Source organism: Emydura macquarii, unplaced genomic scaffold (genome assembly GCF_026122565.2).
Source record: "Emydura macquarii macquarii isolate MOO-44397 ecotype Brisbane River unplaced genomic scaffold, CSIRO-AGI_Emac_v2 contig_450, whole genome shotgun sequence".
Classification (NCBI taxonomy): domain Eukaryota; kingdom Metazoa; phylum Chordata; order Testudines; family Chelidae; genus Emydura; species Emydura macquarii.
Genome location: NW_027130587.1, coordinates 1,457,153 through 1,711,249, shown reverse-complemented (window position 1 = coordinate 1,711,249; position 254,097 = coordinate 1,457,153). Strand labels below are relative to the sequence as shown.

At 50.6% G+C, this 254,097-nt stretch overlaps 4 protein-coding genes and 1 long non-coding RNA gene across 7 annotated transcripts; 2 read left to right on the top strand and 3 right to left on the bottom strand.

The window, feature by feature from the left end:
- Positions 1 to 24,063: 24,063 nt before the first annotated feature.
- LOC137146475 (uncharacterized) lies at positions 24,064 to 25,463 on the bottom strand. Its single transcript, XR_010917956.1, has 2 exons — positions 25,387 to 25,463; positions 24,064 to 24,740 (listed from the first exon to the last, which is right to left on the bottom strand). It is a non-coding gene; the product is annotated as an uncharacterized lncRNA (long non-coding RNA).
- On the top strand, positions 25,436 to 209,423 carry STX1A (syntaxin 1A). 3 transcript variants are annotated; one of them, XM_067537738.1, is made up of 10 exons: positions 25,436 to 25,581; positions 70,329 to 70,406; positions 71,844 to 71,943; positions 158,326 to 158,400; positions 164,792 to 164,865; positions 184,610 to 184,718; positions 200,866 to 200,939; positions 203,514 to 203,651; positions 207,558 to 207,668; positions 209,179 to 209,423. In XM_067537738.1, the coding sequence occupies exons 1-10, from the start codon at positions 25,552 to 25,554 to the stop codon at positions 209,254 to 209,256; spliced, it is 867 nt and encodes a 288-aa protein (XP_067393839.1). In that variant the 5' UTR covers positions 25,436 to 25,551; the 3' UTR covers positions 209,257 to 209,423. The 3 variants fall into 3 exon arrangements, with proteins under 3 accessions (XP_067393839.1, XP_067393840.1, XP_067393838.1); XM_067537739.1 differs by lacking the exons at positions 207,558 to 207,668; positions 209,179 to 209,423 and adding an exon at positions 207,349 to 207,540; XM_067537737.1 differs by lacking the exons at positions 207,558 to 207,668; positions 209,179 to 209,423 and having other exon boundaries at positions 203,514 to 204,819.
- Positions 209,424 to 209,804: 381 nt separating this feature from the next.
- BUD23 (BUD23 rRNA methyltransferase and ribosome maturation factor) lies at positions 209,805 to 223,562 on the bottom strand. The gene is made up of 12 exons (XM_067537740.1): positions 223,409 to 223,562; positions 223,014 to 223,051; positions 222,160 to 222,255; positions 221,708 to 221,790; positions 221,454 to 221,550; positions 219,510 to 219,606; positions 218,407 to 218,457; positions 217,557 to 217,642; positions 217,230 to 217,275; positions 216,595 to 216,656; positions 215,046 to 215,135; positions 209,805 to 211,980 (listed from the first exon to the last, which is right to left on the bottom strand). Exons 1-12 carry the CDS (start codon positions 223,454 to 223,456, stop codon positions 211,926 to 211,928), a joined length of 849 nt encoding a protein of 282 aa, XP_067393841.1. The 5' UTR covers positions 223,457 to 223,562; the 3' UTR covers positions 209,805 to 211,925.
- A 129-nt stretch (positions 223,563 to 223,691) lies between these two features.
- On the top strand, positions 223,692 to 224,629 carry DNAJC30 (DnaJ heat shock protein family (Hsp40) member C30). Its single transcript, XM_067537741.1, has one exon. It carries the CDS (start codon positions 223,784 to 223,786, stop codon positions 224,402 to 224,404), a length of 621 nt encoding a protein of 206 aa, XP_067393842.1. The 5' UTR covers positions 223,692 to 223,783; the 3' UTR covers positions 224,405 to 224,629.
- A 17,842-nt stretch (positions 224,630 to 242,471) lies between these two features.
- On the bottom strand, positions 242,472 to 249,082 carry VPS37D (VPS37D subunit of ESCRT-I). The gene is made up of 4 exons (XM_067537668.1): positions 248,896 to 249,082; positions 244,142 to 244,313; positions 243,795 to 243,877; positions 242,472 to 243,365 (listed from the first exon to the last, which is right to left on the bottom strand). Exons 1-4 carry the CDS (start codon positions 249,028 to 249,030, stop codon positions 242,859 to 242,861), a joined length of 897 nt encoding a protein of 298 aa, XP_067393769.1. The 5' UTR covers positions 249,031 to 249,082; the 3' UTR covers positions 242,472 to 242,858.
- Between the last annotated feature and the right edge of the window lie 5,015 nt (positions 249,083 to 254,097).

Here is a 254,097-nt window from a genome sequence, read left to right as displayed (position 1 = left end):
GTGTGAATCTGCACCGGAGGCTGAGGAGTCACTCTGCTTTTACACCATGGGACTCAAATCAGAATCAGGCCCTGGGTCTTTTGGGCGGTTCCTGTATGAGCAAGAAGGCTCCTCTGACCTGTTCCCATCTCCCCGCAGGTCACTTCCAAAGCACAGCGGCCCCATCGCTCTGCAGGGTGTGATAGGTTTGTAATAATTTCTGACTGCTGTATGTTGACCTGATGACTGGGTTATGTGTGCACATACTGGATTAGTTTAATGGTGGACTGTTGGGCAAAGAAGCAGGAAGGGAAAGTGGCTCAAGATAAGCCAGTTCTCAGCAAACCCTTGAGAGTTGTTAAGAGACAATGCCCGGAACACCAGAGAGCAAAAGAACAGTAGCAGGTTTGAAAAGAAGCACTCTCCCAAGATGAGGGAGCTATCTGGGGGAACCAGGCTGAGACACAGGCAGACACTGGAGTGTCTGATGAAGCTAGGCCCGTCTAGGTACCATCACCAGAGGTTAGCCTTTAGGTAAGATAGGGGTGTGTAGATTTTGGTGTTTTAAAGTCCTTTTTCTCAAAATTCTGTGTTCCTACAGCTAAAATAGCCAGAGCTTTTGTGTTATGCAGGCTGTCTGATCACTGGACCCCACTGGTTGCAAAGAGAAGAATTGTAGGTGTCTGAGCAGAGTCGGACCTGCAGGGTCAGAACAGTGAATACCCAGGGTGCTGTGGCTAAGAGTGGGAGAACTGCATCATTCCATCCCCGTAAAGATAAATGCCTGACACTTGTGGGGTGCATGCAGAGAGGGGTCAGAGGTGCAGCTAGCCAAGTAACCATGATACAGGGAGAACCACCCTGAGATCTACATCTTCCAGTGACTCGGTAAGGGAGATCAGAGGCTGCAGCCTGGCTGAACGGGGCAAGGGGTCACCTCTGGCTCCCCCGAGTCAGGATCACTGATTCAGCATGGGAGAGGAGAGCTCACTCCTCACTGTCTGCTGTTCTGCTTCCTCTTCCCAGAAGCCTGTTCCCACCCATCAGAGCTGATGGGGATTTTCCAGACAAAGCTGGAGACGGGCAGGGGAGTTACCCGCGTGGGGATCCTGGCCCTGATGTCAGATGTTATCGGTGCTGAAGGTAAGGAGCGGGTGAGTGGGAGCCCAGAGACTTCCCTCACATCCCATCAGTGTGAGCGCCTGGTACAGCACAAGGCATGCTATGCAGCTTCACGGCCCGTGGGTCTGCAGGCTCTGGGAGTGAGCTGCGCCCTGTGGCACTGGATGATCTGCTGGTGCCCCCGTGCTGTGCTGGGCAGACAAACCAAAACTCTGCACACTCGGGCACTAAGGGTGGGCCTGCCAGTACCCAGCCGGGGCTGGGAGCAGGGGTGGAAGTGCTGCCCTGCCTGGGCCAGGCTGCAGGGGCCACTCAGGGATTGAGGACAAGCGTGGGAGGCTTCATCGGGCAGCCTAGCTGGTGACGCATTGTTCCAGTGAGGCAGGGCGAGTCTGTGATCCTGCCCGAACCATGAGAGTCTGTGGCTCTGGTTTAGTGACTGTGCTTGTCTCTGTCTCTTCCAGTTCCATGCATGGCCAGCCAGAAACACTTGTGTGTGAAATGTGTGAAATCGGTTCTTACCGACGAGAGTCCCAGGGTGAGAGAGTGGGCAGGGATCGGGGCGGGAGGCCGGCAGGGGGTGGGCAGGGATCGGGGCGGGAGGCCGGCAGGGGGTGTGCAGCTCAGGCTGAGATTCTCTGACCCAGCATAAGCCTCAGAAGCCCCATTCCCCTCCCACCCACATCAGCTTGACCCCAGCAGCTCTCCACTGACTCAGTGGGTTGCTCTTGATTCACACTGAGGTGAGAGAGACTCTGGCTCTATGGGCCTAGGGCAGGGCCCTTGGTGCCCAGTGACTGAAGGGTTAACTCCAGCTCAGCTCCCGCTCCCCATGTGCAGGTGTTGGGGGGGGGGGGGGCTATAAATTGGCTGCTGGGGAAGCAGGGGGGCAGGCAGCCTGGGGGGCAGGCCACAGGTAGAGGGACCCAAGGCTAAGTCCCAGGCCGGGGAGTGTCTGGTTTGGCTTTCCTGTGATCAACCTGCCCCCCAAGGAGACACCTGCTGAGTCCGGGCCTTTGCGCTGAGTCACCCCCTGCCTTCCGCAGCCAAACCCGGCCCTGCTGGGTCTCCGCTGGCCCCGGGCATGCACCAGGCGTGACTTCGGCCCACTGTTCCAGGTGAGCAAGGGCAGCAGGGCAGGGCCTGATTCCCCACAGGGTGCTGGCTCCAGGGAGCTGTCTGTGGTGCTGAAAGCAGGTCCCTGGCCATGCTCTGCAGAGACCAGGACGGGCTCATGTCTGGGCAAAAGATTCACGCCCCGATCCCATGAAAGACACCCATTGACTGCAGTGGGCTGTGGATCAGACCCTCAGTCGGGATCCAGGGGAAAGTCCTGCTCTAGCCCCCCAGGGCAGGGACTTGTGGACTCTCAGTGGTGCAATGAGGCAAGTTCTGGCCCCAGAGGCTCAGGAGTCTCTCATCTCCCTCTCTGGTCCAGCAGGGCTTAGTGCTGGTCTGTGCAGAGACATTGGTACCTGTGCCATTGCCAGGCATCTCCCCCTGTATCTCGCCACCACCTATGACCGTGTCTCCTCCTGCCCTGCAGGTGGGAGGCCCATCTTGCAGGCCGTTGGCAGCCTGGTTGAAGCTGAGCCTCTGAATTTCATCTCCCTGCAGCTCGCTGTGTGGGCCGACTCTCTGGTAAGGGGCAAGGTCAGTTCTCCACCGCCCTGGACTCTGGAATGACTCTACTGCCTGCAGCCACTGAGGCTTTGGTCCGGCCCCCTGGGTGATATGATGCTGTTTGTGATCAGAGATCACATGGGCTGAGTCGTGGGCTTTGTCCCTGGATTCACCTGCCCCATATCTCCCTCCTCCTGCTGCAGCTGTTCCTTCCTTTGCCCTCCCTGCCACCAGGCATGTGAGTCACGCTTCTTTGCTTCCCCCTGCCCGCCCAGTGGCAAATCAGTGCAAATTAGCCACCTCATCTCCAGCGTGGAACTCTCCCCCCAAATCCCTGGCTAATGCCCCTGCTGGATTCACCCCAGATGCCCTTGCAGGGTCTCCCCCCCTGCCCTCCAGGCTGAGTGCTCCTCTCTTCCACGAGGATCTGACGTGGAGCCTTCCCCTCGGAGTGCTGCAGGAGCAAATGGTCCAGAAAACTTGTCTGGACACTTTGGAAACAACCATGGCCTCGGGCAGGGGGACGAGCCAAGTGAGTGACCTCTGGGCAGCGAAGAGCCTCTGGTGCAGACGCCCACTCCCCTTCTGCCCCACGCTCCCCATCCCCGTGTTCCTCGCAGGGGGTGAGCAGCACTCAGTGTGGTTGTGCTGTGAGGTGTGTAGATGGTGGAGACTGAGGGCCCGATCCTGTTCTTAGCTGCACAGGAGTAAATTCAGAGCAACTGAGGTCAGAGGGCCTGCTTGTGACCTTGCCCCTGTGCAACTCGGCTGGCTTCAGCGCAGTTCCCCCTGATTTACAGCAGGACCAGGCCTGGGAGTCAGCGCTGTCTCTTGAAGAAGCACACATCTGCTACTGGAGGAGCACTGGACAGACCTGGCCCGTTCTCCCTGACTGGTGTAGCAGGAGAACTAGCCTCCTTGCTGCTAATCCGGAAGGTCACCTTCTACCCCAGCATCATCCTGGACGCTTGGGAGCCTCTCAAAAGCGTAACGTCTCCTCCGTGACTGCTCCTGCTCGCTGTACAGGCACGCAGGTATCCCACCAAGCCCTCGCTTAGCGGTGACCCCGTTTCCCCCTCCCATGTCAGCGTGTCCCTTGCCTTGCCCCTTGGCTCCGTCTCTGGGCCCCTTGTGCCCAGCCCTGACGCCCGCCCCCAGCTCTGCAGGACGTTCTCGGCTAGCATGGGCGGCACCAGCACTGCACTGGGTGCTTTAAACCCTTGCTGCGGGAAGGAGGGGGTGTGCCCCCGGCCACTGCCCCGGCCCCAGGGCAGCTGGCGCAACTGCCATAATGGCCACTCTGGGACGACCATTCCCATAGGAGGGGGGCCAGGGCGGGTTAGAGAGACTGCCCGGCACTGCAGCAGTGACAGTCTCCTTCGCCTAGGCACCCCCACGCAGCAAGTGTGGGCACAGAAGGGACCGGCGGTCCCCCGTCAGCCGGGGACCCCTGCATTGCACCCTCCCTGCTAAGACAATGGGCCTTTCCCCCAGTTTCGGGCAGGAGGGAGGGAGAAAATAAGGCGGCCGTCATTTGGTGCACCCGCAGCAATCGGGATATTGTCCTCCGCTCATTTGACTGGTTAATTATTGATCAGTGGGTCAGAGAATCCCCCAGGGTTTTGTGTGGGGGAAAGTGCCCCCCCAACTCAGCGTGAGAATGGTACCTCCCCGGGGCAGCTGGTTGTTGACCAGCCTCTTGTCTCAGAGGGGGGGGGGGGGTAGCCCGGCTGGATGGGGGGGGCTATAACCATGCTGTGTGGATACAGGGGTTATCCCCGATTCCCTGCCTCTCGTGAGCTGAGTTATTCCACGCCCAGCTAATAGACTAGTGTTAGAATGGATTAAACCCCACGCTTTGGGGCTATTTTTGTATCGATCCAGCATCGTGTGGTGTGCACAGCACTGTACGCACAAACGGCTAATCAAAGCTCGCCTCCCGCCTGCTCTGCTTGGGTGGTAACGAGCCCAGGGTGCCTTGCATCCAGCAGAGGCTCACCCCTTCCATGTCTCTGGTGGCAGTTTCCCTGTGGCCCTGCAGACATATAAACGTTATAAAACCCTCCACTCTGAGGGGATGGCAAAATCTGGCTGCATTCAGAAGCAGCTGCTTTCACCGGAGGCTGGGGCATGGTGGTCTCAGGAAAGGCGAGCTGGGGGTAGGGGGTGAGCAGAGTGAGCCATTTTTGGGCACACAAGGCCTCTACAAATGAATTGTTGCTGTGACCTGAACCCCTGTAAACAATGACACTCAGCTCAGTGACTGCGCGCTACATGGGCGGGAGGCTGGGGCACACAAAGCCTCTCACCTTAAAACAGGAATACGCCTCACCCCTTGCTATGATGCTTGAGAAGAATCTTTCTATGGCTCCCTCATGGCAACAGCAGTGAGGTGGCTGCAGGGTGCAAAGAGAGAAGAATCCATGATGGTGTGAGTGGTAGAAAGCAGGCAAGGCATAACCTGTGGGTTGCAACCTGCAGTTGGGTCATGTAGGTTTCAGGCGTGGCAGGTCACAACACCCTCCCTTTCCTTTCCTTTCCTTTCCTTTAAACATGTATTTAAGACTATAAGAACAGCCATCCTGGGTCAGACCAATGGTCCATCTAGCCCAGTGAGTCTCAAACTTATTTGATCGCACCCCCTTCTTTGTGTCTGGAGTAGTTTACGCCCCCTCCCCCGCCACACGATGACATATACCGATAAAGAAAAACCAACATGCAGCTCTCACTAAAGATGAAAGGCAGCAAGGCACTGATTGAAACAGAGCCCACGATCCATTGTAAGAAGAGCAAAACCAAAACTGCCCTGGTGATCAACGATTGCAATGAAATGTGCGCACTGCGTCGTAGCAAACGCATTAAAGTACAGATGACAACGGCTTTGTATAATGCTATGCAAGCTTAACAGAAATCCGTCCAAATGCACAGCGCCATCTCGAGTCCAATGCACAGCGCCAGCTGAGGACCTGATCTGTCTGGAGGGATCAGCTTGGCTACTTATTCATGGCGGTGGGTAAAATGTGCACAGTAAGCTTTTTTCCTAAAGTTTCTCATGCCCCCCTCAGAATACATTCAGTGCCCCCCCAGAGGGGCCTGCCCCTCAGTTTGAGAACCTCTGATCTAGCCAAGTATCCTGTCTTCTGACTGTGGCCAATGCCAGGTACTTCAGAGGTAAAAAATGTAATGGGTAATCATCAAATGATCCATCCCATTGGCCATTCTCATTGCTGCAAAAAGCAATCTCTGCCTATCCTGGCTAATAGCCGTTGATGGACCTATCCTCCATGAACTTAGCTACTTGTTTTTTTAACCCCATTATAGTCTTGGCCTTCGCGACGTACTCTGGCAAGGAGTTCCACTGGTTGACTGTGCATTGTGTGAAGAAATATTTCCTTTTGTTCATTTTAAATTTGCTGCCTATTAAATTTCATTTTGTGACTCCTTGTTTTTGTGTTATTAGAAGGAGTAAATAACAATTCCTTATTTAATTTTTCCACACCAGTCATGATGTTATAGATCTCTATCATGTCCCCTCTTAGTCATCTCTTTTCCAAGCTGAAAACTTACAACCCCCCAGGATGTGCCTGCTCCTGTGTCTTACACAAAGGTATGACATTTCCTACATGCCCATGTGTGTGGCTGCCTGCTAAAGAGGCTCAGCCCATCCCAATGTACGAGAGAGAACGTAAGAATGGCCATACTGGGTCAAACCAATGATCCATCTAGCCCAGTATCCTGTCTTCAGACGGTGACCAATGTCAGGTGCATCAGAGGAAATGAACAGAAGGCAATTATCAGGTGATCTGTCCCATCGCCCATTCCCAGCTTCTTGCAAACAGCAATCCCTACCCATCTGGCTAATAGCCATTGATGGATCTATCCTCGATAAACATATGTAGTTCTTTTTTGAACCACGTTATAGTCTTGACCTTCACAACATCCTCTGGCAAGGAGTTCCACAGGTTGACTGTGTGTTGTGTGAAGAAATACTGCCTTTTGTTCATTTGAAACCTGCTGCCTATTAATTTCATTTGGTGACCCCTACTTCTTGTGTTATGAGTAGTAAATAACACTTCCTTATTTACTTTCTCCATTTTAGTTGACCTTTTCTGTACTTTTTCCAATTCCAATATATATTTTTTGAGATTGGGCGACCAGATCTGCATGCAGTATTCAAGATGTGGGCGTACCATGGATATATGAAGAGGCAATATGTTATTTTCTGTCTTATTATCTATCTGTTTCCTAATGATTTCCAACATTCTGTTAGCTTTTTTGACTGCCGCTGTACATTGAGTATATGTTTTCAGAGAATTATCCATAATGGCGCCAAGATGTCTTTCCTGAGTGGTAACAGCTAATTTAGATCCCCATCATTTTATATGTATAGTCGGGATTATGTTTTCCAATATGCATTACTTTGCATTTATCAACATTGAATTTCATCAGCCATTTTTTTACCCAGTCACCCAGTTTTATGCTATCTCTTTGAAACTCTTTGCAGTCTGCTTTGGACTTAACTATCTTGAGTAGTTTGGTATCATCTGCAAATTTTGCCACCTCACCCTTTTTCCAGATCATTTATGAATATGTTGAACAGCACTGGTCCCAGTACAGACCTTGGGTGGGGGACACCACTATTTACCTCTCTCCATTCTGAAAACTGACCATTTATTCCTATACTTTGTTTCCTATCTTTTTACTATTTACTGATCCAGGAAGTGACCTTCCCTCTCATCCCATGACCGCTTATTTTGCTTAAGAGCCTTTGCTTGCTTGTCAAAGGCTTTCTGAAAATCTAAGTACACTATATCCACTGGATCACCCTTGTCCACATGCTTGTTGACCCTCTCAAATAATTCTAGTAGATTGGTGTGGCATGATTTTCCTTTACAAAAACTGTGTTGACTTCCCCCAACAAATCGTATCCATCTATGTGTCTGATAATTTTGTTCTTTACTATAGTTTCAACCAATTTGCATGGTACTGAAGTTAGGCTCACTGGCCTGAAATTGCTGGGATCGCCTCCGGAGCCTTTTTAAAAAATTGGTGTCACATTAGCTATTCTCCTGTTATCTGGTAGAGAAGCTGATTTTAATGATAGGTTACATACCACAGTTAGTAGTTCTGCAGTTTCACATTTGAGTTCCTTCAGAATTCTTGGATGGATACCATCTGGTCCTGATGACTGATTACTGTTTAATTTATCAACTTGTTCCAAAACCACCTTTAATGACACCTCAATCTGGGAATGGTCCCTCAGATTTGTCACCTAAAAAGAATGGCAGAGGTTTGGAAATCTCCCTCACATCCTCATCCATGAAGACCAATGCAAAGAATTAATTTAGTTTTTCTACAATAACTTTATCTTCCTTGAGTGCTCCTTTAGCATCTCAATCGTCCAGTGACCCCCACTGGTTGTTTAACTGGCCTCCTGCTTCTGATGTACTTAAAAAAGTTGTTTGCTGTTATTTTTTGAGTCTTTGGCTAGCTGTTCGTCAGCCTTCATGGTTGCAAAGAGCACCCTGAAGATGTGAGCTTAGCATCAATCCAATTTAGTGATATCTGCCCGAATCTGCAGCCAGCCTGAATCACTCAGTCTTAAGAGATGTGAGCTGCCCCCTTCATCTCAAAGCAAGGCCGGTGTCGATGCTGCCATTCTGCAGCTGTGGAATTTTGTGTTTTTCAAATGCCCCAGAATTCAGCATTTCTGTCATGGAATCTGCCCATTTGCTAAAGCCAGGCAGCTGCCTCCTGCTTTCCAGCTTTCCCCACATATTCCCAAGCAGGAGGGCAATTGTGGCCATCCTCGCTTTCTTCCCCCTTTCCCCCTCTATCAGGGAAGCTTGACTGACATTTGTAGCCTGACTTCCTTCTCTGGTGGCTGCAGACCATTACACACCAGGATGCCTGTCATCCACAAGCATACTTCAGTGGAGTTTGTCATGGTAGCTGGCAAAGGATTGTGGAGTGTGCATATGGCCATTAAAAGGAGGGAGCATTGAGCCATTTGGAGACGAAGCATCTATCTTTACAAAAGAACCCCACAGAATTCTCCAAGCAAAAGTTTGTGGCTTTAGAACATCAGAATATTGTTTTATTAATGGCGGGTTGGTTCTGTAAACATGAAAGTCCTCTCAGCATCAGACTTGGAGTCCCTATGAAGAGCGAAAGTGTGTTACTCCCAGCCCGGGGGCTATTTTCAGCTGGAGCATTTTATTTAAACCTTTGGCAGAATCCAAAGAAAGACACAGCTTGTCCCTGTATCTTTATACTAAGAAACATGTTCTCACTTTGGAGTGTTAAATACTTAAAGAGCACCACACCTAGCGTTACGTCTCTGTGGTGTTTACTGTGAAAGGTTAGAGGAGAGTGGCAGGGGGCTGGCCCTTTCAGAGAGTCACATCCCAGCCTACCTGCAACAGGAGAACGCTAACTCAGACCTACTTGGACATAATAAATCCCTAGATGGCTGCTTGGCAGCTAATTAGCTAATGAGCCTGATAAAGTGTTACTAGGGCTCAGGTGGGGGACTCTTAGAGCCAGGAAGCCCCTGGGAGTGTTGCCAGGAGAGCAGAGGAGGCAAGCTCACCAAAGCCAGGAGTCGAGAAGGTGTGCTCGGAGGGACAGGGAACTCCCAAACAGCGGCAGGAAGCCCAGCCCATCAGGAACTATGCAACACCTGAGCAAAGAGCTGCAGCGGACAGCTCGCTGCAGCCCCCTAGCGGCGGTGAAGGGTTCTCCCGAAGTAGTGGCAAGAGGCCAGACTCCAGGATGGGACCCACACTGAGAGAACCCTGCTGGAGCGGAGTGATGGAGCCAAGGGGGAACTGATGAACTGACTGACTCTGTCTCCCAGCTAAGATGCTGGGGGTGAAGGTTTGCTTGTATTTTCATTGCATTTTGGTTAATAAACTACAACCCTCCCTATATATAACCTCACTGAACTTACTGGTGACATTAGAGGAAACTGAGGCAGGGATCACCTATGCCGCCATAGATGGCCAGCAGGGGGGCACTGGATGGCAGGTACACCCTGTGACAGAAGGTTAAATGTTAAAGGACCACTAGCTTTTAAGGAATTGGTTTAGTCCTGCCAGCCTCTGCCTTGGCTCAATCGCTGTTCCAGGTGGTTCAGAGCAGAGGTGAGTGCGCCAATGTCTTTTCTGTCCCCCCAAGACAGGATTTTGATTTGCCTGTTTGCTCAGGGGCTGCGTACCCAGGGGGCTGCAAGTTGCTCTATGTATAAGAAATGTAAGAAAACCACTGAGAGAGGTTCTGTTGTCACGGAAACAGATTGGAACAGACAAGAAGCATGGCATAATAGACGGAGGTGGAAAGACTGGGTTGGCTCATCTATCACAAAGCGTAAGGGCATCTGGTAAATGATTGCTATGGCTTGTGCACAGTGCAGGCCACATGACTAAGGGTTTCAAGGACATTCATAGATATTTTCACTGCACTGAACCCAAGAAGGGCCTGAGCACAGGCAACGGGGGGAACAGGAAACGTCCATCAGGCCCAGTGTTCTGGCCTTACACAGCGTCTGCACAGCGAGTGGCAGCCCATGGCAGCAAGTCTCAGAGCCTGGGGCAATGGCCCCAAACTCACAGGGCTCACGTTAGGGTGCTAAAAGGAGCAGTGTAGAGCTTGTGGCTTGGGTCTGAAGCATCCTAAGCTTCACAGCCCGAGTTCCAACCTGACCCGGAATGTCTACACTGCTATTTGTAATACCCCAGTGTGAGCCCATTTCTGCCAACAGGGGCTCTGTGAGTCGTTGCTGTGGGCTGTGTAGACGTACCCTTAGGGGCTGATCTCAGCTCAATTCTAACTCCTGGGCATTTCCCCCAATGTCCCTCACGCCCCCCTTTTCTAGGTGCAAATCTAGTTGACTCTAACTCATCAGCACTCGTAGGGCAGTGCTGAGCTCCTGCAGCTCCCATTGACTCCCACTGGAATTGTATGTGCTCAGCGCCAGGCTCTTGGCCTTGATTGGCTGTGCCTGGTGACCCTGCCTGACTAGAGCTGGTTGGGAAAAGAGTTTTTGTCCCATTAAAATGTTGATGAACTTTTTTTTTTTTTTTTTCATTTTCTTCCAAATTTTGGGGGGAGGTTTGTCAGAAAATCAAAAACTTCCCATTTTTGGTTAAAAATGGAAACATTTTTAGTTTTCAGATGAAAACCCGCAAAATTCTGAGGAAAATGGAATATTTTCTACACAAATTTCCTTTAATGGAAAAGCCATTCTCCATCCGAAGAATGTTTTGAGTGGAAATTTTCTCTTGGCTCCATTCTGATTGGCCTAAATCTCAAAGCTCAGGCCCAAGTGTCACGCTGGCTAGAGTGACTCACAACTGTGAGTGCATACCTCAGGGCAGATTGTCAGCAACAGGGCAGACACCCCAAATTGGTTGTGTATTGTATAGTTAGATTTCACCAAACCAGAAACAAATGTGAACTCCTATACCAATCCTACCATGGAGTCACAGACAGTCTGGATAGGCTAAGGGGACTATCTTGCCACCTAGACAAACTGAACTTTGGGATAAAAGGTTATGTAAACCTGAAATCACACCACATCAGGTTTCTCCCAGTCCCCAAACAAGTCATTTACCCCAGTTCATTTGGTACTCTGGATCTTGCACCAAAGACAACGCTGGCAGCCAATTCTATAGTAAACTAACTAAAGGTTTATTAGCTAAGGAAAGGAAATGAGAGTTATTGAGAGGTTTAAAGCAGGTAAAATATATGTACAGATGAGTCACAGTCTATAATTCCACATGGTGGCAGAGATGTAGTAATCTGTCAGTTTCCTAAAAATCTTTCAGAGGTACCCAGAATAATTCTGGGGATCTCAGTCTTTTTGTTCAGTTATTCTGCCCTGTTAGAATCCAAACAGTCCAGAGATAAAGGATCTTTCCTTTAATCTTTATTTATAGTATCTTTGCTCAGAAAGCAAACTGACAGTGTCTGTACCCACATGGGCTTTTCCTTTGATGATGGCGAGTGAGGAATGCATTTAGACTTTTGACCTCTGCCCATATACATATTGGCCACTTGTTTCAAAATTAGCATTTTCTGTTAAAGTCCTTAAGTCTTTCATTAGCATGTCACAAGATTTCTTTGATAGGTAATTTAGTTACAAAGGTATTTACCATGTAAATGTTTGCTATTATATTATGACAGGAACAGATAAGTGAAAACAATGCAAGTAGTATTCCATTCATTTTTGTGAAGTTTAAACATCTGAATACACAGTTATACATCTAACCATAACTTTTATCTACACAAGTGAATTGTCCAGAATACGCTCTAGCATGACCTGGTCAGTCAATGTCACACCAAGCATTCCATCTGGGCTAGGAGGACAGTGGGTGGTTCACAGCCTCTGTTTGGAGATGTGGTCCCTGAGGGAGACTCACATTTGCACTGGGGGAGAGACAAGTATCGAATGTTTGGTTCATTACACTTTGCTTTTCTTCATTCTTCAAAGATTTGAGACCATCAGAACTCATTTCTTCAGGACAGGTTTTTTTACAACATTACGCATGGTCACTGGGCTGCTCAGTCTTGAGTTGGGAGGGAACATGAAAAGGAAGGAAAACCGTAACCATTTGTGTGGTTTTTCTGCAACACAAGAAGTGCCCGGATGCCATGGTGATGGGCACTATGGCTATTTGTATCTAACAAGGAGAATGAAGGCTAGTGATGATTTCATGCTTTTCTGAGGAGAAATAACTAACTGAAACGGGAAAGGAAATACGATAGAGACCTGCAGAGGCTGGGATACAGAGCCCAGGACAAGACAGAGACCACCATGTGGGAGTGGGGATCCCCATCCTGGAGCACAGGGAATGTCACAGAAGGCACAGAACCTTTGGCAGAACAGGAGAGCAAAGAACACATGGGGAGAACACAGTGGGGGACCAGAGGTTAATGGCAACAAGCTCACATGTTCAGACACATTTGTTTAAGTACTAAGTGATGAAAAACATGGTAACTAACATTTCAGTTAACAAGTTTCAAAATGCCACTCATGTTTCCAATGCAGAGAAACCCTTCTGGTACAAAGTAGAGTGTGGTGCTGCTGGAGGGCTTTCAGGAGGAGGGAAAGGAAACTCAGCTGTAGAAATCAAGACCCAATTTTTAGCTGAACCAGCTCCATTGGTTCCCTCACTCTCCCTCTTTTTGATGGCTATACCTATGGGAACACGCACTTCATCGAGCACCAGGAGTTCCAGACTCCCTTCTTCCACTAACGGGTGTTAACAATCGTGTTTCCTTCAACACTGAACAATGAACGAACCTCACGGGTTACACAAGCTGACACATTGTTTTAAGTTTCTTTGAGGTCTTCCGTGTCTCCAGAACGTTTGGTAGGACTGGCTACATTGTCCATAGAAAGTGGCATTTGCAAGACACTGTACTTCAAGGACATGAGAGACGAATTTGTCAATAAAGCACTCCATTACTCAGCATACATCAGGTCAGAAAACAACTCATTATACCTTTTTCCCAGTAGATATCCACTGAGGAGAGTAAAATGCGATGGGTAATGTATATATTTATTTGTTAAGCTTTGAAGATATTCGCAGTCAATAGCTAGTCATGGATTTCTGTATGTTATTATTTGCATACTTTGATTAAATTGGTAATGCAATATTATTAATGGAAAGGGGCCCTCCTAGATTCTCTCACAGGGGGCTTCCAAATTTCTTTTATGGCCCTGCTCATGACAGACTGATTGGGAAACACTGAATTAATGGTCTCTCTTTATCTGCACTGTGTGGCCACTTAGTTCTATTGAGTTGGCGTTTCTGCTGGTTCGCTTCAGTTTCTATTCATTGTGTTTGTAAATAATTGTCAGGGGCAAAAAGAGTGTGAAAGAGCTGCCTTTATGGTTCCTGTGAGTGGCCTTGAAATATCTTCTTTAGATTTATCATTTCTGCTGAGGGAATCAGGAAAAATACCTTGTTATCCTGAAGCAGAATTCCAGGCCTTGTAGTAATACTTCATAGCATGGAGTTAAATCATTGGTGATTGATTAATGATTAAACCACGATAAACTGGTTGTAGAGTTTCTTGTATAAATGGATGAATTCCCAGCTCTGAGTTTGGAAGCTGAAAACAGGACTTTCAAGGTCTCTAACACCATTTCAGCTGCTCAGTAACACCATCTCAGAATGAGCTGATCTCTTTGTGTCATGGCTGCATAAATGAATATGTGGGTGGAAGCATCTGTTAGTCTTTCCTAGTTTACTCCATGCTATTGTGCTGGGAACTTTTTGCCATTAACTCAGATGTGTAGTTAAAAATCTAGCAGTGTCAGACAGAAGCTCCTGCTAATGTGCAGAGATACATGTTTGTTTCCATACACAGCATGTACTAAAATGACTTTTGTTTAGATGAAGGAAAATATTGGCAAGAAAGGACAATAGTGAAGTCCCCATGAGGAGCACAGTGTGTGTGTTCTAGGACAGGCAGAAGCAACTTGCAGAGCAAAATGGCTACAGAATTCTGCAAACAGGGTTCTTAGAAATGTAAAGGTGGAGTAAAAAGAAACCAATAAAGCATCCGTTTCATCACTTATACTGCAATGTAAACCAATGACAGCATCCCAGAATGAACTGACAGTCTTTGCCAGGATGGAGAAGGTTGCAACCTGCTGAAGAGACCAGGAAATCTAGGACTCTGCTGTGGGTCTCCCCAGTATCCGAGTTGATCACGAATTGTAGGAAGCTCTCTTCATGTCCTCCGTTTAGGCTGTGAGGGGAAGAAGGAAACTGAGTAACCTTCTGGGGTTTGTACTGAGGAAAAGTGGCAGAAATGGTTGAGTTTAGGTCTGGCCTAGCTGGCTCATATTAATTAAGCTCAACCTGAACTCAATCTTTTCCCCAGTCAAGATAAGGCCTTTGTCCAAGTCTCTGGTGACACTCCCCTCCCCTGAAGTTTTTCATAGAGTAATAGATTTTAAGCCCAGAAGGACAATTTGGATCATCGTGTCTGAATTCCTGAGAATTAAGCACATCCTTAAGCAATTTGATGAATCAAGGCCAAAATGAGGATTTGGAGAGTCAGCGCCTGAGGCTGGTGGAACAGGCAGCTTTCCTCTTTCAAGCACTGTCCTTGATATAGAGAGTTCTGTTCTCCCGGGACAGAGGGCTCTGTCCTTCTCCTGTCGTGCCCCGCCCGGCTTCTTCGGCCCCTGTCCCCGGCAGCCATGCCCGGGCAAGGGACGGAAGCCACCTCCCCATCAGGCTCTCTTGTAGGCAGCTGCCATGATGCACAGAGCAGTGTTCCAGCGGCCAGAAGTAACCGGTCCTGCCCTTTCCGCTCCTGGGAGCCGCCGAACAGCTGGCAGGGTCATGGAACAGCTGATTGGTGGCACCTGGAAGCCGCCAAACAGCTGATCCATAGGCAGACCGGTGGATGCTAAATGCCCCCTATTTTTTCCATGTGTGCTTGAGCCCCAGAGCACCCGCAGAATTGGCGCCTATGCGGCAGGCTTTGCCTCTGTGAGCTGGGCCTATGAAGCCCCAAACTGGCAGGAGGTACATAATAGGTTGTTGCTGCCCTGCAGCTGATGTGTTCTGTTCATGTGGGAGTCTGCGGGAGTCATCTTCCTTTCTCCAAAGTCACTCGCCTTTGCTTTTGCTCAGGAAGCCATAGAGCACAAGACTCTGCCCCAGCTTTCTGCACAAGCCATCTGTAAACCGGACGCAAGCCCTGCCTTGAAATGACTCCGTCTTTTCTCCATAGCTCTCTAGCTGCTCTGCTGAGAGAGGAGGAACGGTGCCAGGGTGGAAAGGGGCAATGCCGGAGGCGTCTCTGATTGTAAGGCTAAAAAGTGACAACCCTCTGCATCAGCCGCACATGCAGAGCCGACATGAGGTGTCTGGGGGACAGGGCTGAGGGCAAAGTCTCTGGAATCTTTGCAGTCGGTGCTTCTGGGTAAATTGGTGTCGCTCCATCGACATAAGGGAGCGGCTCTGATTTCCAGCAGCGGGGGGATCTGGCCCCTTGTGTTTAGCCGGGAGCGGGAGGAGCTGATGCAGTGTTGACCATGGCTTGTCGCTGTCTATGCCGATCAGCCACTCACGTCCAGTTGCGTTTGATGCTGTTTCCCAGAGGAGACGAGCCCACGTGGGCAGGCACGAGCTGTGCGGCTGACACGGGAATTAACGCTGCTGTTCTTAGTTTAGAGCTGAGAGGAGGGGAGAGGCACCACCCTTGACGTGCCTTCCCCTCTCTTCCCCCCCACCCCCCTCAGCACAGCTGGTGGGAGGCAGAGAAGGCTGGAGAAAGACAAAAGAGCAGGGAGAAGGTGGACTTCATAACCCAGCCTCTTGGGAGGCATCGTGGGCGTGATTACAAAGGGAGAAGCGTCTCCTTTGGAAACACACAATGCTCTTGTCACACAGCTGAATTAAACGGTGTTAGTGTTGAAGAGAAACTTTCCCCAGATTCTCCGACTATTATCCTGCAGGCTGGGTCAGGTCACAGCACGGGCACCTGAGCTATCATTAACACTTCAATTACTGTGACGGTTGGCTTCAACAGACCCCAAGGGAGGCAGCAGGGTGCGTCAGCAGGACACCAGGGGGCTGATTTGGACAAAGATCAGACTTAAAAATAAATCCCGGAACCATCTAATCTGCCTTGTTCTCCAGAGACTGAGGCTGCAGTTCTGGGCCCAGTAGGCTCCTTGACGAAGGTAGTGGCTCACCTGGCACAGAGAACGTCACAGCTAATACATGGCATGACACATGACAGACGATTTTTAGTCCGTAAGCGATGACACGAGCGCCCATCAAAAGTCAGCCTGCAGAACGGAAGAGCAGGACTGTTCCCAGTGCGTTGGGGATACAGTAGAACCTCCTCCCGGTTACAAACAGCTCGGGAATGGAGGTGGTTCATAACTCGGAACAAAACGTCATGGTCGTTCTTTCAAAAGTTTACAGCTGAACACGAACTTAATGCAGCTTTGAAACTTTGCTGTGCAGAAGAAAACCACTGCCTTTAATCATCTTAATTTAAACGAAAGAAGCACAGAAACAGTTTCCTTACCTTGGCAAACTTTTTTTTTTTGGTCTCTGCGACTGTCTGATTGCATATTTCCACTTCCAAGTGAAGTGCGTGGCTGACTGGTCAGGGCATAACTCTGGTATTTGTAACTCTGAGGTTCTACGGTACTTGGGGCAGCCTACCGAGGGGCCCACCTGGACAACTTTCACTGACTAATAGAGCATCTGACCTGTTGTGTCTACGGTGCATGTTGCACATGTACAAAGAAGCCGGGGGTTGAAATGGACACACAAGTGGACTTGCATGTGTTTTACTGAACTCTGTCAAACAGGGACTGTGCCCCAAGCCTCTGGTGATAGCAGCTAGAGGCTCTAATTGGGGCCCTGGGCTGCTCTGTGCTGGCACTAATTAATGTTTGCATGTGAAGAGTATCACAGAAGTGCTGATTCTTATTGAAAATAAATTGCTCCAAGATACGGAGCAAAGGCATTGATGAGCCATAGGCCCACGGTGCGCTCAAGCAGTTTCGGGGCAGTCAGCACCTCACAGGGAAGCATTAAACATCTTACAGGGTCAGTTAATTTGGCTGAAAATGCAGTTGCGTGGTTAAGGAGACATCCACCTCTTGTGCTCTCTTAACGATCGATCGCTAATTTTCCTAACACTCTGGGGAAGGGGACGTCATTCTCTGCTTTGAAGGTGGGGAAACTGACACACCCAGAGACTAAGGGCCCAGTTTGCAGAAGTGCTGAGGATCTGTGGCTCCCATTGACTTCTGAACAGTTCAAGGATTGTCCGTGGCCACCCAGGGAACCAGCGGGAGCCCCAGGACCGGGGCTTGTGGGCTCAGCGTGGCATAGCTCTTTTCAGACCATGCTCTACTCGGGCCTTGTAAACACTGCCCAACGTTTCAAACGTGGGGCTTCAAGTTAAACACCTAAGTCCATACTTGGGCACCTAAAAGAAAGGCCTGGGTGTCTGGGGTGCTGTTGGAGCCCGTCAGATGCTAGGCCTCGCCTCACAACACCTTGCTCTCCATTTCATGCACATCAGTTCCCTAAGGCACTAAGTGCATTTCAAAGACATTTAGTACATTGTGTTTGTTTGAAATTTCCTTTCCCTTTCCCCCACGGGAGACCAAACAACCCCATGGTTCCCTTGCCCTTCACTTGGTGCCCAAAGGAATGATTAGATGACCCTTGTGGTCCCTTCTAACCCTATGATTCTATGACTCTCCCATTCCCCTTCCCTTCTGCGTGGGATTTCAGCTCACTGGATACATTTGCCACCAACACGCAGATGCCCTTTAGCATGGATTCATTGGTCATTTTCACTTCAGTAGCTGAGAAACACTGGGCCATCTCAGCTACAAGCACAACTGGCCGGATTGTCACATGGTCACGTCAGATGGTCGGCTTTAATGTAAGCAACTTCACAACGTGAACACACCGACCCAGGAGTCAATGAGGGTATCCGTGTTAGTAGAGTTACTCACCCACTTCAGGGGTTTTAGGATCAGTACCTTAATTTTTAGTATTTTGTTTTTTGCCTATAGCAGTTTTGTAAAATTCAAATCAGACAGATCACCAGTTGTGGCATTTTTAAAAATATAGCATTTCTAATATAGTTCATTATACATTTTAATAGCACACATTTTTAAATTAGTTTCATAAAGCCTCAATCTGCTTTAAAGAAATATCAAGCAATTTAAATCAACATTTTAACCTCTCCAGAGGGAAGGGTCCATCCACGAATGCCATGAGCAGCGACACAGAGCTAGGTTTGCATATTGGGTTTATTCTCACCACATTTCACCTCCAATACCCAAATGGAACAGGAATAACTGAATCTTTGTGGCATTTCTCCCTGTCAAGAAGCGTCTCTTTCCATCGTGATTGACTGACTCAGACGAGGTTTATGCAGGAAGCATCTGCGAGTTGGTGGCAAATGTAAAAGTGGTGCCTGGAACATTCAGACGTTGGCTGAAACAGCCAAAGCCGCCATCCTATTAAAGGTAGGATATTTGAAGCTGAACACAGCAACTGCCTGCATCGCTTTAGACAATGCTCCTGCCTTTTTCCAGTCCTGCACTTGCCCTGGTCCCTCCCTTGCCTCATTCGAGGTAACCTGGTTCTGACCTTTGGCTTCAATCCCTGACTTCTGACTCCAGTTCTGACCCTCTACTCTGATTTGGGATGGCTAACCCCTGCTCCATCCACTAGGCACGATGTCTGTCGTCCTGGTCCCTGACACCTAGGCAGAGATGGAGCCAGCTGGTGCTCAGTCTCAAGGAGGTCACATCCCTTTGGGATTTACCTTGACGATGGGGATTGATGTCAGTGACACAACTCGGCTGCGGAAAGGTAAGCATGTGCGTTAGCATTCGCAGCATCGAGGGCTGCGATTTAATTTTTATTACGTTTTTCTTTTAGTGGCATAGCCTCTTTGTCTCTCCAGAACAAAACTGATTCCATGTTACCAGAGAAAAGTGATGGAGATTTTCAGAACATTAACAAAGTCATAGGCCACATTTTTCAGAAATAGAAGCTAAAGTTGGACTCCAGTCCTGAGCTCATCTTTAGATGCCTAAGGATGGCGTTTTGATGGCTTAGGAGCACAAGTCCCATCGCCTTCCACCTGCAAACCTGGATGGGGAAGTGTAGCTTGATGGAAGCATGTCAGCTTTCTTGTCTTGTGGAGGCTCAATGTCTGGAAGGCAGTGTTGGTTGTAAATAAAGCACAGGCTATTTGATTTTCCATGTAGTGTTTAATTTTTGTTGTTCTCACAGTATAGATGTTCATGCTATTGTGATACTCACGCCCATCTCCCCTCTGCCAATGGTGCCAGTCTTCACTGTCTACTTGTGACATTTTCAAGAAGCACCTTTGTGCTTTCTCCCACACTGCTCCCCATAAACATCTGTAAAGCCACCTCATTTCCCTCCTTCAAATCCCTCCATTGCTGTGATGCCAACAAAAAGCTTCACAACAGCCAGGCTGAGACCACTGCCTGCCATGCTGATCAGTATTGTCTCATGGTTTCCTTGTGCTCCTATCTGTCTGTCTCCACCTGTTGTCTCTTGTCTTATACTTAGATTGTAAACTCTCTGGGGCAGGGACCATCTTTTTGTACCATGCCTTGCACAGTGGCTCCTAGGTGATTCATTTGTTATTATTATTATTATTAATGCCCTAGACTTTTCTTTTTCAGCATAGATGAAAATTTTAAGTGTGAAACGTCTTAGTAGAAAAAAAAGTTTTTATGCTGAAATTCTTCTAACAGTCAGGAACCTGATTAAAGAAACATGCACAAAACATCCATGTTAGCAATTTAAGACTATAAGTAGGCTTGGCAGGATTTGATTTTTATTTTTTGATAATTTCAACACATAATATCAATGTTTATTTTTAAGCTATTTTTAGCTTTTCATTGATTTAAATTTTCACAGTTGCAGGACATTACAGTGGCTCAGACATTTGAGGGACTCAAATAATAATTATGTAATTATGGTAGACATTGAGATTCAAAAAGTTAAAGCTTTATAACTGTTAAAACATAGATTTTATATTTTGACTTGCGATGTTGACAAAGTAAATATCCTTAAATGCTAATAATTTTCTCAAGCATCATTTCTCTTACTTTGCCTACCCGTATATTTTCATTATTACAGATGGAAATATTTTTTCATCGGTTTGTGTGTGTATCATGAAATTAACGTTTATTGACCTTTGCTGATAAAAATTTAATCCTCCAAGGCCCAGCTATAAGATTGGGAAGAAAAGAAAGAACTAGTGACCTGTAATTCAAAAAATCTGCTTTAGGTAACAATGTATTTACATTTAACAATCATGACTTAAAGTTATTAAAAATCATTTTTTGTTTTAAATCATGTTTTTTATACCTTTGTAGCTTCAGGTGTCTTGGCTCTTCTGATAGCTACGGTGGGCTACCTACAATATTGTTTAAGCCCTGCAGATGGCAGCATGTCCTCATGACTGGGCTACAAGAGCTCAGTGGCTCTTCAACATGCTGAGCCCACAGCTGTCCATAATATTGCCCTGGGGATCAAGATTTAGTTCTTCCCTCATCTATCCCCTGGTTCTCTCCTGTTCCTTACAAACATGATTTGCTTTTGCCTTTGGTTTGGGGTCCTTGTCGGAGCATGAGTTCTTACTGAGCTGGCCACCTGGCCCCATTAGATGCAGCTGTCCTGGCATCAGACATATATGGACACTATCCACAAGGCTCACCTACAGACCTGCTGTGAAACTTGAACGTGATTCTCTGTGAGGGCATCACCATCTCTTGCTCAGTCTGTGGCAACAGAGGGAAAATGAACAGCAAGCGTCATCCTCTGGATAAAGGGGAAAAGGCCAGCCAGTGCCACCTTGTCCCATTCATAGGCTATACACAAGAGTGGATGGATGGTTCCAGCGTGGGACAGAATACAGCTCTTAAATACCTAGTTATTCTAGCCCTCTAAATCTCCTTTTCTATATAAGCACTGGTTGGATTCAGCTATAAGCCCTAGGACTTATTCTGCAGCCAGAATGGAACCCACATCCTCTTCCAGGTACCAGTCACCTCTCTCTTTCTCTCCTGTACAGTAGACTATCTAGTCCAGTGGTTCTCGAGCTTCCCAGACTACTGTACCTCTTTCAGGAGTCTGATTTGTCTTGCGTACGCCAAGTTTCACCTCACTTAAATACTACTTGCTTATAAAATCAGACATAAAAATACGAAGTGTCACAGCACTCTATTACTGAAACATTACTTCCTTCCTCATTTTTACCATATAATTAAGGATAAGATTATGTCATGGAAGTCACTGAATCCATGATTTCCTGCATCCTCCGTGACATTTTCTGCTTCAGCCAGGGGAGAGGGGGGCAGGGCACGAATGGTCAGCTGGTGGGGAGCCCAGCAGTTCCCTGCCCCCATGGGTGGGAGAAAAGGGGACCCGGAGCTCCAAGCCGCAGCGAGCAGCACAGGATCCCTGCAGCTCCCAGCTACCATGGACGGCAGGGGCCCCCTGGATCTCCAATCCCAGCCCCCAGAGCTTGGAGCTGCCAGGGATGTGTGTGTGGCCCAGTATCTTTAAGAGCTTTCTCATGTAATGTTATATCCTCCTGCCAATTTATCCTCCATGGATCACGAATCAAATGAAACTCTGACATGCAGGGAAAGGATTTACAGTAAGGGTGGCAGGGAGGAGGCAAGCCCTAGGCATTTGGAGAAGGGCGGACTAAGATGGCTTTGATCTGGGGTACTATTTGTAGTGTCTAGTGTCTGGTTAATCAGTCAAGCTGTCACACAGTAATGCACTGCATGGAGAGTTTTGTGACTGTCATCTGGTCTGAAATTGTATTTGTTAGCTTTGTCAACCACCTTGGGTTTTATTTTTGTAGCGCCTCTCTTAAACTGGATCAGTACATCTGCACGCAGAGCTCAGAATGCTTGAACAGAACATCCGATGCATCATTTTAACAGCAGCATCGCGGCTATCCGCAAAGGAGTATGTGAGCAGCTGAATCCCAACATTAAATCCACACTTCGTCAACAGAGAACAGCAACAGGAGTGAGCAACAAAAGGCATTCCCTCCCCATGCGGCCCAACATTCAGTGCAGCAGTATTAACAGAGAGAGGTGTGTATGGGGATGGATAGATAGATAGATCGAGGAGTGTGTATGGGGATGGATAGGTAGGGGTAACAGCTGAGCTGCACCAACTGAGATGCAAAGAATGCAATGTACTGTATTACTGACAGAGGTTTCTTAAATACTAGCCTCTCCCTCTTTTCACAGCTCCCGTGCTGCATATGGCTTCCGTTCTGGATCCGCTCCTCTCTCTCTGGGGCACACATTCATGCCACAAGGTGAAATGTGAACTTGTGGCACTCATGATTAGAGTTTGTTAGGCTCTGCTGGGATGGAGGTTGGGTGGGAGCTGAGTCCTTCCTCCTTTGGGAGGGCCCACACCACGTTCAGATTATAAAATGGGCACTGTACAAAATCAAAATAGCCCTTCTTATAGGGACTAAAAACTGGCTAACTGATAGATTGCAAACATCTCATTGTTTATGGGGAATCATAAACGAGTGGGATTGTTTCCACTGGGGCACTGCGGAGAGCAATTCTTTGCCAATGTTATTGAATGTTTGTATCAGTGATATGGATTAAGACATCAAATCCTTGCTGACAGCATATGCAGATAACACAAGGATGCATGGTGGGGGTGCAGATACAGAGTGAATGGGATTGCTTGGTAAAATGGGCTCCACCAAACAACCTGCTTTTTAATATAGCTAACTGCAATGTGCTACATCTCGGAACGGAGCAGGCCATACTTACAGGCCAGGGAGCTCTATTTCTGGAATGCAGTGACTCTGACATGGATTTAGGGGTCACGGTAACTAATTAACTGAACTGGAGCTCCCAGTGTGATGCTGTGTCTAAAAGGGTTGATATGATACTTGGTGAAACAAACGGGAATATCCGTTAGGAGTAGAGAGGTGCTCTTACCTCTGTCTACATCATTGGTGAGACTACTACTGGGATAATATATACCATTCTGGTGTCCACACTTTTAAAACAATGAAAAATTAAACAGGTTTCAGAGAACTACAGGAACGATTTGTGGCCTGGAAAACCTGCCTTACATGGAGAGACCAAAGGAGTTTAATCTATTTAGATTATAGAAGAGAGCTAAAAGTTGCCTTGGTCATGTTCTGTAAGTGCCTACACAGAGAGAAGATTTCTCATAATAGAGGGCTATTTAATCTAGCACAGTCAGCAAAATTCAAAGTGGATATAAAACGGACATGTTTGACAGTGAGAGTATTTAACTACTCTAACACATTATCAGGAATGACTGGATGAAATTGTAAGGCCTGGTGCCATGCAGGAGGTCAGACCAGAAATCAGATGATCATAATGGTCCTTTCTGACCTTAAAAAAAAATCAATGAATAATTTAACCATGGGGTGGCATACTAGAGTCATGCTATGGACCATGGAGTTTCTGAAACTATTGACACATAAATAGGCTGTCTTCACTTTTTTAGGTTAGCTGTGTGAGAATGAGCACCATCCACTCGACAGCTGTCCTCGCTGCAAAACAAAATGAATAAAAGCTGCTTGCTAAATCCTTAAAACACAATCATGCCAGAGCCATGTAGAGTTCAGAACTGTGACCACTCCCTAACCACGGTAGAATTAAATCCTGGCCCACTCATAGTATCTTACATAGCATCTTGATTTTACACTCAAACTGAATCAAGCTGTCAAATACTCAGAGCCACCAATACAGACCCATACAAAAATACACCTTTATTGGACTGCGACAACTTGACTGTGACTTTGGTTTTTGAAGAAAACCATTTGAGATTTCAAATGATGCTCCAGTGAGGACTTTTCGTAAACCTAAGCTAGCTAGATGGACGGGAGAGGCTGTTCTATAGATGTTGATAATACATGAAAGCTTCCTACATAAACTGTCAGTTACCTCGAAAAATATATATATTTACACAACAAATCACTAAGTGTAGGAATACATGCTGGTGAAACATCTTAGCAATTAACAGTGACAGCGCAATGACAGGTTCGTACAGGCCTGACACGGAACATGTCACAACCAAGAAAGTGCAGTCAGCTTCACTGTTCATATTTCTGTGTGCAATGCAGAGAAGGCCAGTAGCTCTCTAAGAAAAGGCGTTCTGAAAAGCATTAACTCATTTGGCTCATCATCCAGATTCGTGCCCTTGACATCTGTGGCTGCTCAGTAATAATTAATCCACCTTCTCAGATAGAACAGTTTATCACCTTGAACAATAGCAGCCATTCACCAAACAAGACCGAGACTCTGGGCAACAACATTTCTCTTGACGTAATGTAAGTTCCTTGCAGTCAGGTCGCAAACAGTCAACAGACTTCTCTCTTTCCAGCTCTAACGCTACAGACTTCTGAGGCTAATCCAACAGAGAGCAGGAGGGCTGCAATTGAGAGCAAAGACACAATGGCACTAGGTAACATTGCAAACCCCCGGAATCAGGCCTCTGCAGGTTACCTTCCCCAAGTAAACCCCCTCCCCCAGGCCCAGGGTTTGCTCAACCCATTGCAAACACCTGGGATTGCTCCTCCACCATAACCCCATGGGGTTGGTAGCCCCCCTCCTTGTAAGCCCTGCAGCTCTCTCCTCTGGGGTTGCCTCCCTAGCTAGAGCCGCTCACCACTGCTCCCCCTGCCCAGCCCAGCCCAGCCCACTGTGTGCCTGCTGGAGCCTCATGCTAGCTAGGCGCTACCCTCCCTGCAAGTACCGCCCGCAGGGGCTCTTCCCTGCTCCTGGGGGCCATGAGGTCGCTCCCCTGGTTAGCCCCACCACTCCTGGGGCTAGTGCCCTGGAGTCACCCCACTTTGGATCAACCCCGCAGTGCAACCCCCCCCCCCGGTAAACCCCCCATCCCTGCACACACCTCCAGGTGTGACCCCCCCCGGATACCGCCCCACACAGCCATGGGTATAACCCCCCCCCCCCATCCCTGCACACACCTCCAGGTGTGACCCCCCCCGGATACCGCCCCACACAGCCATGGGTATAACCCCCCCCCGCAGTGTTACCCCACCCCCCCGCGTTCTCACAGCCCCAGGCCGCTCCCCCGGGGCTCGCGCTGAGCTCGGCGGCCCGGCTCCGGCTGCGGCGCATGTGCCGCGTCTCCTCCCCCCGCCCCCCGATCGCGGCCGGAGCCGAGCCGCGCCGGGGACGGGAGCGGAGCGGGAGGCAGCGCCGAGCGGAGCGGAGCGAGCATGAAGGACCGGACGGGGGAGCTCCGCGCGGTGAGCGCCGGCCCGGCCCGGCCGCGGGCGGTGTTGGTGTGGGGCTGGCCCCGCGGGGAGATGCAGGGTGCTGCGTGCGGGGCTGTGGCCCCACGGCCCCAGGAGTGCGGGGGGGGGTTGGAGATGTGCCCCTCCCCCCTGCAGCTGTCCCCGGAGCGCGGCTGGAGCCGGGGTGCAGCCCCCCAGGGGCGGGGCGGGGCCGGGCGGTCCTGGGGAGATGGGCGCGGGGAGCCAGCCGCACCTGTGCGCGGGGGGCGGGCGGGGAGGTTGTGTGACTTGTGTGAGTGAATGCGGCAAGCAGGGGAGCAAACCCCGGACAGGCGGTGCGGCCATCCCGGCGGGTGCGGGGCTGGGGTGCGGGTGCGGGGCTGGGGTGCCTGTCCCCGCGCAGAGGTGATGGCAGGTTTCTGGGTTCCTTCGCTTTGCCAGCACCGAGCCCGACCCGGCACTAAAGTGTGACTGTGTGTGACACTCCTGCTGCAGGGCCTGGCCAGCCGCCTGTGAGTGCCTCTGCCACACTCGGGGTGTGGGGGGCGGGCGGGCCAGTGACACTCGGGGTTGTCGGGACTAGAATGAAAAATCTCCCCACACCCCTTCTGGCGAAGAGGTCAGGAGCGCTGGTGAAGTTTTGGCCCCCGCTAGCGCAGGGGCGGCATACTCAGGGTGGGCAGAGAAAGATGGGAACTGCTGGGGGGAGGGGAAGAGCTTTGTGTAAGTGAACTTGACCCACTGGCTGGGAGTGCGGAGGTTGTGTGTTTGGGTCTGAACATCTCCCCAGGAAGCCTGGCAGAGGCTGGCTGAATGGGTGTGCAGGTGACAGGTTGACGGGAGGGTGTAGGAATGGGTATGATGCACCCTTTGAGCTCTCGGAGGGGAAAGTCAGGATGTGTGCATCAAACACCGGCTTTGTCCCTGAGCCCTCCTCCGAGGCTGCTTCATCCTGACGTCCAGAGAGCTTGCCATGGCTGTGTGTGACTGTCTGAATCTGTCGGGCCAGACTTTATTTTGGATGTCCTTACTCAGTGGACCAGGGTTTACATTCAGCGGCGGGTCTTGGATGTCAGTGGGTTTGCTGGTGTGGGTCTGCCATCAAAGTGTACGCCTAGCTAGCCCATATAAACACCTGTTCTTGTCATTGTTACCCTCCCTCATCCCCCTCTGCTTTTTGCTACATCCACATGTTGCATCCTGTACTCCCCCACTGCTGCAGCTGAATCAAGGCTGACAGCCTCTTGTGCCCACACAAAACCCCTTTGAAGTTAAAGGTCCATCCATGTTGATCCAATTGCAGGATCGGGGCCCTTCATTGTAAGTTCTTCGGGTGAGTTTATTCAGGACCGAGCACAATGTAGTCCAGATCTTCACTGGAGGGTCTGGGCACTCTCACAATATAAATAGTAAATAACTCCATTAACCAGATCTTACCTGACTCTGCATCTTAGTGGGCATCTTTTGTCTAAATTCGGGAGAGTATATATGCTTAGTTACACTTCCTAGCAAAGATACTGGCTTCAGAATGCAACTGAACAGCGTTGCTGAGGATTTGCCTTTGTAACGTTTCCTGGGGGCTGCAGGAGGGAAGCTCTCCTAAGAAGCCGCAGCAGATCCCAGGGACAGAGAAATTAGAGATTGGGAGTTTACAAGAGATCTCACAAAGATTCCAGATATCCAGCCTGTTTTCCTTTGTGGAATTTCAGACTTTCTCCTGATTTAATTTTTTTTTCTCAACTCTGTTGGTATTTTTGCTTTTCAGGTATTTGTAGTTTGCTATCATAGCTTTTTACTTGCTATTTAACCTAAGTGTACATATTTAGCTGTTTAACTCTTTTCCCTCTGACCCGTTATCATTTCTGTTGCTTTTTCATTCTCTCCGGTTTGCAGATATCATTCAGTTAACGAGAAACTAAGAGCTGCATAGGATTGTAGGTGCAGTCTCACCAGTACTGCTTAGACAGTTTTGCTTTCTTGTTTCTGACCTGAGAGCTGCATGCCAACAGCCCAGCGTTTTGTGAGCATCCTTGCCACCATCTCACGCACTTGGTTTTCTGTAAATCACTATTGCCAGCAACCCGTGTATTCTGTGAAGATGGAAATGTGCTGCAGAATCTCAGCCTTTCCTGGGGAAGTGGGGTGGGGTGGGGTGTGGAGAATCATGCTGCTTGCCTTCCTGGTTGTGAAGGTAACTTTGAAAATGTGAGACCAGGGTACCCGGTTTCGGGTTGTCTGCTTCAGTTTGAAGACAGCCTCAGACAATAGCTCTGAGAGATGTGAACTGGCACATTCAGGTCAAACAGAGAGATGATTCTGAAACCTAAGAATGCTGCTTTAATGTAGGCATTAGCTTTGTCATTGCTGGTCATGTTAGAGGAAACACTCGGTTAAGCTCCCATACCTCACCAGTTGCCGTAAGCCCAGCAGCTAAAACCTCCAGCCTCCCCTTGATAACATCTATGATGCAGTTACTCATGGTCATCAAAAATAACCCCTACCGTGGCACATGACAAACTGGACATGTGGGGCACAGCAAATGCATTTTGTCTATCAAAAGAAATAGCGCAAGGGCCACTGTCATAGTAGCAAACATTTATATTCTGGAAGCCCCCCAAAGGCCCCAACTGGGATTGGCGCCCCATTGTGCTGGGTGCTGTACAAATGGGACAATCCCTGCCGCTGAATGTACCAGCAAAAGGAGCCAAAATCGTTGTTTTTGTTTGTCCTGCAAAAATAGTGGTGATGCTTGCCTCTTCTGGAGTCCTGAGTTCAAATCCGGAGTTAGGTCAGGAGTGAGAATGAAGCAGGTGGCCTCATTGCTTTCATCTATGTTAGTTTTACAGTGATGGGCACTAGTATATATCAGTATTCCTGCTACTCCCCTTTCACACGTTTTGAAATTACCAAACTGTTTGGTGCAAAGCAGTTTCTGCTCTAGGAACTACTAGAGTAGATGGAGAGAGAGAGAGAGAGAGTGTGTGTGTGTCAGGGTCAGGGTTGAAGTCCACTGTCAGAGCTGTGATTGATGAACTTGCTGAGTGCCTGCCTGCCCAATCTCTGCTGCAGGCAGCGCTTTCCTTGATTTTATGAATGCTGTTGGAGACGTGATAATCCCGAATAGAGAGAGGAATCATTTATGAATGATACAATGGGTTAAACCTAGGATGAATAGGAGAAAAGGAAAATGTAGGCTGAGTACCAGGAGAAACTTCTAATGGTGAGCTCTGTTAGACTCTGGAATTGTCTCCCAAGGGAAGGGGGAGATATCTTGCTACTGTGGACATGTAAAATTGGGCCGGACAGAAAACAAGAAAATATATAATAGGGACGGCTGTCTATTTTCTGTCATTCTGAAACAGAAAGAGTGTGTGTGTTGAGAAGGGAGGGGGATAAATGAAGGAAAATTGCAGCCATTCTGTTCAACAGAAGCAATTGGAGAACTCCCAAGGCAAGGGACTCTTCCTCCACGTACAGTGTGGACTATGAAATAGATTTGAAAATAAATAAAGTCACGTGAGTGTCCTGTTGGCAGCCACTAGCTGGCTGAGAAGTGACACTGGCGGAGTATTTCCAATGAATATTTTTAAATATTAAAAAAAAAAAAGAGAGAGAAAGGGCCCTTTCGTTTCTATCCTGCTTTGATACTGGATCCGCAATTGAATGAAATACCGATAGCTCAGTGTTGAACATTTCTAAAGGCTGTAAACATTGACGTCCTTCTGCTCCTGACAACAGCATTCCAGCAGGACTGTGTCTCCCTGGGACCCCTTCTCTGCCAGTGTCGTGCTGTGTCTCTTCAGCAAGATGGCTGCCACCAGGTGTAGGATTGGGAAAAACATTTTTAATGAAAGCCTTCAGTTGCAGAAACTTTTCATTCTCTGAATGGCAGGACGGGCTTCACACCCTGTAAACGTCAGAGCCGAACGGGAACAGCTCTCATTTAAGCACCTGTGTGTCCCAGAAGACAGCGTTAAGGTCTTCTGGGTTGGGATTGTGTGTCATGGCTAGAGATAGAAACCCTAGGGCAAGGGGAGCGAGAAGTGAAATTTCTGCAGGAGATGCAAACAGCATGTCAGAAAGGCAAAGCACTAACGTAATGTTTATTAAAAGAAATGGTAAAGGGGGCTCTATCTGGGGAGATCTTCTAATTTGCTAGTGGCTCCTCTAATGAATTGAGGTTAGGAGGAGGCTTGGCTTTCTTTTTCCTGTACTTGTGTTGCATGTCTCTCTAGTCCAGTCTTATTAATAATCTGGGCCAGTTTCTTCTCATTTTCATGTGTCTTGTAAATTCAGCTAGCAAGCAGATAAAAAGATGGCTCTAATCGAAGCTAAAGGAGAGCAGCAAAAGGCTTCTGTTGCCTCACAGACAATTGCTTCGCATTTTAATGGGATTCTTAAAATTATGATTGAATTTTAAGATTTAAATTGCAAATCGTAGGACTTCCCTCAAATGTTCTGGGTACAGTGGCTTTTAAGCACAGTTTATCAGATCTAATGCCCTGGGAAGGGAAGGGAAGGGCAGGGCACTGCTCATAGAAGAATGGGAATTCGAAACAGTCAGGGAATGGGAGATTCATGTATCCTCTTGGAGCTAAGAAATTTACTCTAATGTGAAGAAAGAGTCAATTGGAGACCTGATCTTGAAAGATTTTTGTACTGACATCAGCTGTGCAGATTGCAAGTCCTACTGAAATCAATAGGGGAGTCTGTTTACACCAGCTGAATTTAGCCCTTTGATTAAAGAGTAATGTGTTGCCTCCCAGTCCCATCTGTTCCCTTATTTCTAGGGTTAAATTCAGATTTGTAAGGTGTCCCCAGTGAAAGGGGCAGCTGCTGACACAGTCTGATTCTTCCTCTGGCAGACGTCCTCAGGGAAGTGTAATTTGAGCAATTGCCAAATTCTGAGCTAGCTTAGGTGCTGGAAATCCAAATTCTGAGAGTCCTTGGCCTGTTTAATACATGCTTTGATTGGTAGCATTAAAAACCATGTCACAAGCCAGAACTGTTGTGCTCTCTGGATAGCTCCTCTTACTTGTTACATCCCACCATACCTGAGACTTCTCAGGATGTTCCTGGGTAGGAATAACAGAGGAAATGAGCAGAGCCGCCTCTGAACTGGGTGACTCGTTGTTTCAGAGGAGAATCCAAGTAACTTCTTTTACCTCTGTCATGGTGAGTGCTTTGGGCAGTTTGACTCTGGACCAGCCAGACCTGTTCCTCTTCAGAGAGCAATATCTTCTTGAAACTGGCATTTTTCTTAACATTTCCCACTGTTGTGCTGCAGTCGGCGCACTTCCACAGGTGGGAGCGCTAGTGTAGACCAGCCCCCGGCATTCATAGCATTGTGTCATCTAGATGTGCCTGAATGGGGCTAGATGACGGGATGAGAAAATGTCTGTACTGGTGCTGCCACTTAGATGATTGGAGATTTTCAGATAAATGCTAGTGTAGATGCAGGCTATAACACTTTCTGCAGGTGCCATGCTAATATGTCAGTCCATCTTCTCTCATTATTATTTCTTTAATTTAGCCTCCTTGCAGTTGCCTTTATTCAGGGCCTGCCCTGTGCTGGGGAAACTAGCTAGTATTTCTCTGTTCTCTAGCGTATGTGTAGTATAGCGGGGCTCAGTCCAGACTCACAAACAGTCTTCCAGCATGCAAGCTGAGTTACTGTGTGTAACTGCAGCCTGCCAGCTACACTCTGGCTCTCCCCAGCCTTGGTTATGCTTCAGGGTGATCCCAACACATCCCCAGTCCTGGATCTTCCTCCAGAAATGTATGCCCTGTACTGCTCAGCCCTTTCCTGGATAGTACATACATATAAAGTCCATTATTCCTTTAAGGGGATAATACGCCCTCAGGTATAGAGAATGAGGTGAGCTGGGGGGAGAGAGGGGTTCCTTGGGATGTTTGTCCCTCGTTTTTATAGTTTGTCACCCTGTCAAAAAACATTTCCAGCTGAGAACCAGGAGAGACAGAGTCTATGTGGAAGGATATTCCCTGCTGGTTTTTTTCACCTGTTTGAATCTTTATTTCCCTTCGTGCTTGATGATTCTGTTCACTTCTTAAATGCAAATTAAGGCAAGCACACATTCCTTTGTTTAGGGCAGACCTGTTTGCCAATTTCTGCAGGGCTGTGGGATTTGGAACATGTGTTAATAACATCATCCAGGGGAATTTGATAATTTCACATACAGTGTCGCCACATCTATTTTATCAGGACAGCATTGAGCAGCAGATTGAGTTTTCAGATGATACCTTACAAGGCATACCTCGTACAAAGATGATTACAGTAGTGTGTAGGGTGTAAATACAGGGGTGTATTCAATCACAGTATGTCTCTACTGCAATCCAAGGGCGTGACTGCATCTTGAGCAGACATACCTGAGCTAGCATGCCCTTCAGTGTGACCTAACCCGTGCTGAAGTGCGCATTGCCATGGCTTCGCTTCTCTGCTGCTTGTGCTAGTAGATTAAAGCTAGCTTGTATATGTTCTTCACGCCCAATGATTGCAGCAGTGCCATCCCCCAAGTGAAGGAGTGCTGGTCTATGTGACACAATGTACAGTGTTTGAACACAGCTGTGAAGAGTCAGGTTAGCTGACGTGTTGACCATGAGTCTGGAGTCAGTGCAGACCAGCATCGTGTCAGTGAATGCTGATTAAACCTGGGCTGTGTTTAGTGCAAAATCATGCTTGGCATCATGTCAGCCAATTTGATTCATCGCATCCATATTCAAACATGGTAATATTTTGTAGTTGGAGGCCAGCCCTGAGAGTCTCTGCCTAGCCTTCTTGGGCTTGAGCGAGTCTGTCTTTCCTGTCAGTCGTTCCTCCTCATTGTGTCTGGCAGATAAATGGTGGGGAGGCTGGAACGTGGTGGTTCTCTGGAGATGAATCCAAGTGCCCACTGACACCTTCAGACCTTTCCCTCCTTTGACTCTGAGAGTAGGAGATGGTTCTTTGGAATATGTTCTAGGAATTATTTTGGAGTTCTCTGGCCTGTGTTACACCGGGGGTCAGACTAGGTGATCACAACGGTCCGTGAATTTGTCCTTGGGTCTCTAGCACAATGCACTACAGCCACTTGGTGAGGTTTAGAAACCTGGTCCCATTTAAGCGCTGTTCTCTGTGATCTCTTAAAATGCTGTATGAAGCCATCAGTTTTACAGGGGGCTGAGATTCTCCACTGGTAAAATATTGAACAGCAGGAATTCAACAGCAGAACTCAATGCAATATAAATAGCAGAGGTATGACACTGAATTGATGGGAAATCCCTTTATACACTTGAGGTAACAAAATCAGCGTATCCTAACTGATAGCATAGGAACACCACAATTAAAGCTGTAAGATAAACTCCCTTCCCCACAACTTCCATAAAGAGGTCCTTCCCAACTGGAAGTTTCCCTATGTGGTGTCCTGCCATAGGAGGATGATGATGATTATTATTTATTTAGATTGAGGTGAGTTGGGAGAGAAGTGATTTCAGTGATTTCATTTCTGGAAAAAAGTCTTCATGTTTTATTTCGCCATCATCTCAAAAATATCTTAGTCTAGGAACTTCAAATGTACTGTGTTCTCTAACCCTCAAGAAGAACTATGCATGAGGGTATATTGAACTTCATGGCATAGACCAGTGGTTCTCAAACCAGGGGTATGCGTACCCCGGTGGGAACGCAGAAGTCTTCCGGGGGTCCATAAACTCATCTAGATATTTGCCTAATTTTACAACAGGCTACATAAAAAGCACTAGCGACGTCAGTACAAACTAGAATTTCATACCGACAATAGCTTGTTTATACTGCTCTATATACAATACACTGAAATGTAAGTACAATGTTTGTATTCCAATTGATTTTATAATTATATGGTAAAAATGAGAAAGTCAGCAATTTTTCAGTAGTAGTGCGCTGTGACACTTTTGTATTTTTATGTCTGATTTTTGTAAGCAAGTAGTTTTTAAGTGAGGTGAAACTTGGGATACTCAAGACAAATCAGCCTTCGGAAAGGGGTACCGTAGTCTGGAAAGGTTGGGTTGAAAGCCACTGGTGTAGGTGATAAAAAGCTATTCAGTATGTGCAGGGGAATGGGTAGGGAAGCTTGGGTTCGCGTGAAATCTCTGGGAACACTTTACAGTACGCTTTGTGAAGAGTATCCCACGTCTGCCACAGGTGCTGGAAGTAAGGGTGCTGGCCCTGGCTTGAGGTGGTTTCCATTATATACGAGTTTCCAGTTTCGTTCAGTGGCTCTCAGCACTCCCACTCTACAAATTGTTCCAGCGCCCTGCCATCTGAACAGGAGCGAAGTGGGAGATGGTGTGAAATGCCTCGGTAGCTGTTAAGCAGTGCAGGACCAGAGAGAGCATGAGTGGGCTAAACTTTCTGCGGAGAATATTGGCTGTCCTGACCCAGTCTGCTTCTCTGCTCCATATGGTAGGAACTCTCTCTACAGGAGACATTTGCTCATCCAGGATATAAAAAAGTGGGGGGAAAAAAAAGAAGAAAATTCACAAACACATTGTTAAGATAGATTCGGAGGTGGGGGGGGGGGGCGTTCTGATGGTTGAGCCTGTGTAACAGGGTCGCTTGCTGCTAAGGGGCTGGGGTTAGCAAACCTTGATTACAGAATGAGCTGCACCTGCCAGAGAGCGGGGCAGTTGCCCAATAAAGAGCTGCGGTGAAGGGGGGCCGGTCAGGAAATGGGAGAGAGACTGCAGAGTGTGAAAGGCTCCTGCAGGGAAGACCCTGAGGCTGAGGAAGCTGCAGTGAGCAAGAGGCTCTGACTGAGGGAAGGTTTGGGGCTGGAAGCCAGACCAGAGGGCTGAGGCAAGGCTGAGCTGGGGGTACTGGGCCCAGCTCCTGCTAGAGACCCTGACTGGGAGGAGAGCTGTGGGGCCTGGAAACCAGAGGGCTGAAGAAGGCTGAGCTCCAGCCAGGTAAAGCCTGAGAGGGTTTGAATTGGAACCTAGCTCTGGGAAGGAGGACTGAGCGCTACCTAAAGGAGAGAACAGGTGAACTCGGTTTGGGACCTGGCAGCCCAGTATGCAAGGACTCAATAAATGGGACCGCAGGCCCAGGGAAAAGTTTAATGACCTGGGACTGTGAGTTAAAGGGCCCCAAAGAGAGGAGAACCTGGCAGCAGTGAGCTCTGGCCACAAGGAGGCGCTCATGAGGCTGCCAACCCTGTTCTAGTTGGGAGCGGGAAGCAGGAACTCCTGGCTCCCAGTCCCAGCTCTGTTACTTGGGGCTTTATACATATCTTTTAAAAACAGTCTGCCTCAGTTTCCCCATATGAAGATATGGATTGGAACTGTGGTGTTGGAGGCCACTATGCCACTCCAACTATGCCTCATGGATCAGAAGGTGGACGGTCTAAGAAGGCAGATAGTGTAGGGAGGAGATGGATTCACAGCTATGCTAGACCCCATCACTCAGAGTGGAGGCTAGCCAGTTTATTGATGGGCAGGTGGCATGTGTGTGCATTTGGTGCAAGGAGCTCACGGCCCTCAGAGATTGAGGAGGGGCTCGTGAGACCAGAGTGTCTGGACTGGAGGAGCTAAGGGAGACAGGTACATAGAGGAGACTTTCCGGGACCCAGAAGAGCGGTCCCACCTGCAATCTGACAGCCTCTGTGCTGTGGAAGAGGATGGCAATCTTGGGGAAGGAGAACATCAAGCTGGAGTGAGAGAAACCCTCCTTCCAGATGATGTCATGTTATTGTCTCACACTGAGGATATCCTTCTGGGGGAGGGGACCCCAGTTATTAGGAAGAGACAGATAATGTTAATGGGGGGATTTGATGATTAGAAATATAGATAGTTGTGTTTGTGATGACTGAGAACCATGATGAATTGCCTGCCAGGTGCAAAGATTGCGGACCTCTTGAGACATCTAGACAGACTAATGTGGCCTGCTGGGTAGGAGCTGGTGGTCGTGGTACATGTAGGTACCAGTGACCTAGGGAAAGGTAGGAGAGAGGTCCTGGAGGCCAAATTTAGGCTGGTAGGTAAGAGATTGAATTCCAGGACCTCCATGGTAGCATTTCCTGAAGTGCTTCCAGTTGCAGTTAGAGACAGAACTGCAGGGTCTCAATGGTGGATGAGACAATGGTGTTGGGTGGAGGGATTTAGGTTTATTAGGAACTGGGGAACCTTTTGGGAAGGGAAGTGCTGTAGAGGAAGGATGGGCTCTGCCTACACCAAAATGGAACCAGGTTGCTGGCCTGTAAAATTAAAAAGTTTGTATGTGAGTTTTTAAACTAAGGGCTGGGGGAGAGCCGACAGGTGTGAAGGAGCACATGGTTCAGACAGAGACATCCTTTATGGGAGGATCTATATCCTAGTAAAGAGGAGAGAACGGAAGCTGGTAAAGTACAGACAGGAACTGAAGACAAACAGTCAAATGACAGAGTCCTATTCACTTAAATCACATGAAGGCAGACAACTAAATATTGACAATTTTGTAAGTGCTTGTACACAAATGGTAGAAGTCTAAATACAAAGATGGGTGAGCTTGAATGCCTGGTATTAAATGAGGATATTGATATAATATGCATCACAGAAAATAGGTAGAACGATGATAATCGGGGACACATAGCAGGAATAAAATATATAGGAACGACAGAGTAGGCCGTGCTGGTGAGGGAGTGACGCTGTATGTGAAAGAAAGCATAGGGTCAAATATAATAAAAATCTTCAATGACTCAAACTGTACCATAGAATCTCTATGGCTAGAAATTTCATGCTCGAATAATGAGTAGAGCAGTAGGAATGTACTGCTGACCACCGGACCAGGATGGTGATGGTGATTGTGAAATGCTCAGGGAGATTAGAGAGGCTACAAAACCAGAAAACCCAATAATAATTGGGGATTTCAGCTATATTGACTGGGTACATGTTACCTCAGGATGGGATGCAGAGAAAAAATTTCTAGACACCATGAATGACTGCTTCTTGGAGCAACTAGTCCTGGAACCCACCAGGGAAGAGGCAATTCTTGATATAGTCCTAAGTGGTGTACAGGATCTGGTCCAAGAGGTGAATATAGCTGAACCACTCAGTAATAGCGACATAATGGAAATAAATTTTACATCCTTGTAAGGGAGAAATATCAAACAAAGGGTTATTTTTTTGCAAACCCTTACAATTATTTTAATATGCCCTTCCCGAGAGCTGTCCATGTATTTCTACCACACTGTATAATTCAACTGCAGCAGGCCATGAATGCTCAGGTTCTCTCTGCCGATGTGGTTTGCATCCAGTTGGCAAGACTTGCCTTTTGCCGTTGGGAGTGGATGGATGTGTTTTTTAAAAAGATGTGACATTCGGAATCCAGCTCCAAGTATAGCTATGGAGCTACACTGCCTCCCTTCTCCCACAACCCCAGTGAAATGTCAGGGGGGTTTAAGTTATAATTTAAAACTTGTAGCCAACCCTTGCTCCATCTATTGTCGTTAATAATACATTGCTGCTTCTGGAAATGACCGCTCTGTTCCAGGCACAATCATGAAACACGTTTTTCTCTGTAGCAGTAGTATGCTTTTGTTCATCATCTGGGTAGTAAGAATTTTAATAATACAATATTGCCTGCCCCAAGCCTTCAGAGTCCTGAGGCTGGGTTAACAGTCATGAGATTTTTGTTTTAAAACCAGCGTTTGGGTTCTTTTTCTTATTTCCGAGCCTATGGGGCACACTCGTTTCGTGCTTACAGGCTTTTCTCTGCAACCACGAGCATTAGAAACTTGCTTTTTTAAAAACGAAAGCTGAGTTCCTCATGCCATCTGTTGATTCCAGCAGCTGGGGCTTTAAGAAAAACACCAAATATCCTGAGGCTCACAATAAAATTGCAAGAGTTGGCTACACAGACTAACTTTCACTAGGTAGTTTTTATTTTAAAACTGATGGTTCAGGGGCAGGGGATGCGGTGGGCTGAAGAGCAGGTCTTTACCTCCCCTAGAGAACTGGACAGAAGTGCTGTCTTGGGACAGAAGTGCAATTGTGTTGCTTGGTTTTGTGATCTCTAGTGGACACTGGTTCACTTCACAGGGAAACTTTGCATTTTGGCTTGTGTACGACGTGTGGCCAGGTAAGAGCCAAGGCTGGAAGAACAGGGTGAGTGAGGGCTGGAGGTTAAGGTTGATGTGCCCTGGAAGGATGAAACAGCAGATGTTTCAAGTCAGGATTGAAGTGCATGGACTTTCTTCTCAGCAGATTGAACCTTTGCTCCTCAGGGTGGAGCTTTCCATCAGGCAGACCAGAGACCCTGAAATGATGGTCCTGGAATCCTTTTCTGCTTGGCATTGCTGCTTTTTTAAAATCACATGTACATATTTTGGAGCAAATGTGGCTGCTCTGCTTCCTTGCATTTGAGGCCCCGCAGGGAACCTCTCTAGGAATTCACCTGAGAGACCTTGACAGCAGGCGCACGCTTCGGCTGCCAGCTGAGTGTCAAACGCTCCCTGCATTCCTGGGGTAAGGAGTGAGCGGAGAAGAGCCTGCAGCTCGCGGCTCCTTCCCTTGGCTGTGATGGTTCTGTGGGTGAGGTGAATTGGCAGAGCTGTGCGGCGAGGAAACTTTCACTGCAGCTGCCCACTCAGGGCTAGTGTTGTTAGCTCCTTACTTTCAAGGCCCTGACATTCAAATAGATAATTAAAACAATCAAAAAATCTGTAAAAGCTGATCACACGTGATGTGAGTGAGAGAGGTTCTGAAGCTGCTCAGGTTCCTGCCTACACCGAAGGAAGGGTGCAGAGGCTGAGCAAATGGAGGCAGAGAGAAAGTAAGTGACTCGCTCCATGTTTCCTGACTCTGCCTTCTGCCCTATCCGCTTGGACTACCCTTCTGCCCTCTAACAAATACAATAGGCCCAATTATAAGGGCATGCAAGGAAACAATCTAAAACCTGGGAGATTTTGTCCCTGAAAATTGAACTGAAACGTTTTAAAAATAGATTGTATTAACCCCCTCCGTCCTTTTTAGGAGCTGTCATTAGGCCAGCGCCTGTGAAGACTTTAAAATACCGAGTAAATACACTTTAAACCAAACGGGAACATCACTTCTTCTGCTGTGTGCCTGCCTGGTCCTAAGTTCAAGGTTTAGTGTTGCCTCTGCGAGTGCTGATGTCTCTAGCGGGGAAAAGCACGCAGCTCTGTGTGCCGTTTGTGCTTTAACCGGTGCCTCTGACTGCTGCAGCACACACAAGCTACTGCTGCTGTCACCAGTTCAGCTCGGCTTGTGTTAGCGGCGGTGGGAATGCTAGTGTAGACAAGCTGCCGGTGTTTCAAGCACTGTGTTGCCTAGGCCTAGTCTGAACAGGATTAGTGTAAAAACACCTGCATCTGTCTTGAGCCCTGTCCATATTAGCCAGGGGCAGCAATGTTGGGAGTTTTTTGGCTAAAAGGCCTAGTGCAGAACCCACCAGAGTTCCCTGCAATCATTGGGTATTAGCAAGTTTTTAGAAGGGTATTTGTAATGTTTAAAGCTGCACAGGCATCCCCATAATGATCGGGGCTGGAAATTGGGAGTTTCAATTCCCATTAAAAATGTTTAGTCCCATGAAGCGTCTCTCACAGATTGCATCTGCAATGCACTACCGAGTTAAATAATCGTTCTCTGCCATTTAACAACGACGAGACAAGCTTTCAGAGAGCGATTCCGGATTCCAAGCGGATTGCTTCTCATGGTACAGATGTGCACCCTGTGAGCTGCTGAAAATGGCAAGGAAGCCAGACGGTGATGTCAGACGCATCTGGGCCCTGGGGTGTATTCATCCCGGAATTCCCATGTGCGACGTCTTGGCATGTTCTTGGTAGCTCTAATAATATGGGCGTGGTGAGCATGAATCTGATACGTGTTAATAGTGCCATCTTAGTCCAGTTATAACCGGGTTGATCCTTTGGGCCCTTGTGCAGCCCAGAGTGTCTTGTAGGATGAGGTAGATCCTTTAAGGCTGGGTTTTTGGGAGTGGTAATTTGCAGCTGGAGCTCGTGGCAGGGGGATCAAATGGCCACAGGCTGGAAACAAGACCTACTAGAAACGAGCCAGCTGCTCATGTAGGAGAGATCAGGGCTGAGGCAAGACCTGAGGGTAAGATTCTATGGAGCCACCAGGCAGGATGCCTGGAAACAGAGCCCAGGGGGTGTGAGCATGAAGGAGGGAGAAGTGGCAGAAATCTGAGGAAGGGCTGGGTACAGGGCTTAAGAGGAAAGCAGCCAACCAGAATGAGGAAGTCGCCCTGTGGGAATAACAACCAGAATCCGGTAGCACTTTAAAGACTGACACATTTCTGCAGGCATAAGCTTTCGTGGGCTGCAACCCACTTCGTCAGACGCAGTTGCAGCCCACGAAAGCTTATGCCTGCAGAAATGTGTCAGTCTTTAAAGTGCTTCCGGACTCTGGTTGTTTGCTGTACACAGATAACACAGCTGCCCCTCTGGAACCTGTGGGAATAGTGATGCAGGTGGATGAGATTGAAGCAGGTAACCTAGTTCAATGGTTCCAAGCCTGGGGTGCACGACCCCCTTGGAGGGCGCCAAAGATTACAGGGGCTCCATGAGGTCATTTAACCCCCCCTGAGCCACACACTGGCCGGGCACAGCACCCCTGAGCTGGCTGGAGCGGAGGAGCAGCTCCCCCAAGCCAGCCGGAGTGGAGCAGCCCCACCCCAGCAGGGGCCTGTGGCAGCCCTGGCCAGCCTGCCAGCGCCCGCTGCCTTCATTGCTCTCCATCCATGAGGGACAGCAGAGGTGGGGCCACACGGGGTGTGCGGTGGTGGCTGCGCCAGGGAAGGCGTCACTTCTTACTCAGGTAAGAGTCATTTATTATTTATTATTATTATGTAATTTAGTGTTACTTTTATTATCATTATATGTGTTTATGGCAGGTGAGGGGGGCGCTTGTCTTACCTAGTGTTAACTAGTGGGGCTTTCACTCAAAAAGATTGGGAGCCACTGATCTAGTTAGGGCTTCAGGGCTGGAACACAGGGTGGAAAGAGGGACTGAGCTCCCTCACATCTTTGACTGTGCCTCCTGGAGGGGGTGAATGGACACTTCTGTGCTGAGGGGAGAGGACAGGAAGGAGAGCCCTGCATCACGGGGCAGAAAGAGCCATGCCTAGAAGGGCAGAAGCAATGGAGTAATTCTGAAACCCTCTTTGCCAAGGAAGAACTGCTTGTGCCAGAAGGCAAGGGAACTGTCTGTGTTTGCTGTGTCATGTCTTAATAAACAAGCCCCTGGCAGGGGAAATGATGCTAAAAACCTCTGAGAGTCAGAGGGGAAATGGAGACATGGATGATCAGGCTTTGGGATGGGGCTAATCAACTAAAATCCACATAGGAGATGAGCTGGGAAAAGATCTTCCTTAGTTATGAAACCATAATGAACATGAATTTAAAATTTAACACGGTCTTTACTAGGCACAGGTTGGCTCTGAGGCCTGCATATTTATGTTCGAAATGTCAAAACAAGGAGGGAGACCTTATCTACTCACTGGGACCACGCTCATCTGTGCACAGTGGAAAAGTGATGGGCCCAATGACTGTCATTGTGGGCCTGAGTTTGATGGCTAGTCTAACTGTATGTGTCCTAGAGCATTGGTTTTTAATCTCTTTTCATTTGCAGACCCCTAAAAAATTTTGAATGGAGGTGTGGACCCCTTTGGAAATCTTAGACAGAGTCTGCAGACCCCAAGGGATCCATGGCCAGTCTTACCCAGACTGGCCTCTTGAGAGAACAATTTAAAAATACAAGACGGGGAAATGTTTTTGTAAACATAGCCAGCTAATTTATGGATTCCAATTCATATGACACACTTATCAAAACTGCTCTAGGTGTATGTACAATTTACACTAAAAACGTTCCGTCAAATCGGAGCTGAAATAGGCAGCTAACAATACCACATGCTGTAAATGCTAAGATATGCCTCCCCACTACAAATCAAAGGTAAATGAGCTTTCCATTGTGCCCTGAAGGTCAACAAATTGGCACTCTGCTGGATCGATATGGGGATTACATAGATGGGTTAGTGCTAACGTTGGTAAATGGGTGATACTCTGTTAGCGGGAAGGGTTGCTACACTGGGAAGCTTTCCTCTTTACATGTGCATTCTGCCTTCAAGTAACACAGCCCTGGGTTTGCTTTGTTAGGTGAGGTTTGGTTTTTGGGTGGGTTTAAGGGCTAATTAGGGATTGATCGGTGAAAGGAGGGTGTAGCTGTCTCTTGGTTGTATACTGTTATCCTTGGTAAAGACTTGATATTACAAAGAGGAGCAAGAAACTGTACTGATACCGAAACAAATATATTGCTGTAAAGGGAAGTACATGTACTCTAATGTGACAGATGGAGTCTCTCCCACTGAAGATTGTTGCGTTTACTAGGAGACTCTGAGTCTGATCTGATGAGGACTGGAGTTCCTTGCGTTTCCATTTAAGTCAGTGGGAATTGAAGGTACTCTGCACCTCACAGAATTGGACCCCATATGATTTGAGTTTAGAAGAATGATGAGACACTGTGACTATGAGCCATGGCTCATTTGCTGAGTAGGTGCTGATTATCTGAAGACATTTAAGCCAAAGGGGTTTTACCATGAGTTCCCATTGCTTTAATTGTGAGAATGGTTTTGCCTTTGTCTGAGTCACACAGATGCTACACAAACATTTGTTTTACTCCATAGCCCCTTAATTAACAAGAGCCTTATACTTTCTAAGGAAATATGCAAAATAATCACTGCAGGCAGAATATGTACAGTAAGGCTCAGTAAGCTAAGAACTGTGATGAACTGTTACCTTCAGAAAATGTATGGATATTAATAAAGAGGAAAGTTAGAAGGACTCGGAGACTAGGCTATCTGCAATAATACGTGCACTCCAGATGGAGCCAGGAGCTTACCTTAAGCAAACACAAATGGCAAGTGATGTTAGAATGTCCCTTTGGCCATGAGGCCTTCAGGGATGATATGTAAAGCAAATGCACAATGGAGGGGGAGACAGCAAGGAAATATAGATGAGGAAAAGGAAACAGAGTGGTAATGTGCACTGCAGATACCAAGGCACGCATAAAGAGGTATCAGACTAGGGAGCAAAATTTTAAAGTAGAAGAGGTAATACGCCTTAAATAGGGTCTGATACCTAAGAACCAAATGAGGGGAGAGCCGTAAAATCAGAGATTTAAAGGAGGTTGAGGTTAAGCAGATGGTCGAGTTCAGGATCCTGACAAAAGGAAGGAAGGAGGGCAGCAGAATACAGACCCTGGACTTCAGAAAAGCAGACTTTGCCTCCCATGGAGTCTGATGGGCAGCATCCCCTGGGAGGCTAAGATGAGGGGGAAAGGAGTTCAGGAGAGCTGGCTGTATTTTAAATAAACCTTGACGAGGGCGCAGGAACCAACCATTCTGATGTGCAGAAAGAATAGCAAATATGGCAGGCGCCCAGCTTGGCTTAACAGAGAAATCTTTGGTGATCTTAAACACAAAAAGCAGTGGAAGCTTGGACAGATGACCAGGGAGGAGTATAAAAATACTGCTCGAGCATGCAGGAGTGAAATCAGGAAAGCCAAAGCACAATTGGAGTTACAGCCAGCAAGGGACGTGAAGGGTAACAAGAAGGGTTTCTATAGATACGTTAGCAACAGGAAGAAAGTCAGAGAAAGTGTGGGCCCCTCACTGAATGGGGGAGGCAACCTAGTGACAGATGATGTGGAAAAAGCTGAAGTACTCAGTGCTTTTTTTGCCGCTGTGTTCACAGACCAGATCAGCTCCCAGACCACTGCACTGGGCAGCACAGAATGGGGAGGAGGTGAGCAGCCCTCAGTGCTGAAAGAACAGGTTCAGGACTATTTAGAAAGGCTGGACACGCACAAGTCCATGGGGCTGGATGCAATGTGTCCGAGGGTGCTGAGGGAGTTGGCTGATGTGACTGCAGAGGCATTGGCCATTATCTTTGAAAACTCGTGGCAATTGGGGAAGGAAAAAGGCAAATCTAGTGCCCATCTTTAAAAAAGGGGAGGAGGATCTGGGGAACTACAGATCAGTCAGCCTCACCTCAGTCCCTGGAAAAATCATGGAGCAGGTTCTCAAGTAATCCATTTTGAAGCACTTGGAGGAGAGGAAGGTGATCAGGAAGAGTCAGCATGGATTCACCAAGGGCAAGTCATATCTGATGAACCTGATTGCCCTCTATGATGAGATGACTGGTTCTGTGGATGTGGGGAAAGTGGTGGACGTGATATACCTTGACTTTAGCAAAGCTTTTGATACTGCATTCTTGATAGCAAGTTAAGGAAGTATGGATTGGATGAATGCACTATAAGATGGATGGAAAGCTGGCTAGATCTTCGGGCTCAAGTGATAGTGATTAACTGCTCGATGTCTAGCTGGCAGCTGGTAACAAGCAGAGCGCCTGAGGGTAGGTCCTGGGGCCGGTTTAGTTCAACATCTTCATTAATGATCTGGAGGTTGGGGTGGATTGCACCCTCAGCAAGTTTGTGGATGACGCTAAGCTGCGTGGAGTGGTAGGTACACTGGAGGGTAGGGATAGGATACAGAGTGACCTAGACAAATTGGAGGATTGGGCCAAAAGAAATCTGATGAGGTTCAACAAGGACAAGTGCAGAGTCCTGCACGTAGGACAGAAGAATCCCATGCACAGCTACAGACTGGGGACCGACTGGCTAAGCATCAGTTCTGCAGAAAAGGACCTGGGGGTTACAGTGGATAAAAAGCTGGATATGGGTCAACAGTGTGCCCTGGTTGTCAAGAAGGGTAATGCCATATTGGGCTGCATTAGTAGGAGCATTGCCAGCAGATTGAGGGAAGTGATTATTCCCCTGTATTCGGCACTGTCAACCTGTGGAACTCTTTGCCAGGGGATGTTGTGAAGGCCAAAACTATAACAGGATTTTAAAAAGAACTAGATGAGTTCTTGGAGGATAGATTCATCCATGGCTATTAGCCAAGATGGGGAGGGAGGCAACCCCATGCTCTTGGTATCCCTAAGCCTCTGTTGCCAAAAGCTGGGTGTGGACGACAGGGGATGGATCACTTGATGATTGCCTGGTCTGTTCATTCCCTCTGAAGTACCTGGCATTGGCACTTTTGGAAGGCAGGATACTGGGCTAGATGGATCATTGATCTGACCTAATAAGGCCAGCCTTATATTCTTAAGGGATTTTGTGTCTAGCAGAGCAAGGGTGCATTCCCCCACCATCATGGACCTCTCATATGCTGCAGGAATAGGCCTCTCCTCTTGTGGACCTCCCACACCCCACAGGAACAGGGCATCTCTTCAGTAGACAATGCCATGAACTGCACATTCCTCAATGGGATGTGCTCAAAGAACTTAATTACTGCCGTGCGCTGTGTCTATTAGAGTACCTTCACAGCCACAGGGCTGGAAACTTTATTAGAAATGAAAACTTAGATTCTGTAGTAAAATTTGTGACTCTCGGAAAATAGCTTCACAACCCCAAGATTAAGAACCATTGATTATTGTCTTTGTAATTATTGTAATGTAGGTTGGTTCTCATATCTTGCATTGTTCATAACCTCCCCAATCCAGAAATGGAGAGAGACCTTCATTCATAACTGCTCTGAAAATGCTGTTGAGATGATTGCCTGTCTTTATGGACAGGCATTTCTTCAAATGAAGATAAAGCACACACTTACTGAAAGTACACATCAAATTCATAGTGATATAGAAAAACCTATAGGACCCTTGATTTTGATCTTGGAGAAATGAAAATGTAGTTATAAGAGATTCTGATGCTTGACAAGGTACAGTAGTTAGGACTTACTTTTGAGCCTTACAATTGTAAACGGTAGGATTCAGAAAACAGGACTTAAATCTGAGGCTTTTGGCAACGAAGCATAATCTGAGTTTAGCTGCTGTGGCGATGTTTTCTCTTGATAATATTCAGCTTTAAAGAGCTGTCTGTCCTTCTGTGAGTGGTCTCTGCACATGTGCACTGGTGGGGTAGTTCTGACGGGGGGACCTTCTTGTGGCAATGCTATTGGAGCACTCTGATGCTCCTGCCTGCCTTTTCGCTGCTGCTGAACATTGTGAGAGAGAGGCTGTCGAAAGGGGTGCTCCAGCTGCTTCAGTTCCTTCCGACCCTGCCTGCAGACGAGTCAGGAAGCTCACCGAGTTGCTCTGATCTGGAATTGTTGACTCAAGACGCAGTGCCTTAGCACTGAATAAGCTCTCAGCCTTAGCAAGTTCTCCGTTAATGTAGGATTAGGATTTGAAATTTAATTTCTTTTAATAAAGTTCTTTTTATTTCTTTATTTAGCTAATTCCTGTGCCCTGGCATGGATCTGTGGCTCCAGCAGGGAAAAAGCCAGGGTTGAAGAGTTGTGACTCTTGTTGTACTGTGTTTCTGGCTTCAGACACCATGTTAGGTGTCTGGCCTGCTGGAGGAAGGTCATTCTCTCTCTTGCTGTGCCATATACAGCGCTTTCCCCCTGAAAGCTCATAAGGAGTGTCAAAACCAGCTCCATTCCAGTAGAAAGAATGGCTACAATGCTGAAAACACCATTAGTCACAGTGAAGAGACATCTCATTGTGTGTTCGATATTTTGGGATCCCCTTCCAGCAGTGAAATCACACTCCCTGTATTGGAAAGTTTATGGCAGCCAGCCATGAGCGTATGGTGAAATCCTGTTATGTCTAAAAAAGCAGACAAGTTTTATCAGTTACTGTATGAAGGGGTTTCCTTTTTTCACACACATCCAGTTCCCAATTTACTGCCTGTTGCTGCACCTGTCTAAAGAAAAAAGGAGGGTGGTTATACTTATCCTGTCCAGCAGAGAAGGAAATATGAAACAGCTGACAGCACTAGAGATATTCGACAAGAAGCTCTGTCAGGCAGTTATCTTCTTCCTCAAACTTGAGAGTTCATGGCTTTGGCCCCCTATGCCTATCAGTTCCGTTGGCTTCATAACATTAAACACTTCACACTTGGAATGTGGAGCCCGTTTTACCAACCTAACTGTCCATGGTCACTGGAACTATGGGGAAAAGGATATGCATAGCAGTGTGCTAGAATTAAGAGCAATCTATTGGACTCTCAGATCCTTTCTCTGTCATCTGCAGGGCAAAATCATCCAAATAGTAACAGACAACCAGCAGCAAAGTTCGGTATGAACACACACAGGAGGGCCCACTCCAGCCTACTGTGCAAAAAAGCAGTGCTATCGGTGGAATTGATTTAAATGAAAACGACTTAGATTACGGATTTCAATCATCATTTAAATCAGCAAGCAGAAAATCTTGATTTAAATAATCAATTTTAATTTGTACTTCTAAATTATTTTTCTAAAGAGAGGTTTAGTATCATTGGTTGGTAACCATTTAAACATGTTGATTTTCAGCTAAATATAGCATTTACATTAAATTTGGTGCTTCTTTTGGTTAACCAGGAGGATATACTATAGCTACACACATTTATTTAAGCAATTATATAACTTAATTTACATGTATTCAGATTCTTAAACTTGATATTTTTATTATGCTAGAAAAAGGTGAACAATGCATTTCTTCAGTATTAGATATTTAAGTTTTTACTCATGATTTGTGTTAAGCTTAATTTGGATGGAAATTGTAATTCAATTAAAAATGCACAAAAACAGCATTTTGAATTTGTTATTAGTTAAATATAATTACCTTAAATGTGCTGGATACATAAAAAAAAAAAAGTCAAAACATGTTTTTCCTTTAAAACTAATGCTTTATTAAACAAAGGAAGTATTATCTATAGATAGTGAATTGAACTGTTTGTTTCTGGTCACCATGTCCTTCAAGATTTTAGAACTAGTAAATCTCATCCTCACACATTGATTTTATTCATAGATTGGAAGAGAGAAACAAGCTTTTTTTGCTTTTTTAATTTAGTTGGTTTCAACATTGAATGAACTAATCATGGAACTGGGTTAGTTGAATAAACTGAAAGGAGGAAAATACTCTCTGCACCTGCAGAAGAAGCTTGTCTTGTCAAAGGCTGGTTTAGCAATTCAACAAATTCTGGTTCCAGGTGCGAGCCAGTGACTTCCACTAGTTCAGTGGCTAACTCTCTTTGAAAACTTGGCAGCAAACATACTGCTTAATATTATTTGTATTTAATTAAAAGGATTTTAATAGACTACAGTAAATTTAAGACTTCAAATTTAATTTTAAATGGCTCTATATTTAAAAAATAAACTTGTATTGAATTTAAATTAAAAATAACTGACGTCCCAGAGCGCCAATCTCTTTCATGGAACATTTTGAAATTTTTAGTTTTCTGTCCTTGTCAGAACAAAACCAGATTTTGAAATATTGGAATTACTTCTCTCTGCATAGCTAAATTAATAACACACCACTTCAGTTGTCAAAGATTCAGTGGATAGCTATAGAATAGGAATAGGATAGTCTGTTCTCACAGGTGGTCTCTTTCAAAAACCTCGTGGAAGATAGTAACCTTTGTTCATGTTGTTGTGTGACTTCTGAGGGGTGCAGAACCAGCTTTGGCATCTTTCCCATCACAAAGTACTTCCTTGCTCTGACTTCTCTGTCAGAGTCTGGTATTAGATCTCTATATATCTGTTGTTGTTTTCAGACCTACCACTAAATCCTATCAGTCTTTTCACTTGGCAGTGTGTGAAAAGACTGTTCATTTCATTTTCCCAGAATACATTTCAGCATTGTCTTCTGTAGGGATTAATGTGTCCCTTGAATGTTGCTAGGTTTTGTTTATGATCTATGTGATATCTGATCACAAAGGAAATTTCATTAACTTGTTGGACTATAGCCAGTATAATCTTATTTGAGGGTTGGCCATTGTATAAACTGTCCTGATTATTACATGTATATCTGCTTCCCGTGAACTGAGTAACCGGTGTTGATGTGTGTAGGGCTCTATCTCTGTAAGTCACACAGCGTTTGCTTTCCTTTTTTTCTTGTTTCATATTGAAGCTTCTGAATACAAAACTCGTTCCATAATCATTCAGATTGGCAGAACAGCAGGGTGTGTTTAACTGGAGCAGCTTGGCACCATGGAGCTGGGTCACAAATGCATGGGGACGTTGGTCTATTGTGTGCAGAGCAACGTATGCGAGATTGGCAGAAAGCTGTCTTAGTCGTGTGTTGATCCTGTTACGTCTCGGTAGAATGTGGAATACCCTGATATGTTGGATACAGACGACAAAAATAATGATTGTGACATTGCTAGGGGCACCCCAGTGAAAATATGGTATTGTCATAAAAGGAGCTTGGCACTTTCTTATCCAACAGCTTTCCTCCCTGTGTGCGTCTGGGTGTTATAATAGTCAGTAGATACGATTTTACTCCTTAGCCGTGAGGAGCCAACACAGCTATAGGGGAGTGAGATGGATTCCATTCTGGCTGACACATAATCAACAGAATTGTTAACACAATTCCCACAGCAGACCCTGTTACTGGTGGCGAGGCATGGACGTCCTTTCTTTGGAAGTAAAGGATGGAAAAGGGTCGTGTTAAGGAGAGGCTGAATTGGGAGGGTGCAAAAGTGAGTCTGTTAAAATGTGTGGGGCTTTATGCCAAGGGTTGATAACAGTAACTCCACAGTACTAAAAATTAGCGCCTGAGGATGAAATTCATTTGGAAGACTTATGATCCATTGTATGGCTCTTGCTGTCAGGTGTTGAAACATTTCCTAACTCCGATTGGATTTCAGCTCCTACGGTAGCTGGTTTCTGACACTCACTTCATTCACTGAACTTTGCTTCTCTGAAATCTGGGCTGGTTTCAGTGAAAGGTGAGATCAGAGTTTGAAAAAGTCTGTTCAGTCATATAGCTCAGTACTGGAGCGGAGCTCGTGGTCGATCACAGCCAGCTAACACATTTCAAGAGGCGCTAAATCTTCTCTAAATTCCCGTCTAAAAACCTTTTTAAACAGGGCCTATTTTCCTATCCTGGATGTGATCTTTGTTGATTGCAGCTGCTGATTTCTCTTGCTTTTGGTGCAGTAAGGCTGGAGTTGGATGAACAGCAGATTTTTGTCAATAAAACAGTGTAATTGGGAGCTCAGAACTGGCCTGTCCCTGTCTGAAGTCAGATACTAGTCTGTCTTCCTGCTATTTTCAAAGGTGCAGCCTTTGTTTAAAAAGGCAGCTGCAGGAGTGATGCGACTGGAGAAAAGGAACAAAAACATTACCAGGCCAAGGATGATCTCCCTCTTCCTAGTGTGTGATACAGGAGCACAACTGGTATTCGCTAAATAAACACAAAGGTGCCGAATGCTTGCACCTCTAAGATTAAACAGGAAGAAGGCAATCGGCAGTGTTTTCCTTTCTCTGAAGTCTGTTCCCCTGTATTACGCTGGGAAAATTGGTTAGTGTTTGGATAACGAAAATGGGGGAAGGCTGCCAACTTTGAGCATGCACCGAGTTCCTGGCTGGATTCCAGTCCGGGGTTAAAGGTCTGCACAGCTCTGAACAGTTTTTGGTTGCAGCTTTTTCATTTCCTTTAAGTGTTCTTCACTGCTGATTACTGAGCTTCCCTTCCCAAGTTCCAATAGCTACAGGTCGTCATTTAGAGTCTTTCTTACTAGTCATCTTTTTTTTGGTGGGTTTGGTACTTTAGGATGCAGGGTTCATAGAATCCTAGATTAGGGTTGGAAGGGAGCTCAGGAAATCATCTAGTCCCACCCCCTGCTCAAAGCAGGACCAACCCCAACTAAATCAGGGTTGATGAGTCATGTCTGCTCCTTGCTGCAGTTTTGCCACTTTGTGAATTATTCCCATGTAACTTAATAGTGCCATGTGCAGTAAGACCTTTCATGGACCAGCTGGGACTTTGAGAGGTTAATTTAAGATTCCCTGGGTCTGATGATGCTGTTTTCAGACCAGATTATTCTCAGGCTGTTGTTGCATGTGTCTGATGTCTGCATCTTGTTCTTAGCTGCCAAAATATCCCCCATCCCAACCTTGTGAAATGCTGATTGCAGCACTCCTGCCTTTCAAGCAGATTATAAAACATGCTGATAAAATAGCTAAATTGACCAGATTTGGCATGCATTTCTGGGACTGAGTTTAAAAACTGACCATGTGTCTGTTAAAATGTGTGGGCTTCATGCCAAGGGTTGATAACAGTATTTCCACGGTACTAAAAGTTAGCGCTTGAGGATGAAATTCATTTGGAAGACTTATGATCCATTGTATGACCATAGCTGTCAGTGGTCGAAAAATTTCCTAGCTCAGATTGGATTTCAGCTGCTACTGTGGCTGGCTTCTGACGCTCACTTTATTCACTGAAATTAGCTTCTCTGAAATCTGGGCTGGTTTCAGTGAAAGGTGAGATCAGATGTCTCAGAGCTAGAATCACTGTACAGAGTGTAAAATAAATGTATGTGCTAGTCATACAGCCCATTAAAATGTGTGCTGTAGCTGTTGTGTTAAACGTTCACTCCCAGACTGTGGTACCGCTGTCCCTTTCCAGAGGAGGTTCTCCCCATGCACAAGTTATTAAGGATCTGTGAGGCCTGGTCTACACTAGAAATTAGGTCAGTATAACTACATCACTGAGACGTGTAAAAAATCCACACCTCCCAGTGGGTCTCTGGTGCCCGGGGGCCAGTGCTAGCATTTGCGTCTTCCTCTCCCCTTGTCTATGGCAGCGGCAGGTAAAGCAACGGCACCCCGCAGAGGGGTGTGTGTCTGCAGGCCTGTTTCCCGCTCTCCCCCACTCCCTCCCCCATTGTGGGAGTGGCGGGTGTGGGCTAGGAGTGGGAGTGATGGGCAGATGCCCCTGGGCCTCCCGGCAGCAGGAGGGGAGCCATGGCGGGCTCTGCTGCCCTGAAGCTCCACCGTTGGGTGGCTGCCTGTCTCCTGTGCGGCTGGGGTCCCCATGGCTCCCTGGTGTTATCGTGATCAGCACGGTGTCGGAGGTGTCGGAAGGACATTTGCTCCCCCCTCAGCGGGAGCCCTCGGCCGCTGGCTGGCCTGAGCTGGGGTCGGCGTGGCTGCTGGGGATGTCAAAGCCTGGCAGCCCCTGGCCGCCTGCAACAGCGGGGAGTGGCTCCTCCAAAGAGAGCCCAGCCGGTGCACCTCCCTCCCCACCGAGGCCGGCATCCAGGGGCCATGGCCTCCTCCCTCCCCCCATCAGTCTACCACTGACACCTCCTGAACGATGCAGTTAAACCAGCCTAATTCCCACTGCAGACCACGCTAGGTCAATGGGAGAATTTTCGCATTGGCCTAGCTACACCTCTTGGGGAGGTGGAGTACTAGCACTGACAGAAGAACGCTTCTCCAGTGGTGCGCTGTGGTGCTTTAAGTGTAGACAAGCCCTGTGTGTTTTCTTGTCGTCACTATTTTGCGTGTAACAACTCAGGAAATTTCTTGTCACTAATCAGACAAGAAGTAATTAGAGATGGGCCTGAAGCAAACTTCTGGCTCGGGACGTCCCAAACTTTGAGGAAGGATTTGAACTTTGTCTCTTGGGCCTGTCTCTAAATGTAACCAAAAGATGTGAGAGGTAAATGCCACCCTGCAGAGCAGTAGTGTGTTTTATTTTATTTGTAGCAGAATGAAATATCAACCTCTGGATTCTTGAAACTAATTTACATGAAGATCTAATGGCAAAAATGCAGCAAGCTTCTCTCATCTTCCTGCCTAGCATGGCAGAGCTTCACAGAAGGCGAGGTCAGACCACATTTCCAGGGAGTCTGGCGTCCGTTCTCTGTAACATGTGCCTCACAGCGTTCCAAGGACTATGGAGAAGCTTCCATGTGGCTCTCTGCAGAATTATTTTGGCCTTGTCCATCTGTTGTAGCTTCTAAAGTGCATGTGCAGTAGTAAACCGGTGCCCCGTGCATGTCATGAGAACTGGCTTTATCTGTGTACTCAAAATCACAGCCAGAGCTTGGTTATTCAAGTAAATTAGTTTGGGTTCCCTTGGCTTGAAAAGAAAAATTAGTGAGCTCATTACAGATTCTGTGTAGTGTGATTTTTCACTACGTACCAGTGAACACACTGCTCTGTGTGTACACATGGGTCAGGCCAAATCCCGCAGCCCTTGCTTGGACAAATTCCCTCTGCAGGAAGGCTGGATTGTACAGGTTGTGCCACACACTATGTTGCTTTGCTGATAAGGAAAAGACAGAAATTTTACCAAGAGAATCAAATGAAAAGTGGCTGAGATTTCACAGCGAATGGCAGGGTGCGGCTTTGGGAGCTCAGTGGAGATGTCTGATAAATGAGAATAACTGTCAACGCTGAAGACGGGAGCTCAGGAGGTTAAGTCTTGTAGGGCCAAGGCCTGTTCCTGTTTAAAGTTAATGGCATTTAAAAGAGGTAACGGAGCTAAAGTGGCCTCTCTGTTTTCGTCTGGCTTGTTGTAAAGCTCCCAGGGACTCTTTTGGGAAAACAGTCCCACCAATACATCATGTTGTCAACTCTTCTCTCCCCCTCACGCTCCATTTGGATAGCTTGCTGGGGAGAAGGTTAGCTGAGCTAATTAGCGACGTGTGTGTTTCTCCTCATATACTGCTATTCGTTTAGTTTGTGTCCCGTGCTAAGTGGCTGATACTGCGCCGGAGCTGTACCTGTGCTGTATCCATAAATCTATCTGGGCATGGGCATGAGTGTGAAATGCAAATAAAATATAAAACGAGAGAAAGTTGTTGCCTAACTTCTGAGGACAACAGAGACGCGGTCACTCTGTCTGTCACAACCCCCTTGCCTGTTGCTTTTGGGCACACCAGTGTTTCGCAGCGAGCCGGTTTCAAGTCTGTTCAGCTGGCTTATGCTGCTCCGCGGTCTTTCAGAAAGCACCTGATGAAGGAACGAGGTTTATATTGAATAAGAGCCAAATTGCCAGATAATTGATTAGCAAGTTGTTCACAGAGTCTCCCAGTCACATCTGAGTTCTTGCCTTCCTCTGCAGTTGAGACCAAGTTAGTTAGTCATTCTGCTTACTCTGGACCACTGGAGGGCGTTGGGCCATCCCTCCCTGTTCAGCTGGGAGGGAGGCCACGTCCCCTCGCTACAGTGCTTCTGTGGGGACAAAAGCTCAAAGGGGGGAATTAGTGTTCAAGGGGCTCCGGCCCCTCAGGCAGGGGGCAGAGCTGGCAATCAGGCCTCCTGGCCTATGATGAGGTATCTGGCACCCCAAGGGTGGGGTCGGCAGCAGGGGAGGGCGTAGGGGGTCCCAGCCCCGCTCTACTCCACTGGGTCCCAGCCCAAGGCCCTAACAGGGCAGAGCGGTAACCCCAACAGCTCCTTGGGGTCCGAGGTGGGAGGCAGCTCCCGCAGTTCATCCGGGTCCTTGGCGCTGCCGTGGTCTGGCTTGGGCACCAGCGATGGGCGAGAGACATCCTTCTCCTCTGGCAGTTCTAGCCCAACTGAGCTGGAGAGAGAGCTTGTCTTTTACACCTCCCCTTCATGTCCTGCCCTTGTGCTTCCGGCAGGACAGGCATGAGTGTCCTGGCTCTGAGGGTTCCTCCCTGTCCATCTCCATGGGAGGCTACGCCCCCTTGCTGCAACCACTCAGCAGCTTTTGACGTGACTTGGAAACGCAGAGCTTGTCTGCATGGGAGGTTACGTTGGCGCAAGGTAGGGTGTGGATGTAAAGCGCTGCAGTTATAGTGGTATAACTCCCCACGTGAACACTCTTATTCCAGAACGAGAGTGCCTTTTTCTGGGTTAGCTTATGCCTCTTTGGAAGCGGTTTAATCTCAGTTGAAAAAAGGCCACTCTTTCTAGAACAAGGGTACCCAAAGGGGAGTTATACTGGGATAACTCCAGTGGTTTAACTGTACTGGTAAAACTAGGGCGTGTCAGCGGCTGCAGTAAGACCTGAAAGGCAGGAGTGATCAGTTATGTCTGATTGCCCAGGGAGTTGATGATGGGCAGCATTTCTGAACGCTCCATCCTATTTTCCTTGCACTGTCTCCATCTGAGGTCTCTTGGTAAGGTCATTTATCAGTACAGGGTACAGGAGGGTCAGTGGATCCTTCAGTTACAGTCTCCTCCGTGGGAACGCGTGGGCACTGGTTCTGGCTGGAGGCATCTCCTCCTCAACCATGAGAAACAGAAGCCTTGTTAGGTAGGTAGAGGGAGCCATCTCCTCCTTTGAGTCCATGCATATTGAGGCTATTGGATCAGAGACAGTGAGTCAAGGTAGTCAGGCTGACTTTACTTCTGACACCCAGCTTCTCAATGAGAACCACGTGTGTCTGACCGGGGATAGCACGGAGGGGTTTTTAGTAGTGTGGTTTGCACAGATGGTGCCTGTGATGCTTTCTTGGGGCGCCCAAAACTGCAAGTCACCTTGTTACCCCCATTACAGCATTAAGCAGCTTTGCTGGAGCTGAAACTGTGTGTGTCAGCTCCCTGCCAGGCAGGTCTGCCCACCTCACCAGCAAACTCCTTGACACTCTGCCAATGTTAACCGTGCCTTGCAGATGATATTCAGTGAACTCCGGTTCCCGAGCCCCCTGGAAGAGCGTTCCTCCGCAGCAGCCAGCCCCTGTCACTGGAGACACTCACAGAAATGACCGAGTCCAGTGTCTCCAAAGAGACAGAATACACCCCAGCCTGCTGGCTCAACTGAGTATGACCACCCAACTTCAGTATAACAGTACTCCGATGCATGGGCAGCCGGTATAATAGGTCATGGGTAAGGGGGGATAAGCTGCCCACGTGCAGCCCCTGCTGGACGTCTAGGCCGTGGTGGCCTCGCCTCCTTCTCTCTACCCCTACACCTGCCGCTCGCCGCGTGCAGCCCACAGCAGGGCTCAGTGCTCCTCTGGGCAGCCCAGGCTCAGGATGGTTCTGGGCACCGACCAGGTGCTGCCGGGGGCTGGGGCTGCTCCAGGAGCCGGCTGGCAGGGATGGAGTAGGGGCGGGGCCTCGGACGGAAGGGACAGGGATACACCTTTCACAGATTCCAAGAGGTCTGGCCCCTTTTGTCCCTTAAATGACAGATAACAGTGACGTCCCCATTCTTTCCTTTAATAGTCCTGCAAACCTTTGACATGTCTGCTTTGAAAAGAAAGCCCAGACAAAGTTTCTCTCCCTTGCTGCTTGTTCTTTGAGGTGCAGGCACCAAGCCCTTTCTTCATCCTTTGGTCAACTGGCTTTTTCAATGGACTTGATCGCATTGTTTATCTGAGATGCAAATGTACTTTTATTGTCCTTTGCTTGTGATCAAGCCCTGCTGTTTTCTCATCTGCCTGTTAGTTTGGTCCATGCAGAGAAGTAAAACAACATCCCTTTGTCTAGGGCAGCTTATTTGTCAGCTGCCTCTGTAACATGTTTTAAGAACTGACGGGGTGAACTAGGACCAAAGGCTCCCTGCTGGAAGCCTTGGGGTCCTGTCACACTCATCCCAGGAGAGGAGCAGTGGAGAGGTACTCTGAGTGGGCTAGAGTGGCTGCAGGGAAAGCAGCCAATTAGAAAGGCTTCCGGGAGCAGCCAGTCAGGGGACAGGAGAGCCCTATAAAAAGGAGCTGCAGAGTCAGGGACAAGCAGTTCCTTGCAGGAGCTGGAGGAGCGGTTGGTGTATCTGGCTGACTGAGGGAATAACTAGAAGGACCTTGCATACGGCAGAAGCTGGGGAGAGCAAGAAGGAGTTCTGGGCCGGTTGCTGGGACTGTACAAAGGCAAGGTCTGAGGTAAGGGTGAAGATGGTGCAGGGCTGCAGGGAAGTGGCCCAGAGAATTTGGGCAGTGGCATGGCTTGAGAAAAGGGACACAGCCGATGGCTACTACTGAAAGGGTCCCTGGGCTGGCACCCAGCGTAGAGGGCAGGCCTGGGTTCCCCCCACCAGCCACTGGGGATGTGGCCGGGACTTGGATGTACCTGAGACGGGGAGCTGAATTCTTTTAGAGGCCTGGCCGGAGAGTGGGAACCAGAAAGGCCAAAGCAGGCGATGAAGGTCCAGGGAGGGAGCCCTGAGGACATGGCCCCATACCAGGGCCAGGACTATTAAGGGACTGAGCCCAGGGAAGGGCTTTTTTATCCATGTACAGACTGTGTGTGGCTCAGCTGGAGGGCTGAGCTGCCCAAGACCCGCCCTGATTAGAGGAAGAAAGTGCAGGCACATGTACTCGCACTAGGGGGGCCACTCGTGAGAGATGAGTCTGTCTCCCTCTCCCCGCCACCCTTTTACAAGAACCTATTTCCAGCACTCATCCATAACTGCGTATACCCACCCCTTACATTCATCACACAACGATATTCATGACCAGCACGTCACCAGTTTTCATATGCCGCCTTACAAGACGCTGCTTGGATAAATATTCTGACAACAGTGTGTTGGGTGATGTGCGTTTGTCAGACATACTGGGGTTTACTGTTACATAAGGGTGCCCTTTGCCCACCGGCGTAAGTGGGTTCTTGGGGGTCACAGAGCCCTCATCTGACCTGCAGTAACTTTGCAATGAGGCTCCATCCTTGTAGTTCCCCCTTAGCAGGACTTCTGTACTGCTTGCAGGGTATTCAGGAGGCAGCAGTGTGTGTAGTCACAGGCCTAAATACCCATCGTCATGCCAGCTACACCTTGCATTCTTTACCCCAGCTGCCTGTAAGGTAGGGGATGGACTTTAAGATGGCAAAGCCCTTTGAAATGCTGGCTGTGGCTATGTCAGAAGTCCCTTCCTTGAGCCTCGTGATCACCCTGTCCCAGAAGGGACATAACAGAAACGGAAACAGCCCACAGAAGGGCAATAAACATGATTAGCAGCATGGCAAGTCGTCAGGAGGAGGAGAGATTAAGAGGTTAGGACTATTCCATCTAGAGGAAAAAAGAAGTAAGAAGTGACAAGAAAGAGCTCTCCAGTAAAGAATGGCAGTGAGGAGGGTGCTCCTGTTTACTCTCTTACAATACAAGAACAAGAGGGCACCAAGAGCGTTAACAGGCACATATTTAAAACTGAGGAAAGGAAATATTTTGTGCAAATAGTAACCCATGGAACTCACTGCTACAAGGTATTATTTGGGCTAATAGGATTCCAAAAAGGATTAGAAGCTTCTTTGAATGTAAATATCCTCAGAGGACAAAAATGTATACTGGGTGTAAACCTTCCTGCTTCAGGACAAAAGCCAGCCACTAGGTGCCTGGGTTTGGATGAGCTTCCCCTACGGATAGTTATTCAATCCCATGGCCAGAAGGGGTCTTTATTACACTTCCCTATGAAGCATAAGTTGCTGGCCACTATTGGAGACCACTCCCTGGACTGCGCTGGATTGATTACATTAGATTGTAAGCTCTTTGGTGGAGGGACTGTGTCTCACTCTTTGTTTGGACAGTAGCTCACATGGCAGAGTCTGAGGGCAGGTCTGCACTAGAGAGTTTTGGGAACAATCCAGAGGAGGTGTACACCGACTGAAATGCTCCTCCCCCCATGTAACTCCCCTGCTCTGCCGACATCATAAACCACCTCGATGAAATGTGTCGGTTTATATCAGCTTAGTTGGGTCGACGCGGTGTCAGTGTAGACACTGTGTCCCCCCTACATTGGCTGTGGGGCTGTCATTCTTGTCAGTTTCACCACACCGCGGGGCAAGAAGCCGGGGCAGCTGGTCTCCCTCTGCTCCCTGGGCTGCTTCTCTGCCTGCTCCCCCCCAGGAGCCTGGGCAGTTGTGTCAATTTCTCCCTGGGAAGAGGGAAAGGGGAAGCCCCTGGTGGCTTCCCCCAGCTCCTGGCAGGGAACAGGGAGGGGAGAAGCCTGGGGCTGGCTCCCGGAGTGGAGTGGGTGGGGGAGCAGCCCGCTGGCAATCCAGGGGCCTGTGGGGTTCCCGGCAGGGAGCTGAGAGACCAGGCTCTCACATGGCCTCTCTTAGGTTGGGGGAAGTGCTCCTGGTGAGGATGCACACCCCCAACCCAAGGAGGGGAGTGTGGACAGCAGCCACCTGGTGGCTGTAAATCGACTTATGTTAGGTCAACTTATTTTTCTAGTGTAGACAAGATCTGATTCTGATTGGAGCCTCTATGCTCTACTGCACTGCAGATAATTAGTCCTAATAATGGATCTTTGGTCTGATTGGATGTGGGAATCTCTGTGTGAAATAGCTTGAATTAGTTTCTCACATTTCTTTTCACTTTCTGCCCAATTAGGAAGCGCTGCTCTTGTGTCGAGAGGCTAATATCTAGTCACAACTCTCCTAAGAGGTGTCTGCAACAGGGACTAGGGAAAGCCTCACAGCTCCCTTTCAGCTCAGCCTGGCTGGTAATTTTAGCCAGATCTTGGAACTGATGACGGCTTTATCTACGCCTGACTCCCAGCATGGCTGGGATAAGCATTTTTCCTTTCTCATCATGCTGTATCTGCTGTGTGCAGCTCTCCAGTGAGCTTTTACTCTCTGGGTTGAGAGATTGCATTATGGACACAGGGCCCAGAGTTCAGTTATCTAGAGAAGGGCACTTTCAAGCTACTTTAACTCTAGAGGGCATCCAGGAGCAAGGAGACGTTAAAAAGGAGGGATCGGTTGCCAGAAGGACTAATACAGTCTTTGTGTCATTTTTACTTACGATGCAAGTTGGTTTGACTGCATAACCTAGCTCTCAAAGAGCATTGTTGCTGCAGGGTTTCAGTGTCCCTTTCTAAGGCTACTTCTTCTAAAAATGCTACGTCAAAAGGTGTGTTAGTTAAAACGAGGGAGCTGGTTTCTTGCCTATAGTGATTGGCTGAGGTCTCATTACTAACCCCGCGGTGGATGGAGATTGAGTGGCTCTGTTCTGAGAGTTCCTAGATTATTTCTGTCAAACTGTTCTGCAGTGGCTTGAGAGGGTTAGTACCAACCTCAGGGCACAAAGCCTAAATTGGTTGTGAGTTCTATACTTAGATTTCACCTACCAATTATCAAGTGTAAACTCCTCAGCTGATATCACTATAACAGCCTCAACATGAAGTCACAGAGACCCTTGGGTACTCCAGTCTGCCTTGCCACCCAGGTGAGCCTACCTTTGTGATAGATGGTCCCTTGCACCAAGAATCCCAGCAGTATTTAGGTTACTCCAGTCCCAAAGGATCAGTCACTTACCCCAGGGCAGTTGCACTTTAGATCTCACTAATGACCACGTCTGTAGCCAATCCTATGATAGACCGTCTACAGATGTATTGATGGGAAAGAGAAACAAGAATTATTTACAAGGTTAAAGCAAGTAAAGAATGAGTTACATTCTTAAGTGTCGAAAGGTAATAGAAGCTTCTGTAATAAGCAAACTCTATATGCCGTTTAGGGCTAACCCAGGCTAAGCACTGGGGATCTCTTGGTTATGCCCAGAAAATCTTGCCTCTCAGAATCCAAGCAGCATAGAGATACAGGTCTTTCTTGTTATCAATTTTTATTCCCTTCCCCCTTGCGCTTTGAGCTGCAGAGGAAACTGGGAGGAATTCACTTGCATGACTTGTCTTAATGGGGATGGAGATTGGAGAGCAATCAGCAAAGTCTTTTGTCCTCTTTAATGTTTCGCAATTGTTTGTCTGATGTTGATGCGTCTTCCTTGCTGGGCAGGACAATAACCCCTTCTGCTGGAGGCCAGCATTTCACGCTAGTTCATGTCTCTCTCCTGTTCGGTGATTTACACAATTATAGAGGCTTATAATGCAAATGCTCAGATATTACCTTACAATATGGGATACAGACAGATGCTTCTGCAGGCAGCCACTCACAAGTATTCAATAAAGACTAAACACGATCTTATGAGTCTGGTCCCTATTTTAACCATAGTTGCACCCAGGTGAGCCAGCCTGATTCCAGACATGGATTTGTCCGTGTTCAGTTGAGCCATGGGGGCCTTCGCAGGTGCTGGCCCCGGGTCTGCCAGTCTCACAGTTTTGTCCTCTGCTTATTTTCCAGATCACACCAACCCTTCCTGACCAGTGGTCTGACATGGCTTCCCTCAGCTGTTACTCTAAGTTGCCATGTGGAAGAATGGCCACACAAGAGCAAATGTGAATTTCAGTACCCGCAAACTATACTGTACAAAGGGCTGACAGAGCTTGCCCTTCCATTGGCTTATTACTTTATATAGCACCTGGAGAGTGCTGGGCATTTTTCAGATCACGGAAGAGGGGCATTTTTCAGATCACGGAAGAGGCACATTTTCTGACCCAAGTAGCTTTAAGCCTAATTTCCTTTTGAGTTCTGGATAGTATTTTGCTCTCCTTAAAGGCCTTTCATCCATGGGTCTAACAGCTCTTTAACTAGTTCAGCCTCACAACACATGATGTAAATAAGGGATACATCCAGTGCTTATTTTGTGCCAGGGCTTTGCCTCGGCACCTCTAGGCTTGGCAGTTTATAGCCCCAGCACCTCTGGGCTTGCTGCGTCAGTTATGAATGTAAACAAATTGCTTGAGCCCCGGCACCTCTTGCATTAGAAATTAAGCACTGGATACATACACTATAAAATATGCTACAAATCATTTCATTCTCCAATGGCATGTGGCAATTCCTTACAACTTGAATGTGTTTAGCTTGAAATATTATAAACTCCTATAAATACAGGGGAATAAAAATAGCATGGATGGAGGAGATTGTCTATTTGAAATACCCATTCTTTATAAAGATCTCATGAGCAAAATACTGAGTCAAAAATAATCCCGAGAAAACATCAAACTAGTAAGGGAGATTTAACTAAGTAGGATTATATATATTTTAAAATTGAAATTTAGAGCAAACCCCTGTTTAATTGTTTTAAAAGCAGCATGCTAGCACATAGAGGAAAATAGCTGCTGTGTTAAACATAAATGCTAGGTTCTAATAAAAATCGGGAACTGGAATGACCTTTTATCCTCACCTGGAGCCCTGTGTGCTCACCTCTTCTTAATCATCATGTTCTTTCATTTGTGATAAAGTGGCAGCTGTTAAAAAATGCAACAGTGTGCAGCAGGCGTGGACAGAAAAATGAGTCCTGAAACTGCCCCTGGAATTTAGGGAAGCAGAATGTAATTGCCAACATGGAATTTGGCCAAGACGTGGGGGCTAGCACCTCAGCTCTTACAAACAGTGCCATTGTGTCTCTGGTGACAGAGGGATTAGTGTAACATACAGCAAGCTCTCCAGAGGCTGACTGAGTGGAGAGAAGCCAGGCTACTTGTGAACAGCAGCAGTACACAGCACAGACTGGAAAGGAAGAGGGCTAGCAACTGAATCTCCAACACTACTTATCGCAGATTCTGCTTGTTTGCTGGAGGTCTCCGTAAGTACTGACCCTGCCTTGTGAGATCTGACAGGATCATGGGACAAGGGTGATTTGGCAGTCGATTCTTCTGGAGGCTGCATCATTATGGCAGAACTAAATTATGAAAGTTTGCGATGACTCCTGAATTTCTTAGTTTTCTTATTCTATATGCAGTGTGGTAGGCATAGAGGATGCAGTCCAATGGGAAGGCCTTACCTGGCACATCACAGGCTGCCTGCTACAAGCAGTTACAGAGTGGAAACGGATCATTGCAGTTGGGAAGGCATCACAGAGCAGGCATATTTTAAGGAGGTTGTTGGAGGAGGTGTGGGAGTTGTGCAGCATATAAAACAGAATAACTAAAGAAGAAATGGGCTCACAGCAACATTAGCATGAAAAATGCAGTAGATTTTCTTAAACAATGTTACTTTGATTTTAAACCTTCCTTTTGCAAAGTTAGTGCTATTAATAGGCAGGGAAAGAAATGGACAGCTATTTGGATGTTGGGGATATAATGAGTAACATTTTCAGAAACGCTGTGATTTAGGAGCCTAGGTCCCATCGACTTTCAGTGACAGTTAGACTGAAGTGCCGAAGGGCCTGTCTACTCTACTGACTTTTGCCGATGCACGTTACACAGGCATAAGCCTGCCGTAGTTAGCATGTCGCTTGTGCGTGTGCATGCTTGGCTCCTTGTGTGGGCGCTGCGCGTACTCAGCAGGAATGCTTGTTTCGATTCACAGTGTGATGCACACAGGTAGGTATCCCAGGTGGCAGCTTGCCGTCACCCAGCGCACAGTTTTTAGGGGAGTTTTGGCAATGCATGGTGGGGCAGAAATGAGTTGTGCAAAGGTGACTGGGGCTGCATGGTCAAGTTCCCATCATGGAACTTTCTCCCACAACACCATCTCTATCCCATCGTTTTTGTGCCTCTTTTTAAAATCCCACAAACCCGTGCAGGACTTGCTGCTGTCCACCATCTCTGAGAGAAGCATGGCGCCTGCACAGCTCTGCAGTGTTGTCATGAGCATTGCAAACACAGGACACACGATCCTCTCATATTTGCATAGCCACAAGAAAAGCCACGGGTATGTGACGATTTCTTGGAGGGCAGACTGCTGTGTGTCAGAGCAAGAACTAGTTCAAGGTTTGTGGCATTCGTGGAGCAGCTGCAAATGGTGAAGTGCTGTTTCTGGGCCCAAGAAACAAGCACTGGCTGGTGGGATCGGATTGTAATGCAGGTTTGGGATGACAAGCAGCGGCTGCAGAACTTTTGGATGTGCATGGCCACATTCCTGTATTGGTGTGCTGCGCTTGCTCCAGCCCTTCCAGCACAGGGACGCCGGAATAAGAGGCGCACTAACAGCGGAGAAGCGAGTGGCGATCCTCCTGTGGAAACATGCAGTGTCGGATTGCTACTGGTCAGTGGGAGATCATTTTGGAGTAGAAAATCAACTGTGGGGTCATTGTCATGCAACCGTGCAGGGCCATGAATTGTCTCCTGCTGCATAGGCCTGTGACTCTTGGCCATGTGTAGGACACGACGGAGGAGTTTGCAGTGGTGGGGTTCCTGAACTGCGGTGGGCGAAAGACGGTGCACGCATCCATGTTTTGGCACCAGACCACCTTGTCACTGAGTACATCAGCAAAATGGGCCATTTTTTCTGTGGTTATGCAAGTGTTGGAGGATCAGCAGGGATGCTTCACCAGCATCAATGTGGGCTGGTCAGGGAAGGTGCATGATGCTCACATCTTTAAGAAAACAGATCTGTACAGGCACCTACAAGCAGAGACTTTCTTTCCTGACTGGCGGATTATCATTGGCAATGTTGAAATGCCAAATGTGATCCTGGGGTATCCAGCCTGCTCCTTATTCTCTGGGCTCATGAAGCCGTACACCAGTCACCTGGGTAGCCCCAAGGAGAGGTTCAGCTACTGGCTCAGCAAGTGCAGAGTGGCAGTTGGATGTGCGTTGGGTAGATTGATGGGACGCTGGCATCGTATACTTGCAAGATTAGGTCTCAGTGAGAAAAACATCCCAATGGTTCTAGCTGCCTGCTGTATCCTGCAAAATATCTATGAGGCAAAGGGGGGGGGGGGGAGGGAGGGGAATTGCAGGTGGGTGGAGGTGGAGCAGCTGGCTACTGAGAGCTTTTGTGTCTGGTTGTTGAAACTCAGAAGACCTGAACACTCAGGGAGGCTTTGAAAAAGCTCTTTAATAGCGAGCCACAGTAATACGTTGTAGTGTATTGTGTTCTATCTTGCCCTGCAGTGTGGGGTGCTGTTAGGAATTTTGTGGTGCTTGCTGTACATTTATGATTATTACATGGTTTGTCACTCACCTGTGAGCTGTGTCATAGTGTACAATACCAAGTATGTGGGTGCTTTTGCCACTACCAGGCATTCTACAACATACCTTGGGAACTAATAAAGATGAATTATTTCCAAAAAATAGTTTTATTGAGTAACCAAAACACTTAAAAAAATTCTATGCAAGTTAAAAGCAAAGACATTAAAACTGTAATCAATTCCCCTTCTTTAAGCTCTGTTCCAGAAATCGATTAAGGTTTTAATGGAGTTCTTTTTAACTTGCATTTTCTGCAGGCACTATTGCATGAAGGCACTCAGACTAGAAGAGGTAGTGGTACAGCAAAGAGAAGTGGAGTTGGGCGGAGGGTGAGGTCTCTGCCAAATATGGCGTGCAGCTCTCTGTAAAAGCAGCAGGTCTGTGATTCGGCACTGGATCGACTGTTGGCCTCGCTGGTCTTCTGCCACAGTTCCTTCGCTTCCACGTGACACAGCTGCTGGTCCCTGTTGTACCCCTTCCCTTGTTCCCCACTGAAATCTGCCTGTGGATGTCTGGTCTGTAGCTGTGCCTGCACAGCCTCTTCTCCCCACGAGCCCAGGATATCCAATATCTCCTGTTTGCTCCAGGCCAGAGTACGTCTGGAGGAGCATGTAGCCGGCATGGTGTGCTGGACAGTTGCACACAACAGGGGAGAGCTGCTACATGTGCTCATCAGGATAAACAATCGGGAAAAGGCATTTAAAAATTCATAGGGTTTTGGGGTGGGAAGTGTGCTTTCTGGTCTCCGTGACGCCTGTGCAGTGGAGTTGACAATTGTGATCAGAGTGGTCAATGTCAGGGAAATGTGGGTCAACTGTTAGTCAACACGGTAACACAGTCTTTCCATTCACGCTGCATCGACCTCAGTGCCTTGACCCTGGCTCAGTGCCCTTTGGGAGAGGGGTTACTATGTCAGCCTAAGGGAGAGCTTACTTCGGTGGGAGACATTTCAGTGTAGACACATGCACAGCTAGGTCAATGACACAAGGCAGCTTGCATTGACTTGACTTTGTAGTGTAGACCAGGCCTCGGTCACTTTTGAAAACGGGATCAACTAAATCACATAGGCATTTTTCAAACTTTTACTCAGTATCTTGGTGTGTAAATGGCATTAGATGCAAATTATGATGGGTTATCATCCACGCTCTGCATAAACTGGCCATGGATGGGATCCTGCTTCTGTTGCTGTTAGTGAGCATCTAGACTGGGCCCTTAATTTGGGGCTGGGAAGGTATCTTCCCCTGGGGTATTTTAGTTAGGGACCTTGGATTTATTTCCCCTTCCTCTACAGCAGCAACCAAGGATTATTTGTCAGGATTAACGGGTATGCTTTCCTCTCATCCAAACAGTTTCCTGATGTTGCAGGGGGATTGGTTTTGGCAGACATTGGTGTCCGTCATCCTTCACCCCTTGTCTTGCCAAAACTGCCTGTGAAGTTTGCTGGTTAAACGAGGCATCTGCCCTTGAGAACACGCGTTGTACGTGCAGGGGTTTAGCCGAGTGGGGGACCCGCACATCCCAAAATTCTGCAGCAAGTCGCAGAGTAATGCAGAGCATGGAGAGGAGGAGCTGCTGATGTGAATCTCCCAAATGCGTTTGCCTGTCTCTTCTAGTGAAACGAAATGTATTTGCTAGCTGCAGGGGCTCGCACAGTGCAGTGTGCCAGCCTGGAAGATATGTGCTAACAGAAAATACAGTCCTATCGCTAACGGGTAAATAAAAGGAATTCTCAAGAGTGCTTGTCTCTCGTGCTTTCTCGCTCCCATCTCTGATGTGTTCTCCTCGCCAGTCAGTCTGTCCACATCGCTAGAGGAGCGTTCCGGTGCGGCGTTTCCCAACGTGGCTACGTGGATTACACTTGACAGGAGTGCCATGGCCCATCAGGTTTTACAGACGATGCCTCAGAGTTAGAAAGATGTTAAGAGTCCCCCTCCCCGACCCAGTGTTCTTCTGGATTTGGTGTGGTTTTAGCAATGAGCGCTCTGAGGGTTGCAACATTTGGTAAAGAAACAAGTATTTTAGGTGAATTATCTCCCTGCCTATGTGCGCGCACACACACACACACACACACCCCAGCAGTCTGCTTTGATCCAGTCTCATGGGACTTAGATACCTTGGTGCTGTGTGCCTGAGGGTATGTTTACACTCACCACGGCTCTGTCGTCGCCGCTGGGTTGATTCTGTGGGATCGATTGAGTGGAGACCCGCTCAATCGATCCGGAAGTCGACGGCATTAATCCACCCCTGCAAAAAGAGTCACGCTGTGTCGATGGGAGGGCATTTCCCCTCGGTGCAGCGTAGTGGGGACATGGTGCTACGTAGAAGTTAGGAAGTCGACGGGCGATACGTAAGCCACTCTCCGTAGAGTAGCTTGCGTATCTTCTGTCGACTTCCCCCGAATGTCGCCGGCAGTGTAGACTAGCCCTTCGAAATATTGCTACCTGAGAGAGATGTTCATGTGGTCTCAGAAAAGAGATGCAAAAGGTGAGTCGGAGCCCCTTGGAGGCTTTCTAGGCAGGATTTGTGTAAGAGGCAGGACCTGCCCCACTCAAGGTTTGTGTTTGCCATTGCGCGTTACTTGTGTCTCCAGGATCTGTTTCTGTTACATCTTCCCAGGATCCTGGGGGGAGAGTCGATGGAGGGTTATAGTGATTCATGCTGTAACCCCTTTGTAAGAGTTGCTCCTGAAGTACCGCACTGAGCCATGGGGCGAACCCCTTGTACTGCATCAGCACTGACTACAGAGGTTCAGGACTCCGTTTCCCAGACTGCCTTGGGTCCAGGGCAGGGAGAGAACTGGCCTGGATGCCAGAGCTCCGAGATGAAGGAAGGGTTTGGTTTGCCTTTCAGTTTTGGCTGTGTTGGGAGCGTGCAGGGAGACAAGCCAGGAAGGACCATTCTGCCCTCCACATTCCCTCCCAAGGGAGGACTTTGAGCCCCTTAGGGATTTCTGGGCCATTGGACAGCATCATCTCCGCAGAAGGCCGAGGAGAATCATGGGCAGCCTACCAAATGCCAGCCTACCTGTCCAGTGGAATCCAGACCAGAGAGCCACGTGCACCGTCTGCCCCGTTGTGGGGCGGGGGCTTTGTAAGAACGCTTCTCTGTTTGTTTTGGTATCGTGCTTTAAACTGGCCGCTGCGTTCAGCACTGGACCTGAACTCGCTGGTTGCCGAGGCAGGTGCTGGCGAGCTGCGCAGGCTGGCTTTTCCTGGCTGTACGTTTGGGAGTGGTAGGGGTTATGCATTGTTGGTTTCATCCTTAGTAACCGCGATCCCTTTTTCCATTGTCCCCTCTCCTGAGTTCCTCATATCTAATAAAGCCCCACTCACTGGTTTAAGACCCTGGGAACTGTGATAGGTGTTTTATTATCTGTGGTCTGACAGACACTTCTCTGGGTGAGATTGTTTGAAATGTTTTCCCAAGGGACCAGCCCTGTGTTCTCTGCACTAGGGGTTGTTTCTGCGGGTGGAGGCACCAGCTGCTCTTATAGATGGACCCAGGACCAAGTTGGCTGACCCAGGCCAGCCACGTGCCACGGTTCTTTTATTCCAGTGTAGACGTACACTTAGCATGACACTAGCTGTAAGTAAAGGCACAGCATGTATTCAGCTGCATACACCGGGCAGAGAATTTTCTGATGAAATCTTCCCTGGCACGTACAAGCGTAGCGCGTGTTAACTGTCCGTGCGACAGGCTTCCTAAGTGGTCTCAGATTCTTCCTAGCCATTTGGCAGTTTGAAAGTGCAGTCTGTCTTAATGAAACAGAGAGAGTCCTTAGTAACGTTCAAAACAAATAGATTATCTGGTGGAGCACAAACCCCTAGACAATTATACCAGTTTGAGGAGATGCTGAATGTATAACTGTGTGGAACTGGTAATCATGGAAGCATGTGACACTGCCTTGTCTGTGTGCAAAGCTTGTTTGTGCGTCCAGTGCAAACGTAAGGCTAAAGTAGCTATGGTATTTCTCGCCACAGATTGGTGAGTGACTGAGGGGCAGGAGATCAGTGTTTGTCCCCGTACCACCTTGGCTCGGGCCATCAGGAAAAGGGAAAGGGCAGAACATGTGAAGAAGGGCACCATGGGGGTGAAAGCACACTCCGAGTAATACAACTGGACAGCGGTGACATTTTGTAAAGGAAAATGCGACTGGGGTTTGCTTTCTTTTGGGATTTAAAAACAAAGAGGGAGGCAGCAAGAAAGGACTGCCAGACAAGTGATGACCTCGGGCTTGCGTTTGGAGGAATACAAGGCATGAGGGGCAGTGTTACCGATGGACACACAATGTCTCCCGTTTCTGAGAGTCCCGGAGTGAATTTCTTGGTCATGGCTAACAGTGACCGTGTCACTGAAGTGGGCTGATTGGAAGACTCCTGTCTTGCTGATGGATCTAAGCAATTTCATCTGTGTTTGAAGTTGGGAAGCTTAGGGGAGACACCCTGTTATTTCTCCAAACAGGGCTTGGCTGGAGCCAGAACTGGAATAATAGGGACACAGTGGGCTTGGAAGTGAGGCATGGAGGCACAGACGTGTGGTAGCCCAGTGCTGGAATTTCCAGGAGAGGTGAGCTGCAGGCTAGGACTGAGATGCATTAGGTAGAGCCAAGGAGGGAAGGGCAGGGCTGATGGGGGGGGGAGAATGGCAAGGACAATTGTACCAGGGCCCTGAGCTAGGGCCCCCCCAAATGTCTGTAACAGGGTGAAATGGGAAGGGTTGGGGGCCCAGAGACCATGAAGTACCAGGGACCCACGTTTCTCTCGACAGGCCTGAGTGCACTAGAATAGCAAGGGCATTGCAGGCAGAATGGTGCCACGCTGGCACATGTGTAGAAACTTCCACAAAATGTCTCCACACCAGAGCACAGAAAACGTAGTGAAATATTAGGGCAAACTTTACAGGAAGATCTGGACAACCTTGTAAATTGGAGTAATAGAAATAGGATGAAATGTAACAGTGGAAAGTGCAAGGTCATGCATGTAAGGACTCATAACAAGAATTTCTGCTATAAGCTGGGGACGCATCGGTTGAAAGTGACAGAGGAAGAGAAGGATGTGGGCGTATTGGTTGATCACAGGATGACAATGAGCTGCTGATGTGATGTGGCCGTGAAAAATGCTAATGTGGTGCTAGGATGCATCAGACGAGGTATTTCCAGTAGAGATGGGGAGGTGTTAGCACCATTATACAAGGCGCTGGTGAGATCTCATCTAGAATACTGTGTGCAGTTCTGGTCTCCCATGTTCAAGAAAGGTGAGAGTTTGGCTTGTTTAGCCTAACCAAAAGAAGGCTGAGGGGAGACATGATTGCTGTCTATAAATACATCAGAGGGATAAATACCAGGGAGGGAGAGGAATTATTTAAGTTCAGCGCCAATGTGGACACAAGAACTAATGGATATAAACTGGCCATCAGGAAGTTTAGACTTGAAATTAGATGAAGGTTTTCAACCATCAGAGGAGTGAAGTTCTGGAACAGCCTTCCAAGGAGAACAGTGGGGGCAAGAAACCTGGCTGGCTTCAAAACTGAGCTTGATACATTTACGGAGGGGATGGTCTGATGGGACAGCCTAGTTTGGTAATTGACTGATCTTTGACTTCGGGTGGTAGATATGCCAATGGGACGTTTGATGGGTGGGTTCTGAGCTATTACAGAGAATTCTATTACTGAGAAGTCTGGCTGGTGAGTCTTGTCCACATACTCAGGGTTTAGCTGATCGCCATATTTGGGGTCAGGAAGGAATTTTTCCCCAGGGCAGTTTGGTGAAGGCTCTGGGTTTTTTTTGCCTTCCTTTTTGTGCATGGAGCGGATGTTTACATTGCGCTGTCCTCTGCAGTGTGTATCAGGACACCAAATGATTCCTACCAGCACATTGTGGAAAGGTGTAAATTTCATTATTCTTATTTTACGCTAGGATAAACGGAGGCACAAAACACTTAAGTGACTTGACCATGAGTTGCAGTGATGATTTTCACTGTGCCTTTGTGTGTGAGCCTGCTGTTGATATTTCCTCAGCCTGTTAGTACCACACTAAATACAGTGTCCAGGGATTGATTCTTTTGTGGGTTTTTTTGTTCCATTAACATGTCAGCATTTAATTAATCCCCACACCTTCTGAAGGGTCACCGTTGATCTCTTGTATCACAGGAGTCACCTTTTCACAGGGGGAAGCCCACGCTCTGCTGACTCGAGCGCTGTTTGGGCTGAGTGCTTAGAATGGATCAGTCAAGTTCGTCGAGAGCAGCTTGCTAATGTCTGCGTTTGTGTCTATACAGGCTAAGGACAGCGATGATGATGATGAAGTCACGGTTAGCGTGGACCGGGATCGCTTCATGGATGAGTTCTTTGAACAGGTGAGATGTTCGTTCTCTCAGTGAAGCTCAGAGCTGTGCAGCTGGTCAGACACTACAAGTGCTGCTGTCTCCCTGGCCCCCCACTGGATATTAGCTGCAGAATACACGGTCGCATTTGTTCTCATCCTTGCCCTCCTCCTCTCCCCTCCCCTCCCCCCATTGATGTCACTATTCGGATTCACAGTCGTGTTTAGGAGCTGCCAGTGGGAACAGAATTTTTTTCTCATTGACACGAGTTCTGTCAATGCTCAGGTGTCAGCCTTCTTTAGCTCCTCCTAGGTCAGTCCTCGACGCGGGCCCCATATAGCTATCGACATCGATCAGAATGATGCAGCCTTCACAGCAGAACCTATGATGTAATGTGCAATTTGATCCCCCAGGTGCATCCATAGAAACCGAAGGGGCAACTGTACCAACTGTTGGTAAACTAGAACAGATGCCCATATGTCCGTGTGAGGAAAGCCACTGTCTTCTGTGGAAGCCGAAAGGCTGCAGAGTTTGAGGCTTTCTTGTTGCACACTGCATACCTCAGTGCTTTGATGAAAACAGAAAGGCAGTGTACATATCTGGCTTACAAATGAGAGGTTTTCTTTTGTCGTGTGTGGCTGTGAGTGATGCATGCAGTTTTTTAGAATACCTTCATCGTCGTGCGTGGGGGGGTATGAAGACATCTCTCTGCAGTCTATCAAAAGTTGAATGTGGGATGTAAAACCTCATCCACCAATGGCTGGAGATACGCAAAGTCACTCAGCGAGTTGAAGGCAGAGGGTATTCTAGAGGACAGGCAGCCCAGAAAAACAGTGTAACACAAACCCTGGCTGCATTGCCCAAGAGATCAGCAAACTTCCTGAAAGTGCTGGTTTAAAGTGCACCTTCTCACTCACACTGGGAGAGCAGCTGTACTATCAGCCAAATCTGTTTTCCTTCATGACTAAAAGAAGTGTAACGCTGGTTAACCCTGTGGAGCCAGCAATTATGAGCTGTCTGTAGTTTGGCTTGTGCATCTTGAGCAGAATTGTTCCGTGTCCCAGATGCAGAACCATTATTCCTGATGCTAAAAATGCATGAGCTGGGAAGCTTGGAGCCCCCCCAGATCCCAGGGGAATTTGCTGGGCTGGCACTTTGAAAGACCATTTTCTAATGTGTAAACTGAACAAATGTGATCTAGACTCACTGATGTAATAAATCTGGGAACTGTCCCCCGCTGGCCCCAAACTCCCCTGCTGCAGTTCAGAGCATCTCTTTTCACAGCGTAGCCACGCTTTGAGAAGCCAGCCAGGTGGTATCCATCTGAGTGCTCCTACAGGAAGCAGCCTGTGCTGGCCCAGCTCTCCTATGATTGGACGCGCTTGAGTCTGGCAACCTCTCCCTGTCCCATGGACCGCACTCTCATGAGTGTGCTAAACAGCGGTGTGTGTTTGTCCCATGTCTCCTCAGGTGGAAGAAATTCGAGGGTTCATCGATAAAATTGCTGAGAACGTGGAGGAAGTGAAGAGGAAGCACAGCGCTATTCTTGCTGCCCCCAACCCAGATGAGAGTGAGTGAGGGCTTTCTGTTCCAGCAGGCCTTGGGGCGTGGGAAAATGGGTGTGCTCCTGTGCTGCGTGAGGCTCGATCTGCTTTCTCAAGGGGATGAACAGAACACGTGCAAAGGTCTTTTCATCTAAGAATTAGATGCTGGTGCAGTGCGCTGATGGTCACATGGCTGGAGCATAACCAGCGTGTGATGTAAAGTAAGCGGCTGCTGACGTGTGATGATGGTGGACCTGATTGAAGCTGTTTGGGAAAGAGAGAGGCCGGAGTTGGGCTGGGCTGTGAGGAGAGGAGACTAGATGGCTTGCTGGGGCTCTTTCAGGCTGGCAGGAAGGGAGATGAGGAGAAACACTAGGGGCTTCTTAAGGCTGAGGTCTGTACCCGAGGGCTGGTGCATGTAGTGAGGCAGCAAAGAGCAAATGGCCCTTTTAATCCAGGTGAGTCATTTTCCTGTTCCATTCAGCCAGCAGCAAGTGTAATTCTCTGGGTATTGCTGGTGAGACCCAGCGCTTGTACTCGGGCCCCTTCTGTGTCAATACAGTGAATTACGGACACTGTTGCCACCGCCAGTCTCTGTCCTGACGAGGAAACAGCAATGTCTGCTGGTGCTGCGAAGGGAACTAGCCTGAGGGTTTGATTGAGTGAACTGGTGATATGCTGCCTGCTCGCTCCGTGTCAATAGCTCCGGGCCAGGCAGGCTGCTGAAGGAGAATAAACCAAGGAGGCAGGATTCTCAGTGAGTTCCCAGTGCTGTGGGCTCAGCCTGGGAAACGGGGCAACCCTTTCTGTGCCTGCAGATTTGCACCTTGTGTGCATGGATGCCTCTGGAGCTGGATCTCTGAACGGCCTGCTCAGGAGGGTCCAGTGCATGGACGGCGGGAACCCTGCTTTATACCGGGATTCAGTAAGAATTGACCTGGGCCTTAATCTAGACTGTAAACTAAGCCCCCTTAAAGGTTGCCAGCTGTTCTGTCTCTGTCCGGCTAAGGTGCCGGTCCCTGTGATCTCTGAGTGTAAACATTCAGGGAGGTGTTCTCTCCCCCGTCACATGATTTTGGTCTCCAGGAAGTGGCCAGCCTGATCCTTGGTATTAATGATTAATGGACGTAGCTAATTACTATTATCTCCACTGTATAGATGAGGAAACTGAGCCATTGGGTGGTTGAGATTTGCCTGAGGTCACAGGCGGAGCTAGTAGATTCCCTGGTCCCAGGCTCTAACCGCTAGACGAGTGAGCGTGGTAAATGCAGAGAATCTGAACTGTCAGGTGCCTGTTTGACCAGCCCTGTTTTTGCTGTTGCTCAGTGGACAGGCTTTTACAGTGGAGTTTTTCCTGACCTGATTTCTGTCAGCTGCCCCCATGGGGACAGGATTTAGATATCTGAACTGGAAAAACCAGCCCATGCATTTGTCTTCGCACAGCCAGCGAGAGTTGGGGTGAGTAAATATGCGGGAGGCAGCTGTTCAGCACAGCTTGATGGGACGCAGCCAGGCCTGCTGCCATGTGCTCCCGACAGACCACTCCATATGCTACGTGGGTTTAATAGGCAGCGCAGAAAGAAATGCCTCTGTTTCCAAAAGACACTGTTTAAAAGGTAGGGTTACAGTATGATGCCACCCACCTCAACCCCTCCCCGCTGCTGCCCCCCACCTTCCTTTGGTCTCCGATAACAGGAACATAAACCAGTGAAGAGTTTCACTTTCCAAACACTCGTCCCTGGAGGCCTCCCTCTGCTGCCTTCCAGGATTGTGGGCAGAGCCCTGGAGCTGCTGGAGGACTGAGCCTGGTTCCTTGTGACAGTGATTGAGCAGCAGATAGCTTGTCGAGAGGGCTGCAGGGGTGACCGCGAGGGAGAAGGCTGCTTTTCAAACTGTGGGAAGTCTTGGACTTAGGCAGTAAAGTAACGTGTACAGACCAGACTGCAATTGTTCCTGCCTTGCATACTGTCCTTGTGCGCTAGCTACCAGTGGGGTGGCTCTCTGGTTGCACCCCGGGAGAGGAAGGATGAGGGAGAGGATGTTAGGGTTAGATGCTCAGTGATTGGCTTACCCCTTCCGTCCCCAACCGCCTTTGTCTGTTGTCCTTTCTTCCTTCGTTTGCTTTCATCTCCTTCCCTTCTACATCTTTTGCTCTCTCTTCCTGCCATGTCCTCTACACACACTCTGCCTCTCTGCCTCATTTCTGGCTGTTCCAGCTACAGGGCCAACCCAGCCCTTAATCCTTGATTGCACCTGGCACAGCTTCTCAGGTAATGTTTACCAAGCTCTCAGCCTGCAAGTACGATTCCTAGAACCATCCCTCACCTGCTGCCTTGGCTTCTTTGTCTGTGTTTGCACCACAATGCTTGCGGTGATTATACATGGGCATCTTTCCGAAAGCTCTGCCACAAAGTGCTGGGCTCGCTGCAGGACTCCTGGGATGGTGTTTTCTGGCCTGGGGTGGCCAGGAGGTCAGGCTACAGCTGATCAGAATGGCTCCTGTTGACCTTACAGTTCATGAATCTATTTAACAGGCTGACAGCTGATAGAAGGCGGGAGCTCATGGGCAGCGTATGGCATCCCAGAGCTGGAGGTGGGATTTTGAAAAGTGCCCAAGAAGTTTGAGCCCAAATCCCATTGTCTTTCAGTGGGACATTTCCTGCTTGCCTCAATGCTTTTGTAATGCCTCTTTGGGCAGTAAAGGTAGAGCCCTGTGGTTTCTCCTCTCACATTAGAGCAGTGATTGAGCCAGTGATATCTTGCCAGGAGGGCTACGGTGGGGGTTAGGTGGGTGCTGGAAGCTAGGATCCTTGCAGCGAACGACAGCGAGTTGTTAGTAAAACCTGCTGAGCTGTGACAGGTTCTTGCTGAGAAGAGGAAGTCTCAGTAGGCCAAGCCCTGGCTAATGACCCCTGCTCTTCTGCATGAGCAGCTGTGGGGGCTAGCGGCAGCCAGGCTGTTGGAGGGGCCTGACCAAGACGTTTACAAACGGATCACTGCAGTAGGATGTGCACACCCCAGCAAGGGTGCTGACTGTGACTGAGCACTGCCCAGCACCCGTTTCTGTTCTGCAGCAGCTGAGAAGATAAGAGCTTGACTATCATTTGTCCTCTGTGTCCTTGGAATGGATGGGACCTATGGCTGAACTACAGGGGTCTAATTAGATTACCAAGAAAAGGCATTAAACTTCCACAGTCCTTCTAATGGCTAATGAAGCAGCTGGGCATCTCTTTGGATAGCTACAAGTGGGATGCTTGTTGCTTCTGAATTTCAACAGATTCAGCCAATCTCTGCTCACATCTCCCATTCTTGTGAAGAGCGCTCCAATTCGCGCCTGAGAGCTGCTACCGAAGTGCAAAGGTGATTAATCCTGGTGTCCGGCTTACCGTGAGCTCAGATCTGTGTTTCAATCATTAGAGCAGTGACCATAGGAGTGTCAAAGAACCCGTGGCTCTCCGTTCCAGTAGCAAGTTAGAGGTCAGGAGAAGATGCTGCTTTCTGCAGCTTCCAACCGAAAATCCATCCTGCTTCTCTGTGCTGTCCAGGATACTTTGCCTAGATTTTGTGTCTCCAGAAACACCCAGACCTTTTCAAATGGGGGCTAAGAAGTGCAGCTGGTAACGTGAGGCTCCCTTCTCTGTTGCGTCATTCCAGATGACAGCGCATGCAGGTGCAGCAGCGTGCTGGTTCAGAGATCACTAACCTGCCATTCAGCACACCCCAGAGTCAGTCTTGGGGTGCTGTGCTTTCAGGAGGCCGTTCTGGTAAGTGATTACCAAAGGCTAGCAGAGGGCTGGACGGTCTCCATTTGGTCAGCACGGCAGCTGGCACTAGCTGAGCTGCATTCCATTCATGCCTTCTGCTTTTTGACATCGCATCAGGCATTTTGACCCACCAGATTGCTGCTGCCTTGAGCTTCCTAAGCAGGTACCGAGGGAACAGCGGGGAGATGCTGTTTGCAGGAGGGATTAGACAGGTAAAAGGAAATTGGCTAATTATTTGGGTCAGTGGGAAGAAGGCTCCAAAAGGGAATCTCTAGCCAGCTAAGAAGAGAAACACAACTTTGCACTCTTCACACAGACTGACTTCGAAAGAAAGTGATTATAGAAATTGCTCTGCTGAGCAGTAAGTGATTCTGTAGCCGTGGATTATTTTTGATGGAGCTGAATTATTTAGTAGGGGAGTTCAGAAGCTGCTCGGTTGATATTGTATTCTGACCTCACTGAGGAGGATTTTTCTGATTCTCTTGTTTATTAGGGGTGAATTTTGTGCTCGTGAATTGAAGGACTAATAGCAGCGATCTCCTGGCTAGGCGGGCCCTGTGCCACTGCCATTACAGCTCATGCCTAGAGCTGCTGATCATGCCTAAGTGTCTTGTGATGTGAGGCTCAGACCAACCCAGTTCCTTTTTACTCTCCATTTGAGCCAGCGTTTGAACCCCAGAGTCCTGAGGTGGAAGGCCTGGTGCATTTCACCACTGATCTGTCTGACCCTCCCCAGCCCTATCCCCAAGGGTTCTGAGATCCATTAAAGTTGCTTCATCTGGCTTGCCCGTAATCATGGCCTCGTAACTTGATATCAAGGACCCAAAAGTATTTCTAAACGCTGCTTGGATACTTGCTAATCTCTTTATTTAAGCTGACTTTGAAATCAGCACACTTGCTTTAATAACATGTACTGGGGGCCATTTAAAAATATACATATGAAAAGGATAGCGCTATGTGTGTGTTTGGGTGTGTTTTCTTTTTACCAGGCAGGTATAGCTGAGCCGCAGTAGTGACCACAGCCAGGGTGAGAGGCTACCACAGTCTGAACAGGGCCAAACTCACTGGGGATTTGGGTGCATTGTTTTGACAGTGCTATACAAAGGAGCATATTCATTATTTCTGCACAGACTCTAGCATGGTGTAAAAACCCTCCTTTTGATAGGCAGCCTGTTGGAGGAGGCGTTTTACAGCCAATTTATAGGGGAGTCAGCTTACTTTCTTGTGAAAATATGCAACTGAAGCCTGACTCGTGTGCCTGGAGAAGTGACTATGAACTGTGCAGTGTAGTTTGTTTGCACTTTGTAGCTCTAACGCTAAAAGCACATCCTCTTTAAAGAGATGGGCAAATATTCTGGGGACTGAGGTGCACGGACAGAGCTGCTTGGAGGCCCAGGACTGAGATGGCATAGAAATAACAAGAGAACAAGGAAAGAGGAAGTGCGGCCATTTATGAATGAGGAAGAGATTAAAGATAATATAGGTATGGCCTGAAAACTAAATTAATACTTTGCCTACATTTTCAGTAAGGATGATAATGCAGAATATGGGGTCAAAGGCAGGATGGCTAATGGGAATGAGTGTATGGAAATGGAAATTGCCAAATCTGAGAGAGAAGCAAAACTCAGAGATGAATGCACTCAAATTGAGGGGAATGGATAATCTCCATCCCCGAACAGTGAAAGAGCTGACACATGAAATTGCAAGTCCTGTAGCAAGGATTTTAATAAATCTATCAACTCAGGGATGGTATCGTACGGCTGGAGAGTAGCAAAGGTAGAGTCTATGTATAAAGAAGGGAGGAAAAGTGATCTGGGCATCTACAGACCTATTAGCTTGTCCTCAATAGTATGCAAAGTTTTAATTATTCTTTCCTTCAGAATTTGTTCTAAAGACATGGAGGTGTATGGAAAATGGAATAAAATACAACAAGGGTGTACCAAAGTGAGATTGTGCCAAACTAACATGACACCTTTCTTTGATAAGGTAACTAATTCTCTAGACAATTGAAATGCAGCTCTAATCTATCTGGATTTAAGTAAGGCATTTGAAAACAGTGCCTGAGTCAAGCTGGAGAACATTATGGGGATTAGTACAAGAATTGTAACGCGAGTACAGAAGTGAGTACAGCAGAGAGAACAAGGGTTGTGCTGAAAGGGGAACTATCAGGCTGAAGGGAGGTTCGTAATGAAGTTTCTCAAGAGTTGATTTCAGGATCAAGCTTATTTAATATTTTCATTAATGACCTTGGAACAAAAAGCAGGAGCATGCTAACGGAATTTGCTGACGAGGCAAAGTTGGTAGGCATTGTCAACCCAGAGGAGGATTGGAATATCACACAGGATTTGGATGACCTTGAGCACTGGAGCAATAGAAATGGGATAAAACTGACTAGTACAAAGTGCAAGTTCATGCACTTAGAGACAAAAAATAAGAAATCCTGCTATAGGCTGAGTGCTTATTGGTTGGAAATCACAGGGGAGGAGAAAGACTTGGGTGTATTAGTCAATTGTAGGATGTGACTATGAGCCACCAATGTGATACAGGTGTCAAAAAGGCGCATGCCATCCTAGGATTTATAGGATGAATTCAAACTGGAACATGTACAGTGAAGGGTTACTAGGATGATCGGGAATGGGGAGCCTGTTTTATGATAGGAGAGTGAAAGAGCTGGGCTTGTTTAGGCTAGGTCAACAACGGCTGAGAGGGGATTTGATTGCTCTGCAGGGGAGATGGGGGAGGAAGATAAACACCAGGAAGGGAAAGAGCTATTTAAGATGGACAGTGTTGGCACAAGAACAGATGGGGCTAAACTGGCAGGAATATATTCAGGCTGGAAATGAGAAGAAGGTTTAAATGACAGGAGGCTTTCCAGGAGAAGTGGAGCAAGAAACAGGACGGTTTGAAGATGGAGTTCAGTACGTTTACGGGAGAACAGAGCAGAGTGAAGAGCTCAGGTGGTCGGAGCACTGCATGGAACTTGGTTTGCTACTTGCGCCCTCCTATGGATACAGAGAGTGGGATGGGTCTCATCACTGCACAAAGGTTAATCGTTGCCCGCAGTTCTCTAAGATCTCTCTTCTGGCTACACGCTGCTCTGGAGTTTGAGTTGCAACTGCTCATAATGTCATTTAGATTCTGGCCTCCTGTGGATGTGCCTCTGGCCCACTTACCTATAATGCCAGTGAATTCTTATTCCATTAGCCTGCATGTGTTTAATTTACACTGCATGGCATCTTTCGGTGATCAGCGCTCTAGATCATCATAATGGCAATCTGCTGTGCCTCCGGATGTGCACTTCCAGAGCATGCAGGAAAAGTGAGGGTGTCTGTCTGGCAACTAGTTGCCTGACTGGTGCATGGGCTGAAGCGGACAGCAGCAAACTCCACCAGACGGTCGTTCGACTGCAAAGTTTGATCACCCCCAGAGAGGCTGCTCAGTGAAAGGAGGTGCCCTTTGCCCATCTTAAAAGAGATGTATTTGTGATTCACTTGGTAGTTTAGTTTTTGTTAAGGTTTGTGATTTGAGTCACAAGTCCCTTGATAAATCAGTCCTTAAAATTGTTCCATGTAAACTCTGACTGCTACAGCTGTTGTCACTTTTGGTGCTCAGAACAAAATTTATTTTGTTTCAGCCTCTGGGGCTCAATTCTGTCCATGCTCTCAGCAAAGGGAGTTGAGGTGTTTAATGTGGAAGAGTTAATTGTATTTTGGAGCCATTGAAAAGGGTGCTAAGTGATTTTTGCCATGCTGTTCCTGTATGCATCAGTTTTCCTTATAGGTTCCACATTAACGATTCTCCTTTATTGCCTTGTATAATGGATTATATTCAGTAAATGAATTACTCCAGGGAGCATAACTCTTCAAATGCGTAGCCAGTTTCCTTCTGTCTGTCAGTTCAGTCCATCTCCAGCGGACTTCAGAATGCTTGATAAATATTTAAAACCTTGCTTATGGGTAATAGACAGCGAGGAATGTTTCAGTTACACATAAATTTAAACCCAAGCCTCAGTCCTCCAGTTTATAAATCTAAATTACATGAGACTAAGATGGTGGCTTCTAGAAATCAGGATGCAGTTAGCTTGTACATTTTGCTTTGAGCTCCTTCTCTTCTGGATGGGATTTGATCAAGACCCTCTGTTTCTGATCCAGGGAGGTGAATAGGCCATCATCATGCTCTGTAAGGTGCAGGGGCCAGGGACATAGCTTATTGACAGAGGAGACTGGTAGAGACCTTTTTGATTAAAAAACTAGAAAGGCGTAAAATTAACACAGCATACATTAAAAGGATTAAAAGGTGGTTCAGTGATAGTTCTCAAAATGTAATTATAAATGGAGAATTATCGTTGAGCAGGTGTGTTTCCAGTAGTGTTGTTCAGAGTTCGGTTCTTGGGCCTTCTCTTTTTAACATTTTTATCGACGACCTGGAAGAAAACAAAATTACCACTGATAAAGTTTGCAGATGACACAAAAATTGGGGAAGTGGTAAATAATGAAGAGAACCAGTCACTGAGACAGAGAGATCTGGATCACTTGGTAAGCTGGGCCCAAGCAAACAATATGCATTTTAATAAGGCTAAATATATACATTTAGGAACAAAGAAAGTCGGCCATACTTACATAGTGGGGGACTCTATCCTGGGAAGCAGTGACTCTGAAAAAGACTTGGGGGTCATAGTGAAAAAGCAAATGAACATGAACTCCTAGTACAATGTTATGGCCAAAATGGCTAATGCACTCCTTGGATGCATAAACAGGGGAATCTTGAGTAGGGGTAGAAAGCTTATGTTACCTGTGTAGACCACTACCTTAATATCGTGTCCAGTTCTGGTGTCCACAAATCAAGAAGGATGTTGATAAATTGGAGAGGTTTCAGAGAAGAACCACAAGATAATGAAAGGATTAAAAACATGCCTTTTAGTGATAGATTCAAGGAGCTCAATCTATTTTAATTAACCAAGAGAAGGTGAAGGGGTGACTTGATCAGTCTGTAAGCACCTCCCTGGGAAACAAATATTTAATTATGGACTTTTCAATCTAGCAGAGAAAGGTATAACATGATACAGTGGCTGGAAGTTGAAGCTAGACAAATTCGGACTGGAAACAAGGCATAAATGTTAACAGAGTAATTAACCATTGGAACAACTTACCAGGGGTCATGATGGATTCTCCATCAATTTTAAATCAAGATGAGATGAGGTGTTTTTCTAAAAAATCTGCTCTAGCAATCACTTTGGTGAAGTTCTCTAGCCTGTGTTTTACATGAGGTCAGACTAGATGGTCACGACAGTCCCTTCTTGACGTGGAATCTATTTTGAGTGCGTACGCGTTTCCATTCCACTGTACATGTATGTGTGTCCTGTGCACAGTTGTCAGAGAACCTTTTTCCCTCGGCAGTACCTGTTGGGGTGTCTCAAGCTCCCTCTGCCATCACATGCCACTGCATGCAGTTGTAAATGAGCGGAGCTGCCCACGACCTCCCTCACTTCCTTTTTACCTAGTGATGGCTGTTGGAGGGCTTCCAGACTTGTAGCAAGTTCTTCCCTCACTCCATTTTATATACCCCGCTATCCTTAAAGATTAGTTATTTCCTTAGGCATATTTTAGTTAGTTAGATTTTATTATTAGGTTTCCGATTTTAGGTCTTTTTGACCAGATTTTAAGATTTGGTCCGGGGAGTGGGATGGGAACAATGCCTCGCTCGCTGGGGTCCTGTAGTAAGCCAGTGCTGGTCAGCGACCCACACCCCACCTGTCTGAAATGCTTGAGAGAATCCTACGTTAGTGACAAGTGTCACATTTCTAAAGGGTTCAAGCCTCGCTTGAAGAAAGATAGTGTCCAGGCTCAAATGTTTGCTTATGGAGGTAGCACTTAGCCCTCCACCGGAGCCCTCACATTTGGCGCACACTCCAAGTACATCAGCTTCAGTATAGAGTGCCCCAGCAGAGATGTCTGCGGTTCCTCCATCTCTTTCTCTGGTGCTGAAGAAGAGGCACAGGTCCTCCTTGGTCTCTCGGTCAAGCTCGCTGGTACCGAAGCCAGCTAGAGGCAGAGACTCTGAGAAAAGGCACTCTCTAGAGCACTCATCGACTCTCTGCCTCTGGAACTTGTGCCAGGTCCATCAAGGCTGAAAAATCCTTGTGTCCTGGTCAGGAATAATTCCTGCTACCAACCACTTTGGAGGTATATGAAATTGCAACAGACCAGCTTAGCTTCTTGGTGCTGGTATCCCTAGTGGTACAGGAAGGCTTCCAGTTGGTACCAGTGCCTCTGGCTCCTATTCACCATGTCAGGAGCATGTAGTACCGTTACTTTCCACACTTCCACAAAATGTGGTGCAATCGAGAGGGAATGCAGAAATGTTCTCTCCGGTACTGCCATCCCCAGGTTTTGGCTACCTATCCCTGACTCCAGTTGGCTCCGCTCCTCCGTTGTTGGAGGACTCTGACTCTTCTTCAGACTCAGAGGTGCATCCTTCTGTATCCCAGCCTAGATGGGGAGCATACCCACTGTCAGAGTTGGGGACCATGGGCCGTGCAGCAGTCACAGCACTGGCCTCTTCCTAAGGGGAAATAGCCCAGTCAGGGATGGTTCCCAGGCCTATATGAGTGGCCATTCTGGACATCATGAAGCATCCCTTCTCTTGCTAGGACTTCTCCTCACATGCCTCATTTGGTTTCGTAAGGAATGCACTGAGGGCATCGGCATCACAGACAACATTCTCCGGTGCCTGGTACCGAGATCAGTATCTAGCACCCAGAAGTCACTCAAGTGGCTTCCCCGTTGCAAGACACAGCAGTCATTGCTTCAGCAGCCAGTTGCATCCTCTTCCTCATCACCAAGTGAGGCTGTAGAGGCAGCAAGCTACTCGCCACCACCAGAGGACCATAGTACCTTAAGATCTCGTGAGAAGGGTGGCCTTGGTTCTAGACCTTCAGGCGGAGGAGGTCCATGAGAGATCTCACAAGTTGGTGGACATTCTGCAAGTGGCTTTGCTGATTAATGAAGCCACTTACAGCGCTTTGGCAGATCCCCTTCTCCCTCCTTCCAGAGCAAAACAGTCTGACAGGAGGTAATACTTCCCTTCTAAAGGATCTGAGCACTTCTATTCTCAGCCTCCTCCGGGCTCTTTAGGCATGACAGCCATTAACGAGGAGGAGAGGCAGAGACACCAGGCATAAATGCCTAAAAGCAAGGATTCAAAGAGACTGAATTAGTTTGGCTGCACACTTTATTCCGCGGGAAATCTGCAACTCAGGATTGCAGAGCGGCAGGCACTCCTGAGCCGCTGGGACTTCGTGCTCTGGGAGAATGTTATGAAATTTAAGAACCGGCTATCAGAAGACGCAAGCAGGAGTTTACTATAATGGTGGAAGAAGGCAGGCTGGTTGCCAGAACTGCTCTCCAGCACAGTTTGGATGGTGCTGACTTGGCTGCTTGAACCATAGCATTAGCTGTTACTATGAGAAGGCATTCGTGGCTGGAGTCTTCTGGGCTTCCCCCAGAAATCCAGCGGACCATGCAAATCCTCCCATTTGAAGGTTCCTCTTTGTTTTGAATAAACTGACAATAGGCTCCATAGCCTAAAAGATTCCAGGATGACATTAAAGTCACTTGGACGCTATACACCAGTGGCAAAAGGGAAACAGTTTAATCTCAGCTGTCATACAGACACCAAGGCTTTGCTTCCTCATCTCAGCAGCTGTAAAGAAAGAAGGACAAGAGAAAATGCCACCAGTTTAGCCCCTGTGGAGGTCTCAGCCTAGCCTCATGGGTGGACACTTTTGTGCTGTCCTGGAGGATCTCCTTTCTGTACATCTTCCCACCAATTCCTTTGCTGACCAGGATCTTATTCAAGACCATGCTTATCATCCTTATAGCACTGGCGTGGCCCTGACAACACTGGTACTTGACCGTACTGGCCTTGTCAGTCAGATCGCTGCTGTATCTGCCATTGGATTCAGACGTGATTTCCCAAGACACGGTCGCCTGCTCCACCCCAACCTGTGAGCCCTCCACCTTGTGTGTCATATTTACACCTGCAGAAAGAGCTCATTCTGAGAACATTCAGGAGGTACTTCTGAATAGTAGAAAGCCTTCAACTCAGACACTTACCTGGCTAAGTGGAAGTGTTTTTCCAGCTGTTCCCCTCAAACAGGCCTATCTCTGGAACAGCGTCCCCTGGATCTCATATTGGACTGTTTTCTATACCTAAAACTTCAGAATTCGGCTGTTAGCTCTGTAAGAGTGCGCCTGGCAGCTATTTCGGCCTTCCACCTTTGGTGGATAATAGATCGTTTTTCTCTAACACCATCAGCAGCAGGCTCCTAAAGAGCTTGGACGGATTATACCCGTGAGTGCAAGATTCTATTCCTCCTGGAGGACTGAACTTGGTTTTGGCAAAGTTGATGGGATCACCCAATGAACTCCTTATAACTTGCTCTCTACTCCACCTCTAATGAAGGTAACCTTTTTAGTTGTCGTCACCTCATCCGAAAGGATGAGTGAGTTGAGAGCTCTGCTGTCAGAGCCATAAAGAAAAACCTTCTCTCTGCCCTCACCCTAAATTCCTCTCAAAGAGGGTCTCCAGTTCTCATCCTAACCAGGCAGTTCATTTACCAACTTGTTTTCCAAAGCCTCACGCTCATGGAGCTGAGGAGATAGTGCATTCACTGGATGTGAGAAAAGCTTTAGCTTTCTACACAGACTGTACTAAGCCCTTTAGGTCCTCTGCACAGTTCTTTGTTGCAGTTGTCAACAGAGCTAAGGGTCGGCCAGTTTCCGCTCAGTGGCTTTCATTGTGGATTTCTTTGTGCATCTGCTTATGCGACCAGCTGGCTAATATAACTCCACCAACTAGGGTATTGGCCCATTCCAGTAGAGTGCAGTTTGTGGGTAGGTTGTTCTACAATAGCGGTTCAGGTAGACTCCGAGCCCACCTCCATGTTAATTTGCTTGTGCGTCACCTATAAGGGAATGGACATGCGCAAGCACTAAAGAAGAAGAAACCGTTATCTACCTTTCCATAGCTGCTATTCCTCCAGATGTTGCACATATCCACTCCATGACCTGCCCTCCTTCCCCTCTTCGTTGGAGTCTAGCTGCTAGGAATGAACTGAGGAAGTTCAGTGGGGTCTCCACTCCTTTATCCCTGCATGCAATAGTGCATGACACACCTACAATGGAATGGACATATGCAACACATCTTGAAGAACAACAGCTGCAGAAAGGCGGGTAACCGTTTAATCTGTAATCTTGCAGCTTCTATTAGAATAAGGTTTCTGGTATTCAAATACTCATGCAGTTATTGATCTCTCTCTCTCTCTTTTTTTTTAATGCAAAGCTGTCTGGTGCTGAAATTGCAAGAAGCAATTCTGAGTCGTGTTTGTGCCTGGCCTGTGAATGTAATCCCTCTGAGCAGATTCATTTAATATCATATAGCAGAAAGGGTGAGCTCATTGCTGTGTATTCCCTCATTGATGGTGACCTCTGGCGCACATCAGATTCCATACAATGGGTGTCCTAGATGGAACCCCATCCCATTCAGATTGCTTGGTGCTGATTGGGGCACTGATCTGTCACTCAGACACCACCAACCTAAAGCAAGCCTACCAAACAAAATGGTCAATTACTTCTCTTTGCTCCAGAGAATCTCACCTCCCTTTGCCCCCGCTTCCACGGCTAACTGGTGCTTCACTGTCTGGCGTAATGATAGTTGTATTTGTATGGCAGGCATTCACTGTCAGGGCTAGACTATACAGAGACGTTGTGCGTGGCAAGCTGGGGTGTGACTCCACTGCACGGCCGCCTGGTGCACACTAAACAGACCCTGTTCTGTGCACTAAAAGTTCCCTAGCATGCTTTGACCTATGAGCGAGAGATGTGATTCCCAGCTACTACACTAAGAGGGAGGATGACTAGAAATAAAGTAAATAGGGTAGCTGCGGTGAGAAAAGCCAACCCAGTTTGGAGCTATTTAAATGAAGTTTGATGTAAAGTTTGAAGCATGAAGCCAGGGTTGCATAAATAAGTTCACTGCAGGATTTCCTTCTGGGTTTTAATTTGTGTATGTTCTCAGCATAGAAATGGTTTGAAATTACCGAGCGTGCGTCAGGAGCTCCAAGTCTAAACAGTGCAGTGGGAATTCTTTCTCTGAAGACCGCAGGTCATAGTAGCATGCTGTGCATTACATTAAAGGTTGCTTCAGCCCTGTTATTGTGTGTGTTGCTGGCGTGTGTTAATGTGGCGTTCCTTTGTAAGATCAGTGCATGGGTAAAAATGAAAATGAGTATTTCTGTGAAAGGCACAGATGTGTTCTCTCAACGTTCCCTTCAGTTCTCTTGCCTTGTGCCCTCAGCAACAAGGGAATGGAGCACTGACAGATCAAGCTGACTGCAGCCAAAGCCAGGCAGCCGGACCAACAAGCCTGCCCAGCTCGTAGGGGTTTTTACTTTCGTAGCTCTGGCAGGGTGCTCAGTTTTTTACAGGGCAGAGAAAACAAGACGTGCCAGTCCCTTTCTCTGTCATTTAGACTCTGCGCTTCTCCCTTCTGTGCCGTTGTCTCTGCTTGTTGCTGTTCTCTTTACCCATTGTGTTATCTGTATGAATCACATTGTCAGCTCAACGCACGGGTTATGTTTTTGTTACCACCTGGCTGGTGGGACTGCCTGGAGGCCCCAGCCCCACTGTGCTACGTAGTGAACAGACGTGTAACAAAGACAGTCGCTGGCACCAGGAGTTGGCAGTCTACGGACAGAGCTTACAAGTGCCGCACGCACTGAGGCACTACAGAAATTTAAAGGAATAGCAGAGGCCTGACTGGAAAACAAGAATTCCATGTCACAAAACATTTTGTGGTTTTTGCCATTTGTTTTTGTTCTGCATGGGGGTGAAAACTTTCCAAATTCTTCACGAAAAAGAGGGCAAGAGATCGAGAGCATGCCATCCCAGAATAGCCAATAGCCCAGTGGTCAGGGTACTCGCCTGTAATGTGAAAGACCCAGGTTCAAGTCCCTGCGCCAAATCTGGCAGAGTAGGGACTTGAACCTGCCATTTCATACTAGTCTACAGGGACTTGTGCTCTGGAGTTTGAGCCACTAGCAATCAGCTTTCAACAGTTCTGATATTAACCTCTTCAATATGTTGGAACACCCAGCATATATTCACCAAGGGAGTAGTTTAATGGTTGTATGACATGTACTTTGGAACTGGATAATACATCAACATGAGTAGTAATGACTTCAAAGATGAGTGCCCTAAACACTGGATTATTGGCTGGAGCGTGTGTGTGTGTGTGTGTGTGTACACACGTACTCTTGAGAAACCTTCCTGGTGAAAGTTTTTGGTCTAATCTGATACGTTTCTGCAAAAGGTTTTGGTTTCAACAAATTGCCATTTTCTAGTGAAAAAGATTTTGTTGAAAAATTCCCACCCAGCTTGTTTTTAAGTGCCTCTGTCTTGCTGCATAAGAGCCTCCAGCATCCTGGTGAAACTTCCATCTTGCTGACTTAGCGACCTCCCCGATCCAACAATCCCTTCTGTCCTGCCATTGGCGCTTCTCTCTGGGCTGGGAACGCGCGCTGCCTTTTACATCTTGGAGACAGGAGCACAAATTGTAAAAAGAAAGCTGTTGTGTCATCACAAAGGTGTGCTTTACTTTGCAATTTGTGCCAACGCCATGGGGCATGATAGAAGGAAGGGATCATTCCTCTTGCAAGAGGTGGAGTGGAAGAGGTGCTGTCTGCTGCCTTGTTGCTTTGTGATGCCCTGGCTTCATATTGTTGACATTTTTCCCATTGGGGGATGTTTGTGAGGAGGGAGATAATAGGCAGGCTGCTGAAGGTTAGCTTGAGCTGTTTGTCTTTCTCTTCCTGTCCCCTGCTTAAGGTTTCCAGACACTGCGGTGTGTGCACAGGAGGGGAGCAGGGTTGTTCCCGTGGTGAATTGCGTGGAACGAGCGCGCGTCCGATCTTTGTGCCTCGCTTCTCATTTTCTGTGACTGATTTCCCGATTCCTGCTTTGCACAGTTGCAGGAGGAAGGGGTTTTATTGTGAGTTGCCTTGTAACAGCCAGTCGAGGTGGAAGCACATTTTCCAAGTGTCAGGTTTGGGTGATAAAGGGTTTAATGAACTTCTCTCCCCTACAGTTCTTGCGTCAGTTGGTGGAAGAGGAGTGGTCCTGCTGCATCTTTGCCTCTGCAACTTGCTGGTAGTTGTCCTGAAACCTCCAGCAGGTTCTGAGGGGGATAATGTCTTCTAAAGGACCAGGGGATCCTCCCTGGGGTTGTTGGTCTGCAGTCCCCTTCTCCTTCCCTGGGATTTTTATTAGGAATTGGTTATGTTCTGAGATTTAGTGAGGCCTGTCTGAAGACTCAGACTGATTCCATTACAGCTCAATGCTTGCAGTTCCCGGGAAGAGTTCCCAGGCCTGGGGACAGAGGATGGCTGGACCACAAGATGAGACCAAAGCTTTGCCCTGAGATTTGTCTCTGCCCTGCAGTGCACTGAATAAAGGTGTCGTGGGGAGATGGAGAGGAACGTGTTAGCAGCTCGTTCTCTTCCCAAGGATATGTCTGCTCCCAGAGCCTGGACTGCAGCCCGAGCCCAAACGTCTACACCGCGATTAAACAGCTGCTTAGCCCGAGCCCCGTGAGTCCGAGTCAGCTGGCACGGGCCAGTCATGGGGGTCTAATTGCAGTGCAGACATAGTGTGTTTTGTGCCTTCCTCTCCTGATAACGGGGCCCATATAAATCTCAGGACACAGCAAGGAGCTTCCTTACTGGAAAGCAGTGGAAGAGAATCATTGCGCAGTCCACCTTGGAGCAGCAGAGAGGGAATTTTGCTTCTAATTCCCCTGTGGCCTTGGCGTATTTGATAAAAGCTGCCTCTGCAGAGAGCTGCAGCAGTGATCTGCTATGGGCAGAACAGCCAGCGGCTCGGCTCGAGATGCCCAGAGCAGCGCGTGGCACATAAAACAGAGAAGGAGAAGTGGCAGTGTAATTCATTTATGAAGATGATGTTTCTCTGAAAGCTTAGGAAGGTTCACGAATGTCGCTGAGCAGGCAGTGCTGAGGAATGCAGGGCGGAGCAGGAGCAGAGCAGTCAGACAGACTGACTCGAAAGGGTTCTTAGGAGAGAGGCATTTCAGTATCATCACCTCCCCTGACCTCACTGAATCCTCTCTGCTAACAAAGGCCATTTCAGAACAGGGCACTGACCCTCCAAGGGCCAGCGAGGGCCAGGGGCTGGGGAATGCTGTTAGCAGTGCCAGGTTCTCTTCCATTGCCGAGAAAGGGAAGCCAATACAGTGCTGTACTCCTGTAGAGTCCAGCCTCTCCCCTCCCAGGCACGTGTGCCCGGTTCCAGAAGCTCTGCGTGCTGCCACCATGTCTGCGAGGCAGAGCTTGTACAAGAGGGTGGACCTGGCCTGTTGTGTCATTTCTCATTGCAGATTAGGAGACTTACAAAGATTTCTTTTCTCTGAAAGACACTGGGCGTTAGAATTTCATGGGCCCTGCAGGAGGTGGCGGCTGCTCCTCCCTGTCTGTCTGGGAGGGAGGCTACACCCCCTTGTTGTCGCACCTAAAGAGACAGGCTCAAAAATGGAGAATAAGCTGCCTCGGGGCACTGGTCCTCAGGCAGGGCAGAGCAGCATATAATCTAGGGAGCCCAAGCCCTCAGCCAGGGCGGGGCAATACGCTGTTTACAGAGCTCTGGTCTGGAGGCCTCCAGCAGCGAGCAAGAGACATCCTTCTCCTCCGGCAGCTCTGGCTGAACTGAGCTGGAGGGCCTGCCTTTTATACTTCCTGTTCCTGTCCCGCCCGTCTGCTTCTGGCAGGCTGGGCTTGCGTGTCCTGGCTCCACCTACCAGGGGGTGGGCAAGGGCCCTTCCCTGTCCATCTCTGAGGGTGGCCACGGCCCCTTGCAGTCCCAGAGTCAGAGCTCAGGGGCCCTGGCACTCTGGCGTCCAGTCCCCAGGTCAGTGGTGTGTCGAGGCTTTTGAAGGGAAGGTGAAGTGGTCTATGAAGCCCATTCACCCCTTCCCCTCTCCTGCTAACGTCCAGGACAGCACTAACATCCCAGCGTGCATAAGGAGCTGAAATTGCTGCTGCCAGGCAGTGAGAAGCTGATCTGGAACAAATAAACAAGAAAATTCCTCCATACGGTAATTTCTAGGGACACAACTTCATGTCAGAATAAATGAAGCAAGCAGGTTACACAGGGATGAATTCCTGTGCAATCATTTTCTGGGTGATTCACACCCTGTGGACAATTGCATTTGTCTCCAGGGTAAGTAAATCGTTCCAGTTCACGGGATCTTTTTACAATGCGCCTTTCACCTAATATTTCTGTAGACAAAAATCCCACCCTCACTGTTGTCAGTCTGCTCTGTGCATGTGCGGTGACCCTTCGTGGCAAGTTGTGTGGAACCGTTGTTGTTCGAGGCTGCTCAATTGGAAGAAGTCCCAGGGTCAGAGGAATTCTCCTTCTCTGCTTAGGTCAATGATCTCCACAGATAAATGTCCTTCAGCGCTGGGTCCATGCTTCAGTCCTGTGACTGTTTCAGGGCCTCTAAAGTTCTGCCTCACTTGTGGGTCATGACTACTAACCCGGTGCTGCACACGCCCACCGCAAGGGACTGTCCTTGCCCTGAAGCGTTTACAAGTGATGGCCACCAAATTGCCTTGACAGGGTAGGAGGAGGGACTAGTGGGTAGGCTGCTGGACTGGGCCTCAAGAGACACAAGTTCAAGTCTCGGCGCAGGCAGAGAGCCTGCTGTGATGTCGGGCGAATCACTTTGTCTGTGCGTGCCTCCGTTACGCAGCTGTGACACTGACCTCACCTTGTAACGTGCTTTAGGATGTACTGAGGACAAGCGCTACTAAGAGCTAGGTGGTGGTATTTTCTCTAGCCTGTGTCTCAGGTCCCCATCTGTAAAATGCGGATCAAATTCCTGAATGTCCGGCAGCTGCCCAGACACAGTGGTGAAGGGGGCCTGGACAGTGTCAGCTCCTGTCCAGCGCTGAGGAACAAGGGAGCTCTCTGTCTTTGTCTGCCTTTCTGTGGCACTGTTAATCTGCAGACTAGAGCCCTTTGGGAGCATTCCTGCTCCTCCTGTCAGGCGGAGCCTTTTTATTCTCCTTAAACTGTTAGTTCCTTATCAAAGCCACAGCCCTTTTTGTTCCATGAAGGAGGTCAGGCTTATGCCTCTTCTTGTTGCGTGTCTTCCCTGTTCTGTGTGCCCTGTGTTTCCTTCGGGGTAACTGTTAGTTGCTTGGTTTTTTTTGCCTGGGTCGTACTGTGGTTTTTTCCGCTCTCAGAATGTCACAGAAGCAGCCCCCTGGCCTGCAGGATCACCCATAGCGACACTGGGCAGCCGTCCTTCACACACCTGTTCAGCAGGCACTGTGTGTATTCTGAGAGGACAAAAGCCTTTGCTGTATCTCTCTCCTCCCAAGCTGATCTGCAGCACGTGGAAGAAAGTGCGAGGGAGAACGTGATCTGCTGGGAGTGCTAAATGGATGGTGCAGAATCTTGCTATGTGCAAACAAAGCTCCCTTCTCTAGGAGGTTTTGAAGCATGTTTAAGAAGAGCTGTGGTGTCTTCCAGGACCTGCCTAGCCAAGGTTTCCATTGCTAGCAGCAACAGGTTACATCTGGCCTGTCTAGGTGTTTTTAATGCACCCATCCCTGGAGGATCTGAGTGCACTTGGAGCTCTGTGAGTCTGTGTATTTGCACAGCATTATTATCTAGATGCAGAGGCTACAGTAGGTCTGATACCTACGTTGGTGAAGTGGCTGTGAAGCATCTCTTGGGTTAAATTTCTTTCTCCGGCCTCCTCTGTGGAAGGAGCCTGTGCTGCTTGCTAATCTTCAAGAGCGGTGATTGTGCAGGCAATTTTTCTGTAGGAAAAAATGAGGTTCCCACCAATAGCTTGAGTCCTCTGAATATATTATTTTTGCAGATTCACTTCCAGCCTCCCTCTGTGCTTTCTGGGCAGTGATCAGGGGAGGTGTGTGAACATCTCTGTTGCTCCTGTCTGCACAAGAAGCAAGCTGTGATTTTAAGGTTCCCAAACCATGCAACGCTGAGGGCCTGTCTACGCTCTGCAAGGAAGCAGAAGGGCACTGATTGTCTGAAATGGCTTGTCTCTGCAGGGCTTTTTCACCTCCGCCCAGATATACTGATCCATTCCGATGGAACCACTCTGGCACGTCCACACCCGAGTTGGGGAATCTAGCAGTATGTTGCCGACACGTTTGTACAAACCATTTCTTTGTTCTGTTCTCGGAAGAGAGAGTCTCTAAAAGACTCCTGAATAGTGACATGCAGACTCCCACTGGAAGAATTTATGTAGCCGTCCTGAAATGTGTGGGAACAGAAACCATTTGTTCAATTCTCATCCACGCACACAGCCCAGCGTATGGCAGTGCTTGTACTGGTGCATTCTAGTGCTTTTGGAAAACCTCTTCTGCATTCTTCAGCACTGTTGTGCAGAGCAGGGGTGTTGGGGTAATTTCCTTCTGCAAGCCATTGGGTGGGTAGGTGGAATCAGAGGGCTGGTTAGTAGACAAGGGCGGGGGGTGGACTGGCACAGCTGCAATGCTTGCAACTTTCTGTTTAGACTGGCGAGAGACCACTGTGACTTGACTGCAAACCTCTTGCCAGGGGTTGTATTGACCCTCTGCAGCCAGCTCTGGTAAAGCCCGTTGGATGGGGCTGCGTAGGCTTGGAGCTCAGTGGCCCAGGCTGTTGGTAATTGCAGCTCTTAGTGTAAACGGGGCCGAAGAGGGGCCGAGGGCTCGCTGGAGGGGGAAGAGTAGATGGCGCCGTGGTAGGCTGATTGGGGTGATACTTGAGCCAGCATGCCTTCTGGTTCACTGGCTCAGGCAGCTGCTGGCACCGTCAGGGCTCGCCAGTCGGCAAGAGCTGCCGACCCTTGGACCAAACTCTGTCCTTTTGTAAAACCAGCAGAGACCCTCGGAACAGATCAGTCTCAACTTTCAGGACATGTGGGGAGTGTCGATGCTGCAATCAAAAACCCGCAGCTGGCCCGTGCCTGCTGACTCAGCTTCGTGGGGCTCGGGCTGGAGCCTGGGCTGTGAAGCCATGCGATTTGGGAGGGTCATCTCGGAGCCCTTTACCCTGCTCTTTTCAGCCCCACAGCGCCAGCCCTGCAAGTCCGAGTCGGTTGAGCCAGGCACCGAGACTTGCCTCTACCACAGGTTTTTTTTTTGGCAGTGTAGACGTATCCTTTGGGAAAGAGCCTGCAGGGAAGAGGCAACCAGCTGCTGCGGCTGGCTTCGCTGCTGCAGGAGTAGTGTGAGCAGGGGCGACGGGCTGCTGATTATGTCATCAGGCTGCTTTCTGCAGGTTTCACCTCTCCCTGGTGCTAATTTGCTGTCTGCTCCAACTCCTCCCACCCCGCCTTGCTTCTCTTTCCATCTAGCACCCGCCCCCCTTACATCCTTACATAACCCCATGGAAGGGATTTAAATAACAAACATTGTGCAGCCCTCAGCTTGTTCACTCTGCTTGTGTGTTCTGCCCCTTTCCCCTACCCTGGGTCTGTCTTGGAGATTTAGATTACAAACTCTTCCAGGCAGGAGCTGTCGCCTATTCTGTGTTTGTACAGTGCCTAGCACAATAGGAGCCTGTTCACAGTTCCCGTAGGCACTGCTGGAATAACCATGATAAATAATAAGTCCAGTGGCTGGTGAGTATCCTAGTTACCGTGTATCGGGAGAGCTGCGGAGTTTGAACAAAGCAAGCTGTTGAGATATACAAGGATGTCACGTAAGCAAATAATAGAAACATGCTACAAAGAGCATGTACTGCTCCACGGCGATAGCGCTGACGGTGCAGCAGGAGGCCATTATGCTGTTAGCAGTCTGTCCCTCTCTCATGTATTCCCACATATTTGACAAACCCTTTAACATGCTTTGTGTTATCCCAGGTCGGGCTCTCTTTTACCAGGTAGCTGTCTTTGCCGGATAGTTCATTCTGTGTGTTTAAGCTCTGTTGTTACTGATGCCTATTGTCTAAGCTTTCATCCTGAACAATACTGTATTATCTGAAATACCAAGCGTATGCAGAGTAAATATCAATTAACTTTAGCCTGATTCATGTGAACATAAAAAAATAAGCTGCTCTGTAATTATTTCTGCCTTAATTTAGACCGCATAGTTAGCGGCACTTCTGTAAGGCATGTTTCTGACTGCAGCAAGCTATTCAGAGCAGAGCTGGGGAGGTTTAGGGGAGCGGTATTCACAGTGAAAATGTAACAGGTGTTCCCTTTGCTGCGTGCGCCCCTAGACTGCATATCGGGTCTCAGCAGAACATTTCCCGGCAGAGTGCCCTTGGGAGATTTTCAGCAGAGTGCTGTATTCCTGACCAGAGTTCATTCTGTTACTGCTGGAGGTGTTGCTGCTTTTGTGCTAATAAGAGGCAGCTGCTGTGTTGCAGGTAGGGTTAACATTGCTCACAAAAGCAGAACACGGTGGTGGCGAATAAACACTGGGCTGTCCCAGTTTCTGTCACTGGTATGCCTTTCTCTCTGCAATTCTGCCTTACACATCTTGCCTGCTTGCACACACTCTTTCTTGAAATACCTGCCTAACTGATGTAGTCATGTTATGGATATAGCATTCAGGGAGCTTTACTGATCTCTGCCCTGAGGCCCTTACAACCTAAATATCTGTGCACTAATCTCTCAACTCCTTGGCAGAGCTGAGTAAACCCTCCCTTTGTTGCTCCTGGTAGACCCTTCAAAGAGCAGCACATGCTGTTACCCTGACATTTTGTCCTCTAGATGGGCGCAGTCTCCAGATTCTGACGAGAATTGCAAGTAAAGGCGGATGTGCCAGAGATCTGAAATCTACTGGATTATTCCAGTGATAGATACAGTCACCAAGAGCCTTGCTTCAGAAGGCCTGAGGGCAGCGGCTGAACACTGATACAAAGGCTCCACATTAAAACTTGCCAACATTGGACCCTTTGGGAGGTGACTAAGAAGAGCATGTAGGTGAGAGCAGGTGCATTGCGCACCGTGAACAAACTGGCTTCTTCTGGTGTTTGCTGTCTGGGCTCTGGGACTTTCCTTCACATTTTCTAACCCTTTGAGTTAGGAGAGAGGTTTCCAGTTTTGATTTTTTTTTCTGCACAGTGGCAGGAGGCCCAAGCTGCCCTCTGTCAAAGCACCGCAGCTCGCGTGTTCAGCTGGGCATCCCCTCAGCAGTTGTGTCCCAGGCGTCCTGTCTTGCTGCCAGTCAGGGGTGTAACAGGAAGAGAGAGCCTGAGATATGAGGTCTGGTACAAGAGGCCAGGAATGAGACCTGGTGGCTGAGCCAAAGTAACAGTCAAGCCCTGCTTTGATCAGAAAACAGGCTGGGAGCCTGTTTGCAAGGTTACGGGAACTTGGCAGGAAACGCGTGGGCATTCCTAAGGAGCAGCAGCAGAAGCACAGTATTGTTAAAAGCACTAGTAGTCCTAACTCCCCCGACACAGGGCGATTGCAGAAACACGGTCCTGGGAGACCGTACAAGTGCACCCCAAACAGTAATACCATATAGGGGGGTAGAACAGGCTCACCCCAAGATGCAGTGGTGCACAAACACAATAATGAGAGACAGCACAGAGACACCCCGACTTTAAGGTAGAGGAGACAGGAGTATGGATGAAGACGTGCTTGATTTGGAGGCAAGGTATGGAGCAATAGCCGACGTCAGAGATGCAATGTGAAACTTGTTTGTCTCACGGTATAAGAAGAGAGTCCCAGCAGGGACATCTTTGTCTGGCCTAGAGGATAATGGAAAGTTCCGCCTTTAACTGAGCTGGGCCATTGTGATGAGCAGACATGTCCTAGTGTACCTGTAGCTCCTATGTGGTGCTAGCACCGTGCTTTGCTTGCAGTACACCTGGCCGAGTGCCTTTGCTGCTCACTCGAGTCTGTGGTAATTTATGGGCCGCGCTTAACGAGATCTGTCAATTCAGCTGGCTGCAGAAGCTGAGACGGCGTCCAGAGGGGAACTCACACCAGCACGCACGCCTGACTGACAACAGGGTGTAGGTAATTTAGTTAACAAATGAGAAGGTAATGGCTGTGGCATGGAGTGACGTGACATCCAGCAGGTGCTGTGTGTTTTAATCTCCAGCTTGGCTCTGGGTGGGTGAAGTGATTGCTCCAGGGCTGCTGGAACTTGAGTCTGGCAGGGACTTGCTTCCCTACCACACACCTGCTACAATGCAGGCTCTGTCTCACATTAAACGTTTGCTAAATTTGCTAAATGAATTGAAAAACTAGCTATGAGTCCTGACTTTCCCCTGCGCCCTTCCACTCAGCCTCCTCCTGTTGCCAGTTCCCCGCTTCCATTGCCAGGAGCTGGGAATGAGCAGTGGAGCAATGGGATGGATCACTTGACGATGGCCTGTTATGTTCATTCCCTCCTAATCACCTGGCATTGGCCACTGTCGGAAGACAGGATACTGGGCATATTGGGCTGACCAGTATGGCCGTTCTTATGTTCTCCTGTTCTCACTGTGCCAAGCTCTGCCTTTCTTCAACTGGGACAATGGCGCCAGTTCGTTAATGGCTCTAATGGAGATCTGTGCTGAGGACGCTTGCCAGGTGTCCATAGTCCACATAGCACAGGGTCCGCTCTAGTTCAGGCACCAGTTACTGGACGGACGCGGGACTCCCTGGTTGCAATTCTCTGGCCTGGGCTGTGCAGGAGGTCAGGCTGGGAGATCATAATGGTCCCTCTTGGTCTTTAAAGCTATGAATGGCCACGATGAATTAGTGGAACAACTCTTTGCATTGGATTGTGAAATGTGAGCTCTTCTGGAAAAGGGCCTGGTGTGGAATGTGTGGGGCGTGTGGGGGTTGAGAAAGAGAGAGGACCAAAATCATCAGCCTGGACACATTTTTAAAAAGGAGCATTTCAACATGTTCCCTGTGGAAAGGTCAGTCAGGATTTCCAGTAAACCATTCCTTGGAGAGTTCAGGCCCCTCTGCACAGCTCTTGGCCAGATTTGGTTCTCACCATGACGCAGAAGGCCGGGCCTGGGAGAGCGCCATTAAAAGTGGGGGAGCTGTAAATTTCCCTCCCCACGCACATGACACTCCTCTTTCCCCCTCATGTGCTTATCCACCAGCAGCCTGGCCCCTCCCGCCCCACCCCGCCCTATGATCCCTGCACCTACCCCTCCAGATCTGAGTGAGTGGTGTTGCGACGTGCAGCATGGGATCGCAGTGCCACTCAGGTTTGGCCGGCCTCACGCTTCCCAGCTCCGCTGCCTATGGTAGCAAGATTTCAGTCACTACCAATTCTTCTGTCATTCAGGCTTCTGTGCTGTGTCATCGGTGAATAATTCTTGGTGTGGAGGTCACTCGTAGGCTGTTCACTGCAAGTATCTGACACCCAAAGTTACTGCTGCGTGTGTATGTAAGATTGAGAGATGTCCAGGCATGCACACGTCACATGGTACTGTTCCTGTTCCCTGATTGGATGACATGTAATTAACCCACCATGTGCCGTTCCAGTAGTCTGTTGCCAAAATTGCAGTTCACAGTTTGTTGTTGGCTGAACAATTTGAAAGTTGCTCTCAAGAGGCATTTGAGCAGTCCTGGTACGCTTTTCCTTTTGCAAAGCTGCTTCCTTCTCCAGCTCCCTGAGTTAGATTTACCTCGGCTGGAAGGCTGGCTGCTGACAGTAGCTGGGAGGTGATAAACTGTTACTGATCTGCTTGTCTCCATCTGGAAAAACACAAACCTACGTCTACACCTGACCATGCAGCTTGTCAGTGAAAACACCTTGCTGTGTAACTGATACACCCTCTCTTCCCTCTCCCTTCACCCTGTGCTTTGTTTCACTCACTAATTACATCTTCTCTTAAACTAGGGTTATGCACTCTTTTCTAGACAGGGACTATGTCTGTGCAACATCCAGCGCAAAGGGGCCCCGACCTAGCCGGCATCCGTAGGCAACCGCTTCAATGGAGGGAACAAGAATTAGTTCGAACTCACTCCGGATACGCTTGTTCTCAAGAATATTTGCAAAAAGTGAATGCAACAGGGGCCCAAACGCAGATGATACGATCCCAAATGTTCTGTGTAGTCCTGGCCCAGCTGGATGGAGGAACCTGGTAGAACAAATCTGCCCCCCAGCTGTCCCAGCATGGCCCTGAAACCCTCCTGTCCAAATCATAACGTGTGCTCTCTTGAGCTAAAAAAGGGCTGGATGAGTGTGACTTTCGGGGTTCAGCCCAGACCAGTGAGGGGTTGTCACCACGCAGGGTGCCTTAAATGCTATAGTGTTGTGGCTTACAGCCCGGACGCCAACCTCCAGCGTGCATACATGCATGCAGATCACACCCTGGCTTCTACCACCCAGTTACTGTTTGCAGAAAGACTCCAACATCCTCAGTCCCGAATTCCCCCGAAACTGCATCCCTGCAGTGTGCAGCCTTCTCCTGGAACACACCCAGAAGTTACTCAGTTTACCACTCCTCATTCTCCTGACTGGAGTCACAGATCACTTCAGTTCAGTCAAAGCACTGGGCTGGTTTAGAGAAAAAGTAAAACAAGTTTATTCAATTAAGGAGTGAGAGGTTTTAGGTGAGTTGAAGAATACGGGATAAAGATAGAGAGGGTTACAAACAAACACAAGTGAAACTATGCTTTCTAGTGGCTACGACCTAATTTAACAAGTTAGTCTTTGTTCACGGTGGTGTCCTCACCAGTCCTCCTTTCCCGGTGATGGCTGACTAGCCCTCAGTCCGCACGCCCCCAGCGTCCAGGCGCTGGGTTTCCTTGTCTCCTCAGGTGAAGGATAGTTCCAGGGTTCTCTGCCCCTCTCTTTATAGCCCAGTAAACCTTTGAAAAGTTCTCTGACCCTCCTTCAAGAGGCAGGAAGGCTTCCTGAGGGTGCAGTCTCCATCCCCCGTTAAGAGATCGTTAAGTGATCATTCTTTCCCCACCTGCTCTCCCGATGGCTTTGTTTGTCTGGCATGCCACTGTGCTTTTCTGTGTGTCTGGGCACACCTTGCTCCATTTTCATGGCAGAAGCATTGAAGCAGGTGGAGCTACATTCCTTTGCCAGGGAGAAACAGGCTATCAACCCGCTCTGCCAGGCCTGGTTTAATCCCATTTTAGTGACAATTCCAGCACATCTGAACAATGCCTTGTGGGTTGACTGTACGAACATCATGCAAGAATACTAATGATCAGTGTTGTTAGTTTTCCAATGACATATTACACGCCCCCTTTGAGATGTAGATTATAACACAGTGAGCTGGGGCACATTGAGTTGCTCAGGCCAGCTGAAACTCCCTGCTAGACGCGAGGGAGCCCCTTGCCTTGTGAGACAGGGATACTCTTAGGTCACAGTGGGCAACCCCCAGAGCTCCCTGTGATGCAGTGCAGAGATGGGGAAGCTGCAAAATGCTGCTTAAACGACCTTCTTTCATCCCTGGCTGGTTCTGCTCCTCTGGCGCGTCACAAAGGTTTTCCTGCCGGGCACGGCTGTACAGATAACAAAGGACAGAGTCCCGTGGGGCGGGGGAAGGGTGTTCTTCATTGGATCAGATGTAAATCCCATGGCATGTGCTTTGCTGTTGGATCTCATCTTTAGCCCTATGATTCTTGCTTCTCTTGATATTGCCAAATGGAGATAATCCATCAGCTGAGATGAAAGTGAGCCCCAAATCCTTTTACTGTGGTTGACCGGGGTTTGTCTGAGGCTGCTGCATGCGGCCAGGCCAAGGGCGGGCTCTCTGCTGGCGGGAAATCCGGAGAACACAGCCTCACCCAGCAGGCTGGGGTTCGGAGGGAGTGAAGCCTGGGAGCTGGGTTTGAAAGCACGTCAGAGGGGGCTGTTTGTTTCTGTTCTTGACCAGCTGCTCAAAGGTGGGGGGGGTTGGGGGGGCAGAGGCTGCCAATTACAGCCTGCCTGACGTGCTCCAGTGATCGCCAGGCAGTAACTGATGGGCTGCTTTGGAAGGAGCTCTCAGACGTGAACTGTAGAAGTTAATCTGACACGAACTACAGGACATGCCCCCCTGGCAGGGAACTGCACTCTGGCTCTGTCCATCCCACTTTCTCTGCATAGCCTTTCTCTGAATGGGACCTGTCAAGCAGCTGGTTGGAGCTGTGTGTGGAGAATTGTCTGCAGCATTTCCTGGGAGTCGTGCTGGTGCAATGAGGGGCTCTTTCTGATTGTTTTAAAAGGGCCAGTTTCACAAAGCTGAAAACAAGGATTAGCCAAATCAGCTGGGATTTAACTAGAATGTAAATGGTAATTGGGAACTGCTTCAGGATATTTTGCTAGGTAGTTCTCCACAATGGAGAGAGAAGACTGACCCTAAAAAATAAGGGGATGGGGAGTTCGGTGAGGGGAGTGAAAGCAGCTATTAAAAAAAACAACAACAAATGGAAGACGGGACATTGATAGCAATGAATATCATTTAGTAAAAGCTAGGAATTGAAGAAAATTGATAAGGGAAGCACAAGGAGAAATCAATGGCCAATAGAGTTAAGGACAATAAGAAGGCACTTTTAAAGTCTATTAGGAACAAACGCAGTATCTATTCATGGTATCGGTCCATTACTAGATGGAAATGATGGAACTGACAATCGTAATGCAGGAAAATCGAAGTGTTCAATAAATATTTCTGTTATGTATTTGGGAAAAAGCCAGATGACATAGTCATGATGAACATGAAATACTTTCCATTCCAACTAACTCAGGAATGTGTTCAACAGCAGCTACTAAATTAGACATTTTAAAATCAGCAAATCCAGCTAAATTGTACCCAAGAGCTTTAAAAGAGTTGGCTGGGGAGCTCTCTGTACCATTATTAAAACAGGTAAATGGGATGAGCCAAGTAATTATAGGCCTGCGAGAGTGAGATTGATCTCTGGCTAGATAATGGAACAGCTGATACGGGATTCAATTAATGAAAGAATTAATGGGATTCAAAGAATTAAAGGATGGTAATATAATTAATGCCAATCAACATGGGTTCGTGATAAGTAGGTCCTGTCAAATTAATTTGATAACGTTTTTCGATGAGGTTACAAGTTTTGTTGATAAAGGGTTAGTGTTGGTGTAATATACTTCTGTTTGACTTAGTGCTCTCTAACATTTTGATTAGGAAACTATAGAATGATACAAATTCAACCTGGCACCCATTAAATGGATTAAAACCAGGCTAATTGGTTGGTTTCAAAATGCAAACAGGGAAACATTACTGAGCGGGTGCATTTGTAGTGGGGTCGAATAGGATCCAGTTCTTGGCCCTGTGCTATTCAACATTTTTATCAATGACCTGGAAGAAAAAAATAAAATCATCACAGATAAAGAAGTCTGATGTTCTGTGTTATACAAGAAGTCAGACTGTGACGATCACAGTGGTCCTTTCTGGCCTTATGAGCTGTGAATACAGCAGCTCTCCCTTTGTCTGTAATAAACCCACTGCTCTGACGGTGGAGGGGAGTGTTTCTGCAGTGAGGAGGGGGAGGAACTGGAGAACCTTTTTACTTGTTTACACCGGTAATAAAAAAAACGCAGCCGCTCAGGGAGGGAAGGAGGCAGGTGCTGCAAAGACAAGTCTGTCACCTGGTCGAGAGCGAGTACGTGCAGGTTTGCTCTTGGAAACGCTCACCGACTCCCTCCTTGTGCTGACATTTGCAGCTGTGCACAGCAGGTGCCAGCACAGGGTTAGACATAATGGTGCCGTCCGCACTCGCTCTGGAGCTGCACGGTATGACACCAGCAATGGGAACATTTTCACCCTGCTCTCGCCACAGATGCGGTCCGGGCAGGCACGTCTCGCCTCCACTCTCACAGCCTCTCCTGCAGCATTCGGAGGAGAACCCTAAAACCATGTGTCATTCAGGGGCGGGGTATTCTTGGTGCTGGCTTGGTGCCCACCGGCTCCCTGCCTGTCAGCTGGTACCCCTGCTCGCTGTCTCTGCGGGCCTGTGCACCCCTTCCTAGTGCCCACCATCTCAGTGGTGCTATAGTCTTGCTGTCTGCTGACACATCCATTGGCATCAGCTGCTGGCCCGGTGTCTGTCACTGCCCACTCTTGCTGCTTACCATCAGGTCCACCCCTCCCCAGTTTCTGTGTGGCCGTGACACCCGCCAGCACCTTTGTAGTCTCACTGCCTACCTGCTCTCTTGCTCTGCCCTTGCTTTGGTGCCCGCTTCTGTTAACTTCTGACCTGTGCAGCCTGCCTGGACTCTGCTTTTTAACGCTGGTTTTTCAGTAATGGCGCAGATACTGATGGGAAATAGCAGCCCAGGAAGATGGGTGTTTGCTGCCCAGCCCTGAGACTTTACTCTCCACTTGCTATTCACTGGGAAACCTACAAAGAGCATAACAGTGTGGGCCAAACTCCTGGCAAGCTGATCTTCCATGGGAATGCAGAACGTTCCCTGCCTGAGTCAGCAGCTCAGCACTTGCCACGTCTAGAGCCTGCCCACCCCAGGGGAAGCCGCTGTGACCCTGTGAAGGGTGGCCGGATGTCTCGTGAGGGCAGTGGCAGATCCTAGGAGTTTCCCCGATGGCAGAGCCAGAACGTTGGCCTGCATGTAACTGTGCACACTGAGCTCCTGTGCACAAGTGCGGTGTGGGGCACATGCCCGGTGAGGAGGTGCCCCAGCAGGCAAGCTGGCTTGTCCATGCATGTGCTTCTTGGACGGTCTGGCTGGAAGGTCCTTCAGAAAGCCACACGTTGAACTGCAGACCTGTGTCTCCCAAAGCCGGGGATGTTTGTGTGAGGGGCACCTGTCCCGTCAATAAACCTGCCTTTGCACTAGCTGTGTGGTGGCTGCCCAGCGGCTTGGCACTGAGTTCCCTCTTATCTCCCCTAAAGAAAGTATTCCCTCAGACTCGGGCTGCAGGGCTCAGCACCTGACCTCTCTGGGGAGCAGGCATCTCTGGGTATCAGTGGAAGGAGAGATTCAGTCCTGATCTAATGCCTCCTTTAAGGATCCCCATACCTTCCCCTCCTCCTACGGTCAGCTGGTGCCAGCTAGGCCCATCTCTGATTAATGTGGAATGATTGTGGTTTTTAACACAGAGGGGAGCTGAACAAAGAGGCCTCCCCAGGGGGTGTGATGCATGTTGTGAGTACAGCTTTATTCTGAGAGCAAAGGCTGTGGATCCGACGTCTCCCCACTTTCTGCCTGTGCCTGGCCTCCACACCAGAACTGATGAGATTTTCTACCATTCGACCAGACTCTCTGCTGATCTTTGAGCTACACGTATTGTTGGTGACAATGGAGCTGTTTACCTAGGACAGCTGCATTGTGTGGTGGGGAATATTGTTTCTCTGAGGAGCAGGCAGCAGAGAGAGATGGAGGATGAATTACAGCCGTGTGTTCCAGCTAATGGCATAGGCTGTGTCATCTATGCCATTATAAAAGGAGAGTATTGAGGTCTGCCGAAGAACTGAATTCTTCTGAGTAGCCAGCAAGCAGTGGGTCTGAACACACACAGAATCAGCATTCAGCTCCTCTTCATCCCTTCAGTCCAGGGCTTTGTCATTCTGCAAGCTCCCTGTTCAGGAGTTGCAGTTGGTGTCATTTGTATTGTGATAGCCTGCGGGGTCCCAGGCAGGATCGGGACCCCATTATGCTGCACGCTGTACAGACAGATGGGAAGATGCAGTTCCTTGCCCTAAAGAGTTTACAATCTACATTAAGTTGTGCGCACAACTAGTTGGTTTCTGGTGATTTCAAATATGCTCTCCCACCTGCTGCTTGGTGGCTGGTTTCTGTCATGTCAGTTCAGAGGTGTGACTGGAGGAGGGATTTGAGGACAGAGAGGCTAGGGGCCTTCTGGATTAATTCCATTCATGGAGAGTAGGACGGGAGAAGCAGACAAAGGAGCCTTTAAGGCTGTTACCGTTTGACTCAATAAGAGATGGTTATTCATTGCATGAGATGAATGCTGAACCAAGAGGCCTGTCTTCACATACAAGGAGATAACTGAGAGCTGCATGGATGTCTCCTAGCAGGCCCCGTAGGCCGAAGCAGCCTCATCGCTTCCTTTCGCCTTTGAGACTGTGTTTAACGGGCAGGCTCCAATAATGCATCTTGCACAGGGCATCCTGCACCCTCCTGGGGCTTACAAGGTTTGCGAGGCTTGGAAAAGTTGATCACGCTTATGGGGATCTTGCCAGAGTTGAGCAAGCAGAAAGGCAGTTGAAGCTAGACACATTCTGGCTAGAAAATGGTGTAGATGTCTAAGAATCAGGGGACTTAGCCACTGGAACAATTGCCCAAGGGTTGTGGTGGATTCTCCGTCACTGGCTGTTTTAACATGGAGATGGGATGTTTGTTCTAAAAGCTCAGCTCTACGAATTCCTGTGGGGCAGTTCTCTGGCCTGCGTTAAACGGGAGATCAGACTTGATGATGCCAGTGCTTCGTTCTGGCCCTGCAGTCTAGGAAGAGGCTTATGTACCCTGAAGAGTTTGCCAAAGAAGCAAAGTGCATGTGTGTGTGTGGGGGGGTGGTCTCATGTAAATGAGTTGGGATGTGGCCCAGAAGAACCTGTTTGGAGGGGGTGCTGCTGAGGTGCCCCTGAAAGTCTCTACCTGCTGGAGGGCTGCGCTGGCACTTACTGCAGCCCAGATGCTTCCCTCCTCCACTCCCTACAGCATCCGGAGGGCTGGGAACCCCAGGGATTCATTGCTGGGATGTCATTGAGTTAGATCCTGTCGCTGGATTTTAAAGGGACACGGGCAGCTGGAATTTTGTTGGGAAATGCCTAATTCCGATCGAGCCCGTCCTGACTTTTTTTTTTAAGAGATCATTTTGCAAAACGTATTCCGAAGGGATTTTGCTCCTTGATTATGTTCCTTAGGGTCTTTTCAGCAAGGGAACCTCCATGTGTGCAGGGGAAACGGAAACTGATTGGACACAAAGTGCTGTGAAATGGACAAACTAAGGCCTTGTCTACACTACAGAGTGTTGTGGATGCGAGTTACAGCAATGATAAAAAAGCGCTATAATTACAGCGCCTGTGCCTGTTCACATAGTACTCGTTCTGTCGCCAGTGTGTATCCCCAGCTGGTGCTCTGACATCGACAGCGAGAGCAGTGCACTGTGGGCAGCCATCCCACTGTGCAACTCGCCATCTTCTGCAGCTAGGAGTTGTGGGACGGTGGAGAGGATCTCAGTGCATCCTGGGTGCAAGCTCAATGTCCCACGATGCAGTGCTTTCTGTCCTGTCATTCCATGGGCTTCCGACAGTATTTCGTGGCATTTTTCAATGGATCCAGTTTCCTGTGCGCCCACCATCTCTGTCTGAAAGGATGGATCCTGCACTGCTCTTCACTGTTGTGTTCGGTGTTTGGAACATATCGTGGCTGGTTGCGCATTATATCACAAGCTACCAATCTGAACAGGAATCCGAGGCACCTGACCTGCTGCGTGCCAGGGAGAGAAGCAACGCGGGATTACTTTTGGCATTCATGGACCAGCTGCACATGGCATCGTCGCTTTTGCCGCATGAAACAAGCACCAAGTGGTGGGGTCACTTCATCAGGCAGGTCTGGGATGATGAGCAGTGGCTGCAGAACTTTCGAATGTGCAAAGCCACCTTCATGGAACGGTGTGTGGAGCTCGCCCCTGCCCTGCGGCACAAGGATACCAGAATGAGAGCTGCCCTCTCGGTGGAGAAGCGTGTGGTGATCGTCGTGTGGAAGCTGGCAGCTCCAGACTGCCGCTGGTCGGTTGCTAATCAATTACGAGTCAGGACGTCCACCCTGGGGCTGTGTTACTGTAAATGTGCAGGGCCATTAATTGCATTCTGCATTCATGAAGGACTGTGAGTCTTGGAAATGAATATGAAATAGTGGATGGCTTTGCAGCAATGGGATTTCCGAACTGTGGCGGGGCGATAGATGGCACACACATCCCAATTTCGGACCAGACCATCTTGCAATGGAGTACGTCAATAGAAAAGGGTATTTCTCTATGGTACTGCAGGCACTTGTGGATCAGTGTGCGCCTTTTACTGACATGGATGCTGGGTGGTCAGGGAAGGTGTATGACGCATGCATCTGCAGGAACGCTGCTCTGTACAGAAAGCTGCAAGCAGGGACTTTCTTTCCAGACCAGAAGATTCCAATGGGGGATGTTGAAATGCCCATAGTGATCCTGGGGGACCCAGCGTACCCCTTACTGCCTTGGCCTATGAAGCCTTATACGGGCAACCTGGACAGCAGCAAGGCACGCTTCAGTAACAGGCTGAGCAGGTGCCGAATGCACATTGAATGTGCGTTTGGCAGATTAAGAGGTTTCTGGTGATGCCTTTACGGCAGGTTAGATCTAACTGAGAAAAGTATTCCTATGGTTCTAGCCGCCTGCTGTGTGCTCCATAATAGTTGTGAAGCTAAGGGTGAAAAGTTTACCCCTGGGTGGAGTGCAGAGGTGGATCGTTTAGTTGCTGTCTTTCAGCAGCCAGATGTCAGGGCTATTAGAGGGGCACAGTGGGGGGGCCATTCGAATCAGGGAGGCCTTGAGGAACCATTCTGACAATGAGCCCTTGTAAGGTGTGTTTGTAAACAGCAATGTGCCGTGCTGTGATTGCTAGTCAGCTTGCTAGGACAGTGGGATGATTCCTGACCATGATTTGTGCTCTGCAAACGATACAGTTGCAACTGTGTATCCATTAAAGCTGCAACTGCTGTGTGTAGGAGACCGATAAAGATTGCTTATCGTTCAGAGAGTACGTCTGTATTAAATAACAATTTTGATTAACAGCACGCACAAAATGCTGGGCTGGAAGGGAGAAAGCAAGGCGGGGCAGTATGGGCTCTCACAGCTGTGTGTAACTCCAGCTATCATTTTGCAAGATGTCTGAAGGGGTGGAGTGAACGGTATCAAGATGGGCTGGGAGGTTGGAAGGAATGTGTGGCTGGAGTTTGGAGATGGCATAGAAAGCAGTTCTGTATTGGCTGCAGAGGGGAGGGGAGCATACCTGAATTCAGTTTGAAGCATTAGCAGGGACTTTAATAGCTCTGTTTGCTCCTCCATGGCTTTTATCATCTGCTCATGAACCGCTAACACTCGCTCATGTTTCTCCTTCCTCTCTTGCCTCTCTGTTTTCTGATTTTTGTGTACACTGGGTCTCCATGCCCTGTTCTTTTTTTGTCTGCTTCTGAGGACTGGAACAGTTCCTGAAACACCTCCTCTTTGTTCTGCCACAGTCGCATTCTTATCAAGTGGAGGGGCTGTGCCAGTGTGGAGGGGTTTCCCCTGAGGCTGCATTTGTAGAAGCACGAGAAACAACGAGCAGAAGCAGGATTGTTAGTGCACTAACAGCAATGCTTCATTACAGTAAAATACACCTGTTTCCCACTGTCCCCGGGCAAGCGCACAGCTTGACGAATGCCCAGAACATGGTGAGTTCTGCCTTAGGCCCTCCAGATGGGGGAAGTTTCTTGATGTTTGTTAGAGGGATCACTGCAGGTAGCTGGGGACAAAACTGTACATTCTGCCACCGTTTTCCACAGGCGGGGGTCAAAGAAGCCAATACCTAACTCCTGAGAGTAAGCAGGGGTGCTAGGGTGCATCTCCTCCATGCAAGCAGCTACAGACCGGGTCCTCGTGCTGCTCGCCTGTGTGCCACTTTGGTCCCTGCACAAATGGCTGCTGATTGGCGTGGGAAAGTTTCCTACAATGGGGGAAGGAACAAAGCAGCTCTGCCAAGAAACCTCCGGCAGAGGATTGGCGAGTACCTCCAGGAAAGTTTCTCAGAGGTCTCTCTGGAGGATTCTTGTGAAATCTTGGTGTGCATTAACACACTTTTCTGCTGCATTGCTTAGCTGTACAGGGGAATGAGAAGTACACACAAACACAGTTACTCTTGTACATTTCTATCCCTTCAACCAGCTATGGAATGCAACAAAGCAAAGGACAGCTGTACCTCATCTAACTGACTCTATCAACTCAAAAAGATCATTTACCAAAGCTCCCCTCTCCTGTATCCCGCGTGCCAGAGCTGGAGGGCTGCAGGGACTGGCTCAAACCCTCCAGGGTTGAGAAGAGGTCAGGACTCCCCATGGCACCCAACAACCCTGTATCCTGCTCTGAATCGCCCACCAACTTGATCTCCTAATCCATGACCTCTTTCTCGGCTCTGAGTCTAGTGTCTGCTGTCTCCGGTTCCGCGGAAGTATCCACGGGTCTCTTGGTGGTCAAGGAAGCCAAGGATAGCTTCCAGCTCCTTATAGAAATGGCAGGTCTTTCGCCCAGCACCAGGGACATGGTTTGACTCCCCTGCCTTCAGGTATGCCTGCCTAAGCTCCTTTATCTTCGCACGGCATTGCAGTATGTCCTATTCATAGCCCTTCTCCACCATGCCACAAGAAATCTGACCGTAGGCATTGAAGTTCCTGTAGCTGAAGTGGAGCTGGGGCTGCACGGCCCCCTCTCCGCATATGCTCAGCAGCTCCAGTGTGCTCTAAGCAGGAGAGTGTTTGCTGCGTAGCACCGCCATGGTCAGCTGAGAAGTTGCGATGTGAGCTCTCTACCCTGGCCAGGCTGGAAGTGGAATTTCAAAAGTTCCTGGACCTTGAAAGCGCAAAGGGTGGATGGCTGCAGGGCAGTGCTGACCAGAGCAGTCAGGGTGGGCATGGTGGGACACCTTCTGGAGGCCATTTACTGTGATATGACCAAGCACGGTGTCTACACTGACGCTTTGTCACTAAAAGTTTGCTGCAGAAAGCTCTCCATCTGTCATCAAGGTGGTCACCAAATCAGGGAAGTTTTGTCGGCAGTGGGGCTTGTAGTGTGCGCACCGCCACGGTTTTGCTGCCAAAAGCTGACTTTTGTCTGACAAAACTCTGTAGTGTAGAGCAGACCTAAAACAAATGGGAAGAGTCAGGAATAGTTTTCTCCGCTGTTGGCTTTGGCAGCACTATTGGTCTCGGTATACCCAGTAGAGGGCGACTTACACTTCCGTTGTAGACATAACCCACAGTTGTGTTGGCAGGAAGTCTCCATGCCTGTTGGGATGCGTTTCTAATTTCTATTCCATAGCAAGATCGAACCTTCAACGTATGTTTGTGCATGTTTAGTTGTTTGTACATCAGCAACTGTAGCCACCTGGAGGTTAGTCAATGTCTTGGAGACCTTAGTTCAGACCCCCCATGCATGGCATGAAGCTCTCACTTTTACAGAGCAGTAGTGATTGAATTCATTCTTGCAACATATATTTAAAGCTTGTGGTCACGTCTCCAGGCACAAGTTTCAATTGAGTGCTATATTGGGTGGTGGAGTTTCCTTACTTTTTACTTTCTACATAAGCATTAAGCAGGGATTGTCTATAATAAAGATATATGATGATGATAATCATGGTGTGTATTGTACCTGATTTCCGTGTGATTGCAGGAGAAGATGGGCAGCTCATCTCACATCATCTGTAACTAAGTCTGTGTTTTGGTTTAGACATATCACAGAACCTGTTCTGGGTTGAGATTAGCCCAGGTCTCCTGGCCTCACCTTTCCTTTTGATGAGATCTTTGGTTTAGTTTGTGTTCGGAGGCACACTCTCTTCGCCTTTACTAGAAAGGAAGCATTGTTTCTTTTTCTGTTGATTCCTATTTACATGTTTGTATTTTAAGTTTTTCTTCCAGTCTCTTTCTGAAGCCTCCCCTGAGCAGTAGGTCTCAACCTTTTCCATGCTGTGACCCCGTGTTACAGCAGAGACGCTTTTGGGGGCTGCACTCTCATCTCTTTCTAAAGATAGGGAAGGTGGCTCCTAAAACTGGCTCAGCACTCTTAAATTGAACCTGTGCCCTGAAACTTTTAGTCAAGGATTTTCAAAAGAGTATAGGGGAGGGAGGTCTTCCACTGGAACCCTGCCATCATCTCCAGGAGCAGAGATCCGTTACTTTATACTCTCACAGAAAAAGGAAGTCACTTGTCATTCCTGTTCTCTGAAGGCATCTCTGATGTGCACCCTGCAGCTCTGGGGTGAGGACCCCACTTATTTTGTGTGTCATTACAAAACCACACTGCCAGTTAATGCAGTTATTGTCCCTTGTGCTTTCTGCTGCCAAGACAGCATCATTTCTCTGAATTTTGAGTTGGAGACGTTCTGACCGTACGGTGCCCGTGATTTCTGGTTTATTACGTATTCTACCTTTCCAGAAATGCTATGGTCAGAAGGACCCATTCACATCCTGTACTCTGACCTCCTGCATAACCCAGACTCATCCCAGGAGTCTTGCATCCTTTCGGGAAACAAGCATAGTGGGAAAGTAATTATCTCTGTCTCCTTTCTTCCCCTCCCCCCAACATGCTGTTACTGGTAACTCAATTAGCCTCAGACACTGAGAGGAATAAATCAAACAGTAATTTGAGTGTAACTTCCTGGGTGGAGACCAAGCATGAGGAACTCCAGCCCCCACTAATTTTTTTTTTTTTTTGGTTAGGCTGGTGCAAATGGGCGTTTAGGCCAGAAGTGCCATTTTCCCGGAGCTGGAATGGGGCTCCATGGATCTGATGGCCCAGAGGGGATCCCTGTGATCATGGTCTGACTTTCTATGTAACAGAGGCCAGAGAAAGTCACTAGTATTGAGAAAGCATTCGAGACACTGGGAAGCCGGGCACCTGTCACTCCATAGTCACACTGGGATTTTCCTACATTAGGGTATATAAAATTTAAAAAATAATGAGAATAGGCTTAAATAGTTGAAGAATCCCAGCTAATGAGCAAAGCACAGGACAAAGCCAGGATGGGGAGATGGTTTGTTAGGGCTGTGGATGTGTGCGGTATAGGAGAAAGGTTTGTGCGCCAGTTAGGGTACTAGTTTAGGACTCGAGACATGTCAGTTCAATTCCCAGCTCTGCCACAGACTTCCAGTCTGACCTTTGGCAAGTCACCTAGCCTTTCTGTGTCTCAGTTTCCCATCTGTACAGTGGGATAATAGCTCCTCTCCACCTTCCAGGAGAGATGTGCAGATAAATACATGAAAGAGTGAGGCACTCGGATATGATGGTGATGGGGGCCAGAGAAGTACCTCAGACAGATAAGAAAAAAAAATGAATGTAACAGCTGATAGCGTGTTTCTGCTGCTGCTGGCTCCCTTTGTTTGAGGCCTGAATTAGGTATGCCCTGCCTGCAGAGCGGAGGAGCGATGTGGCATGCACACATGCGCCAGCATCGGGACATGCTTCTTGCTGTGATTTCCAGACTGCTGCAGCCCTCATTTCTCAGGCTGGATGTGTCTGCACTTGGCTGTGTTCCTTTAGCTAAAGTGGCACTGGAAGAAGACAGCTGTGAGGCATTTCTATGTTAATTCATCAAGCAAACAAGGCAAATGGCCTTAGCAAAGGTCTTGAAACCACTGAATTACAGGCAACATGGATTAATGAGAAATTAAGGGGAAACATTGCAATGAACCAGTATAGCAGCCGGCTGTGAGCTAGAGATTATTCAGAAAGAAAAGGGAAAACCCTCTTGACCTATCAATTAGCATATTCCTCGGTAATCTGCTGTTTAATTATAAAGGCTTGATCCTGCCTTTCAATAAGTGAGGGTTCATTGCCACGTGCCATACATAATCAGCTGCTTTGCATGAGTCTGAGAGCAGGATCAAGCCCTTGTAGCTTCGTTTTCAATGCGATTGACCCAGCTGTTTTTAGAAGACTCCTGGAGACCTCTTCACTAGCTTGGTGACCAGTCCAGCCCAATATACCAGCAGCTGAGAGCTGCTCTGCTCTGGGCGTATCTGGCTGTTGATGCTGACTGCCGTGATGCATCAGTGACAGTTTGGGAAGCTAAAATCCGGTAATGAAGCTGTTGTTTTTAATTTCCCCACATTCTACCTGACACGGCCATCTCACCAAAAGAATCATTACAATATGTTGGACTGGCCTTTCCGTGACCTGTGATAGATGTAGCTGAATTCAATGTCTCTTCTGTAATCAGGGGCTCACGATAAATCAGCCAATCAGATTTCAAGGCTGTAACTCAAAAGGGCGCTTCAATAATTGAAATCTCATCATAAAGTCTGACCTTTGGTGGATAAATCACAGGTCAGAATTAGGATTATTTTCCTCTGTCATTCAGCCGCCCGTGATGAATGAATGAATGTATTACATTTCAAGATTCTGGCTAAATAGGAAATTAATTGTCCATCAGTCTGTCCCAGTCTGCATCATATTAGACAGCGATATCAATTGGGATCTGGTCTTCCTTGGATCATCATAGAAGTTAAAGATGGAAACTTCCTATTAACTCATCCCTGTTCCCCCATCCAGTATATCACCCTGGGCCAAAGCAGAATTACTCCTTCCAGCATATTCCTAATGTATTGAAAGACTCTAGTCTCTTCCCTGGGGAGCCAATCCCACAGCCTGACCCAGCTCAGTGTCAGGACCTTTCTCTGGATATTCAGCACGTTTTCCCTTTCCTCTTTCCATCCTATTACTCTGAGTTAGTCCCTTGTGTACCAAAGGGAATCATTCCTTTCCTTCCTTGGTGTTAGCTGTCATTTATCTCGACAGCGTTGTGTGTCTTGTGTTGCTTTAGCCCTCGGGCTGTGTCTGTTTAGCTGTTTTAATCTCTCCTCCAAATCAAATGTTGCCTTTCTGAAATCCTTCTGATTTGTCCATGTGGTGGTCAGAATGCACTATTTCACGTGGGGCTGCACTGCAGCTATACAGAGTGACTCTCTCGGGCTTGGTTACATAGTGCATATGTTCCGAAGCTCCATTGGCCTGTTTTGTCCCCATCTTCCATTCAAACCCCCGTCTAGAGTCACCTCTAGGGCTCTGTCAGCATTACTCGCCAGACTTTCTCTCCCATTGGTGCTCTGCATCATTTTAGGAATATAGGAACTGCCAGACTGGATCAGACCCAAGGTTCATCTGGACCTGAAGCCTGCCTCGGACAGTGACCAGAACCAGGTACTTCAGAGGAAGGTGTAGGAACCACACAGTAAGTAGTACATGTGGGATAATCTACCTCTCCCATTAGGTCTCGTCCTAATCTCTGACAGAGATTGTTTTAAACGTGGAAGCATGAGGTTTAATATCCCTTCTATTATTTCAATTCTACATCCAGGACTTCCCTAGGGTTTGAACCCAGGGCCCCCGGCACTAAGTGAGAAGCCTCTCTGGACCACCAGACGAGCTCTGTTTCCTCCTATTTTCCCTCTTATTATTTTCCAGTTTTATTAAGTGAAATCTTACTTCATTGTTTCTTACCCATGTTTCTAACTCTCTTGGCCACTCCTGTAATCCTCTGTCTTGATTAGTGTTTACAACTGCTCCCAGGTTGGCATTACCTGCCGGTTCCATGAATGGGATGTTTACTGCCTCGTGCAGGTCCTGAGTGCAGCTGCTAAATGAGGCCTCTCTGACTGCTGAACTCTTGCAGTACCCCACTAAACGGCTCTTTCTGCCAGTGCTGCTAGTTCTTATCCTTGGTTTCTTACAGTCTTGTAGTCAGTTGTCAGTGCACACGTGGGTTCCTCTCCACGCCAGTTTGAATTAAAATTTCAATTAAGATTCTTCATTTAAGATCAAATGCTTGACAGAAATCAAAACACAGTCTCTGCTCTGTCTTCTTTTCATCCACTAATTTAGAAATTTTGTCAAAGGAAGCAATCAGGGCTGTCTGGCAAGATTTATTCCTTATAGACCTTGTGTGCTGCCTCTCGCTCCTCATTCGCTTCCTTTTAGGTGCTGGTGAATGGGTGGCTCACTGACTATTACAGTGCTGACCTACAGATGAAGTTAGGTTTTCATGGTGACCTCAGCCCAGATCACTCTTGTCGTCTTCTTTGAAAATGTTTTGCCTCTATCTAGTCATCTGGTGTCTCCCACGTTCTCTGCTTTGTCACCGAGATGATCAGTTACATTCAATAGCTAATTCCCTTGATACATGAGGATTCATGCTAGCTAGACTGGTTGGTTTGTATATGGTCACATTTTCTAGGTTGTCTCCTACTCCTTTATCAATAGTTATTTTTTCAGGATCCTTATTTTCCTTGGTGATAGATACAGTCCAGGCCTCAGATGGGAGATTCCTCCCCTTTCCTCTCAGTGTAAAGATCAGAGCACTCAGTCTCTTTCTTCATGTTACTGTGATGTTCAAATGACTGCAGGAATGACTATTTCTAAGTAGCTTTGTCTTGTGGCGTTAGATCTAATTGTTTCCACGTTGACTTTCTGATGGTTTCTTAAAAGCTAGGCATTCTCCCACTCCTCCCCATGTTACATCTGCCCATGTAGGCAGCTTTGATGTGATGCATCTAATGGATCATTATCAAAGCACTGGTGCCAGAAGTTAGCAATACTTGGGCTACAGAGCCAAACAGCCGAGCGTGCTCGTTCTTGGATACGGGTGTAGTGACATGTCATTATCTGAGAAGCATTAAACTGCCAGCAGTAAAAAAAAAAAATTCCTGGCGGATGTTTGAAAGCTGTGGCTGGTGGATAGCAGCAGTAGCAGCCATGTGTTGAGCCCTTTAGAGGCCTCTGTGGGGACGTTGTGACATCAAGCTTGAGCCGAAATTGCAGCTCTCCTGTAAGGAAGTGAAATGGGGTGGTGAGAGCGGCTGAAGAACAACGGATGGACATTTTCAGTTCGCAGCTGCTCCATACCACGTAGCAGGACAAAAAATGAGGCTATTTAAAGCTGAACCTGGCTTTTTTGGTGTGGACATACTATAAGAATGGGAGACCAACAAATTCTGAAGCGTGTGTACCAAGGAGTGATGCTACATGACCAGCAATCTCATGGGTGCTAAAAGTTCCGTTGGTACGACGAGATTGCCAATGGTGGACCTAGACTGAATATAAATCAATATGTCCTGTAAGCACCTAGCCAGAGATTGGTCTGGGTGGAGCTTGATTTGCAAGGAGGGCATATCCCTTTGGGATTTGCTGTGATGATGATGAGGGTACCACATTAGTCAGGTCAGGGGAATGTCACATTCTTTGCTGGCATGGCAATTTTAAGAGACTTTTGTTGCTTCTCCAGAGTGACTTGGTTTGAGAGGCATTTTCTCTGGACCTTACATAGTTTGTCTATGTCTGGTATTTTGGAACACTTTCTTTCCTTCTTATTTTTACCCCAGACCCTTTACCAGTGCTAATGGGAGCTGTGAATTGTACTCTCTTCTCCTGATTGGACTGCTTTGATGTGGACTAGTTGGGGGTGGGGCGCAGTGGAGTGTCTGCCCTTTCTCTATGTTCATTAAATCATGAAACACGACTTACTTTCTAAACAGGATCATTTCTGAAAATGGATAGTTAATGAAAAGCAAAGGCCTATGTGTCAGGGAGGACAGTCATAGCAAAAATGCCTGCTCCTACTGCTAGCACAACGGTTCACATTCCCGCATCTGCTCCGGGCATGAGATCTGAGCCCAAACCCACTGATGTCAACTGCAGTCTTTTCACTAAACATAGTGAGCTTTGAATCAGGCCCCCGGAGCCCACGTGGTGCCCTCTGGTGGTGTCCCATTGCCGTGCCCAAACCAGGACTCCTGTGAGTGGAAGCTAATCCAAAGCCACTCTTTGTGGCAAAAAGGGAAGGCGAGAACCTGACAGAGCTGAAATAAAAGGCAGTAAAGAACCAAGCCTGGTAAAGAAGCACAAACCCCTTATCAGGTGGGATCAGCTCCAAGACTTTCAAGTTGTGTCTCATTAGACTTTGTGGAGCCTTTTAGAAACGTTGCTCCTCCCCCCCGGCTGCACAGTGTGTAGCCAGGTATTCCAAGACCTTGTTGATTTTTGTTGTTGTCGCCCTCCCTTATTGCAGTGGGGCCCTTTATGTCAAGCTCCTCTTCGTTGCCAGGCATTCTTGTGCACCTGGTTTGGCTTTCAAGCGTCTTGCGTTGGGGTCTAATCACTTACAGTTTTACTCTTGGCGATGGGCCCGTTTATTGGTGATAGATCTTCTTTATTTGGTTGTCCTGTTGCTTTTCTGGCGTGTTTGTCTTTGAGCTCCACCAGTCTGGCAGCATCTTCTCTACTGGATACCGAGACCTTGTGTGACTGACATCCCTAGCAGTTGTCAGTGCCTTGCCAGCTTTTCCTCCTGCTCTGAGTGTAAATAACCCCCCACCCAGTCAGTTCTCTGTGCCCATCCCTTCTGAACAGCCATACCTCTTCCCAAAGTTCCCCGGTGCCTAACAACCATAAATCCTTCCCCTTTACGCCATCTTATACTGGATATACTCAGACCCTGAAGTTCCTCTTTCTAGCTGGTATTGCCTGGGGCGCAAGCAGCGTTTCAGAGGAAGCTACTGAAGAAGCCCTGGACCTCTGCTAGCAATCTAACCTTAGCTTCCAGAGCCTCACTCGCACAGCTTCCTGAATCATTGGTACTAGTCTGTGCCATGACTACAAGTTCCTCCCCAGCATTCACTAGATGCCTCCTGAAATCTGCCGCCTTTGTGTCTGCTAGGCAAGTCTCTGAATGAGCCCCAGTTGCTCAGCGGTTGATATTTCTAATGATTGAATCCCCTTTCACCCGAGCCTGTCTGCATCTTACTGTGGGATCCTCACCTCCCGGAGGGACTGCCTTGGTGCGTGAGGGTTCATCACTACCAAACGGAGTTAGCATGCAGTCCAAAGTGCCCTCCGTCAGTGCTCTCCCTGGCGCTGTCTGGGCCCCTCTTGGTTCTCGTCAAATGTCTCCTATTCCCCCTGGGATGGTGCGGTGGGTTGGTGGGTCACATTGCTCGATGTCATGTGATTGCAATGCGAGGTGATTTTGCAGGCGGTTTCTATGCGAGTGAAAGCCCAGATTCAGGATGGACGTCCCATCTTCCCTGTCACGGAGCAGTCCTGTCACTGCTGTGCTGCTGGCGTTCTTCTGATCTCATTTCTCCAGTGTGCTCCCATTGAGAGAGCATCACGTGCACAGTTAGGAAGAAGGACTCACTGTTAACGTGTGTGTGTGTGTGTGTGTGTGTGTGTGTGTGTGTGTGTGTGTGTGTGTGTGTGTGTGTGTGTGTGTGTGTGTGTGTGTGTGTGTGTGTGTGTGTGTGTGTGTGTGTGTGTGTGTGTGTGTGAACTTGTTCAGAATCCCGATTTCAGCAGCAAACGGTGGCCCGGCGGCAGGGATTAGGGTACAGCTGGGCACAAAGATGCTGTCATCTGGTTGGGACACTTCAAACAGGAGCCCAGAGGGAGCAGGAGGGCTGGGGGCTGCCTGGGCCCCACGCAGTGTCCAGGGACAGATCGCTGGCAGGGAGTTGTAGGCAGTGTGGTTGATTTCAAAATGAAATGACAAAAAGGGAGGAGAAGCAGAGACGTTGAGGGAAGAAGCTGAGTTTACTGCAGGCGTTGCATCTAGAAGCTACTTGTGTGTGTGCTGGTATATAGAGGTCACTGTCTTCCCCTGGACAGTTCTCTGTGGTTCTGCTGCTGCAATAAGAAACATGACTCCCTTCCCCTCCCTTCTGCTCATTCTGTTGGAGATGCTGCAGACAAACCTGACGTTCGTAAACATAAAACTGTTGGTCACAATCACGTGGTGTGAAGCCAGTTTCTCTCTACTCAGTGTGAATGCAAATGACTAAACTCAAGTGTGTTATTGTAGCTCAGATGCTTCTATTGAACTAATAGTGGGGTTATCTACAGAGAGCTTCCCTGAATATAATTTGGCTTCTAACGTTTTAGCTAGTTCAGCCCAGCGCTGCATGCTTTCTCCGCATCTAACGCCATCGCTTCCAAGCGATTGGAGGCTGGGTACACAGCAGCTCAGACATCATTGCAGATCTTCCTAGGCTGTGTCTAGGAGCGAGTGACAAAGCACCTTATTTTGTCCTCCTTGCCACGGTATTGACTGATTTTTTTCCCGCTGCATAGGAAATCAATACAAGTCCATATAGTTCAGGTTGGTAATAGCTTTATGAGGCTTTTAGCCCTTTCTACATCCTTTTCCTACAGAGGGGAGCCGGTAATGGGAGGCCTCTAGTATTAACATTATGGTGTATGCCCTCAAAGCAGGAATGGAGCAAACCTGGGAGATCCATGTAAAAACCCCAGCCAACAAATAGCCTAAACTCTCTGGCTCTTGTTTCTAAAACGTGTGAGAGACATGAGGGAAGGGGAAGTGAAATGCAAAGTGCAACAATTATGTCCTGATCCCTCAGGACCCACTGACTTCATATGCTGCAGACTTGATGGTGGCTCTGGCCACGGAGGATGGGCACACCATGGCAAAGCCTGAGGAGTTAGGTTGGCATTTAAACTCTGCCCAACCTCTCTGCTCTGCTTGCTCGTGTGCTTGACATGCCCCCTTTGTGGGCTGGATTCTGTTCTTGCATAATGCCATAGATGTGTCTGTGTTACTTCAGGATTGTTCACTTGAGCTTCTGCTTCTGAAAGATGCCTGCTCCTTATTCAGGTCTTGAGCTTCAATAGATCTCCCAGTGGAATGAGGGATGTCTCACCCGAAAGTCTGAGTACTATTCAGCAATAACTCAGGGGTTACTGTCATTTTAGGAAACCTAACAGTGGTCTGAAATGAAAGCTCCCTGTTCCATGTTTGTTCTCCTTCAGAGACTTCCTTAACAGAGGTGCTTGGCTCACCCACCTGTGTGAGCTCAGCCCGGTGTCTTATCAATCCATCTATGTTCTTTCTGTCTCCGATGGCCCCACCAGTAACCAGCGTTCTGGGATCTGCTCCTGGCTGGTAGTTCTGTGGTCAGTTCACTCCCTGGGCTCAGCACAGCTTAGAGTTGACTTTCAGGGACTCTGCATGGCACGCCGTCTCTGAAAATCCATCTCCGTGTTTCATTTAGTCAGCAGCGACCAAAACTAACTGTCGGGGAGAAGAAATATGCACAGGAACAAGTTTCAGAGTTCTGCCCATAACTGCATGCTAAGCGAGTTCACTGATTGTAAAAGTAAATGGAGCATTGTCTAACTCGTGTTAACACTATGGCTTTGTGAATGGACTGGAGTACCCTGGGACTGTGTATATCCTGAAGAACTCTGTAGCTCAAAAGCTTGTCTCTTTCACCAACAGAAGTTGGTCCAATAAGAAGTATTACCTCTCCCACTTGTCTTTCTTGTGGTTTATTTATTATTGGCTTTTCTTGCCTTAGGGGAGCCCTTTGTGGGCTCAGAACAACACCAGATCTGGTCTCTTCGTGGTATTTCCGCCGTCCAGGAAAACAGGAGTCCAGCCTTCAGATAAAAATAATATGGAAAAATGTCAACACAAATTCCAATAAAACCAGATAGCACTGCGGGAGTCTGTGCAGGCTCCGAAGGAATATTGATACTGATACTCTGTAATTTTAGACCCAGTTAAATAACGAGCCACTGAAGTACCACAGAAATGGCCTAGATCTGGTGCAGCTGGTTGTGGCATTCCAGGTAGGTGCCTCCTTCGGCAGGGGCGAGGTTTGCTCTGTACCACGTGCGCCCATTGCAGTCGGGAGAAATGCAGCGAAGTATAAACTCATTGTGGAGACTGCCACACCTAGGGTCTGTAACATTTAAATCTCCAAGCACAGTGTCTGAAGCTGTGCTATCAATTTACCAATACATTTGTTTCTAAAAAATTGCTTGCGGTTGTCAGGAGCATGTGAAAAATTAAGACTGCGTCAGAAAGGATTCCTGAGGGTTCCCGATTATCAGGCACCAGCTCTAGTGTCTAGAATCCGAGGATCTCGGATAAAGGCGAAGCCTGTACGTGACACAGAAGTCGCTCCTTTAGTAGCCGTGTTCCCTGAGGCCTCCCAGACCCTCCCAGCCCAATTGTGTCTCAGTTTGTTCAGGTCCACTGGAGAGAAATAAGTTTCCTGAAGACAGGCAAGATAAATCTTGTGCTGCTTTAATGCCAGCAGCGCCTAGTTAATAGATTTAAGCGTCTGACAATCTCAGAATGTCATTACAGTGTCGCCAGTCTTCATACAGGTGCAGCCGCGCCTCCTTCCCTGAGTCATTAGATTCTTAGCAAAAATGCATGTAAAAGACCTGGTTTGGTGCAGGTCCAAAAGTGCCACCCTGGGGGTGCGCTCCGCTCTGCAAGTTAGAACTGGAAACCCGCTGGCGGGTGGTCTAGGAACAGGAGAGTGTTGCGGTGGGTGAGGTGATGTCTTTTATCACGGTGGAAAGGACAAGTTTTGCAGCTTCCCCACGCACTTCCAATCTGCAAGGTGTCTGAGCTGCATCCGAGGTGTAGGAGGCCACTGACAATGAAGTGGGTGATCAAGAGTTAGCAAGCAGCAGGGTTTGCACACACTGTGGGAATGAGCCATAAAATCAGTGTCTCTGTTAAGTCCATGGCTTTAGTGTCCAGCAGAGTTATGAGTTTAAATCCCTGAGCTCGGCTTTTGAAGGTGGTGTTCAGGTTTCCTTTGAGGACAAGGCCTGCGAGAACAGATACAGTGCAAAGTGTTCGCCCACAGGTGACAGGGTGCTTTTGTCTGTTACCATTTTTCCGTGGGGGTTCATTCAAGTGTGTAGTGATTGTCTGGTTTCACCCAGACAGTTGTTGTTGAAGCAGGTCAGGATTATTGTGTGTGTGAGAGAAGCAGTAGGACCGCCATGAGTTGGCCCGCCTGTAGTTTCTTGCTGGACTAGGCCCTGAATTTCTCATTAGTTATGTGAAACTCTGTCACGCTGTATACATGTACCCTCATGTGTAGAGCATGTACAGGGTTAATAACTGATTAATAGAGATTTTAATAAATGGTTAATCAATTCTTAGAGAGTCCTACAGCTTAATAGGTCACTTATAACCATCTAGAACACCTTCTATTGAAGTGCTTTTAACCATCTAGGACATATGCTATCAGGCCCAAGCGTAATTTTTTGGGGCCCAGTACAAACTTTTAACACGGCCCCCCTCCTGTAATGGGGGTTGCAGCCTGGACCGGCCCCCCCAGGGCCCATGTGGGGGCCCTGCATACTACTTATGGCGACCATGCTCCTAATATAGATTAATGCTTTCTAAACTGTTTATAGATGTACCCTTAATATAAAGTGTGACCCATTATCGTGGTGCTCAGTAAACCGCTTGCTTCGATTGTCTGATTTCTATAGCTGATAAAATATGGGTAGTACTCTTCATTTGTAGGTCTCAAAGCACTTTAAAAGGAAGTACGTACTGTATCATTATTCCCAGTTTACTGCCAAGGCAACAGAGTGTGGCCAAACCAGGAATTGAACCTTTTCCCCAAAGTCCCGCTCCAGCACCTGCTGGAACCATCTGGATAAAGCTTTGGTTTGCAGGAGTGGACTCTGTAGGTGTTTGAAATTAGTCTGCTGCTCCTGGGGGTAAGAAATCACTCCTCGGCAGGTGGGAATGAATCCCGGACGGGCTGGTCAGATGGGAGGTGATGTCGGACAGCAGGTTTGAATGTTGATGTGGACAGATTGGAGGAAGATAGAGCGGCTGAGAATGGCAACGAAATAAGGGACAAAGGCAGAGAGTAAAGATTTGCCGTCTCAGCTCGCAAAGGAGTCCGGGGAGGGGGTGCTGCTTGTACGTGGATAAGTTCAGAGCTCTCAGGTGTAGTGCATTTTGCAGGTTGTTTGGCGTGTTAGCTGAAGCCTGTTACGCTGTGCACCCACGTCAGGCAGTGTTCTGTGAATATGAGAGAGAGAAAGAGACCACCTGCATCCCCTGGAATACCCTGACTGTTAGGGAAGGTGCACTGAGCTGGAGTGAGACCACGCGGTCTGATCTCGCCTTCACTGACCGCTGCGCACTGTAGACACCTTAAAATTGAGCAAGGCTCGTTCTCTACCTTAGAAGGCAGTTGAGTAGCATCCCCCCCTTTTATAAATACGTTAATTGAGAGGTTGCGCAAGGCTCTTGGCAGAGCTGGGATGGGAACCCAGATTGCAGGTTTGTGAGAACCAGGTCTGAGCCGCTCAGCATAGAGTCCTAGAAGATGAGGGTTGGAAGGGACCTCAGGAGGTATCTAGTTCAACCCCAACTAAAGCCAGGGCTTTGTCAAGCATCTCAGTGTGAATGTGCCAAATCTCTGGGCTTGGCTTTCCTGTCTGTAACCACCTCTGTGATCACTCTCCTCTCCCAGAGCCAGGACGATAGCCCAGGACCCTGGTCTCCACCAGTCTACTGCTGTTTTGCAGATAGTTTTGTAGCCCACTGGCAAAGTGTGCGTCCAGCCCCCTCTTCTGGTTAATCCACATAGAGGATAACCGCTACTCCTTCCTCCCCAGTGGAAGAGATCCTGTTCTGGGAGCCTGAACCTCCGAGAATGAAACCCTGCTGATGACAGTGTCTCGTGTTCTTATGGTCGCGCACGATAGAATTTACTTTTCAAATATCCTTTGTATTTAATTCACAGTGAGAAAAATGCTTACCAGCTTTTCTATAATTAAAAATGTAAGCTGTTAATTATGGCATAACATGCAGCAACCCAGCTGTTCCCCGTTTTGGTCATTTGTCGCACATTTGGGTGGCTTGTCTCATATACTGTCAGGCTTGCAGATTGGGAGATCTGAGTAAAGTGAAGGTTGTGGGGTCATTTAATAGACTGGGAAAGGGGTGAAAGAAGTTACATGCTGCAGGCGGTCCAAGGGGGACTATGGTGCCTGGACTGGAGGCAGCAATAGCATTTTTTGTCTTTGACCTTCACAAATGATCAAGTAGTAAATTCTTCATAGTTCTCAGCGGAGAAGGGGATGGCGTGAGATGTGCCGGGCAGCCGACCATGGAGAGATTCATTCACAACAGGCGCTAGCACTCTGAACGATGAGAAACTGGGGATGGGATGGTAGTCCTTGATCTGTGATTTCTACTTATCCAAATATGCCAGCATCTCTCCAGACTTCAGCAACTGCTTTCAAGTTTGCTAGGAACTCGAAGAAGAAGGAAAAAAAAGAGGAGACAGACAGCAGATGCATATGCTGAAGGGAGGGAATTGGATTAAGCCACACATCAGTTTTTATTATTTGTATACTTGCACAGATATTATGGTGCTGAATGTGCTCTAAGTACGTAGATAAGCAGTAAGTGATTATGGTGAGTGGGTGGGGGGAGGAAGCATGAGACTGTCGGGGAGAAGTTAAAGACGAGTGTATTGAAAAGACAAAATTATAGGGATCAACCAATGAGTCGCTGAGGGAATTGTGATCAGGTTAGCAGGGGAGGACTCAGAGCAGATCTATTTATTATTGTAGTGTATTCATTTAACCTTTGGAGGAGAGTGACCTCTCCCCATTCATCTCCAGGCAGGATTGATGTAAATATCACCATCTTACTTATGCGACCGATGAGTGTCTCATTAGATACAGCCAGCTACTCAGTTCGTGGGCAGAGCTTGAAAGGAAACCAGACCTCCAGCTCAGTCTGGCCCAGAAGCTGTGACTGGTGCTCAGCCATAGCAGGGAGACGCACTCCAGACAGCTGCTAATGCAGGGGCAGTGATGGATCCAAGATGATTCCAAGGCTGAGGCGTGCGGAAAGGCCTTTCTGTGAAATGCTTCCCTTAAGGTACTTAGCCCCAACCCTTCTGGACTGAGGCTCAGCTGGATTTCTCCCATCTGTTGCCCCATCATCATTGCAGCACGGAGACCATAGGATTTGGCTTCAACAAAACGGAAATGTTGAGCTGCTGATTGCATCTAATGGTGACAGGGCAGCCCTACATCTCACTGTTTCCCCCCAGCAACCTCCCCTACACACTGAACTGGGGGGCAGCGGATGGGCCCCTGCGGGATCCCACATGGAGTGTTCTTGGGGAGGAAGAATAAGTGCCTATTGCCACGCTTTGGGGATCTGTTACCATTGCGACGAAGAAATCCTCAGCCACGGGCGACAGGCTCCGTATTCTTCCCACATCGGAGCCCTGGATCAGAGACATCCATGAAATCAAGGTGCAGCTGGGGCTGTTTCCACTCTCCTTTTTCAATAATCTTCTCCAGAGCCGGCAGGTGAGAGTGAGTGATAGTGAGATTGTTACTGTCAAAGGCAGCTTTGTTAGGGAGAGTTGCCATGGTTGTAACCATCCAGTCCCCTGGCCCTCTACGAAAGCGGAATGGTGGAGTTAGCCTACTTAAACCCTTCCCTTCTGTAGTGTTCCAAGTGGTGGTGAAAGTCCTGAACGCTCTTCCACTGTCTCTGTAATTACAGCCACCCAGAGAGTGGCTTCTGGTGCAACTTTTGATGGCAAATAATTAAACATTGCAAGGCAATTAAATACAGACTCAAATCTTTCCTCCATTTGCCGCCCTTCCCTAATGCCTTTTAAACATGAAATCATCATCCGTTCTATGTTTGATGCTTTAAACATTACTTGGCTTTTCACGGCAATCTTAAAAGGTTCCGAGTTACATTAATATTTTAAAAAACCCACAATAAACAGCTGGGGTGTTACAGCCGGAGGAATTGCACTGAAGGATTTAGAGGTCACTGTTTTTATCTTCAAGACTTAATTTCCACTTCAAGGGATTATTGATCTTTAATCTCTTGAATTAAGTGACTTCTTAAATGCTGCAAGCGAAAAAGGATTGGGAAAGTAGGGCCTAAACCTCAGATAAAAAGATGTCTGAGTTCAAGAAGGAGCTTGCCCACTGAAATCTCTAGCTGCATGGAAGCAGGGATCATTCAGCTTGGTGTGTGTGGAGATCATTAGAGAGAACAAGAAAGTAAAGTGCTGGAAAGACAATGCAGCTGCTGAATCTCTAATTAACTGACTGAAATAGAGTATGGACAGAAAACTGAAAATGCCACTCTCAAACTCCTGGGTCAAAAGCGAAGTGGAGGTAAACTTGCCAGAACTACAGGGATTAATTAAAAACTTTCTCTTGGCTTTTCTTCTTTTCTAGTGGCTTTGTTTATGTTGTGCTGGAATGACTCCTGGTATCCTAGCACTCTTCTTGGCTGCAGTCAAACCACTAGATTAAGTCAGCCACATCTTCTCTGCGAAAGCGTTGTGTTGGAGGGATGTCGTATTGGCCCGGCTGACTCGGGGGTGATGTAAAACTGGCTTGGTAGGACAAAAAGCAGCTGGTGAGAACCAGGGTTTATGCTGTATCCTTAGTCCATCCCTTTTTTGTTTTGTTTGCAGCACAGCAGGGAGGTTTGGGGAGGAAGAAGAGATGCCAACATTTGGACAGAAGTCTCCTTTCAAAGGGAGAGGGTTAGGAGTCGCCAAATACTAAATCAGTTTTTCACTGCACGCAGGAAGTGAAAAAACGCACTGGACCAGGGTTGCTTTGCGGGGCGGAGGCACAGAAATGGAGGCTGGTGCATGGGGAGGGGTTATTCACTTGGTGCGCTCTGGGAAGGGAATGTGTTTGATGATTGAATTTACTCCTTTCCGCTCAGATGTGTGCTGTGTTTCAGACTAGAGCCACGCACACTGGGTAAAGGGTAGGCAGCATGTGAAGAATCTGAGAGGAACTATGGTCTGTTTTGGTCATTTGACTGTCCTTTGCCCAGCTGCTGGGTTAGTATTAAAAGGCAGCTCCTCTTGTGGCTTCCCAAGTCAGTTGTCCCAGTGACGGGAGGAATGGAATCCTTGCTTGCACCCTTGACATCTCCTCCGCCGCCACGTACTGGAGAAAAGGACATTCTTTTGGGGAGGAAATCCAATTCAAAGTCTATGCTGATTCCAGGTTATTAGTGCCAGGACCAACCTGGGTGGGACATTGGGTAGCAAATGAGATATGAACGTCTAATATAACAGGGAGGTAAAAGACCACACTGCTGGCTTCAGATCGAACATCGCAGGCTGAGGAGAGGATGTATTTCTCTTTGCAGAAGCCGGTTAGGAATGAGGCATGCACTATTGTGTGCTCCTCTTCAAGGGCTGGAGTAAATGACCCAGGAAGGAAGAGCTAGTGACATGGTACAAAGGTAATGCCAGCGGGTAGGCTGGTTTGCAGCTGTCTCTTGCAGGGAATGCTGGATTTTCCTCCTGTCTGCTGGGCAGATCCCCATCCAGGATGGATGACCATGAGTCACTCACACTGTTGTTCATTATTTGTACTGAGCCAGGGCCCCGCAGGCCTTCATCAAGGACCAGGGGCACAGTGTGCAAATCATGCTACTCCCAGATAATGAAAACAAGCTCCTTCCCCCAACGAGTGTGCAATCGAAATACAAGAGACGACAGGGGCGTACAACAGACAGATGGTGCAGCCCCAAAATAGGTCAGCCAGTTACGATCAGGGTAATAAGCCATGGCATTTTTTTTCTATTCTCAAGCCCTTCCATTCTGTGCTGCAGACGCAGGCCCTTTTCAGCCTGAAGGAAGCCACGAAATCCTGATAGTCTCATGAGAGTTTGGTTTGTGAACTCTGTAGCGCTCCGAACAGTTGGGATGAAGTGTGGATGAGCTTCCTAATATTTAGACACTTCTGCACCTGCATGGATTGGTTCACCCCAGGTGGCTGCAGAACCTTAGCACTATGAGACAATTTAATGCCACCTCCAGCAGACCTGTCGCGTGACTCTCCCTGCATTTGTGGGTTAGATTGCTGTGGTTTAATAGCTACAGCAGTGACTGCATAAAACTGAGGCGCTTGCAAGGAGTAAACTTTGAGCTTTTGGAAGAAATTTGCATTATAAATACAATGCAGGGGCTCTCAGACCTCAGGGAACATGCTGTTTTTCTGCTGTCTTCACAATACAGTTTTTGTGTGTGTGCCAAATATTCTGTCTAAAAGCACATCCACAGGCAGTGGGTGTAGATTGTCCCAGCTCCATTGACTTCCCAGAGCTATAACAACCTACGCCAGGTGAGGATCTGTCCCCCTGACTGACCTGGGGCATTGCTGAAACCTGTGCTTCAGTAACGTGAAAGGAAGAAGCTGGTGACTAAAGTTCAGACCAGGAATCCTGCTATCAAGAGATGAACTCTTTGTTCCCTGCTTGAATGAACCTCTTGGTGCCCCTTGTTCTCCCGTTAAAGTTTGAATGTTCATGTATCAAGCACAATTACAGCATCTCGAAAGGAAAGTCTCCTTCAAACGGAGCTGTACAGAGGGGAGCTAAATTCACAAGATGGAACTCCTCATAGATACCAAGGCCAGAAGGGACCAGTGTGAGCATCTAGTCCATTGGTTCTCAAACTGGGGGTTGTGATCCCCTGTGCTTATGTGGGGCTTGCGAACTGTGAGGCCTGACCCCGGCCAGGCATGGGGCTGGGAGCTGGGAGTGAGGCTAACTGTGGCGCTGTGAGGAATATGGAGGGAAGGGGGTGAGCGGTGACACACAGATACTGCTCACCCACCCCCCAACGTTCCTCTGTGCCCCCCTAGGGGGCTGTGAGTGGGAGAGCGGGGAGCAACGCCTGGACTCCCTGCATCCAGGTCACTTTCCCCACTTGGGCTGCTCTCTGCCCTTCCCTTACACAGCCCAAGTGGGGAAAGTTAACCTGGATGTAGGGAGCCCCGACATTGCCCCTCGTTCACACCCTGCCCCCCATAGCTCCTGAGGGGCGCATGGAGAAGCAGCATTTTAGGGGGAGTGAGCAGCAATACCAACCACTCTGTGCATGCAGGTCAGTTTCCCCAGGTGGTGCAGAAGGGGGATGATGCCGGGGATAGGGGGCGAAGGGGGAGTGGGGAGACCCGGGGGCTGGGAGGTCACACTCAGAGACTTGCTGTGCGAAAGGGGTCACCAATACGAAAAGTTTGAGAACCACTGATCTAGTCTGACCCCCTGTATAACATAGGCTGGAGAGCTGCCGCACAATGATTCCTAGAGCAGAGCTTTTAGAAAAACAGCCAGTCTTGATTTAAAAATTGCCAGTGATGGAGAATCCACCACAACCCTTGGTACATGGTTCCAGTGGGTAATTAACCTCACTGTCAAAAATGTACGCCTTCCTCCCTCATTTTTTTACATTCATCCGAAAGCTCTTTGAGGAAATGGATGTGCTGGTCTCACGAGACACGTGAGCTCATTAGTGACTCTGGTTGTATGGGCACCAGTAGAAAAGGCCATAATCCAGATTAATTTGGTTGTGAAATGGATTTACTAGCGAGAGGCGAGTCAGCGTTTGATATTTACACACCATGCTTATTGCTTACATGGTAAAATCCTCCTCCTAATTACTAAACCCAAATTAGCTGAGGACGCAGCTGTCCCGTCCAGGGCTTTGATCTCTCCAAAAGGGTGGTCGTGTTACCTTGCCAGCAAGAAGGCTGCTACCAGCAGACAGCTTACAAATGCCAGCTTGGGACAAATGCTACTTTGCACTTGGGTAGCACCTTCCATCTGCGAATCTAAGCTTTAGAAGCACTAAGAATATAGCCTTATGCCCATGCCCCCTGCCACACTGGTCAAGGAAGATGAGCCACATCAGCTCCAGTTGTCCTGACTCTCCGCCTTGTGGTTTTCTCAGAGGCGCCATCCTCCAGAAGATACATTTGCTGGTCCACCACTTGTCTCTGTTCTCCTCTCCTGTTGCCAGGGAAATGAACAGGGTTAGAGTTTGAAGCAACTTAGAGGCTTTGCTTCACAGCGAACTTGAGCCTTTCTCTTTATTCACGTGGGATGCAATTTTGAACAAAGGCACCACTCAAAGTGATACTTGGCCGAACCCGTGGAGTTAACCCCAAATGCTAACCCACCCCAGTTTGCTCAAAGCGTGGCCCTGGCTTGCAGGCAGTTTGTGGGTGTCAGTGATCATTTCAGGAGATCTGGACTGAGGGAGCGGTTTGTAACGAAACCAGGGATTTCCACACACCTGCGACGAGGGTTACAGCAAACCCTTGGGCAGCCTGGGGTGGAAACCGGTTGCCACTATTCTGGCTTCTCCAAAAAGTTGCAGAGAGGTTTTTCTGGTTGCCTCCCATCAGAGTCTTGGCACAGCATGTGTGCCCAGGGCTCAAGACCCACAAGTTACACACACACGGTCCAGTGGCCCCTGCACACAGATCCTGCACAGACTCCTCCTGTTCTGAGCCCTGCTCCCAGTCGGTTCCTGTTCTGCACAGGGCTGGTGTTGTCCAGAGTACAGATGGCTGGATGGACATAGTCACAGAGCTTCAGGTTGGAAGGAACCACCAGATCACAGGCCGCCACCACCACCCAGCCACCCCCACACCAAGCCAGCATCCAGAATTAGACCAAGTATGTCAGCCTCCAGGAGACCACACCACTGTGTGCTACAGGCAGAGAACAGGAGGGACCGAAGTGCACCAGTGCGAGAAGAACGGATTTAGTAAAATAGACCCAGGTGATGCGAGCAAGTGATCTGTGCCCCACATTGCATAGGGAGTTGAACCCCTTCCCCACCCCCCAAGGTCACTTCACCTACCCCCAAATTATGCAAACCATCATGGCACTACCGCGAGGCTGCTAAGCTGGGCCCGCTCCCATTGTTTGTCTGGTTAGACTGTAAGCTCTCCGGGGCAAGGAGCGTTTCTTGGTTTGGGTATGTAGAGTGCCCGGCTCAGCAGGCCCTGATCTCAGCTGGGATCCCTAGATGCTATCATAATACGGACAGGAAACCGCCCACATAGGGAGCAAGTGAGAGAAGGGGTAGTACGGAACTATCAGGGAGGCAAATGGATCGACGTTTATTGTGTGAAATCTTTGACTTCTTTCCTTAGTCCCTCTTGTAAGACTCTTACAAGTCTTGTATCACCCTGTGCTGTTACTTTCCAGTCTGAACTGCGTAAAAGGCAGTGCCCCAGCTTTGCTGGTGGTGCTGAAGCTGTGTGGCCTAGTGGATAGAGTGCTGGATTGGGACTCAGGAGACCTGGGTTGCATTTCTGGCTCTGCAACTGGCCTGCTGGGTGACTTTGGGCAAGTCCCTGCCGCTCTGTGCCTCAGTTTCCCCATCTGTAAAATGTGAATGATGCTGCTACCCTCCTTTGCAAAGCACTTTGAGAGCTACTGGGGAAAAGCACAATTTAGGAGCTGTGTATGGTTAAGGAAACCTGTTAAAGTGCAGCCTGATCCGTGGGGAACCAGCCTTCTAGCCTTTGTCTTACTTTGGCGCAGGCAGCATGAAATGTACACTGCAAAATACCAGCTGTGCTTGTGGGGTGAATGTCAGCCAGTGATAGCGCCAGGGCAGGAGCAGGAAGCACAAAGTAGCTCAGCGTAGGGGCAGGAGATCTCACCTGTCTGCTCTGGCAGAAAGGAGATAGACACCTTCACGGCTAGGAAGTTTCACAGGGAACTTCAGCAACTAATTCTTAAAATTTTGCAGACTCTTTTATTCATCTGGCAAAATATGAAATAATTAAAGCTTACAGAGAAAATCAGTTTGACCTGAATAAGGTACTAGCTGTGTGAAGTGTGCAGGGGAAACTGCTCCAGCACTTATCAGCCACGTGTGTCAGTAATCCAATACTAAAGTCATGCAGAACTAGCCTTTGACTTGTTGTTAATATAGGCAGTGTTTTACTATGAAAGCTTCTGAACTGTATGGTGAAATAACAGGGGTTTCTTCTAAAAGTGAAATCCTTCAGAAATAGGGCTGCCAATCCTAGTGCTTCTGGAACCAGGAAGAGATGTCCTGACGTGGGGTTTTATTGCCCAGTCAAATTATTTCTCATTTCTACAGTGCTGCAGGCATGCCTGGTGCTTTACAGATAAATAGGCACGTTGTGCAGCTTTGATATCTTCCCCCTAAAACATAGGACATCGGTCTCTGCCAGCTCTGCATCTGAGCTGCTTGATAGACCACCCAAACAGAAGAGCTGTTTTTAGATCCTGCACTCCCTTTGGGTTGCCGGTAGCTGGTTTGGAAAGAAGCAGGATGATGAAGTACTTTCCAGTCCATTAGTAACTGAGGAAGGTGTTAGACAGAATCTATTTAAAAACCATTTTAAAATCAGCAGGCCTGGCTAACTTGCACACAAGAATCCTAAAAAAGTTGCCTGAGGAAATCTTTGTCCCACTGCTGTTAACTGTGAATACAACTTGAAATAGCGGGGAAATTCCAGAAGATTGAAAGAGTGCTAATGTAGTGCCAACAGGATGACCCAGTTAATTGTAGGTCGCTTAGCCTGATGTGAATCCCAGACACAGTCATGGAAAAGCTGGTACAGGATTCAGTTAATAAACAATTAAGGGATGGTAATATAATTAATGCCAGTCAACAAGGTTTTATGGAAAAATGTCTTTTTAGACCAATCTGATTTCATTCTTTGATGAGATTCCCTCTTTGGTTGACAAAGGTAACTGCAGATGTAATATACTTAGACTTTTGTAAGGCATTTTACTTAGTACCACATGACATTCGGATTTAAAAAACTGAGCAGTCTATAACATCAGTAGAGCACGTGTTAAACCGATGAAGCACTGGGTACCCGGCATATCTCGGAGAGAGTCAGCAATGGGGAACCATCACAGAATCGGGGTGTTTCCAGTGGGATTCCAAAAGGGCTGGTTCTTGGTCTGGGACTGGCTGCAGGGACTCTCTGAGATTAAAGTGCCTCCAAAACATTCGTCTTTCCACTCATTGTGGAAGGTGCGTATGGAGCAGCTCAGCCTGTTTTTTGTAATGGACCCCCAAGTCCTGGGTGCTATTAGTGCATTGATCCATATGCATTCACGATCCTGCAGTTCTGAGTTACGATTATCCATAACTCTAAAACAGCGAATGGTATCTTTAATATAGAGGGCAACCCCCACTTCTTTTATTCACTGTGTCCTTCCTACCTGAGTATAACTCGTGATGTCACCACTGCAGTCATGTGGATCATCCCTCTGGTTAAGTCAATGAGAAATTTCCTGTTCCTCTTGCTTCTTACCCAGACTCCTAGGATTAGTATAGAAACAACTGGGAAATTTCTTCTTTTCACATTCTTTGCCACCTCAGTTCAGCATGTTCTGAATGTGTGCCGTATTTGTCCCCTTAGCACCTTCCCCTTGCATTATTAGTTAAATGCCCTCCTGGCTGCTCCAGGTAGTTTGCAATTGAGAGGATTAGCCCCCCTGTATCTGAGATGCAGCAGTCCTGTTCGTACAGTCCCGTCTCCCATTGGAATGGGGCCCAATGTTCCACAAAATCAGAACCTTTGAATTCACTCCGGTCACTCAGAATTGTGTCACCTCTGGTATGTTCTGCCTTCACTCACTTGTCAGACAAGATCACTTGGATTTTCCTCTTCTTCAGCTTTGTTCAGGATCCCTGCAGTCTTTGCTAATCTGTGTAGTTCCATGAGATGCCCTGTCGCTGGTTCTAATGTGTGTCATCACCAGTGGAGACTTGCCAGCTGGCATCAGCATTCCATCCGATCTCGCAGTTACGTGTCGTGTCTTTGCTCCAGGAAGCACACAGCGTTGCCATCCTGCTGTCCTTGTGTCCCTTGCTGAATTCTCTCTCCACTCTGCTAAACAGGGAGTTGCTGATGGTCGTTGCTTACCTTCTGGGGTAGGTTGAAGACCTTCCCCCGGAGCTAAATTCATCATCTATGTCCTCTGTCGCTTTCTGTTCTGTTCCTCCGGGTGAGTGGAGCCCTTCACACTCCCTCAGAGCAATTGGTTGGTTGGTGCCTGCAGCTGGTGATGGCAGTGTTAAAGGCAGCCATTCAAGAGTGGCCTCTTTGGCGTTCATGATCTCATGTTTGGTATAGGCAACACTCCCTATTGATGTAATCCATTACACAGGAGTATTTTGCTGTTTTGGAGCAGCATTGCCTTGTTGGCTCATGGTCTGATTTATCCCGGATACCAGCCCCAGGCTGTTCTGAGTGGTTCTGTTGAAGACCCAACATCCCTCAGGCTGTATGTGGGCATTTACTTACTCCTTTCCATGGAAACTCCTTTAGATTTGTCCCTTATCAATATCATCATGATCGATTTTTAGCCCATTTTGGAAATTAATCCAACCTGTGCTGTCCTTAAATCACTAGCTCAAAGAATGCCGGTCTCTCCCAGCTGGCGGTCCTCGGTGCATTTGCTTAGCAGACTGCGCTCTAGCCTGCAGGTTGTTAATGAAACATTGAATTGAACTGGACCTAGATCTGCCCCTGAGCGGGCCTCATCAGGAAACTTCCACCAGCCTAACGCCTTCTGAACTGTTCTCTGGGTTCTGTTTTTCAGTGGCTGTATAAAACTCTGGTATATGCCCAGTTGAAGCCCCGAGATATTCTGCCTGTTCTACATCCTTTATTGACCAACTTTGTTATTCTATCAAAGAATGTAATGTGGTTTGCATGAATTAATTTTGGATGAACCCATGTTACCTCCATCTCCATGCATTCAGTAGCAATAGGTCTTTTGCTTCTCTAGATGTGTTGCTGTTCCCGCTGTCTGTCCTCAACGTATGCCATGTGTATTGAATTCCAAGTTGTCTTTCACTCACCATGCTATACACTACAGTGTTACCAGAGGCTGATCAAATACAGTTTAGTTTTATATCTCCTGCGAAGGATGTCCCCTTTGAAGGATTGTATCCCTCCAGCAGTACACTTTACTGAACAGTGTTTACATTAGGTTGGAGCCCAGGTCTGTTTTCCTTCATAGAAGAGTCAGATACTTTTGGTACGAATGCCTTTATTTTAGACGAAGGGGGGCATTGGGGGAAGAACACAACAGAACAAAAAGACGGTCTCGGTGAGAGCATGGTGTCTGTGTCTCCTCTGCTATAGGCTGCAGCTGAGCTGAACACACAGACTCCACTGTCGCCAGCAGAACTCCTAGAAATGTCAAGGTGCCGTGCTCTGATGTGTCACAGCACTCATGTGGCCCAAAGGAGAGTGCAGAGTAGTGACTCGTTGTGCTGGGCCAGGAGGCAGTTAAGAAGTGACTTGATCACAGTCTGTAAATACCTCCACAGGGACAATATTTCTGGTAGTAGATGGCTCTTTAATCCTTCATGCAGACCATGCTCAGTTTGTCACTGTTCGTAAAACATGGATTGTGAAATACTGGTGTTCATACAGGGACGGTTATGGGTAGAGCCCTGCCAATTCTATGGCTGTGAAAAATGGACTGTGAAACTGGCCCTTCCCCATGAAATAAGATCTCCCCCATGCTGCTGGCAGCACACCCCAGCCACGGGGCCCTAGCTGCTAGACTTGACCGGGCTAGGGCGTTCCCAGCAGCACAGTGGAAATCGGACCCACCTCATGCTGCAGGAACCTCCGGGGCTGGCTTCCTGCAGCAGGGGGATGTACCAGAGCCAGGTCCGCTCTGCCCTGTGCTGCTGGGAGCGCCCCAGCCAGGGGCTCCTAGCTGCTAGTCTTGGCGGGCCTGGCCCTGAAGGCAGCACAGAACAAGGGTGGCATTCCTGCCACCCTCCTACAACAGATTTGTGACCCCCCCCCCCCCCACCCATTTTGGGTCCAGACTCTCAGCCATGAAATTTCAGATGAAAACATCTGAATATCATGTAACTGAGCAATTTTCAAATTCCATGGCTGTGAAATTGACTAGAATGGATCGTGAATTTGGTAGGGCCCTAGTTATGGGGAGCGGGCCAGGCTCAGGATGACGTGTTATGCAGGAACAATGCTGTTCGGTTTTCATAAGCTGTATTGACCACTGAGGACACTGTGAGAAGGAAAGCGACTGATTGCTGGGTCTCTCTGATTCCCCACTGCAGTCTGTCTTGGTCTTCAAGGGTAGCCTGTTGAGAACTCGTTCCAGCATGGAGGCTGCTCAGGCCTGGCTGGCTGTGAGGAGGTGGTAAATATCTAGCCCGATGCAGATGGCATCGCCTACAGAGTAGTTGAATTTTAAATAGACTTCTTTAAAATATATTCAAGTGATTAGACATATAGGTAGCAGCGTTTGGCCCAAACAGCTGCCAATACCAGATGTGAGTGGTAAAGTGTGAATGCTGGCACTGCAGAGCCTTCTGTAGTGTTAAATAATTAGCAAAAAAAAGAGTTTGCAGGAGGCAGCAGTACAAATGGGGATTAGATTTCAGGAAAGCAAATCTTGGCAAATTAAGAAATCTAGTGAGTTAAGGGGAGAAGGGATGAAAATCAGGCAGTGGGGGAGTGGCTGGGGAATCCTAAAAACATGCCTTAGTTAAGGTGTAACAGACTGATTCCTCAGCAAAACAATAATGCAGGAACAAGAAGTGTTCTGTGTGGAGTCATAAGAGGTTGCTCAGAAATTTGCGGTTAGGGGAAGAGGATCTGAATGTGAGATGGAAAAGACACACAGGACCTCCCCTGGGAGGCAGCACTCTCTACAGGGAGTGTTTGAGCCCTTTGTCCACTTCAGCTTTCACTGTCTCAAGGGACGGAAAAGCAGGTCCCCTCTGTGCTAGTCTTCGCTGACGTGCTCCTTTGGTAAGTGCTCTGCAGTGAGTGGCTATCTGGGACTTTCAGGGAGCGATCCTTGTTGACAGTTCTGGTTTCCCACCTAGCCCCCTAATTCTGGTGTTTGGCCCATTCTCTGAAGTTAAAACATTGCGCAGACGCCAGGGAGTCCAAGCTTAATTTTTCCAAAAGCAAGTTCCGAGAGTCCTGTTGGCGCTGCCGTGTGATGGCCAGAACATTAGTGAATGTCAGCGCGAGCTTTCCACCTCCTCTAGCCCAACCCTGGTAAATTCCACCTTCCACCATGGATGTGATTGCCCTCGCCTCAGCCACTTCGTTCCCTGCTTAGCTGCATCACATGAATCCCTCCATCTCCTCGGAGGCTGGTGTAAATGCTTCTCTGTTGAGCTGAGCTGGCAGGAGATGCTGCAGACTCTCCCTCCAAACATTTCTGCCCTGATCTCCTCTAGCCTGCAGTTGCGCTTGGACCCCCAGTTCTGTAGCCTGGCAGTAAGGTATTGCCGATGTGCCCGTTGGCCAGTCATTTCCTGTAATCAGAACTTTACTGGATCTGCAAGAGAGATCTTGTGAGGTACAGTCCAAGACCATAGAGCTTCTAGGGATGTTGGTCCCACTCGCCCAAGCCAGACTCCAGGGAACCTCCTGATCAATAGCAGTTTGCTTTCTACGTGTGTAATTTCGAAGCAGATGGAAGCACTAAGCGAGCCGTGTGACGATTAGGTATCGCACAATGCCCTGGGAGGAGGAGCAGCCTCAGCCTGGCTCTTCTGGGCAGATCAAGGCTGGCGCTGTTCTGAAGCGGCTGGTAGAGTACAGCCACGGTGGAGCCTGATTGCTCTCAGGACCTCAGACACAGCACCGTGAAAGTTGAGGCCGCGGAAAAGATATCGTTGTTAGGCCATGTTCTGTTCTAGTGCAGCAGTGTGACTCCAGAGCGACCCTACTGAAGTCAGTGGAAGCAGAATTTGGCCCCAAGGGTTTACATGAGGCTTTGGGCTACTGCCGATGGAGAGTGGGAATGAAGTGGTTCTCTATGATCAGGTTGCAGCTGGGATCGCTTCACGGTGCTTTCCGAGAAGTCTGTGGGTGGCAGGGGCCTCTAGGGTGTTTCCCAATGTGTCCCCCAGCATTGTGCCAGCAGAGCTCCTTTATTCCGAACCATTGCTGATAGCTGAGCATGACTCATTTCGCGCTGAGTCTGCTCAGCGTTGGCAATCCCACAGCCTCCACCGCAGCTTGTTCCATTGGATGGTTTTTTACTTCTAAGATTTCCCTGATATTTAACCTGCATTCTCCCAGCATAGTTTATGATGATGATATTATTACTTGGTAGTTATACAGTGCTTCCCTCTGAGGATCTCGAGATGTTTTACACACACTGATTAATTTAACTTCTCACGCCCCCTGTGAGGTAGTGAAGAGTTCCAATCCCCATTTTACAGATGGGGAAAGTGAGGCATGCAAAGTCACCAAGCAGCACCCCTTTGGCTAGGGAGGGCTGTCTAGAGACTGCACTGATTTCTACCGAGACACTCGCAGGGAAAGGAGTTGGTTTCAAATGCACAGTGCCATGCAAGCTCAGACATTCAAATACAGGCCCCAGTTCAAACCAATGAATATTGCTATGCATGCACGGTGGGGAAGGAGCCCACAGATCACAGATGCTTTGAGGATTTTTTTCTATTCCCATCACTCAGGAACCAAACCACTTAGCGCAAGTATCATGCTTCTCTGTGAATTCCTATGACAAGTACCAGGAGTTTTTCCCTCTCATATAAGGTGACTGGGCTCTTCTATGGACCCAGGCCATCAGCGGGGGTTAGGAAGTGGCTGATGTGCTAACTCACCACAGACATCTGCACTGTGCACCGGCGGTGTCGTTCCCAGCTCGAGGAGACATACCCTGCCAGCTCTGGGTGAGCCAGTCTGAGCGATGGGAGGGGCTGGCCACCGAGCAAGACACTGGGCATGCAGTTAGCATGAGTAGGACTAGCACAGGACTGTCTCCTTGCCTTGGGAATTACACCCGTAGCTCAAAGTGCAGATTAGAGCACCGGGAGGAGTGCAGGCAGGCACTGGTCAGTGGAAAATGGTTTGGAGTCTAAGGGAGTTTTTCTCTGTGCCATTTTGTTTCAGAAACATTGAGTTCCTTGTGCTACGGCCCAGAAGAGAGGGTTTGCAAAGATCATACACCGCAGCGTTAATCTGTTGTGCTCAGTACACTTCCCTGGCACTGCGCTGGAGCGTAAGGTCATCTCATTATTGTGCAAATATGGCCAATGACTCTGGGACTGAATGTTGTCCTGACAGACGTGTACTCCTGCATGTGCCTTTTCGTGGCAAGTAACCAGCCCTGGGGGATGTGTTTTTCTTTCAGCAGAAACCGTCTCACAGAACTGGTTTCCCACTGTGCTTGATAACTTACTGCTGGTGGGTTCTGCGCTGTGACCCAGGCTGGTCTCTGATGGCAGACGGGCGTGGGACCAACCCCAAAGCCTCCAGATGTCACAAGGGGGCCTCCCCATTTTGATTATGCGGGTTATATTTATTGTCTGTTAAACGACTACTACAATACTCAGCCTGCGGAGCAGCACGTGACCTCGCATGCCCTGGAAAACGTTCCCACGCAACGAGCAAGCTCATCCTGACCCACACAAGGAGCTGCTCTTTGAGGCAGGGTCTTGCATGGCCAGGCGGCGGGACGCTGTGAGTGCCACTGCCAGACAGCATCTCAAGACGATGAGCAGAATGTTCTCCCGTAATTCCGAGACGTTGTGTCTTAATTGGTCAAACCCTAGAGTTCGTCTGTAGCAGAATGAAAAGTGAGAAAGGGCCCTGGGGAGAGGGGTGTGTGTCTCTAGTCAAGACAGGGAGAAAAATTTTGCAGGGCAAGGTTCTTCAGTGCTTAGGCTCATCCGCTATAACTTAGCGTTAAAGCTGAGTGAGTAGTGCTCAGTGAATAGTTCACCTGCCGAATATAATACTATGATTTGTATTCTGGTGTAGGCCCCAACCAGGACCCATGTAATAAGAGAGAATACCTGCCTGAACAGGTTACGACCCCAATAGACAGGACAGACAAAAGGTGAGAGGAAGGGAGGTGTATTATTTCTGTTTTACAGATGGGAAACTGAGGCATGGAGAGACCATGTGGCTTGTTCATGGTCACACAGGAAATCCATGCAAAGCTGGGAATTTAGCCTCCTCCTGCTCATGAAATAGCTGAGAGCAGAGCATGATTGCCTCTAATTTAGTCAAAATGTAATAGTACTCAGCATGTCTTTGTGCATTTTTTAGATTGCTCAGGAACAGTTTTTAGTGTGTGTTAGGTACCGTAAGTGCCATAGTGTGTATTTCCCTGAGTGGATGAGTTGTGCACAGGTACTTCTGCCATGGATACTTACAGCGTACGTAGGAATTTTAAAATTCAGGATCTGCAACTACTTGCTTATGAGACAGATAACCTACTCAGAGCAGGGGACTATCAGTAAAGCTGATATATGGATGTTCTAAGTAAAAAAACAAACATGGTCTGAGAAAATATTCTTGAAATGTTTGGTATGAATCCTGCCAGCTCTCCTTATCCATAAATAAGTCACCAACTCTCCTAACATTTTATTTTTTTAAGGCTCCAGCTCCTGGAGTCATGTAGTTATATGAGACTCCCTTTTGTTTCCCCCTTTATGTGAATGTTCAGTTTGTAGCCTTCATGTCATGATTGCAAAGGGAGCTTGAGAACATGGACCCCAAAGGCTCAAAACCTAAAGGCAAATAAATACTACCCAGAACATACTATCTTTTTAAAACCTCAGTATTTGGGTGGGTTAGATTCCTGATTTTGGAATGCTTGGGGTTGGCAATCCTGCATAAATCACTGAGGTGAGAAGTCTGAAGCTCTTTTAGAAGTACAGCTGTGACATTCTGCTGCAGCACAGCTCTGGTGAGCACGAGCTGTCACTTTTGTGGCCTTTGGGTATGAAGTGGCCGCGTCAGCAGGTTGAGAGCGCCTCTGTAGCGGGAGCTGTTGGGATTGCATGTGCCGTTCCAGGCCAGGTACATTTCTTTTGTCACCCATTATTAAAACAATCTTTCCTCTCGCTGCAGATAATACAGGCTCTTTATCGTGGAGACGTGAGCGTCTAAAAATAACCCTCCCTCCTGAATTCCCTGGGCTGGCGGCTTTATTGCACCCTTCCTTATCGCTCTCTTCATTCAAACGGGACCGCTCTCTGTCTGCACTGCAGTTAAAAACCTGGGGCTGGCCTGGGTCAGCTGACTTGGACTGATGGGGCTCGGGTTAAGGGACTGTTTAATTATGATGTAGATGTTCAGGTTTGGGTGGAGTCTGAGCCCTGGGACACCACAAGTGGGGGGGTCCCAGAGTTCAGGCATGGGCGTCTACACAGCAAGTAAACAGCTCCTTAGTCCGAGCCCCGTGAGCTTGCGTCAATTGCCCCAGCCTAGCTGCAGTTTGCTAACTGCAGCGTTGAACACCCCGTGTCTCTTGGTAACTAACTCACAAGACCAGAAACGACACCAGGATGTTCCTCTGCCTCCTCAGATGTGCCCCGGGAGCTGGAGCCTGCTGCTTGCACGTCGCTGCTTCTGCTGGTGGGGCTTGCTCCTAGATTACTAAATAGTCACGGTTCCTTTTCACTTCAGACTCTAGAACGTGGACCCTCCCCACCAGTTTCTCTCTGGAAATGAGCTGCTTCCGTATGGCATTCAAAGCATCAGAGCGTCACGGTGGAGGCCCTAGATCAAGGAAGCCAGGGGTGGGATCATTGAGAAGGTTGCTGAGTGAAATGTCTGAGGAGTTAGCCGGGGCAGGGGCAGTGGGGAGCTGCACAGAACGTGTCTCTCATGGTCCCACCACCAGCTCTGACGCTTGGACCCCAAAGAGAGCTGCTGCTGCTTTTGTTGCACAGAAGTATTGGATTCTGGGGCCCCCGGCCCAGTGCTCTTGTCTTCCCGCTGCTTGGGGTCTGCCCTGACCTACCAGAGGAGGAAGGAGGAGCGCTTCCAGAGTGACAGCTTCCATGACAGGATGCAGCACGATCAATAGGTCTCTTTGTGCTGGCGCGCGAGCTGTGGAGGTCTGTCTGTGGGATGCATTGAGAGCAGCCCACCCCGGAGCCGATTGCCATCGCAGGGGGAGGGGAGCTGACGCTCTGCTAGCCTTATCTGCTCAGCGCGTGTGAAAAGAGGGTGTACGGCTCTGGCAGTGCGTGGCTTTGTGCAGGAAGCTGCGCAGCTCTAAGTCAGCTGCCAGAGAGCCCCGCCTGAAAGAGCAGTAGGGGGAGGGGGGATTTCTGCTCTGCTTACTGGGCACGGAGTCGCTTCCATTCAAGAGCAGACCCAACTGTGCAGCTTTCCCATGCAAAAAGGGAATCGTACGCATCGGCCTCGGGTGCATCCTGTCCAGTAATGTCCCATCCAGTGCCCAGAATCACCACGTCCTCCTTTGTCCAGGGCTCGGACTTCGGCCCCCGTGTGAAGGTGCAGAGCCATTTGACTGCTGCACCGTGGCAGCCGGATCGGATGGGGTTTTAATTTCACTGCCGGGATCTAAAAGGCTGAGGGGGTCTGCTGGAGCAAAGCCGGAAGGAGAGACAGGAAAGAATGCTGGCTACGGTTTGCATGTTGCTCTAGGTATAAACAAAGCCTCAGTCGCTTCCTGAGTTTTGCTGATGGGTGGGTCGGTGGAAGGAGAGGGACAGAAATGGCCTGGGAACTACAGCAATGCAAACTTCCTTCCAGAGCTCCTGGCCACCCAGGAGGAATAACCTGCCCGATGCTGGGCTGGCAAACGAAAGGACCCTTCTTGGTGCTGTTTCCATGGAAGAAGCTGCATGTTGCTTTGAGTCTCTCTTCTCCTGCCATGGTTATTGCGGGGCTGAGATGGATGGCACAGGAGACTGGCACTGGTCTACACAGGACAGGAGGTGACCTGAGGGACATTCATAAACTGCCCTAGCGGATGATTGATGCGTCCCACGTTAGCAGAACTCATCTCAGAGATGCCTGCAAGAAACCAAAGCCCGCAGCCTGAGAGCTGACCCCCAAGGTGTCAGGGCTGACCTAAGCAGTTTCCTGGGCCACACAGCAGGTTGGTGCAGACGCCCGCCCCTGCTCTGTGCGGGTAGCAGCCTGCTTGAGGCCTCTGTTATCCAGACTGGATGGTCTCATGGCCCCTTCCGGCCTTAAACTCTATGAAGGCCCCACAAACTGATATTTCCCATGTCCTAGAATTAGATTCGCTAACTTCTCTCCAGTTCCTTGCCTCGTCACGAAATCCCCATCCTCTCAGTCTGGTCAGTAGGCTTCTTTGGGATTTCACGGCGGTCCACGGCCCGAAAGACGTAGCTAAACAGCTTCTGATTGGGGGAGCAGGAAGTTACACAGTGGGCTGGGCTGTTAGATCTGGAGCTGCCCTGCTGGCCTCTGACATCCTATAGCTAGATCAGCACGGGGCCCACAGGGGTTAGCAGCTGCTTTGGCTCCGCGCCCTAGCGCTTCAGAAATGTTTCCACTCTCCGAACTCCCCTGCTGGCTTGTTTTCTGCTCCCTCGTGTGCAGGGGTGGGCGGGTGGGCGGGTGGCTGTTCTCCATGCTTCAGGAGGAGAGGAGAAGCGTTGTGTGATTTCTATTTAAATAACCCTGTGCTTTGAATTCTTTTTGGAAATAAGTAGGCTGGCAAAGCATAGCACTAAGTTCCTCTGGCTTGTCATTGTACCCAGCGGTGAAGACACAGACTAATAACAATGCCTGGCACAGGCCTGCATCAGACGTGTGGGTGAGATTCACACAGCCACCTGCTCACATGCAAGGAGAGGGGGCAGTGAGCTCTGACCTCGAAGGTAGAGCCATCGTTAGGCGCAGGCCTTGGTTTCTCGCAGCAGTTTGCTTTGATGTTCATTTCAGAGATGCAATGTAAGTACAGCAAATCTATGTCCAATTACAGCTCCTGAGATGGCCGCTGGATTCCTGGGAGGTGAGAGATGTACATTCTCTCCTGCCCTGGCAGTTCTTTGCTAGAAATCCAGAGTAGGAAACCACTTCTTAAAATCACCCCTGCCTTGGCATATCACACGGCCCGGCAGCAGGCACATGGTAGCGCATTAGCCGTTTGTGCCAGTACACCAGACACTTGTGACTGCCTGATCCTTGGGCTGGTTCTGCACCAGAGCTGCGATAAACTTTGCCCTCTGGCTGTGGCCAGCCATCACTGGAAGGCAGCACTGCTCTGGCAATGCTCCCTTTCTCCTAGCACAGCCGGATGCCAGAAGAGTGGAGTGGTGAAGGAGTTACCAGTGCAGGCTCTGAATCGCTCGGGGATTCCCTTGACACCAATGCTCTGGTACACAGGCAGTGACCTTCACCTTTTCTCTGCTTCTGCCATGGTCACATTTCAGCCCCCTCCAAGGGAAACAGGCTGCAACTGCCCTGAGTAAGTCAGATGCCCAGCTCAGTTCCCTTTCAACAGAATTGATAGTAAACGGTAATCTTACAGGAGTGGAGAGAACCCATCAAAGAAGAGTACACCCCCCAGTGGGGTGATATCAAAGTAGTAGGATGCTGGCACCACACGAACTGTTCCAGAATATGACAAGATTACCATGTAAATTTTCCACTCTGGTTTCTGGGAGAGATGAGAGAAAGCAGAAATGACAGGTGTCTCAGAGGCAGAGCCTACTAGAAGAGTGAAAGATGAAAAGCGGAAACAGATGAGCGCTCATTTAGAACAAAATCAAGTTGTTGAGAACAAAATTAATCCAGGCACTGAGGGACGTGAAGAGAAGAAATCCTTCAGTTGCCTATACAACAAAAGGAACGGGAATTACTCATTTATAAGCATAAATTTTACCTAGTTGGAAATTACTGAAACCTGGTGGAAAGAACCACGAGATTGAAACATTAAAATCATTGGTTAAAACTTATTTAGGAAGGACTGAATTGGCAAAAGGGAAGGGGGCGAGTCAAATGATGTTCCTTGTTTTTGTGTAATCTTGAATGCTGGTGGATCAGTATCCTCATAGAACAAGCACAGTGTGGGGTAGTAGCTGGTGATGTGACTGCACCAGACCACTGAATCTCACACAGGAACAAGATAACCAGCTCCTTGAGTACATATCTGTAATGTGTAGAAAAAAAACTTTGTTACCACGGGGGACTTCAGTCTGACTGAGATATGCTGGAGATCTCACGCTGCCTGTATTAAATTGTCCTTGGAATTTCTAGACATTATAGATGACAATTTTCTAACTCAAAAAGTGGTGCAGCCAGCACAGAGTAATCCTACATTAGACCTCATCTTGACAGAGAAAGAGAAACTAATCACAGAACTAAAAAATTAGCGGTTGCTTAGGTGTAATTGATCATGACTTGATTACAGTTGTGTGCAAACAGAATAAAGTCCAGATCTGTTGTTATAAAAAACAAAACAAAAAAGTGGGTGCTGTAAAAGGGCCAGTGTCACAAAGCTGAAAACAATTCTGAGCCAAATCAGCTGGGAGAAAGAATTTAAACAGAAATGTGTGAACAATATTTGGGAATTGTTTAAGAATATTTTATTGAATGCCCAAAAAGCCACAATGCCACAATTGAGAAAGAAGACCACATTATTTAAAAAGCCAGACTGGCTTAGAGGGGAAGTGAAAGCAGCTATAAAAATATATATATATATATACATATATAAAACAAATGGTAAAAAGGGGAAGTTGATAGTAATTACCATAAATCAGAAGCTAGAGATTGTAGAAAATTGATGTATATTAGGAACAGAAAGAGTCCTGACAGTGGCATTGGTCCATTCCTAGCCAGAAAGGGTAGAATTACCAGTAATAATGCAGAAAAGGCAGAAGAGTTTCTGTTCTGTATTTGGTAAAAAGCTAGATGATGTAGTCATATGATATGATGATGAAACACTTTCCATTCCAACAGTAACTCGGGAGGTTTTTAGAACCATTGGACTGGAAGGGATGTGGGTGACTTTGTCCAGTCGCCTGTTGTCACAGGTAACCCTGGGTGTCAGATAATCCTGTTCATACACTTATCAAGATACATCTTAAAACTAGTTAGGCTTCGTTCCCCCACTACTTGTAATGGGAGGCTGTTCCAGAACCTCACACCTCTGATGGTTGGAACCTTTTTCTCATTTCCAACCTAAATGTATTCCTGGCCAGTTTATCTCCATTTGTTCTTGTGCCAGTGTTGCCCTTTGACTTGAATAGCTCTTTCCCTGCCTGGTGTTTATCCTCCTGTTGTATTTACAGAGAGCAGTTGGATGCCCTTTCAGTCTTCATTTTCCCAGGCAAAACAAGCCAAGTTCTTTTAGTCTCCTCTCAAAAAATAATTCCTCCATTCCCCTGATCATCCTAGCAGCCCTTCTCTGCACCTGTTCTGGGTTAAATTCATCTTTCTTGGACATGAGTGAAAAGGATTGTACACAATATTCCAGATGAGGCCTTACTAGTGTCTTGCATTAATACTTCCCAAGGGTTGAGGTAGATTTTTCTTCGAGATGTGTTGTTCGTGTCAGTTCCATTCTAGGTGTGTGCATGCCCCCGTGCACTGTTACCGGAATTTTTAGCAGTATCCGTAGGGCCGGCTCTGGCGCCTTTTGGAGTCCCGCGCACATGCTGCGGTATATCAGGTGCCGCCGGCCCTACGCCCCCTCAGTTCCTTCTTTCCACCACTGATGGTTACTGGAACTGCGTTGCTTGCTACTGCAAGTGCTTCTTTGTTCCCTTAAGTAGTTGATAGCTAGTAGTTAGTGTAATTGTGTTTGTGTTGTAAATAGCAGTATAGGTTCTTAGTTCCTTGAGGGACCTCCACCCTGGAGCGGGGCATGCCCCAATCTCTGGGCTTCAAGCCATGTAAGACCTGTGGCAAACCCTTCCCACTTAGCGACCCCCATGACAGCTGCTTGAAGTGTCTGGGGGAATTGCATAGAGAGGAGAAGTGTAGGATTTGTAAGTCGTTCAGACCAAGGACTCAGAAAGAAAGAGAAATCCGTCTGAAGGCCTTACTAATGGAGGCAGCCCTGAGACCAGCCTCAGAGCCGTCCCAGGCCATCTTGGTGCCGAGCACTTTGTCGGTGCAGAGCACCCTTCTGGCACCAGAACTACTGCAGCACCAGTCTTCATCCTCACCATCGAAGAGGCAGCAAAAGAAACAGAACTCGGAGAGGACTTGCTCCCCCGTACCGAAGAAGGCTAAGGATGCGGGGACAAGCGTGGGACCCTGACTGGTCCAACAGGCTGAGCCGACTCAGCAGGAGCAGAGCTCGCTTCCGAGGGCCTTCCGCCCACTGAGGGAGCCACCTATGACTCCAGGAAGCAGAAGGGGACTGCTGCAGCTCTTGGTGCCATCGACACCAGAGGCGTTTCAAGCGGCAAGGGACTTGATGGCCCGGCCTTTGCCTCCAATGCCTATGCCCCAATGGAACCGGGAAGGGGGAAGGCATAGGCATCTAGGGGGAAGCCCTCGATGGGACCTTCCCCAGTGGCTGCACTGCTCACCGGAGCCCTGGCATGCTTCCCTGTGGGTCAGGTTGCCATAGGGAAGGTCTCCTCCATCTTGGCGCTGATATCCGAGGGTGTTTCTTGTCCTAGGGAAGATCCCCAGCAGCAGAACGCTGTCATCAAAGACATTCGTCAACGTCAGAGTGGTACCACTCTCGGTCACCAGCACCGAGGGCGTTGCACTCGGAAGGACAGCACTGATCCCATTCTGTGTCCTGGAGACGCTCGCTGCCAGGGAGTCGGCATTGATCGTGATCCCTGGCACCGAAGAGTTCGCCCAGGCCTTCACAGCGCAGATCCTGGTCACCGCTGTCTGGACATTTGCCCAGGGATGGTCGGAGCCATCATCAATCCCCAGCACAGGAGCACTCGTCTGCACCATGGCACTGATCCCGTTCCTCTTCCTAGTGAAGGTCCTCATTGGCGCGGCACCGGTCTAGGGAGCAGTACCACCGGTCACCAATGTCATGCTCCCCAACGCCGAGGCAGCATTCCTCAGAGTACATGAGGTTCAGGGGTCAAGACACCGCTCCCCCTCTCCGTGACACCGCCCTGCAGGAAGGGGGTCAGCCACAGCCCCTCAGTGGTCATCAGGAAGCGATTCCTGTTCCTTGGGGGAGGACAGACCCATCACCGCCCACCCTGATCAGCGCCATCAACTGAGGGTACAGGAGCAAGGTCCCGGCCCTTCAGTTCCTGGTTGGCCTCAGGGCCAGTGGCCGGCTCAATGGCCGTACTGGAATCCCTGGGGGTTCCCTGTGGCCCCAGGACCCTACTTCTTCATGTCATCGGGGAAGCAATCCGCGGCATCAGTACCCCCGGAGGAGGCTCACAGCTCTGTATTGGAGACGGAGGTGGCCTCGCTGGAAGGGACATCTCCATCAGTCCCCCGGCAGCAGGAGAAGATGCCGCCACCTCCTGTACTGGCGCAGGTGTCCTCCTTTTCCCCGGGCGAGGCAGTCACGACAGGGCCGGCAGCTCCTCTAGCTGACTTCCGGGCTCACCAAGAGCTCCTTAAGAGAGCTCACTTGCCTCAAACGTGGGCTTGGAAGTGGAGGAGCACAAGGAGACGTCGGACAACCTCTTTGATGCCCTGGTGGCTGCGGTGCCTGCCCGGGTCTCCCTGCCAGTGCACGAAGGAGTGCTCAAGGTGGTTACGGCCCTGTGGTAAACACCATCCTCCTCGCCTCCAACATCGAAAAGGGTGCAGAAGAAGTATTACGTTCCTAGGAAAGGGTTTGAGTTCTTATTTACCCAGCCTCCCCCTCTAAGGCTGGCCTCTGCATATGCCCCGAGCAGACACTCCTTGGGCAGGGTGGTCACCGTGCCCGCTCAAGTCCTAGCCTCCCTGAGTTGGTGGTTAGACCCCTGGCCAGTGATGGAAGGAATGCCTTTCGCAGAACTGGTTCCCTCAGTTACCCTGGTGTCGGACACTCCAGACCTGGGGTGGGGGGCCCATATCAGCTCCAATCACAGCACCCAAGGGACCTGGTCAAGGTAAGACTGCGGGTTCCACATGAATATCCGGGAGCTCAGGGCGATATGCCTGGCATGCAGGGTGTTCCTTTCCTCCTTGAGGAACAAGGTGGTCCAGGTCTTGACAGACAGCACTGCCACAATGTATTATATCAACAGGCAGGGTGGGGCCCATTCCCCAGCCCTGTGCCCGGAGGCGATGTGTCTGTGGAACCTCGCAATAAGTCACAATATTCACCTTGTGGCTTCCTGGGTATCAAGAACGCCACAGCGGATCTCCTCAGCAGGTCCTTCTTACCCCGCCACAAATGGTCTCTCCACCTGTCAGTAGCTGACATGATCTTCCGGACATGGGGTTTCCCCAAGTGGATCTCTTTGCCTCCAAGCTCAACAAGAAGTGCTGTCAGTTCTGCTCTATTCGTGGACTCGACGAAGGGACGCTGTCAGACGCCTTTCTCCTCCCATGGTTGGGGCAGCTTATGTATGCCTTTCCGCCTGTACCGCTGAGTCACAAGGTCCTGCTAAAAATCAAAAGGGAGGAGGCGAATGTCAACCTGACAGCACTTGCCTGGCCGCAGCAGCATCGTTCACAACGTTGCTGGAACTGTCAGTCGCCCCCTTCCCCCCCAAGTTGCCTTGTTGGCACAATCTCCTCTCCCAGGATCAGGGGCAACTTCGGCACATGAATCTGGAATCTCTGCATTTGACGGCATGGAGGCTGAGTGGCTGAGCCCAGAGGAACAGGCTTCTTGTTCTTCTCATGTGCAGCAATTCTTAATGGGCAGCAGAAAACCTTCCACCAGGGCATCATATTTAGCCAAATGGAAAAGGTTTACCTGCTGGGCTTCATCCCAGGGAGTCTCACCCCAGGAGGCATCGATCCAGATGGTCTTGGACTACCTGCTGCACCTCAAGCTTCAAGGCCTGGCTATTGCCTCGTTGAAGGTGCATCTGGCGGCTATTTCCGCCTTTCACCCACCGATTCAAGGGAAGTCAGTTTTCTCCCATGCCATGGTAGTTAGGTTCTGAAGGGTATAGAAAGACTTTACCCCCAGGTTAGGGATCCGTTACCTCCCAGGGATCTGAATGTAGTTCTCTCTAGGCTCACAGGAGTCCCATTCGAGCCCTTAGCAACCTGTCCCCTCTTGTTGCTGTCCTGGAAGATGTCCTTTCTGGTTGCCATTACCTTGGCCAGGAGGGTATCTGAAATTTAGGGCACTTACTGTGGAGCCATCTTATACAGTCTTCTGTAAGGACAAGGTCCAGGTGAGGCCTCTCCCGGCCTTCCTGCTCAAGGTGATGTCCCAATTTCATTTCAATCAGGATATTTTCCTGCCATTTTTCTTTCCAAAGCCTCATGCTTTGGAGGAGGAGCGGAGATGGCGCATGCTGGATGCGCAAAGAGCCCTGGCAGTCTACATTGAGAGGACAAAACCTTTCCATAAATCCACGCAGCTTTTTGTGGCTATGGCTGACCGGATGAAGGGCTCACCTGTCTCTACTCAACGGATCTCCTCTTGGATAACCCCCTGCATTAGCTTCTGCTACGAGCAGGTGAAGGTTCCTCTTCCGGGAAGCCCATTCTACCAGAGCTCAGGCTTCATCTGCAGCGTTTCTGGCACAAGAACCCATTCAAGATGTATGTAAAGCCGCTACATGGTCATCGGTGCACAACTTTATGTCCCTCTACGCCATCGTTCAGCAGGCGCGGGATGATGCCAGCTTCAGCAGAGCGATGCTGCTAATGGCTCATCGGCAAACTATGAACCCACCTCCAGGGTACTGCTTGTGAATCACCTAGAATGGAGTCAACGTGAGCAAGCACTCGAGGAAGAAGGTTACCTACCTTGTAACTGTTGTTCTTCGAGATGTGTTGCTCATGTCCATTCCACGACCCACCCCCTGACCCCGCTGTCGGACTTGACAGCAGGAAGGAACTGAGGGGGCGTAGGGCCGGCGGTGCCTGATATACCATGGCATGTGCGCGGGACTCCAGGGGGCGCTAGAGCCAGCCCTACTGATACAGCTAAAGGGAAAAAAATTGCAGTAACTGTGCACGGAGACACGCAAACACTTAGAATGAGATTTTTTTTCTTAAGATCTGCTGCAGGAAACATTTGGGGGAAGGTCTTTGGCCTGTATCACACAGGAGGTCAGACTAGATCATCACAATGGTCCCTTCTGGCCTTAAACTCTATGATCTCTATTGGAAATTCCTTGCCTGCTCTATCCTCGGATCTCATTTGCCGTTTTCATGGCCACCTCACATTGGTGGCACATAGTCATCTGTAGTATAGTCAGCTAATACAACCATGGGGGCTGAGGGATTTGATGATTGTTGTATGCTGTGTAGTTGTAGTTGTGTCAGTCCCGCCTTGTCTCTCTGATATCTTGGGACTGACGTGGTTATAGCCACACTGCATAATTCAACCACACCATTCCTCTTGCTCTGTCATTCCTCCTTCTCCTCTGTCATTTCCAACTGATGAGCCTCCAGTTTATAACAGAAATTCTCATTATTAGTCCCCAAGTGCATGACCTCACACTTCGTACTATTCAATTTATACAGTTTCTATTACCATGTTAAACGGGAGTGCCTATATTTCTACATCAGCAGCAGGTCCAAATAACTTGCATCTGAATGGCTGAGGAGCTCTCTGGACCATTAAAGTGGATTTTCAATCATTCTTGGAACGCTGAGGAAGCTTCAGAGGATTGGAAGAAAGCAAATATTGTGCCAATATGTTAAAAGGGTAAATGGGATGACCTGGGTAATTATAGACCTGTCAGCCTGACATCAATCCTGGGCAAATAAAGGAACAATTGATACTTGCCTCGATTAATAAAGAATTAAAGGAGGGTAATATAATTAATGCCAATGAACATGGGTTTATAGAAAACAGATCTGTCAAATGGACTATACTTTTTATTGAGATTACTGGTTTCATTGGTATAGGTAATAGTGTTGATGTAATATACTTAAACTTCAGTAAGGAATTCAGTTTGATACTGCATGACATTTTGAGTACGAAACTAGAATAATATAAATTCAACATTGCACATATTAAATGGATTAAAAACTGGCTTACTTATGTTTCAAAATGTAATTGTAAATGGGGGATCTCTATCAAGTAGGTGCATTTCTAGTGGAATCCCCCTGGGATTTGTCCAGCCCTACATTATTTAACATTTTTATCAATGACCTGAAAGAAAATATGAAAATCATTACTGATAAAGTTTGTGGTTAACACACAGACTGGGGGAGTGGTAAATAATGAAGAGAAGAGGTCACGGATAGAGCGATCTGGACCACTTGGTAAAACGGGTGCATGAAAACAATATCTGTTTCAGTATGGCCAAATGTAAAGTCATGCATCTAGGCACAAAGAATGCAGACCATACTTGCAGGATGGGGTGGATTGTAACCTGGGAAGCAGTGACTCTGAAAAGGACTTGGCGATCATGTTGGATAATATGCTGAACATGAACTTCCAGCGTGACACAGTGGCCAAAGGGGCTAATGTGTTTATTGGATGTATGTACAGGAAACTGTAGTGGAGAGGTGATATTACCTTTGTATTTGTCACTTGTGCAGTTGCTACTGTATCCAGTTCTAGTGTTCGCAATTTAAGAAGGATACTGAAAAATTGGAGAGGATTCAGCCAAGAGCCACAAAACAAATGAAATGATTGGAAATCAAATCGTATAGTGAAAGTCTCCAGAAGCTCAATCTGTGTAGCTTAAGAAAGAGACGGTTAAGTGGGGACTTGGTCACAGTCTCTAAGGCTACGTCTTCACTGACGGCAGCAAATTTGCCGCCGTCAGATCGATTTCTCTGGATCGACTGAGTGGTCAGTGAAGATCTGCTCAGTCGATCCAGAAATCAACGTATTAAGACCACCTCTCAAGTGCGCAGTGCAGTGAAGACAGCACGCAGAAGAGAAGCAGAGAAGTTGAGGGGAGTTACGCAAGTTTTTTGTGTAGCTTGCATAACTCCGGTCGACTGCCGCCGAATCTCGGAGGTAAGTGTAGACAAGCCCAAAGTCACTAGGTGGGGAACACAAATTAGTTCTCTTCAGTCTAGCAGACTAAGGTATAACAAGGTCTAATGTCTGGAAGTTGAAGCTAGACAAATTTAGACTGGAAATAAAGCACAGATTTTCAACAGTGAAGGTTATCAATCATTGGAACAACTTACCAAGGTTTGTGGTGGATTCTGCATCACTGGAAATCTTTAAATCAGGACTGGACGTTTTTCTAAAAGATGCGCTCTAATTCAAATAGGAATGAATTCAGGGAAGTCCTGTGCCCTGTGTTATGCAGGCAGTCAGACTAGATGATCACAATGGTCCCTTCTTGCCTTATTTTCTATGAATGTATGTAGCTAGCTACCTCCTTTGGTGTTATGCTTCTCCTTTCTTCATATGTAGATCGTGTATAACAGGATGGTTGTTTCCTGGGTTTTGTATCTGCTCATTAGCAAGGAGAGAGAACAGTAGGCATTTGCTGATTTAAAAATCCTGTTTAAACTGTGTTTCTTCCTCCGAAGAACGTATGTGGAGAGCAGGGTGTACATGTAAGCCTCCATTTCCCCACTCCACATCAATGTTCCTGCTCTAATCCCTAGTATTGTGCAGGTGGTATTGTGCATTTCCACTGGGGCCCTTTCAGATATAGATTTCTCCACAAAGAAATGCGGCTATTTTGCCCTATGTCTTGCTTGCGTGTCCATTAGCTTCTCTACAGAACTCCCCAGTAGTACTATATTGCTATGCAAACAGAAGCAAGCTCTAATTTGCAATATAGCTAAAAATAAAGAAGCATTATTAAGATTAATTATAAAAATCTTCCAGGGTTATTGATAAATTTAAATACTCTTAACTGCCAACCGTGTGACACGTCAGCAATCTGATTGGTTGCAGATCCATTAAAGTAGACAATCACCTCTCCTTTCACAGGACGTTCTGCACAAGCTGGCTTTGAGGAACATTACAAGAGTCCTAAGGTGGGCCGAGGCAGTGTTAGGGTGTCACAATACAGCGTAACAAAGTTGTGACACCCCAACTACAACTTTTTCTCTGGAAGGCAACACTGTAGTTCACGCTCAGGCCCCCGGGGACAGCCCATAAACCCCATTGTTGTCTCTCACTTCACGCTCACGTGGCCTGGAGGGAAAATTAAACTTCAGGAGTCTCTTGCTTAATTCATTTAAAAATGATTCTTTCATCTAAACACGAAACTGTTGGAAATACTTGTCCCAGTCCGTGTTTGCTGCCTGCTGTATCTCTTGCAAAACATACGCCAGTGTCTGCGGTATTCATCGTTTCCTGCTTCAGCGCTTGCATTCGGATATGCCTCCTGTGCAAAGTTCTGAACGCTGGAACACAAATTTTAATATCACTTAATTTATAAAATATGCAAATCAGCCCATCATAGCGAGTCGTAATCGCTCAGCATAATTTGCATACCAAGTGAGCGCAGACTTCAGATGTGAAGTTTGCGTCTTAGGGGCTCCCAGGGGCTTGTCACTATATGAACCGCTTCTCTTGGTGGCGGCTGCTCTGACAGGCTACTCAGCTACTAGCTGGGCGCCCGTTCAGGACAGGTACGCTCAGGAAATCGTGCTGTGTTCGTTGTGCTTATTTGGCGTGTCAGCTCCTATTTTGCATTAGTGTCCAGACTGTGCGTGCCTCTCTCCTACCTCCACTTCCTTAGCACGGAGCAAAGAATTGTTATTCTTGGCTCCTCATAGCTGTGAGGAAAATCAGATTCCATCTGTTTCTTTCCAAAGGAGGAAACAGAGAGAGAATCGCAGCAAATTCTGCTTGGTAGGCACCCCCCACCCTGCCATCACCATCTCTCGGCTTGCTCTGCCGCAGGCTTGGGTCACTGGTATAAACCAAGTGCCTTTCCGGTGAGAAATCCTCATGGCACCATCAGTCATCTGACTGGTCGTCAGGTGCTCATCCTGAAGACACTTGGCCAGCTACAGACCATGAGCATTAGCCTGGTAGATGGCAGTGCTGTGCACCTCAGTGTTAGAACAACCCTCCCGGTAAGAATGCTCCTGTGTGTCTGTACAGAGCCACGCACGCTGAGGCGCTGACCTTCGTTGGGATTTTGAGCCCAACCATAATATAAATAGCACTACTAAGTAATTAGCTGAGATTTCTTTAGCTCTATGGCAAAACAGGCAGTTCTTTAGTTAATTCCTATTTTAACTCCTCAGTTACATTGTCCACCTAAAACACAGAAAAGAAAGAACCCAAGCAATGTTCAGACCAGTTTTGTTTTGTATCCAGAAGTCCGATGTGTAAGCTCACTTAAGTGTTAGCTTCTCTTTCTATTTTTTTTTACTTTAAAAAGTGAATATTTCATAAAAAGTGTTCAGGATAATAACTGCTTCCTGCAAACTCAGTAGCAGCCACACCGTGGGCCCATGAATTCCTCTCTCTAAATGAATTACTCCCCTCCGCTGCCCAACAAAAAACGACACCCAGTTTTTGGTTAGCTCTGCACGTTATAATAAGCCTTGCAGAGATGGACACCTCCCCGATAGAGGGCTTTTCCCAGCATTCTGTTCACCTTCAGATACAGGAGAAGAAATCCGTTAAGTTCAGAGGCTCTCGAGTTTGGGTCGAATTTTCAAAAGCATCTAAATAACGTCAGAGCCTAACTTTTCTTTTCAGAAGTGACATTAGTCCCTTAGGAGCCTAAATCTCATGGGAGGCTCCGAAGTGCCTGAGCCACTTTGGAAAGGTAGACGTAGGCTCTGAAATCTTTTGAGATGTTACTTTTCAATAAAACCCCTCCCCATCACTAGAACATCTTTCCTTTGAGCCACTCGGGTTGCTGATAAAGGCTTGGTGGCTGTAGACGTGTATAACAGCATGTTTTATTATTGCTTATAAAGCTTTTCTTGGAAATACTGCGCAAGCAACAGTTCAGCATAAGCAAGAACACCCAGAGGACTGACTGCTTTATTGGAAGCTGTAGAATGCTGTGGTTCAAAGTTATTTAGAGTTTACAATGTCTTGAGTTGTAACTATTATCTTTTCCCTTTATAACTGCAATCTGCGTAGCAACAAACACCCGTGACTTTCCCATCTCATTGCCTAATCAATCATCCCAAATCCTCTGCTGGGATGATGGGAGAATATTCTAGTGAGGAGAGTAGGAGAGTGCAAGTTTCCAATCCCTCCTTGTTGTGAGCCTCCCTTTGTGGCCAGGGACAAGTCCTGTAGCCTGTGGTGCCTCAGTTTCCCCATTTAGAAGTTGGGTATAATACTTGCCAGACTTACAGGGGTGTAGTTTCTGGGATGGAAGGAGAGCTATAGAAGGTAGAGGCTGAATTCAAAGCCACCTATGGGATTCGAATGCTTGGTTGCCATTAACATAAATTAAGAGAAAATGGTCCTCCGACTCTCCAAAACAGCTTTGAAAATATCGGTCAAAGTATTATTATTTAGTCCTAATTGGCATTTTCTCTTCATAGTGTCTGGATCAAAGAGAAGGGCATTGCTGTCACCCCAGGGACTGGTTCGCATGTGTTTTCCTCTGTCGGAGTGGGAGGGAGACGCTTGATATGCTCTCTCTGCTCTGAAGAATGGGCATAATTGTAATAAAGCAATGCTACAATCTCAGGAAGTGTGGCTAGGAGAAGGAGAGTTGAAAGGCGAGCCAGTCATGAGCCCCTCAGTTCCTTGGTACCAAAGTCTGGCGGCACTGGCTTGTTATCTGCAAATAGGGGAGGGGAAACGTGCGTGTGAAACGACAAACAGGACAATGACAGGATGGATTTGCCTCGAGGCCTTTGGGGCAGACATGAGGAGAAAATTGTTTTTTCCCGGATGATGCAAGGAAGGAAGGCTCCCGGCTGAAATGGCCATTCTGACAGCTCCTCTTCCTGGTGGTTTTTAAACACTTTTTCATTTTTATTACTTTGATGCCATAAAATGTTATGAGAAAAGATTTAACTAGCTCAATTAATCTCCAGGGAGGAACCTTTGGGGTTTGCATTCTCCCTTCTACTGAAGCCAGATCAGCTGGGAAGCACCTAGTTGAATTACCCTAAACATCTCTGTGCTTTCTGCTTTGCTTTTTCTTGTGCAATATATTGTTCTTTCTGCAAAGAAAGCAGCAAGATGAATGGTTACATTAGAGCTGACCTGCAAAGAAGAATAGCACTGGGGTTGTGTCCTTTCCTCCTCTCTCGGTGATGAACAAAGAAGGCCTGAAAGGTTCTCTTCAATCTTTAAATATAAATAAAATGAAATATTGTGTTCCCTGTTTTTTCTGGAGGCCTCCATGGGTGACTTGAGTATTAGCGCTCTCTCAGCCGTTAACTGGAGGGGCTGAGTCATTAATGAAATGACCTTTTCTCCCAAATCTTCATCAGGCATTTGAGGTAAAAATATTCAGCAAAAATAAACAAAAAGCCTTCAGAGTTTTAAACAATCTGGTTAAAAATCTCTTCCCCTGTCAGTTGCTCAGGTTTCATTTTGCTGGATGATGTCGCGATCCCATTAATTCTCCACAGAAATTATCTGTAAAGACTTCCAGGTAAACAAGACCTGAATGTCTATTAACCTGATTAATAACCCTTCCCTCCAAAAAAGTTGTATTATATATATCATAAAGATGCAAAAATGGCACAAACCCATATCTTTTCCTTTTGAATCTACCTTTATTGTAACGATAGGATCTATCTTAAACTCACAAGACAAAGGAAAGCGAGTTTTTAAATTCCCTCCTTACTATGTCTTGTTGATCTCAAAGGATATTCAGACTTTGGCAAAAGTTGTGTGCTGTGCATTACAGCGGCTCGGTAGGGCAGCTCGGTGCGCTAGACCTGGCATTTCAGACTTCCAATGCAGTGCAGCCTGGTTTGCAATGATCTTTGTAGTGTTTTTCCTTACTTAATAAAAGGGAGCTATTCACGTTTGAAATTAGCATTGCTTCTCCCCTGGGGAAGAGGAATCTCCTTTCTGTACATGAATTCCAAATAATCGGTTTCCTTTTCTATTTTTCGTTTATGTTTTACTCCTCTGTATATTGTGCATAGGCTTCTCTGAGGGAGCTCAAAGGTGTTTTGAGGGGGAAACTCCATTGTTTTCCATTTGGCAAACAATGATGCACTTTCTTAATAATCACTTTGACTTGTATAGCACCTTGTTGTGACCCAGAAACCACCCTGTGCTTCGCTACTGTTGATGTCTGTATGGCTCTGGGAATACTGTTGGCTAGTGAACGTTCTCCCTTCACAGCTAATTGCACGATGTAACTACCGTGCAGTTAGAAAGCTTTTCCTGGTGTCTAGCCTGTCTCTCCCTTGCTACAGATTAAGCCCATTACTTTTTGTCCCACTTTCAGCGGACATGGAGAAGAATTGATCCCAGTCCTCTTTATAACAGCCCATAATACATTGGAAGGTTGTTCTCAGAATCCCCCCTTCAGTCGTCTCTTCTCAAGACTAAACATGCCCAGTTTTTTAACCTTTCCTCATAGGTCAGGTTTTCTAAACCTTTGATCATTTTTGTTGCTCTTCTCTGGACTCTCTCCAATTTATTCACAACTTTCTTAAAGTGGGGGCCCCAAACCTGGACACAGTACTCCAGCTGAGGACTCGCCAGTGCCAAATAGAGCCCTACAACGTAACAACTGTTGGGGTGGTGCCTAGAGTCATTCTGATTATTAAAATCTAATAACTATTAAATGAGCGGGGCTGCTCCTTACAGCCTGAAGTCTGTGTTCGTCCCTAGTAGCGAAAAGGATAATCTTGTGCTTAGCCACATAAAGGAGACGGGAACCCTGAATTCTCTTCATTTCCCTCGTCTCTGAGCTAGTCACTTATGTGCTGGGTTTGTTCATCTGTAAAAGGAGGCTAATATTCCCGACGGCACCGGTGTCGAGGTGTGTTCACTTCTGTGAAATGTCTTCGATGGAAGGCTCTAGAGGAAGATAAAGAATTATTATTGGTGCCTCCTTCCTCAGCAAAACCTGCCCTCCTCGTAGAAGTGTGCGTTACTGATGTGTCTTAGTTGCATTCTGCATATCCTTGGGAATGATGCTGCTGATTGCTGGAGGGGATGCTGCAGTGCACGGAGGTAATCTGGAGAAGCCAGTTAGTGATGGAGGAGAAATTACTTGCCTTCCCCTATTAGTATTTTTGTTTGCGACTGTAAGTCATTTGTTCCTTCAAGTGAGGAAAAAGGAGAGTTCTGTTAAGCTGTCATGCTGCTGACAGACTAGCAGAAGCATTCGTGAGCAGTGGGCCTGCGAATGCGTTCAGATATGGTGTCATTTCAGGCCGCGTATTTCTGCCGGAGGCAGTGAATTCAGGTGAGCAGTCTGGTAATTAGCCAGGCAGTGTCTTTGAAGGCTTCCAGGGCAGAGAAGAGGCTGTCTGCTGCAAAGAGACCTCAGGGCTTTGACTGAGAAGGGTGACCTGTTTTAGAATGGACTGTGGAGAAGTCAGGCCTGATCCTGCAAGATGCTGGGCATGGAGCTGGAGGAGAGCTGTGAGCGCTTGGGTTTGTTATGGGAGTTGAATCCCCGGGGCAGTGTCCCTGCTCTGACACACCTGCACCAGAGCTCTAGACAGCGTCTCTCTCCTGCCATGTTACCGGCTAGACTGCCCGGGTTTCAGGTGACTGTCCGTTTCCCTTTTCTCTGCTGGTTGGGAAAGAGGCGGCGAGACCCCTGCCTGCTGTTACAAAAGCGAGTGATGGAGCGGTGTGGGAGTCTCGTGCTGAGCACAGGCAGGCAGGGCACTTGGGAATGCCAGGACTAATCAGAGTACGGCTGACATCAAGGCTCAGCCCACGGCACAGCCACGCGGGCAGCTCAGCTTCATTTCTGGTCCCACGGGTCCGTCGCGCTCAGGCTGGCAGATGGGAGCGCCCGGCACGCTCTGCGCTGTGACCCCTCTGATCTCCTTCCCTGTGGGAGGCGAGGAGTGCGGCAGGGAGTGCACGACGCTGCCCTGACGTGACACTGCTAGCATCTCCCTGCGAGGGCCAGTGAAGGCAGGGTGGTGGGCCTCGCCCTGCTCGGTACCAAGCCCGGGCAGGGCGTGCTGGGATTGGGGGGGTCTCCAAGCTTGGGGGGGGAGGGGGGGGAAAGAGGCAACGTTCTGGTGCCAGGCAGAGTGAATCACAGCCCGGGGCCAGGTCGAATCCCTGTCACTGAGCCCCAAATGCAGCGTCCTCCTCAGGCAGGAGGGTGGAGGCTGCGGCCTGGGGCCTTCAGCTGGGAGGGGTGGGATAATGTGAGCAGTTCCAGGGGCTCGAAGGGGCCCCTAGTGCCCTGTGGGACGGGACCGGAGACTCCAGCCGTGCTGTCTGGGACTCCCCAGCGCTCACCTGGCGGGTGCGGATTGAGTCCCGTCCGGTGACCGGGGCTGGGGCAGATTTACTCCGTGTCCAATGCACCCATCTTCGTTCTCTCCTTCCTCCCTCTAGAAACCAAGGAGGAGCTCGAAGAATTAATGTCCGACATCAAAAAGACGGCGAACAAAGTGCGCTCCAAGTTAAAGAGTGAGTATTGTCTGCAGCGAACGCAAGGGAGCGGCTCGTCTGTCCCTCAGCTGCGAGAAGGGTCCCTGTGTCCCGCTCTGACTCCTGTGTGCCGGCCCAGTGCTCAGCCCCACAGTGGGCTGCTCAGCTCTGCCATTGGCTGTCAGGAGACACGGGAGATGGGCTTCCAGTGACGGTGCCAGGCTTGTATGTTACACTCACATTCTTTCTGTGCTGTGCACGCTGCCAGCGGCTCCTACTTCTGCAGTCACCGTAACCCCTGTTCCCATGTCTCCTGACTCCTGTTTACTAACACCGACCGAGTTCACTGAACCCTGGTCAGGGCCCCGTGTGTTCTGCGATTCCACAGGTGCACACGGATTCACTTGGTGCCACACAGGTGTGCTCCATAATCTCAGCTTTCAATCTAGCCCTTCCAGCTGTGACGATAACCTCAAAAATGTGACCTGGTATTGGTCTGCAAGGAGCCGAAAACAACGGCTCTGCGGGGTATGAACTCCTCCAGCTGTCTTAATCTGGGTCCTGTGGACTCGGGCATTTTCCCAGGTACCACAGAACTCAGTATTTTGCTGCAGAATGACTATTCCCAGCTGTGAGCTGTAGTGGTGTGTGGGGGAGGATGGAAGAGAGAAGTATTTAATGGATGTGCAATGAATTAACTCGGCTGTAGAATTTAGGGGTGCTTGCCACACAGTGGGGTCTCATTGTGCTAAGGTGTATACAGAGCCCTCCCTGTGTTTGGCCATATTCCTTCATACGTTGGCAAACTTGGCTAATCTAGAAAGGGCCAGAGAAATTGGAGAAGGAAAAACCATATCTTCACCGGCGTCTTTTCCAGTGTAATGTGAACAATCCCATGCTGTAGGGGACACCCCTCCTGGTGAGAGATGGCTCCGCACTCTGACAGCTCAGCGTGATATTTTGCCGAGACTTGCATGTCTTGGTTTCGTCCTGTGAGTTCTGGTTATGCCCCACTGAGCAATTGCTCACTCGTCCTGGTGGTTGCACCTTTCCCAGGTTACCCTTTGTCGACCATTAGCCATATTTAGCTTTATTAATCTTGCCTCGGAAATCACTCGCTCGTGTCCTCTAACCGCTTTTGCTGCCTGAGAGCAGGACAGGGGTTAACACCGACCCAGGGAGAGGCAGGAGGAAACCAGCTGGGCAGAGGTATAGCTCCATTATACAAACAGGCCTGGCTCTCGGGGCACGGGGGGCCGAGAGGGAACCTTCCCACAGCGCCAAGAGGCAAGGGCCTGGGGAGTGTCTGGGCTGGGAGTAAGAGGTAGATGGGCTGGGCCCATTGTTGTCATTGATGCTGGCTGGAGCGAGTCACCCCCCTCAGCAGACACAGAGGCAAGGAAGGTCGACTTATTTCATCAGCATGGCTCCATTTTGTTGGCATCTTCCTACCTCAGGGCAGTGCAGAAGGGGAACGGAGTGAGTTTGATGGACAGCTGCTGTTACCAGAATCCATCTTTGTCACAACTAGGAAGTGAGGACAATGAGGCGGCTGACCTGAGGAGGACGTTGCGGCGTGCTGGGACGCTCTGACTCCGAGATGCTGGTGGTGGATTTAGAAAGCATTTGCGACAAAGAGCTTGGAACCCCCGGGAGCCAGTCAGACGTGTTCAGCCAGGGCTGCACTGCCTCCCCCCGTGACCCGGGCGACCACTGTCTGGGGACTGCAGCACAAACAAAGCTTAGCTGCAGTGGATCTAGGGCCTTCGGTATGGGCTTGCTTTGGTCAGCACACCGGTGCAGACTGCTTGTCCTTGGGGGGGGGAGGGGAATGCGTCCATCCTGGCCTGTTTAATGGGAGGATTGGCTGCATCCTGTAGGATTAGAAGGTAGTTACATTGCCTCTTCCAGGAGCCATTATTTCTGTTCTGTAGATTTCAAGAGGGATGAATAATCATGAAGGAATTAAGATGGCTTGCCGGAAGCATGCCATGTAGAACGCCCTGCCCCAGGCTCTTTGGCCGGTAACATTTGTAGCTAGCACATTGTGATCTGGCAGTGAAAAGCAGATCCCCATCTCCCTTCTAAGTGCAGAGTCACATTTCTTATCCGTCACCTCTGCAGCAGGCCTGGCCCTTTCAGAGCTGCCCTTCCCCCACACAGCTAAGCCGTGCATGACTCTCTGCTTGATGCAGACCGATACAGCTGCTCCTCTTTGTACAGTGATTAATGTCCTTTGGGGCAAGTGAAGAATTAATCTCCCTTGGCTGCAGGACCAGGCTTAGTTAAAAAAGGCACATCTTTTTTTTTTTTGCTGCTGCTAACCTGACCCACCGATTGCGGAGAACGAAGAGGACAGGTGACTGACACACAGCGAGCTGGATCGCTTGGTAAACTGGGAGCAAGCAAACAATGTGCCTTTTAATACGGCTAAACTTAAATGGATACATCTAGGAACAAAGAACGTTGGCCATACCTACCGGATGGGGGCTCTATGCTGGAAAAGGACTTGGGGTTATGGTGGCTAATCAGCTGAACGTGAGCTCCCAGTGTGGTCAAAAGAGCTAATGCGATCCAGAGTTTATAAACAGAGGAATCGCACGTGGGAGCAGAGGTTATTTGACCTCTGTATTGGGCACTGGTGTGACCACTGCTCAGACACTGTCCAGTTCTGGTTTCCGCAGTTCAAGAAGGATGTTGATAAATTAGAGAGGGTTGAAAGAAGAGCCACGAGAATGATTAGGGGATTAGAAAACCTGCCTTCTGTTGAGAGACTCGGGGAGCTTGATCGATTCAGTTTAACAAAGAGAAGGTCAAGGGGTGACTTGATCACAGGGAGAAGAGAGAATTGAAAATGAGCTCTTCAACTTCGCAGAGAAACGTCTAACATGATCTAATGGCTGGCAGTTGAAGCCAGACAAATGCAGACTGGAAATAAGGTGTACATTTTTAACAGTGAGAGTAATTAACCATAAGAACAACATGACGGATTCTCCATCACTGGCAATTTTTAATCAAGATTGGATGTTTTTCGAAGAGATCTGCTTTAGGAATCGTTTTGGGGAATTTCCGTGGCCTATGGTGCACAGGTCAGACTAGAATTCGATGGTCATAACGGTCCCATCTGGCGTTGGAGTCTGAGTCAATGCCCAGAAATTAATAGCACTGCCCCAAAGTCCATCCTTTAGAGTCAATGGGTCACTTGCCAGTACATGGCCACCTGTGGCAGTGGGGACAGTACAGCTGGCAGGTTTTATTTTGTAAGTGTCTCCATGATACTTGGAGCTCGGAGAGTTTGCTGTGGTGTTTTAGCTCTGGGATTTCTCACTGCACACATAACGATGTGCAAATGACGTTGTATTCCATTGGAGAGTTCACGTGACTGCTTTAGAAATGCAGTGGTGACCCTAGGTCAGCTCTGGAGTGGAATCCATATCAGTGCGCTCAGTTCCCAGGCTGCAAAAGGCTGGCGCTGTTATAGAGATTATCTTGCTGAGAGGGAGGTGCACACAATGACTCCACCCAGGGTCCATTAACGACTTGCTTATAACTTGGCCAGTACAGACACAGTCACTTTGGGGTGGCTGGGTATCATTCCAGCTACAGAGGAGCATCATGATCTTTTTCTAGGGTGAGAGGTTGGGGATATATGTGGGGAAGAACCAAATAAAAAAACAGGATAGGAGTCTACTACAGATCACCAAATCAGAAGGTGGAGCAGCTGGATGAGATATTTCTGGAACAAAAATAACAAAAACATCCAAACCACAGGAGCAGGTAGTAATGGGGGATTTGAACTAGCCAGAGCTAAACAAGCAAGCACAAAACCATAGCTCTTCACTCCAGCAGAGCTTCCTTCCCCATAGCCATCACTCTGCCGAGAGAGCTTCCTCTCACCTTCCTTCTTCTCGGTAGGTTTAATTATACCGGTAGTGCCCGCCCCGGTGCCGCCCCTCACAATTGATGGCCATGTTCCGTTTTGGAGGCCCAGGGCCTCCTCTTTGTGCCTCATGGGGAGGGGTTGGGAGCGAGGTTATATTTTGGCCACGCTCTTTAGTGTTTCTTTCTCGTGCTTCCTTTTACCCCCTTGTCCCTTCCAACTGGTGCTTGACCTTGGTCTGGAATCTGTCCTGCAGCGGAGTCAGATCTATTCTTCAGTGGTGCATCCATAGATCAAACCCACACTACACCTCCAACCATTTTAACTGCATCTCTTCTCAGAGAGAACCCACCTGGCGGTGGGTAGGCAAGTGTAACACGCTATGTCTTTGTTCTTTGTTTACATGTGAATCTTGAAGACTTGAGCTTTCAGGTGGGCAAGCAGGCCCAGAATACCATCGCAGGCAGATACACCAGCCCCAATACTTATACAAACCTACATTTTATACTGCTAATCCTAACACCCACTATGGTGGAATTCAGCAGGACTCCCATGGAGCACGGAGGCGGACCTGGATCTGAAGGGATGGGGAGTGCTTGCCATGCCGAGGGCATGTACCTCGGGCTTTGCCCGGGCCAAGCCCCTCTACTAGGCCTGGGCATGGTCGTTTCCCACACTGTGTCGTGCTGAAGCTCGGGATGGGCAGTTGGCAAGAACATGGCTGGAGACCTCACACAGCCCATGACGATGACTGCGCTCTTTTTCCTTGGGGGCCACATGGCGGCGAGTGCTGTCCAGCTGCATGGGTCTGGGGTCCGGGTTGGAGACAGGTATCGAGGGGCACTGGCCAGCTGGTAACACAGACCCCTTCCTTTCCTCACGTTGTTTGCAGTGCCTAGTGTCGATGCGCGTGACTAGGTTGATGAAGGCGTCTAGGTTGGTCGGGGCCTCCACACAGGCTAGCTCATCCTTCACCTCCTCACATGGTCCCCTCCGGAATGGGTAGCACTGGGCCGCTTTGTTCCACTCCGTGTGAGACTAGATGTCGAAAGTGGGTGGCGTAGGAAGAGGACAGTCCCTGCCCCTTTTGGAGTTGTGCAGGGCCGCCGCTGCCAAGTGGGTCTATTGGGGATCGTCAAATATGGCAGTGTGTGCTCAGAGGAAGGCATCCCAGTTTGACGGCATCAGGCTCTCTTGTTCGAGTAGGGGTAATGCCCAGTCCAATGTATTTCCCATCAGGAAACTAATAATGAGTCCTACTTTCCCTGGATCGGGGGTGGGACTGGGGGCAGAGCAGAAACAGCAGGCGGCATTGGTTAACAACCCCCCTGAAATTTTGGAAGTCCCCGTTGAAACGTTCTGGGGATGAAGCCACAGCGCTTCCCCATAGTGCAGCGTTCTCACCCGGCAGCTGGGCCGCCTGCTCCCATAGCGTCTGGTTGTCTGCGGCGTGCTGTGCCAGCTGGGCCCGCGGTGCCACCTTTCCCTCATGGAGCTGGGTGGACTGCCTGTGCAGAGCGTGGTTCTCTGTTGTGAGCTGTGATATTTGGGCTCCAGGTGTGGGGAGCTCCTCCTGGGAGTGGTCAGACCATTCAGGCAGCTCCATCTACTTCTGGGGCAGGTTGGGCAGGGAGTGGCCCGCTACCTCCATGTTCCCAGGATAGGCCTTCGCCACAGTCTAGGGTGGTCCAGGTGAACTGTCAGCATCCCAACAAGGGCAGTCAGGGCCAAGGATCAAAGTAAGAGCAACCCTAAGGCTGGGAGTAGCAGAGGAGTCAGGTCCAGGCCAGCGTCGATACCAGCGTCATGGTCCGGTCAGGAGGCAAAGTCCAGATCAAGCTGAGGTCAAGCCAGGGGTTCCAGAGCAAGGAGCAGGAATGGTCAGGTCAGAAGATCTGCTCTGTTGCCTGGACACTTCCTGGAATGCCCGTTGGGTTTATATAGGACAGGGAGCCAATCAAGAGCTATAGGGCTGCTGTCTGTCAAACTCTTGAGGCGGAACTTCCCATGGGTGGTGTCCACAGCGGGTCATGGGAAGTGGAAGACCAAACTCAAACTCAATGGTTTGCTGTCAGACTGGAAGGGCATATCTAGTGGGAGTTTGTCTTGGATCCAGTACTATTCAGTATCTTCATTAACGACTTGGATAATGCAGTGGACAATATGCTTGGACAATTTGTGGGTGACACCAGGCCGGGAGGGGTTGCAGTTTCATTAACACAGACGTTGCTGTGCTGGGCACAGAATTCCTGCTCTCTGTTTTACATTCCTGGCTCTTTCTCAGCGGAGCTAGAGGAGAGAGATGTAGTCTTCAGCTGTTTAAATTAATAACCAGTCCTGCTGTTTGAAAATGGAAGGGACAGCTGGAGCTAGTGGTTTGCACGCAGGAAAGGATAAAATGGGCCTGTATCAGGACATGAGGACTGCAGTGGGATCCAGACGCATCTCTAACCCACGTGCATTCTGGGCTTTGAGAATGGGTTTGCAAAGCAATCGCTTAGTCTCTTCTACACAGTCTAAACTAAGCTGCATTCTTCTGTCCACGACCAGGTATTGAACAGAGTATTGAACAAGAGGAAGGATTGAATAGATCATCTGCTGACCTGAGGATAAGGAAAACGCAGGTGAGTCTCTGTCCTGGTGAATCAGGGTTTGGGAGGAGGGAGGTTTAGGCAAGCTTTGGACACTCGAGCGTCCCAGAAAGTGGTGAGGACAAAGGCTGCAGATATTCTGCCCAGAGCCCTGAAACGCACGATTGCAGACACTGTATCAGGTCAGTGATGGGACAGATCGCGAAGTGTGTCTGCAAAGCGTGTGCATGCTTTGTGCCCGCCCAGCTGAAGCCCCAGCGTGATTCCTGCCATCTAGGTACGTAATGTGATAAAGGGATGTTTGCATCCAAATCCTAACATGGGTGTGCACATCTGGGCTTCTGTATGGGTAACTCAGGTGTGTGGGGTTTTGCACAGGCATTTTGAAATGTCTGGCCCGGTGGGATTTTACTGAACCAAGAAATAAACTATCGTCCGCACACTTTGGGGCAGAAAGTTCCCTTCCGCAGTGCGTCCTAAAACGTGGCTCCTCAGCTCGCTTTAAAGAGCATAGAAAGATGCTTTGCAGGTTCATAAGAGATGGCAAACCTGTTTATGACCCAACTGTGACCGACCTAAAAATGATTGATATAAACTTCTGGATTGCGCTCTGTGGGCCCCTAATCTCCTTCCAGAAATTCACTACCTTCAGGGTGCCCCCTTTGTCCTCCTTTCAGGCACCGACCTGGTTGGCAGTCTGGAAAACGGCAGAGTTTAAAGAGTTAAAACAATTCTCTCTCCCATTGCAACGGAGTTCTTTGATAACTGGCACCAGCTCTCAGTTAGCAGGTTTCTTAGTGTATTTTCAAAGCAATGTGGCAATAAAGAGAGTCCTACTTCATTAGCGACAGGTTTTCAAAGGAATAAGAGGAAGTTGTTGTAAGGACAGTAGAATCAAGAGCATTGTGAAAGACAGTCTAATGCTGCCCTGGGGTTCTGTTCATGGGAACGTCATGTGAATCAAGGGTGGCGGGTGATGATTTCCCCCTCGTCAGCACTAGTGAGACCAGGCTAGTGTTGTATGTTCACTTTTAGGCACCTGAGTATAAAACAGGGCAGAGAGATTCCAGAGGTGACTAACAAGGATAATTTACGGGCCGTGAGAATAGGAGATGTGGGGGTGACACAGTGCTTGTCTACAAGCATATCCAGGCATTGCTTAGATACGCCACTAGTGGGCACCATATGATCCATAAAGGACTGTCCTGAGGAAGGTGCAGCGCTAGAGGCCCTGCCAGCCCCTAGGCTAGGAGATGGAGTCTGCAGGGCATCTCCTGTACCAGGACTGGTGAGAGGCCCTGTGTTGCACTAGAGAGTTACTGCCCTGGGCCAAGGATGGAATTACTGGGTGGGCTGAGGTTGCTGCTGTCTCGTTTCCTGGCCTGCGAATTAAAAGACATGGGCACAAGGATTGGCTGAAAAGTTGCTGGTCAGTGGGCTGAAGCCGGACCGGTTAGGCTGTTGGCTTGACTGATACTGTCACTGCAACCTTCTGCTGGCACCCAGTGTCATCTCTGTGCTGGCAGCTGGTCTGGGTGGAGGAAATGCTTCCCTGCAGCACCTTTCACTGCTCCTGCTTGGAAGAACTCTGTTCAGAGCACGCCGGAGGAGAGTCCTAGATAACACAGAAAGTGACTGTGGTTGGGCCGCTAGGTCAGAACAATCCCAGCGTACTGAAATTCACCCTATTCAGGGGAAGAATCATACCAAAAACCAGCAGAGTGACTCTGCACTTCAGAAATGGGGGGTTACGGGAAAATGAGGGAGCGCTCGTTAGAAAGATCCTAAAGTCAGAAATAGGAAAATCCTTCGGTCTCAGCATGGAATCACTGTTTAAGCAGACCACAGCTGAGCCACAGAAGGACTGCATGCCCTAGACCAGCGGTTGTCAACCTTTTTTTCCCCCGAGTACCACTCGGGAAAAAAAAAAGGGGGGGGGGGGGACTTGTGGCGGTGGCGGGCCGGGACTTTCGGTGGAGGCGGGGTTTCGCAGCGGGCTCCATGGCGGAAACTCTGCCCTCCGCCAAAACCCTTCCGCCATTTCCCCTTTTCGGTGGCAAAGTTTCACGAGGGTGGGTGGGAGGGCCCTTCCGGCTGCAGCGGATTCGGCGGCGCGGTATGGCTCGCGTACCACCCAGCCTTCTTCGGCGTACCACCGGTGGTACACGTACCACCGGTTGAGAACCGCTGCCCTAGACAGCAAAAAAAAGCCAGAAGGCTAGTGGGAAAATGCTAGTTTGCTCCCATGCAAGTCTCCGAAGGTTAGTGGACAGTTATCCTTCAGCAAATGGAAATCCAGCCCAAGTGAAACTAAGGAAAAGCAACACCAACTATGGCAGGTGAAAGGTCATCTGGGACTGGGCCAGATTTGGCAGTAATTCTCCCGAGACATAAAACCAATACATTCTTTGACGTATATCTGACGAAGGAAACCTGTGAAAGAACGCTTGGGTTGCTGGATTACCGGGGAGGAAAGGTACAATATTTGCTACTCTCTAAACCTCCAGAATAGCAGCTGATTGTAATGCGAGGTCACAGGTTTTTGGTAGCAGCTCGCCCACTTCTTTCCTAAATTCCTTGGGAACTTGTGGGCGAATGCCGTGTGGGCCTGGTTTCTTGTTGCTATTTAATCTCGCAGTTTTTTCCAGTACTACCTCTTTTGACACTTTAATCTCTGATTTAATCCCTCTCTTTCTGATGTGAAAAGAGTAGATCTAGTATTGGGTTGTCCTCTCCTTCCTCTGTGGTGAATGGTTGGGTTTGAGCAGTGGCTCACACATTGAAAACTGGCTCAGGAATCGGGAGATAGAGAAATCAAAACGGGCAGGAAATGGCAAAACAAGATTCCACCGTGACAAACTGCAGACCTAGGGTGTGTCTACAATGCGGGGCTGCACGGATCAGGGCAGCGGGATCGATTGAGTGGGCTGTGGAGACCCAGAAGTGCTCTCCGGCCGACACAATAAATCCACCCCCCGGCTGGAGGGCATCTTCCGTCAGCGTAGCGCAGTGGAGACGCCGCAGTAAGGGAACGTAAGTAAGTCGATGGGAGATACGCAAGCTACAGGACGCAGCTTGTGTATCTCCTATCGACGGCAGCTGGCATGTAGACTAGGCCTAAGGCAACTAGAGAAAACAACGTGAAGGGTGTGGAGGAGTTTCTGGATCCGTGAGGATGGCAGAGGACCTGGGAGTGACAGTGAAGAGCAAATTGGAGCTGAGCCATGTGCCATAAAGCCTGCGCTGTCTGAGGCAGCGTGCGTAGATCCGTGCATCCTCTCACAGACGGAGGAGGAAACGAACATGTCTGGTAACCTTTTCAAAAGTGACTTAGCCACTTAGGAGCCTAGGTCTCATGAGACTAGCTTGTGCAAAAAGCTTTAAAGAGCTGCATATAGCTTGGCCAAATATCAATTGAATGGGGATCGGGCAGCCAGCCACATGTGTCCGAAGGGTGCAAAAAGCAAGAGGGAGCAGAACTGTGTAGGGATGGGACCGCAGCGTTATACTTAGGAGTAATGGGATGAAACGGAGCAGAAGCAAATACATCAGGGAGAAGTGTTTTAGGAGTAGGGCGATGTACCAGACATTGGGATGCCCGGAATGGTAGTGGCCAGATCCCCTGAATCATTTGAAATTGGACCGGGGAAAGTCCTGGGGAATATACTTTAGGGAACAATCCTATGCTGGGCCTCTGCTGGAGAGACTGACATAGTGTGAAAAGCAACTAGATTGGCTGTTTCACTGCCAATAAACCAGTCTCATCTCTAACTTCTCTGACACTTATCTAAGCCTGATACGGTTGTAAAAGCTCTTTGAGGGCACCTGTTAAAGAAAACATGCTGGTTATGTGCCCTTAGCTGCTGCTTTGAGATCTAAAGGGGAACTAAACCTTTTTTCCCTGCTTGTTATTTTACCTGAGAAATAGCAGGAATATCAAATGTTGTCTTCTCTATTTCTGCTGGAGGTTTCTTTGGATGGATTTCACAGCTTTTAACTGAAGAGGGTGCTGGATCTCTGAGGGAGAGAGAGGATTTTTCTTCCATCTGTTCAAGACTTTGTATTAAACAGGTTTTGAGAATTTAAAAAAAAGAAAAGTCTTTTTATTCACTCAGTAAAACCCCTTTCTCTCTCAGTTCATTTGGTTTTACTTCCTTGGTATCTGGGGCTGTCATAACCCTACTAGTTCTCCAGCCTTATACAGAGTCCTCTGAGTTAAAACAGGGCAGGCAAGAATTGAATTTCTAATGAAAAAACCAAACTGTACCTGCCTCCCACTAAAAAACAAAGCGTTCCAGCCCCTTTTCTACATCAGGAAGAAAGGGAGTGGGGGAAACAACCTCCCCGTTGCTCTTTGCAGGTTCCCTGTAATCCCTTTGGCTGCTTAAGAGTTCTGGACCATGCCCTGTTGAGCTAAGCCGGTGGTGCAGAGTATCTCTGGAGAGGAGCTGAGTACAACAGAGCAAATCATTGCTTTGTGGGGTTCAGGGCTGAACTGAAAAATCCCCAAACCCTTTTGGTTCAGTTCAAACCACACCTGAATTTTTTCTGTTTTTCTCACAAAAGGAAAGGGAGGGTCAAATTAAACGTTTTGTTCAACTAGAAATGTTTTTTTTTTCAGGTTGTTTTCTTTCACATGGATTTTTGGTGATTTTTTGTATTTTTGCTTTTTAAAAAATTAGCTAAATTTCCAAATAAAATGATGTTTCAAAACAAACAAGCAAGCAAACAAACCAAAGAGAGAACTCTTTCATTCTCATTGGCCAAAGTGCAACATTTTGACATTTGAATTTTTTTCCCCCATTTTTTTTTTTTTCTGGTCAATACTATTTGCTGAATTTGACTTGAGTTTGTGAATCGTTTTGGTGCCCTGGAAAATGCATTTTTCAGCTAATTGACTATTTGGCCCAGCTCTTGTGCAGAGCATCCTCAGATCAGGGCCTCTGGCGGGACTGGACTGGTCCCTTGACCACAGCGGTGCAGCTCTCTTCACATCACTGAGACGGCACTGCTGTGAGTGAGGGCGATTTAAGCACTCTGCTGTATCTTTCCCCACAAGCCCCAAATGACTTATAGATTCTTGCTGGGCTCTTGCCTCTCCATTCCCGGCACGGATTTAGGTTTTGGAGCAGTGCCCCATGAAGCCACTTCAGCTCTTGCTTGTTCTTTATATTCTTTCCAGAGGCGCTGTAGCTGTCATCGCTGCTAAGATCCTACAAGCTGCCTTCCTCTCGTACAGACTTGTGAGAAGTCATTGCTTAGTTCCTGAGTGCCCCAAAATGTGCGTTCTTGAAATCTAATTGCAGCACTGGTAGTGGCTGCTGGCGCAGAGGCCATGTCCCCTTGCGCTGTTGTGTCCTAGGAATCCATCCCTTCACGCCTGTTAAATCTGCTGGTTCCAAGGGCTCAGATTTCCCATGTGCAGTTCTTGGCTGTCACATGGCTCCCTGGGGCCTTCATTTGTTCAATGCTTGAGATGCCTTTTTATGGTAGGTGCATGCTCGGTTAGGTGCATGCCTTGGGAAACAGCATCAGCATGTCTTTGTCCTTTTACGTTCAGCATGAACTTCTTATCTCCTCTCGAGGAGCCTCCGCACGCAGCAGTTAGCTCACACTTGTTTCCTCGGGGATAAAGACATTTCACATGCCCTAGGATGCAGATGAATGACTCTGAAGGGTCCCCCATCCCTGGGCCTGGAGCTTAGTAGGATTCCAAGGGGCTGCTGGCTTGGAGGCTCCCTGTCCCTTATACAAGAGGGAATGTTTCACGAAGATCTTGATCTTCATCAGGATATTAACTGCTTATGTAATCACTAAATAACTTGTAAAGCGAACTTGCTCCACCCCAGGGATAGCTTCGTGCATCCTTGAGATTAAGGCTGCATGCCATAGTAAATAGTGCAGGAGGAATCCCTGTGCCTGGGAGATGTGAACTCCATTAATCAGCACTTCTCCCAAGCAAGGTGGAAATAATAACCGGGAGATAGCATGCCGGCTGCCCAGCAGACAGTTCCTGCAGTTCTGTCTCCTCTTGTCTAGCCATGCTCACGCCACACAAACACCTGCTGACTTCCATAGATTCCGAGGCCGGACGGGACCACTGTGATCATATCTAGTCCGACCTCCTGTGTAACACGGGCCAGAGAACTTTCCAGACCTCCCTCTGGCTCTTAGCATGGCCCTGGCTGCTTGCTGCATGTGGCTCGCGTTGTTTGCAAAGAGTTTGTACAGTGGCAGCTGGCTGGAACTCGAGCTTTGTCTTTGCTGCCAAAAGAAGGGCTGTGTTTATCACGGGGGAACTAACGTAGGTGAGTTGTTCCGAGGTTAATGGTAGCAGAGACAAGGCCCCGTGATTTTTACTGTAAGATACCTAGACGAGTCAATGCCGTACCTCGCCTTGCTACGTCATCGTAAAAATTACAGGGCCTTGTCTCTACTAGGGTTTAACGTGGGATCGCTGACATGCAGTAGTTCTCCCTCTGTTAAAAACCAGCTTTTTCTGTAGTGAATACATAATTAGTAAACAGTTGTATTATTGATGTAGACCAGTGGTTCCCAGCCCTTTTGAGTGAAAGCTGCAATAGTTAACACTAGGTAAAACACACGCCCCTTCATACACACCCCGCCTCGCCCCCTCACCGGCCATAAACACATAGAGTCTATGAGTTTGTAGGGGTTGTAAGGTCAGAAGTGACCAATATGATCATCTAGTCTGATCTCCTGCACAACGCAGGCCACAGAAACTCATCCACACACTCCTGTCATAGATCACTTACCTATGGCTGAGTTATTAGAAGTCCTCAAATCATGGTTTAAAGACTTTAAGGTACAGAGAATCCACCAGCAAGTGAGCCATGCCCCATGCTACAGAGGAAGGCAAAAAACCCCCAGAGCCTTTGCCAATCTGCCCTGGGGGAAAATTCCTTCCCAACCCGAAATATGGCGATCAGCTAAACCCTGAGCATGTGGGCAAGACTCACCAGCCAGACACCCAAGAAAGAATTCTCTGTAGTAACTCAGAACCCACCACATCAAACGTCCCATCACAGGTCACTGGCATATCTACACCAGTAGTCAAAGATCAGTCAATTGCCAAACGAGGCTGTCCCATCACACCCTCCCCTCCGTAAATGTATCAAGCTCAGTTTTGAAGCCAGCCAGGTTTCTTGCCCCCACTGCTCCCCTTGGAAGGCTGTTCCAGAACTTCACTCCTCTGATGGCTAGAAACCTGCATCTAATTTCAAGTCTAAACTTCCTGCTGGCCAGTTTATATCCATTAGTTCTTGTGTCCACATATAATGCTAATAATAACAACACTAAATTACACAAATGACTCTTAGCTGAATAAGGAGTGGAGCCTTCCCTGCCAATGCACGCCCCGCCTGGCCCCGCCTCTTCTCATCCTGCATGGACTGAGGGTAATAGAGGCATGCTCTGGCAGGTTGACTGGGCTTGCTCCAGGCCCCACTGGTGTGGGGCTGCTCCTCCGTTCCAGCCGGCTCGTAGCTTGAGGCTGCTGCGTGCGGTGTGCTGCTCGGGGGGCTAAATGACCTCAATATTACTGAAGCCTCATGGACCGCCTGGAATCTTTGGCGCCCCTCAAGGGGATCCCACCCCCCAGGTTGGGAACCGTTGATGTAGACAACATGGGACTGACCCCAGCTCCCTCTCCCGTCGCTGGAGTGGTTTTACTGTAGTGATCAGTGTAGCTGGGAACTTTGCTTCAGGCTCAACCTATCTGAAAGCACCTTCCACAGGAGGTCAGGGTGGTTTGAGCATTTGGGATTTATCTCATTTTCAGTGTGGGAAATTGCTGCATTATGTCTGATAGTCCATTCTGCAGCTGGTGTCTAGTCAATAGAGCAGTGACATTAACTAATCACTTCTGCAGAAGCAACCTTCAGCACTGCATTATAATAGATTCTGCCCTGTCCTGCGCTGCTGTAATAGGCGCAGCCCTGATTCAGTCTGGGAACAATGCTGCACAAAATGGATTTTAAAGTAAATGATTGAAAAGTCTCCCTCCAGCTCACGCTGCAGCTGGCACCTGCTGGGATGTTCTTTTGAGCAGGACATGATGAAGCTCCCAACCCTTTCTGACATCACAGCACTTGCTGCCTGCCTGAGCCAGGCAGGGGTCACGGGCACAGGGGAAAAGCTGCTGCTCCCCAGCTCTTGCTGGGACAGTGAGCGTGCGGGACGTCGTGGGCATTTTGTAGCAAAATCTTCCCATTATAGAAATAACTGCCTTAAAATCAGGGAGAGGAAAATACAGTGAGCAGGAAAAAACCCACAAACCCCAGGATTTTAGGGTGTCTCTCTCAGTTCTGCAACATTCTGCCAATTCTAAGCTTGCCGTTAAAAAATTGGTTTCTGCCCTTTCCCACTGCAAAGGTACAGCTGCTGCTATCGGAGTACAGCAGTGCTCACAGACCCCAGCCTAGATGAGGGGCCCCGTTGTGTCAGGCACTGTGTGCACACGTCTTGAGAGACAATCCCTGCCCGGAAGAGCTGAAAATCTTAGACAAGCCCGAAAAGTGCAGAGAAGGGAACCGAGGCCCAGAGAGATGCAGTGACTTGTCCAAGGTCAAAAAGCAGTTCACAGGGACAAGAGGAGAAGCAAGGTCTCTGACGTCCAGTCTGCTGCCCTACCACTAGATCACAGTAGCTCCCCACAGCTGTAAGCTGCCTGTTACAGCAGCCTTGCAGGGAAGGCAGACAATGATCAGCCTAGCTGGAAGCGCGCTGCTCCCTCACATCGGAGCAGGGACCATACGTTAAGCCTGGGCAATTCCCCCCCCCCCCCCATTATAAAAACCTTCCCATGAATGCAGTGATAAGGCTGAGCACCTGGGAAATGCAGGAGTGACTGTTCTAGGCACTATGTGATCTTGACCATGTTGTACCCATGGCGTATTTCCTAGTCCTGGTTTTGAGAGTGTATCTGTTACTGTTCGTGTCATGAAATGTTTCCAGTAAAACTAGAGATGGCCCCAACTGGGAACTTCCTCGCCCAACCTGCCTGAATTCTGGGAGGGTTCAAATGTATAACCCCAGAACTTAATCCAGATCAGAGGAAGAACGGCCCAGTGAGCAGGGAGCCCGGGGTTCAATTCCTTCTTTGCCCACACACCTGTGTGATCTTGGGCCAGTCACTTAGTCTCTCTGTGCCTACGTTCCCATCCGTACAATGGGGTAATGGCACCGCCCTGCCTTCGGGGGGTAGGGTGCTCCAGTGCCATGGCAAAGGGGTCTGCATAAGTATCAGGGATCTGGGCTGGAGTTCAGGTCTCATCCAAAGCTCGAAAGGGCCTGTTGGATGTCTCCTCCCCCTTTGGCTGTGATTCTAGTAGCCAGTGTTTCACAAACCAGTGTGATATCGCTGCCATTTTCTCCCCCTGGGGGTAACAGGCTTGTCGACATGAGAAAATGGTGCTCCTGCCTTAACCTGTACTGCTTTAGAAACCGGTTTAGTTCAGTCAGGACAACCCTCGTGTGCGGATACTCTTATTTCAGTTTAAACCATTTTGTATCAATGTGGGTGTTTTGTTCTGGCTGAAACTATTTGGCAAGTTGTATAAGAATTCGTGAAATGATTTGGTCAACCCAAATCTACATTTTTTGGTCAAAAAAAAAAAAAGTTTTGGCCAAAAAGTTTCTCCCAGCTCTACTCATAACCTGAACAAAGAGCTGCACCTACCTAACCAGGTCAGTTTCTAAAGCAATGTCGTTAAATCAGTACAACTTTCTGATGCAGCCAAGGCCTGAGACACTGTGTCTGGCGCATCTAGAGCAAAGCAACAGTGACTTTCTGAGGCGGCCGTTCCTTGCTGAGTGAAGTGGGATCAGAGGGAAATGTGTGTACGCACAAATCCTCCAGAGCGCCGTGTCTGATCCGAGCTAATCCCCTTCGCGTTCACTCTCTGGAAACTCCTGCCTTGGATCCTCATGTTCACTCTCCTCCTCCCAGAAGGAGCCTTGTTTAGTGTTATCCCTAGTCCGCCGGGAACTCCGGCACTTTTCCTGTTGCTGCCGGGTGTTGTCAGTGCAGGTGGGCTGTGAGCATTTCCTGGTTCTGTCCTCCTAGTCCACTAGCACTTGTACCCCTCGTGCGGTCTCCTCCTGACGGAGGTCTCTGGAATCCTAGCAGCAGCTTCTCCGAGAAGGCAGGTGCAGTGTTGGTTGGGGGGAGTCTGAGAACCAAAGTCCTGTGCACGTGAGGACGCCGTAGGGCTGCAGATGCTGCGGTAGCTGCAGCTGGACGTTTCTGGTAGACGGATCTGGCAGCGTGGGTGAGCTGCACTGGCTCGGGCTGTAAGCTCCAAGCGGGTCATCTGAACCACGGTGACTGCTGAGACTGCGACGTGGGGAAGGACAGGGTGGCCCTGAATGAAGGAGAGGGCACTGAGAGGCTGCTGCGTCTGCACTGAGCCCGAGGTGCTGCCGTTCCACTGCATCTCCTCCGGGGGGGGGGACAGCTCTAGCATTTCTGTAGCCAATTAGTTTGATGTTTAGCTCTTCGGACATAATACCTGTTAGGAGTGTAAAACCCTCAGTCCCTTGGATGTGTCACCAGCAGCTCAGGATCTGTCCCAGAGTTCCTCTGTGGTTTCCTTGTCCGTGTACAGCATAGCCACTGACCTCAGTATAACTGTAGGCCCAGACCTTGTTTGCTATTGCAGCCCCTCCTTGTGCAGTGGTGGGGCATTGAACATTACAGTCCCTTGGCATTCTGTAGTGGGGGAGGCGCAAGGGAGGAAGAGTGGGAGCGGTGATGGGCCGAGGAAAGGACTGGTCTTGACCACACTCTAACAGGGTGAAGGTTGTGAAGCTCAGTCACATCTGAAGGCAGCCCCACGTTCCAGGATTGCTGCCGCATGGGCTGCCATTGCTGGAGGGGCCCTTTGGATTCTGCTCTCCCACTTGAGTCTGAGCATTTGGCTACATGCAGACGTTGCCCCCGTTTAACTCACGGTGCAGTGTTAAACAAGTGCGACTGTGTGTGTGGAGCGTCTGACGTGTATTTAAACCTGCCTTGTATTTCCAGGAGCAAGCTAAACTGCCAGAAGCCAGATTTACATTGATTTAAGATCTTGTCTACATGGGCTCTTTTCACTGGTTTAACTTCAGTGGGTTTTAAAACTCAGTAGTTAAACCTGTGTGGACACTCCTATTCTGGTGTAGCATAAACCTGTTTCCAGTTGTCTTACACTATCGCTTAAACATCTGTTCTCACAAGGATTTATAAATCAGGTTAATTAAAAGTGTCTTAAGTCCACATGGCCAAAAAACCCTTGCCAATGGGTTCTAGCAGACAAAGGAATAACACGCTCCAGTGGCTGGAAGCTGAAGCTAAGACAAATTCACACTAGAAATAAGGTGCGCACGTTTAACAGTGAGGGTTATTAGCTATTGGAACAACTTCAAGGCTTGTGGTGGATTCTCTCACTGCAAACATTTAAATCAAGATGGGATGGTTTCCTAAAGCACTGTTGTTCAAACAGGAATTAATCCCGAGAAGTTCTGTGGTCTGTGTTCCACAGGCCATCTGCCTAGATGATCACAACGATCCCTTCTGGCCTTGGGATCTATGAAGAAACCGGTGCCAGCGTGTGTTGCGGACAAGCCAGGGGCAAGCCCTGCTCCTGTGGGCTACGCTGGGACCAAGAGCAGTGGGTCACTCACGCTTAGCCAGCTGTCTGGGGAAGTTCAATCAACACCCTGTCAAATGTGCTAAGCTGTCGTGCTCCCGGGGCTGGCTAGGAAGCTGCCGGAGGCTGGTGGCCGTTCTGACCTTTCTGATTCTGTGCGGTGTAGTTTTTAAAAACTTGTGTACTAACCGCAGAACAAGGGGTGCCAAACCTGAAGCTGAACGGGCTGCCAGGGGGCAAACTGGGGTTTATAGTGGAAAAGGAGACACCACTTTAAGCACTGAACTTCTGCCACTCTGCCTAGCACAGAGAAATGTAGCTTTAAGCCGATCCCTAGTTCCGCATTTGTGATTACTGATCAGAAGGTGGGTTGTTGGGACGACCGAGGAAGGAACCATGCTGGTTTCCATGCTGGCAGCCGGCAGCCCACTCGAACCGCCTTGTGCATCAGGGATCCTGTGCAGAAGTAGAGCAATAATGCAGCAGTGGAGGAAGCCATCGTGGAGATTCCACTGCAGCATTTGCATGCTGACGGGGTGGCATCCTGGACTGATGCAGACATGGCAACGCACCAACCCGCTGTCAGGCCAGGATTGTTGTGTTCCCTTCTGTAACTCCGTTCCTTGCAGCACGCTCTCACACTCAGCAGGCAGTGGGGCATGCGCCGAAGGGCGGACGGCGTTTCTCCCTGTCCTCTCACCCTGCTCGTCTGCGTGAAAGGCTGGAGTGGAACTCTGGCAGCGTCAATCCATGTGCTCAGTGCTCCTTCCGCTCCCTTGTGTGAACCAGGCCAGGTGGGGAGCACGCCTGTGAGCGGTGCTCCACTCGCTCTGCCTGAGGCTAGGCTCTGCCGGGACGGAGCCATGTGTTGTGTGGAGGGCTGGGCAGTGGGTCGGGCCCCAGACTGGGACTCAGGAGATCTGGGTGCAGTTCCTGGCTCAGCCCCCGAATGCTGCATTGTCACTACTCTGCTCAGCCTAAATTCCCCAGCTGTAACATGGGGTGGTGTCTCCCCACCTCCCAGGAGGGCCATGAGGGTCAATCCATCAACGATTGTGACAAGGGCCATGTAAATACATAGACAGCTAGAGGGTCATCACATGTCTGCCTAATTAACTGTGACTGATTCTGCGTGGGCTTCCATTTCCAGCGTGAGGTGCTCCTGTCCCAGCCCTCTAGCACTCTCCTGTGACACCCGCGTGCTCTAGTCACATGAGACAGCACCATTCTGAATGGCTGATACTGGGAAGTCTCAGCTCTGATTCTATAGTTCGTTCAGTAATGCCATTTAGTGCTTCCCCAAATGCACACTGTGAAACCTCCTTCCCAGAAGTTTAGGGGTGTTCAGGTCTGGACCCATTTCTAATGCTCTAGCAACATTGGTGACCCCTGTAAATTACAGTGGGACTCCAGGTGGGAGACCCAAGTTTGTCATATTTTATCATTAATCAGTTACTTTCAGTTCTCTTTCCTTTTCTCCCTTCTCCTCCTCTCTGCACATCTTTGTCTCCCCTCTCCTTTCCCTATTTCTCTCCCTCCAATCTTTCCCCCATTTTTCCTTTCTCTCCAGCTCTCCTTCCTTGCCCCCTGGTGTGACCCGTCCATGCCTAGGGCAGCCACCTTAGAATGCCAAGGTCAGGGCAGGCTGCAAAAGGAGAGCAGATTCTCCCAGCGCTGGTGGGTGACACTGAAGTCAGACTTCCCAACCAGCCACAAACAGTGCTTCTGATTCCCCACATTGGTTATCAAGGAGCCAAAATAAAAGTATACGCAGCCCCCTTTACTGCATTTCAGTCTCTGGCTTCCAATCAGCCACTAGGTCCAGTAAAGAGACCAGTTATTTAAACACTGTGCTCTTTACTAAAAAGGTTTCTCCTGACCCCAAAGGGTCAGCCACATTAACAGATCAATATGAGTTTGGATCTTAGCCAAAATACCACGCTGCCAGCCAATCCTTTAGTAACTAAAACTAAAGGTTTATAATAAAGAGAAAGAAATAAACTATAAGAGAAGTGTTAAAGGATTAAAGCAATCAGATACATACAATTGATTTGAAAGTCCATATATATCAGGCTTCTAGCAGAACTGTGGAGTTTGCAGGCTTGTATAGTCCCTCTGGTGTACATCCAGTACCTGCATGGGTCTCAGTCCTTTGTTTCACCGCTTAAGTTTAGTTCAGTTGTAGGTGAGTTGATCCAGAGGTAGGTGAAGACTGAAGACAAAATGGATGTGGTGCAGCTGCCTTGTGTGTCCTTTGGCCTTTGCTATGCTGCTTGTGGAAATTTACAGGAATAAGATGGAGTCCAGGGTCACATGAGTAAGTCTTGGTGACTCATCAGGTATATCCCTGGCTTCTCTCCCTGGCCCATTGCACCTGTGAGTTTCCTTACTGGGCCATTAAGCAGGCTAGTGCTGCAGCCATCCTGTCTGGGGTGTCGCCCAGACACACAGCACAATATGAAATACAGATATATAAACCGTATCCATAACTTTCATTACACATAACACATGAACAAACTCATCTTACTTAGCACATTACAGCCTTTCTAACGGTACCTGACATGGCATATCTCACATGAATTATTATGATTTTGACATACTGATGTTAAATAAATGCCTCCCCTCCAATCCAGCCAGTGTGACACCCCCAACGTGAGATTGGTGTAGAAGGGAGTAATCAGAGCTCCTGAATACACCTCAAGGGCCCCCCTAATCCAGCCAGCATCACACCTGGCTCCTCTCTGTCTCTCTCCGTATACAGCTCCGTAAATCATTTGTGACTGGTGATGTATTGAGTTAATGGAACCTCTCTTTCTACTTGAGGAATGTCCATGAGCCAAACACAATTTCCTCCAATGTGTTCGCTCTTGGATTTAAATCTCTGAGTGCCCGGAGTTCTGTGCAAGTATTCCACAGTAACTGTTCAGGCTGAGTGTGTTAATTGTGATCAGTCCAATCGCTCGCTTGGTGTTATTTCTGTTACCTGCGTGAATGAGCATACAAGCCGTTCTTGCACAAAGCAGCAGTGTGAAATGTGGTCTCCACAGAAGCTTGTGCACAGGATTTTGAAAGTTGCCTCCTGTGAAAACTCAGCACCTGCCAGGGTGGCAGAAAGCAATCACAAAAGGGGCACAAACTGTGGAGTCCATTAGCAATTTAACTTGGTCTTCCTGGAATACATGTGGGGCTATTTGCCCAGCTCTGGTTATGAGGTAGACACCTAGATCAGACAGTGACCAGGATCCCAGAGTCTGCATTCTTGCATGACCAACCTTCCCTCTTAGCACACAAAGCGAATCACAGTCCGTTAGCTCTGCACTGGGCAGCCAGCTGCGGGAGCGCCACCGTGGTCAGTGTCTCTATTCCACATGGGCTCTGGTTAATTTTTATTCAGAGCTTTTCTGGAACACTTCCCTGTAAAATGGAAATAAGACGAGCAAGAGCATAGTGTTGTGTTCTACCGAGGGTCTGTGAATCTGACAGGCATCTGAGTTCTTGGAGAACAGCCCCAGTTTGTCAGCTGAAAGGGGAAGAATTTAAATGTTTAGGGCCGTAGTCATTGTGGCGTGCTCCTGCAAGACGTCCTCTCGGCTTTAGGGATAAACCGAACTCATGGGTCTGTTAGAAAGGAAACATCTCAGTCTCCCTTTCCTCAGGCTGTGCTGTGAAACAGAGCTGGTGTTACAGGGGAGCTGCACAGCTTCACAAGAAGCCAAGCAATCTGGATCAATTTGAAATCTCCGCTCTCCACCCCCACTAGAGAGCTATAAATAGACATCTGGCAGTTCTTTAAATTCCCTGAAATAGACTGGACTGACAGAGCTGTCGGAGGGACGGTGTGGAAACATTTGAGAGTTTCATAAGAAAAAAAATGGGGATGCTCCTCCTAGATAGGGAAAGTAACACTGACTGCACAGCCACGCAGAACAAAAGTGGGCCTAGTCCCCCGACCTTTCCTTACCTTACCGGCTCAGCTACAAGTCTCGTGATGAGCAGATTGCATCACAGCATCTCAAGGCAAGGGAAAACGGGCAAGTGCTGCCCAACTTTCTTTCTAGTGCGCATGCGGTCGTGATCAGCATTGGGAAATGAACTAGGACTGCGGAGCTCCAAGAACTAACCTGTACGCTTGAGGAGATAGTGCCCCTAACACCTCCCCGTATAAATGGGGCTGATTCAAGAACTCCTCTTTAAAAAAAAAAAAGCAGAAGACACATTTTCACTACTGCTCAAATACGCATGTTCCTCTTACACTGTGCCCGGGAAAGCATTCCTCTTCAGAGTCCAGCCGCACACCAGCCCAGTCCGGATTTAGTTCCAGCAGCGCCACCTACTGGTAAATCCTGGCAGTGCATTGTGAACATTCATTGTTACACACCCATTGTGACCAGTTCTGGAGATCCTTGTTTTGTTCACAATGAATGAAGCTGAACGCAGGTGAAGGTGAACGAGCGAGACTTTATTAACCCCTGTGCACTGCTCTGTGCACAGCCCCATTCCCAGCATTCTTGTTTCTTGGGTGTCCCCTCAATAACAGTCCCTCCAGGGCACAAGGCCCTTCTGACTCCAGTTCCACTGATCTTCCCTGTTTTACAAACACTTCAATGTAAACATTAACGACAAATACTTGATGCCCAGACCCCGCCCCGTGTCCCTGCAGCCAGAGGCTGGAAGCACATCACTGAGTTGGAGTCTTGTCTTTCCCACAGACTCTGCAGGTTACATAGCCTTTGAGATAGTTTGGTCTCCTCAACAAACGACGTATCTGTCTCCCTATCATCTATCTCTGAGTCTTGACAACTGTCTTTCCGTGGAGTCTTTTCCCTCCCTGTGGGTTGGCCTCTGGATGGTTCTTTGTCTGTCTGCTCTGGGCTGATCTCTGTAGGTTGTCTCTGGGTGTTGTGTCTGCCAGCTTGGAAGTGTCTCCTGTTCCTTTGGATCACTCGCCCCTCGAGGAGTCACCTTGTATGAACTTGGTGCCGCTGCATCCCACACAACTCCTTTAGTCCACTCCTTCTGGTATCTCTCTAATGGCTGGATCTTCCCAGGTGTGCCTGTCTCCAGGGCCCGCAGGTCCTTGGCTGACCTCTTGTGCTCTAGTGCCTGATTTCTCTGAATGTTGCCCATCTCCTCTCAGCGGTATCTCCAGCCTTCTGGCTTTAACAGGTTTCCCCTTTCTGGTAGCAGGGTCTTCACTGGCTCAGCCCTGTGGCCAAGTCACACGGTCAAAATGGACAAGCCACTTCTGGGGTAGCAAAAGTCCAGCAAAAAGATCTGCCCTCTCCAGGATCGTCAGCCCTGTCTCGGGGCCCTTTGAGTCTAGTAATTTTTGGGCATTTTAAACTAGCCTTGTGCCCTTTTCATGGCTTAGGCCACTCCACCATTGGGGGTGGGAGGCCTGGGCTCACCCACTTCTCTGGACCCCAACCCAGGGACCCTACACACAGCAGACATGTGCTGCTGCTTTCAGTTTGCTGCTGCTATTCCCCGGGACTTTTCCCACATAACCCCTCTCCTTTCACCTGCTGCTTTAGGGTTACAGTCGTCAGCTCCTCTCATTCCCAGGGCTAGTAAATCAGCCTGTCAAGTGCCTCTGGCCAGAGCAGAGCCACCATCCTCACTCTTCTTATCCCAGCCAAGCACTGAGCTGCTCACACCCTGCAGCTCCTTTTATCTGAGCCTGCTGGGCTCTGATTGGCTGCTTCTGTGCAGCCTGTCTAGGCGGAACTGGAGGACCCACCTCCGCTGCTCCTTCCTGGGATGGGATGTAGTAGGACTTCAGGGCCTCCAGCAGGGGGCCTTGAAGGGCCAGGTGCACCCATCCCCCATCCCCCTGTATAGTTCCATCCTGCACACTCAGCTCATCTTTAATTTGAAAATAGGATTTGTTCCTGCCGCTACTTGGCTTTTGTCTTCTGGCCTCTCTGCTAGGGCCGCTCTGTAGCTGGATGTCCTTTGCTGTGGCCTCACTGATTTCCATCAGCTGTGCTGTTGAAACTGGGAGATGGTGCAGCATGTTAATGGATCCTCTTCCCCCAGCTGGCAGATGCTGGGTGTGTCTCCCCTGCTCAGGGCGTCAGCTAACACCAGTACTTGTCCTGGACAATGTCTGGTCTCTACCTGTAGCACTGGAGGTGTATCAGCCTATGCTGCCCTCTCTTTGAAGTGCTACGAAGGGGCTTCGCCGTGACTGTCTCTAGGGGTTTGTGGGCTGATTGCACTGTGACTGCGTGGCCATAGGGGGACTGATGGAATTGCTCCACAACCAGAAGCTCTTTTCCTGTTTGGGTGTCCTCTTGTTCAGTCTCTGCCAGGGCTCTGCTGACACAAGCAGCTACACCTAATCCTTTGTCTCATGCACCATACTGGAGTGTCAGCGAGAGGCTGCACCCTGATCAGATCCAAGGCTGGTCCTGTGTCCCCCAGGGTCAGCGTTACTCATCCTCAGTTGGTGCCAGCTGTTATTTTTCAGGTTAGTTACTGTGAGGTCATGTTTTCCTACAGGCTGCCTCATGCTCTCCTTGTATGTTATTAGCCTGGGCCTGCTCTTTGTAATGGGGGTGTCTGAGACCCAACGAATCACGCTGCAGGAGGCCTCCGCTCTCCAGCTGAAATTGCACGGGCCGTTTTCCCGTTACTATTGTTGCATGCATGGAGGTTGGTATCGTCTCTTGTTGCTTTCCCATCCCTGCAGCCTGAACCTGATACGCTCTCAGACTCCAGGAGAGAGTCATGAAGTCGTCACCACTATCTGATGTGCCTCCCCCGACTTCTGACCGAATGGTTCGACTGGCTGCATTTCTTGCAATGCCCCTTCTCCTTCACTCGCTCGTGCTGTCTCCCGCAGTGACTGTATCTCGCCGTGCATATGGAGTCCTGCCCGCCTGCTCTCCTTTGCTGTTGTCTCACCACTGTGCTTCCGAGAGCGTTGTGCCTCCTAGGGCTTTTGTTCTTTCTTTTGGGGCTTCGGTTGCCTGCCCCGTGGCTAAGCATCTATCTAATGTGACATTGCCTTCCCGGAGCAGCTGCTCCCATAGGTGGTGACCCCCAGTGCTGCAGATGGGCCCGTCCTGAATTAGGCCCTCGGTCGGGTCCCCACAATTGCACGTAGCAGCCTGTGTGCTTAAGGCGGTAATGTCGGGGTCTATCCCCTCCCCTCTGGATTGAGCAACCTGTCTCGCTCCACGGTTTCCTTAGGGAGCCATAGGCCTGCGGTGAGGCGGTGCTGAGTCCCCCGGGGTGCAGCCCTCTCTGCCTTGCTCCCCGGTAAGGTAAAACAACTCTTTTATTTTCCTGCTGATGACATCATCCTGCATGGCTGGGTCTGTGCTCAGCTGGACCGCCTCCTTCCAGACGGTCTGTTGCGGGGCTAGGCTTGTGTCTGCAAACTCCAGGGCCGATTGCCAGCTGCTGCGCTGCAGAGAACATCCAGCTCAGACGCTGAGAGTCAGCAAAGAGTGAGGCTGAATGCAGGTTACAATGAACAGCTGGGACTTCACTAACTGCTGTGCACGGCTCTGTCCATGTGCTGCCTTGCTTCCAGCCCAGCTCCCTGAGTTCCCTGATTCTCTGGTGTCCCCATAATAACACTCCTTCCAGGGAACAGGGGCCCTGTGACTCCAGTGCCACTGATCATGAGACACTTGCTTAGCTTTCTACGCAGCAAATCCCAATGACTTCTCTGGGCGTTTGCCTGAGGAAAGCAGGAGTAAATGCTGAGGAAGGGTCTTTTGGCTTGGCTCTGTGCTCCTCACATGCAATTCTCAGATTTAAATTAGATCCACCACATTGCACCTGTCAGTCGGCCTTGCCAAACTCTGCTGTCCCAGGGCAAATCATTTCTTTTGACAGGCAAGTAAAATATCACCAGGTTTGTGCTCAGGGTGATAAATATTCCCCACATGCTGCCTTTAGCCCGGCTGTTCGATGTATTTCTGCCTGCGCAGTCTTCATCTGGGTTACTCTTTCTGGGATGGAATTGCCATTGAAGCGCCTACAGGTGGGGCTGGGGGCATTTCAGTGCTGGGGGGTTCCGATCTGTGAATTTCACACCCTGACAAAAGCCTTGCTGAAGGATTGCCGCTCCCCTGTGGCACTAAATAACTTTGTTCCTCTTCCCTCCCCAGCATTCCACATTGTCGCGCAAGTTTGTGGAGGTGATGTCGGAGTACAACGCCACCCAGTCTGACTACCGGGAGCGCTGCAAAGGGCGGATTCAAAGGCAGCTGGAAATCAGTGAGTAAAATCACCCGCAGCAGCAGCAGCCCTGGGCAACTCAGTGCCTGGTGTGTCCAGAGCCGGGGGTCGGTCGATTCCTGAGGCTGATTAACAGGCAATCAAAGCTGTTTCTGGGGTTCAGTGCTTCCTACAAAGCCCCTGTCTTGTAAATCTTGTGTCTGCCGGCTGGGTGCGCTGCAGATGTGGACTGCGGCCGCGGGTGTGTGAGATTGATGTTGCCCTCCAGTGACTGGGCCTACAGAGAAGATAAGGGGTGGGTTTGCTACTAGACAGACAAGGTGGGTGAGGTAATGACTTTTATTGGACAGACTTCTGTTGGTAAGAGAGAGAGGAGTTTGAGCTTACACAGAGCTCCTCTTCAGACTGGGAAACTTACTCAGAGCGTCCCAGTTAAAGGAGCTGATCTCCAACATGTACAGATGAAGGACAAAGTTCCACAGGCGTGTTTGTGATTTCTATAGTAAATGGCTGCTTTTTGCAGCCGGGAGCTCATTCTGCCCTCCTCTCCTCGGATCAGAGGAAAAGGGTCCCGTTGATTTGCGAAGCACAGGCTGGTGCTGGGATCCTGGCGGGAGCCCCTGTGTCTGTGTGTTGCTAATGTCGCATCACTTCAGGAGTGCCGCCGCTTTCAAATGCAGAGCTGAGTGGGGCACGCGCTGGCAAAGCCGCACTGGGTCTGCCTCCTTGCGCTGCAGGGGAGTTCAGGTCTAGCTTCTGACAGTCTTGTTAGAGGGAAAAGCAGGTTTTGAAATGACCTTAGTGAGCTTCATGCTGGTGAAAGGTGCCCAGTTGCCAGCACAGAAGGCTGGAAATGTCTGCCCAGAACGGGTCCTGTACAGGGTCCAGTTTCTGCCCTGCCGACGGGTCTGACTCCAGGAGCTATCTTCTGTCAAGGGTGAGGAGGAATCTCACCTCTAGGGCCTAGTGGATCTTTGGCGTCTCTGCTGAGTCTGACAGCGAAGGGGCCGACTGGTGCCAGTTGTGATGGCAGTTTTGCGAGAGATCATGTGTCCGGGGAGGACTGGACTGACACCCCAGCCTCCTCTCTCGGGGGCCTCCAAAGGTGGTGCACCCACATTTTCATTTCCTGTTGATGTTGCCTTGCTCTCCTGTGTTCTCCCGGCATGTCCCCTCCTTGCACCCCAGCTCTGTGTGGTGCCATCCATATTCTCAAATGTTCACCTGCTGCTGGCTCGGGTTGGATTTGGTGACCTTGAGCAGTGGTTCTCAACCAGGGCTGCACGTACCCTGGGGGCATGCAGAGGGTACATCAGCTCACCTAGATGTTTGCCAAGTTTTACAACAGGCTCCGTAAGAAGCACTAGCAAAGTCAGGACAAACTAACATTTCATACAGACAATGACTGGTTTACTCGGCGCTATACACTGAAATGTAAGTGCAATATTTCTATTCCAGTTCGTTTCTTTTATAACTCTAGATTAGCAGTGAGAAAATCAGCCCGTTTTCAGTAAGTGCGCTGAACACGTCTGTATTTTGTCTAATTTTGTAAGCAAGTCGTTTTTAAATGAGGTGCATCTTGGGATAGGCAGGACAGATCAGACCCTGAATGGGGCACGGTCGTCTGGAAAGGTTGAGAGCCCCTGCCCTAGAGAAGAAAGTCTCTAGGTCCGATTGCCAAGCTCAGCTCACACCACCACATTGGATCAGGCCCTCTCTTCCCCTGGGTTTAGATGCAGAGTGTTTGGGTGGTTCTCTTTATTTTGCCAATGCGAAGAGCTGAAGGGAACCGCTGCTTGTTCTCAGACGAAGCAGGCGGACAGAAGGCCTAAGGCCCCTCCCCGATAAGCAACGGATGGAACCTTGTTAAAGGATAAAAGAGCCAATGAAAGCTAGGCACACCGGGGCACAACGCAGCCTGTGCTCGGCTCTGCATTCACCAACTTCCTCCCTGCCCCGTCACACGGGAGTTTCCCATCCAGTCAGCAGGCCCCGTGGACATGGACAGCCGCAGCAGACCGTGGACTTCCAGGAAATAATGAAGTGTCACTTCAGTGCCCTGCGTGAGCAGGGAATGAGCAGGGAGATGGTGAAGCACAGTGAGTGGGTACAGAGCTGTTTCCTGGTTCAGCCCCTCGACTCCTGCACCCCTTTGGCTGCACTTTTCCTGCACAGGGGTTGCCATCTGCACAGAACACTGGGCTGTGTCTTTGTTTTGTGTTGCTAGTTGGCATTACTCTCCGGTTCAAGTGTGGGGGTGTGACGCCTGGCACACGCTGTGATCGCTTCCATGTTGGCAGCAGGCTGTCAAGAGTGTTTGAGAGAGGTGTGCGGAGGCTTCAATGAATAGCTGCTCGATTAGTGAGGAGGAAGCCCTTTTCAGCACGGGGACTGGGTTATTGTTTAATTAGCTGCCCTGTTTTAGAAAGCCAAGTTCTTGGGCTTCTCAGCTATGTCGTTATCTGGTTGGCATCCTCACCAGAGCTTCCTTCACTGTTCCTCACAGCTCTTCTCTCCCTAGTCTTGGAAGGATTAGATTTTTATTGGTAAATGTGGGTCAACGTTGATTTCACCAGGTGCACAGAAGCCCCCTTACCCCCCTGACTGTTGGGGGGAAGGCGTGCTGTCTGGTCAGTTTCAGTGAAATCCCAGCAGAGGGGTTGGTGCAGATCCGCAGCGATCCGATAAGCACAGCCGCGGGATCAAACTGCCAAGGGAGAGCTTGCCGCAAGCGGACGTCAGCGAGGTTTCAGAAGTAGGTTCCTGGGCAGGGAAGCATCGTGGGCTCTGTGTGAGCTCAAGGTCAGCACTAGAAACATAGTCCTAGGTGAATCAGTGCATCGTCATCCTCAAGAAAGGCTGGCTCCTGATACTCAGCCGGCCTGAGCAATGGGAGTGAGAGAATTCTTGGTGCTGACATCCGAGTGTCAGCGTGTGCTCCATGATGAGAGTGGCGGGGCGCTTTAGATGGGGAAGAGTCAATTGGAAGTGACAAAGGAGGAGAATATATACAAGAATTCCTGCTATAAGCTGGGAACGCATCAGTTGGAAGTGACAGAGGAGGAGAAGGACCTGGGTATATTGGTTGATCACAGGATGACAATGAGCCGCTAATGTGGTCCTTGGATGCATCAGGTGAGGTATTTGCAGTAGAGACAGGGAGGTGTTAGTACCATTTTGCAAGGCGCTGGTGAGATCTCATCTGGAATACTGTGTGCAGTTCTGGTCTCCCATGTTTAAGAAAGATGAATTCAAACTGGAACAGGTGCAGAGAAGGGTTACTAGGATGATCTGAGGAATGGAAAACCTGCCTTACGAGAGGAGACTCAAAGAGCTTGGCTTATTTAGCCTAACCAAAATAAGGCTGAGAGAAGATATGATTGCTGTCTATAAACACATCAGAGGGATAAATATCAGGGAGGGAGAGGAATTATTTAAGTTCAGCGCCAATGTGGACACAAGAACTAATGGATATAAACTGGCCAGCAGGAAGTTTAGACTTGAAATTAGATGCAGGTTTCCAACCATCAGAGGAGTGAAGTTCTGGAACAGCCATCCAAGGAGAACAGTGGGGGCAAAAAACCTAGCTGGCTTCAAAACTGAGCTTGATACATGTATGGAGGGGATGGTCTGATGGGACAAGCCTAATTTGGCAATTAACTGATCTTTGACTACTAGTGGTGAATGTGCCCAATGGCCTGTGAAGGGATGTTGGATGGGGGGGTTCTGAGTTATTACAGAGAATTCTTTCTTGGGTGTCTGGCTGGTGAGTCTTGTCCACGTGCTCAGGGTTTAGCTGATCACCATATTTGGGGTTGGGAAGGAATTTTCCCCCAGGGCAGATTGGCAGAGGCTCTGGGGGTTTTTCACCTTCCTCTGTAGCATGGGGCACAGCTCATTTGCTGGTGGATTCTCTGTACCTTAAAGTGTTTACACCATGATTTGAGGACTTCAATAACTCAGCCGTAGGTCAGGAGATCTATGACAGGAGTGGGTGGGTGAGGTTCTGTGGCCTGTGTTGTGCAGGAGGTCAGACTAGATGGTCATAATGGTCCCTTCCAACCTTAGAGTCTGAGTCTTGGTTTGGTATAGTGGGAAGCAAAGGCCCAGCCCTCTGGGAGTGGCCTCTGGGACCCTACATTCAAAGCAGGTTAAGCAGTGCAATGGGAAGTAAATCCCGCCCGAGGACCTGTGTCTGTTATCATCCTAATGGCTGGGCAGAGTGTTGAGCAGCTGAGTTGACTGACATGGAGCTTGACCATGACTTAGCATTCAGCATAGACCTGGACAACTTGTGTCCGGCATCATGCCAGCTAACCGTTCACCTATCCGCTCCCTCGATTCGGTATGTGGTGTCTGAACACGGGGCAGTTCTGTAATGTGCACAAGCCCGTCAGGCATTCCTCACCCCTATTCTGAAAGAAAGGAGGAGACTATAGATGCCTTTATGATTTGCCTGATTTCTGAAAGGACTAATACAGAGAGGGCCCATTGCCCCGTATGCACCTTTAGTGGGGTGCAGTTTGAGTTACTGGGAGATCCTGGAGCTACGTTGCCTGTTTGGAACGAGTGTCTGTACCGCAGGAGGGGTTTGGGAATGAGGCTATGCTGGCAAAGTGTTGATTAAACCTTCCTTGCTGCTACACTTGGGGGCAAGGGTGGAAACTCTCAGAACAAAAACTTACCAAAGCACCATTCCCGTTTGGTCCCAGTGTCAGAAGCATGGCTTGGAACAGCTGAGCTGAAGGGCAGGCTGCAGTTTCCTCTGAGCTGTGAATGTTCAGGGGCTACACATATGCCGTTCATACGGAGGGTCTTGAAAAGGCTCTTTAAACCTGCCCCTTTCCACTGGGTTGCGGAGAGAGCAGAAAGCTGAGTAACTTTCTGAACTTTCATTTACGAGCACGAAGCTGTGAGTGTGAGTTTGTAAATAGCTCGTGTTTTAGAACGTCTCGAGAATGACTTCTCGGCCTTCCCGGAAACACTGGTTGGGCTTCCGTGTAACCAGCGAAGCAAGTGAGCTTCAGAGGGAACGCAGCTTCTTCCTGCTCTAAAAACTGGGGCAGCTAGTTAAAGCCTCTCCTCCCTGCTTTCGATTTCTGTGACAGATGCCTTCTCCGTCAGCACTGGCCTGTTTCTCACGCCTCCCCGACTTTTCACAGGGAAGATGGTTGGTGGACGGATACAGAAATAGCGCTCAGCCAACGATCCTCAGTCCCGTGGGTAGATTTCCCCTTCTGGTGATGTAGATCTGTCGTGGTAAATGGTGGGGAAGGTCAGGGCATGGCTCTGGTGGAACATCACAAGCCAGGGACATCATGGCAAATACCTGGATATCACAGACTACCCTTATGAATAAAGAGTAAGTGCCCCGAGCCCTGCAGCATTGCTGTTGTAAGCTGGAGGATTATGGATCACATGGTGGTACTGTTTTTAGCAGAGAGTATTTTATAAGAACCAAACTAGCGTTGCAGAACCAAGCTTCTAAAGAGAAGAACATATCAGAACCTCTTGGCTCCTGCTTCCTTATATAGTCCTCCACGTATGTGTGGTTGTCTTTCATTTTTATGTCCCACAAACACTGACAATGATTTTAGCGGACGTCTTTTTCTTGTTGCCCTTCTGTCTACTTTGATGGTCTAGTCACGGGCGTGGTCCGGTGCCCCAGTTCTGACTCCTTCAATCTGATCCTTGCGTCCCAGTAGTGTTGAGACAGATCTGCCACTCTCTAATCTCTTCCAGAGCAATTTTCTGGGCCATTCACATTAGACACAGTTTATCCAACTTCACCTGATCTTCCCCCACCCGCCCACTCACTCCGCCACAGAAATCGCCATGACCCCAAATGTCATGGAGATTTTTTAAATACACGGACATCCTGGAATTCATGCCAGCCAGAGAAATTCCTCCCTAGCCGTTCTCCTGCCTCGGCTGGGCTCTGCCTAAGTTGCACCGGGAGAATCTCAGTCGGCCTTGGTTAGGAGTTTCGTAAGGTAATGCTGTGCGAGTCTGAATGTTACGCGCGGCTCGCGACAGATGACATTCTCTTCTTTCCTCTCCAGCGTTGTCTGCGAGCAGCAATGATGTTTGAAATCTCGCTTGCTTTCTGCTCCCTGAGAATGGGAAAAGGGGGCTGGGGAAAGGGTTCTGCTGGGGTGGTTTCATCAACACGTCCACAATGACGCCCCAAGGAGGGGTTTCCGTATGGAAGGGGCAGCCCTGCGCGCTCAGGGCTGAATGACTAGCCTTCGGATTAACGGGAAAAAGCAAGAGAGAGCAATGTTCTGCCTGCGAAAGAGGCTGCCGGGTGTGCGTGTCCCTCTGCAGCAGGGGCCGTCCCAGATCTCCCCCCTGTGGCTGGGCGTGGCCCTGCAGGCACCCAGCTCCTCTGCGGCTCTTGCAATAACTCGCTCCCAGGTCAGAATACTTATAGTAACATCCCCCTGGTGGGGGTCTTGTAACGGCTTGGCAGAGTACAGGCTCCTTGGTCCCTCAGTCACAAATCTCTTTGCTGAAGAACCCCGCAGCGCTCCCCCTTGGGGTGCTGGCTGGCATTCTCCTTTACAAGCTCTCTGTCCTCTCCCCTTTGCTTCGTAGGAGGCTGCTCTTTTATCTCCAGGCCTGGACTGATTTAGCCATGACCCTCCTGTCAAGTGGTGACTGACTTTCCGCACCTCGGGAGAAGAGCCGACTGAGTCACAGACAGGGCTGGACCTGCACCTCCCGCCCCTGCCGCCCCAGTAACATGCTGCATTCATTCTGTCGCACAAAATGGCAGCTGCAGACAGACTCCTCGAGATGGAAAGGTGCGGTGCGCTGAGAACGAAGCCCTGAGTGACCAGGGCCCTGCCCCGCCGGGGGGGTCTGAAGAGAGATTCAGTTACCCACGCCTGTGTCTGGTGTGGAGAACAGACAGCGCAAGCAAAGCGGGGAAAGGCTCCCTTAACTGCTGGGCACCCACGGCAGTGTAGACTTGAGGCTTCCCAGAAGCCGGGAGGAAGTTCTCCTTTGATGGGTAAAACTCCGTCCCCCCCACGGCTACAGGATACATTTAAACCAACCTATTGGCCGCTGAGAGCTCACAGGGGGCATCATGCGGAGCTCGGGACTGCAGAGCAGAGAGGGCAGTCACTTCCCAGCCCTCACTCTCACGGACTCTCACCTTCCCAGCTGTGCGGGCAGTTTGGGGGAACCCTGCCCCTCTTGCACCAGCGGGATCACAAGTGTGCACAAGCCACAGATGATACAGTATAAACACCGGAGCGACGCCCCCTTTCCAGTTCTGCTGCACTAACACAGCTGCAATGTTTGGGTTGCAAACACTAAGGGAATGTTGACACCTGAACCAAAAACTCTTGGCATTTGAATGACAGCTACACCCTGGCAAGATTTATATTGTTCACGGGCTTGGTAAAACCCTGGCTTGTCCACAAATCGCCCTGGCATCCTTCGGCCGCCCTGCTGGCAGGTGCTGTGTGACCTCACTAAAGGGCTGACTGGATGATGTGTGAAGCGCAGGCCCGGGGCGTAGGAGAGATGTGTGTGTTTCTAAGACAAGCTGAGGATACTGCCCCCGGGAGGACACTGCTCATGTGGATGAGTGTTGAATCGGTCTCTGTCCAGGGCAGGGATTCTTGGTGCGGGTTTTTTTGATCTCGCCGTGTTTTTCTCTGCTGTCTTGTGTTTACAAATGATTGTATTGTACTGAAGGTCCAAAAGTCATGGCCCCGTCCTACTCCAGCAAAACCAAGACTTCAAGGGAATCAAGCTGCCTTTGTGTCCAGCAAGCTAGACCAGTGGTGCTCAAGCTTTTCCAGTCCCCCCCCCCCATAATATTAACGGAATCTGTTTGTGGGGCGCCCCCCCCATTACTGCACAGCCTAGGCTTCCTCAGTAGCGGAGCTCTGGCGGAACTGGGGCTGGGGACCGAATGAGGGCGGAGCTGGGCTGGGGCTGGAGCAGGGGGCGGAGTGGAGCTGGGGCTGGAGCTGGTCTGGAATGGGGAGGGCAGAGCTGGGCCCGAATGCAGAGCAGGACTGGGTCAATGGAGTTGGAGGTGAAGCTGGTCTGGTGATGGACCAGCCCTCGGTCTTGGATCGCATCCTCTCCTGGGCGTTGGGTAGGGTAGCGCGGGAACAGTCCCATTGACTTCCAAGCTGAAGGGTTTTGATGAATCGGGCCAGACCGATCAGCAACTTGCAGGTTCCAGCTCTTTCTTTGTTTCCCTTACGATATTCTGGTCCCATTTCCTCTGCATCCCAAGCTCCCATTCGTTGCTTCCCCAAATTCCTTTTTTAATTGTATTTAAATAATTTCCTGTCCCCCTTTCACTGGTCAATATTGTATATTTAGAGAACCAGTTGAATAATAGTCACAGATGGTTCATTCACTGACTTTTTTCCACAAGTTATTAAATTCATCACAGATAAACTCAGTTCAGTAGATGCCCAGATACCATTAGTCACATACGTTATTTGTGAGTCCTCCTCACTCGACAAATACTTAATTTGCAAATAATTTATTTCATTAGTCAACTGGCTCTAAGGATTTACCGTGCAGAAGGCTCCTGCCACACTGCATGGGGCTGGAATCAATGGTTTATCAGGGTCCCTTCCAGCCCTACATTTCTATTATTTCCTTAAAATGTCAGTTGCCTTCTGGTTCCCTCTTTTCCAGTATTTTTCGCTCTCTGTCTTTTGTTTTACTTTATCCACATTTTGTAGGCTTTTCTTTTCTGATTTTGATGTTTGCATAACACCCTATTAAATAGTTCTTTCACCATTATCAGAGAGGCAGAACTAGTGTGTGGCAGATTTGATTTCCGTGACATCTTTCTTTCAGAATTAAACACCCACCAATCCTTCAGTTTCAAAACTGTTCCCTTTAGTGATACCTGTTCTTCAAGTTTGATCACTTATTTATCAGGTTGGGCAGTTCTTCTCACCTGTTTTATTACAGATATTGCATAACGGTTACAAAAACTCCCATTGAAAATCAATAGGACCTAGCTTACTAATAGCCAGTTTTTTAAAGACATTTAGACTCTTAAAGGTGCAGACAGGTATGTAGTGGGATTTTTGATTGCCTGTGAGTGCCTAGGATGGCTTTGTAAATCTTACTAGGCGCCTATCTGCATCTTTAGCCACCTACGTGCTTTAAAAAAAATTTGCCCCTCAGTGACTGAGGCGCTTTTGAAAATAGGACCTAGGTACTTCTGAAAATTGTAGCCCTTTGGATTTGTTAGACCGTCATGAACTTCCCTTCCTGGACACTTCCCAAGCTGCTGTATTGGATCCAAACCTTGGGTTCCACGTACTCTCGGCTCACTGGGGCAGGGCAGAACTTGAGCACTGGCTCTCTGGGTCTGGGCCCCTAGGCACGTGCTCCAGGAGCAGACTCTGTGTCTGCGATCCCACAGTCCAATTCCCTAGGCCCTGAAATGACTGCTGGCTCTCCAGAGGCCGTCCCCCTCACCTGCAGTAGCTGTTGCATGTTCCCAGAGTTTCATCACAAGTGTGGACCCTCCGGCTTTCTGTTTCTCTCTTCGCGGGTATATGGCAGTGTAAGGAAGTAACACCCGCTTTGCAAAGGAATTCCTGAACCCACACACACTTCACTCAGAGAGAAGAGCCCAGGGAGAGAGACAAATTTCTAGAAAAATAAACTCCTGAATGTAAGACTTTGCCTCAGTTTCCTCACCCCTCCTGAGAGTCCTTTGCATCTTAGTGTGTCCCAGTCTTGTCTTTTGTTAATGGCCTCTGCCCAAGCGTGCATAAGTCCCTCCTGTTTACAAAAAAAATAGTTTTGAGTCCCATGTGAGTGAGAGAAGAGCTCATTCCCCAGCCATGCACCATTTGTCTCCGATTGGGGGTGGAGGCATTAGCAAATCAATACTCCTTCCAGGGAATCTCCATTGTCCTGCTAGGGCAAGGTTGTTCAGTTGTTGACAGGGCATTCGGGCAGACACCCAGGTGCCAATCCTCCTATCTGGTGTTAAGGGGAGGAGCTGCTGAAGGACTCCCAGAAGGGTCTGGACAATACCTAACTGGAATTTGTGAATTCCCTCCGGCAGATTCCCAAACATTAAAATATAATCGTCATTAGTTTGGTGTTAGTCTGCCTCTGAGTCCCAGGTTGAAGTCATAAACGTGCGTCTGTGACATCATAACCCTCTCCAGAGCAAGAGATGATGATGTCACAAACACAGCATTCTGACTTGAAATGGGGAGTAAGGAGCAGGAACAGATGAGCTTCAAAGCACCAGGGCAGCTGTTTTCATCACAGTGTCTCTAGGGCAAGAGAGTAATAAAGAAGGCAATGAAAAATGTACTGTTCGGGGACCGTCTTCAGCGAGGCCTCAGCTGTCTGTAGGGATTTATGACTCTCTCAAGGGGATTTGCTGTGGCATCTGCAGACAGACCCTGGTTTATCTTCTAGCAGGAAGCACCAGTTGGTGGAGCCAGACAGAACCCAGTACAGATATCAAAGCCAACCCCCGCCTGTTATGGCAGGAGGCTAACAGCAATGTTCAAGACTCCCTCTTCCATCCGAAACTCTGACTGCTTCTCTGTAACAGACAGTCTGCTCTTAGCTGCCCCCTGCATCAGCTCTCCTTGGATAGGGCTGGGATCCAGGTTCCAAGCCAGAGGAATGTGTTGCACTGAAGGAGTGTCGCATTGACTGTGTTGTGCACTCTGCAGAGGCGGTATTGTGCATGTATGGCCTGGGTAATGCTGTGTCAGTGACACACTGCCATTTCTCATTCCCCGTCCTTTGCTGTCTGGAACACGGGGTCCTGTCTGGCCCCGCGGTTGTGGCCCTTCTTCGGGCCCCGGCTCGGAGGAAGGCCACTGCACCTTTCTGCAAGGGGAATGTTCACTGCAGATATGAGTCTGGTGCCCCAGCCTTGAAGCAGGGCAGGCCGGCGAGCAGTCTATCGCCCCGGCCCTCAGGCAGGGCGAGCAAGCAGTGTTTTCGAATCAGGAGTGCAGAGGACAGTGCTCACTCTCTGGGTGGCAAGGATAAGGGGGAGGGAAGGGGGACGCAGGTCCACCCAGCTCCACTGCGTCCCAGCCCAGGGCCCTAGCAGTGGCAAAGGCGTTGCCACTAAGTCGCCGGGGCTCCTGCCGCAACACGCTGACGGGGCTTGCCCCTGTCTCAGCCACGGTTATGGCTGCCCCTGGGCTACTTCCTCCCCATATCCCCAGGTAGCTGCATCTGTGGGTTCCTCAGAGTCACTGGGGTAGACCGCCCACGGCAGGCTCACCAGTCCCTCGGCGTCCACAGGTGGCAAGGCAGGAAGCTCCTCGGCAAGGGACAGCTCCCTCAGGGCTCGGGGAATGGCTCGGCCTCCGGCAGCTCCTCTAGGTCAGGTCCAGCCTCGGGGTGGGGGGGTCTCCCAGCCCTCCGGTTCAGGGGACTCAGTCCAATCACTAGGGCCTACGGGCTAGTCTAGACCCCTTAGTGGTGGGTCACTTGGGCCGTTCCCGGGGTCTGTGCCCTGGGAGGCGCTCGCTTGTGTCAGCGGCCCGGCCCGGTTCAGGCTTCCACTGTAGCCGGCGGGGCCGCACGTCTGCCTCCAGCAGCAGCTTCCTCTCTTCTGAGCTGTGGGGCCTGCTTTTTGTATTCTCGGCCCTGGCTGAGACTCCGCCCCTCCGGAGCTGGATTGGTCGGCCAGCAGGACCTGTAGCGAGCTGGCCTCCCAGTTGCCGGGCAGACTGGGCTGCTGGCCCTTTCTCTGTCCGTCCCCGCGGTTGTGGCCCTTCTTCGGGCCCCGGCTCAGAGGAAGGCCACTGCACCTTCCTACACACCCCCCACCTCAAGTCCAGCCCCCGGTCTCTGGGGCTGGTCTGCTCCAGTGGATCCATCCGGGACAATGCACCCGCGTTAGCATGGTCCCACCCCGCACGGTGTTTGATGGTAAATGTGAAGGGCTGCAGGGCGAGGTACCACCGCATTACCCAGGCGTTGGTGTCTTTCATCCGCTGGAGCCAGCGGCGGGGGGCATGGTCTGTGACCACGGTGAAGGGGCTCCCCAGCAGATAGTACCTTAAGGCTTCCAGTGCCCCCTTCACTGCCAGGGCCTCCTTTTCGACCGTCGCATATTGCTCCTCCCAGGGAAACAGCCTGCGGCTCAAGTAGAGGATGGGGTGTTCTTCCCCGTCAAACACCTGAGTCAGCACAGCTCCTAGTCCAACGGCCTAGGCGTCCGTCTGCACCACGAACGGGCGAGCGAAGTCCGGGCTGTGGAGGACTGGCTCGCGGCACAGGGCCTCTTTAAGTGTTACGAAGGCCCAGTCCCATTCCGGGGTCCACTTAACACGGAGTGGTTGGTCCTTTCGCAGGTGTCCGTGAGTGGGGTGGCAAGGGTGGCAAAATTCAGTACGAAACGCCGATAATAGCCGGCCAACTCTAGAAACTGTCTTACCTGTTTCTTGGTGGCTGGTCGGGTGTACTCTCACAGGGCTTGTACCTTGCTAATCAGGGGTCGCAGGGTTCCCTGGTGCAGAGTATAGCCCAGGTACGTAGTCTCTTGCCATCCAATGTGGCACTTCCGGGGGTTGGCGGTCAAACCTGAGTCATGGAGAGTCCGCAACACGGCGGCCACTTGATTAAGGTGGTCGCCTCAGTCTCAACTATAGATGACGACGTCGTCTAAGTAGGCGGCGGCGTAGTTTATGTGGGGTGCCAGAAGCTGATCCATAAGCCTCTGGAAGGTCATGGGGGCCCCATGTAGTCCGAAGGGCATTCGGATGAAATGATACAGGCCGCTAGGGGTCGCGAAGGCTGTTTTTTCACGAGAGCGCACTTCCAGGGGGATCTGCCAATATCCCTTTGTAAGGTCCAGAGTGGAAAAATATTGGGCCTCTCCAAGCCGGTCTAGTAGCTCATCAATGCGAGGCATGGGGTAGGCGTCGAACTTGGAGATCTCATTGACCTGCCGGAAGTCGATACAGAAGCGCCGGGATCCGTCGGGCTTGGGCACTAGGACCACTGGACTCCGCCACTCACTCATTGAGGGCTTGATGACTCCCAGGTGTAACATGGCCTGGACCTCCTCCTCTACCGCCGCTTGGAGGTGGCAGGGCGGTGAGCGTGTCCCAGTCTGCATGACCTCACCGGGTTGAGTCTCTATAACGTGATACACCTGGTCGGTCTTCCCGGGAGTTGTGGTGAAGGTGGAGGCGAAGGTCTCAATCAAGTGTCTGGCTTCTCGTAGCTGGGGTCTGGTAAGCATGCCTCCGATCTGGGGTTCCCCCGGCTCCTCTTGTGTGGGGATCAGTGGGCCCAATTCTGGGTCTGGGGGGTGTGGGTTGATCAACAGGCCCGCTCGTTCCCGCCAAGGTTTTAACAGGTTGATGTGATACACCTGTTTCTTTTTCCTCCGGTTGGGTTGGCGGATCTTGTAATTCATGGGGCCAACCACCCGGAGGACCTCATAGGGTCCCTGCCATCGGGCGAGAATCTTAGATTCTGCTGAGGGCAGCAAAACCAGGACCCGATCCCCCGGCTTGAAGGAGTGGGTTCTGGCTCCCCGGTTATAGGTCTGGGCCTGGCTTTGCTGGGCGGCTTGGAGGTTTTCCTGGGCTAATGCCCTGGCCTGGCGAAGGTTTTCTTGCAGTGTGAGCGCATATTGGAGCATCCCCTTAGATGGGGAGGGGGCCTGCTCCCAGTGCTCTTTCATTAAGTCCAGGATCCCCCAGGGCTACGGCCGTACAGGAGTTCGAAAGGGGAGAACTGCGTGGAGGGCTGCGGGACCTTTCGGATGGCGAGGAGCAGGGGTGGGATTAATTGATCCCACCGCCGCAGGTCCTCCGGCGGGAATTTTCTCAACATGTGTTTGAGGATGCGATTAAATCGCTCTACCAAGCCGTCAGTTTGTGGGTGATGGAGGTCCGGAGCTTCTCTCGCAGCAGCCGGGAGGTGAAGTTTGTCCCCTGGTCGGTGAGCAGTTCCTGGGGGAGCCCTACTCGGGCGAACACCTTGATGAGCTCGCTGGCCACCGTTCGGGCGGTGGCATTTCTCAGGGGGATAGCCTCTGGGAAGCGGGTGGCATAATCGACCAGGACCACGAGGTAGTGGAATCCTGCTACGCTCCTTTCTAAGGGCCCCACCAGGTCTACGGCCACCCGTTCGAAGGGCGTCCCGACCACGGGGATAGGGACCAGGGGGGGCCCGTGGAACTCCTGCCGACGGCACTTTCTGGCATCCGGGGCAGGAGGCGCAGTAGTCTTGGACCTCCCGGTGTACGCCCGGCCGGTAAAACCGGGAGAGGACTCAAGCGAGGGTCTTGTCCACGCCTAAGTGTCCTGCCGCTGGGATGTCGTGGGCCAAACGTAGGACGGCCTTACGGTGCAGTCGGGGCACCACGAGCTGGGCGTGGGGATTCTGCGTCTGTGGGTCTCTCTCCAGGCGGTACAGCCGGTCTCTCAGTAGCTTGAATCGAGGCCACTGGGGCGCTCATTGAGGGTTGGTTATGACCCCGTCTACCACCGACAGTTGTTCGTAAGCCTGGGCGAGGGTGTGGTCTTCTCTCTGGTCCCGGCAAAAGTCGGCCAGGGGATCGTCGGCAGGCGGCGGGTCCTCGTCAATCGGGCCCGTCCCTTCTCCTGGTTCCTCCGCCTCTGGGTCTGCCTCGGCGGTGGGGTCTGGCTGGTCCTCGCCTCTGGTGGGTCTGAGGCATCAGGGGGTTCTTCCTCAGGGGCCCCAGTCACACAGACAGGTGAGGTTGGCCGTTGGGACGCTGACAGAGGGACGCAGTTTGGGCGCCTGGAGAACCCGTGTGGCCCTCGGGCTGTCGTTCGCAGGTGGACGTGCTGGAAGGAGGTGTCGCAGCGTCGAAGCAAATGAGCATCGCAAGCCGGAGAGATGCGATGGCGGGACGGCAGCGGAGACGCTGAACTGTGTCACCAGGGAGGGGAGGAGCCGATTCCCTCGTGGGGTGACACAGCGGGTTGTTGGCGCAACATCGTTTATTGGACTGTTGATTTGCAGTTTACTATTTCCCATCCGAGTACTGGCTGCTACTTTCCATTAGAGGGTTATTCCGCTTCTGGTCCGTTCTTGTTCCTGCCCAGTTTCTGGGCTTTTCCGTTACGAAGTTTCAAATGTAAGATTCTCTCCAGGGTGTTGGTTTGTTGCTGTCTCTCCTCACAGGTGGCAGAGCCTGGCCAGGCCCCTCACTGCATTTGGGGTCACAGACAGGGTAGGAGGATGTCTTAGGACAACGTGAGTCAGCCAGGGATAACAGGCATGAGGGCGATGGGTGGGGCCCAACTGTCACTGGGGCAGACGCCCCCAAGCGTGCCACGCTTCTCTGGAACACCCTGGTTGCCTCGATTTCCTGGAGAAAACGCTGCAGTAACGCTGCTTCCTCTGGGGAATTGAAGCCGACGCTTGAGTCAGTGTTTAGGGGAAGACAGAACAGAGGGATTCTGCTGGGGGTGCTACGTTACGGAGAGAGGGTGACTGCACTGCACGGTCTGGATAGCCTGGTCCTCCCAGGCCTGTCTGAAAGCACGTTGGCTTGGGCTCAGTCCGATCTCAGTGGGCCCCCGAGGCCTGTGACGTCCCCAGCTCCCTGTCAGAGATGACCTTGAAGCTGAGGGGACGTGGTGGGTTTGCTCCTTGTAGCTGGAAATGTGACTGGCCCCAGGCTGTGTCATACCATGGGGACGGGGCACCACAGGGCAGCCATCGCATCCGCCGGCCTTGCGTTTCCCTGGCTGGGCTGAGCCCCTGCGTGCTGCCGTCGTCATGGCTTAGGGTGGCAGCTGGGGTCAGGACTTGCCCTGGGTCTGGCTGATGCTGCACAGAGGCAAGGGGAGCGGCTGTGCTCCCACACACCCCGCAGGCTGGCATGGCACGTCCACTGGCCTGGGGAGTGACTCCCATGCGATGGGAGGGGTTCCCGGGGCCGTTATGCAGGAAGGTCTTGGGAGCAGGCCAGCCGGTGCTAGGGGAACTGTTCTCAAGGGTTGATTGGAGGCCTGGGCGCCAGCAGGCCCTGTGCTTTGCTGGCTGGAGATCGCCCTGTCTGCTCCACCTTTGTGCGGCTCCGCTGATGCAACGTGGATCTGGCTGGTAGGGTTTGTATCTACAGCCCACAGCTGGGCCGAGGGCTTCTGGGAGATTCCTAGCTTCTTTCTGCCCTCCCGCTGATCATTGCCATCTCTGTCCATTGCAGCTGGCAGGACCACGACCAGCGAGGAGTTGGAGGACATGCTGGAGAGCGGGAATCCAGCCATCTTCTCCTCTGGGGTAAGCGCCCTGGGATTTCTCCCTCTCAAGTCCACACTTAAGCCTCAGGCCTCAATTCAGCTAGTGAAAACCAGCCCCTAGGGGGTTACGGCCTGCAGCGCCATGGCCTGGAGCCTGGCCGCGCTGCCGGGGGGGGGCGCTCCCCAGTAAATAGCGTGAGCAGCGCCTGGATCTGTGGCAGTGAGCCTGACAGCTCTGCTGCTCCCGCTGAGATTCGTCCTGGGAGAGTCACTTGATGCCTACAGAGAAAACCTGGTTCCAGATACTGTCGCTGATTTTCTCTGCAGCTCCCACGTGGAGCCCAGGAGCCAGAGGAGATTCGAGTGTCACTGAGGAGAACCTGGGTTTGTCCTCTCCACGTGCCAGCGACTAACTCTGTTTTTCCTGCTCACTGGAGTGGGATCAACGCCTGGAAAAGCCTGTGGTGCACACAGCATTTGTGCTGCTCCCGCCACAGTCTTTCCAGCCCTGCTGGGTCCCTAGCTAGCAACCGTACAGTCCTGTCATTGTCGCCGCTGCCCCACTTCAGTTCCAGTTCGATGTTAGCAGCCAGCATCCCCTGCTGGAGCTGCAGATCAGTGCTGTGCGTTGCATGGGAGCTGGGTCACAGGGTGGGGGATAGAAACGTCTAGGTCTGGGCATTCCTGATGCAGCAGCACTTTAACCCACGGCCGGAGTGAAGGGAGAGGGGAAAAGCAGGGTTTGGATCGGAACGCCGTCATTTCAGTCACAGGTAACTCACCGTTGGATGCTGGATCAAGCAGGGCTTCAGGAGACAATACACCTTAAACTCTCCCTGTTTCTATGGTCCAGGCGTCCTTTTGAAGGCGAGGGCCAGTCTGCCTGTGCTAAATCCAGGTCCTCAGACCAGCATAACTGTCCCAGCGCTGCCAAGGGTGAGAATACAATCAGCAGCCCGGAGCAGTGGTTCTCAGCCTTCCCAAACAACTGGGCATCTTTCGGGAGTCTGATTTGTCTTGCGTACCCCAAGTTTCACCTCACTTAAAAGCTGCGTGTTTACGCAATCCGACATAGACGTCCCCAGGTGTCCCAGCGCGCTGGTAGTGGGAGAGTGCCGGCTTCCGCTTCTTTCCCAGAGAGTTATCAAGGAAATGAATCGGAATATCGAGCGGGTGCTGCCATTTCAGGCAGAGAGCAGTGCAAACATCTATCGTCTGTAGGAAACGTTGCTTTGCGCTGACGGCGGGAGAGCTTTGTGTGGAGCCTGTTGTAAAACGAGGCCGCTCTCTAGCTGAGTTGCTGGACCTGGTGGACTCTGAGTACCCTGGGGGCACATGACCCCCTGGTTGAGACCCACTGGCCCAGACCGGATCCACTAACGCTCTGGCGGGGAGGAGCGGCAGGACAGAGCAGCCTGGAGAGCCCCTTGCAATGCAATGGCACCCGAAGATGAGGTTCGCTTTGCCCCAGGAGCGCCGCACCAAACAGCCGGGAGCAGGGGAGACGCCCTGGCCTGGTGTAGACATGAACACAGCGAGCCAGGGGCTTGCACCGAGCGTGGCTGCAGGGCAACGGCCTAAGGCCTGCATTAGCCACAGACGAGATTGAAGCACGAGCCGTGGCAATACACTCCCTCCTCCCTCAGTCCTGAACGGGGGGACCTGCACCCCCTGCCAGGCTGGATGAGCGCCAGGGGCTGTCGAGGGTCTCAGGCAATAGCTGGTGTCCCCCCCATTCCCTCCCCATCCGTTCACACAGCCCAGGGAACAGCCTCAGAAGGGAACAACTCCTGGGCTGGGCTGGGCTGTACGTGGCCCAGTGGGGAAAGGCTCCACAGCCCGTCTAACCCCCGCCAGGGAGGCTACTTGGAAATCTTAGCTGACAGGCCCATGTACCTTCCCCATACCTCCCTGCTCACTGTCAGCGGAAACTCGGCCCTATAACCCAGCACGCAAGGGGATGTGCCCAGCCTGGGGAGCCGTGACGAGGCCTGCAGGCGCCAGCGCTGTGCTAGCTATTCTCAGGTGGGTGTGTTCATACAGCCGGGCTGGCAGAGTCGCACGCCCTGCCCCCCAGCCGCCAGCCCCACCGGGAGTTATCAGCTCCCCGCCGGGGAAGGGACCAGGAGCCGCACTTGCAGAAGCCCAGCTCGGTGCAGAGGGGGCTGCGTCTCTTGCAGGAGCTGCTCGAGAGCCCGGCGGGATACACCCAGCGTCCCCAATCCTGGCATCGCGCCCGGCCCCAGGACACCTCCGGGCCGCCTGTGTCAGGCCGTGGGCGCCATCTCCATCCTGTCAGCCCTCGTTGCCCCCGTGCCCCTGCCCAGGGGGTGGCAGCTATACGAGACGCCTGCTTGGGCACAGCTGCCGCGGGAACGCTTGCATGCAGAGATACCTGAGCCCTAGTGTCTGCCTGCCCTGCCAGCCCGCCTCCCCCAGCACGTCTTTGCCGGGCCCTAGCTGGCTCAGGAACGTGCCCGGGCCAGGCCGTCGCCTGCTAGTGCACTGGGGACGCTGCATAGTCCCCGCGCCCGTAAGGGCATTCCTCGCTGGCCCCCCCCCAGCATCGCTCCCAGGCAGGGAGCCCACGCGCCGTCTCTCCGTCTCCTTGCAGATCGTCATGGATTCCAGCATCACGAAGCAGGCGCTGAACGAGATCGAGACGCGGCACAGCGAGATCATCAAGCTGGAGAACAGCATCCGGGAGCTGCACGACATGTTCATGGACATGGCCATGCTCGTGGAGAGCCAGGTCGGTGGGACGGGCCCCGCGGTGCCGCCCTTCCCTGGGAACCGGCCAGGTGCAGCAGCAAAGCCTGAGCGGAGACCGATCCTGGCTGCTCCCGGAGAGGGGGCTGGGGCCCCGGGCAGGACTCCCCTCCGTCCTAGTGCCCTGCCCGTTGCTGGGTCGATGCAGGGCTGGGGTGGGGGTGACCCGTGCACCCGGCAAGGAGCTCACGCCCCTGTCTCGCTGTAAGCGGGCACCTGCCACAGACGGCTGTAGTGTCTCAGCTGCTGCCCCAGGCCTGGACTTGGTCCCTTCTCATCCATGTGTGCGGGGGGTAATTTCCGGGGGGCGGGGGAGTTGACGCTGGCACTTCCTCCCGCCACTGTCTGAATGGTCCCCGCGCTCCACACTGGCTAAATCAGGGCTGCCATGTGCTAGCAGGTCCCAGCACGGCCCCTCTGGCAGACAGGCCCTGAGGGGAGAGGGTGTAGCGCAGAGGGTGGGAGGCCTTGGAGCTGCTGGAGAAGCCGTGGCGCCGGGCGCTGTACGTGGGCAGGGAGGTGGCGGCGCTAGTGCTTTTTAGCCCTTCTGTAAATGGGTTTGCGATGCTGTGGCCCCGGGCTGGTCCCAGGGCCCTGGGAGCACAGAGGGAGCTAACCACAGGGCTAGGCCGCGGGGGTGCACACTGCGCTCTCGGGCAGCAGGCAAAAGAAGTGCCGTCGCGTGCCCGGCCGGCCCCCTCGGCAATGGGCATGTAGCGCTGGGCCTGGGCTTCCTGGCCAGGTGCGGGCAGAGCCCTGGGAACCCGGCCTGCTCTCGCGGGACCTTTCCTGACCCCTCTTCTTGCTTGACATGCTGCTGCCAACCCCTGGGATGAGAGTGTCTCAGCCAGCAGGTAACGTGCAGGCCCTGGCGTGGGCCAGGCATTGCATGCTGTCGTCTGCATGGCCGGCGCTTCCCGCATGTGTGTGTGACACCTCCCCGGCCCAGGGCCCGGCAGCGACTCCGGGACAGACGGGAACACGGGGCACCAGACACTCCAGCTCCCCCAGGCTGCGCGCACGGGGGCGCAGAGGGAGGCAGGAGGCCGGTCGCTCTGTCTGGGCCTTCGCAGCCGGCCTGCACAGGGGTGGGGCTGTTGCCGTTGCAGCCAGGCAGCTCCAGAAGCAAGAACCTCCTCCAGCGAAGGAGCCTGGCCCCAGACCCGTGGGCAGCCCTGCCTAGCGGAGCGGTCGGGAACGTCTCAGAACCGGCACCCCGTGGCCGCGCAGGCTGGGAGCCGGTCTCCCCGTGTGCTGGGTGCTCGCCCTCTGCGTCTGGGCCGGGCGGGTGGCTCAGTCTGTCTCCTACTGGCCCCTGGGAGCCCCTTCCGGCGGGTGAGCTGGGCCCAGCCCCGGGATGGCGTGCGAGGGGGGCACTGCTCCAGGCAGAGGGCTGGGCCTGTCCTGTGTGCTGGAAAGCAGCTGCCTTTTGCCCCCTGCCGGCCACTGGGCAGGGCTGGCAGGATCCAGGCTGATGCACCCCTGGTTCTTGGGCAGCGTCACGCGGGGCCGAGCTCGCCCTGTTTCAGCTTCCAGGGGGCGTCCGAGCGGAGGGCAGAACTGCCCCAACCAGCGACCTGGGGCCAGTCCCAAGCAATGCCCCCCACCCAGCCCTGCGGGCACCGCCTTGGGAGCATTCCACACGCCCAGGAGAGCAGCCAGGCTGCCACCAGCACCACTGCCACGCGAGCCAGGAGCTGAAAAGGAAGCGAGAAAAGCAGGGGTGGGGGTGTCTCGGGGGGAAGTTCCAGCCACCCCCAAATTGTGGGACAGGCCCAGCTTTTGTGGGTGTCCCACGCGCCGGGAGCCTGGCCCAGGACCCCCCTCGGCCAGAGTGCGATGGGGCCAGTGCAGGAGGACGCACAAACATCCCCACGGGCCGGGGCCGGCTGCGGCCTGCTCCAGACGCTGGTAGTGCACTGCCCGATGGGGCAATGGATCTGCTGCCCTGGGTAATGCCTGCTCAATTACTACCCCCATTTCCCAGCTGGGGAAACCGAGGCACCGAGGAGCTGAGTGGCTGGCACAAGGTGACTGTCATGAGTAGACTCCAGGGCTAGTGACTCCCTGTCCCTGCTAGCCCTGCCTCCCTTCAACGGCATGATTAACCCTTCGCTCTCTGGTGGCCCCGTGGCGCACCCCGAGGGCAGGCCAGTGTCCTAGGGCAGCTGTGACGGGCAGGGGGCGTTTCCAGCTGTTGGAAACAGGACCTCAGGCTCTTGAATGGGACCAGTCCTGCCTGCCCCACGTTCCCTTGAGGCAGGCCCCTGCCGGCAGCTGGTGGCCCCTGGGACCAGGCTTGCTCCAGTGTGGGGGGGCTGATGAGGGGGGCTGGGGGTGGCGTGGGGGGAGGCAGGGAGGGGTTTGTAGCCGGTGCGTGAAGGGTTCGGCAGAGCCATTCAAGGGCTGCTGCGAGTCCTCCGTGTGGGCACGGACCAGGCCTCTCCGAGCACGGCAGCCTCGCTGCCGGCCTGGCCCTGGGCAGCCGTGGGGCAGGCTGAGCAATACCAAGCCCCTCTCTGCCCTGACGGGGCAGTTGGGGAAGGCGTCGGTGCCTCAGCTCCTGGCTGTGTTGGGGGGCGGGGAGCGCAGGGCCCCCACTCCTGGCCCTGTCGCTCCGGGTGTCACTTCTCATTGGACGTGCACCGAAAGGAGTGTGCCAAGGCCGTGCCAAGGCCGGGCAGGGTGAGGGGCTCTGAGAACGCAGGGGGGAGACACCAGCGACCCAGTGACTCATGGACCGGCTGGGTCCAAGCAGGCAAGGAACAGGAGACCAGACACCTGGGCTCCCAAAGGAGACTGCAGCCCCCCCCCACACTCCCAGCCCCACCCACAGCCCCACCCTGCCCCTCCTGCCATAACTGCTGGCGGCTGGGACAGAGGGTGCAGGAGCCCCTGCCCGGCTCAGCTTGCCCCAGTGACACCGCAGGACTGGAACTCGGCACGTCTCTTCTCTGCCCCGTCCCACAACCCTCCCCCCACATAGCTGGCCCTCGCAGGGGGCAGAACCTCTCCCCGTCAGGGCAGGCCACGCTCTCCTGTCCGCACCTCGCGGCTAAATGGTGCCCGGCGCTGGCACCTCCAATCCTGTGGGTTTGCATGGTCCCAGCTGATAGGGCAGCGCGCCCCAGCAGGGGTCGGCTCCCGGTGGCGGTGTGCTGGTGGTGCGGGCTTGTGTCCAGGCATGCCTGTCGCTTGTGTGCCTGTCTGTGTCAGTGCCTGCTGCTCCCTGCCTTCGCAGGATCGTTGCGCCAAAAGTGTCCCTGGTAACTTACCCTGGCCTGGCCCTTGTGGGGAAATCAAACGTCCCCCCCACCTGCCGGGGTTGCTTAGCCCAAAGTCTGCCCTGCTGAGCCGTGCGGCCAGGAACCGGCTGCCCACGGGCAGGTGCCTGGGACGGCATGGCCACTTGTCTGCCAAGGGGCTGCCTCCGCGCAGATCACTTGGGTACCAAAGCATCCCATCCCGCCGCCTGCCCTCCTTAGGGCTCTGCGGCTGCCTGGCCACAGGGGGGAGCTGGAGCGTCCAGTGGTGCAAGGAGCCGGGGGTCCAAAGGAGCCAGCAGCTGGCCTGCAGATCCCCCCTCGTGCTGGGGCTGGGGGCTTGACCCCCGCGTGCAGGGCAGGGCCCGTGGGCAGCAGGTGGCAGGCTGGGACTAACGCTCCCTCTTTCCTGTGCAGGGGGAGCAGAGACCAGGTGCAGGGGGGGCCCTGCATTCAGACGCGAGGGGGTGACGTGCCGGGATGGAGCCCGGGGCGCTGCAGGCTGGGCACAGGCAGGTAAGGGGAGCTGCCGGGGGCCCGGCACTCACGTCTGTCTGTGTGTTCTCGCTGTCCGTGTGTTCTCTGGCTTGTCTGTCTGTCTGCGTTCTGTCTCCCGTGCTGCGCAGGGCGAGATGATTGACCGCATTGAGTACAACGTGGAGCACTCGGTGGACTACGTCGAGCGGGCTGTGTCCGACACCAAAAAAGCTGTGAAGTACCAGAGCAAAGCCAGGCGGGTGAGTAGTGTGTGGCGGGGGCCAGCCCTCGGCCTGCAGCCCTCTCCGCGCTGCCCTCGTGGCTGGGAGCACACCCCAGGGCTCCAGGCTCCTCTGTGGAGCGCCCCGTCAGCCCCCAGCCGGGCACGGGGGACGGGGCGGGTCCCAGCGCCCAGCTGACCGGGCGTGGGGGGACGTGGCAGCTGCCATCGAGCGGCGTTGGCCTCCCCTGCCCCATGCGGCTCTGGTGGGTGAGAGTCGCGGAGAGGTCAGTCCCGCAGTTAGAAACCCCTTGGTGAGCACTCGAGCCGGGCTCCCCTGGGAGCGGCTGGAAGCCCAGCGCGGCTGGGGACGCTCAATGCAGGGTTACCCTGCCCCAGGCCTGGAAGCAAAGGCCACAGCCGCCTCCGGGAGAGGTGTGCACATTCATGGAGTTCAGGGTCGTTAACGGGCCTGGCTGCTGGCCCGAGGCACGGCATGAGCAGGCCCGGGCGGACCTGTCCCTCGTGGGCAGCTTATCAGAGAACTGGGGCACCGAGGGGCGGGGGCAGTGCCTGCCCGGGGGGAGAGCAGCCCTGGTGTGGGCTGGCTGGTACAGTGCCCTGCTCTGCCAGCCCCCACGGCTGCTGGGAACCTGCCCCGAGGAGGGGCACGGGCCTTTCCAGCCCGAGGGAGCCTGTCTGCCTCGAAGAGCCGGGACCTGCAGGCAGGCCAGCGCCGGCTGCGACTGCCAGAACCAGTAGCTCGACCGGCCCAGCCGAGGCCCTTGCGGGCACCCCTTGCCCCAGTTACACCCCAGCCCTAGGAGACCGCTGCCTCCAGGCCTGCTGGCTCCCCCCTCCCAGCTGGGATTTGTCAGACGGCATCAGAGCAGTGGTGGGGCTCAGCTCAGGGCCCTGCTGCTGCTGAGACCCGTGGCTGTTCTCTGGTGCTGTGGGCAGGCAGGAGGGGGCCTTTGCTGACTCACGCTGACCCCTCCTGCCCTGAAGCCCTGGGGGCGTTTTCTAGCCCCTGGGTCCGTGTTGCTCAGCTCCTGGGGATACGATCCCTCCGCGCGCTCAGCGACCCGCCTGGCCGCGAGCCCTCCTGGCTGGCTTGGGCCTGCGCAGCCACAGCCAGGACCTAGGTCTGCAGCAGTCTCATTGGTGTGCTGCAGGGGAGCAGAGGAGGCTGGGACTAGTCCAGGCCAAGCCATGGGGCGCCAGGGTGCAATCCCTCGGGCCGGGCTGCAGTGGGGCGAGCAAAGTGCTCCTCAGAGCTCCCGTGCCAGGCGGGAGAGACCTGCCAGCGGCTCTGCCCCACGCGGCCCGTCTGGCTGGGGCCAGCTCAGAGCCCTGCCCCGGGCTGGTGGCACAGAAGCGCAGGGGCCCCTTGCGTGCGCCGTGCCTGTGTCTAGCTGAGGCACGTTCCCAGGCAGGGCCAGCCCTGCAGGAGGTGCTGGGGGGCTAAGGGGCTCACTGCGGGCGCAGGTGGTTGGACTGTAACCTCTCCCCCTCTCTCCCGGGGGTGCCGCGGGGCCACGCCGGAGCAGAAGAAGATCATGATCATCATCTGCTGCGTGGTGCTGGGCATCGTCATCGCCTCCACCTTCGGCGGCATTTTCGGATAGACCCTTTCCCAGCCGCAGCTCTCTGCCTCCCACTGCGACGGAGCGCCGCCCCCGCGGCCGGGCCCAGCCGCTGCACCCGAGGGCAGGAGGGACCCGCCGAGCAGCATTTCAGTTTCTAATGCATGATCGTTTTGTAACACTGTGTGTATGGTGCGGTACGTCTGTGTGGAGAGGGGGCGGGGCAGGCCAGGCCGGCCGGGGCTGGGCCCAATGGATGACAGCGCACACAGGCAGCCCTGTACCTACAGCTGGGCCCCCACCTGGGCCAGGGCCGGGAGGAGGATACGCTGGTGCAGTGATTCTCCTGGCACGGTGGCCGGCGTGGGAAAACAGGCCATCCCGCCGGCCCTGGGCGAGGGCGGGCCAGTGGAGAGGTAGCTGGCTGCTCGCCCCCAGCTCTGGATCCTGCCACTGCCACTGCGGGTTCACGGGCACAGTCGGGTGCCCTCTGCATCTGCTAACAAACTGCCACCCCGCGCTGCCTGCTCCCAGCCATGCCCCCCCCCTCCTCCCCGCAGCCATACCTGTGCCCCTCCCCTCAGCTGGCCAGCCCTGGCCTCTCTCCTTGGGGCTGCCCCTTTCTCTCCCCTCATGCTGGCTGCAGGGGCCTCATTTCCTTCACCCCACTGCCTTGCACACATTGCGCTACAGCGGGCCTGCCCCAGGCGGGTGGGGGAGTGCAGCCTGGCACCATCACACCTGCGCCACTAGCAGAGATGCTTGCTCCGCTCTGCCTCATGCAATGCCCCGCCCACGAGCCCAGCAGCGGAGGGGTCCCCCGTTGGTAAGCAATAACAGGCTGCCCACAGGAGCGTTCTTGGGGAGCTGCTGGAAACGGTGGGGCAGGGGCCCCTCAGGAACATCCCTTTGGGGGGCAGAAGGCTCTGCAGCACCTCTGCTGCCTTCAGTAGCAGGGCCAGAACCCCAGGCAGGGCTGAGCTGAACAACCCACCCCACAGCCTCAGGGGTTGCAGGAGCCCCTGCCCAGGGACTCTCGAACCAGCACCCCACCCTGCTCAGCCTGCAGACATAGGCTCCACATGGTGGTGGGAGGAGGGAGGCACCTGCCAACCTTTGCAAAAAACCAGCACTAGAAAGGGGGCAGGTAACCTCTGCTGGGGATGCGGCAATACAGCCCGGGAGTGTGCACAGCTGCAGCTGGGCCAGCGCTCTCACAGCTCCATGAGGCGCTGACACTGCACAGCTCAGACGCCTGCAGCAGCCCTGGCTAAGGATGTTCTAGGGTCAGGCAGCTGTTCTCTCACGGGGGGTGGGGGGATACAATAGTGCAATCCCTGCCCCTTAGCGAGCCCTGGTCTGTCCCTCTCCACCACCCCCTATTGCACGAGGAGACTTCGTTAGCAATGCTGTGTTTGTGCTTTGGGAAGATTTTTCACTTTTCCTTTGGAAACACAACATCACACTGTCTTTTTTCACGCAGTATCTGTCCTAAGGGGCCCCAGGACTCCCCACGCCAGGGAGCTGGGCTTGACGCAGTATTTCAGGAGCAGCTTGGGGCACGCCCCGTTTTCACTTACACTGCCCCCCCCCTTTTTTTTTAAATGTACTTGAAAGAGTTCAGAGCAACCCCCTGGAGTTGTAACGTCGCTGTACTGTGAGCTAAGTGTCCTTGTTTTCTATGTGGATCTTGAACTTGACTTGCTCTGTTCCCATGGGTAGGACAACGTTGTATGTTGCCTCCTTTCGACATCCAGTCCCCGTCCCTCCCGCAGCTCGCTCGCCGCCCCCAGCTTCGGGTGCAAAACAGCTTCCCATTTTGTGGAATTTTTATGTAGAATAAACATTTGTAACTGTAAAGCACAGCAGTGGCCTGCTTGATCTGTCGCACCAGAGGGGAGGGCTGGATAGAGGGCGCCTCCGGGGGCCTGGGAGGGCCGCACAGAGCTCCAGGAACAGAAGCGTTCCTGAAAGGGCCCGTTGAACACCTCCACTAAAGGAGTGTGCCCCTGCCAGGTGGGCAGCATGCCGCAGCCCCCCCACCTCCAGCTGCCAACCCACGAGCACTGATCCACTTGTGGATTTTCACCTGGCATACGTCACAGAAGAACTGAGTACGTGGCCACGGCGTTGTGGATGCCCTCACGTACCCTCGGGCAGCCAAGCCGAGGGCACAGCACTGCGCAGACAAATACCCCTGGGAACCAAGGAGGAGCAGCAAAGAACCGCTGTTCCCACTGGCCCCTACTGTGCAGAGAACAGCCACCGGCCCCCCTGCACGGTGTAAAGATGATAGCCCTGCAATACTCGTACCCAAGGCCCTATTTACTGAGTAGATCACCCACATCACCTGGCCCCATACTGGGGCAGGCTGCCCACCAGCATGCCTGACCCATCGCCGTTTGGCTCCGATAACAGATGGTGCCACCGATCAGAGTCTCAGCCCCCTGCACATCAAAACGGATGCAGCGCGTCCTTTGCAGACCGTTGTCTTTCCTGTTTGATGCTGTCCGGTCGTGTTTCAGGGGCTCCGGCCACCAGCAGAGCTGGCCCAGCCTTCCACCACCAGAGCCACCCACGGACCCATCCAAGCAGCTTTCAGTCCCCGGCACATCCATCGAGGGAGGCACGAGCTGCGGAAAGTTCTGCAGGCGGCCCGGTGCATCATGAGCAGCGTCACACCTTCCAGAGAGCTGGGATCCGCCGGCAGCTTAGAAGTGAGGCCGCCGCTTGCGGCCAGTGTATCTCGTATCCGCCCGCACTTCCCTGCAGAGCAAGGCACAGAACAGATTAGAGAGGGATTTGGGCTGTGAGTGAATCTGAGCAGGAAGGACTGGAGCCCCCCCTCCACTGAGAGCCGGGGGGAGGGGAGGGCGTGGGAAGAAGCACTAGAAGAGGCATGCAGCAGGACAGACAGCTGTGGCCACCCTGCTCAAGAGAAGGGAATTGCTGGGGTCCTTGTTATCAGCCCCTGAAGCAATGGTAGTGCAGTGGTTCCCAACCGCTCTGGCTCGAGGGCCACAAATACGTTGATAACCCTGACGGGCCACCAGCCTATCAACTCATAACAAATGTACTGACCTATGCACCACTAAGGACCACAAATCACCGCAGAGTTAAAGTAAACCTTTAGCGCAAAGCAAATTAAAAAAAAAATTCAACTTTAAACCAGGTACGAAGTTGTAACGCAGGGTCCAGTTCACGCAACTCTAATCTCACGCGACTTCTGTGGCTGAACTCCAGAAGCTAACTCATCGATGTCTGGCTTCTGGTTAGTGGTCGCCAGTATCATCAGACCATTCAAGTTTGTGTTTGTAAGGCAGGCGTGGTGTCTGGTTTTGGTCAGTTTCATCACAGATGCTGCTGTTAGCACCAGTAGGTAGCTCCCAAAGCGGCAAACAGAACGCTGAGCAAAAGAGCGCAACTGTCCAAATTCAGTCACTGGAAGCATTCGCCAAAATGAACTCATATCTGCTGCAGGGGGAAGGGCCGTAAATCAGCCCTTCAGGGCAGCGGTGCACTTCAGAGCTATAATTTCCAGATGCAGTTTCCCTTCTAGTGAACCAATCTTGTCATTGGGAAACAAACGGATTTGTAAAGAGAGCCACATTGTTCTCTTCTGCTTCAAACTGATGAATCAGGACTGAAAAATGTCCAGCTGTGTCTCAACCTCACTCTTATACTCGTCTGCGTCAAGTCCATTGTCCACCGATCTCGCTCAGAATTGTCAAGCTTCCTGTAAGCTAGCTGACCAATAAATGGCTGCAGCCTCATTTTAAAGGAAGCAACATCATTACACATATTTGTGAAGGGCTCGTTGCTTCTCTGAAGCTTCAGATTTAAAGTATTCAGCTGAGCAGTTACATCGACTGAGAATGCCAGTCACTGACCGCCAGTCACTGGCCTCAAGACACGCCCGTTCCAAAGGCAACTCACTGATTTCCACCAGACACTGCAGAACACTATTCTGCAATTCCCAGAAGCGAGAAAGAACTTTACCTTTTGACAGCCATCGGACCCCACAACGCAGCAACAGTTCACCATGCACTTCTTCCGCATCAAGAAACTGTCTGAATTCTCGCCTATTTAAAGCCCTGGTGCAAATTTTGTTCACACATATCCATCCATCCATATCATATCCATCACAGGCTTGGGATTCAGACTTTTCCCACACAATGCCTCTTGATGAATGATGCAATGGTACTTTAACAGTGGTCATTCAAGAAACTACTCCCACAGAGAGAGACACCCAACACGTCTCAGACACTCAACAGGTGAACCATCTGTGCAGATGCTATCCAGCTTTCCCCAGTCCAGATTATTTCTTTCCACACATCTTCGGGCAGCAAAGAAATCCGTCCCTTTTATGGTGTCGTGCATTGACTGAACCCCAAGCAGCTCTTCAATGACCTCAAAATTTTCACTGACAGCTCAAATAAAAATTGTGACACGTGCCGTGTCAGAGAGATCATTAGATTCAGCCATAGCCAGTGAAAAGAACTTGCAGTTTGAGGCATGAAAAGCTACTTGATCCTTGCCATTCTCAGCAAGCTGTTCAACACATCCTGGCATAGTGTTATTTGACAGCGGCGTGTCTTTACATTCGGTCTCTGTCTGCTTGTCACCCAACGTTCTGGCTGCTATTTTTAGAGCGGGCTTCCCCATTTCCTCGCCATCTGTAAACGCTTCTTTCTTCTGGCCAACAACAGAGCCACCTCATAGGAAGCAACAACTGCACCTCTGCTTTGCTCATCTCTATTCACAAATAATGCCTGTGCCTGCTCGGTGCTCTCTTCCCCAGCGATGTACTCCCGCTGGGCATCAGAGCAGATCAAGGTCTGTGTATTAGTGGTGTGGGGCCGTCCCAGGTTATCTTTTTTCAACACGGAAACACAAAACCCGCAAACTAAACAGACTGGTTTTCTGCCCCCTCCCAGCGTAAACATGTATTTTTCTTTCCACTCGCTATTAAACTCACTGCAAGATACATCTGCAGCTGCCTGGCCTCTGACTTTCGCTTTTTTGATTTTGATGCCACTGTGCTCATTTTTACACCTCCAAATGACTGTCAGTGTGTCACACGCTCACAGACCAAGCACTAGTGTAGGTGAGTGACTGCCACCACACACTGAAGCACATGGCCTGGCAGCTAAGTCACAGTGGGTGGCCTGCTAAGTGCGGGCCAAACCAGAAGGCCCTGATCTTTAGAGTCCTGCCCCTCCTCAAGCATGGCGGGTCCTGGCTGCTCCGCCAGCAATCCCATTTCCCCCCACTGCAGCCAGACAGAGGAAGTTCAGTCAGGAGGCTGCCTCCCCGCTGATCTCCCGTCCCCCTGGCTGCAGCAAGGAAACGGCATGTGTCCTGCAGCTCCATGCACTCCACTGGGTCCCTAGGCAGCGGCTCCCTTCTGCAGCCAGGGGGACAGGAGATCAGTGCGCCCCTCCCTCTGGCTCTAGCAGGGTCCCCAGCGCCTAGGGACCGGGCGCAGCGCTTCGCCGTGATCCCTGCTACCGCCGGGGGAGGGGAGCACTGATCTCTCATCCCCATGGCTGTAGAAAGGAGCCTGCACCCGGCTTGTAGCCCCGCGGCACCATGCTGGGTCCTGAGGCAGCGGCTCCCTTCCGCAGCCAATGGGAGGGGAGTGGTGGCCACTTTGAAAGACCTTGTGGGCCACTTTTGGCCTGCAGGCCACGGGTTGGGAACCGCTGTGTTAGAGATTGTCTGCATGGGAGACCCACGGGGCTGGGTTACAGCCCAGACAGTGCCCGCTGCTGACTCCCTCCCTCCCTCCCACAGGAACCCGGGGCGAAAGAAAGCAGGATGGTACTCACTTGCCCTGCCGCCGTCTGCGTTCCTTCTTCTCCAAGACCCAGTCGCGGCTTTTCTTTGCAGACTTGCCCTTGGCGTTTCTGAACCGGGTTCTACAGAGAAACAAACGAGGGTGCTGACGGGGGCTGTGTGAGGAGGGCCAGTCTCTCTCTCAGCTGCTTCCGGAGGTCTCTTGGCTTCATTTCCTAGTGCAGTGCAGCTCTTGTCCCCTTAGGTTGGGGCGGTGAGCCTTGGCCAGGACAGTGACAACCCAGGTGTGGGGGAGGATGGAAGCGAAGACAGCGAGCAGCGGCGTGCGCAAGCAGCACTGGCCAGGGCAAGCAGCAGATACAGGCAAGGAAAATCCCGACAAGTCCTCAGCTGCCTGGAGCAGCGCAGAGAAAGGGAGGGGTGGGGTCTGGTGCTTTCCTTGTGTGTTCTGCAGGAACACAGGCCATCAACACCACGGGGAGAGACAATACACCCCAAGAAAGCAGCCAGCCGTCCCCTCAGCTCAGGGAGGCGCGCACCTGGGCACTGCCCAGCCCATTCCTGCGGCGATCTCTATTCTGACAGGCAGTCGTGTGCTGGAACCTGTGGATTCCCTGGGACATAACCCCGTATTATGGAGGAAGGCAGCTGCCATCTGGTCTTTTTTAAGCAAGCTGCTCAATGGCGCCATCAGAGTTGCTAATGCTGCCCCAGACAAACGGAGCCGTAAGCTGGGTACTGTTAAGGAGTGGAGCAGTGTCAGAGGCAGGAAAACATGGCAGCCAACAGCTCCTGGCAACCACGACGACTCTCCTCTGCCTGGTGCTCTCAGTCCCTCCTACCGGCTGCCAGGGGAGCTTGACCCTGCGCCGCCACCCAGGGAGTAGACTTGCTAACAGCAGAGAAACGTCTCGGCTGCACCAGGTTCCAGACGGCGCAAGAGAGGCAGCCACAGAGCTGAGACGGGAGGGAATTTAGGGCTCCACCGGGTAATCTACTGGCACAATGATACCAGTCTGACTCCCCATGGGAACATTTTTCTCCAGTGTAACTACAGTGGGATAATTATGTCAGTGACTGTCCCCGCGCAGACAAGCCCTGAGCCAGCCTGCCTGGACGGTCACCACCCATTTGACGGCAAGAACACTGGAGAGCAAAGGGACATCTTAAAAACCCCACAACCCTGCCCTACATCAGGCCCAAACTCTCCCGACCCACCCCCACCCAGAACTCTCCCAGCCAAACCACGGACCACCAGGCTAGACAGTGTAAAGTGTAAACAAGCAGAACAAACCCCTTCGCGTCATCTGTACGTGCCACAAAGTAGCTCGATCGGCTCAAAATCTTCTGCCGCTCCACAGTGGTCTAAACCGTGCCAGCCCAGAGCTGGCCGGCTGAAACGGCTGGGGCAGGAAGGGCCCAGGGAATCATTACGCAGAGCACCCAAAGCTGGACGCCTCCCCCCGCAGGGTCCTGGCCCTCCAGCTCCGATTCCACTCTCCATATCAGGGGCACCCCGTCCGCACTGGCCGGGCCCCACAGGCTCTCCCCCGGGGAGGAGCCTTGTGATGAACATGGTACCTTTCGTTGGTGAACTTGGCCTGCTGGGACTCCTCTCCATCGGCGCACTCAGCACCAAGGGCCTGGAAGCACAAAGCAACGGGCCTCAGTGCCACAAAGAGCAGCACCACCAGCCACCACCCCCGCACACAAGGGGAAGGGGGCTCTGCAAGAGCGAGGACTGGGACCAGGCCCCAAGTCAGCAAGTCTCAGGGAGGCACAAACTGATCTTCCAGTGCTGGAGGTAAAACCAGGCCAGCCCCGAGCTGGCTCAGTGGACGGTCTGGGCCAGCACGGGTCAAGGCTAGGCAAGCGAGCAAGGCCATTCTGATCCTAAAGACACACGGCTAGACCCCTCCCCCCAGACACAGGGCTTCTGGAAAGGGACCGGCAGACTTCAGGCACGAAGGCTCATGGAGCTGCACAAGGCAGGGAGGCCAGCCAGCTCCTGTGTGCAGATACTTCTTCCAGACGAAGGGTCGATTCTGAAGCCTAGCTCTGCCCCCAGGCGGGAGAACGTCTCACAGCCCCCTGGAACCCCTGCCAGGGTCTAGTTCCCCCTGCTTAGTTTCCTGGCAACCACACCCACCAAAAGAGCACCCCTAAACGGAGACCCTGAGCCTCCCGCACTGTGCCTCCGAGCCGCAGTTCATCACCTTTGGTAACGCACCAGTCGTCCCAACAAAGAGACAGAGGAAGAACCTGAAAGAGAGACAGTGAGATGAGATTCAGGGAGCCGAGATTTGTAGTCTGGGACCCTGAACGCACCGAGGTCTGGACAGGAGTTTCCCACACAGCTTCCAGAAGCTGACTAGAGGCCAGGTGTCATTCAGAAAGAATCTACTCACAGATTCGTACTAGGGTCTGGGATAGGAACGACAGCCTCTGCCATGGGGTAGGATTTCCATACGGGGGGAGACCCGCATTCTACAAGGATACGCTCCCCACATTCAGTGCCCAGCCCCGCAGGAGACAGAACTCACTTCTTGGCTTTGGCACTGTTGGGATAATCCACCACCATTCCTCCTGTAAACCCTGCCTTCATGGCCTGCGCAGTGATGAGCTCCAGCTGGAGAGAGAGAACATGTTGTCAGGAACAGTCTGGCCATCACCAGCCAAGCAATATACAGCAAAGCAGCCGAGGCTCTGCCAGCAGCTAACAGCTTAGCAGCTAACCCTGCGGCAGGGTCTAGCAGGGCGATGGCTCCCAGCGGTGGGATCACCCCCCTCTTTCATAGCAAACCCTAAATCCAACCCCCAGGGCCACAGGCAGCGATCGCCCCAGAAACCACTCTTTGGCTGGATTCATTTTAACTCGTCCGTCCTTTCCTCACTCCCACCTTTTGTGTGTTGTCCTCATGCTCTAGCTCGGTCTAAGTGAGGATCAGGTCAGCGGGTCTGATTTTTAAGCGCTGCAGAGCTGGGTGCTACATAAACAATAGCACGCAGCCCCGCTGCCTGCCCGCGGCTCCGGCTCCTCACCAGTAACTGTGAACAGACCACTAGGAAATCCGGCAAACCAAACGCTCAAACCCTGTTCTGTTGGGCCCTTACAGCAACCTAGCCTCCTATTTCTTGTGGTGGGCTCCAACCCCACTGCAGTGTGGTCAGGTAACTTCTACCGAGCAGGTGCCATGCTGGGATATTTCACCTCTTGGAGGCATCACACAGCTGGACGTGCCAAGAGACTTCCAGCCACCTGAAATGGCACCAACCGAAAACACCCCCACCCACGGCAGCTTCCAAAAAACCCTGGAAAAACAGCCAAGCTTTGAGCAAGGCTTCTCCACCTCATCCCTCCCTGCAGTCCCCTTCCCCATCAGCAGAAATTACCTGGTCTGAGTTTTCAGGGTACAACTGCAGGACAGCTCGGGATCCTCGAGCCTACAGGAAACAAAGGAGGTTATAAACCCCTGTCCTAGAACAGGCTTTCCCCGGCATACCGTCTCCCAGCCCAACACAGCATGATCAGAGCTGGGAGTTCTGTCTAATGGTGCACAGACATTATTACCCACTACAGCCAGAATAGGCCTGCTGGGGAACGTCACCTGAAAGAGGATGTCCTCTCCCTAGATGCTCTGTGAGAAGGGGTGGCTAGCTGGCTGAGAAGGTGTAACACTTACTAAAACAGAATAAAGGGTCAGGAAAAAAAATCACAGTTTGACGGTAACTCCACCTGTTTTTCCCCTCTGAGATCCACCAAGGTCACCCCCTTAAAAGGTTCCGGCTCTCTTGGGCAGAGACCCCGTCTCTTTCCTTCCTGACCAGAGTTTTTCCAGGCTGCAGAGTTCACTGCCTACACTGATATTTCCAGCAAGTCAGATGCCTAAATAGGTCGGCGTCTGCACTTTACTTTTGCTCCGAAGGCAGTTTACCAGCAGTTACAGGTTACCACTCAGCTCTTTCTAAGCAAGCACATTTATTCTGACATTACAGAGAAAACATAGTAAAAACACTAAAAGAACCTATGTGCATGCTAAAAAGTTTACCAGATGTCACCCCAACTCCAACCTTGGCCTCTGGGAGGAGTTAGACCATCAAAACCCACAGCTGGGTTTTGCCTGTGGTTACAAGTTCGTAACTGTCTCATATTCAGAACCAGAACTGAGATTGGGCAGGTCAGCCATGCTCAGGCCTTTGACCTCCAGCCTTGGGGAACAGGTAATCAGCAAACGATGACCGTCCTCAGGGCACAGCTTCAGAAGGCTGGGATTCTGCATAACTGATAGTGGGAAATTTGCAATAACCTCACTTCACCCTTATTGTCCCAAACATCTTGTCTGGCACATTTTCAATACAGTCCTTTGAACTCCCAGGCCCCACGTGACATCTCCCCCCAGAGAGGTTACATACATCCCCACCCACAATGCTACATACACTTAATACAATAAAGGTTTTCAAGGCTATTGCAGGAAATGGCCATATCTGTCACTTACCAACGCAGAATAGAGGGTTGAGAAGAATCGATACAGGCGTTTTGGGGGACTGTGAGTCTTCTTATCAGCGTTACAGAGCCACTGCACTGCAGAAATACTGAAAGAGAATGCGGGACGCTGAGCCACCAAGCCTCCCACATGGGGAACCGAAGCCACGTTCTTTAGCAAAGACTCAAGTCCCCTAATGTCCTTCTCCTACCAATACCCTTCATACCTATTCTATGGTCCAAGATGGCGTGTGATGTACTGTTGGGCCCAAGACAACTAATGCATTTCTTCCTGAGTGCACTGACTCCTAATTTCTAGGTGCAAAGGCGTTGTATAAGCCCATTCTAAAGAGACGCTGTCTAGCTCAGGTGGTCACATATTTCAATTGAATTCATGTCTGACCCCCTTGCTGCATCTATCTGGCAGATCTGGATTCTGCAGAGTACAACGTTTCATTACCACAGAGTTTCTAGTCCTTGATGGTAAAGAAAACTTGCCAGATTGGAGCTGGTGGAATGCAACCTTAGACCATCTGCTACCAGAGTGCTGAGAGACACTCATAGAAATGGGGGGCTCACTCTGGAGCACAGCAATGACACCGTAAGGGCATTCGACAATAACCAGAGTCCATAACTGTGGGTGATTCACACATGCAACTCACGTCATTTTTCCCTCAGTGAGTGATACTATGTGAGGAAGTGGGAGTTTCCTGTAATATTATGTACCTTATATGCGCCTCGGTTTCCCCTGTACCTTCCATGCTACCCAGTTGGGTTAAGTCTGCTCTGGGGGCAGCAGGAGACATGAGGTGTGTGTGTCACCTCACTGTCTGGGACACAATGAATTTTACGGAACTGGCTGGAACCTGCTGGAGAATCTGAATGAGGCAATGGGAAACCCCCGAGACCAGAAAACTCTCACCTAGCAAACCACCATCAAGAAGAAGGAAGTTTTCCCTCCACCTCTCAGCAGGAAAACTGATCAGGAGCCAGCTCGAGAACAAAGGACAAAGAGGTGACAAGCAAGGGATAAAGAGCTCGCTTTTGGGAGAGGCTGGGCTTCTCTCCCCTGCCTTTGGATGGGCAAAGGGGCCGAGAGCACCTAAAATAGAGTTCAGAGCAGCTCGGCTGGCGAATTGCTCCGGCCTGGCCAGATGGACTACGCCTTAACCTTTAATTCTCTGTGCTAACCTAAGAACTCCCAATGCTGCATTCCAGCTGACTAATAAACCCTACTCTGCTTTGAAAACACTGCTTAGTGTCACTGCAAATACCTGCCGAGGTACACTCATCCCTAAACAGTGTTAAAGTCGGATTGGGAAGCTCATGATGCGAATCAGAAGTACTGGCATCTCAGAGGTGGTGAGGCTATGGGCCTAGCCTGAAGGAGTAGGACCCTTCGGGGATCTGATACAATGAGAAACTGTTTAAAAGCTGGAGTATAGCACAGAACCTGTGTGACACGCTGAATGTAACAGCAGCATTAACTAGCAAACTAATTACATTATATCCTTGAGCAAACCTCCCATTAGTCAGTGGGAGTGTCGTGGTGACTCGAGGGTTCTGCCCCTTCCCATCCCCCCTAAATGCACCATATGCCCATGATCTAGTCTCTTATGCCGTGCTCAGCACTGGTATTCAGCACCTTCTGCTAACTTTAGTTATCAGTGACTCTCAGCCATTCCCAGCCCTGTCCCTGGTTTTGGGATAAGCGGTTCCCCTGCTTTCACAGGCCACCACTATGAAAGAGTCAAAGGTAATTTTCTAGCAGCTGCTTCCAAATAGGGGAAGAAGCATCCCTAATTCTAAGCCTGTCCAAATTTCAATACCCTGCCATGGAGTGCAAGAATCAGTCCACATGGGGTAAGGCCAGTGAACATGGCCAGGCTTGTCTGAGTCTTCCTGCTAGGCAGAGCCTCTGGGAACGAAGAGAAAAAATCAGAGAACAATGTCTTACCTGACACAGCCATCAAACATGCCTGGCCTGAAGGGAATCCCTTGCCCCATGTCTGCAAGGATGAGGTCTCCTTCCACCTCTCTCTCCACAGCAACATCTGCACGGAACAAAACACAACTCAGCAACTCTCTCCAGATCAATACCCAGGGCTGCATTTTATACATTTCTAATCCTCCCACTGCACATATGTATTGGCTGCCCCGTGTTCACACAGTCAAAGCACTAGGGTATGGAGTGGAGGAGAATCTGCTTACCCAACATGGCTGAACTGATGTCCATTCCAACCCAATGATGTCCTTCTTCAGAGATGTAATCTCCACTCAAACCAGAGCCACAGCTAAAAACAAAAGAACAGGTTTTAGAAATGCAGATTAATCCAAATATCCAGTCCTTTCACTGATCTGTCTGCAAACCCTTTCAGAGCAATGAGCTTCTCTTTCCTCTCTCTGATCAGCAACTGTGGAAATTAATCAGACACCCACGTTCTTTCTAGATATTTGAGCCATGTTCATCATCATGGTATCCACAGAACTCCACAAAGCCCCAGAGGAGCTCCACTGTAATTTGTAGTACAATCCTAAAACCCTTACACTGACAAGTCAGAACTCTGTCCTTCTATCACTGCAACATGAAGGCCCTAGAGATAAGGGGGGAGGAGGGAAGCAGCATCCTTATGGTTCTCTATGGTTCACATGCAGGGTCTTACCCGACATCCAGAAGGAAACATGGCTGATCCTCCGGCAAGCCCAAAAGCTCCACAGCCCGTTCTGACATCTGCGACTGGATCTCAATCATTCGAGAGCTGAGGAAGAAACAACCCTCCTTTATTCACACGAAAGTAGTAATGAGAGATCTAAGTGGCTTCTACCATCCCAAATAAAGTCACAGCCAAGGTAACCACTGGCTCAGACCTTAGTTATTCATAAAGACGATGCAACATTCGGCAGCACAAGAAAACGCCTAAGATGAGAACCTGCCTTGTAGTGGGAATTTCTGCATTCTTTTGGGGGCCCATGGGCCCTGCATGAATTGGTTTAGGCTTTTTTCAACCACCTGGTCTTTAGTAGCACCATTGGTGTCAGACTTTTCCTTTTGCACACTCCAACTGGTCAATAAAGCTCTCTACACAATCACTAAGATTGAAGTCAGGCACCCAACTGCCTGCTCTACCATTCCTCAGGAGTTAATAGCTAAGAGAAGAGCAGCAGATCTTACACTATACACTATGCTCACCAGGGGAGAGCTGTGCACACCCCAGTATGACCAGAGAACTCTGGCTGAGAACAGATACTGGTACTCAGGGGACAGCTCCACACCCTTAAGGTAAGGAGAGCAGCTGCAGCACGGACCTTCCTGAGTTCTTTCACCATGTAATTTAGTTCAGACTGTGCTTCCTGGTGCACATCTAGGTACTTTTGGGGAGCACACAGCACACACCACTCCAGATGCTCTGACCCTCAGCACAGAGATGGGATTAGACCCATCCTCACCACCTGCACTGTCTGGGGACCGGCCATGGGCAGCACCTCGGCACTAAGGCAGCAGAGGAAGTGCTCTTACTTCTGGGAGTATTTCCGGGCCTCGGCCTCATCGTAGAACTGCAAGAGAAAAAAGAGTGTGAAACCCAGAGAATGTGGGGCAAGGGCTCCCCGCCCCCCCCCCCAGGGCACCCCCCGCAACCCTCCAGCCCTGCCCCCCAGAGCACACCCCGCAACCCCCCGCCCCCCAGAGCGCCCCCCCCCGAACCCTGCCAGCCCTGCCCCCCCAGAGCGCCTCCCCAGAACACCACCCCTGCCCTGCCCCCCAGAGCACCCGCCGTGTCCCGCCCCCCCCCCCGAGCACCGGGGGGTCCAGGGCAGGGGCCCCGCGTCAGCCTCGGACTCGGCCCCAGCCAAGCCTCGCGGCGCGGCGGACGGGGACGGGGGTGGGGAGCCGCCGGCGGGGGCCGGACTCACCAGCTCCGGAGGACCGCGGTGCTCCGGCCTCCGCCCGCTCCCCGCCATGCTTGCTCTCTGACGTCATCTCCCCGAGCCGCCGCGCGGCGCGCTCTGTGTGAGGCCAAGCCGCCGGCAGCTCCCATTGGTCGAGGCAGCCGGTCCGCCCGCACAGCTTTCCTCACTCCATTGGCTGGGGACGCTGACGTCCCGCCCCTTCACGGGGAGCGCTCCCATTGGCCGGGCCTGCCGGCCGGCGACGCTCTGACAAAACGCGGAGCGGCGACGCCCCCTCGCTCGCGGCCGCCCGGCGGCGGAGGTCGCGCTGAGGTGAGCGGAGCCCGGCCCGGCCCGCGCCCGCCAGGACAGGAGCCGCCCCGCCGCCCCCCGGCCCGCATGGCGCTGGCTGCCGCCGCCCGGCGCTGCCCCGGGGCCCTGCTGCGCCGCCGCCTCCTGCCCGCCCGGCCCGACAGCCGCCGCGGCGCCGCCGACGGGAGCCCGGCCCGGCCCGCGGGCCTCTACGAGCTGCTGGGCGTCCCGGCCAGCGCCACGCAGGCGCAGATCAAGGCGGCCTATTACCGGCAGAGCTTCCGCTGCCACCCGGACCGCAACGCGGGCAGCGAGGAGGCGGCCGCGCGCTTCACCGCCCTGCACCAGGCCTACGCCGTGCTGGGCAGCGCGGCCCTGCGCCGCCGCTACGACCGGGGCGTGCTGAGCGGCGAGGAGCTGGGCTCGGCCGGCAAACCCCCGTCCCGCCGGGCCCCGGCCCCGCCTCCGCGCAGCGTGGCCACCGCCGCCCACCGCCGCCCGGCCGGGCCCATCTTCGACTTCGACGCCTTCTACCGGGCCCACTACGGCGAGCAGCTGGAGCGCCAGCAGCAGCTCCTCCAGCGGCGCCAGCAGCTCAAGCAGCAGCAGGAGGAGGCGGCCGAGCGGTGGAAGGCGCACAGGGTGGCCGAGTTCTCGGTGGCCGCCTTCCTGCTCTCTGCCATGGTGCTGCTGGTCGTCCTGAGGTGAAACCCACGGGCCCGGGAGCTCCCCGCTGGGCCGGACGGCAGCCTGGCAAAAAACGCTGGCCAACCCCCGGACTCGGGCCACTGTTTTGACTGTGCCGGTGGATAAGCGAGATGTCTCACCCGCGTGGATGCGGAGATCTTTACGACTGGGTCGGTGATGTTCCTGTGGTTCTGCGAGGATGCATTGGGAGAATTGAAATGCTATTAAAATATCTTGAAGAATCTGTATGAGATCCCCATTCCTTCACTGCACGTGTAGGTACATCTCATTACATTGCCAAACAAAACAATCAGAAGTCTTCTCTGTCACTTGCCTGCCAACAGCTGAGTTCAGGGAGCTGCCCTTCACCTGCCAGAGTTGGAGATGTTTCTACCATACACCGAAGGGGAAAGAAGGCAGCTTCCTGCTGGGTTTTAGATGTTAATAGAATACTGTTCCCGGAACTCTAATCCAAATGGGTATAAAGTGCATTTCAGCTCACCTTTGAGCACTTACAATGCTAAAGTGGCACAGCTGTGCCGTTTTAGCATGACAGTGTAGTCACTATGTACACTGATGGGAGGAATTCTCCCATTGGCGGAGGTAATCACCTCTCCTGGAGGCAGTTGCTAGGCCAATGAAAGAATTCAGTCAACCTAGCACTGCCTATACCGGGGTTAAGTTGGTATAACTGTCTCAGTGATGTGGAGTATACATGCCTATGCTAATGTAAATTCAGAGTGGACAGCAGACGTAAAATTAGATTTTAGGGTGAGTCTAATTAAGCAAAGACTGAGTCCTTTTTGCACTTTATGAATGAGTAGATTGTATTCTCACTGGCGCAGAATAGTAGTTTGGTATGGTTCTTTAGTTATCAAGAACCGACAGGTGCCATGTCCGCAACGAGTAGGCTGCTGGTTGCTCTTACTACCTCTCTGTTGTATTTCAGGGCTGCCAGTGTCTGACACTCACTGAACTGGGTATGTTACCTTTGTTATTGGCTGCCCTGCCTCTTTGGGAGACCTGTCTGACTTGATAGCAAAGGTTTTCAGGTTAAGTGTTCCCTGACTTTAACATGGGTCTTGGATTGCAAGGTAGCAGCAAATCTGAGAATCTTCATTTTAGGTAAAATATCAAACAGATTTATTAACTGCAGAAAGATAGATTTTAAGTGATTATAAGTGATAGTCATATAGGATCAAATATAGATACCAAAGAAAATAAAGATAAGCGTACAATCTAAATCTTAAACTGTATATCACTAGGCGGTATTTAGATCACACAGTGCTCTCGCCCCAGTTGGATGTTACAGCTCTTTAATACACAGATTGTTTCCTCAAAACCTTGGACCAGAACTCCAGACAAAGTTCAAGTCTTTGTCTTTCCAGCATTCTTGTTGCTTCCAGCATTGGTGGGGAAGGAGAAAGGCCCAGGCATGATGCTGCTGTCCCTTATTTTATATCCTCAGTCCCTGTGCCTGAAAGTCCCTAGCCTAGACTTGTCCTGGTGGACTTTGCTGAGTCACCTGAGTTGAGCAATTCCCCTGCTGGGTAATGCTTGCTGAACACCCTCCTGGGTGGGGACCACCACCCTTGTAGAAGAGACTTTCAGATTTACAGTATATAACAACTGTACAGCAAAATCTCATAACGATATACACTGACAATATATGTATTTGGATAGAAAAATGGTTTTCAGCAGACCATGACCTTTCCTATGATATCTTACATGATATGTTTTGCATGAAATATATATGAATGAAGAATATGGCGGTTACAGGGTGTTGCTATGGGGTACAGTGTATCATACTTTCACACCGGGGCCTGGGAGGATCCTGGAAATAACATTTTTGTTTCTAATTCATTTAATGCACTGCCCCCTGGCACGCTGAGGCTGGAAGAGGGGCTGGGTTAGTCCACTGAGGTAGGCTATTCCTAAGAATTGCATATATGCTTGGTGAATGTCTGGGTCTGATTTAGGAGTGGAATATACTGAGACAAATTACTGTATTAACCTGTGCGCTCCAGGAATGTATCTTAGAATGTGGACTTGTCAGCAACAGCTGCATTTTCTTTTTACACTTCACTGGGGGCCAAGAACATTAAAGTTGCACATATCATTGTGTGCTGATGAAAGCCTGTGTCTCTTCCTTTGGCATAATAAGAGAGTTCAAGAAAAGAGAAATTGTGGGAGAAGCTAGCAAGCTGGCGCTGGTGGAAGAGGGAGGTGTAATAGGAGAGGACAAATTGAGGGATGCAGAGTTGTGGAGAGCCTTGAAGGCAAGGGTAAAGGCCTGCTGTTCTCAGAACAGGACCTAGCAAAACCTGCAGTGAGCATGGTCTGTCACAGGGACAAAGATTTCCCCTGCTGGTATTTGGGGGTTCTCTCCACTATTAAAAGCTTCCACTGTGTCCTGGTGCTCTCATTAACTGATGGAACTGGCAGCAGAGCTGTTAATCTGAGCCCCAGCAAGAAAGTGCTGCGCTCACTAAACTGGCCCTAGCAGCTTTCTGTCCTCATTGTTTCATGTCAGTGCCCCTGCAGATGGTGCATCCTGTTTGCAGTTCATCGATTCTAAGGCCAGAAAAGACCATTGTGATAATCTAGTCTGACCTGTGTAGCAGAGGCCAGAGAACCTCACCCAAAATAATTCCTAGAGCAGATTTTATAAAAACATCCAATCATGATTTAAAAGTTGCCACTGATGGAGAATCCACCATGACCTTTGGTAATTGTTCCAATGGTTAATTATGCTCACTGTTAAATTTACACCTTTATATCCGGTCTGAATTCGTCAAGCTTCAACTTTCTGCCATTGGATATCACTATAAAGCAGGTTTTCTAATCCTTTAATCATTCTTTGGCTCCTGTCTGAACCCTCCAACATCCTTCTTGATTTCTGGACTAGACACAGTTTTCTAGCAGGGTTTGCATCTATGCCAAATAGGTGAAATAACCTCCTTATTCCTATTCAAGATTCCGTTTACTCATCCCTGGATTCCATTAGCTCTTTTGGCCACAACGTCCCACTGAGAGCTTATGTTCAGCTGATTATCCATCACGACCCCCCAGATCTTTTTCAGAATCACTGCTTCCCAGGATAGAGTCCCTGTGACACCATGTCTGAAAACAACACCCCAAAACCCCATATTCACCAATGTCCTATAATTATGATATCTTCTGTACAAAGTATGCCTTGTTTGGCATTATTTTAAAAGTTTGATCTGCTGAACATTAATATCTTGTCCGTTAGTATGTGCTACCACTGTATATGAAGTTATGAAGCATTGTTGAATATGCTATTAGAACATGTTGCAAGGCGGGAAACTCCCACACACAGTCTTTCAGGTACAAGCATGGAGTGGCCAGACAGTGTTAATGGCTATCTCTCACCCATTCAGGAATAGATTCCACAGGAATTGTTTATAGTGAAGCTGGCTAGTTCATCGGGCTCAACGGATAGTGATCAACGGCTGGACGTCTAACTGGTGGCTGGTGACAAGTGAAGTCCTCCAGGGGTCAGTCCTGGGGCTGGTTTTGTTCAACGTCTTCATTAATGTTCTGGAGGGTGGGTGGATTGCACCCTTAGCAAGTTTGCAGATGACACTAAGCTGGGGAGAGTGGTAGATATACTGGAGAGTAGGGATAGGATACAGAGTGACCTAGATAAATTGGAGGATTGGGTTAAAAAAGATCTAATGAGGTTCAACAAGGACAAGTGTAGAGTCCTGCATTTAGGATGGAAAAATCCCATGCACTGCTACAGACTAGGGACCAACTGGCAGGCAGCAGTTCTGCAGAAAAGGACATGGGGGTTAGAGTGGACAAGAAGCTGGATATGAGTCAATAGTGTGCCCTGGTTGCCAAGAAGGTTAATGGTATATTAGGCTGCATTAGTAGGAGCATTGCCAGCAGATCGAGGAAAGTGACGATTCCGCTCTATTCGGCATTAGTGAGGCTGCATTTGGAGTATTGTGTCCAGTTTTGCGCCCCCCCCCCCCCCTCCCCCCATTACAGAAAGGACGTGGACAACTTGGATAGAGTCCAGTGGAGGGCAATGAAAATGATTAGAGGGCTGGAGCACAGGACTTATGAGGAGAGGCTGAGGAACTAGGGTTGTTTAGTCTGTAGAAGAGAAGAATGAAGGGGGATTTGATAGCAACTAGCATCTGGGGAGGATGGAGCTAGACTGTTCTCAGTGGTGGCAGACGACAAAACTAGGAGCAGTGGTCTCAAGTTGCATTGAGGAAGGTCTAGGTTGGATATTAGGAAAAGACTTTTCCAGTAAGAGGGTGGTGAGGCACTGGAATGGGTTACCCAGGGAGATGATGGAATCTCCATCCTTAGAGATCGGCTTGACAAAGCCCTGGCTGGGATGGTTTAGTTGGTGTTGGTCCTGCTTTGAGCAGGGGGTGGGACTAGATCCCTCCTGAGATCCCTCCCAACCCTCATCGTCTATGATTCTATGAAGGCTCACTGCAGGAAGCAATGGGGTTTGCCTGACCAATGCGGATGACTCCCCAGGTCACAACACCGATTGTTCTAGCAAGCTGAACACTATAAAAAGGGGAGTATGACATCATCACTAGGCTCCCCTCCCATACGACTGAACACTTGAAGGGTCGTCAGGAAGCCCAAAGAACTGTGAGGGGGGGGGGGAGTCCCAGGCAGGGGAGGCTGCCCAGCCTGCCTTTAAGAAACTGCTTGTACCAGCTAACACAGGTGAGATCTTGCTAATTCCAAATCTCGTCAGTGTGCAGAATTTAGACTGCGATCTTATGTTTATTTCATTGGGTAACTACTTTTAATCTCTTTACACTTGCCACTAATAATCACTTAAAATCTATTTTTCTGTACTTAATAAACGGGTTTCATGTTTTATCCTAACCAGTGTGTTTTTGAGTGAAGTGTTTAGACAAACTGCTCGGTTACAAAAGGTGGGGCACGTTCCTACTTTGAGGGAAGGGCAAACTGGTCAGTAATCTTCACTGGTCAGGCTTTGTGAGCAGGGCTGGATGATACCATCCTGGGAGCCAGCTGGAGCTTCGCTGTTGTTGGTGCTGAATGGCTGGGGAAAGCGTCACTGAACTAAATTGAGTGTCTGGCGCCACCTGCTGTCGGATTGGGTGATAACAGGGTCTGTGTGTCACCTGGGGCGGCTGGTGCAGGGCGGCTCATCCCAGGATAACTAGTGATAAGGGTACCCAGCGGTTCTGCATCCCAGGAGTCCCCCAGCGTGTCAACCTGGCCTGCATTCTCCATTCCCAGATAGATACGTTTACATTTAGCCACATTAAAATGCATATTGTTTGCTTGCGCCCAGCTTACCAAGTGATCCAGATCGCTCTGACGCAGTGACCTGTCCTCTTCATTATTTACCACACCCCCAGTTTGTCACCGGATAACTTTATCAGTGATGGTTTTGTTTTCTTCCAGGTCACTGATAAAAATGTTAAATAGCAACCGGCCAGCAATGTTATGGGACCCTATGAGAAAAACACCTCTTTGGTGGGGATTGCCCGTTTTGCCATTGTGAGACCTATCAGTTAGCCAGGTTTTCATCTGTTTAATGTGGGCCAGGTTAATTTTGCATCGTTCTATATTTTTAGTCAAAATACTCTGCAGTACCAAATCAAACACCTTACAGAAGTCTAAGTTTCTGGCGTCACCACTATTCTCTTTACCAGCCAATCTTGTAATCTCATCCAAAAAATATATCAAGTCAGTGTGGCAGGATCTTGTTTCCATAAACCCATGTTGATTGACATTAATTACATTAACCTCCTTTAACGTTTATGAATTGAGTCCCAGAGTAGCTGTTCCATTATCTTGCCTGGGATTGACTGGGAGACTGACAGGCCTATAATTACCTGGCTCTTCCTATTTACCCTTTTCAAATAGTGGCACAATGTTAGCTTTCTTCCAGCCTTCTGGAACTTCCAGTGTTTCACGACTGATTGAAAATCAGCTTTAATGGTACAGCAAGTTCTTCAGCCAGGTCTTTTAAAATGCTTGGATGGTCCTGCTGATTTTAAAATGTCTAACTGCAGTAGCTGCTGTTGAACATCCTCCTGCAATACTGGTGGAATGGAAAGAGTGTTATCATCATATAATGAGACTACATCTGTGTTTTCCCAAATACAGAACAGAAATATTCCTTGATTAATTTTGTTCTCAACATCTCGATTTTGTGCTAAATAAGTGCTTGTATCTTGCCTCTTTTTACCTTCCCCTTTTGCTCTTAGTTTAATGCCTTCCTGACTAAGCAGTTTGTCCCTAGGGAGATTGGTTCAGCTTCTACTGAGGTGAAGGCCGTCCAAACGGTACACTCCCTCTCTCCATAGAAGATGGACCATGTTCCACAAAAGCAAAACCCGACACCACTAACGTCGCCAGCAGTTCACTCCCAATGTTTCTGACTTCTAGCCTCCTTCACTCGTGGGAGGGAATGATCTGAAGGAAGGGCACTTGAACGTTCTTCAGTACGTTCCAAGGTCCCTGTTATTGGTGCGATATCCCTCTCATGCTGTCTGGAGCGGCTCACAACCGTGAGTGCTAACCTCAGAGCAGACATCCCAAACTGGTGGTATGCTCCATAATTAGACTTCACCAACCCAGTAACAAGTGTGAACTTTGACAGCACTATTACAGTCTTACCACAGAGCCACCGACTGTCCCCATGGGCACTCCGGTCTATCCTGTCACCCAGCCAAGCTGGACAGTGTGATAGATGGTCATTTTACACGAATAATCACAACAATATTCAGCTTACACCCAGTCCCAATGAACCAATCACTTACCCCAGGTCAGCTGTACTCAGATCTCAAACTAAAGACAATGCCTGTAGACAATCCTACTATGAGAAGAAATGAGTTATTTACAGGATTCAAACAGGAAACACAAACACACAGATGAGTTACAGGCTTAGATTTTAAAAGGTAATAGAAGCTTCTACAATAAGTAGGTCCTTGTGTTCTCTAGGCCCAACCCATGCCAAGCAGCATGGGGATCTCTTGCTTACGGTTAGGAATCTTTGTCCCTCAGAGTCCAGACAGCATAAAGATCCAGTTTCTCCTTGTCAGGGGTTTTTATCCCCTTCCCCCCAGAATCCAGGCTGATGGGATGAGTTCGTACACTCTTCCCAAAGGGAGTGAGGAATGCAACCAACAACGTCTGTGTCCTTTGATGCTACACAATGCTTCATTTGCCTTCAGTGGGCCATCCTGTGTGCGGGACAAGCACTTTACCTTAATCAATGCTGCTTCTCCTGTTTGGTGAGTTACACAGTTACAGAGGTTACAGTGCAATCACTCAGTAGAATCACAGAATCCTAGAAGATGAGGGTTGGCAGGGACCTCAGGAGGTATCTAGTCCAACCCCCTGCTCAAAGCAGGACCAACCCCAACTAACCCATCCCAGCCAGGGCTTTGTCAAGCTGCAGCTTAAAAACCTCTAAGGATGGAGATTCCACCACCTCCCTAGGTAACCCATTCCAGTGCTTCACCACCCTCCTAGGGAAAAACGTTTTCCTAATGTCCAACCTAGACCTTCCCCACTGCAACTTGAGACCATTGCTCCTTGTTCTGTCATCTGCCACCACTGAGAACAGCCTAGCCCCATCCTCCCTGGAACGCCCTTTCAGGTAGTTAAAAGCTGCTATCAAATCCCCCCTCACTCTTCCTTGAGAACTGGTTTAAGAAGTGTTGGTGGGTAAGCTTGCTTTTGCCAATAGATTGGTCTAGCTGCCATGCTCAGGTGTGTCCCATACATATCTCCGCTCCCTTGGGCCAGCTGGAGCATGAGCAGTATCTTGCACCGTTTCCATTTGAGAACCTGGTATTGATTGGAACCTTTTAGCTCTGCAGAATTCCTCCTGATCATCTTCTCATGTCTCCAGCCAAATAGAATCTTACCACTGGAGGGGGGGAGGGGTAAATATTATCTTCATTATACATATGGGGAAACTGAGGCATGGCACAGTGATGTGACTTACACACAGATCACACAGTGAGTCTGTGGTACAGCCAGGAACAGAATGCAGGTTTCCTGATTCCCATATTTCTGCCTTAACCACAAGGCCCTACCCTGAAGGACATGGGAGGGGCCTGTAATAATTGGTGAATATTGCATGTTCTATGGCATGAACTTCCTCAGGAGTTAAGGAGCATTAAATCCCCACCTTCCGCTCTAAGCACAAGTGCATTTCTTTGACCTGCTTCCTCTAACGGCAACGCATAACAACATGTATGTCGTGAACCCCACCAAACATGACCCTTCACTGCACGTCTGCCTGGGGAGGTGAAAAGAGAACAGCACGTGACAGATGTTAGTCACATGGCTTAATGCATGCCAGGAAGGCGCTCAGATACCCCGGTGATGAGTGCAGGATAAGAACCCGAATAGAAGGGAATCCTCTCTGTCTACGTGCGGGTTTCTGTGTTGTTTGCACTGTGATTACAAGGAGTTAATTCCCACAGGCGCTGACTGCACGTCCACAGGAAAGCGGACAATAGCCTCAGCCAGCCCCATTCACCAGCATTTGAAGGATAATGCCGGTGTCCTTCTCGTTGAAGTTTCACCTCCAGCTGCTCTGGGTGCAAGAGTCTGGCCTATAATTGCAGGAGGGGGGCATCCAGGTGGGATGGGACGGTCTCAGAGATGAGAGCAAGGGTGCAGCTATACCTGGGACCGGGACACCTCTCTCCCCCACATCTGCCCCAGTGAGCTAATCCAGCGTGGCAAGTGCGGGACCCAGGATTATGTGCAGCATCGTGCTGGGGGAGGCAGAGGCCTGCACGAGCTGGGCCTGGTCCATTCCCACAGTCTGGCGGAAGGTGGGATACCGATCTCCTGCTGCCGGGTTCTCAGGAGGACTGAGTCCAGGTCTAACGGCATCGTGCCATGGGATGAGCCAATGCCTGTCATGGGCTTTTTAGGTGCTGAGCTGCTGTTCCGCAGCTGTTCTGGAGATGGAGCCCTTATCCCTCCCGCTGGAGCTGGCTGCGGAGATCCCTGCTCCAGTCCAACCAGCTGAGCTGTTCGCTGCTGGTGCAGGGGCATCCTTCCTGCCTGGGCAATCAACTCTGTCACGGGGAGAAGCCCCAGCGCGCTGCCACTAGACCTGGACTCGGTCCTACCCGGCAGGCTGCCTGGCGCCGATAGTTTCTCTGGAGCCACTCTGCTGCGCTGGCCGGTGGGAGAGCCATGTCCCCCCGCCCCACACTTCAGTGGACTGTGCTACGCCGCAGCCCGGAGAGGGGCATATGTGCTCACCCACATGGGTGCTGCTGCTGGCTGCCTCCCCCGCCTCTCCTCCCATCCCCTCTGACCCAACAGGGCTTCTCACCCAGCTGTTGCGACAAGGCACTGTGATGGGACTGGAAGCGGGAGAGGAAATGGCCACAAAGCCCCAGAGCTGATCCAGCAAGGGGGTGTCCCACCCTCCAGCCGGCAGCCTGGGCTCGTCCTTGAGTTCTGGGCTGGGCTGCGGCAGGCACCATGCCGCCGGCGGCGGGTATCCCACTGAAAGCCAAGGGCGGCTGAGCTGCTGTGGAAGCTGGGGCCGCCCGTGCCCCACCATCCGCCTGGCCTTTCCGCTCCCGGCTGGAACGCGAGGCAACAGCTGAAGAGACTCAGTGAGGGCTAGTGGCTGCGGCAGGCCGCTGAGCATCAGGGATCCTGGTTCTCTCCCCAACTCGGCCACAAATTCAGGCTTGAAACTGGGAGCCCTGGGTCAGCTAAGCAGCCAGCGCCCGGCTCACATCAGCGCAAGTCGGGCGTGCAGCGGCACCGCTGAAAAAGTGGTCTACAGCTGGCTCCCGAACTCAGGGTCTGCCAGGGTGACTGCTCTGTGCCTCAGTTTCCCCACCTAGCAATCGCAGCCTGCCTCCCAGAGGTTGTTTCTCTGCGCTCCCCGAGGGAAGGTGCGGCAGAGGGCAGAGGGTGACTAGGCGATGGCTGGAATGGAGCGCCAAGGGCAGGTCAACACACCTCTCCCAGCTCCCCGCTGCCGAGGGAGTGTGCGCTTTATGCCGACAGCTGCTGTCCCTCGCACGGCGACCTGGCTGTGACCCGGGGGGGAAGAGGGTTTCCATGCCCGCCCGTACTGGCTCTGCAGGGGACAGGTGCGGCCGCACGCTGGCACATCAATAATGCAGGCGTCCCTGGGAACGGCTCTGTGCAAAGGTTGACACAGGGAACCATGCGGGGACAGCCCCCCGCGCTCAGCCTGCTTGTCCGGCCCAAGGAGCAGGGCTGCCGCAAGGCCGCTCCTCGTCCGCGGGGCTCCCCCAGCACTGAATCGACGGCATCTGCTTACCTGTGGGGGCAAGCTGGCCGGAGCGGCTCTCTGCTTGGCAGGCTGAGGCTTCAACCTTGTTGCTGGAGCATGGGTGCAGGTTTCTGCCCCCTCCTGAGGCTGGGTGGGGGGAGGATGGAAGGGGCAGGGCTGGGGGAAGCCAGCCTGCTGCAGGGCTGGGCTGGGCCAGGGCCCGTTACCGTCCCCCCGCGAAGCAGGCAGGGCACTGGAGGGCACGCGCCCGTGTGCTGGGCTCCAGACAGTCCCAGCTCGGCAACGGGCACGGCCCAGGGCAAAGCCAGCCCTGGTAGGATGGCTGTATTGCCCATACTGAAAACGGACCACCGTGTGGGGCTGACCAGAGCCGCCCGGCGTCACCAAGCCCTACCGCCTGGGACGGGGGCTGACAGCCTGAGCCAGCCCTGCCGCCTGGGCCCTGGCGTCAGTGACCCCCCCCCCGACCGTTCCTTCGCCCCCCCCCCCCCCCCCATGGGGCACACCCCACTTTTTTGGCAAAACTGGGCATTTGTCCCATTTGCTCTAAACGGGACTTTTGCCAAAAAAGTTGGGCTGTCTGGGAGGGGGCTGAAACCGAGCTCTGTCCCAGCCCAAACGGGACGGATGGAGCCCCAGCGATGGGGTGCTGAGCCGGGGGCAGCAGACGGGAGCTGAGGAGGGAAGGTCACCGTGGCAGGGAAAGCCCAGCATTGTGAGGTGCCCGTGCCCGCGCCCGCTGAGCGAGACTGGCCCAGCTGGGCTAATGACACCAGGAAGGTCTGGACTGAGCGATCCCGCAGCACAGACCCACCCGAGCTCCCACCCCCGGTAAAAAAATACTTGAGCTGATTAAAAACGCATCACAGCATGTGCCAGAGCCGGGATGTGACGGGTCAGCACATCACAAGCTGCCGTGTGACCAGCGTGTTCTGCGCTGGGCACCGCCACCATGGGCAGCTAGAAACGGGAAGAGGAAACATGTTCAGAGCCCAGCTGTGACTCCAGCCCTGGCCCCAGGGCCCGGTTTCTGGGTGCGGGGCAGGGGGTGTTGTCTGGGTCAGTGCCAGGGTCAATGCAGGGACCTTCCAGAGCAGGGCGCCGTCACTGCCTGGTGCCCACCCTCGCCCGCTATTCTGAATAGCGCCAAGAAGCACGGTTGGTTTCCCCTGCATTAAACGCTCAAGATGCGGCTCGTGGTCTCCCCCGCCCCAGCCCCGGCATCTCAGCCTCTGACCGCGGTGGGGAGGGGCAGCCGTGCAGAAGAGACCCGGGGGAGGGTGGGGCTCTGCCCCATGGGTGCAGGGAACTAACCGGGGAGCACAGCAGTGCCTCGGAAAGCACGGCTCTGCACAGGGGCTGGGGAGCCTATGGGGGGGGGGTCACTCTAGCTGGGGCAGCTAATCCCCCGAGCCGAGGAGGCGTCTATCCGGCAGTCCTACCCCCCCATCCCAGCCCCTCTCTCAAACCTCGCTCGTCCCAACTCCTGCAGTTCCCAGCTGTGCCAGTTCCCAGCAGCCCACCCCATCCCCCAGGGCAGCTGCGTCCGTCCTGCCGTCTGGTGGCATCACGGAAGGCCCCCTGCTGCCCTGGACCCCCCCTTCCGGGCCCTGTGAGACACCAAACCCAGCCAAACCGGGTCACTGCCCATGAGCGCCCCATGCACAGCTGGACGCACGCGCCGGCGGCAGGGCCAGCTCGGCTTGCGTAGGCAGGACCCCCGCAGCGAGGGCCCTGTTAATGCCGTTCCCTATTAACCCGCTGCCCAGCATGCCAGCGTCCCGCCCAGTGAGCAGCAGACGCTGCCTGACTGCCTGGGCAGCTCCGAGCCCCCAGCACCCTAGTGCACCCCACCCACGGCTGCCCAGCCGTCACCCGCGGGGCCCTGGCCACACACCAAGGAGCTGCCCCAGAGTCACAGGCCGAGGGGGCGGAAAGACGACTCAGATCCCCCCGTGGGAGGGTTCTCGCCATGCTCCCAGCCGCCCCTCCCCGGTGGTCTTGGCTGCGGCCCAGCTGGCAGCAGCTGCTGAGCCTGGCCCCCAGGGCGCAGCGTGACAGCTGGAGGATGGATGGCGCGCCACTGAAATGAATGCAGGAGCACGCCCCACCAGGCTCGGCTTTCCCCTCCAGAGCAACCCAAACCTTTCTCCTCCCCCCACAAGCTCAGCTTAACCCTTTAGTCCCCCCCACCCGAGCGAAGCAGATGCCCACTCCGGGAGAAGACCCCAGGCAGCAGACAGCCACAGAGACCAACCTCCCCGACCCCAGCAGTGCACGCGCCCCTGTCCCCTGGTGCCTGTCTCCAGCCCTGAGCGCTGAGACTCCCTGAGCCATTCCACCTGGCTCTGCAGTGGGGCTGGGTGGGGCCGGGTGGGGCTCCCAGGAATCTCCCCAGCCCTTGGACACTGTTCCAAGCTCCACCCGCATTAACACACCCGCCTGCCTCCCTCGCGTGCATCCCCTCTGCACCGAATTCTGCCTCTGGCACCAGCACTGCAAGGATCTGAGCTTCTTGCACAGAGCTCCGGCTGTGCGCTTCCCGCAGAGAGCGGCTGGGAGGGCTCCCCTAGAAGAGGCAGAGGATGGTCATTGACACTGAAAGCGGGCCCGGTCAGAGTGGACACAGGGCAATAGAAGGTACAGTTAACCTGAGGGACTCACTGCCGCAAGAAGCCAAGAACACAGCAGGATTCCAGGAGGGATTAGGGAGAAGGCACCTATACACTTACAAGGGGAAATGCTGCAACTCAAAGAAGAGTTAGGAAGGGACAGAAACTCTCTGGCTCAGGGGATGGGGGAAGATCAGAGGCTAAAACAGGGAAAGAACAAGTTTAAAACGACTTAGACAAGTTAGACGTCTTCAAGTCACCAGGGCCTGGCGAAACACATCCTAGGATACACAAGGAGCTGACTGGGGCCATCTCTGAGCCATTAGCGATTAACTTCGCAACGTCATGGAAGCCGGGAGAGATTCCAAAGGACTGGAAAAGGGCAAATATCGCGTCCAGCTATAAAAGGGGGACTAAGGACAGCCCGGGAACTTAGGCCAGATCTATGCTAGTGAGATGACAGCGGCACAGCTGTACCAATGCAGCTGCACCGCTGTAAGATCTCTCCTGTAGCCGCTCCATGCAGATGGGTGGGAGCTCTCCCGCTGACAGAATCAAACCACCCCCAGCAAGCGGCGGTAATTATGTCGGCAGGAGACGTTTTCCCGCCAACACAGCACTGTCCACGTGGCACTTCTGTTGGTGTAACTTACGTTACTCAGGGTGGTGCTTTTTTCACACCCCCTGAGCAACACACATTATTTCGCCATAAGTGGCAATGTAGCCCTGGCCTTGCAGACCAGTCAGCTTAACTTCAGCGCCCAGAAGGATAATGCAGCAAATAATCAAGCTATCAATGTGCAAGCACCTAGAAGATAATAAGGTGATACGTAACAAGCATGGATTGTCAAGAACAAATGTTGTCAGACCAACCTGATCGCTTTCTTTGACAGGGTAACAAACCTTGAGGCTGAGCGGGAGGCAGTAGATGTGCTATATCTTGACTTTAGTAAGGCTTTTGACATGGTCACACATGACCTTCTCATAAACACACTAAGGAAATACAGCCTAGACGGAGCTACTCTGAGGTGGATGCAGAACTGGTTGGAAAACCGTTCCCAGAGAGTAGTTATCAGTGGTTCACAGGCAAACTGGACGGGCACATGGAGCGGGGTCCCACAGGGATCTGGTCTGGGTCCGGGTCTACTCAGTATCTTCATCCATGAGTGCGATAATAGCAAAGTGAGCACACTTACAAAGGTTGCAGATGAGAGGCAGCTGCGGGGGTGGGTGCAAGTGTTTTGGAGGCTAGGATTAAAATTCAAAATGAGCTGGACAAACTGGAGAAATGGGCTGAAGTAGAGCGGATGAAATTCAACAAGGACAAATGCAAAGTGCTGCACTTGGGAAGGAACGATCAGTTGTACATGTACGAAATGGGCAATGACTGCCTAGGAAGGACCACTGTGGAAAGGGACCTGGGGGTCATAGTGGATCACAAGCGAAATATGAGTCAACTGTGTCACACTGCTGCACAAAGAGCAAACATCATTCTGGGTGTATCAGCAGGAGTGTTGTAAGGAAGACACAAAAAGTCGTTCTGCTCTACTCTGCGCTGATGCAGCCTCAGCTGGAGTAGTGTGTCCAGTTCTGCAACTTTGCAACTGTCCTGTGCCTCGGTCACCTGGAGACTGGACAGTCTGCAGGGCTACACCTTAAACCTCCCCACAACCTTCTGGTGCAGAATTCGGAGGACAGCTTGCCCAGGGGTCTCTCTTTCCAGGGGCGCACTAACCTGCGCTCTGCACCCTGCAATCAGCACTAGTTGCCTGTTGGTTTTGACCTACAACGCCCTAAGGGGCCTGTAGCTGCCTGTCCAAGATACCCCTCTCCCCCTAAGCCACACTGCACAGCTGCCATCAGCTGACGTACCGGAGCTGGAGCCCTGTTGGTATAACAGAGAAGGGCGGCTGGCAGGGCCTTCTTCTCCATGCACTGCCATCTCAGGCCTGTCCCAGCTTGCCTGTCACCCTTCAGGGCGTGGGGCGAGCCCCACCTCTTCCCCCTTCCTTGGCAGAGATGGGCACAGGTTGGAATGGGGCAAAGGGCAGGGATTCAAGGCGTCAGGTCAATGGATCTGGTTTGCATTTCTGCTCTTGCTGCTTGATGCGCTGTTTACGTCCTTACGACGCTCCGTAGGGGGTGGGTGGTTTGTGCTAAAGCCGTGTCAGCCGTTCCTCCCCAGGCACAGCAGCTCCAGCGCTGCCTCCCCCAGCGGCCCAGTCGGCGCCTGTCTAACGTGAATGACTGTTGGGGTACCCGAGGGATGCCTGCACCAGCCGGCCCGCTCACCGATCCATGTGCTGCGAATCTCAGCCTAGAGTAAAAGCCCACAGCCACACTGATGCCGCAGAGGGAAGATGCCAGCCCCCTCCTCTCCTGCTCCTTACTCTGAGTTCCCTGCCGAGGGATCAGCTTTTACATTCTGCTACACTTAACGCTCTCTGCCTCCGTTCCACCTCGGAGCAAATGCTTACAGCTCTGCTGCGGCCGCCCAGGGCCCCGTCCAGATAGCCAGAGCCTCAATGGCAAATACAGGCGCTCAGCACCTCTTAGGCCTGTAAAAATGAGCAATTGAGAATAGGTGCTAACTCAGCCGAAGAATGGGCCACTGTCCCACTCACTTGTGCCTCTTCCATTCTAACTTCCACGTCCCCAGTAACAGAGTTCACGATTCCCCAGCCTCCCAGATTGCACGGGCTGGAAGCTAGTTTAATTCTTGTGCTACCCACATCCTCCCGGTCACCTCCTGCTTCTTGCATTCTTCCATTTCCCAGGAGTCATGGTCTGTCGCACTTTACGATTCCCAGCCTTTTTGCCTTTGTTCCTTATTCATTAGGGTCCCAATCCTTCCTTCGTTGCACAGTCAGAGCGTTCACTAGGAGCTGGGGTCAGACAGGTAACTCCCCACAACTGAAACGCACAATCCTCCTTCACAGAAATACATACAAATAGCTCATGGTCACTGACTCCAAGTCTTCCTTTTACTCTCAGCGTCAGAAAAACCAGAGCTAGGGCACCTTCTCCTCGGGTTGGGATCCTTGGGTCAAGTTTGGTTCCCTTTGTTTTCTTAGATAAAAATCTTCCAGTGCCTCAAGAGCTGCTAAAGGGATTATTCATTCTCACCACTCTCCGGTCCTAGTGATTCATGGCAGAGACTCATGCTCATTTCTCCCGTCTATCCTTGCTCGCTGGAGTTCCCCCCCAGAGCTCCCCCAAAGGACACTGACCAGAACCCAAAAGATTCCAAGAAGTGCTGAGGACAGCGGAGGGGGGCAATTGCATGCGGGTGTTTGTTATTTTTCTGTAGTTGTGGGGCTGTCTAGGAGTAAAGTGCATGCATGTGTGTCTAAGAAGTTCCTTCACAAATCCTGTGTTCCTTGCTTTGCCTGCCACACGGTCCCTGAAGAGATAAACTATAACCCAGAGCAGCCCCGAGGGATGGAGTCTGGGGAGAGCATGTGTAGGCCTGAGAGGTTCTCAGAGCTGAGGGCAGTTGGACTCTCCCCAGGAGAGATGCCAGAGACAGAGTCTGCACGCTGGCAACGTCCCTGAGAGGCCAGGACTAGAGCCGGTGCCTGGGCACAGCTCAGATCCGGTTGGCTTGAAAACACGAGGGATCCAAAAGTGGGGTCCAATTACAGCTGACTGGTGAACGCCTCCTGGGGGGCGGGGAGGGCTCAGCCAGGGCAGTGAGCTGTAACAATGCCTTCCCCCACGGCAGGGGAAGCGTACGTGGGGTGTAACATCCTCATGTGCAGACTGGCCAGGACACGGGGGCTAAAAAGCCTCGCTTGGGGAGAGCCACTAGGGGGGTGTCAGTGGCCACAGAGGGTTAGGAGCTCGCCCAACAAGCACCAGGGCTGGGAGGCTCCTGGCTGGGACCCCCACCCCCCCGGAGCTGAGGCTCACAGGGGTGGGAAGGCCGTGAGGACTGGCTCTGGTTACCATAATTACTCACGGAGTGAAGGGCAAGAGAGGCAGAGAAGGGCCTGCAGGCACCTCAGTTAGGGGAAACCTGAGATCCCTCGGACAGACAGGGCCACAAACCGACCTCTCTGCCCATTGTTCTGGGGCGGTTTAGCCTTCCCCGGAGGGCAGGCTGGTCGGCCTGCGGACAGGCTGTGCTGGGCAGGGAGTCAGCGCCCGGGCGCGGTGCAGCACAGTCTGGAGATCACAGCAGGGTTCGTGGCAGCCACGGGAGAGGTGCCCCCCACCCAGGGCGGGCGCCGCAGAAGAGAGGGCTGGGGGCGGAGAGGCAGGGACAACGGAGAGTTTCAGGCTTGCCCTGTGATAAAGTCACGCACCCCGGCCACTCGCCCCCTCCACAGCCCAGCGCACCCAATGGAGCAAGCCGGCAGCCGCCCCCACGGCACCGCCTCCCCCTCCATTTCCTCAAGCACCGCCCAGCACCAGCCAGGCTTAAATGGCTCCTTCCAAACCCCAGCACAGAGCCCCCCTTCCCCACCACACCCTGCAGCCCCCACCTGCCCCCTATTCCCTGCAGCACAGGGCAGCACTCCACCCCCCCCCCCCCGCGTACCCTGCTCCCCGCCCTCCCCTCGAGGCTCAGTGCTGGGTGCCAGGGTCCCTCCTGCTGCGAAGGGCATGTGGTGACCTTCGGGGGGAGCAAATCCCCCCCCCGCCCCCAGCACAAGCCCCAGGCAAACAGAAGAGACTGGAAAGCGCCTTTATTTGGAAAATGACCTTTGTGCCCATGCCCCCCAGGGCAGGGCAGCCCAGCAAAGCGCCGCGTACCCTCCGGGGAGGCCCCAGCACTGGAGCGCACAGCGTCAGGGCACCCTGGTCCTCCTGGCCCCCACCCTGCCTAGCACACCTCCCGCGCACGCCCCGAGACTGTCTGCGGCCCACGGGCTGGCAGAGCGGAGAGGGGAGTCCCCTGCACCCCACGTGGCCCTGCTCACTAACCTCATAGCCCTCCCCGCCCCCGCTCTGCATTCCCCTCTGTGCCCCATGGATCTGTTGTGCCCTCCTCCCCGCCCCCATATCTTCCCCTCCTCTGCTTTCACCTCCACCCCCCGCAGGGTGGCTGGGGACCCCCCGTCCCCATAATCTGCCAGCCACTCCGCCCCCTCCCCGCGGCAAGGACCCTCCCTCCCGCCCACACAGGGCCTGCTGTGCGCCCACTGACCGACACAGCCAGCAGACAGCCCCCCTGCCCCGCCCCAGCCTGAACCCCCCTGCCTGCTTCTCTCCCTCTGGCTGCAGAATCAGACACCCCCATGCACCTGCCAGAACTCAGCAGCTGACGTCTTGGGAAAGCCCCCACTATGATGACCCGACGCGCCCGCTTCTGGGGCCCAGCGCGCCGCACAGCAGCCGCACAGCCCCCGGCTAGCTGCATCCTGGGGCAGTTCATCGTGTCACCTCCCTGCAGACAGCAGCACCCCCCGGAGGCTTCCTGAGACTCTGGGGTGGGAGCGACCGACGCCTTGGAGTCGCCCAGCGGGCGGGGCTGTGCGTGGGTCACACCCGTTCTCTAGCACAGGGAGCTGGCATGCGCTGGCTGGCGGGTGCGTTGAGTGTCAGGACATCCCATCGCACCCCAAAGCTATCGGTGGGGCGGCTCCGGCTTCTGTTGGTGACACAGGTGTGCGTGCTGCACGCGGAAAGGCCGCGGGCTGAGCAGGGGGATGTGTCCGATCAGCCGCAGAGGGGAGCCCAGGCAGGGGGCGTTGGAGCGAGACGCTGGCGGCTGGCTTGCGTGGGACCCCAGGGGAGGCAGGTTTCGGCTGGGAGGGGTGACGGGCACAGGGAAAGGGAGAATGGCGTCCGAGGGGACCAGCAGGGCAGGCGTGTAGCCGTAGCGGAGCTGGAACAGCTTGGGAGAGGCTGTGTCCTGCACCAGGGCAACTTGGGCTCGGGCTGGGCTCAGCGGGGCGGCTCGCTGCCCCTTGCAGCACGCGGGGAACCCCCTGGGCTGCTTCTCCTTCTGCAGGAGTTCCTCCAGCTTCTCCACCTGCGTCCTGCGGAGGTGGGACATCATCCGGCTCTGCTGAAAGAATTCCAGGAAGGCGTCCAGGGGCAGCTCCCGGCCCAGGAACCTCTCCACCTGCGCCTGCGGGACACGGAGAACAGGACATCAACCTGGGGGGGGGGCAGGTACATGCAGATCCGGGAGGAACCATGGGATCCCGGAGACGGATGGCAGCGCTGAGCTGGGGAGCAGGCAGGAGCCACGCAGAGAGCAGGGACCCCAGGAATGGGCAGGGGCAGCCGCAGGAGAGGATGCTCTGGGGGTGGAATCCTGGCCCGACTGAAGTCAGGGCGGGTTTTGACATTGACTTCAGCAGGGTCAGGATTTCCCCTGTGACGCCTGCACAGTCTCCCGAGAGGACACAGGTGACACGCGGCTCGGTGGCCAGCTCCTCCAGCCCCCATCGCTGCGGAGGGAAAGGTCTCGGAGGGGCTGCCCGGGAGGAAGCTGAGCACCGACAAGGCGACCAAAGTCAGGCGGGTCAGTGGCCAGCGGGCACTGCAAACTCACCTCCGACTCCTCCTCGGCTGCATCCAGGTCGGCTCGGAGCCGGCTCAGGGCACTGCGCGGGCTCCCCTTCCCCAGACAGGTCTCTGCTTGCGGGGAGAGCAGCTTCAGGAAGGTGCATAGAAACAAACCCGCCTCAGCGCCCCCTCCCCTCCGGTCACTCCAAGGACTGGGCTCCCACAGCATCGCCCAGCCACCTTCCAGTCCCTGCGGGCCTGGGCCCAGAGCTCCTCCCTCCTGGCCATCAAGGCAGGGCCTGGTCAGTGAGTGACAGGCCAGAGCCGGCCCCCCCTCCCCACCCCAGAGCGCGGGGACAGCAGCCCCCCCAGACACAGGGCAGCTCCACTCACCCACTCGCTGCTGCTTTTCCCAACACGCCTCCCTCATTTCCCGCAACTCCTGGTACTTTATGGCCAGTGTGGCTTTGCCGTTCTCCAGCCGCGGCTGCAGGGACAGGTTCTCCTTGGCCAGGGCGTAGTTCGAAGCCAGGCAGGCTTCCCGCTCCAGCTGCAGGCTCTGAAACTGCAGGGACATCACACCTCAGAACCAGCACCCGGGCAGAGCTAACCCTAGCTCCACTGCCAATGCCGCCTGCAGGGCCTACCCCCGGCCTCCAGAAAACACCCCCCAACCCCTGATTCACCCGTCCAACCAAGCACAGAAGATGTTCACCAGCACCCTGGCCTCCCTGCTTTTGAAGGTAAGACCTCAGTACCACTCCGCTCCCGACCCCACAGCTGCCCCACGAGCAGCAGGGGGAAGAGTTCCCAGTGGGAGACGGCAGCTGCTGGACCTGCATTAAAATCCAGCGAGGAGCCCATCACCCCAACTGGCCTGGGGAAAATGACACTAAAATTCAACACCTCTTGAATGGGCCAGACGCCTTCTCTGAGGGCTAGCTGGCTAATGAGGACGCCTCCTTTCATCACACACATGTATCCCTCCCACCCACAGCCACGAGCAAACCACCGAGATGGATTTGCTTTCTGACAGGCCCGGGGAAGAGATGCTGGAAAATAGGCTGAGAAAGACTAAAAATAATCTGACCTGATTCCTACCATGAATATATCCCAGCACGTCAGAGCCTAATAAACAGTCATAATTAATTCTAGTGGCACTAGCATTCCCGGGCAGAGCCTGGAAAGTTAACTAGCCATCTACTAGCCAGGGAAATAGATCTACTAGCCAGTGGTCTGAATGTCAGAAGGAGGTCGGGTATCCCACCTGCAGGGTTAAGGGGAAACGCCCGGGGAGCAGCCCAGCTTCCCTGGTCGCCCAGCAGCTGGTGCTGGGATTAGCAGCAAGGTGCCATCCCTACACCACATTCAGAGACTCCATTTTTCACACCTTCCTCTGGCTCAGATAAACTGTGTCCAATTAGTTTAAAGCACCGCAACCTCCTCCTCAGCTGCTTGAAGGTAAAGGGAGATTCTGGCCTCATCCTCCCGCCTCTTGAGAGTCTCCTGCCTGACATTAAGAGAAGGTCCATGTCAAGGGGTCAAGAGGCAGCTCCATTTCTCTACTCTGAATAACTCCAGCACCTGCCTCTGTAGCTTTCCCAAGCAGCAGCAGCAGCAAAGTGAAACTGATACGGTTCCGGTTAGGGTCACTGATGCCCAAAGGGCTCTGAACAACCCCTGCATAACCGACTAGTTTGCAAGGGCTTGGCAAAGCTCAGAGTAGCAGCAGAGGCACTAGCGCTGACTGCAGGCTCAGTCACACAGCCCAGCACTGGCTGCCCTTAGAAGGTTTTCTTCACAACCATGCGGCCAAGGAACATCACTCGTTAGTTACCGAAAGCTTAAGCTCTGCACAAAGAGATGGTGCAGGCCTCCACACTCACTGGGGAGACATTGCACTAGCCACATGCAAGGGCTTGGGATTCTTTCAAGCCGTGATTTAATGGGGCCAAGTTAACATTTCCTAAACAACCTGAACTTTGGGAACGTTCTGGCTTTGAAACATCTGATCTTGCAAACGTAACATTGCATTAATATCACCTGCAAGGCCATTAAATGGAGATGCTTGGCAACTGACAATAACCCTCCCCGGAACGGACATGCCATGTCCCCTGCAGCTGCTGGGGGTTGCTTGGGAATTGTTACTCAGCTGGCCCAGGTGGGAGGATATTGGGTGAGGAATCGCTTTTCCTGTCTGTTCTAGGAGCTACGTGATGGGCACAAGGAGTTGCTGGTGCAAATTCTTTGGCAGTAATTCCTCAAGGCACTAGACTCCAGACCAATTTAACGCTGGTTACTATTCTCACAAAGCCAACAAAGCCCGGACAGAAAGATATGCACAGCACTTCCTTAGAGGTGTTTTAACCGATGCCCCCACGGGACCATAGGGCAGGGAGGAACTGGGTTTGGGAAGGAGGTTAATTAACCACTGGAACAATTTACCAAGGGTCGTGGCAGGTTCTCCAACACTGGCAATCGTTAAATCAAGATGGGATGTTTTTCTAAAAGATATGCACCGGGAATTTTTTGGGGGGAAGTTCCCTGGCCTGTCTTACACAAGAAGTCAAACTAGCTGGTCATAACGGTCCCTTCTGGCCTTGGAATCTATGATCTACATATTTACCAAAAATAAATAAAAAGGTGAGCAGGTCTCTGGAGGGGAACACTGGCTTTGGGGGGACAGATCCCTTTTCTCCCTTCACACCTAGGCTCGTTTCTCATGCTGACCACCTCAGATATGTTGCTGGTCTAGCTGGAGATGGTAGGGGAAGCTTTTGGGCCGTGGCTTCTCTTCCTGCCCAATTACCCAGCCCCAATCTTCACCACATTCTCCATTAGCTTTTCTGCACTACTGAGCAGCCCTGGTGACTAATAAAAAGCCCATCTCTTTGGAACAAGTGACTGTATCTAGTACAGACTTCAGACCATTTCTCACAGCTCCACGTGCTCCTAAAGGGTAATTAGCAAATCTTTAGGTGCAGAAGTCAAATAAAGTCTCCCAGACCGAAAATCAGTTCAAAATGACAAAGGAGGACCTTGCTGGTACGGAAGGACAGGAAGTATCAAGACGCTAACCGGAGTCGTACTTAAAGATAATTCCTCACTACGTGAGACTATAACAAATCTAGAAGATTGCAGCAAGCATATAGGATTTAGCTTTGATATCTGGGTGGGGAGCTTTTAACTATCGCTATTATTAAATTCTTTGCTAGACTGTAATCTTCCCCTCTGGCTATCTAAGATCTTCAGGTTATCCAATAAAGGTTCTGCACTGAAATCTTTAGACAAATCTACTCTGGGTCTTATTTACTGTAACCTTTACACATTTTTATGAGAAAGAGCATGGTCATAGTCAAGAAAAAGATGGAAATATTATGCAGGATAACGAGCAAATATGTTTCCAAATATATCTAAAACCACCCATGCAAGATGTAAACAACTGGTTTTGCTTAAGTCTGCGTTTGATTTCTTGCTCTCCTTTCTCTTACCTGCTAACCTGGGATTAATCAAAGCTCAAAAGCAGGACATGTTTTCTGAGTTTGATGATGGGAAAAACTTTTGGGGTGCCAAAATTAAGCTCTGTTCATTTTTTATGATTTGATCCTTTTGAGACAGCTGACTAATTTCATCTCTATTCAACAATTAGTCTCCTATCAATTTGAGCAAATTCAACGGCTTTTTTGAGACTCGTGAGATTTTTAAAAAATGCATTTCAAATGCTTTTTCCTTTGCTATCCCTCAGTATGTCTGAGGACTTATCTCTGAAGATAAAATGTATTCAAGAATTCCTGCGATACTGACTTGATCATTGATTATGAATTCAATTTAAAAAAAAAGCAACGTAACTGATGTTGAAACTTAAAACACAGCACAATCAGGAAATGAAAGCGTCAGGGATCTCAGAGCCCCCACAGCACATCCTGTGCAGCTTGAAGTAAACGTTTAACAACAGCCTACCTAGAAACCAGAAATACTCCCTGTGTGTAACGTGGGTGACGTGCCAACGCCTTGAGACCCAGGACTTCTGCATTTCTTGGCCTAACCATGTTCCCGTTTGCAACATTAATAGTGGTTTCTGCATTGAAACTGTAGATTGTGTGTTGAGAACGCCGTCTGGGCGGAAGAGTAGCCATGCTGGGAAGAGACTTAAGGCCCAATACAGCACCAAGCTCGGTCTCCCCCAGCACCGCCAGCTAGGCCAGGCAGATATCAGCGGCAGTAGGTTCGGGTCACTGGGGCGGGGACATCAACATGGGAAGGAAGAAAAGGGCTTTACCCTCCCAAAGCCAGTGTTCCCCTCTGCTGCCTCCTGATCCCAGCTCCTGGGAATGCCAGATCCTGTGTCCAGCAGGACAGTCCTCTCCATGGAAGGACACACTGCAGGCGGTCCGCCTCCCTGCCTCCCCGGCAGCTCCCCGGGCAGGGCACTCTCTGTGGCGGCTGTGTGAAGCGGTGGCAGAGGGACTGGCTCTCAGAGGAGGCTGGGGAGGAAAGCCTGGTGCCTGCTATGGCCCAAGACCGGGCACGGGGGCAGAGGAGGTGAGCGGTGGGATAAGTCACCCACACGGTGCCAAGAGGGAGCAAAACAAAAAGTCCGCCCCAGCCGCCGGGACTCCCCCACCCCACGCCCGGGGAGCGGCGGGAGGGGAGCTGACAGGATGGGGTCTCCAGCCCCAGCCGCCCCCCGGCAGGCCAGCAGCTGGTGGAGGGGGCGGGCGGTGGAGTGTCAGGTCCCATTGAGCTGGGGGGGGCCCACAGCTGTGCACCCCCCAACCCCCAGCGATGCCTTGGGAGGCGCACCCCGACCCGGCCAGGGGCAGCCAGCCCAGGAGGCGGCGGGGGGCGGGGGGGGGTGATGAGTGGTGTCACCACGTCCCCCCCCGGCGGGCAGGGCGATGGGAGCCCAGCCTGGCCCCCGGACCCCCTCCCAGCGCGGCGCCCGCCTGCCCCCCTCCAGCCCCCCACCGTCCCACGGGCAGCCGGGCCGGGCGGGGGCGCTGGGGAAAGGCGCGGGGAGCCCGGGGGGCGCAGCGGGGGGGGGGGGCCCGGCGAGGAGGGGCTGGGGGGAGGAACAAAGGGGGGCCGGGGAGAAGAGGACGGGGGGGGGGGGGTAGCCGTAGACCCAGCCCCGGCCCCGCCGCTACCTTCCTGCTGAGCCGCACGATGCGCTCCAGCCCCGGCTCGTCCTGCAGCAGGCCGCGGAGCTGCGCGGTGCTGAGCCGGCCGAAGGGCGCCGAGGAGCCGGGCTCCGCCGCCCGCGCGCCGCTGCCCCGGTACATGCCGCACCCCGAGCCGAGCCGAGCCGAGCCGTGCCCGCCGGGAGCCAGCCGAGCTCCGCCGGCCCGGCCCGCCAGGGGGCGCCGCGGGGGCTCTTAAAGGGGCCGCGCTCCGCCGGGCGGGCACGGCTGGTGGCGAGCGCAGCAAGGGGCGCGGGAGGCAGGGGGCTCGGGAGCGGGCCGCAGGTGCCGTCACCGTGGTCAGCCCCTGCACGCAGGGAGAGGCCCCGGCAGCTCAGCCAGGCTGCCGGGAGGCGGCAGGGGCCAGGGAGTGGGCGCAGGGCCCAGGACTCCTGGGTTCTGTGGTTGGCCCGGCATCTGCCTTCTTCTCTGCCCGGTGGTGAGGGTCGTGCCTGGCGCTGCCCCCTGGAAAGGGCCGGGCCCTGTCTCCCGTTTCTCTCTCTGGGACGCTAAAGGAACATTTTGAAGGTTGCAGAATCAAGCACCCACAAGTCAGGAAATGCCGGAATTACAGCTGCCCTTGCAACCTTAACGGGGCCCTGGGGCGTACATCCCCCGCACTGAGCGAGGCAGGGTCTGTGGAGTATCATATGGCGTCCTGTCGTCAAGGACGGTGTTGTAACGCACCATGGGGCAGAGTCAAGGGTGCCCAAGCAACCAAACCTGACCTTTCCTAACTTGACGGCCTGACTCTGCAACCAAACCCTTCTTTTAATGTAGGGGGCTCCTGTGCATTGTCCTGGGGATTCTGAAAAAGAATTAAGATAAACATAAATTCTGTTGTGGACGGTCACACGTCGTCCCCATGTCATGCGTCAGCAGCAGTGGGGCTCAAACTCTGCGCCTTCAGCAATGACTGGCGCCACTTGAGCGACAGGACTACTTACGTACGCCAGCAGCAGGAGAAGGTTGTTATCTGTGGGGGAGGAGAGTGGGGACGGGCTGTTGACACACCATGTGCTGCGTGAAGGAGGCAGCTCCAGCTTTCTGTCTCCTTTGCCCGCCCCCCCATCTCCTGATCTATGAGGAGTCCCAGGAGACGAGGATGGGCTCCTAGGGCCCAGAAGCTGTGGTCAGTGGGCGCAGACCCAGGTCCAGACTCCGGCTCTTACTCCAGCACTTCCCAGCGCTCGGCCTGCTGCTGTGGTGGCAGGACCCAGCTGATGAGAACGTTCATTTCCTGAGAAACGCAATCCACGGCAGGGAAATGGTGTCTTCCAGCCAAAGCTGAATGGACAGGGACAAAGAAAAGGCACTGTCCTGCCCCCAGGAATAACAGGCTTTCTCCCGGAGGAATTTCAGAGGCCTCCTGCAAACAATGGGAGTGTTGGAGCTTCTCAGAACGAGCTCTCAAGAACTTTTTGTAACAGAAACGATAGGCAGCAATGACCAGCTCCCTACAATTATTCCTGTTGTTCTGGAGATAGCACTGAACATACTGGGGCTGTCCTTGCTGTAGGCTTCCCTTTCACACTAACACTGGGGGAGTGCGGGGGGCAGAGGGGACAAGGAGTTGCATTTGCTTTCCCCGGCTCTTGGCAAACTCCCCACAACTCAGCTAAGTTTGGCTGTTTCCCGTGATACTCGCCAGGCCCAGTGATCTTTGTTCCTGTGGGTGTGCTGGGTGCTCAGAGGGCATGGAGTCCCAGCCAGGCAGTGAGATGAAAAACTTCCGTTGAAACCAGCCTGGTCCATGACATTCCTGATTCCCTTCATCTGTCTAAGGGCAGGGCCCAAATCTGGGCTTTCAGTGAGAGGACGCAGTGTTGTGCTAGCCGTGTCGGTTCCAGGATATTAGAGAGCTAAGGTGTGGGAGGGAGGAATTCAATGGGGAGCAGGGATCTGAGGTGCCAGCCTGGGAGAGTGGCCTGTCCCTGGGGATGGAGGTGAAACACCTTGTGCTGCTCTGGAGCAGAAGGTGCGCCCCGTCATTTGCCTTCCCCTGGTAGCACATTCTCCCCTGTCACTTGGGAGCCAGGAGAAAGAGCAGGAATTACACTTTGCTCCTGGCAAACGGCGTCATTTCCTTGTGTGCTTCCCTGCAATCCACCCCCATACAGCTGCTACATGGGGGTCGTTTACTGTTCGGATGCCACGGTTCTCGGCTGGCTTAGATCTGCAGAGTCAGGGCCGTGGTGAGAATAGTACATCACCCTGAGAAGCAGACAGAGCTTGTGCATGTGTGCAGGTGTCTGCCTGTGTGCAGGGAGGCTGTGGTTGAGAAAGAGGGCAGCGTGCAGCCACATAGCAGGGAGATGAGGCGGCTGTTTCCCCCAGACTGCTGTCAGAATTGGAACGAAAACGGATTTCAGAGGCGCTAGACTCCGCCGTCCCTGCAGCTCTCAGCCCGTGTGCGGTTACGCCTGCTCCCCGTACCCAGCAATGCAATCCAGGAAGAGTGAGGAAAAAGGTCTAGTCTGGCCTAGTCAAAGAAGTCAGAGATCTGTATAGTGAGCCCAGTGCCCCGTGATGGCAATGTGCTGCCTTGCCCCCGGCTCGCTGGCACGTCTTGCAGGCACTCGCAATCCCAGAGTGAACGTAGCCCTTCCCCCAGCCCCAGGTGTGCTAGGATCCCGCAGGTGTGCAGCGTAATGGTGCCAGCTGCGGCTACCTCGTGCAGCGAGCTCCCTTTACACACGATTCTTGGAGGAGTAATAGAGAGTGAGAGCTGGGACCCTGAGCACCTCTTTTGGGAAGGCCACCCCCACGTTTGTGACAGGACACCTGGAAAGGGAGTGAGCCCCGTGCTGTGCATGCTGGCCACTCAGCCGGGCCCTGCCTGCCCAGTCACGGGTGAGGGCGGCTTTCTCTCTTGATGTCACTTGCTCTGTGTGAGCGGAATGGGTGTAAGTAGGGCTGCCAAACGACTAAAAAAATTAAGCGCACTGCTAAACGATAATAGAATACCATTCCTTTAAATATTTTTGGATGTTTTCTACATTTTCAAATATATTGATTTAATTACAACACAGAATACAAAGTGTACAGTGCTCACTTTATTATTTTTTATTTTTATGACAAATATTTGCTCTGTAAAAAAGATAAACAAAAGAAACAGTATTTTTCGGTTCACCTCATACAAGTACTGCAGTGCAATCTCTTTATCGTGAAAGTGCAACTTACAAATGTAGATGTTTTTGTTCCATAACTGCACTCAAAAACAAAGCAATGTAAATCTTTAAAGCCTATAAGTCCACTCAGTCCTACTTCTTGGTCAGCCAATCACTAAGACAAATAAGTTTGTTTACATTTACAGGAGATAATGCTGCCCGCTTCTTATTTACAAGGTCACCTGAAAGTGAGAACAGGCATTTGCATGGTACTGTTGTAGCCGGCATTGCAAGGTATGCCAGATACACTAAACATTTGTATGCCCCTTCATGCTTCCACCACCATTCCAGAGGACATGCTTCCATGCTGATGACGTTTGTTAAAAAATAATGCTTTAATTAAATTTGTGACTGAACTCCTTGGAGGGAGAATTGTGTCTCCTGCTCTGTGGTTTTACCCGCATTCTACCATATATTTCGTGTTATGTCAGTCTTGGATGATGACCCAGCATGTGTTGTTAAATTTAAAAATACTTTCACTGCAGATCCGACAAAACGTAACAAAGGTACCAATGTGAGATTTCTAAAGATAGCTACACCACTAGACCCAAGGTTTAAGAATCTGAAGTGTCTTCCAAAATCTGAGAGGGATGCGGTGTGGAACATGCTGTCAGAAGTCTTAAAAGAACTACACTCTGATGTGGAAACTACAGAATCCAAATCACCAGAAAAGAAAATCAACCTTCTGTTGGTGGCATCTGACTCAGATGATGAATATGAAAGTGCGTCCATCTGCACTGCTTTGGATCAGAACCTGTCATCAGCATGGGAGCACGTCCTCTGGAATGGTGGCTGAAGCATGAAGAGGCAGACGAACATTTAGCATCTCTGGCACGTAAATATTTTGCAATGCTGGCTACAAAAGTGGCATGTGAACACCTGTTCTTACATTCAGGTAACATTGTAAATAAGAAGCAGGCAGCATTATGTCCCATAAATGTACACAGACTTGTTTGTTACAGTGATTGGCTGAACAAGAAGTAGGACTGAGTGGACTTGTAGGCTCTCAAGTTTTACACTGTTTTGTTTTTGAGTGCAGTTATGGAGCAAAAATGCAAGTTGCACTTCCACGATAAAGAGATTGCACTGCAGTACTTGTATGCACAGTGCAAATATTTGTAATAAAAAAGAATAATCTAAAGTGAGCACTGTACACTTTGTAGCAATATAAAATGCAGAAAAACATGCAAAAATATTTGTAATACATTCAATTGGTATTCTATTATAGTTTAACAGCATGATTAAAACTGTGATTAATTGTAATTAATGTTTTTAATTGAGTTAATTTGTTTTGAGTTAATCGCTTGAGTTAACTGCGATTAATTGACAGACCTGGAAATAACATAGTATATGTCTGAGAGTCCGTCCCAGTCTTTTCTAACCTCTTCTCTGTCAGCAGTATACACAGCAGCAGTTCCTTCTGCTGTCAGCGGGGAGCTTGTGGTTCCAGCTCAGGAAACATTTGTTAATGGACTGATAAAAAGCATCAGATGCTGCCCAAACCCAACCTGGCCGAGGGCCTCAGCACACAGCTGCTTCAGTGCACAGCCTCTCTGAGATACTCATAACCTTCTGTGCACACTGCACAACCCACACACCCACACAGAGCCCTCTGTGTGCACTGCACCACACATACACACACAGAGCCCTCTGTGCACATTGCACCACACGCACAGCCCTCTGTGCACCCTGCATCACACACACACACACACAGTCTTCTGTACACACTGCACCACGCACAGTAATATGTGTGTGTGAGAAAACAGAAATACAATATCTGTGTGTGGGAAAGACAAGGTCGGAAGGCACTGCGGAAGAAGCACTGTGTGATACGATCTATCTATCTATCTATCTGCTGTGTATCTGTCTGTGTATCTGTCTCATTTCCTTTCCCCTGTAGAGCTGTAGGTCTGTAAAGGATTTTTTTTTTGTAGTTTTAACCTGGGGTCGTAATTATCGTCAGTCTGTCCATGCAGCGCTCAGAGGGAGAGAAAATAAT

Excerpts from the sequence above, each read along its gene's own strand:
- STX1A (XM_067537737.1), top strand. The coding sequence starts at position 25,552 with ATGAAGGACCGGACGGGGGAGCTCCGCGCG. Across the intron at positions 70,407-71,843 it reads TGGATGAGTTCTTTGAACAG|GTGGAAGAAATTCGAGGGTT; the intron begins GTGAGATGTTCG and ends ATGTCTCCTCAG. Across the intron at positions 71,944-158,325 it reads TGCCCCCAACCCAGATGAGA|AAACCAAGGAGGAGCTCGAA; the intron begins GTGAGTGAGGGC and ends TCCTCCCTCTAG.
- BUD23 (XM_067537740.1), bottom strand. The coding sequence starts at position 223,456 with ATGGCGGGGAGCGGGCGGAGGCCGGAGCACCGCGGTCCTCCGGAGCTG. Across the intron at positions 221,791-222,159 it reads TGTTTCCTTCTGGATGTCGG|CTGTGGCTCTGGTTTGAGTG; the intron begins GTAAGACCCTGC and ends TTTTGTTTTTAG. Across the intron at positions 219,607-221,453 it reads ATGTTTGATGGCTGTGTCAG|TATTTCTGCAGTGCAGTGGC; the intron begins GTAAGACATTGT and ends ATTCTCTTTCAG.
- DNAJC30 (XM_067537741.1), top strand. The coding sequence starts at position 223,784 with ATGGCGCTGGCTGCCGCCGCCCGGCGCTGCCCCGGGGCCCTGCTGCGC.
- VPS37D (XM_067537668.1), bottom strand. The coding sequence starts at position 249,030 with ATGTACCGGGGCAGCGGCGCGCGGGCGGCGGAGCCCGGCTCCTCGGCG. Across the intron at positions 243,878-244,141 it reads GGAAAAGCAGCAGCGAGTGG|AGACCTGTCTGGGGAAGGGG; the intron begins GTGAGTGGAGCT and ends CCCCGCAAGCAG. Across the intron at positions 243,366-243,794 it reads CAGCCGAGGAGGAGTCGGAG|GCGCAGGTGGAGAGGTTCCT; the intron begins GTGAGTTTGCAG and ends CGTGTCCCGCAG.